Genomic DNA, 263,618 nt, shown 5'->3' on the forward strand with positions numbered 1-263,618 from the left:
GTATGTCTTGCTGGGATGCCTGAAAGCAGGAAGCAAAGTGGTAGACTGCTGCTGAACAGGGAAGTTCTGTTTGGCTTCTCAACAGCCGTTTCTGGCTCCAAGCCTGGGATGGGGCACCCTGTGCCCCCCCCCACTCCAGATGTGGTCAGGCTCAATTCTCAAGCAGCCCCCACACAGCCAGCTTTTAGGGATGCTGAGAGCTTGAGGCTGGTGGACCCTGAATCGCCACAGGTCACCCATGCTTGCTCCAGAGGGAGGGGTGGTGTGCCACTGCGTTTAGAAATTAGCCTACTGACATGTTGCTCTGCCCACTTCTGCCCCCAGCCCCTCCCACCAGGGCCACGCAGGGCCCTCCCCAGAAGGGAGCGTGGTCCTCAGGCTTAATCCCTGTACCCCACCACTGAAAGAATTACTTTAAGACACTTTCCAGAACAACATCTCTATTTGCCTGTTGTTGGGAGGGTGTGGAACTGGGATAAGTCTTTGAATGTACTGTTTATCACACTCAGTGGAGCTTACTTCTGAATAGGCTTGCAAGGGATTGGGAATATTTCAAACAAGGGGCATCCAAGGGTGGAAGAAGGGCAATCTCTATTCTAGGTGACTTCACCCAGAAGGTTTTTGCACCCAGTGGAGGCGTGCGGCCAAGAGATTCTCTCAGAGGGAATGCAGCCCTCGATGGGCTGCTCACACCTGGCCTACAGTGTTAGAAACTCATAAATAAGAGCTAGGCACCAAATGGCTCCTTCAACCAGGGTTACAGTCGCCAAAACAGAATGCTTAGTTGCCAATGTGGGACCTGACGGCTCAAAAGTCAATGTGACTGTTTGGTTCCTGACATTCTTGGGACACCCCACCCACCCCCAGCGCACAGCTGCCTTGGCGATCCACCGCGGAGTAGCCAGCAGCAAGCGAAGCGTTCTCACCTTCTGAGCCGTCGCCTCCTTCTGTATCTGACTCTGCCGCAGTTTCTTCAGCAGGACGAGTTTCGCCTCCTCTAACCGCAGCTCCTCCTTCAGCTGCTTGATCATCTGCTCCCGCTCCTCGGGGCTGCTCTTCTGCAAGAGGGAAAGGGGGCTTAATTCTCCAGTTAGGGGGGTTGCCAAAACGGTTGACGTTTTGGGGAGGGGTCTACAGGGAAGAGAGGTGACAGCCATGGGGAGGTAAGGGGTGCAGGACTGGCTCCAGCCAGCAGAGTGGATCCAGACCTCCCTCCTCCCCTCCTTGCTCTATGGGCCCCTTTGACAGGTGGGTGGGGCTGCTCACCTGTCAATCACCTGTCATTACGGATGCCCAGTGACAACGTCACCTTTTGTTTTGCTTGCCTGCAGGCGTGGTTTGGGGACAGCACCTGCAGACTGGAACTGTCACATGTGGCATGTGACTCTTCATCTCAGGGTCATGGGTTCAAGCCCCACGTTGGGCAAAAGACTCCTAGATCGCAGGGGGTTGGACTAGGTGACCCTTGGGATCCCTTCCTACTGTACAATTCTATGCGATGAAGCAGGCACCTTCACCAATCCCTTTTCAGCACTGGCTAAAAACATTTTTTGTTTAGACAAGCCTAGTCAGATATTTAGAAAGCTGGTGTGAGTTTTAATCTGCTTGCAGTCTACTGCATTTTAGCTTTTCAAATATCTTATTATTTTTCCTTAGTGATATTATTTTTCGATAATAAAACAGTGTACAGTGGAACTTCAGAAGCCAAACGCCTGTAAACTTGAACGTTTTGGTTCCTGAAAGATCAAAAACAGGAAATGATTTTTCCGGTTTTCTAATGATTTCTGGAAAACAAACGTCCGGAGCAGTTTCCCGCAGCCAATCAGAAACCACGCCTTGGAAGTCTAACGGACTTCCAGACGGATTCCGTTTGACATCCAAGGTAAAGGGTAAAGGGACCCCTGACCATTAGGTCCAGTCATGAAAGACTCTGGGGTTGCCGCGCTCATCTCGCTTTACTGGCCGAGGGAGCCGGCGTACAGCCTCTGGGTCATGTGGCCAGCATGACTAAGCCGCTTCTGGTGAACCAGAGCAGCGCACGGAAACGCCGTTTACCTTACCTATTTATCTACTTGCACTTTGACGTTCTTTTGAACTGCTAGGTGGGCAGGAGCAGGGACCGAGCAACAGGAGCTCACCCCGTTGCGGGGATTCAAACCGCCAACCTTCTGATCGGCAAGTCCTAGGCTCTGTGGTTTAACCCACAGCGCCACCCGCATCCTGACTTCCAAGGTACGTCTGTATAAATTTTGGCACCCAGCCTGAGTGGGCTCCAGCTGCCCCTGAGGGTAAAGCCCCAGAGGCTGCAGAAGTCAAGGCAAGCGGTGACTGGGTGAGTCAGAGTTTTAGCAAAATGTGCGTGGATGAGGGGCAGAAGAGATGTACAAAAAGGGATGGCTTGTTTCAGCTCCACACCCAAGGAAAAGTCCCAGCGGAAGACAGAACAGGAGGAAGCAATGAAAACAGAAAGCTCACAGCCGCCTGGCCTGAATGCACCGAGTGAGGAGAGGCAGCTACGTTAAGGCAAGGGCTAAGACTTACCATCAGCACCTCTGTGCTGGTCTCCTTTAACGGGATTTTCGTCAATCCATTCATTCTTGGGCTCGACGGCTCGTTGTCCGATAGTACTATTACATCGGGCGAAGGGACCCTCCTCTCTCGCTTGACGTCGCTGAGACAAAAAAGAAAAGCAGAGAGAGAGAGATGAGAGAGAGAAGAGAATAAATAACAGTAAATTAAGACAACACAGTGAAACAGTTCCAGCTGGCTGTTGTTCAATTAACACCCCACCTTCCCCAATGTATGTCCTTTAGAGAGGCTGCTGCGCTTCATCATCCCTGACCACTAGTCATGCTGGCTGCTGGGAGATGGAGTCCAGTAGCACCCAGAGCGCCAAAGGTTGTTCGGTCCTGCAGTAGGAAGAGGCATTCCTCCACCTCTTGTATAAAGCTGCTACCAAACCTTTTCAGGGCACTGTCCTCCCTGGTCCCATAAACTCACCCCCAGTGCCCCCTACCCTGCAGAAAGCATCGCTCAGAACAGCAGTTTGCAAAGCCCACTGAAGCAAACAACACAATCAAATTCAGCAACAACTGGGTGCACATTCATTCAACATCCAACTGAAACTATTTAGTTTCGACAAAATCGATGAACTTGATCCAGGGATGCTGGCTTTTCGACAGCCATTTATACCTGCTAGGCAGTGGCACTGCCCGCTTGGAGAACCACTGAAGTACAGAATGCTCCTTCTGAGAGGAGGGATGGGGTGCCTGTGACCCCCAGATGTTGTTGCACTATAACTATGTCCATCACCACTGGCTGTTGGCTGGGGCTCTAGGTTTCGGAAGGCTGGCCAAACATGCGGACTGGTCTTTGGAGGGGAGACACCAATATTTTTATTCATTTATTACCAAATGTACATCTCCTTCAAGGAGATTGAGATGGTGGGTATGGTTCTTGCCACACGTACAAGCACTCCTCATGGCATGCCTGTGAGTGTGACTAGCCCAAGTTGCAGGGCAGAGTGGGGATTCGAACCCAGGTCTCTCAAGGTTCTGATACTAGGAGCTTCAAGTTCAGCCCAAACACTTAGATCAAGTGTATAGCATCTAGATCAAGGGAAGTAATAGTGCCACTGTATTCTGCTCTGGTCAGACCTCACCTGGAGTACTGTGTCCAGTTCTGGGCACCACAATTCAAGAAGGACACTGACAAACTGGAACGTGTCCAGAGGAGGGCAACCAAAATGGTCAAAGGCCTGGAAACGATGCCTTATGAGGAACGGCTAAGGGAGCTGGGCATGTTTAGCCTGGAGAAGAGGAGGTTCAGGGGTGATATGATAGCCATGTTCAAATATAGAAAAGGATGTCACATAGAGGAGGGAGAAAGGTTGTTTTCTGCTGCTCCAGAGAAGCGGACACAGAGCAATGGATCCAAACTACAAGAAAGAAGATTCCACCTAAACATTAGGAAGAACTTCCTGACAGTAAGAGCTGTTTGACAGTGGAATTTGCTGCCAAGGAGTGTGGTGGAGTCTCCTCCTTTGGAGGTCTTTAAGCAGAGGCTTGACAACCATATGTCAGGAGTGCTCTGATGGTGTTTCCTGCTTGGCAGGGGGTTGGACTCGATGGCCCTTGGGGTCTCTTCCAACTCTAGGATTCTAAGCTCTGGGGGCCTTCTGGTGCTTCCCTCACTGTGAGACACAAAGCTACAGGGAACCCTGTGGAATGCCGTCCCATCAGATGTCAAGGAAATAAGCATTATGATGATGATGTTTAATCTTACTGTTTATTAGTAGATTCTAATGAATTATTGAATATTGCTTTATTTGATATGTTGTTCATTTGAGTTATTGTGACTTTTTATATTGATCAGATTGCTATTATTCATGTTTGATGTTTTATTATGTTTTTGCATATACTGGAAGCCGCCCAGAGTGCCTGGGGCAACCCAGTTTGATGGGCGGGGAACAAATAATAAAATTCTTGCTGTTGTAAATTAGCAGAACTTTCACCCCACTTGTAGCAAGTGGTCTCAAGGAGAGGTTTCTGCGGAGGCTGCAATACTTAGAAGAGTCTCTAGAGGGCAGCCTAATACAATTCAAAATGCATCATTCCTCCAAATGGGGACAAAAGGTGAAAGAGCGGTTATTCCCCTTCCCCATTTCTTAAGAACCACGCCAGATCTGTGGACCCGATAGGACCCCATGCAATTAAACCTTAGCTCAACGGAGACCCACTAAACTTGAGAGGCTCAAGCCAGATAAAGCACGGCTTGTGAAAGAGCACACTTCTTTCCCTGCAAACATTACCCAAAGGGTCCTATTCCTTCTTAGACTCATAGTGTTGGGGGGGGGTTCTAAGGGTCGTCTAGTCCAACCCCCTGCGACGCAGGAATATGTAGCTGCCCCTTATGGGGATCGAACCTGCAGCCTTGGCATTATCAGCACCAGGCTCTAACCAACGGTGGTCTCCAGGCTGACTTTCCCAAGTCGCAAGGTGGTTAGATTGGTCTCAACTAGGGCCAGGGCCTTTTCAGTACTGGCCCCGACTTGGTGGAACGCTCTGTCCCAAGAGACCAGGGCCCTGAGGGAGTGACATCTTTCCACAGGGCCTGCAGGACAGAGCTGGTCCGCCTGGCCTTTGGTTTGGACTCAGTCTGACCCTTATGCTTCCCTCCCTTTATGGTTTTGATCTATGGGCTACTTTTAAAATGTGGCTGCATATTAAATTGAATTTTAACCTGTATTTTAAATTGGTTTTTTCCCCCTATTATGTTTTTACTGTGATTTTATTGGTGTTAGCCGCCCTGAGCCTGGCTCTTGCCCGGGAGAGCGGGGTATAAATACTTTTTCAAAAAAATATTATTATTATTATTATTATTATTATTATTATTATTATTATTATTAAAAAGTAAAGGTAAAGGGATCCCTGACCATTAGGTCCAGTCGCGTACGACTCTGGGGTTGCGGCGCTCATCTCGCTTTATTGGCCGAGGGAGCCGGCGTACAACTTCTGGGTCATGTGGCCAGCATGACTAAGCCACTTCTGGCAAACCAGAGCAGCGCACGGAAACGCAGTTTACCTTCCCACTAGAGCGGTACCTCTTTATCTACTTGCACTTTGAGGTGCTTTTGAGCTGCTAGGTTGGCAGGAGCAAGGACCGAGCAACGGGAGCTCACCCCTTCACGGGGATTCGAACCGCCGACCTTCTGATTGGCAAGTCCTAGGCTCTGTGGTTTAACCCACAGCGCCACCCGCCCTCACTTCTTTCAGTAGACAATAAAACAAGCCCCTAGCTCAAGTACTCTCTCACAGGCCCCCTCTTTATTTTGATAAGCAGACCTGATTCCAGAGAAGAAGATAAATAAATAAATAAATGGATGGATCTAAACACAGGACTTTTGCTGCAGACTCAACTTAGTTTCCACTCGCTTGTTTTTTGATTTGCTTTTTTAAAACATCATTTAATGCATTTACCTCCCACCTTTTTATCCAAGGAGCTCAATTCTTTCCTCACCCCTTATTCTACCCACAGAACAACCACCCTGTGAGGTAGGTTAGCCTGAGAAGCAGTGACTGACAGACACCCAGTGAGATTCATGGCTGAGTGAAGGGATTTGAACACTGCTCTCCCAGCTCCTAGTCTGACACTCTAGCCCAGGGTTTTCCCAAACTTAGGCCTACAGCTGTTTTTGGACTACAACTCCCATCATCCCCAACCACTAGTCTTGCTAGCTAGGGATGATGGGAGTTGTAGTCCAAAAACAGCTGGAGACCCAAGTTGGGGAAACCCTGGGCTAGCCACTACACCACACTGCAGAAGAGCTCTTCTAACAACCCTCATGGCGGTCGTCATACTCTGAGCAGAGGAACCAAAATGCATGGACACAACTAACATTGTGCAATACAGAAAGGAGCCCTGCAGCTGAATCAGGCCAGATGGCAGCAGCGAGATGTAAATTCAGCCTGGGAAGTGGTCGGGTTTTGGGTTCAGAAGCTCCTGGTTTGATGCCCAGCATTTCCAGACGCGGCTGAGAAAGAGACCTTGTATCTGAAACATAGCTGGCAACTTTCAGATTTGAAAATAAGGGATCAGCAGCCTCAAAAATAAGGGATCAGCAGCCTCACCTGTCCCAGGGACAGTCTACGGGATATCTAACAATCCGGGATAGCAGCGGGAAACGGAGCTGGAATAAGGGAATTTCCCGCAAAAAAAGGGAAGGTTGACAGCTCTGAACTGAAACCTGGAGAGTCGCTGGGGATCCTGACTTGCACTCTTGCACAGAAAAAGAATCGGCCAAGTTTTAACCCCTTCTGCTACGTGCAAACTAAAAATCTCTGGCACACATCCACAACGCACACGGTCACCCTTGCATAATCAGTTATCACAGCATCATCATAAGACGGTGAACTCCCCCCCTCCATGCCGCCAAAAAGTCACATGATCCCATTGGTCATGTGGGTTAAAAAAACCCCCAAAAACAATTCCTTTCCACATCCTGGAAAAAGTCATGGCAACCAACCGGTCGGAACCGGTTTCGTGACACATTTGCTTTCATTTTGTGGAGTGGGAAGTTGTTGTTGGGGTGGAGGGAGGAAGGAAGGGAGGAGGAGGAGGAGGAAGAGGAGGAGACAGGTAGTGGAAAGAAAATGGAGGGGGTCGGAAGGAGGAAAAGTCTCTCTCATTCAGACACACACAGAAAAAAAGGGCAGGCAGGCAGGCAAAGGCGAAGAACCTTAAAAAACTTTCTGAAACCAGCTGAACTGTGAGATTCTGCAGAACCTGTTTTGTACACCTAACATTTTTTTTTATTTCTGCATTTAACATTGTCATTCCTCCTGCTTCGTTTTAAGGCACTAATTTCATTGGCTAAGTTGCATCATTTTGCATAATATCTTTATATATTTATTGCAGCGACTACTAAACAGAAACTTTCTATTCTTATGGCAATACATATTATGATAATTATTTAGATTTGTATACATTCCTTAAATTTATATATCACCCTTCATCCAAAGATCGCAGAGGGTAGTTTACAACATGAAACCACAAAATGCATAAGATAGTATACATATTTTTTAAAAAAGCAAACCAATACTATATCATGTTTGTAGGTGGGTTTCATCCAACTAAGAGTAGACCCATTAAGGAACTTAAGGCAGTTCATTCATTTCAATAGCTCTGCTCTCTTGCTAATGTTGGATATAACCCACAATCGTGTATGGATTTGTTTTCTGTATTGATTCACATTATTTTAGATTTTTCTTTTTTTTCTTTTTACTGCAGCATTTATTGTTCATGTGGGTATTTCTATTTTTAATATTATCATTATTTATTTCCAATTATTTATATGCTGCTTATTAACAACAGCCACCAAGCAGTGTACAATAAATTCAAAACAATGCAAATATCTATTATGATCGTCATCAACAATTTTATATACCAAAAGGTCCTACGATGCAAATGATTTATTTTCAACAGTTTATGTACCACTCAATTACAACAGCCCCTAAGCAGTGGATAATAAACGCAAAACAATGCAAATAACTAGTAGAATTACAGTGGTACCTCTAGTTGCGGACACGATCCATTCTGGGGTGCCGTTCGCACCCTGAAAAGTCCGCAACTAGAGCGGCGCTTCTGCGCAAGCGCGGAGCGCGATAGAGCGCTTCTGCACATGTGTGAAGCGTGCAGAACGCTTCTGCGCAAGGTTTACCATGTTCGCAACCTGAAAAGCTGCAATGTGTTGTGAAGCAAACACAACAAGAGGTATGACAGTATAAAGTTAGAAGAGACCCTGAGGATCACGCAGTCAACCCCCTGCAACGCAGGAATACACAGCTGTCCGGGGATCAAACCTGCAACCTTGGCATTATCAGCACTGCGCTCTAACCAACTGAGCTGTTATTATTTTCAACAATTTATATACCACTCAATTGCAGCAGCCTCTACGCAGCAGCGTATAATAAACTCAAAACAACGCAAACAACAGCAGCAGCTGAAAATGAAAATATCTGGGTATCCTTGTGAGCCTCTTTGGGTACAATGGTGGGAAATGTATGCAAATCTAGGAAGACACTGCAAGGAAAAACTGTGCACAAATTCACACACTTCTACTGCCCACAGCGCTTTTTAGGTAGGGCCTCATCCCTTGTTCAAACGTCAACATATCACATACGTTTACTTGGGAGCAAGCCTCCATCAGGTCCAGTGGAACTTATTCCCTCCAAAGATTAAAGTCCTTTTTCAGGGCGTTGGAGGAAGGATAATAGAATGGTTGCACTGGAAGGGACCCCTGTGGGTCATCTAGTCCAACCCCCTGCAACAGCTGTCCAGGCAGCTTTTCTTTCTTTTTACTGCAGCATTTATTGTTCATGTGGGTATTTCTATTTTTAATATTATCATCATTATTCATTTTCAACCATTTATGTACCACTTATTACAACAGCCCCTAAGCAGTGGATAATAAACTCAATACAACACAAAGAACTTCTATCTATCTGTCTGTCTGTCTGTCTGTCTGTCTGTCTGTCTATCTATCTATCTATCTATCTATCTATCTATCTATCCATCTATCCATCCATCCATCCATCCATCCATCCATCCATCCATCCAAGCTGCTTCTCCTTCATGCTGTTGGAAAGTTGCCTTGCACAGAGCCCTGGCTTCATTCAGCTCAGCCTTCCCTCCCCTGCATTGTTCACTTGGCAGCAACTGCCCAAAGTTTTAGGGGGGTGTGTGTCTTCCTCAGCCCCCACCTGGATCTAAATCAGGAATAGAACCTGGGAGGTTTTGGGTACAAAGCAGATGATCCAGCACAGTTCAGGCTCCTGCCTTTAAAAGACAAGAAGAAGATTCTAGCCCTCGTGGTTCTAGAACAGTGTTTCCCAAACTTGGGTCTCCAGTTGTTGTTGGACTACAATTCCCATCATCCTTGACCACTTGTCCTGCTAGCTAGGGATGATGGGACTCGTAGTCCAACAACAGCTGGAGACCCAAGTTTGGGAAACACTGATCTGGAATCTGAAATCATACAGGATGCAGAGTCAGACCACTAGCTCAGTATTAAAGAACAAAGAATGGCAAGTATTGTCTCCTACCAATTACTGGTGGAAGCTGCCCAGGTGAGAACCTCGCCTACCTGGAGGTGGCAGGGACTGGACATGGGACATTCTGAATGCAAAGCAGGTGCTCTGCCACGAGGCCTTCCTCTAAAAACGTAGCAAGGTTCCAGTCCCTATTGTTCTGGATACACAGCAGGTTTGAATGTCCCTCTCAGGTCTGGACACACAGGAAGAGTCATGTGAGTGTGTGCCTGCAGTAACTTATCTTGGGGATGAAAGAAGTCTCGTTGGAATCCAGGGAAGTTTCTCCCCAACAGGAAGTAAAAAGAGCAGAAATAAATGCCATCTCTCCCACCCTCCTCCTCAGATAAAATAAAATATCTCAGAAGAACATCTTTGCAGAGTTTGAAATTGTGTGGTGAATAGTGCCTGTAGGGTGGGGTGTGGAGAACAAACGAACACACATACAAACGACACACACACAGAGCTCATCAGCATAACCTGTCCTCCCGGAAGAGCTGGTAGGCCAAGGATCCTTGTTATCAATCCCAAATAAATCTTTTAAAATTCAGCACAGCCTTAAACGCTACCAGGCGTCAGGTAGTTTTCCAAGAAGGGTGAAGAGGCACCTGGGCAGGACGGGGTAGTCAATATTAAAATTAAAACGTGGACCTTCTCACATTTCCACCAATTGTGCCCACAAAATAAATTGCTCCAGGGTTAAGGGTTTAAAAGAGCAGGGAAAGCGGAGCCTGCAAATGGCCTCCCCAGAATGCTTCTTGCTCATCACCAGCCTTGGAAAACACTTTTTATAGATGGCTGCTGAGCGTGTCTCTTTTGGCCAAATGAAGGCATGCACTTACAAAGAGGACACCATGCCACTCGAGAAAAACTGCAAACTGCAGCCCAAAATAAATAACAACCGGCTTTTCACCTAAGACTGGGCCCAAGATTCTCCCACTGGTCTGCTTTAAGAACATAAGAGCAGACAGAGGCAAACTCGGCCTTCCAGATGTTTTGGGACTACAACTCCCATCATCCCTAGCTAACGGAACCAGTGGTCAGGGATGGTGGGAAGTGTAGTCTCAAAACATCTGGAGGGCTGAGTTTGCCTCTGCCTGAAGAAGAGCCTGCTAGATCAGGTCAATGGCCCATCTAGCCTGTTCTCGCAGGAGCCAACCAGGTGCCTTTGGAAAACCTCAGGTAGGACCAGAGTGCAAGAGCAGCTCTCCCCTCCAATGGCCAAGGATGATGGGGAGTTGAACATCTGGAGGGCCACAGAGGCTCCCCATCCCTGCTATGGAAGGAGGTCCCCTTGGTGTTTTCCTGAACTAAGATGTCACATTCCTTTTGCATGCAAGAGATGGAGGAGTGCGTTTGTCTAGACCAGGACCTTGGAAGACCTGCACCCCCCCAGGGGTTATACAGAGTCAGACCCTTGGACCCATGAGCTCAGAACTGCCCACTCTGACTGGCAGTGGATCTCAAGGGCTTCAGGCAGGAGTCCCTGGAGATGCCGGGGATGGGCGAGAGCTGGGAGAATGCCTCCCTTCAGAAGAGCAATTCACCCTGAGAAAGGAGAAACGCCTCTTCTTCGGTCAGGGACGGGGAAACCAGCGGCCCTGCAGATCTCATGGGAGGAATGCCTCTTTTCAGAAGAGGAATTCTTTTCTGAGAAAGGGGATTGGCTCTTCTTGGATTAGGGGTGGGGAAAACGTGCATCCTTCCAGGTGCTGTTGGGACACCCAAGGGCGGTGGTATAATAATAATAATAATAATAATAATAATAATAATAATAATACAGTGGATGCTTGGGTTGCAAACATGGAATACACGTTCACAACCCGCAGCAGTCACAGCCTGCAGCGGCACGTTTGCACACGCGCGGGTTGCAATTCAGTGCTTCTGTGCAAAAACCCGGAAGTAACCCGTTCCAGTACTTTCGGGTTTCAGCGGGTCCATAACCCGAAAAAACACAACACGAAGCGTCTGTAACCTGAGGTATGACGGTAGTAGTAGTAGTAGTAGTAGTAGTAGTAGTAGTAATATACACTATCCATCTGGCTGGGTTTCCCCAGCCACTCTGGGTCGCTTCCAGCACATATAAAAACACAATAAACTGTCAAATATTAAAACCGTCCTGATACAGGGCTGCCTTCAGATGTCTTCCCCAAGCTGTGTGGTTCTTTATCTCCTTGCCATCTACAGGCCACCTACCTTTTTGAGGTGCTCATGTCCACCGGCTCGTCTCCCGTCTGCACCTCCACTTTGATCGTGGCTTTCATCTCCCCTCCTTTTAACAGTCCCTGGACTCTCCCAGATGCGGGTTCACTCTTCACCTTGAGGTCTCCCCCTTCCGCGTTGGCCTCGGGGGCCCCCAGGAGCCCCTTGTCCATCTTCATCTTCTTGCAGTCCACGTCGTTCTGGGTGATCTCCCGCTCGAGGGCGCGCTTCTGACTTCGCGTCCGGCAAGCTTCTTCTGTCATTATGGTACTCTGATGGAGTGGGGAAGCAACACAAGGAAAGGAAAAGGGGAGGGAAGAGGAAGAAGGTAAATTCATCCAGGCAACACAGATCAGAGTATCACAATGTGTGTGTTTTTTAATAACAGCAATAAAGAAGCAGCAGTCTGAACTAGCTGCTTAGAGAGTGCAAAAGTGGGTGCTCAGCTCTGTTTCAAGCAGAACTCACAACGCAATTCATGGGGAAATGGAAAAATGCGAAGTCAAAATGGGTTTTTGGAAATCAGGGGCAAGTTCACTGCAAGAAGATATGGAGACTCCCCACCCACATTTTTTTTTGAAAAACCTGCTTAATTTTGCTTGCCTCCCCCTCCCCTTTAAAAACCTGCCCGTTATCCTGAACACCTGCTTCTCATGACTGAAAGTTTCCAAGTCCCTCCTGGCACATCCTGGGGTTTGGAAAAGGCCCTGCATTTTTTTTTAAGGTACAGAGAACATGCCTTTTACTGCTAAAGAGATTACAGGCTTTATTCCGCCACCGGCCCTAAAAGCCACCAGAGAGAATGTCTTAAAGGAGAAGGGCTGTGGGGGAGACATTCTCTGCACCCCTCCCTCCCCACCGGTTTTGCACAGGAAGTGCTCAAAACTCGTGGAAGTAGTTGGGAGAGATTTGGGGGGCTTTTTTAAAAAAGTTTTTTTTAAAGTGGTGGTGGGGTGGAGGGTTGCATTTTGCCCCCACCCTGGGGGGGGGGCGTGTGTTCCCTCTCCAACTGTACCTGCAAGAGAGGCAGACACACACACACACACACACACACACACCAAACCTCTTCTGATTTGGGGGTTGGCGTTGCGGGGGTGGGGAAGGGCAGGGAGCAAAGAGCTGAGTCAGTTTGTGATCCCATGACATCACTGGGTCCACACATGACCCTTTCCCAGGATTCAGTGGGAGAGACAAAGCACTTTCCAGAAAACCGGTCTGAACTGGTTCCAGACAACAAGGCTATGTGTTGTTAACCCCTCGCAGCAGAGAGAGCGCAAGAGCGGCTGCGGCCACCACCGTCCCTGCATCTGCCTGTGGGTGGGGTGGGGGGGCTGGGGGGCTGCAGATGGGCATTCCAGAACACAGAGTCCCAGGGAATAAATGGGAAGGGGGTGGGGGAGACCACCCCACGGCGTGCTCTTAAAGGGGCAGCGCAGGTGGTGGTCAGCCGGCCCGGCTTGAGAAAGCCATTTTGGAGAAGCGGGGTGGGATGGGGTGCCTGCAAAAGACAGATGTAGAAAAAAGGGGGGTGCGAAGTCAAGGACTAGGGGGGGTGCGATGAACACCATGAGCCCAGCCCCCAGGAGGATCACCCAGCGGGGAGTTGGCAAAGAAAAAGCAACTTTTCTCCAAACCAGGAAGGTGGGGGGGGGGGGAAGGTTTCCCAGGATGCATTGCACAGGAGGAAGAAACTTCCCCCTCCGTAAAAAAACAAGGTGGAGGCAGGAAAAGCAATGCTTTTGCCGCAGGTGGCCTGTCCCGGCAACGGAAAACCCTTCCAGACTTCACAGAGCCGAAGCAGCAGCGCATTTTGCAAACCACGAGGTCTAGGAAGCTGCTCTGTCAATTTGGGAGAGAGGCAGGATTCTCTGGCGCCCAGCCCGCTGCCACTGGCTGCCAGGGGTGCCAACCTGAATAAAATATTGAGGTGGGGGGCAGGTAAGCCCCACCCCACAGAATCGAGCACATGCTGCGGTGTACGCACACTGTTTGAATGGCAATGCCTATCAACTTTGGAGAGGGGCAGCCCCCAAATATGTTATGGGGGGCCCCAAGGGACCTTGGCCCCTAGGAACTGGCTCCCCCCTCCGCAGATGGTGTAGGGACTCCCCTCTCCCTGCAGGCAGCGTAGCCAATGGTTAGGAGTCAGAGCCCAAGATCCAGGGGGGTTGCAAGTGCTCCCCATTCCCAAAGCTCACAATTTGTCTGCAGAATTTTGCACCCGAAGAGAGCTGTTGTTTGTTTGTTAAATTGGTACAACGCCCTGTCAGGGCGGTGGACAGCACAAAGATGCAGAACAGAAGCACAAAATGCGGCATGAATAAAGTTGTGTTTGTGTGTGTGTGTAAACACCTTGCACAACCGGATCCCAGCAGGACTTAAGGAGGAAGGAGAACTGGACCTACAGCTACGCTTGAAGTGCTCCTTCCTGGGGTAGGGAAGCCACAAAACTCCTTTCAATGGCCAAGGAGCCTTCCAACTCTGCAATTCTATGATTTAGGGGTTAGTCCAGCCTGCAAACTAAAGGAAGAAGAAAACCTCACAACTTTGTCAGCCTAGTTACCTCTCTGCAATTCTCGACTCGCCACTTGCTTAACACCCGCCACCCCTTTTCCTGTCTGTCACAATAATGGGGGACAGGCCCTTCTATCACTCAGAAGACAGGAAGCTGGGGTTGGTTTGTTTGCAGCCCCAGAAACTTTTTTTTTTTAAAAAATACCCCTTTAAAGAAATGGAGACAAACCTGGTATAATACAGGCAGTGTCTTTTCCAGCATGGGGTGCCTTGTGACAGAATCCTATCACATATTGACATAAATTCACCTCCTGCTCGGAAGAGAGGCGAAGGGAAAAGGAGCTTGCGGGAGAGTAATACCGCTTTCTTTCGCCACTGCAGGGAAGATTATAAGGGAAAGGAAAGAAAAGAAAAAGCAAAGGGTAAATTTCAGTTTATGAAGGTGAGGAGAGCCCTGCAGCTGGCTAGACCAGAGGGGAGTCCCATTGAGCCCGGCATCGTGCCCTCACAGTGGCCAACCAGATGCCCCCAAACAGAAATCCGCAAGGAGCAGCAACTCTACCCAACGGCTCAGCCAGCAACTCAGACAAAAAGAAATCAGGTATACAGACATTTCCATGCATAGCTGCCACTAAAGCCGCCAGAGCAAGTTCTACCTGCTGCCCGACAAAAAGGAAATCTTTCTTGATCCTGTGAGTTTTGGGCAACCAGCTAACTCTGCGTGCAAACAAACGTACTAGGAAAGGGGCGGTTTGCAACACATTAAAACATCAAATCAAACAATCCAGAATAAAATAAATTCAAGCTTCAAGGAAAATAGTTCAGATCCTTCTAAGGGGCCCCAGTTGCCAACCTGGAACCCAGAGGTCTCCGTGTGGTCGCAATTGGGCCTGCGCCAGTTGCAAAACGTGCCTGCTAATTTCTAACTGCCTGGAGAGCCGCTGCTGCCAGCCAGTGTAGGAATGCAGAGCTAGTCCGGCTGCATAAGGCAGCTTCCAAAGTTCCTATTTCCACCTCTGATGCAGGGATACTGAGGGAAGAGCTTTGGGAAAGGGCATCACCATCACCATATGGACAGGTCTACACAGGAGGAGGCATGCTTATTATTGGAACACGTTACTTGTTTACCCAAGCAAGGTGGTGGCTGAAGAAGACTGTTGCAGGCAGCCCTAAGGCCACTGGAGAGAAGAATGCTGTAACAGCTCTGAGATGTTTTTAATTGCAATTGCTTTGAAAATGTTTCAGCTTTATTTTTGGATTGCCCATCTCTCTGCTGCCCTGGGCTCCTTTGAGAGGAAGTGGTGGGTTTAGGGTTATGACAGGCGCAACTGGCTAGGCCTCCCTTGCAGGGTCGTTGTCTAGAGCAGGGACAGGGATGTTGAAGCCTGTGTGGGCTGGGGGCAATGCACTCTTCCCCTTGAGTGCTTTTGTCTGGTTGGAGTCATAGTTGGAAGGGACCACAAGGGTCATCTAGTCCAACCCCTGCAATGCAGGAAGCTTTTGCCTAATGTGGGTCGCGAACCCATGACCCTGAGAGTAAGACTCTCTCAACCAACTGAGAATTACCCTCGCGCCTCTTGCTTGCCTGGATGCATGCAGAGGGGCATGGGAGAGTCCATGTATAGAAACTAGCTTGCTTTCTAAAAAAGATCAATGTCATCGGAACAGAAGCAGCAACAACAACCCTGCAAGGGAGGGCCGCATGCACAGACCTCTCTGAGCTGCTTCTGGAGGAAAGTAGGGGTGCAGGGAGGATAAACGGAACAAGCCAACGAAAAACAGAGAGCCACTCAAGTTAGCACGCAGAACGGCAGCCTCTCTGGACAAGAACCAGAGATGTTGCCTCCAGCACTAATGCAAATCAAAGCCTACATCTTAAGGAAATGGGTCTCCAGAGAGCGCAGAATGCTGGAGAGGCGAAGAACAATCCCCACTAGACAACCCAGGAAAAACATTGGTGTGTAAGGAAGGCGAAGAGAAGAGGACGATTCCACGGCTACCAGTCAGGGTGGCTGCTGTTCCGCCAGCACGGCCAGAGGTGGCAAATGCCTCTAGATCAGGGTTTCCCAAAGTTAATTCTCCAGCTGTTTCTGGACTACAACTCCCATCATCCTTAGCTAGCAGGACCCGTGGCCAGGGATGGCGGTAATTGTAGTAAAAACACACACAAAAACCCACCAATAAACAGCCTAAGTTTGGGAAACTCTGCGGTCTGGATTCCAGTTGTGCTTGTGGGCTTCTGATTCAACAGGGCAGGATGCTGGGCTAAATGGCCTGATCCTGCGGCCGCAGGGCTCTTTTTTTGTGGCGAGCGCTCCATGCGAGTGCAAATAGCTTGCGCCAACTTTCATTTACAAGCTTTTCAATGTCAAGTGAAAAAAAAGTTTCCTTTGCCTGGACCTTTTTTATTACACTCTGGTCCAGGAAACACTCTTCCTCCCTTGATCCTTATAAACCCACTCCCTACTTATTTATTCTGTGGAATCAGAACCGTAGAGTTGGAAGGGACCCTAAGGGTCATCTAGTCCAACCCCCTGCAAGGCAGGAATCTCAGCTAAAGCATGGAATTGTACCTGTGGACATACGAAAATATGTATTTTTTTAAAAAAAGGAAGGCCCCCTCCTCTCTCCAAGTAAACAGAGTAGTATTCTTGGTTGTAGTAATAATAATAATAATAATAATAATAATAATAATAATAATAATAATGTTATATATGTTTTAGCCTTAAAGAAAAGCAAAAAATAAAAGTTTCTCTCCTTTATGAAACAGGTCCCTTAAAAAACAAAAAACAAAAAACCCCAACACATTTCCCCTACATTCCTGAATTATTTGGAAAAAGAAAAATATCAGATATTACAGCTCATATTCCGGAATGTAGCTGTCTTCAGTTCTACTCAGAGTAGCTCCTTGAAAATAATGTTGGGCAGGACAGTGCAATCCAGTCAGGTCTACTCTGGAGTAAGTCCTATTAAATTTGCTGGGGCTTACTCCCAGGTAAATAAGGTTTAAGGATTGCAGCCAAACTGTAGGTCCATTGATATCAACCAACCTACTTACAGCAGGACTCAAGTTGAATAAAGACTGACACTTATTTTAAAAGGCAAGTTCTATTTCATTAACCTGATATGTATGCGCATATATATATATGCTATGTCTGAAGAGAGAGAAATCAAGTTGCATTTTGGGATTCTTTTAAAAAGGTGTGTGTGTTTGGAGTCAAAGCTTTAAAAACAAAATAAAGGGGGGGGACTGTACAGAGTCGAGCTTTGAGCTGCAGCACACGAAGGGTTAAGCCCTGCCATCTTCATGCCATTCACTGATATGTCCATTAAGGGTGTTACATAACAAAATGGCAGACCTTAACCCTTCCTGTGCCACACATCCCCATCGCTTGTCAGTCACAGGAGCCAGGCTGAGTTGAAAGCAGCGTGAGGACACAACCCAAATACAAAAAAAACCCCCAACCCCCCGCCTTTTTCGGGGGGGGGGAGTGTAGAGAAATGGGGGAAAGAAAGGACAGTGGGTGCTTTAAGGAACCCTACCATGCCTACAAAATAAATAAATAAAAGTTGGGGGGTGCACAAGTTTTGGGTTTTTTAAAAACATTTTGTTTGGTTATTCAGGATTAAAACTAATTAGAAGTTATTTAATTTAAAAGCCACAGGGCAGTGTGGAAAGATTCCGAAACATGTTGGTAGGCAGTATGTTTAATACTGGGGGGGGGATGTGGGTGTGTGTGTGAAAGGGACACAGTGCCTCCCAATGTCAGGGCCAGGGAAACGTCTGTGTCCCTCCAGCTGTTGCTGGCCCCTCAGATCTCAGTAGCCCCCCCCCCACATTGTTTGATAGAGTGTGTGTGCCCGTGTGCATGTACACGTGTGTGTGGCAATGGGAGTTGTAGTACAGCAGCGCCTGGAGGGCCAAGGAGCTCCTGCCCTCTGTGGATGGAACATGCATTACATGCGCACACGACTTCGGGGTCTCTGAAGGGGACGCAGCGCAAGGAGCGGAGGTCTTCCTGCAGGCACCCTTCTTCCGTACAACAACAGCGCACCAAATCCCTCTCCTTTACACAAAGGGAAGAAAATGGTGCTCTTGACCAGGAACTTCAACTACTAAAAAAAAGGGTCTGCGGCTGGGTCCTCATCTTGGTCACACTCATATATGACCACAATGCAGAAGCCAGGCAGTGGATACGGGGAGAAAGAGGCCGTGTTTGATGCTGCTTTTTCTTACAGGGAGTCCCATTGCAGGTGTCAAGTCCAACAAGTGTAGCGTTAGCCACCACTACTATGCCAAGGAAGTCAGGTTTCACCTCAAGTTTCCACCTGTTGACTTTTGGCAGCTGGTAGGAAAGGACAAGGACTTGCCTCCTTACATACCTATGGGGCATAGCTGTCAACTTTTTAAAAGGGAAATTCCCTTATTCCAAATAGGATTCCTTGCAAGAAAAGGGAAACGTTGACAGCTATGCTAGGGGTTAGGTCCTCCTTGCTCAAAGTCAGGTGGAGAAGAGAGCATCTGGGAGCAAGCAGAGGGGCTTCCCTACACACCACGGACCAGCCACCTGCATTTTACGGGTCCAGCCCTACCTGGGTCACTTAAGGATCATGGCAATTTCACTGCAACACCCAGACTCAAGTGGCCTTGTTTGCCAAAGGGAGAAAGAGAGGGAGGGAATGCATAGGAAACTAGGCTGCGCACACCTCAAACGATACAGGGTGGACTTCCTATTCCTGCCTCTTGCTCTCTCACACACAGATTTTGCAGCGCAAGAATATAGGTCTGTCGCATCAAGCAGCGTCCGGATTCCCTCAACGCCCAGCCAGAGATGCCACGGGGGAATCCTGCAAATAGGAGATGAGCACCACCAGCCCTCCCTGGCAACTGATCTTAAACTCCAAAACTCAGGGGCTGTTTGAATTCCTCTCTGCCACCAATTTGCCTGCTTCGCTGCTTCCCATGGCAGAGAATTGCAAGAACTGGTTGTGCTCCTAACTAAAGGCTGCCCCTTAAACAGTCTCCAAGGTTTTCCTGGCTGTATCAGATGAGTTACTGCCCGTTCCTAACTGTGCCACCACATACCCCAGATTGTTTGTAGGGGGGCAGGTAAGCCCCCCCATAATTGATCACAAGAGGCGGTGCACACATACCATTTGAATGGCAATGCCCATCAACTTTGGGGGGCCTTAGCCCCTCAAATATTTTATTGTGGGGACTCGAAGGGACCTCAGCCCCTAGGAGTGAGTTCATATGCTTGTGATGCACAGCTACTGCCTCTAGAGATTGGGGTGGGGGGGCTTGGGGGCAAATGCGACCCACTGTCCAGCCCTGAGGACTCTTCTCTTTTTCCACGCCACACCTTTTCTCTCCCAGGCAATGCCCCTCATCATGGTAGTCCTTTTGCCTGGTTGTAATAACAGAATCACAGAACTGTGGAATTGGAAGGCACCAAGGGTCATCTACTCCAACCCCTTGCAAGGCAAGGAGGGCGGGTTAGACAAATCTGCACAGGACAAGACTTATCAGCAGATACCAGCCACAGTCACTTATGTTCTCCCTCTACCGTTGCTGGGAGTTGCAAGTGGGGAGAGTTGCTGCTGTTCAGTGTTAGAAACTCAGATATATAAGCTAGGAGCCAAATGGCTCCGTAGACCAAGGTTAGGCAAACTAAGGCCCGGGGGCCAGATCCGGCCCAATCGCCTTCTCAATCTGGCCTGTGGACGGTCTGGGAATCAGTGTGTTTTTACATGAGTAGAATGTGTGCTTTTATTTAAAATGCATCTCTGGGTTATTTGCGGCGCATAGGAATTCGTTCATTCCCCTCCCCCCAAAAATATAGTCCGGCCCCCCACAAGGTTTGAGGGACAGTGGACCGGCCCCCTGCTGAAAGTTTGCTGACCCCCTGCCATAGACCAAGGTCACAGTCGCCAAAACGAAATGTCTAGTTGCCATTCTGGGGTAAGTCGGCTCTAAAGTCTTATTTTCCAAATGATGGACTGACTGTGATTGATTCTCAGTTAAACGTCTGGCTAGTTCAGACGACAACCTTGGGCTTGGTTAAGAGCTTTGAGAACTTAAAAGACGAAAAAGTCACTTTATCCAGTTCACATATATACTGGCCTGTTCCAACCTCTTTTTCTTAATGGTTACTCAGACCATTCATGACGTGGGAATATTCTTCCCAACTCTGAGCAGGGCATTGGGGGAAGCAAAGACAAACAATTCAGTAGAAGATGGTTCACTGCTCCTGCTCAGGCTGCACTGAAAAAGCATTTTGGTTCCTGAAATTTATTCCAATTGCACAGATAAAATATAATGGATAGAATTCTACAAGGTTGGGTATTAGTGTGTGAAAACAGTCCCGGTCGGTCCAAGGACCCCCAGGCATGCACCTCCAGATGGTGGAGATGTCAGGAAGCATCCTGGCAAATTCACTTGGGCGCAAGTGGACAAAAGCCAGCTGCAAAATGTGCCTGGTTAATTTCGAACCCTGCTGCTGTTGCACTGGGGTCCTGCTCTGGGTTTCCCATAGTGAACATCTGGCTGGCCACTGCAAGAACAGGAGGCTGGACTAGACAAGCCCTTGGCCTGATCCAGCAGGCTGATTCTTACATTTGGGGCCTAAGTCCTTTATCAGGGCAGCGTAATGTTTCTGGGGGGAAAAGAAGCTAGGGCTGGTCCCTGTGGATTCCCCTTCAGCAACTGTGGTACCTTGCCTTGGAAAAAACAGAATGGGAGAGTCCAGTTTTAGTCACCAGAACCAATTCTTATCATTTTCCTTTTTTTCCAGACACCAGGCCACAGTGACATCTTAAAATCATCATCCTCATCCTCAAGGGTTGTCACCGACTAAGTTCTCCTCAGAGAAGACCCATTGAAATTAATGGATCTTACACAGTCAAGTCCTTCACAAAGAAAATAAGAATAGCCTGCTGGATCAAGCCCATCTAGTCCATCATCCTCTTCTCACAGTTGCCAACCAGATGCCCATGGTGGGAAACCCCGTCGGATTTGAGCACACGGGCCCCTCTGGTCTCCTGAAAAGCATTTGCTGCCTCCGACCATGGTGAGCAGCCACTGATCGCCTCCTCCTTCTCCATGAATCTGTCCAACCTTGCTTTAAAGCCATCCAAGTTGGTGGCCATTCCTGGGAGGAGTGAGCGCCACGTTCCGGTTTCTGTGGATCCGCTCCGAGTTTGACTACTGTTGGGCTCAACCCTGCAAGTCACACAAGACAGGAAGCTCCTACCTGTCCCAGCCGTTCATGGGTTCCCAGGAAAGGTCTGCTCAGTCCTTCCGAAGGTTGTTTTGGGGAGGGAGATCCCGACTACAAGAAACCTAGGGAGAAGGCAAAAGAGAAAAAGGTGTACTGGGTTACTGGTGGGGCAGGCAGATATTTATACAAGAGGTTTGTAGACCTTAAAAACATAACCTGGTCCCTGCTGGATTTGGCCATCCAGACCAGAGCAACTCACTCTCCCTGCAACGGCATTCATAAGTATTTACTGACCATGACAGTGGAGGGAGAAGATGGCCATTGTGGCTGGTAGCCACTGGCTTTTTTAAAAAAGAAGGGGTGGAAGAACTGAACATGTTCCCTGTTTGTTTTGTATCCCGCCCTATACCCACCAGTCTCAGAGTGGTTGCAACATAAAATCACAATATAAAAACACAAAATACACAATCAAAATAAAAACAAAAGCAGCCCAATTAACACTCTGATGCAGAGATACGAGTACTCTGCTGAAATAAAAAGCGAGAGCTACAGAGCTCTTCTCATCTGAAGCTGCCTTCAACCCAGGTGGACAGGTGGGGTTGTTCAGAGCAGGATTTGGGAATGCCTGAGGCCTTGCGGGAATTGCTGGGACATTGACTCTTGTCAGCCCCCCTAGGCGGCATGACCAACGATCAGGGACGATGATGGAACTTGTGATCCCTGCACCATCTGGAGATTCCCCACCTTATTTTGCTCCAGGCTTCCCAGTCCAAAGGCCACATTCCCTTCTGAGGGTTTCCACCCCCTCTCTACCCTGTATTCCAGGGTTCCCCAAACTTGAGCATCCTGCTGTTTTTAGACTACAATTCCCATCATCCTTGACCACTGGTCCTGCTAGCTAGGGATGATGGGAGTTGTAGTCCAAAAACAGCTGGAGACCCAAGTTTGGGAAACCCTGCTCTATTCAAATGAAGACATTATTATTATTAATTGCCTTTACATCCCACCTTTTCCTGCAGGGAGCTCAAGCTGGGGTACATAGTTCCTCCCCTCTCAGCGTTTATAATTCAAACAACACCCTGTGAGGTAGGTTAGGCTGAGAGGTAGCGACTGGAGCAAGGTCACACAGCGAATTTCCTGGCCAAGCAGGGACTCGAACCCCAGTACTAGCCCAACACCCTAATCACTACACCATGCTGCTTCAGAGTTCAAGGGCATACCCCAGCCAGGCAAACAAAGCAGGGCTGGGGGCTGGAGGGAGGTGTATGGCCCTTGAACCTGAGGCCCCCACCCTTGTGGTCTACTCTGACTGATGGTGGGCTCTTGAGGCATTCAGGTCGAGAGGGGTCTTCCCCCAACACCAGAGGACCTGAGACCTTCTACATGCAAAGCAGGTGTTCTACTGCAGAGCTAGGGGGACTGCCTTCTTTCAGAAGCTGTTTCTAATATGGCTTCAGCATTAGAAATTCAGGTATATAAGCAAGGAGCCAAATGGCTCCTTAAACCAAGACTGCAGTCGCCAAAATGCAATGTCTAGTTGCCATTTTGGGGCAAGACAGCTCTCAAGTCTTATTTTTCAAAGGATGGACTGACTGAGCTTTGAGAATGCAAAAAAGCGAAGTCACTTTTATCCAGTGACAGCCCACAAATCTATTGGCCTATTCCGACCTCTTTTTCTTAATGGAGACGCAGACCATTCATAACATAGGAATATTCTTCCCAACTCTGAGCAGGGCAGTGGGGGAACTAAAGACAAGTGACAACAATTCACTTTAATGATGTTCACTGCTCCTGCTCTGGCGGCACTGAAAACACATTTGGGTTCCTGAAATTCATTCCAATTGTGCAGATAAAATATAACTGATAGAATTCTACAGGATGCAGTATTCATGTGTGAAAACAGTCCCAATCCACGGATCCCCAGATGGTGGAGCTGTCAGGCGGCATCCTGGCACCTTCCCTTGGTCATGAGTGACCGATAGCCAAGTGCAAAAAGCGCCTGGCTAATTTCGAATGGGGCTTGGGCCCAGGGGTGGGGAGAGAAAAGATTGTCTTGAAGTCCTAACTGAGAGTAGTTTTTTGGACACGGACTTGACATTATACTCAGCTTGAAAAGCAAAAATGAAAGGAAACAAGCAGAGAGAATGTGCCAGGGCAAGAGGCTCTGCTTTGAGCCAGGAAGTTGGTGGCTTAAGTAGATCTATAAAAAGGTGCAGCCCATCCACACCTAGTCACCCATGCTGCTTTTTCACACTGTAGTGGGGGGGGGGGTTCACAAAGTGGTTGCAAGGCTGTCCATGGTACTAACGGAAACGGGCCTCCCTGTCCCATCACTATGTGAGCCGTGCAGAACCACCCCCAAAATCTGAACCACGGCACCTCCACTGCCAGTATTTGTTTGGCCAGGATTCTTGGCTTGTATCTAAGCTTAGCAATACTCAAAGGAGACCCATAGCATCAGAGTAAATGACTTACTTAGGCCCATTAATTCCAATGCATCTGCCTTAGAGGCACCAGCCTCTCCGGGCGGCTTCCAACACATAAAAACAAATTAACATGTCAAACATTAAAACCTTCCCTACACAGGGCTGCCTTCAAAAAGTCAAATACAGTGGTACATTGGTTTAAGAACAGCTTAGTTTATGAACAACTTGGATTAAGAACGCTGCAAACCAGGAAGTAGGTGTTTTGGTTTGTGAACTTTGCCTTGGAAGCAGAACATGTTCCGCTTCCTCTTGTGTGTTCCATTTGTAAATTGAGTCCCCCGCTGCTATGGGAAAGCACGCCTTGGTTTAAAAACGTTTTGATTCAAGAACGGGCTTCCTGAACTGTAGTTTTATTTCCTTGACATCTGACGGGAGAGTGTTCCACAGGGTGGGCACCACCACCAAGAAGGCCCTCAGAGCTGGGCATCAGTGTCTGGGCTGAACAATGGGGGAGGAGATGCTCCTCCCGGTATACTGGGCCGAGGCAGTTTAGGGCTTTAAAGGTCAGCACCAACACTTTGAATTGTCCTTGGAAACGTACTGGGAGCCGATGTAGATCCTTTAGTTTTATATGGTCCAGATGGCTGTTTCCAGTCACCAGTATGGCAGCCGCATTCTGGATTAGTTGTAGTTTTTGAGTCACCTTTAAAGGTAGCCTCAGCTGGATGCAACCTCTTGTGGCAGTGCGTTCCACAAGCTAATCAGGATCTATTCTGCACAAATCATTGTTAGGAAGCTACAGCTCAGTGGTCAAGAATCTGCTTTGCCTGGTTCAATCCATGACTTCTCCAGGGAGGGTTGGGAGAGACCTTTGCCTGAAGGGATGGAGAGCAATTGATGTCACTCAGTGCTGGACGCTGTATAAGGCAGCTTCGTATGCTCCCAGCCTATGCAGCCAGCATGGGCACTGATGGGGGGGTGATAAGTAGGAGGTAGAGCCCCTCAACATCCAGAGCACCCCAGATGTTCCTCCATCCTTGCCTATATGGAGGGACACACCTCTGGGCTATAGATGGGCCCAGGGTCCTACTCTGCTGCACATATGGTAAGTATCATAGAATCACAGAATTGTAGATTTGGAAGGGACCAAAAGGGTCATCTAGTCTAACCCCCTGCAATGCAAGAATCTCTTTGCCCAATGTGGGGCTTGGACCCATGACCCTGGGATTAAGAGTCTCATGCTCTACTGACTGAGTTATTTCAGCATCCAAGGCACATAACCCAAATGCTCACTTAAATAATGCTCAAGCGCACATCTGCAAACCAGCAAGTTACAGGTCGGGGCAACGGACAGGTATATTACAGAAACCCAATACTGGAGGGGCTCTGAATTAAAATATCCACCCCACCCCACAAAAAAGCAAGGAAACACACAAATTCCTGGCCCCTAGGGATCCAAGGTTAGACTTGAAAAACCACTTGAATAAATTAACTCCCCCTCCCACCACAGAAACTTGGGATGGGGCAGAAGTCCCCTCCCCCAAGAGCTGTAGGAGAAGAGAGAAACTTGAGTAACTGGCCAACGGTTCCTTTCTACAGGGCCACAGATCATTTTATTATCGCAGGAAGCCTTGCTCTTCTAATTTAAAACAAACAAAAAACCAGAACAACAACATAAACGAGCCTCTCCTTGGGCAGAGTTTTGATCACAAACACAGCTGACACAAACCCCCAATTGCACAGGATTTTAAAACTAGAGTTGGAACACCTTTGCCCCCCCCCAAAAAAGTAGCAGGAGACTGAAAACACTGTTTTTCAACACACACACCCCCACTTAAAAACCCTTGTACCCCTTAGGATTCTGGAAGGATGGAAGTTGTGGATCTTGACAGGTTCTGTTGTTGTTGAAACAGGAAGCCCCTTTAGGTGTGCCAGGCGAGGCGTAGAGTGGTATCATAAAAATTAGGTGCAATGTTTCGGTCTCTGGTTCCCTTCCACTCTCATTCTGCTTTGCAAAGAAGAATTTACCAGCTGCCCGGCTTTCTGTTGGTTCCCTCCTCCTGTTTCCCGGCAAACTCCAAGTCAACTTCTCTCACGCAGCCCGCCCCCCACGAAACTGCCTTTTTTTGGGGGGGTGCTTTGCTAACAAGAGAAGGGAAGAGAAAAGGGGATCCAGCTTTGGGGTGCAGAAGGGAACGAACAGAAAGAAGCGAGCCCAGCACCCCGGACCACGGAGCGGGGTGTTACCTACGCGCGGAAAGTGCCTGGCATCCCGAGCAGCTGGCAGCTGTTTCTCCCGTGGGCGTTTCCGAAAAGAGGAGGAGAAGGGGAAAAAGAAAGAAAGAAAGTCAGGGATGAGACTCCCGGGAAGCAGCTCTCCTTCGCCTCTTAAGGGAGCCAATAAAAGGAGGCTGGCGGCGGTGCCCCTCTTGTAAGCTGGTTTTAAGCTTCCGGGGCAGTTGCAGGAATGACCTTAGGACTCTGAAGTGGGCAGGGAGGGAGAGAAGGGACCGTCTTCAAAGAGGCAGGATTGCAAAGCAAGATTAAGTCCCCCGCGCACCCGGTGCCATTATGCACAAAAGCAAAGTGCGCTTGTGGCACAGGAAGGGGCTTGGAAATGGATCCTGCGCGTGCCATTAGCGCGGCGGGGAGGGGGGATGCCGCCCCACCGCCAAACAAGGCAGCCAGTCACTTACTGGGGGGGGGGGGTATTGTGGCTGCTGTCTGTCCGCTTGTTTTGCAAAAGTCAACTCCGGAGGATGACGGCGGTTTGGGATTTATTGGGGGTTAAGGAGAGCAGAGCGCGCTCAGAGTCCCAGGAGAACCCGCTTCGCTTCCGCACGGAGGACCCCAAGTGGGAACTCGGGAAGCCGCTTTGTGTCGAGTCCATCTGGCTCCTGGGATTGCCTACACTGACTGGCAGCACAGGGGGGCCTTCCCAGTCCTCACCTAGGTTTGCACCCAGGACCGTCTGCCTTTAAAACCTCTGCTGCAAATAAAGGAGGATTCCATGTCCTCATCGTTCTGAGTAAAGTGCTGATTCTGCTGGGAGTGAAAGAAGATGCCCATGCTGACCAGTACTGTTTACACTGGCTGGCAGCAGCTCTCTTGGATTTCAGACAGGGAATGCAAAGCAGGTTCTCTACCAATGAGCTACGGCCCCTCCCTAAACAGGAAGCTGTCTTAAGCTGGGTCAATGCTCCATTGAGCGCAGTACTGTCCGCACTGACTGGCAGCAGCTCTCCAGGGTTTCAAATAGGAGATATTTCCAGCCCTAAGTGGAGTTGCTAGGGACTGAACCTGAGACCTTCTGCATGCAAAGCAGTTGCTCTACCATTGCCCTTCCTCCTTAGGACATCCACGGCAGGGAGTGCTATTTTGCTGCCTATATGCCCTGCCATGCCCTGGGGCTATTGTGAGTTGAGGTGGTCCCTTCAACATTCCTAAGAATGCTGAGTGGCTCTGGATATACTGCCTCTAACCATGGAGGTTCTGCTGGATCAGACCAGGTCCCCACGTCCTCCAACCAGCCCAACTCAGGGAAACCCAGAAACAGGCTGCAAAGGCAACAGCCTTCCCTGGCATTTTTGGTGTCCAGCTCCTGGAACTCAAGAGATAAGACTGCTCTTCAATATGGAGGCTCCACAACAGCCACCACAGAATACATCACAAAGAGATCTGCTAAGCAGACGGAAGGGTCCATCTAGCAGGGTGGCTTGTCACAAGCCGACAGAACCCCAGACAGGGGCTAACCAGATGGCCGTGGAAGGCCACAAGCAGGAAAAGGAAGGCCACGGTCCTCCTGGAAATGGAAGGACCGAACGCCATGCTGGTTCTGCCACACAAAACTGTCTCACACACACACACACACTCCGCACCCCTGAGACAGCCCTGCTTTAATATTTCACAGAAAGGTGAGGAGAGACTCCAACTTACGATGCCAAGAGGGAATTTCTCATAAGTTTCAAACAAAGCACTTTGAGACATGGGCTGGGGGTGGAAAAGAGAGATACAGGTAAATTGTGGTTTGCTTATGTTTTTGTTTGTTTTAAAGGGCTAGGTCCAAGATCACATGACCTGTTGCAACAGCTTTGCAAAACTTTGCAGGAGCAGCAAGTGGTGGAGAGGTGTTTATGGGGATATTTCACCTAGGGAAGCTTTTGGTTTCTTTAAAGGTGATGTTTGCATACAATCCCCCCCTGCTGCTGGATCAGACCCAAAGGAGACCCACCTAGTCCTGCATCTTGTCATCACAGCGGCCAGCCAGATGCCCCCATGGGATGCCCACAAGCAAGCGAAGACAACTCTCCCCTGCTGTGGTTTCCAGTTAAAGGCATTCAGAAGCACCTACTCTCTCCCAACTGTGAACACAGAGCATAGCCTCCTCGACTCTTAAATGGCTCCTTAAACCAAGGTCGCAATCGCCAAAACAGAATGTCTAGTTGCCATTTTGGGGCAGGACAACTCTCAAGTCTTATTTTTCAAAGGACGGACTGACTGCGATTGATTCTCAGTTAAACATCTGGCTAGTTCAAAGGGCAACCTTGAGCAGGCATAGGCAGACCTGGCCCTCCAAATGTTTTGGGACTACAACTCCCATCATCCCTGACCACTGGTCCTGTTAGCTAGGGATGGTGGGAGTTATAGTCCCAAAACATCTGGAGGGCCAAGTTTGCCTATGCCTGGTTAAGAGCTTTGAGAACTTAATGAGGAAAAGTCCCTTGACCCAGGGATGGTCCACATAACTATTGGCCTATCCCGACCTCTTTTTCTTTATGCTGACTGCTCCTGCTCAGGCTTCACAAAGAAAGCGTTTTGGTTCCTGAGATTCTTTCTGATAGCGCAGATAAAATATAATGGATATGATTATACAGAACAGGGTATTAGTGTGTGAAAACAGCCCAGATCCGAGGATCTCCAGGCAGGCACCGCCAGATGGTGGAGACATCAGGCGCCATCCTGACACCCAGGCCCCATCAATTGGTGGCCGATATCCAGGTGAAAATTATGCTTGGCGCCTGGCTAATTTCGAACACTGGTTCTCACAGTAGCCAACCAGGACCTGAGCACAAGACCACTGCCGTTCATGGTTTCAAGCGACTGGAATTTGGAAGCAATTACTGCCTCTGACCATAGCCATGGTGGCTGGAAACCACTGGTGGCTGGCTTCTTCCACCTCCAGTATGACAGTCTCATTCTCTGTTAAGGCAATCCAAGCTGGCGCCCATCGCTGTCTCCTGCAACAGTGAGTTCCACAGTTTAACTCTGCACTGTGAGAAGGAGGATGGTCCTGAAACTTCCAACGTTCAGCTTCCGTTGATACCCATGAAAGAGGAAAACTTCTCTCTATCCACTTCCCCTATGCCTTGCATAATTTCATAAACTTCCAACAGTCTTACCTCTTTCTCGCCTTTTCTCTACGCTAAAAAAACCCCAAAGCACTTGGGGGGAGTGCAGAGGGAAGCTGTGGAGGGGTGTGGCCTGGGGCAAGTTTCAAGGGGCAGACACAGAGGCTTTGGGGGGGGGTATTTGGCCCCTCAGGGGCTGAGGTTCACAATCCCAGATTTACAAAGTGGTGTTGAATTTCTCCCTTCCAAGGCCACAAATGACAAATCTAGTACTGTATGCGCAACCGGGGGGGGGGGGGGTGTTGTCGGTATTCTGTGTTATTACCCACAATGGCAGCCCCAGGCCTCTGGAATCAAGTTACCAGCTGAAATCAAGACAGGGTCTCAGTGTTTTCGGCAGCTACTGAAGCATTTTGCATTTAAGGCCCCCTTTCCTTGAAGCAAACATTAATTGTGCAATTGTAGAAACGGTACCTGCTGATTTTCAAGAGTTTGGGTTCTTTTTTCCACTTCATCTTATTGAATGCTGATTCAGTAGCTGCCAACTATTTATAAAATTGTAAGATAGGTTACTAAATAAACAGAATCTTCATGTGACAAGGAAATATACCCCAGAACATCAAAAGCTGGGAGAGACACTGGAGGTGAAGTCCAGGGCTCTCCAGCTCTCCTTAATGGGCTTTGTGGAAGCATTTGATGAAGTTCAGAGAGAAGTAGGATGCTGGATCTGTGCCTCCCAGCCACACGACTGAAACAGAAAGCCTGCTCTCAAAATCTAGGAGGGTCCCACCGTTTGTTGAAAAGTTGGGTGATGATCCATCAGAGTATACAGTAAGAACATCAGAAACTGCCTTTTATCAGGTCAGTCCCACTGGCTCCATCAGAATTTCTACACTGACTGGAACAGCTCACCAGCAGTGTCCGAAATCCCCCAGGTGCATTTTGTGACCGGCATCTCCACCTCGCTGTGTCCTCCAGCTTTCTTCAGCAGGTAACCAGCAGAGCTTATTTATTACCTTATTCTCCCACCTTTTTCTCCAAGGGGTGCATGATTCACCCTCCCTACGATGACCCTGTCACACAGTGAGCTTCATGACTGCGTGGGGATTTGAACCCGGATCTCCTAGTCCTAGTCTGACCCAAATCACTAGACCACGCTTGCTTCCTATAGTACTTTTGCTGTGGGGCAGCTATATAAATTAAGTAGGTAAATAAATAAATATGGGGAAAGCTAAATGTCACTTAGAGAAGGATCTGAAATATTTCCCTGGAAGTCTGAATTTGCTTTATTTTGGATTGTTTTATTTGATGTTTTAATGTGTTGTAAACCGCTTTGAGGTTTTTGCTTTAAAATAAAAAGCAGCATAGAAATGAACTGAACAACAACAACAATGGGGGGGGGGGATGGCGATTAGACATTCTGCTGTGGTGACCACAACCCAGGTTAAAGGTGCCATCTGGCAATTAGCTTATATATATATCTGAGTCTCTAACACTGCTACACTGCTCTCCAGGGTTCCAGGAAACAGCCTTTCCCAGCTCTTCCTGGAAATGCTGGAGATTGAACCAGGAGCCATCTGAATACAAAGCATTACTCTGCCACCGAGCTACAAAGTACTCAGTCCTCAATGTTCCGAATAGAGCTGATTTACACAGGAAGCCACCCTATACTCATGTTGCCCACACTGGTTGGCAGTGGCTCTTTATTTGTTGCCATGAGGACTGCAATCTTGCGCTTTATTTTTAGGGAAGGGGCACAGGTGTACACACAAGGCCCCAGGTTCAGTCCCAACAGGCACCTCTGGGTAGGGGTGGGAGAGATACCGTATTTTTCCATTTATAAGACACCCCCATGTAGAAGACGCCCCCTATTTTGGGAGACTCAGATTTAAGAAAATGGGGGAGATGTATCCATGTATAAGACGCCCCCTAATTTTTAACATTATTTTAAAGGGGAAAAACCTAGTCTTATACACGGAAAAATACAGTATCTGCTGCCTGAAACCCCGGAGAGCTGTGCTGCCAGTCAGTGTGGACAATACTGGTATTTGGCATAAAGAGTAGAGCTGGGTGATATATCAATATATCACCCCAAACCGGTTTGAATTCCCTATCATGATATTGGTTTCATAATTCTTGACCTGGCAATATATCGTGAATCCTGATGTCTGTGCGTGCGTGCGCGCATTATGCAAAAATCACAATGTGGGGGAAACTGTGAAGCCAGCCAATGCATCTACACAGCTCCATCCTTATTTCAGACATTGTGATATATCAGTAGATCGTGATGTTTGGCTGGTGATATATTGCGGTGTTGAAAAGCAGGTACCGCTCAGCTCTAACAGAGAGGCAACTTGCTCTCATCCCAGCAAGCCCCTCGTGATGGCAGCCAGAGCTTTCCCGCAGCATCCTTGGCTTTCAGAGGCAGCAGGAGTTTTCGCTCCCGGTTCCCCAGTGGATTGCACAAGGAGAAGGCCTCAAAATGGTCACCGTAACAGTATGCTGGCACCAGCCCAGGACTTAATATAGCAGAGCCACACCCACTTCTTCGGGCCTGGTGTGTGTACGTGGGCCTGTGCGTGTGAAAAAGAGAGAATGGAGCTGCAATCGCCTCCTCCAAAAGCAAAACAAAAAAGCCCCCCCCCCCCCGTGCCATCCTCACCCACCACCAGGTCAGACAGAGAGGGAAAAACCCCCCCCAAAGTTTGACATCCTTCCCTGCCTGCCTTCCCTTCACTAAAGACGTGTGTGTGTGTGTGTGTGTGTGTGTGTGTGTGTGTGTATATATATATATATATATATATATATATATATATATAGCGTGCACAGGAAGAAGTTGGTTCCCTTGCTGCAAGAGAGGAGGAAATAAATTTTAAAAATCCATCTGGAAATGAAAAATGGTTCGCCTTGATGAGAGATCATAATCATTTCTTTTAAGAGGAGGGGGTTGAAGACGCCTGGAAATAAGTCTTTGGGCGGGGGCTCAATATGGAGTGCCCTGCGGCTGGATCTGGCCCAAGGGGGCCCATCGAGTGCAATCCCCCCCCCCGTCCTCGCCAACCAGATGCCCCCCAATGAGAAGGCCACAAGGAGGCCTGGGCACAAGAGCCACCAGCCTCGGACAGTGGAGGGAGAACCTAGCCCTAGTGGCCAGTAGCCCCTGAGAGACTTCCCCTCTGTGTATTTGTCTTATTAATTCTATTTATGGAATTTGTTAAAAGATAAACAATAATCCAACAACATTTCAGGCTTTGCAATCAGTCGGTCAACCTAGGACTTCCCCTCCCTTCCCTCCATGGTTTCCCCAAAATTTAAATTTGTGCTGCATATTAGTTACTCCATGTCTTCGCTTCTGCAAAAAACAAAAAAGCCACAAAACACAAAACTCCACCATCCTTCCCATTGCTGTCCCCAGTCAAATCCTATTTGTGTCTTAATACGTTTACACTGAGTTTTTAAATAATCTACAAACATTTTCAAATCCTACTCAAAGTCAGTCTCTTTTTTATCTCTAATTTTACAAGTCAGACTAGCCAATTCTGCCAATTCCAACCGCCACTCCTCTTTCAAAGGCACCGCTATTCCCCGCCATTTTGTGCATATAATATTTGAGCTGCTGTAAAGAAATAGATTTACCTGGTTTTTGAAGGGGACATCTGTTCCCATTATGCCTAATAAAGAGGCTTCTGGACTTTCTGGGAGAATTACCTTAAATATATTTTTTATCTCATTATAGATCATTTCTCAAAAGTGCTTAGCCACTTTACGCGTCTATCACATGGGATGAAACGAGTCTTCTGCTTCTTCACATTTCCATCAGATGTTTGACGCAGATTTATGCATCTTCGCCAACTTAACTTGGTGTCAGGTACCACCTGTACATCATTTGCATTAAGTTTTCCCTCAAAGTATAACACTTTCTCCATGATATATAAGCCAGGCGCAGGCAGGAGACAGACCCAGGTGAAATGAGAGTCCTGCTCCATCAAGGCTCCTTTCCCACAACTGTCACCAGGCAGCAGCAATCCCATGAGGCTGCCTCCGAGGGGGAGAGAAGAAGTGGGATGCTTTCCATCAGAACTGCTGAAAGACCAGCCCCATTCAGCACCTCCTGCCACTGGACTGCTTCTATGCCAGCCGGCCTGTCTAAGAAACTACTGTGTGGGAATCAGTGCCCGGCTTTGCTTTTTTCCTCTGCCCTCCCTGTCCCTTTTGCCTTGTGTGTTGTGTTTTTGTTTTTATTTTAGATTGCAAGCCTTGGTTTTACGTAAGCCACTTGAGGAAGCCTTTTTTGGCTGAAGAGCAGGCCATATTATGTTATATTATGTTATATTATATTTTTATTTTATTTATATTAAATTTATTATTATTATTACCCGGAGGCCCGTTCACAACATGAGCAGAACGCAACCCACATCTGCATGTGTGCGGGTCGCAATTCACTGCTTCGGCGCATGACGTCAATGTGCGAGCGGTGAAACCCAGAAGTAACCCTTTCTGGTACTTCCGGGTCGCCGTGGGATGCAACCTGAAAACGCTCAACCTGAAGCAAGCATAACAAGAGGTATTATGTTATATTATTGTTGTTGTTTAGTCGTTTAGTCGTGTCCAACTCTTTGTGACCCCCTGGACCAGAGCACGCCAGGCACTCCTGTCTTCCACTGCCTCCTGCAGTTTGGTCAGACTCATGTTTGTAGCTTTGAGATATATTGTATTGTATTGTATTGTATTGTATTGTATTGTATTGTATTGTATTGTATTGTATTGTATTGTATTATAATTATAATTATAGTACCCTGCCCATCTGACTTGGCTTCCCCAGCCACTCTGGGCAACTTACAACAAATATAAAAGCATAATAAAACATTAAAACTCCCCTATACAGGGAATAGTTATCTTTCTTGTGATATGATGAAAGACAGGGAGGCAGTGTCTTTGTAAGCTTGCCCACTGAAGAAAAGCCATTGAGGAAATGCCCTAATCACTAGGGACAATCGTAATTCTGACAAATGCGCTTAAATAAATAAATAAAGATCAAACAACAAAAGCAACATTTCCTGCACTACAGAACGCAAACCAAGATCTGCTGTCTGATCGTTTCTCCAACAAATCCACTGTATGAAAGGAAAGCGCTGGTCCCCTCCATCCACACTGGACACTTCTGCAATTGCTTTAATGCAAAGGAGAATTAACAGAGCTAGCAGCAGGATGCATAGCCAGCTTCATGAGGCCTGGCCCTTCTGGAGGAATCGTGGCCCTTTTTTGACTTTCTAAATTTCTCAAGAGGGAGTCGCCGGAGAACTCCTGTGGTTGCTAAGCAACCACCTTGGGGACCTTAGCTTGGCGGACACCATTTCAAGAGGTACAATAGACACCCCCCCTGCTATAATTATTATTATGTTCATATATATACACACACATTGCAGACAGGCAGGCTTTGTTTGTTTGTTGCAAAGTTTTGCTGCGGCCCCTAGCTTGGTACATTTGCAGCTCTTGTATATTTTGGGGGGAAAGGGTCCTTAAAATGCGGGGAGAAAAAGAAAGAAAGAAAGAAAGAAAGAAAGAAAGAAAGAAAGAAAGAAGAGTTGGAGGGAGAGGCATTGAAAGGTGTCATTAACAGGAAAGTGAAGTTCTTAATTTAGCCACAAAGAGAGAGGAGGTTGGCGATTGCAGGTGGGGGAGGGGAGAGAGAGAGGAAAAAAAGCATAATTAGCCCAGAAAAAGGTTTCCTGCTGGCTGGCCAATTTGCCTCGATTTTTTGGCACAGAGGGGACCAAAGTCAGCTAGCAAATGAGATGCAAGCCCCCCCCCTACCCTCTCTCCCCACCCCCAGATTTTGTGATGCTCAGCTGCCCAAAGGTAGCTCAAGATTCCTGCCTTTTGCTGGGGAGGGGCAAGATCCGCAAAGCCAGCATGGCTCAACTCACTTGTGGATCCCCCTTTGGGGGCATCTGGCTGGCTGCTGCTGCGAAAACGGGATCATGGGCTGCATGCCCCCCCCCTTTAGCATGATCCACGGGGAAATCCAGATGTTCTTGCAGACAGCTTGAAAAAGAGGATTAGACGAATTCATGGGGGAGGAGACGGCTGTCAGTGGAAACTGAATACCAGTTGCTGGGAGCTGCAACAGTGGAGCTCTCAGGCTGCTTACGGGCTTCCCTTGGGGGGGATCTGGCTGGCCACTGTCAAGACACGATGCGGACTAGATGGGCCCCCTTTGGGCCTGATCCAGCCGCGGGCCTCTTCTGATAATCCGATTACGTCTATAGGATTGAGTTCTTGGCATGTTGAGGTGCATGAAAGCTCGCTGTTTGTTGGCTAACATTTTCAGCGTTGGCAAAGAAAAAAGGGGTGGGGGTAAGTCTGCCATCGCTCCTGTGATTATTTGTACACCACTTCCGAAAGGGTGGAGGACAGCACCCTCAAGGTAGTTTCAGCAGGTACCTGGATAAGAATCCCCGAGTTGTCCTCCCAATGGCATCACACAGTCCACTTGGCTGCGCAGAGCAGAGACATCACCATGACATTAGCACACGACTCCCTGGCAGAGTGGACCAAGACTGCAATCATAACCCCACGCACCAGGGAGTAAGCTGCATTAGAGTCAATGGGACCTACTTCTGAGTAGACATAGTTAAGAAATGCCCATCCTCCAAAAATTGCTGTTTGAGCACCAAAAAGATTGAAATAAAAAGCAGAGAACATTCGGAAATGCCTTATTTATCAGTTATAATTATTATTACAGGTAGCTAGACATGTTGCTCTGCCATAGTTGAAACAAAATTAAAAAAATCCTTCCAGTAGCACCTTAAAAAGGTAAAGGTACCCCTGCCCGTACGGGCGAGTCGTGACCGACTCTGGGGTTGCGTGCTCATCTCGCTTAAGAGGCCGGGAGCCAGCGCTGTCCGAAGACACTTCTGGGTCACGTGACCAGCGTGACGAAGCTGCTCTGGCGAACCGGCACCAGCGCAGCACACGGAACGCCGTTTACTTTCCCACCATAAAGCGGTACCTATTTATCTACTTGCACTTTAGGGGTGCTTTCGAACTGCTAGGTGGGCAGGAGCTGGGACCGAAAGACGGGAGCTCACCCCGCCGTGGGGATTCGAACCGCCAACCATGTGATCGGCAAGTCCTAGGCACTGAGGTTTTACCCACAGCGCCACCCGCGTCCCTTAGTAGCACCTTAGAGACCAACTAAGTTTGTTATTGGTATGAGTTTTTGTGTGTATCTGAACAATTATTATTACATCTATGTATTCCACCTTTTCTCCCAGGAGCTCAGCGTGGTATGCATGACCCGCCTCCCAATTCTATCCTCAGATGGGCAGGGTATAAATAATAAAATTATTGTTGTTGTTGTTATTATTATTATTATTATTATTATTATTATTATTATTATTCTGAGCTAGATAGACCAGCGGTCTGTCTCAGTCAAAAGCAGCTTTCTAGGTTCCTATTTAAAACTAGGTCTTTACTCAGGACCATGAGGACTAGCACCTATAGCTTAGTGGTAGGGCTCTTGCTTTGCAAGCAGGAGGTCCCCGGTTCAACCCCAGGCAGCTCCAGGTGGCGCTGGGAATGTCTGCTGCCTAAATCCCTGGACAGCTGCTGCCAACTGGTCTTGACAGCGCTGGATGGAGCAGTGGTCTGACTCGGCAGAAAGGCGGCTTCCGGGGTTCAAGGCTTCTTGAACCAACTCCCTGCTCCCTGAAGAACCTGTTGGGTTAGAAAGAGCGGCCTCAGGGGCTCTGCACTCCAACCACCTGAAGTCGAGTGGAAGAGGGTGAGCGGCAGCAGGGCCTTGTCAGTAATGGGACCATGCTCTTGGAAGTAATCTGCAAGAGAGGCATCATGGTTACTGTATTTTCAGCACCAGATGAGAAAACAGGGCGTGAAAGCTGTATTTTAGCTCTTAAGCTCTGTCAGTGCTTCATGCTGGATTTTAAAACTGCCTTCTGTTTAGAGCAGTTTCCAAACTTGGGTCTCCAGCTGGTTTTGGACTGCAACTCCCATCATCCCTAGCTAGCAGGACCCATGGTCAGGGATGATGGGAATTGTAGTCCAAAGACAGCCAGAGACCCAAGGTTTAAAGCCTTTGAGGAACTCTCCCCTCTGGAAGCCTGCCTGGTGCCATCACTGTCAGCTTTTAGGCTCAAACTAAGACCCCCCTTGGCCTTTTTGAGATCATGCTAGTGTTTAATCTTCACCCCTGGCTTTTGACACCTGAGATAGAATCATAGAGTTGGAAGGGACCCCAAGGGTCATCCAGTCCAACCCCCGACAATGCAGGAATATCAACTAAATCATCCATGACAGATAAACAATAATACTAATATTAATAACAATAATACTCTAAAATGGTGTGCATCTTATGGGTGGCTTTAAAAGGGAAATTGGACAAATTAATGGAGGTAAAGGCTATCCGTGGCTGCTAGACATGAGGGAGGCTATGCTCCATCTCTGTGCTTCTGCATGCTAGCTGCTAGAAAACAAAGGGATGTGGGGGGCGGCAAATACTCCTGTGTGTTTCCAACAGGCATCTAGGTGGTCACTGTAAGAAAAGGATGCTGAACTAGACAAATGGGCCATTGGGCTGACCCACCAGGTCTCTTCTTGAGTTCTTACTACGTTTGAGGTTTTCCTTACTTTGCTATATGGTCAGATAAGCATTTTCAGCCATTCTGGGGCAAGGGGTTTTTTTTTTGAATGTTTTTTATTAAGAGCATGCGTGCACGCGCACACAAAACACATATGAACTACAAAGAACTATTATGACTGTTTAGAGGCACTGTGGTCTGTCAATACTCAGTAGGTTCCAAAGATCAGCATATGGCAGAGGCAGCGTGATTTACGCGTTCTGTTAACATGCATCATAAACCCTAGCTGATCAGAGACAAATCTGCCCCTCTTGCCCTTTTTATTTTTACTCGGTAGCTTTTATTGCTAGTGTGATGCTCCAACTTCCTTTTACTCCAAGAGTGTAAGCCTGGATATACCTTATTATCCCAGAAGAGTGCTACTGTTAGTCTGGCCGCCACTAATGAGTGGCAAATCAACACCTTGCTTTTTAAATCCTTATTATCATCAATAAAGATATAGTATTTAGGAAATTTTTGCTTCTTATGTGTTGCTTTCTTCTATCTTTTCAAAAATTGGCTTCTCCTTTATTTTTACCCATTTTGTATTTTATCTTGTTGCAAAGCCCCTTTGGGGCAAAGCGACAGGCAAGTGTGAATAATAATAATAACAATAATAATAATAATAATAATAATAATAATAATAATAATAACGCAATGGTGAGAAAGAGGAACAGGTTTAGGAAGCCTTTGCCAATGGGGCTTTTCCTGGGGTGTGGGTGCATGGTTGATGCTGAACCATGCCAATGCTAACTGCCAGGCCTGCATGACGTAGCCAAAGGCTGTCCCACCGTCAAGGAACCCTAAATACTGAACCTGCCACTTGCTCCTATTCCACTGCGGCAGCGTTTGCCTGCCTGCCTTGTCCTCCCCATCTCCCTCCTCAAGGAGGAACTCAAGACTGCAAACAGGACAGGAGTTTGCCTTCTTTGCTTATTTCATTTTGTAAACTGCTATGCACACAAAGTTGCTACAGAGGTAAAGAAAAAGGAATATATGCAATTTTTAAAACTGCATATATTTACTCTGCATCATTTTTTTAAAAATGCATTTTGTAAGAAGGATAAAGAGATCCCATCTAGTCCGGCATTCTGTCCTCACAACGGCTAACCTGATGCCCCAAAGGGAAGCTGGCAAGAAAGAGCTGAAAGGAAAGCAGGTCTCCCCACTTGTTTCCAACAACTGGTTATGAGAGGCTTTCTTGCCCCAGATAGTGGAGGGAGAACACAGACATCGTGGTCAATGGCAGCCTTAATTCTCCATGGACTGGTCTAAACTAGTATTTCCCAAACTTGGGTCTCCAGCTGTTTTCTGGACTACAGTTCCCATCATCCTTGACCACTGGCCCTGCTAGCTAGGGATGATGGGAGTTGTAGTCCAAAAAAATTGCTGGGTACCCAAGTTTAGGAAACACTGGTCTGATCTAAGCAGCTCTGCGCAGCTCTGTACTTAATCTTGTTTTTAAGTTGTATTTTAATCGATTGTTTTTATACCTGGTGTTAGCCGCCCTGAGCACGGTCTTGGCTGGGGAGAGCGGGGTATAAATAAAACTTTATTATTATTATTATTATTATTATCCAGTCCAGCATCCTGTTCTCACGATGGCAAACCAGATACCCCTTTTACAAAGCATGCAAAGCATAGTCTGAGCCCAAAAGCAATTCTCCCCTTCTCCCCACTTCTGGTTTTCACAACTGTACAGATGGGCAGAGCACAGCTATCGTGCCCAGTAGCCCTTGAAAGCGCCCCTCCCTCCTCCACAGTGTTCAAAATTCCCCAGGCACCAGGCTCATTTTGCAACCAGCGCGGGTCCAATTGCAACCCTGCAGAGATCTCGGGGCGACTGAAATCTCCATTTAGCCGGCCCTTCCAGCTTTCTTAAGCAGGTCAGCAGAACAGCTCAATTACTGCCTTTATACCCCACCTTTTCCTCCAAGTGGTGCATGAGTCAAGTCAAGGATGCCTTGATTTCTCAATTCTCCCTAGTACGACGCTCTAGCCACTGCCCCACCCTGCCTACCTAGAGTCCATCTGCTATGGTAAAGGTAAAGGTACCCCTGCCCGTACGGGCCAGTCTTGACAGACTCTAGGGTTGTGCCCATCTCACTCAAGAGGCCAGGGGCCAGTGCTGTCCGCAGACACTTCTGGGTCACGTGGCCAGCGTGACATCGCTGCTCTGGCAAGCCAGAGCCGCACATGGAAACGCCATTTACCTTCCCGCTAGTAAGCGGTACCTATTTATTTACTTGCACCCGGGGGTGCTTTCAAACTGCTAGGTTGGCAGGCGCTGGAACCGAGCAACGGGAGCGCACCCTGCCGCAAGGATTCGAACCGCCAACCTTTCGATCGGCAAGCCCTAGGCGCTGAGGCTTTTACCCACAGCGCCACCCGCATCTCCCTTCTGCTATGAGGCAGCTCTATAAATCAGTGGTGTCCAAAAAATTTTCAAAGAGGGCCAGATTTGGTGAAGTGAAAGGCCGTGGAGGCCAGCCAAAGGGTCAACCAAAGTTGTTAACCTTTTTTTTAAGGATTGAGGTTGTTGAGGTTTTTTTTTAGGATTTTACCCCAGGGAATTAACTGCCACAGTGGCCAAATTAAACTGGTTGGCGGGCCGGATTGGGCTCCCAAAACGGACTTTGGACATGCCTGCTATAAATGAAGTCACTGAATAAATTTGAGGAAAGCAAAATGTCTCTTGGAGAAGGATCTGAAATATATTGCTGGAAGCTTGAACTTCTTTTATTATGGATTGTTTCATTTCATGCTTTAATGTGTTGTAAATCGCTTTGAGTTTTTTTCTTTAAAATATAAAGCGGTATAGAAATGAAATTAATAATAGTAATAAATTTTAGATGGGGGGGAGCATCAAGACCGTCAGTGGTGGCGACCACAACCAAAGCTTAAGGTGTCATTTGGCAATTAGCTTTTATACCAGAGTTTCTAACACAGTTCCTCCATGAATTTATCTCCGACACTTTAATTTGCAAGTTGCTCCAAGACATCAGTGGAACATTGTCCAAATATTACCAGGAATGAATGAACAAATGAGACTCGCTCCAGGATTCCATGGAGGCTGTGTGTCCCCGTGTGTTCACTACGTGCATCAGGGCATGGGAGCAAGAGGGCGCACAACACCAAATGCCCCCCCCCCCACGGGGCAGATGCGTCCTTCCCTGCAGCACCCACCCTTCTTACGCACCCCCCCCAACTCAAACTCCCGGGAGACGTCTTAAAGATCCAGAAGTTGAAAAACAGCCAAGGGTTGGGATGTTTGCCAAGTACACAGCGATGCTGATGCAATGATGTGACACGACTACGCAACATCCTCCCTCCCCTCCCCCCCTTGCCCATTCACGCAGCAGCCAGACGCCAAGATGCCTTCGCAGCAGGAATTTTTTAAAAAAGTAGTGTGGGATCTTCACCGTGCAGCCAGGTGGTTGTAATAAGGCGAAGTTTATGCTTTCACTGACCCAGGAAAAGGAGAGGCGGGAAACAGGCAGAATTCTGGGTGTCTGTTGGGAACCCGAGGGAGAACTCAAGGCATCCTGGGTCTCAGCCTACCAACCCTGACATCCTGGCTCCTAACCAGCTGCAAACTCTGGGGAAACCTGCAAGAGTTATGAATGCACAGGGGCAGCTCTCATTGGGTCCCTCTAGAGCAGCGTGGCCTTCCCGGACTGGCAGCTGCCCTCCAGGCTTTCAGAGACCCTACCTGGGGATAAAAGCTGGGACCTTTTGCTTGCAAAGCAGGTTCTCCACGCCTGAGCTACGTCTCTTTCCCCACAGTGGTATTTATTTATTGGTTTTTAATTGCACTTATACCCCACCTTTTTCTCCTATGAGCCCAAGGTGATTCTTCCCCTCCCTCAATTAACCCCCCAAACAACTCTGCAAAGTAGGTTTACCTGGAAGTAGGGAATGGCCCAGTGAGCTTCACAGCTGAGTGGGCATTCGAACCCTGTTCTCTCAGGTCCAAGTCTGACCCTCTAACCACCACACCACACCAGGGCTGGGTGATATATTGATACAGTGGTACCTCTGGTTAAGAACTTAATTCGTTCCGGAGGTCTGTTCTTAACCTGAGGTACCACTTTAGCTAGTGGGGCCTCCCGCTGCCGCCGTGCGATTTCTGTTCTCATCCTGAAGCAAAGTTCTTAACCCGAGGTACTATTTCTGGGTTAGCGGAATCTGTAACCTAAAGCGTCTGTAACCTGAAGCGTCTGTAACCCAAGGTACCACTGTATATCATCCAAAACCAGTTTGAAGTCCATATTGTGATATTGGTTTCATTATTGTTTAAGGTAAAGGTAAAGGTACCCCTGCCCATATGGGCCAGTCTTGACAGACTCTAGGGTTGTGCACTCATCTCACTCGAGGCCGGGAGCCGGCGCCGTCCGCAGACACTTCCGGGTCACGTGGCCAGTGTGACATCGCTGCTCTGGCGAGACTGCACCAGCGCAGCACACGGAACGCTGTTTACCTTCCCGCTATAAAGCGGTACCTATTTATCTACTTGCACTTAAGGGTGCTTTCGAACTGCTAGGTGGGCAGGAGCTGGGACCGAAGGACAGGAGCTCACCCCGCCGCGGGGATTCGAACTGCCGACCATACGATCGGCAAGTCCTAGGCACTGTGGTTTTACCCACAGCGCCACCCTTCATTATTGTTTACCTGGCAATATAACGCAAATCATGATGTGTCTGTGTGTGCGTGTGCTATGCAAAATTCACAACGTGGGGAAAACGGTGAAGCCAGCCAATGGCTCTAAACAGCTCCATCCTTATTTTAGACACCGTGATATAGCAGTATATCATGATGTCGCCTAGCCCTACACCACACTAACTCTCGCCCCCAGTGAACAGCTAGCCTTACAACAAATCCTGTGTGAGAGGCCAACTTTTACCACCCCTGTCTGTTTTAAAACCTGTTATTTCTGGAGACAACAAGGTTACCCCCCTGGAAATTATTACTTTGCAACTGCTGCAGACCTCTCCCTCTGTCTCTCCCCCTTGGGATCAAGCCACCTTCCTCTTCTACTGAATTATGGGAGAGCTACCCATTTTAGCACGGGTGGCGCTGTGGGTTAAACCACAGAGCCTAGGACTTGCCGATCAGAAGGTCGGCGGTTCGAATCCCCGCAACGGGGTGATCTCCCGTTGCTCAGTCCCAGCTCCTGCCAACCTAGCAGTTCAAAAGCACGTCAAAGTGCAAGTAGATAAATAGGTACCACTCCGGCGGGAAGGTAAATGGCGTTTCCGTGCACTGCTCTGGTTCGCCAGAAGCGGCTTAGTCCTGCTGGCCACATGACCCGGAAGCTGTACGCTGGTTCCCTCAGCCAGTAAAGCGAGATGAGCACCGCAACCCCAGTCAGCCACAACTGGACCTAATGGTCAGGGGTCCCCTTTACCTTTTTACCCATTTTAGCAATATTTGGGTCTTACCCTGCCTTGACCACCTGTTAAACCTCACTCCCCCATTCAGAGTTACACACACACACACACACACACACACACACACCCCTTCACAGGGTTTTTTTTAAGAGCAAGGGGAAGTACAGAGCTCAGAAGCGAAAGTAAAAACCATGAGCATTTGCGTGCATGATAGCTTTTAACCCCAGAATCTGTAAAGCCACAATCCCAGGCCCTGCAAGCTCTGAAAAGGGGCGGGGGTCTTTAGTTCAATCAGCATGAACAGGACTTATTTCCGAATAAGACTGCTCTTAAATAAATAAATAAATAAATAAGAGGATAAACTGAGGTACAGGGAAGAAGCCCTGCAGGATCAGGCCCAAAGCTTCCATCTACTGCCTCTGAGAGAGGACAGTCAGCAGAGAAATTCACTTAGCAATGTCAGGGAGCCCAAAACCCCACCCAGTGGCATCACCCCAGTGATCTAGTCTTCAAAGACATGCTGCTAGCTTGCATGCCATGAGACTTAAAAGGAAGATTATCCATGGGCAAGAAGAATTGCTGGATCAAACCAAAATTCCATGTAACCCAGTGTCCTGTTCCCAACAGCGGTCAGTCACACACTCCAAGCAAGACCACAAGGGCAGCATTCAACTAAGTTTCACAGCAAGTTCACCCGCTGAAATGTATGAATACGACCAAGACAGGTTTGTTAATTTCAGTGGGTCTACTCTGAGTAAAATGGAGCTGAATACCACTCCATGGCATCAGTCTCTGTCCTCCGCGTGTGATAATAACTCTGCAATGTAGCACAGAGGTAGCTGCCAGCATGACATTCTCAGGCAGCGTTCGAAATTAGCCAGGCACACTTTTGCACCTGATTATTGGTCACTTGCAACCAAGTGAAGATGCCTAGACGCCACAACGGCACCTGGTATCTCCACCACCTGGAGGTGCATGCCTGGGCATCAATGGATTTGGACTGTTTTCACTCGCTAATACCACATCCTGTAGAATTCTATCTATTTTATCTGTACAATCAGAATGTATTTCAGGAACCAAAGTGCTTTTTCTGTGCAGCTTGAGCAGGAAACAGCGGTTTAGTGAATTGTTGCTTGTTTTCTCTTACCCCACTGCCCTGCTCACAGTTGGGAAGAATATTCCTAGGTGATGAATGGTTCCTGTTACCATTAAGAAAAAGAAGTAGGAATAGGCCAATAGATAGGCAGACAATCCCTGGATTAAGTGACTTTTCTTCTTTAAGTTCTCAAAGTTCTCAACCTAGCTCAAGGTTGTCATCTGAACTAGCCAGATGTTTGACTGAGAATCAATCAGTCAGTCCCATCACTGCAAAAATAAGACACGAGAGCAATCTTGAACCACAACGCCAAGTAGACATAAGGTTTTGGCAAATGGTTTATATATAGCTTATATATCTGAGTTTCTAACACTGGAGCCCAACATCAGGAGGGTGACAGATTCCCCATTTCTGATTTAAGAGGCATCCCCCGCTCTCCTGGAGAAAATGCCTCTCTTAAATAGAGGCATTCTTCCATCTCTTGCATGCAGTAGGGAATGCTGATTCCCAGGAGCAGGGATGGGGAACATCTATAGGGCCCCTTCAGAAGTGTCTGGACTCCAGCTCCCATTACCCTGACCACTGGTCATGCCTTCCACCCAGATTAGCCATCCACTTTATGCTGTTTTATGGCAGCATAAATCCCATGTTTATCTTTATTTATTTCCAGTGCTTGAAAGTAGCTAGGCGCCAGGCACATTTTGCGACTGACACAGGTTCATTTGTGAACATGTGGAGATATCTGGATGACAGGTTGGCGAATGGCCCCTCCAGCTGTCTTAAGAAGGTCATTTATTGCATTTATCTCCCACCTTTTTCTCCAAGGAGTACATGGTTTACCCCCCTGCTCAGTTAATTCCTACAACGACCCTGTGAGGTTGGTGAAGAGGCCGTGACTGACTCCAAGGTCACCCGGCCACAGAGTGGGGATTTGAACCCTAATCTCTCAGTCTAACACTCTAACCACTACACCCTACTGGCTTCCTAGAGTCTTTCTACTATGGGGCAGCTCTATAAATTAAGCAGGGAACTAAATAAGGAGAAAGCAAAATGTCACTTAGAGAAGGATCTGAAATATTTTCCGTGAAGCTTGAATCTGTTGTATTCTAGATTGCTTTATTTAATGTTGTAAACGGCTTTGAGATTTTTTTATTTAAAATACAAACCAGTAAAGAAATGAAATTAAAAGGAATAAACTCCACTGGGGGGCAAAATGGCACCTACACATACTGCTGTGGTGCCTGTAACCCAGGTTTAATTTAATATATCAGCTAATATGGTGATTAACTTATATATCCAACACTATCTCATTCTCCAAATTTGGAAGCCCCTCTGTCATGCCAACATGATCCAAAGGTGGTTTTCAAGCAATACAGAAATACCCAAAAATGTTTTCCTGAAGGCCTTCTTGAACCTACTGCCAACCTGTCACATTAGGCAACCCCTCTTCTTTGGGAAGGACCGCAGTTCAGTGAGAGCGAACCTGCTTTTCGTGCAGAAGGTATCGGGTTCAGTCCCCAGTGATGGCTGGGAAAGAGTCCCTTCCTGAAACCCGAGAGCTGCTTCCAATCAGTGTGGACAACACTGAGCTAGATGGACCAACAGTCTGACTTAGTCAGCTTTCTATGCTCCTAGTGTTAAGGGAGATGAATATCCCTCTGTCTGCTCCAGAGATGGGAACAACACCTGTGGCCTCTGGACCAAAAGACCCAACACCAACATCTTCCCTGACCATTGCCCATAATTTCTGCCTTGCAGGGGGTTGGACTAGATGACCCTGGGGGCCCTTCCAACTCTACAATTCTGTGGTTGCTATGAGTTCAAAGACAGCTGGAGGGCAGCATGTTGGATATCACTGGAAAATGTTATGTTTGTGGGTGCAAGACACCCTAAATTCCTGTGTCCAGCAGGAGTTAGAATTTAATCAAGGTAAATGTTAAAATATATTTCCTGACTAGGAAATTGCCTGGGGTGATGGACAAAAGGAAGGTAATTAGCCATTAGGAAAGCAAAAGAGCCCCCCCCCCTCCCTCAACGCAGAATTAGTTTTGAAGAAAAAGCTGAGTTTTGAAGTAGAGTTTCAGAATTGGCTGTGATGTGGGAAAAGGTTGCACGATGGAAAAGGCAGAGCACAATGTCGAGCTTTCTGCTTGAATCCAAGGCCGCAGCTATGGGAGACAAGACGCTTTTGGGGTGTTAATGCTGTGAACCTCTCCACTATCGGCTCGGGCGGTATATCTGTGTAAATAAGCCATATATCCTAGAGACACCAGTGTCTCCGCTGTGCCTCATTCCCAAAGGCCAAGCGCAGACCCTGGCAAAGCCCTCGGAACCCCTGGAATTCTGCATGACTCACAGATTAGGGTGGGTTCGGCTAGAGAAGTGTTTCCCCAACTTGGGTATCCAGATGTTTTTGGACTACAATTCTCATCATCCCTGACCACTGGTCTTGCTAGCTAGGGATGATGGGAGTTATAGTCCAAAAGCAACCAGAGTCTTCCCTGATGGAAAGCGGCTCCCTGTTTATATACAGCAGCGGGGGCTCTGCAGACTGAAGAGGGGCAACATCTGTGGCCTTCTGGCATCGATAACACCTGGAGAGGAGCCACTGGTGTCCCCCCCCCATTCCCCTCCCGCCCTCTCTGTAGCTTAAAGAGGAATGATATTCTGAGAAGGATTTGAAGGTGATGAGGGAGATTGGAGGGGGTGCGGGAAAGAAGAGAAGAGTAAGTACTCCCCTATAAACAGAGAGTGAGAGCAGCCATCTGAAGCAAAAGAAGACCTGGCTAACCAGAAAGCCTGAAGCAACAGTGGCCAGTCCATGGAGTGGCGAAGGAAACCGTCACAGAGACAGAGCTCAGTGGGAAATCAAATAAATAAATAAATGCAAAACTCCAGGAAGAGGTGGGGCAAGATTTCTGGTGGGGGAGGGGGCAGGCAAGAGTGCGAAAGGGTCTCTGCCAGGCGAATCGGGCTACAGGGGGAAGCCTAGGTCCCACCCCTCCAGCACATCACCACCACCATCATCATCATCTTCATCCTAACAGGAGGACTGAGGAGGGACTTTTATTCTGGAACAGAATCCTGTCTGGCGACCTGCCAGGTTTAGGTGCTAAGAGAAGACGCAATTATGTCCTCAAGCTCCCCTCCCCTCCGATTTTTTTTTTACCTCTCCCTCTATGTCCCCCCCCCACGCCCAATAAAGCCAGTGGCCTGCTCATTCAAAGTCAGGAAGCCATTTCAGACACCCCAGAAGCCCCCCTGACCTGTCTCCTAAGCTCCCCCCCGAAGTACTCTCCCTCCCCACACTCCATAAAACTGTGTTTTTTTGGGGGGGGCGGGTGGCAGAGGGGAGTTATTTTCTAAACCATGCTTTGTATTTAAGTGCTCCGGCCGCCCTCTGCCTCCCCGCCCCCACTCCACTCCACTCTCTCTCTCTCTCCTTCCCAAACTGGGAGGGAAAGGAGGGAGTGCGGGATGGTGGCCGGAGGAGGAAGAGGAAGTGAAGAAGCAAGGCCGGGGAAAGAGGACAAAACAGGGCTCGAACTTTTCGAAACAAGCTTTTTTCCTCCTTCCCACCCAAAAGGCCGCGGTGGGTGTTTTGATCAGATAATGCTACAGAACCCGGCGAGTCTGGCTGTTAGAGAGCCGAGTAGTTTGGAAACTACTTCTCGTGGAAATAAAAGTGTATCTTGTCAAGAGGAAGCCTCCTCCAAAACCGAAGTTCCAGCTTCCTGTCTCTCTCTCTGTCCTCCCCCCCCCGCCCCTCCATCCTCGGTGAAGCACGCCAAAGAATGAAGAAAAACCCACTTTCTTGCGAGTTTTTATGAGCAGGAAACCTTTTTGAAAAAGAAAAAGTTCTTCGCCAGCTGCTTCACGTCCACCTCCTCCCGAAATCCCCCGTCGAAGGTGCGGAAGACGATTTGCCAGGAAGTCGAGTAAGCAAAATCTCACGCCTCCCCCCCCCCCGCCAGGCGGAGGGGCCGGGAGGGGCAGCGAACTCCCAATCCAGCCCGGCCGGGGAGATAAGGAGGCTTCCAGCCCCAGCCCCAACCCCTCCAGAGGCCGCAGGAATCCCACTGCCACCGCCTCGCTCCTCCTCCCCCACCCCAAAGGGGGAAACCCCCCAACTTTTAAAGAGACGCACTTACAAAGCCGCTTCAACGATCCCCCAAATCGAAAGGTCGGGGAGGTCCACTTCCTTTTAAAAAAGCCTCCCTTTTCTGTCCACCCCCTTCACCGGGGGTGGGGTGGGGGGGAGCGAGGAGGAAGAGCAGCCTCCTCTTTCGAACCGGCCGGCGAGATCCCTCCTCTCTCCAAATCCTGCTGCGCTCTCGCCCCCCTCCGTTGGCCAAATGCGCTCTTTACACATGGAGTCGCTGGGCACGAGCATGCGCGCACCGCCCGCCGCCGGCCCCCTTGGCTCTTGAATCCTCCTCCTCCTCCTCCGATCTTCCTCTTCCTCTCTTCCCTCCCCCGGCCAAGCTCTTAATTAGATGGCAGCAGGCAAACTCCGCCTCTGCCATCTCCTTCCTTCTTCTCCGCCCGCCCGACCGCCCAACTCCGCTCCAAAAACTTTGCGCAAAATGGAACGGCTGGAAGAGCGCGCGCGCGCAGCGAGGAGACTCGGGCAGGAGACAGGCGTAAAGAGAGCGCGCAGCGAAGGATCGGCTTGGAGATCGGGGCAGAGAAGGAAGGGGGGATGGCTGAGGATGCAACGGGGGTGGTCCCCCACTTTTGGGGTGTTCCCCTTTCTCTTTGGGGCCACGTGGAGAGGCTGGACGGCGGCAGACCAAGTCTGGGTATGTGCCGATATAGAGGCAGGGGGCTTCTTTCTGCGCGTCCCACTCCGGGGAGGGAAGAGGAGGCGGCTGCGTCTGCTACATCCGATGGGGCTTTGCATGCTGGGGGAGGAAGAGGAGAAGCCGCCCGGCCTCGCTAGGGCCTCGGTGACAGAGAGCGCTTGTTGTTGGACCTGGAGGGAGAGGAAGGAGAAGGACGGCCGCCCGGGACTCGCCGCTGCCTGGCGCTTTGCGAGGCCCAGGGGTGCTGACGACACGCCTTTGCTCGGGAATAAGGGCGGCCGCGGCCGGAAGGGTAATCCCTTTATCGGGGCCGGCCGACTAAACTGTCAGCAAGCTCCCAGGTGCTCCGGAGCTCTCCGCTGACGCTGCGGAGTTGAAAGCCAGCTCTCGCCTTTCTGGCATTTGGGTTGGGGCCTAATGCGAGGGACAGGGTAGCTCAGTCGGTAGAGTCTGACTCTGGGGGTCGTGGGTTCGAGCCCCACGTCGGGCCAAAGATTCTTGCATGGCGAGGAGATGGGCTAGACGACCCTCGAAGCCCCTCGCAACTAGGCAGTTCTATGGTTCTCCCACCCACTCCACCACAATTGCTCGGTACAGTTTCCGCGAAATTGGGGCATTCACAATCTGGGTTAAAATGAGAGCTATAAAGAAGCACCTCTGGCCAAATCCCTTGAGGCCTCCAATCACTGCTGGGCTCCAAACTTCAATCAGCCACAGCCATCCTAAGGCAGGTTTCTTCTGTGTTCCCCGTTAAAACCAGCACTTGATTCAGAGCTGGAGGACTGTAATTTTAATTTGTTTTGGGGAGAGCAGTTGGGCACCTGCCTTTGTATGCAGGAGGTCCCAGGTTCAAGCCACACCCCAGCCACCTCCGTCTACTGCTACTGGCAGTGCCTTCCAGGGGTCGCAGGCAGAAGCACCCCACCCCATCTTTTATTTAGAAGGAGAGACTCCAGGAATTGGCTGCATGGAAAGCATTGTTCTACTCAACAGTAGAGCCACTGAAATGAATGGGCCCAATCTAGTCATATCCTTTCATTTCAGTGGGCTGTATCTAATGCTAATTCTACCCAGGAATTAGAACTGTTGAAATTGATGGACATAACCAACACAGGTCCATTCATCTCAGCGGGTCTGCCCTGTGTAGAAGGTGCAACTCAGTGGGTCTACTTGTGAGTACAACTTTGGATGCAAAGACCATGCTCCAGTCTCTTGTGGGCTGCAGCTCTTAGGCTTCTTCCATCAGCAACTTTGAAGTCTCTTCAAGGTTACCATATTTATTCGAGTCTAATGTGCCCTCGGATCTAATGCACACCTAAATTTTCAGAACCTTGAAACCAAAAAAAGGGATTTGCTGGCGAATGCAAATGTGCCATCGAATCTAATGCGCACCTGAATTTTCGCAGCATAATTTGGCCAAATGAGATTAGATTTGAGTAAATACGGTATTAATAACTTCCATCCAATCTCTTGTGCCCACTACAGCTCCCCCACCCCATCTTTGAGGATGAGATTTCAAGCCTACACCAGAGGCAAATGCAGCGGCAACACGCCCAGCCCTTACACCAACTACCCTTCGGTGAACACAATAAAACCTGGAATGCAAAGCAGGTGAAAAGGTGTGGTCTGGCTGGTCATGAGGCTGAGGCTGGCCATGATGGCTGTCAGCATTCCAAGGTCTTTTAGGTGTCACGTTCTGGGGTGTGCCTTTAAGGTAACGCTGTGTTTGAAGAATGGCGGGCATCAGCTGTGCTGCATTAATTATACTCCCTGGTGAGTTTGTAGGAGCAGGGTGGGTCCGAAGGGAAAATGGCTATCTACTGTCTTTTTTTTCCTTCTTCACCTAAACAAATGGAATAGAGGAAGACCTTTTTCGTTTTCTTATATTTTGCCAGGGAAACATGGCCAGCTTTCTTAAACCTAAAATTCTCAACAGGGGGGCAGATCCTATAAGTTGAAACAGGAATCTGCTACAGAAGACGCTGCCCAGTCCTATGGCATTTTAAGAGGGAGTTTGGAGACAGTGCACCATAAACAGGTGACCACGTGCAAAGTTTAAGGTCAGAGTGGCCAAGAAATAAAGCCCAATACCAGTCCTGCTTAGAGTAGACCTGCTTGATGGGCATGACTCACTTTGGCCTTTTAATTGCAGCATGTCTGTTGTGAGTAGGGCTAGCACTCGCTACTACTCTTCCCCATAAGATGCTGGGGCAGGTTACAGCAATGTATAAAGACAATATTGAAATTGTTTAAAGAATTTACAATCAGGAAGGATAGCGTGGGTCCTAAAAGATAGCAACACAGGAAGAGCCCTCCTGCTCAGGGCAATAGGCCATCTAGCATATGATCCTCTTCTCAAAGTGACCAACCAGATGCCGCTTTTGAGGAAAAAACACAAGCAGCACACAAGTGCAACAGCATCTCTCCCCACTTGTGATTCCCAGGAACTGAAATTCAGAGGAACAAATTAGGGTGTCAAAGGTGAGAGTTAAAAAGGTATGTTTTCAGCATAAAGTACTTTCCTTCCTTAGATGTTTTTAAGCAGAGGTTGAATGGCCTTTAGCTGAGATTCTTGCATTGCAGGGGTTTGGATTAGATGAACCTCAGGGTCCCTTCCAACTCTACAGTTCGGATTCCATACAGTTTAAGGTGCCATGCTCACCTCTGTAGAGAGGGGGTTCCACGGCTTAGGGGCTGCCACAGAGTGACCTGTTTGGCAACTGCTTCCCTTGTTCTACACTGGCTCCCAGTATGTTTCCAAGCACAATTCAAAGTGTTGGTGCTGACCTTTAAAGCCCTAAACAGCCTCGGCCCTGTATATCTGAAGGAGCGTCTCCACCCCCAACATTCAGCCCGGACACTGAGGTCCAGCTCTGAGGGCCTTCTGGTGGTTCCCTCTTTGCGAAATGTGAAGCTACAGAGCACCAGGCAGAGGGCCTTTTCGGGAGTGGCACCTGCCCTGTGGAATGCCCTACCGCCCAATGTCAAGGAGATAAACAACTACACGGCTTTCCAGAGACATCTGAACTGTATGGGGGTTTTTAATATCTGATGTTTCGTTGTATTTTTACATTCTGTTGGAAGTTACTGAGAGTGGCTGGGGCAACCCGGTCAGATGGGTCGGGTGCAAATAAATTAGTATTAGTATTAGTACTAGTACTAGACTCTAGTTGTCATCATCCCTGACTATTGCTCACTATGGTGAGGTGCATGTGATCTCCCTGACCTTGTTGCTGTCTGAATAACAGGTTTGCAACTACTAGCATGCAGTGTTAAGAACAACATAACCTATGGATAATTTCAAATATGTAGTAAGATTCCAGTCCCCATGGTTTTGGTTTTTTTAAAAGATAGGTGTGTCTCAGAGTCCTACCTGGAAATACCTGGAATTAAACCTGGGACCTTTTGCATGCAAAACAGAACATACAGTACAACCTCTTGCAAATATGGGAACAAAGACAGTCCCTCTGGAAGCAGGCCTAATAAACTATGTTAATGCCATTTCACAACGGTGAGGCATGGAGACAACAACGCCAGGTCACAAATCACAGGCCTACACGTTCACATTTGTTTAACTATTAATGTTCTGATTCCAGGGCCTTGGAAGAGGAAGCAAGCATGTTGGGTCAGGTGAGGAGGGCCTAAGTTAAAAACTGCTAATATTTTAAAATGAACAAAACGTGGAGTGGTTTCCCTTTAGGTTCCTTCCAGCTAAGGATAGTGGCGACAGAAATAGCAAGGGTTACATCATCTGCTTTCCTAAATATTAATGTGTGTGCACTCACACACAAACACACACAGAGTGTGTTCTCTTGAGACAGGCCAGAGGTTGCACACCGTTTTGAGAGCGAGGGAAGAAAGGGGGGGACAGTTCAAGGTATACCTGTCTGCCTGGTAGGCTGTGTGAAGGCTAGTCACCTCCCCTAGGGTTAGCCAATGTAATGCCTTCCAGATGCTGTTGGAGTACACTTCTGCTATCATCATCTCTGACCATTGGGCCATGCTGATTGCCAAGAACGAGGAATGTAAGAAGAGCCCTGCTGGATTGAGCCAATGGCCTATCCAGTCATAGAATTGTTGAGTTGGGAGGGACCCCCAAGGGCCATCTAGTCCAACCCCCTGCAATGCAGGAATCTCTGCTTAAGCATCCAGGACAGGTGGCCACCCAATCTCTGCTAAAAAACCTCCAAGGAGTCCACCACCTCCCGAGGGAGTCTGTTCCACTGTCAGAAAGTTATTCCAGAAGTTGAGTCAGAATCTTCTTTCTTGTCACTTGAAGCCATGGGTTCAAGTCCTGCCTTCCAGCATCCTTTTTTCACAGTGGCCAACAAAATCTGCATGGTACCAAGCTGGTGTGTACCTCTGATCTACACAGACCAGAACTTTTTTTTTTAAAAAAATCATTATAATGAAGCACAGGAATATTTCAGCACATGGCAAACAATACAATGACAGAAGAGCAGGGGAATGAGAAGAGGTTTGTGCATAGGAACCATCCATACAGCGGAGGTGGTGATTTTAAAATAAGAAGAGGCCTGCTGGATTACACCAAAGGCCCATGTAGTCTGGCATTCAGTTAGGAACATAGGAAGAAACCTTAATAGTGAGTCAGATCATTGGTTCATTGAGCTTAGTGTTGTCCACACTGACTGGCAGCAGCTCCACGGGTCTCTTCCCTGTCATGCCTGCAGAATTTTCTACATGCAAAGCAGAAAATCTATCACAGAGCTATGAGATTGATCTCCAAGGACCTTCTGGCAGTCCCCACACTGTGAGAAGTGAAGTTGTAGGGAACCAGGCAGAGGGTCTTCTTGGTAGTGGCGCCCACCCTATGGAATGCCCTCCCATCAGAAGTGAAGAAGATAAGTAACTATACAACCTTTAGAAAACACCTGAAGGCAGCCCTATATTGGGAATTTGTTAATGTTTAGTTATGTTTTTATGTATGTCGGAAGCTGCCCAGAGTGGCTGGGGCAACCCAGTCAGATGGACGGGGTACAAATAATAAAATTATTATTATTATTCCTTGCCCACCACCCAGACTGAAAGCCCTGCCCACGGCAGAGAGGTGTATTATAAACCACCCTGTGAGTCTCAGATGTAGGGTTGTATACAATTTTTAACAACAACAACAACAGAAGGGCCAGTGCTTTTTGGGATCTCCCTGCTCCACAAAGGAGATGATGCTTTCAAAATGGCAGTTGTCTTTTTCAAGCTCTGGCATGGAAATCACTCGTGTACTGAATCCTATTAGCATCTAAGTTTTGCTTTTTCAAAAGGAAAACACATTTAAATGGTGGTTGGGGAGCCTTATGTCCATGGACAGAATTCAGCCCTCCAGCTTACCTGGCCCTCAAAACTCTCCCCATGCATCACCCCATAGGAGCCAACTGCTATGGTCTGAGAGGTCTCCCCCCACAATAAAATGTTTGAGGGTGCTGCCCCTCCCTCAAAGTTGATGAGCATTGCCATTCAAATGGTGTGTGTGCACCGCGTCATGTGATCGATTATGCAGGGTGGGGCTTACCTGGGCCCCCCAATATTTGATTCAAGTTGGCACCCCTGCATCATCCTGTCATAGCTCCTGCTTCAGACCGTCCTTGAGTGTTTTGGTTTGACCGCACTGTGCCTTTGTGATAAAGCCTCTTTGCTTGCCTTGATGGAGGATGGAGAGAAAGGTGTGGGTGAGCAGAAACCAGCCTACTGCCCAAAGGTTAAATTTGCATCCATTGCTCTGCCCAGTTTTGCCTGTGGCCCTGCTCACCACTTGCATGGAGTCCTCAAAAAACTTTACCAGAAGGGAATGCAGCCCTAGAACTGAAAAATGTGCCCCCCCACCCCAAATCCCTGACTTAAAAGGATTGCCTATCTATGTATTCATTGGAGAATTAGCACCCTTGGGTGTCAGACTTTAGCGGGGCTTGTTCAGCTGGGCTCTTCAGTGAAACCACTTAGCATAACTTGTTCAGGTGGATGTGGAAAGGTGCACTTGGAATGACAAGGAGAAGATGAGTCAACTTACATTAAATAAATAGGTTTGTGTACAGTATATGAAAGACGGAGGGAGGGGGAAAGGAATCTGTTGACCTCAAAGCAAGATTTGCACACCTGGGATTAAAATACAACTCATTGTTTTTCTGAACTGCTGATGGGGACAAGAACGGTAGTGTGCTGCAGAATTCTGGAGGTGGCGCAGCTGCCCTGCGCACTACACCCCACCCTAACAGTAGATGGCTTTGGTTCTGGGGGGATCAGTTCCCAGTTATCACTTCCATCTTTTAAGATGGGAATAAGCAGCCGTACAAATAAGTCACCAGCCCACATTTATCTTTTTGCTGCTGCTAACCATATTTTAAAATGGTTTTCCAAAAATGCACAACTTGTGTCAAAAAGGTTAGAAAGAAAGAAGAGACACAGAAACGGGCTCTCATAAAGCTTCCCAACCTGTTCTGCCAGAGATGATTCTTGCTCTTCCACAGGTAACCAAGGTGTGGGGCATTTGCAAGCCTGCTATTATCCTGCCTCACAGACTGGGTTGGGATATGTGTTCTTGAACTCTGAGAATGCCCCTGTGGAGCTAGAACGGACATGAAATCCCCTCAGCATGCAACTGAAATAATTGGGAGTCCTGGAAAAGTTGTGGACAGCAATTAGATTTCGCACCAAGCAAATAGTTGTTCCTTTTTTCCTGAGACTCTTTTAGCTTCCTGCTTTTCCTATGGCATCCTGTCATTTCACACTCTGTCCCTGGATAGGAAAAAAGACCTGGGCTAATCTTCCAGGGGCCACATTGCGGTGGTGGGCAGAGCCAGAAGGGAAAGTGGGCAGAGCAATAAATGCAAATTTTACCTTTTGTACGATAGGTACAACACATAGGTGTGTTCTACACCCACGCCCACACACCCCTCTGCCCTCCATCCAGGTAAGCAAGATGCACTATCAGAATTAAAGGACTCCTACCCAGGCAAAAACACCCAAGGAGATAAAGAGGCAAGGCTGGTGAGAGATGCTGGCCTGGGTAGAGTCCCGAGCAGTGAAAAAAACTTAGATATATAAGATTGGCACAAAATGGCTCCTTAAACCAGGATTACAGTCGCCAAAACAGAATGACTAGTTGCCATTTTGGGTCCAGGCAGCTTGAAAGTTGTATTTTTCAATATAGTGGTGCCCCACAAGACGAATGCCTCGCAAGACGGAAAACTCACTAGACGAAAGAGTTTTCCGTTTTGGAGGTGCTTCGCAAAACGAATCTCCTATGGGCTTGCTTCGCAAGACGACAATGTCTTGCGAGTTCCTGCGGGGGTTTTTTCCCTCCCCCCCTTTTTCTAAGCCGCTTATCAGCTGATCCGATAAGCCGCTAAAAGCTGCTAATAGCGCTAATCCGTCAATGGGCTTGCTTCGCAAGACGAAAAAACCGCTAGACGAAGAGAATCACAGAACGGATTCTTTTCGTCTTGCGAGGCACCACTGTAAGACTTTTTGGTTCCTGAAATTCATTGATTGTGCAGATAAAATATAATGGATAGAATTCTACAGAATGTGTTGCTAGTTTGTGAAAAAGTTCCAGGTCCAAGGATCCCTAGGCATGCACCTCCAGATGGTGGAGACGTCAGGTGCCATCCTTTTGCCCAGGCATCTTCACATGGTCGCAAGTGGCCGATAGCCAGGTGCAAAATGTGCCTGGTGAATTTCTAACGTTGGTCCGGAGGGCCAAATGGAGAGGCATGGAGCTGCTTTTGTGCAGTAGGCCTGAAGTTCCCACCCTTGCTTCCCCCACATGCACACTTTATAAACTACTTTGTACATTCCCCTAACAAAATAAAGTCTTAAGGGAATGTGGCCTCGGTGGTTCACATCCATTGTGCTATACTCATATTGCTCCATTTCTCTCTCACATTCCTTTGCCATCAACCTTTCTAATTGTTAAAGTCATTGGAACAGAGACTTCTCGTTTCTCTCCTGTTGCTCATGTACCCCTACAGAGCCATGTTTCTAGAACATGCACACTATAAACGATCATGCTTTCTGCAGGCTATGAAATGCGGCCCCCCCTCCCCATGCAACCTGCAAAAGTGAGTTAAGATTGTTTTTTGTACATTAAGTTATAGAAAACAATCTCTATAGCAAAGACCAGCATCAATCCAAAGCCATCAAAGAGAAGCATCAGGCAGTGTAGTCTGAGGGTCATAACCAGAGTTAAGATCGTCATTATAAAACTAGCAGTTCATAAAACACTCCGGGGGGGGGGGGAGTTGCATTGTTTTTAAGGTGGGTGAAATTCTTCAGAATAGTTTTATTTTTAAAGGCAGGTTGCATCCAACTAAACTAGAGTAGACCCACTGAAGTGAATGGATCTAAGTAAGTCGTGTCCTTTAATATTAGTGAGCCTACTCTGAGGATGACCAGCAATGGACACAAGCTAGCGCTACTCAGAGCAGACCCATTGAAAATAACAGACATGCTCGGTTCATGTCCATTAATTTCAATGGGTCTACTCTGAGTAGGTTTTCCCAGTAGTGATGTATGGAAGTGAGAGCTGGACCATAAAGAAGGCTGATCGCCGAAGAATTGATGCTTTTGAATTATGGTGCTGGAGGAGACTCTTGAGAGTCCCATGGACTGCAAGAAGATCAAACCTCTCCATTCTGAAGGAAATCAGCCCTGAGCGCTCACTGGAAGGACAGATCGTGAAGCTGAGGCTCCAATACTTTGGCCACCTCATGAGAAGAGAAGATTCCCTGGAAAAGACCCTGATGTTGGGAAAGATGGAGGGCACAAGGAGAAGGGGACGACAGAGAATGAGATGGTTGGATGGTGTTCTTGAAGCTACTAGCATGAGTTTGATCAAACTGCGGGAGGCAGTGGAGGACAGAAGTGCCTGGCGTGCTCTGGTCCATGGGGTCATGAAGAGTCGGAAACGACTAAACAACAACAACACTCTGAGTAGGACATTGTTAGAGACAACCAAGTGTTTACTAGGGTGAGAAAGAAGCTATCACCACTTTCAGTGGCAAGACACCCGCTCCCAACATAAACAGGAAAGGTGTGTTTCATAACCCCCCTTTTAAAATAATTTTGCAAGAAAACATTTCAGTGAGTCGGACTGCAGCTTCCAGTCTGACATGGGCTTTTATACATTTGGCAATTGTTCAATGAATGGAAGTGGGGACACACAGAAAAGGAAGCAAGCTTTCGAAGTAAATACAGTTCCATGCCCAAAAAGTTTCTAGATAACTCCCCCTGCTGCCGCCTTTATGCTGGAATCTCAGCCTGCACCAGGCAATTCTGACAGTTAAAAGTACGGTATGTTGAACTTTGAGGGAGTGGCAGGTGCTGGTTGGATATTTTAAACTGGACCTCACATTCGCATGACACTAATAACTTGATCCATAAATTAGTCTAACCGCCATCATCATGGGGCTTCCAGCAACTGGTATTCAGAAGCGCTGCTGTCTCCCAGCAAGGAGGCCCTGAACACAACCATCATGGCTAGCAGTGGGAATCATGGGTGGGGAGAGTTGGTGTTACACTCAGGTCCTGCCTGTGGGGACTTACTATTGGGGCATCCGGTTCACTACTATGAAAACAGGACTCTGGACTGCTTGGTCCTCCTTTGGCCTGATCCAGCTGCAGAGTTCTTCTTTGGGCTGCATTCAACTAAGTTCTACTCTAGAGCAGACCCACTGAAATGAATGGGCCTACATTAGTCATATCCATTCATTTCAAAATGCATACTTTCTAGCATTGGATACAACTCTATGTTCTTAAGTTCCAATTCTATCTCCATTCAGTTTTACCAGACCCTCCAAGTGTCCCTGTTTTCCAGGGACAGTCCCAGATTTACAGACGCTGTTCCGGTTTCTGATTTGATCCCAGAATGTCCCACTTTTCCTTAGGAGATCCCTATTATCATCAGAGAAATGTTGGAGGGTATGGTTGGCTGTCCCAATTTTCATGGGAGAAATGTTGGAGGGTAGGGTGTTATGCAACTTAGAAGACATCTGAAAGCCATCCCGTAGAGGGAAGTCATTTTTAATGTTTAATGTTTTATTATATTTTTATATATGTTGGAAGCAGCCCAAAGTGGGCAGGGTATAATTATTATTATTTCTACTACTATAACTGTTATGGAATAGGACATCCCTTTTTTCATCAGAGAAATGTTGGACGGTATGTTTTACTCGATGACTCCCAGTACTATGAAAAAATAAAGGAAAAAATAAACACCCCTTTATTTCTACACTTCCGTGTTAGTTGCTTTTCCCTGTCTCCTAAGGTTAATATCTCCAAATACATTTCTCACAGGGAACGTGCCACAGCTGTCTAGCACAGGTATGGGTGGGTGCACAGCATGGGCTAATAAACTCCCCCCCCCCGAAGATTTGCACAGCTGACAACCTTCCTAATTTTACAGCTGCTGTCTTGGAGATAATGGAAAGGTAGAACAAAGGCGCGCACACAAACACAACGCAACTCCATCTCTAAAATAACTTTTTAAATGGAGCACGAGAAAGCAAAGGTTTGATTCCTAACCTATAAGGAATTGTTCAACCCAAATCCCCAACCATGGCCTGTGTAAGCGGGAGGCGCACACACAATGGATCTCCAGAGCATGTAACATTTTCTTCCAAAAGCACATTTCTTGGGGAGAGAGGGAATGACATATGAAAATAAGAAATCCCTGCTTTTGGTGGCCCCACCCCCCAGCATAAACACACAAAGCACTGGCTTAATGATTTGAAAAGTAGGGCAGTTCTCTCATCACCTGAGGACTTAACATCCCTGTCATTGTATCCAAGAGGAAGGAAATGTCTCACTTCCCCAGCTATTTCAGGAACAGAAATCAAGGGGAGGGGAGAAGGGTGGTTAGCTGAGCATTCCATCATAGGCTATTGGAATTGCATTCCTGGGTCACCCTAGGCAGTGAAGTGAAGTGGTTAGAGCACTAGTCCACCCATCTGTCCCCCCAAAAAATCATGTCTCAAGCAACCTGCCCCATGGGCTTAGAATGAAACAGATTCTCCCATTGGACGGGTGGGGAACACCTGTGGCCCTCCAGATGTTGCTGAATCACAACTCCGGTCATCCCTAACCACTGGGTCATGTTGCCTGGGGCTGGATAGAAGCTGATAGTTCAGCAAGATCTGAAGGGCCACAGGTTCCTCGCCACTGTGCTAGGTACGTGGGCTACTGGCTAGCTCCAGGTAAAATATTTCAGGGGCGAGTTTACTTCTGTGGGCCTGCATAGCTCGACACCCCTCTTCTGACCCTCCACGGATTCATCCGAGGGGGGGGAGGGTAGGGGGAAAAGATGCAGCTCGGAGATAGAGAACATGCATTGCATGTAGTCAGTCCCAGGTTCAATCCCCAGGCTGGGAAGCTCCCCTGCCTGAAACCATGAAAAGCAGCTGCCAGTCAGTGTTGATCTGGCTCAGCATAAGGCAGCTTCCTACATACAGCTTAGATCTGGTTTTTATCTTAGTACAAGTTTCAACTGCCCTATCAATGCCAGGACGTGTGAACAGCAGCACTGCTTCCTGATGACATAACAATTACTTTACACTGATTTAAGCTGTAGCTTCTTGCCATATAATGCCCTTAACAATTTGGGATCTGGGCATCTCGCCATATTGTCCTGCTGGGGACCCAAGATCTGCAGGGGATGCCCTGCTGCAAGTTCCAGCCTTAAGTGTGTTCAGTACTGTGGGCCCAATTATGTGGAGCTTCCTCCTGGCTGGGAGGAGAGAGGTCTTCTTGCAATGGCCTTTTCATTTCAGCAATGCACTGCAGTGAAGTTTTCTGTTGCATAATAGGTTTTATCCACTACATGCTTTTCATTATTTTTTAGAGAGTTTAGAGATCTAGGTAATTAAATGGCATATGAATACTGCACTTTAACTAATATAACTAGTTAAATCTGAGGACCAGTCACCCATTAGAGGGCCTTCTCAGCAACAGAAGCTCCAGTTGTGGAAGGCACTTCCTCTGGGAGTTAGGCCGACCGCAGCATTCATGGTACTGCAGAGTTGGATAAGACCATGAGGAATCCTTTGCCCATTGTGGGGCTTGAACCCACAACCCTGAGATTAAGACTGAGCCAGGTTAGAGCAATGTACTCAGCTTTAGATGCTGGCTGAGGACCTGCCTTTCTGTGAAGAGTGTAATATCAGCCTGTGTAGTGAGAAACAAGCATACTTGACAACATTATGTGATATTTTATTATTGGGTTTTATTTATGTAGTTGCTGTAACCAACCCCGAGGTCTTCTGATGATGGGCAGGAATGAAGGTTTTTATATATATATAAATAAGTAAATGTGCTTGTCATGATCTATATTAATTCCCCCCAGCCCTCATAAAAACTTTAAAAGCGCACTGATGTTCAGTGGCTGATCTGGTTTGGCATCCTGCTCTCACAGTGGCCAACGATGTCCCAATGGGAAGCCTCCAGCAGGACCCGAGTGCAACCACAGCAACTCTCCCACTTCTGATCCCAAACAACTTGCATTATGCCTCCGATCCTGGAAGTAATGTACGGTTATCATAGGCTGTAGCAACTGATAGCCTTATTCTCCATGAATTTCTAATCCTTGTTGGGAGCCATTACTACTTCTTGTGAGAGAGGATTCCAGTTTCATCATGCACTGTCTGAAAAAGTATTTCCTTTGTCTGTTCTAAATCTTCCAAGATTCATCTTCATTAGATGGTCCTGAATTCTGGTGTTATGAGAGATGGAGAGAACAACTCTCTGTCCACTTTCGGCACTCCAAGCATACTTTTAGATACCACACTGCTTGCATATGGCAGGGTTTATACACCAGACAAGTGACTTTACGTATCTGAGGGCACTAGACTCCAGTCCATCACAGCTTCCACCATAATACATTTGTTATGTCTTTTTAAGGTTTAATTTCTTTTTCCTGCCAGAGACTTAACACAGCTAGCCAAAATGTTGCCCGGAGCGTTCTTTCCTTCCCTTTGCTGCTCTTTCGTTGCTCAGCCTTCTGCCACCAGCAAAACTTCCATCTCTAAGACAAAACAAGCCCCTGCATGCCTCTAGTTGTACCTCTTGATTTCCCACCTCCCTGATCTCAGTTCAGCTTGCCCTTCCTTCCTGGAACACCTGGACCCAGTGGATTCCCATACTACCCTGTGTATAATTACACCAACCTCACCCTCTTCCCGAGTTTCCCTAACCGGCTCTTCTCTCCTGGCATTCTCATTGAGCCCTCCATGTTCCCTCACACACATCTCTAGAAACTATATTTGGAGATGGGCTGTAGCCTAGTGGTAAACTGTTTTTCATGCAGAAGGCATGTTTAATAATAATAATAATAATAATAATAATAATAATAATAATAATAATTTATTTATACCCCGCCCATCTGGCTAGGTTTCCCCAGCCACTCTGGGCGGCTTCCAACAGAATATTAAAATACAATCCTCAGTATCTCCAGGTAAGGCTGGAAAGGACTCGTGGTCCAAAACCCTGAAGAGTCACTGCCAGCCAGTGTTGACAATGTTAGATACACCAATGAGTCTAGCTCTGTAGAAGCCATGTTCCTATTTAAACCAGCCCTCTGTTCATAAGCATGAGGATCAGAACTTTACATTATCTTTAGAAGGTCCACAGCTGAGTAGTATAGCACATGTTTTGCCTGTAAAAAGTCCAAAGTTCAATCGCAGGCCCCTCTAGGAGCTGGGAATACCACCTGACTGTGAAACCCTGTAGAACTATTGCCACTCAGTGCAGAAAATACTGAGACAAACAGACCAATGATCAGATTTTGTCTAAGTCAGCTCCATATGTACAAAGCAAATTCCTTCTTCACCCACCACTCTTGGTACCTCTTTTCTTCCTTGTTTATTTTTTGATATTTCTATGCCACCCCATAACAAAGTCCTTTGGATGGCTGGTGATAAATAAGGAGGGGAGGGGAGCTAATAAAGAATTTAAAAAAAAACATTTAAAAGGGGAGGGGGATGAATAATTACATAAAAACAACAAAAGAGAACTCCCATGCCACAAAATAAAAAACATCAAAGGCTCAGATTATTGAAGCCAGCCTTTGCCAACCTCGTGCTCTCCAGATGTTTTGGACTACAGTTCTCATCTGCTCTAGCCAGCCTGGTTCTATGATGTCAAGGCTGATGGGTTCCCGACTGTGCTGGCTGTGGCAGCTGGGAGTTGTAGTCCAAAACACCTGGAAGAAACAAAGGTGGGAAAGGTTAATATACATTCAGGAGACCCAAAGCCTAGAATCAGGTGTGGGAAATCTTTGCCCCTCCCCCAGATGTTGATGAACCACAGCTCCCATAATCCCTGGCCATTGGCCATGTATGCTGGGGGCAATGGGAGCTGCAGTTAGCAACATCAAAATAAAGGACTTCATCACCAGAGAGATGGGAAAGTTACTCCATAGGTGTGTGGGTGTGTAAACTACTGAGAAGGCCCATTTTGGACCAGGTTTCCAGATGATTTTGAACAGCAGCCCCGACATACAGTGTGTTGCAATAGTCTTAACATAAAGATAGCCTATTCTTCAGCAACTCCTTTCCCCCACTTAATGTGTGAGGGGAGATGTGCCAGACACTTACCACCTTAAGCTGCCACCTACATGCAGAACAAAAACTTTGGGGTCTGGATCCAGAAAGCTACATAGAATTGTAATGTACAAGAGGGATGGACACATATGCTGGGCTCCCTAGATGTTGGGAACCACAATTATTATTTTTTAACTCTTAATTTCAATTATCTGTAAATGCTTTTATTGATAATTTTAATATTGCTTGTAAACCCCTTAAAAGACTTGTGACAATCAAGTGGTATATTGTTAAATGCTGTCCTCAGTGCTCATTCTTTGAGCACCCCCAAAATCCCACAAACCATCTCCAAAGCCCTCCCATTAGATGTCAAGGAGATAAATAACTATATAACCTTTAAAAGACATCTGAAGGCAGCCCTGTATAAGGAAGTTTTGAAATGTTTGATATTTTATTATGTTATTTTATGTGTTGGAAGCTACCCAGAGTGGCTGGGGCAACCCAGTCAGATGCGTGGGGAACAAATGAATGAATGTTAGCCATTGATGGTAAAGATTATTATTATTATTATTATTGCTCCCCCTGAACCTAAACCACCCAACCAAACTCCTTTCCATCCCACACCCCTCCTGCTTCCTAGTATCAAATCCCTTGACACCTTAGCACAAACCCCCCTCTGCTCATCCCCCCCCAAAAACTCCTGCTTCTCGGCCCCTCAAACACCCCCAAACAAACTTCTACTGAGCCGCAAAACCTGAACGCCCCCTAAACTCCAAACGCTTCCCCAGATTTCTCTCCTCAACCCCTCCAAACCCAACCCCCCAAAAAACTCCCTCTGCTCAACCTCTCGAACCCCCCCCAACCCCCCCACCTGCTTTCTGCCCCTTAAGCAACAAGACCAGCTCGAAAACACACACAGCCGTTTACATGGCTCCCGGTTAGAGCGTGGTGCTGAGAAGGCCACGTAGGGACAGCTGCCTATTCCTGCCTTGAGGGGGTTGGGCTAGATGATCCTCAGGGTCCCTTCCAACTCTAAAAAATTCTATGAATACTCACACTGGCCTGTCAGACATACATACATACATACATACAGGTATAATATTATATATACGTAGTGCTTTTCTTTTTTGGGGGGGAAAAGGTGCCAGTACCGCACCCCCCCCCGAGTACCCCCGGAAAAAGCGCCCACGCCACACACCTCTCCCCTCCCCCACGCTGCGCCCTCGCGTGACAGAAAAGGCGGCAGGGAAATGGGGGGGGCTCTTTTGGGAGGAAGGGCGGGATATATGGAAATTTAAGAAATAATATTAAAATATTAGAAATCCGCCCCTTTCCGTTTGCTCTCCCTTCCCCCTCAGTGACACGCGGTGGGGGTTTGTGCTGTGGGGGTGGGGATCCCCCCCCAAAAAATATCCCCCCTCACGCAGGAACTTCTTTCTCCTCGCAGCCCCCGAGCGAAGGCCCCGCGGACTTTACCTCAGCTTTTCCTCCCGAGGGCCTCCTCCTCCTCGCTCGCTCGTCCTCCTCCCTCCTCAGCGAGGCAAGGCCCGGCTTGGCCCGGCTGAGGGGAGGGAAGCGCGGTGGGGGAGGGGAGGAGGCTCCCTCAGGTGGCCGCTGACAGGAGGCGGGAGGAAAGGCCCCGGGACGCCAGTGCGCGTGCGCGGGGAAGGGCAAAGGGGAAGAAAAGGCGGGCGAGCGGCTTCCAGCCTCGGGCCACGCCCCCTCTTGCCTCCCTCGCTTTCGACGACGCCGGCTGCTCTCCCCGCCCACTTGCCGACCGCAGCCTATCCGCCGGCTTCGCGGCGCCACGCCCCCTTCTGTTTTTCCTCTCCGCCGTCACAGCTTTCCCCTTCCAGGCCCCTCCTCTTTTCGCCTCGCACGTCTGCGTGCCTCTTAGCCGCGCCCACTTTCTGTAGAGGCCACGCCCCTTTGTGACTCCCCGCCTCTCCTCCTTTCGCCTATCTGCGTGCCGGTTCGAGGCACGCCCCCTCACGTGATATTCTAATCCGCCGATTTTGCTTGATAGGCAGCGGGATGCGGCCAATGGGAAGTTCTAAAGGGTGAGGTCAGTGGAGGGGGAAGGGGAGGAATAGGCCAATAAGAACAGAGGGCGGGTCTCAAAGGATCCTTCAACCTCATCGCACCCGGCTTAAGACACGCCTCCTTCGTCATTCCCCTTCTCCCCGCCCCTTTTCTTCTGTCATAGAGTTAGTTGAGAGACAATCGCGTCTTCGGGTAAGAAAGCGAAGCATCAGATGGTGGATATCTCCCCCCCCCATGGAATCAGAGTGGCAATCGGTCTCTATGGGAAAATCCTCTTCGTTTTTGCATTTATAGTTAATAATTGCAAGTTGGTGTATTAATATATTGCTTTGCCCAACAGGTATCTCTATGTTGCAGCCTCTGTGCAAGCAAATAAAAGTACTATTTATTGCACTGGCCCTCTCAGGTTCCCATTTGAAAGCAATGGAGTTTTTAAAAATAAAAGTTATAATTGTTTTTACCCGTTTTGTAAGGAGTTTTGTATTTCCTCCCTACATTTTCAGGGTCACAATTGTAACGGGATAGAACCTATGCACTGCCAATAAATAAATTCTCATTTTCCAGATTATGCAGTAAGATTCTACTCCTCAGGGCAGGTTCAATAGGAAGTTAGGAAAGGATAAAATGACCTCCCCTCTCACAGACACTTATTAGGGTGTCCGTATCTCTCTCTCTCTTTGCTTTTGCTGTGGTTGGTTTTTTGTGTGGTGACCTACTTCTTAGGGCCTAGGTTTTCAACCAGTGTGCTGTGGCACCCTGGGGTGACTTCTTCCTGCCAAAGCTGTCTCTGTTGAAAGACAGTGGAGCAACCTGGACCCATTGACCCCAGTGGATTCTACTCCTGAGTAGGCCTTTGCTGGGGAAACCAATCTTCATCATTATTGGGTTGTAGGCAATGTTGGGTCCTGCTCAAGAGGAAACCCATTAAAATAGGTGGGTAATGGATGGGCAATAAACTGCAATAGTAATAATACCCAAGAGACCTACTAAAACTGATTGGTGTGGTTGACTCAGGGGGTCACTGGCTTCCAATGGGTCTTCCCTGAGCCAGATTATATATTATATTATATTAATTATATTAATCGTATCATATCATATTATATATTCTATAGGGTTGTTGGCAGTGTTAATTTTACTCAGTGTAAGCCCATTGAAACTGATGGTTATGGCAGACAGTGTCATTGATTTCCAGTGAAGCCTATTGGGGTTAGAACATAGCAACCTTCAAATCCAAGTCCCAGTGTTACGTGGGGTTTCCCCTGTATCCCACAGGGGACCCACAGAAAAAATGTGGTTGGTAAAAGGAGCTGTGGACTCAAAAAGACTGAAAACCTCTGCCTTAGGGCATAGATGCAGAAAACACATTGATGGAGGTTAAATTAAAGAATGCATACCATGATGCTGTGCATGCACACTCAGAATGAAGCCCTATAGAATTCTATGGGACTTACTCCCAGGTAAGCGTTAGGCACATTTGTGGGCTAATTTAATCTCATTTCTAAATCCCTGAAATGGAGCAGGGCACTTGAATCAGAACTGGATGTGTTGGCTGATACCGCTGTGCTCCACAAATGTTCTCATCATCCTCTGTGAAGAATGGATTGTTGGCGCATCAATTAAGCAAGCCCAACCCCTAGTACCATAACATTCCATGTCCTTCAACTGATTCTTCAGCTCTCTTTGACTGACAAAGCCAGTTCACCAATAAGAAAGTTTTTAAAGGGATAGGTTGGGACTTAAAAGTGTCTCAACAGGCTCCATGCTTCTATTTAGGAGAAATGAATATGAGGGGCTCAATAGCTCTGCAAGGGAGACTTTAACTTGCTTTTCTTTCTTAAGAATAGTAGTCAAAATTTCCTCCTACTCATTCTCTTTTTTTGCAAGGCTTACCACCCTGCAAGGAAGATCAGTATTGATTAGGCTCCCTAGCAGAGGCAGGGAAAACTGATGTGGAGATTCAATGCAGAAGGGGCTTAACTTAAGACACCTGGTGAGGCAGGATTCAAACCAGGGAACTTGCTCAATTCCCAGCTCGGGTCTTAAGAGCGCACCCACTCCACCCTTTTACAAGTTTGCGTGTAGCCAGTCAGTTCTTTCTCAGAACATGAAACATGCAAACAAATGATTCAGCTCTCCGGGGGATCAGGGCTGATGAACAAGAATTGCTGCCTCTTCTACTCTAGTTTAAGCATAAGTATTTTTGTGGGAGATTGCAGTCAACTGTAACCATAACATGTGCCATGCTAGTTATTGCACCAAGAGGTTAAGACCATAAATCTGTATCCCTAGACTCAGCTAGGTTGTGGTCACACCCCTCACCTAGAAGGAAGGTAAGTTTTCTCCAGTTGTTCTTTCTATTATCCTGAACACTGTAAGTACTGAAGGTCTCGTCTGGGGCTTCAGGCTCAGACCTCGTAAATGGCTCGCTAGCCATTTTTGTGTTTCTTGACCTACAATTGAGAAACATTTTACCACATCATGTAACCAAGATGTTTGTACCTGCACTTTACCTACTGCTTAATGGATAAATGCACAAATCAAAGAACCGTAAAGTTGGATGGATACCCCAATGGTCATCTAGTACAACCCCCTTGCAATGTAGAATCTCAGCTAAAGCATCCATGACAGATGGTCATCCAACCTCTGCTGGAAAACCACTTGGTTCCCACAGGCACCACTGCTCCTACCTAGGAGTCAAACCTCGATTAGAAGCCAAGCTGAAAGGAAGCACCTGCATCCAGACACCTGCACACAGTTCTGCTCAAAATAGAGAGACACACCCAATGACAAAAGAGAACCCGAGGTTCTCCGAAAACCCACCCCATGGACTAAGGTGAAAAGCCACTTTTGCTCCTGAGAATGAAGACAAAATAAACCACTGTACATTTTTTTTAATGTCTGCACGTTATCGCTAGGAAAAGATTAAACACTTTTTTGGAAAAAGGCTAAAAGACAAAACTGTACAAATTTACTAAAGCGCACTTTCTTTTTTTAAGTACATAAAAAGAACTCTTTCACAGAGAGCCTGACATCAGCAGGAGAGAGGAGGACTGTTAAGAGTGACCAAGCAAATAATTTCTCACATCAAGTTGAGCGGGTGCCACACTTTTAACTGTGCAAAGTTACAAAGGTGCCCACCTAACTGGCCCAAATGAGGGTTTTCTGGGAAGGTGGGGCCCCTGGTCGTAAGACAGGGGTCTGCTGGGATGGGGTGGGCAGGTGGGAAACTTTTGGGGAGGGGGGCGCAGGTATTACAGCAGACATACTCAACACACGGCCTGATAGAGCCAACCCCTCCAAGCGATTTCAACACGGGGCTTCCCCAAAGGGGTGGGGAGTTTCTAACCCAAAGTGTGGAAGATTTCTCTCAGGATCAACTTAGTGCTTTTTTCCAAGTTGTAAGAACCACTTAATGCCTCTCAAGCACATTTGTCAAAACATGCTTAATTTGTCACTAATACCACTTTTTCCTCTCTCTTTTTTTAAAAAAATAAAAATACTAATGCCAATATTGAACAACCTGTCCTCTTGTTAACTCTAGAGATGGTGCCCGAAGGGTGTCTTGGAGGTGGGGGCAGAGGGAGGGTGAAGAGTTCAGCCTCTGCGGCAGTATACACTTCTGGTCCCTGATCTGGGAAAATCAACATAATCATCGCCTCCCCTTTGCCTGAAAATCCTGGGAATAGGCCATCCTTCTGTGCTGCCCTCAGACAAACAAGCAAATGAAAGTTCCATTCCATTCAAAAGGGTTTGCAGAAATGTCAGGTTTGCAGATCCAGCTTGACTTGGGTCTCAGCTGAAAAAGCAACTGAGGAAAGGAGGAGCTAAACACTCCCCCCCCCCCCCCGCAAAAGGCAACAGGTCTATTATCACTGGTCTCAACACCTTCCTGGAACATTTGGTAACTCTGGTGCTCTTTATCCCAAGTGTAGGACAAGTCTGTCAGAGAAAAAGCAGGTCCGAGGGTCACTGCAAGGATGAGAAAGACACAGCTCAAGGCTGAAGGGAAGCTTCAGTTCATGATCTCTTCTAGGGGTAAGAGAAGCAGAGACTCCGCTCTACTGAGCCAACACACTCAGCTTCTTTGAGGCATTACTTCCAAACCCTCTGCAGACACTGAAAGCAACTTCCCTGCTGGGACTTTTTTTTTGCACATCATCAACCATCTCCAGAAAACCTGGAGGGTCTGCAACAGGTTTCAGTAGCAGAATGAAGCAGCCTCACGAGAGAACATGATTAGATAGAGGACACAGGTCATTTTTTCAGTTTATGAATACAGTGGTACCTCCGGTTGTGGATGGGATCCGTTGTGGAGGTCTGGCCGGACCCCGAGGTTTTTGAAACTGGAGAGACTGCTTCTGCGCACATGCGCACAGCAGTAGAGCGCTTCTGAGCATGCACGCGGGGCAAAAACCCAGAAATATACTTCCGGGTTTGCCGCTTACGTATCCCGAAGTTTACGTAACCGGAGGGAAATGTAAGCAGAGGTACGACTGTATTCTTGATTTGAAAAATCCATGATTGAATGCTCAAGTTAATCTGGTTGAAAGGAAATATTTCCTTTTTAAAAACAAAAACCCACACACGCACACTAAAAGCATGACTGTGTCCCTGTGCTAAAAACAGAAGTTCTGCACCAAGAAAAGCAGGATTCTGCAACACGATTAAATTATGCAAATTGATCACAACGCATAACTAGTTTTAGTACTTTGCATAAAATATTCTTGTTTTTGTTAGCCAGAGCAGGGCAAGGCCACACTTTTATCCCAACACAGGAAAGCCTCTTGATTTCTACGATCTCGGAACATAATTGCCCGCAGAAAACTTTCAAGTCCACTGAGGGCTGGGAATCTGCCTTTTTGAGAAAGAGAGAGGAGATTCTACATGCACTGAACTCTGGCCCCAGTACCACACCCTGCGCTTCTCTGGTGCCCCTTGGTGTCCATCTATGCAGGCACATCCAAGCCAAGCCTTCACTCCTTCTTGCTCCCACTTTCTCCATTGAGGACAAGAGGGCTGAGAGAAACAGGGTCCTTTCTAAGCCACCTTGGTAAAAGGTGGGGGCGGGCAAGGGGCACTTGGCTCTGGTAAGCTGGAGGTATGGCAACTGGGGCAGCCTGCATCTATGAACCTCAGGAGCTACGGAAAGGGAAAGGACAAGGTTTGATGAGCTTGCCTTCTCAGTGGGAAATCACTGATCTGGGTGTTCTGTTTTGCTTTTAAGAAACAAAGATGAAAAAGCAATTAAAGGGAAAGAGATTTATCATGGGGGGGGGGGAGCCGACCCGGCAGATTCAGTAGTAGTTGCGATCTGCTCTCCCGCATGAACTGCCCAAGCCTCCCGTCCCCAGGAACATGGAACAAATGTTCCCTGAAGTGCCCCAAACTCAATTTTCACTTTGCTTCTATGCACAGTTCTTTCTACTATATGCCAAGCTAAAAGGAGTCAACTGTTAGGGAAAGCACAGTCCGTGTTGGCTGGTGGCTACCGGACCACCAAATTCATTTCCTTCAAAAAAACAAACGTAACAGCCTTGGGAGTGTGCCAGTTAAAATGCAAGGATGTGACATTATAACAGGCAGTTCAAATTAGCTGGGTGGTTTTCTCCCCTGCTTCCCCACACCCAGTTTTTTTCCTTCATTAGAAAATTGTCTGTAAAGTTTTGCCGAAAAGAATCAGCTTAATGGAAAGAACCCTTTTCCATGTGAATTGCGTAAAACCTAATTCTGGGTCAGGGAACGGATGTATCAAAACCCCTTCGCACAATTGTGTGCAGACACACACACACACACCTGCAATCCAGGCAAAACACAGAGACCGTAAGAAGGAGCTGAGAGTGGCCATGCTATCCTGCAAGTCTGTGAAGTATCCTTCCCTAACGCAACACTTGCAAGGCAAGGAATCTGCAGCCCACTGTCTGTTTAAAAAAAGCTCAGCGTAAGAAAAACCCCAACTCCGTCGCCTCCTCTTCTCCGAGTGAAGACTGCACATCGGCCTCCTTTCACAACAGGCTGGCCAGACTGGTGGTGGGTCCGTTCTGCGCCTGGAACTGTACAGGTGGGGGTCCGTCTGTCCACTGCAGGTGGAGAAACACACACACAAGCTCAGGGTCAGTAAGCAACCAAAGTGGGAAATGTTATATTACCCTCAAAACCAGTATCATTTAGCAGCCTGTATTATGGGGATGCTTGACTGTTTACATTTAAGTAGAGTTTACTAGCCACTTTGCTACTCAAAAAGCATCATATGCAGCATACACACTAATAAACAATACACTCCCCAACCAAAGCCCCTAAACAATACTCCAGCTCACAAATAAAAATATCCAATTAACCTATAACATTTAACAAGAAGTTAAACCCCCACCATCCCATCCTCCAAATAAAACAGCACCCACCCAAGTTAAACCCCCATCCCTGTTAAAACAATAATTTTAACACAGCAGGCCTCCTTCCACAATTGGAAACCCACAAGAAGAGCCTAAGCACAACAGCAACAACTCTCCCCACCTGTGATCCCCAGCAACTGGTATTCCAGGGCAGACGGCCTTCCCAAGAGTGGAGGGGGAGCACAGCCTTGTCCTCCTCCATGAACTGATCTAATATATTTTTAAAGCCATCCATAAGAACTGCCCTGCAGCCCATCTAGTCCAGCATCCTGTTCTCACAGTGGCCACCAGATGCCTCAAAGGGAATCCCACGAGCAGGGACTGAAGAGCAACGGTGGCGACTCTGCCCAGCGAACGACATTCAGAGGATTAATTATAATAATAATTGTCACCATTAAAATTTATATACCACCCTTGACCCGTAGATCTCAGGGTGGTCCACAACACAGAATTACAATATTAAAACCATGAAAGACACGGCAGAAATAAGACTAACAGCAAACCAATAACCCCCCCCCCACAACACATTTAAAGGGGCACCCGAAACCAGCTCAAATCCGGAAGTTCAGGATGCCAATATAAAGGCAAGCTGGGAAACAGATGCTGCTGGCCTCCTATCGCCCCCTGAACATGAGCTACAGTGGAGGCGGCTGGGGTCCAGAATCCATCAACGTCCGGAGGGTCTGACATACCGTGATGAGGTTGTGCTCTGGGAGACTGCAGGCCTCAATGTGGTCCTGCAGAAGCTGCTGAGAGAAGTTCTGGTGCATCTGCGCGGCTTCGTGGGCATCAATGGCGTTCCCACAGGCTTTGTTCAGGTCTTTTTTTCCGCAGAGGGAAGGGAGAAAAAAGGAAAGGAGAGTGAGATGGCAGACTCCCGGTGGGGTTACACACCTAGTCTCTGTCCATTTCAGAAGCACCAACCCACAAAGATGGTGCAATGTTAGGGAGGTAGGCAGGCATTTGGCCTGTCAGGCCTAATTTGCCTTTTTACTAGAACACCAACCAGAGCCAAGGGCAATAGGCCACACAGTCAGAACTTTTCCCAATATCTCCCCAAGAAGATCCAGGTGTAAAATATATACACAGATTTAGAAAGGGCTTTTTGGCAAATGATATAGAATAAAAAAGATGTTTAAAGTGATTATACAAAAAACAAAACAAAACCCTGGAAGCTTTTATCTTAGGGATTATAGAGACAGAATTCCCCCAAAAGATGATTAAGTTGTTCATATAAGATTCTTTATGCACAAAAATGGAAATAAGTTCCCATGAAAGAAGAATGAGTCTCTGCCTGCCATGTGGCAGAGCAAACATGGCAATAAAATAAGATGATATACACGTATATGGTAGCTGCATGGAGGGTCCTTGGGAAGCCCAGGAAATGGCCAACATTTCATTTTCTGTACCAGGAATGAAGCAAAGGTTCTGAATTTGAATGTGGCATCCCGACTGTTCCCAAACAAAAAAAAAAAACCCTGCATATTAACCCTTTGCCCTCTTTCTTTCTTTAAGAGGCCTTATTTTGCAGTGATTGAAAAGCGAAGACTTTCCCCCTCTCCAATCAAAGTTGATTATCAGGCACCTGGAGGAAGGGGGAAAGTCTCTCTCCCCCCTCCAATAACTAGGAAGAGAGTTCACCCTCAAGGACAGTTTGGCAGGAAGTTTAAAGGCAGCACACAAAAAACAAGTCAGGCTCTTGGTCTATCTAGCGCAGTATTGTATACTCTTGACTGGCAGGTGCTCTCCAGGGTCTCGCCATCTGCTAACTGCCCCTTTTGAAACAAAACATGCCATCAGCGATTGAGCTGGGGTCCTTCTGCATGCCAGGCAGCTGCTCTGCCACTCACCCGCCTTCTCTGACACTTACCTCGCAGGAGAGCCGATGACCACAGCTGCACGGACATGTCTGGGATCTTGCTTGCCAACTGCATGGCAGGAACCACCATGTTGTTACTCTCCTAGGGGTAGCAGAGCCTTGGATCAAAGGTTGTGAGCAAATCACATGTGGACAAATCCACCCCCACTTCCAAATTTCTGCATGAAATGCCCCACACCAAACCGCAGGAGTGGGCTGTGCCTGCCACCTCTTAAAAGACTCCCAAGAATGGAATTCCAGAATGCCTCAACCCCAGTGGCAGCACACAAACACCGTTTGGAATCACAGTACTGTAGAGCAGGAAGAGACCCAAGAGCTCATCTAGTCCAACCTCCTGCTATGCAGGAAAGCTGCAAGGCAGCTTGAGCAAACTGGACTTCCCCCACCCCCAAACAGTAGTATTTTCTAAACTTCTGATAGCTCAAGCACTCTTCCAAGTTTTGATTTTGATGTACGGATGGGTAAGAATGAGTGGTACCCACCACGTTCCTGTGCGAGTCACTATTCCACCTCCAGATCATAGGTTCCTACAGAGACACGGTGCGCAGCCTCCTCTGAGGAGCTCCACTGAGTGCGTTGCTGCGACTGGATGAGTATTCCAACCCACACCTCAGGTGGCAGAATTATCCAGCTCTAAACGGAAGCAACTCCAGAGCAGCCAATCTACACAGAGATGCAGGAGGCTCCCTCTTCCTCACCGAGGGCTTAAATAATCCCATCAATTCACTTCTTGCGGCAGCCTAGCAGAGTTCTCCAAAGGCAGCACTTTGGAAGCAACTGTTCTAAACACGTGGACAGTTATCTGTAGGACTTATTTATGTACAGTGGGGGAAATTACTGTCTGCACTCCAACAGTGTGGAGAGCGACCCAAATGATCAAGGTCCTGGAAACCAAGCCTTGTGAGGAACGGTTGAGGGAGTTGGGGGTGTTTAGAATGAGAAGATAAGATAACATGGAAGACAAGATGAGCTTGTTTTCTGCTGCTCCAGAGGGGATGACCCGAGATTTTGGCTAAACATTAGGAAGAACTTTCCAGATGGTAATAGCTGTTCAGTGGTGGAACGAACTACCTTAGGTGATGGACTATGCTTCACTGGCAGTTTTTAAATGAAGGTTGAATGCTTTAGCTGTGATTCCTGTATTACAGGGGGTTGGACTAGATGGCCTTTGGGTCCCTTCCAACTCTATCATATATTCTATGATTCATATATTCTATGACTCCACCAGTTTAAAAGGGATGTGAGGCAGGGGGGGGGATTTACAGTTCCAATCTCTTCAGCAAACCCTTGGACATCTATTATGTGCATCTCCCCCCCCCACAACACATACAAATAAGCAAACCACATTACAAAAGTTGGCAACTGATTGCGAGTGTCACAATGTGCCCAATATACTCTCGAGGCACCGCTGCTTTCTTGGCAATTTTGTAAGCAGAGGCCTGACGAGCTCAGGGGAATGGAGAGCATTGCTCGGCGGCATTCTTAAGCTGGATTGATTCCACGCTCCAGTCCCCTTTGGTGACAGAGGAGAAGTGAAACATTGACAAGAGCACGATTCTAGAGAGCCTGTGCTGCTCACCCTGTGATTCCCCAACACATAGAAGATGTGACCCAGGAGGACGAGGGAGCAGGCTGTTAACCGATTCAGGTCTTCCGCATTTGACATTTTCAACGTCTCCCGCAGAAAACGCCTGTCGGAAAGAAAAGGAGGAGCCTGAAGTGACAACTGGAATGCAATAAGCCCTGCTGGTTTTTGTCCAGTGACCAGAGGCACTTAAAAAGCTGGAATCCCCCACTAACACCCTCCCTGCAAGGTGGGTATTCCCCCCCCCCCCAAAAAAAATGTTCTGTGGATTTCTAGGGGACTGTTAAGGAGCAAAGCTGATGGTGTTGCCATTCTGCCAGTCTCTTGCCTGCAACTGAGGAGACTGGAGACCTTTGGAATTTGGCTGATAATGAGGAGGATGTATTACCTGCCTCTTATCCTAAGTCCCCAAAATAGCTCACAACAATTTAAAATCAGACACTGATACAGTCATACCTTGGAAGTTGGAATCTGTTCTGGAACTCTGTTCCATTCCCAAAACGTTTGGAAACCAAAGCGTGGCTTCTGATTGGCTGCATGAAGCACCTGCAGCCAATCGGAAGCTGCGGAAACCCTGTCGGACGTTCGGTTTCCAAAAGAATGTGTGAAAACCAGAACACTCGCTGGCTACCTCACTGGGAGAGAGGGGAAGCAGAAGGCTGACTCCATCATCTTTGCTGGGGGCCCAGCTCCATCAGGCACCTCCTGCCGATGACCTTTGCCAGCTGGTCAGTGTAGGGAACTACGCATTAGGAATTGCTGCCTGTTTTGATCTTCTTCTTCTCTCCCTCTCCCTTTTCCCTTGTGTGTCATGGGGCTTATGCAGATTGTATGGGCACCAGGGACTGCCTTGTTTTGATTCTATGCAAGCTGCCCTTGGCTGAACAGCAGGATACATAACACTTTACATAATGATAATAGTAATAGTAATAGTAGTAATCCAAGTTTGCTGGGAGGGGGAAGAGGACAGAGCGATCTCTCCAAAAAGAGGAACAGGCTAGGGGATGCCTACTTGTGCCTATCACCCCAGCTTTGTCAGAACAATGAGGGTTTCCCACCCCCACTGTCATTCCTTCCAATAACCCACCTCTGCACAGGATGCAGTGGAGAGGCAGGTTGCCACTTGACTTCACTAAGTGCCATCAAAAACCAGGCACACCCAACTAAGCAGCCCCATTCTCATTCTCTGCCCTCACTTGCTTTCTCCCTCCCTCTGCATAAGCTGGAGCAGCCAGCCAACCAACCCCACACGACTCACTTGGCTTCGTTGTACCTCCCTTGGAAAAAGGAAAAGAGACCTCGGATGTAGAAGGCTGCGGCTCTCAGGCAGTGGGAGCTGGAGGAGAGGCAGATGCAACAACAAAGAAATGGGCATTAATGGCAATTGATGGGCAGTGATGGCAATTCACTCTTGATGCAGAGACTGGGGAAGGCACAAGCAGAGGCTGTACTTGGGAGTTGCAGCATTTTAATCAACCACCGCCAAGAGGCAAAAATAATCCAGACTCTGCTTTGTAAACCTCTAAGCCCAATAGTTCCCAAACTTTCTCATCCACAGGACACTTCTGCCTTGCATTCAAAAGGTCCCATGTTCAATCCCTGGAGACCTTGGGTAACACAGGGCTGGGTGAGCCATTGCCCGTCCGTGCAGACAGTGTTGAACTAGAGGGACCAATGGTCTGGTTCAGTGTGTGTTTGCTATTCTTCTTCAGAATCTACCCATGCAAGTGGATTAAGGCATGGAAACTGTGTTTATATTATTATTACTAAAATTTGTATACTGCCCTATACCTGTAGGTCTCAGGGTGGTTCACAACATAAAGGCAAAAAATACATAATAAAAACAAAAACAAGAACCACCCAATAATCCCCCCTCCCCAACACATTTTAAAAGAGCATTGGATAAGATCTGGTTAAAGAGGGACATTTTTGCTTGGCACCTAAAGGTATATAATGATGGAGCCAGCCAAACCTGGGAACAGCATGAGAAAGAGATGCCCCCAGGGCTTCCAGATCAGCTGAGCAGTAAAAGCCTGCAATAGCAGGCAATGTGTGTTGGGCTTGTTTTTACGCTACAGCCAACGAAGCAGGTGGACTATGACAAAGCTGTCTACTGCGAGGTTCGATGTCAAAGCATTTTGCTGCTGCTATTGGTGGCTGCCTTGCTTCCGCTGGCCAATCAGGGGAAACTTAAAGCTGCTGCTGTGTGACTCAATGGAAACGCCAGCACTTCTAGGCTTATTGACATGCAGTTATTCTGGTGCGCAAAGAGAGCGCTCACCTCAGGGGTCTGCAAAGGTTTTAGAGCCAGCATCAGGTAGTAGAGTGTGGGAAGACCCAAGGGCTCCAATCCCCACTTGGCCATGAAGCTCACTGGGTTGCCTTGGGGGCCAGTCACTCATGCTCAGCGTTAACCTACCTCACAGGGTTGTTGTGGGGATTAAATGAGAAGGGGGAGAAATGTTTATACCACCGTGAGCTACTTGGAGGGAACGGTGGAGCATAAAGGAAATAAAAGGAATAGGAATGAAAATAAAAAGCACTTGCTTGTGTCAGGTGGTCACTACTAGTGTTAGAAACGTAAATATATAAGCTAGTCGCCAAATGGCTCTGTAAACCAAGGTTGCAGTCACCAAGATGGAATGCTGTATGCTGGCTGTTTGGCCATAATAAGAAGCATTCATTCAAAACAGAATGTCTATTTGCCATTTGGGGGAAAGATGGCTCTAAAGTCTTATTTTTCAAATAATGGACTGATTGTGATTGATTCTCAGTTAAACATTTGGCTAGTTAAGATGACAATCTTGAGCTAGGATAAGAGCTTTGAGAACATCAGGAAGAAAACCACCTGATGCAGGGGCAGTCCACATATCTATTGGCCTATTTGGACCTTTTTTCTTAATGGTAACTGCTTCTGCTGAGGCTGCACAATAAAAGCATCTTGGTTCCAGAAATTTGTTCTCTATTGTGCAGATAAAATATAATGGATAGAATTCTATGGAATAGGGTATTAGGGTGTGAAAACAGTCCAGATCCAATGATCCCCAGATGGTGGAGACATCAGGCACCATCCTTGCGCCCAGGCATCTTCACTTGGTTGCAAGTGGCCAATAGATAATTTCAAACACTGGTCACTACTAACCCATAAATCTATTTGCTTCCAAGCATAACTGGCGCACATACCTCACAGGGAAGTTGTGATCTGGATTTATTCTTTCCAATAAACTGTAAAGCTAGAGGAGAGGAGAAAAAGAGGAAGGAGGTTTAATGTTCAGCAATACACATTAAAAACAGCAAAGGGGTACACCTGTGGCTTTCTCAGGTGTTGCTGGACTACCAGCAACCATAATCAGCCCTGACCACTGGCCACACTGGTAGGATGAGGGTGTTGGGATTCCATAGATGTTCCCAACCAGTGCTCTGAAAGGCAAGTCCAGGACTGAAGCCAAGGGAATCGTCCTACCTCTTGATGCCGGTTCCCCTCCCTGATGTAGACGCTCGCCAGGTTAGTCACGATGAAAGCCCACAATTCCTGGTGGGTGGTGAGCTGTGGGTGTGGGGAAGAGGAAGAAAGGCAAAGTCAGAACATGACTAAAAACAACCACCACCCAACTCATAGAAGGCAGGATTTCCCACTTTTGTTAAGGAACTGTGTTTGAAGGAGCATGCCTGGATACAGGAAGCCAATTTCTGGCTCTGTGTTGAGACACTGAACCCAGCCTTACCCTGAGTGCTGTGGTGAACTGAGCTTCCGCGTTGTCCATGCAGTTTACGGAAATGCAGTACAGCCCCTGCGAGGGAAAGAGAGAAATTAACATTCCAAGGTTCAACAACTCTGGCCTCTAGAGAGAGGGGTGGGGTGGGAGAGAGCATAGAAGCAGCAGTGGGTATAAATCCCTTTTGGCATGAAACTTGATAGAAAATAGAAACGAACAATCCCCTCTCCTCACTGCAAAGGAATAGAGCAGGGACCCCCCCCAAGTTTACTTTCAGAGAACTGGAAGGGGCGAAGAAGCAGGAGTAGCTTTTTCTGAACTAATAATTTGTCTTTTCTATTCTCTTGCAGCTTTTAAAAATTCAATGCTTATCGCTGCAATAATCTTAGGCAAACTGCTTTCTACAGTCCGCCTGGAAAACAGTTTATAAATACTGCAAATAAATCAATGTAAGTTGCTTAAAACAATAAAATATAACAACAAAATTTTTTTAACTGGATAAGTTGAAGGAGGTTTACCCCCCACCCGCCCCTGCCCCAAATACATGGCTTAAGAAGAAGAAAGACAGAGTCTGTTGGGCTTAATTTTTTTTTTTAAAAAGAAATCTTCTATGCATTGTATAGCTGGAAGGGAATCACAGCAAAGAGCATATCCCCATCAAACTCAGGCTGCTATACTTACCAGCAGAGTGTGGAGCTGAGCTGCGTGGTTTGAAAAGAGCCGAGGAGACTGCTGGCAGAGCTGGCAAACCTGGGAGATCTTTTGGAAGACGAGGCAAATGGGAGGGAGAGGTGGCATTTAAGTCAGTGCTGTGGGTTTCTTTCCCACACTGGCGGATCTTTCCCCCACAAAGCCCCAGGAGGGTCACCTCCTGCCCTCTGCCTGCCATTCCTCCACCATCTTTCACCAGCCCCAGCTAAGTGATGTCTGCAGTACTGCTGCTGCTGCAGTAGAACACCCCTCTCTCCTCAAGGTGGGGGAGCCTTGGGCAGCGGCGTAGCGTGCGTTGTCAGCACCCGGGGCAAGGCAAGTAATTTGCGCCCCCTAACCCGGGGCAAGGCAAGTAATTTGCGCCCCCTAACCTGCCGCCGCTGCCAGCTTCTTCTTGCTGCTGCCTGGTCTGGTCTGGTGTGGTTCTCTCCCGCGCTCAGCGCTGCGCTGGGCGGCCGCTGCACTGTCCCTCCCCCAGATAGTCCCTCGCTCTCTCTCCGCACCGCACGCCTGGCACCCACCCCCTCTACAGTGGGCGGCGACCCAGCGGCTCGGATCAGATTCGCACAGCCAGCACTGCAGTGAGAGAGAGTGAGTGAGCCAGGTAGGGGCAGAGAGCTGCGAGTGCGAGCGCGCCCCCCCCAAATGTTGCGCCCGGCCCCCCCCTGCACCCCCCACGCTACGCCACTGGCCTTGGGGCTTCCCCCCAGACCAGCCACCCCCTTTCTGGCCTCCAGCCCCTTGAGGGTTCTTGCCTTGCTGGGATTGTTTCCTTGCACTCCAATGATGCCTCTTGATTGACCGGACCAAGGACAGAGAAGTGTGTCCTGCTCTACAAAGCTAAAATGTTTACCTGTTGTCCCACCCACTTTTGCCTCTGGCCCCACCCACCATGTGGCCCCTGGAAGGTTATCCAGCAGAGAGTGTGGCCCTTGGGCTGCCCACCCCTGTGCTAAGACAGCCTTTGCCAAACCACAGCCCCCCTCCTGATCACAGAATTGTAGAGCTGGAAGGGATCCGATGGTCATCTAGTCCAACCCCCTGCAATGCAAGAATCTAATGAGCTGTAACTGCTATCAGCTGTTCTGGACTGCAGCTCCTACCAACTCCAGGCTGCACTAAGAGCTTCTCAGTGCTGCTGCGCCTTCAGCAAGCACAGCGGGGCTTTGCCTGCTCCTCTACCCTCAAAGGATGTGAAAAAGGAATCCCTGGAATTTATTTTTATAAATACCATATTAGATTAAGGTCTGGTTAACTACAATAATACCGTAATTTCACAATATCTTTTTTCTTCTCTTTTTTTGTTTTCTATTTCTACTATTTCTTGTTTCTTATTTTTTGTGTCTTACCTTACTCTGCACACTAGGCTTATAACTTTTTTACAACCTGATGTTCCTGTAGCTTATTTAGATAAACTTTTGCCTAAAAACAAAGGAATGAACTGTCATTTCCAAATCTTTTGAAAAAAGGTCACCCCAATATCAATAAATCAATTTTTGTATATGTAACTGTATAATGCATTATGTAATACGACTAGCATGTATATAGGAAAATTTGAGTTTGCAAATTTTCTAATATTTGTACAATGTTTTGTACACTGTGAATCACTTATTATTGCTTAGAATAAATCGTGGTTGTACTTTGTCTTTGCTTCTACCACAAGCACCATAACATTCCCACATCACTTGGATTGCACGTTCTGCACATGGATTACTTTTTGGTATCTGGAGTATGGATGTCTCCTGCTTCCAGTGCTTTTCTGATGCTTTTCAAAGTTCTTTTACAGATGTAAAAATTCTAAATAGCTCCATAAAGTTTTTAAGAGTGCTGATACTTATGAGTAGTAACGTTACATATACGGTGATTTCAACTCTTCATTTTGGGGTGACCTTTTGTCGCAACTGAGAAGAATTAGTCCCTTTTTCAGTGTTTCTAAGAAAAAGTTCATCCCTTTATGATATAGGAAATCGTTTTTATAACCCTACTGCACACTTGTTAATTTTGTACTTTTTATTTTCCAATAAAGAATATAAAGCAGAAACCCCTGGAATACAGAAACTGGGCTCTACCTCCTGCAGGGCTGTGGCTTTGTGACCCGTCACGAGGCGGCACATGATGATGTGTTCCAACAAAATCACTTGGAAGGAAGACAAGATAGGGCTGCAGTCCAGCACTGGAAGTGAAAAAGAAATGGTGGCACCTTTAGTGTGGGTGGAGAGGAGGGCAAAAGCAGCTGTGACAGCCTCTCCAAGGGCAAGTGGAAAGAGCTGCTCAGCAATCTTGATATTCTATGGGCACTTCTTTGGGCTGGCAAAGCCACCTTCTGGCCCCAGCCTCCTTTCCAATGGGGAGGGGGGGGCGGAACTGAGCACACCAAAAAGGGATATGCCAGAAGCAGTGAGGCGAGGGGTCCTTGCATTTCTGAAGTCCCAGAGGGGAATAAAGAAAACTCGCTCATTCACATATGCTTACAAATAGAACTTGGTTGACGTTGTAGTAACAAAAGGATACCATATTTTTCTGTGTACAAGACGATCTTTTTGCTTAAAAAATAGGCAAAAAATTGGGTGTCGTCTTACACACAGATAGTGAATGCAGAGGGGGGACGTGCGATTAATGGCAGCAGCAAGCAGGAGATTGGCAGTGGTGATTGGGCAGGTGATTGGTGGCTGCTGGCAATTGGCTGTGGCCGCAGCAATTGGCGGCTATGGCAAGTGGGCGGGTGGGCTGCTGGTGGCGGCAAGTGGGCAGACAACTGGTGGCTGCAGCGAAGTGTGCAATCGGCAGTGGCGGGCAAGTGGGTGAGCGATTGGTGGAAGTCACCTCCCCCCCCCCAAAAAATGCTAAACAACTTAATTTTGGGTTAAAAAAATAGGGGTCGTCTTATACACAGAAAAATACGGTAAATGGTATTTGCTGGTAGTGGGTTGGAGATGGGGGTATGACTGGCCTTAGAAAAGGGGACTGACAACCCTCCACAAAAAAGGTGGCAGTGATAAAGGGGAGGTGCGTTTTGGGGGTGGGGGAGAAGGACACCCTCTGGTAGAGATTTAACATGCACATGGTGAGCATTCCAAGCACGGAATCTCAAAAGAACAAAGACATGGGCAGGGAAGAAAATCATTCCTGCTGCTCACTTTTGAGTTTCTCCAGCTGCATAAGCGCCTTGTCCGTGTACTTCTGTGCCTTCTCCAAGTATCCGGCCTGCATTGAGTGCATCACTGTCACCTGTGGAAACAAACAAACAGAAGCCTTTTGCCATCATTCTGCAAGAAAACAAAAGAGCCAGTGGTGTAATGGTTACAAGTGCTGGACTGGGACCTGGCAGACCAGAGTTCAAATCCTGGTCTGGGATGACATTCACTGCAGTCACTGCAGGATTGCTGTGAGGGTTAAATGAGAATTGGGGGGGGGGGGGGAGAGAGAACGATGAACGATGTACTCCACTGTGAGTTGTCACACTCATCCCTCACAGCAAAGATAACTTGACCCACTTTCCCACCAAGGGCTATAAAAGAGAATTTTTCATGAGCTGCCCAAAAACTGAAAGAAACCTGCTCTTGTATTTCCCGCAGGGGAGAGCTGAGCTGGCAGTTAATAGGAGCTGCAGGAATCGAGCAAAACGTTGGCTGGCTTCACGGTTTTCCCCACATTGTGATTTTTGCATGGTACATACATATATATATATCATGATTTGTGATACATTGCCAGGTCAAAAATTATGAAACTGTTATCATGATATGGACTTCAAAACAGTTTTGGAGGATATACTGATGTATCACCCAGCCTTAGTGTGTATCTGGTATGAGTCACATGCATTGCATTTTAAGTTCTACACAGTTAGACCCATTGAAATTAAATGGACATAAATTTCCAGTAGATCTACTCTGAGTAGGACTAACACTGGATATAAACCAAGCCTTTGGCCTCCCCTACCATGGGCCAGGCGGCCCCTGTGACCTGGACAGAACAGTAGTGCAACACTGGTATAACTTCCTAGGATGTGGCCCCAATCTTGGGGTCACAAGTGCATTGAGCGGCTCACCAGGTAGACCAGCACACACATGTGCTCCTTGGGTAGCCAGTGGAAGAGGTCAGCAGGGTTGCTGGGCAGGATCTCGTCGTCATGGAGGGTGGAGATGGTCTGGATGCACTGCTGGAGCTGCTTCAGGCAAGGCTTGACACTCTTCACCTGGGGAAAGGAAGGGGTTGCCTCAGCAAAGAGAAAAGCTGCCACCTGCTGATTTTAATGTTGTGAAGCGCCCTGAGATCTACGGATGAGGGGCAGTATACAATGATTATTAATCCCATTGAATGAGGGGGTGGGGTGGGGAGAGGACTTCCCCTCTGTTCCTCTCCCAGCTGCCTTCCTTCTCTCCTGCTACCCCTCTTGGCTACAAAGCTGTCATGGCACTGCTGGTGAGGGTCCAGGCTGCAACCTGGATGCAGTTCAATTGTAAAGCAGATTTCTAAGTTGTTAGGAGAGTGCCCTGGGAATCCCAAGAAACTCGAAGTTTTCTTTTCGGAATTACAGATAATGATGTAACAAAAGAGTTGGTTAACTTATTTAAGTATATAACGACAGCAGCACAAATACTGTACGACCGAAGATGAAAAGGAGGAGAGGTTCCAACAAAGGAAGAATGGCTTTTGAAAATGATAGGAGTATGCAGAACTGGCAAGATTAACAGCAAAAATTAGAGACCAAAATTACAAAAAAATCCTTGAGGACTGGAAACTACTAAAGGGAGATGAAATATGAGCAACAGCATCAATTATTAAAATAAATAGGTTAAACTGTATGTATTGAATAGTGTATATGAAACAGGCAGCATTCAAAGGTAAATATGGAAACCATGTAAGGGGAAAAAGTAATTTATGGTCTATGTTAAAATCTGTAAGGCTTTTTTGTGGGTGAAAAATCAGTCAAGAGGGTTTTGTTTTGTTTTTAAAAAAGGAGAGTACTCTGGGAAGAGGGAATGATTATTAAAGCACTCTGGGAGTCATAGCTCTCAAAGAGGAATGGGGGCCTCCAAACAACTCCCAGCACCCTCAGCAAACTACAGCTCCCATAATTCTTGGGGGGGGGGCATGACTGCTAAGGTGCTGTCAGAGGGCTTCAAATGTATAGCGTGAAAGTGGCACAAGGGTGCCTTAGTTGGATACAAGCCACTGAAATGATTGGAGATGACTTAACCGAGGCCTATTCATTTCAATGGGTCCAGTGTTTCCCAAACTTGGGTCTCAAGAAGAAGAGGAGTTTGGATTTGATATCCCGCTTTATCACTACCCTAAGGAGTCTCAAAGTGGCTAACATTCTCCTTTCCCTTCCTCCCCCACAACAAACACTCTGTGAGGTGAGTGGGGCTGAGAGACTTCACAGAAGTGTGACTGGCCCAAGGTCACCCAGCAGCTGCATGTGGAGGAGCGGAGACGCGAACCCGGTTCACCAGATCACGAGTCTACCGCTCTTAACCACTACACCACACTCCCTCTCAAGCTGTTTTCAGACTACAATTCCCATCATCCCTAACCACTGGGCTTGCTAGCTAGGGATGATGGGAGTTATAGTCAAAAAACAGCTTGCGACCCAAGTTTGGGAAACACTGGACTAGCCCCAATAATATTTGCTTGAATACAACCCAAAGGCTCCAATCCTAACCTCACTTATCTGGGAGCAAGCCGAAGTGAATTCAAAAAGACTTAGTTCCAAGAAGACATAGCTAAGCTTGCCACTACAAGTTTTTTGCTTCTAACCACTGCAGGATGCAAGGATGGGGGAGGGGGAAACTACCAGGCATCTGTAGTGCCTTCCACTCACCTGACCAGCATCCAGGTAATGTGTCACTTGCAGCACCAAGAAGAAGACTCGCAGAGACTCCTTCTGGATGGGGTTCCCCTGCCAGTTCTCCACTATCTGCCCGCACAACGTAAGCAGTGGATGCACCTCTTGTAACTTCCTCTCCATAAGGAGCAGCTGACGAGTATGAAAAAAAGGAGGGAAGAGGCAAAAAAGGAAATAAAATGGCTGCAATCAGAAGATCAAAGTAAACCTTGCCTGTCATGTGACTACTTTAGAATTCTAAATCTGGTCCGGAGGGCTCCAGAGAAACATTTGAGAAGGCTGCAGGCCAAACAAGAAGGATAAATTCATTCATGTCACCCAAGTTTTTTGGTTTTGTTTTTTTTAATGTTTCTATTGTTTTGTTCCAGGTAATTAAAAGGAAAAGCTCTAAGCCCCCCCCCCCCGAATGGTGGTCATCCCCACCAAAAAACAATATATTGGTTTTACTGGCATAAAATGTGCATATGGTTTGTTCAAGTCATCTGGCGTTTGTGAGTTAGCTTTTCCATTAGTGCCAGGTGACATACTGCAGCAGTCAGGTTAACACTTAAAGTCCTCCAGTGTTTAGCAATTGTCATCACAAGAGGTTGTATGAGTTCTTATCCCATAAGGTGCAAATTCCTCCCTTTCCTTTCTCATAACAGCTAATACTCTTAATAAAGTCTTAAAATTAACTTAAGATGTTGCGCTTTGTCAAAACTTGCATTTCCAAACATTGTTATTTTTCATGGGAACATTTACTAGAACTCATGACCTCTTGATTTAAAAAATACAGTGATATCAAACATCAGCCCTACTCAGAATAGACCCACTGAAAATTAATGGACCCAAATTAGTCACGTTCATTGATTTCAATTTCACTGTGTGAATGAGAAAGTGTGGGGGAGAGGACTGTTATTATGATGACTATTTCATTATTAGGCTGTCCATCAGTTGACTTTTTATATTTTTATCACTGATATTCTGTAATGTGTTTTTAATGTTGTACACCACCCTAGGGGCTTCTGATGAAGGGCAGTATATAAACTGAATGAATGAATAAAATAATAGTACAGTAGTACCTCGGGTTAAGTACTTAATTCGTTCCGGAGGTCCGTTCTTAACCTGAAACTGTTCTTAACCTGAAGCACCACTTAAGCTAATGGGGCCTCCTGCTGCTGCCGCACCACCGGAGCACAATTTCTGTTCTCATCCGGAAGCAAAGTTATTAACCTGAGGTACTATTTCTGGGCTAGCGGAGTCTGTAACCTGAAGCGTATGTAACCCGAGGCACCACTGTACTACTCTGTAGAGCAGATGCTGGATATAACCAACATTATTTGTTTTAAAACATCCCCACAACATGCCATTTGGGTTTCAAGGCTGTGTGGTAAGAATATAAGCAGAGCCTTGCTGGGCTGCACCCCATTTATTTCTGTATTTTTATCTTAATTCAAGGATTCAAGCAAGCAGCAAGAACTAGATCAGAGATGGAGGAACATCTGTGGCTCTACATATCCTGCTGAACTAGCAGCATGGGACCACCAGCCATGCAAGTGGATGCTGGAGTCCAAGATCCAGAGGGCCAGAGATGTCCCTGTCCTTGATCCAAGGATAAGCATTCCCTACTCTCAGTAGAGAATACGACTTCTAAGGTTGGGGATAGGGAACCTGCCACCCTCCAGATGCTGCTGAATTACAACTCCCATCATCGCCCCTGACCATTGGCCGCAATAGTTATTGGAAACATCTGTGGGGGGGGGCACCACAGGCTGCCAACTTCTGCATTAAGGATATGTTTAGGGTGATGTGTGGCTTAATGCAGCCTTCTATTTGTAGGCCACAGCTGAACTGCCCATCTGCAGGTTTGCAATCTAGCAAATCCAGAACTATTTAAACCCATTTCTCCAAACACACATGGAACTTACCATGCCTTTGCTTAGCAGAAACAGGGCTCTGAAAGGAGGAAAAAATAACAAACTGAAGATTCTAAAATACAGGCAAGACAACCAGAAGTGCAAGGAAGCTAAGAACTTTCAATTAAAGTTTTTATACCATGCCTTTCCACTGCAATGAGCTTAATTTATTTAAAACATCTAAACACAATTACAAGCAAACATCTAAACACAATTAAAAGCAAGCATCTTAAAACAATTCTATTCTCTGACAGCTAATAACTTCAAGGCTGCCAGGAACAGTATCTTTTGGCCATCTTATGCTTGGGTGAACAGGAATACTTTTCAATTCCTCCTGAAAGCTGATAATGAGAGAGAGAGAGAGAGAGGACATTCCACAAGCAGGGAACCACCACTGAGAAGGCCCCCATCATGAGCCTGTGACAACTAAGCAGCCCCAAGGAAGCTTTGTAACTCTCTCTTGGAAGGTTGAATGAGTCCCCTAATAATCCCGGCCCCCGCGCCCAAACTCCATCAACTTTGGTGGCAAAAGACCAGTTGCCTCATAAGAAAGGACTCACCTTGTATATTCCGACCCTACCACACGGGCGTATTCTGCTCCAACCCCCAGGAGGTCACAAGCAGACACCAAATCTTTTTCAAGTGTGTGAAGTTGCTAAATGGGGAAAGAAATACACACAGAGTTACATTTCGAAAGTAGGCTTCTTCCTTTCAAATCTGATCCTACAGCTAACTGCAGAAGCTGACAGTGTCAGTATTGAGTTTTCTATTACTGTTGGGGGAGGGGCTGGTGGTTTTTCATTTGTTTCCTCAACATGTTGTATGAAATATAAATGTGTTATATCGTATATATTCTACAATGCAATTATGCATATACAGTGGTGCCCCGCAAAACGAATGCCTCGCAAGACGGAAAACCCGCTAGACGAAAGGGTTTTCCGTTTTTGAGCTGCTTCGCAAAAAGATTTTCCCTATGGGCTTGCTTTGCAAGACGAAAACGTCTTGCGAGTGTTCCGATTTTTCCCCGCTCCCCCCCCCTTTTCTAAGCCGCTAATAGCCTTTTAGCCGCTAATCCGCTAAGCCTTTAATAGCCGCTAAACCGCTAATAGCGCTAATCTGCTAATAGGGTTGCTTCGCAAGACGAAAAAACCGCTAGACGAAGAGACTCGCGGAACGGATTAATTTCGTCTTGCGAGGCACCACTGTACATACACACACATATATATACATACACCTACACACACACTCAATGTAAGCCACTGGGAAACCCTTTGAGTGACAAGTAAGTAGAGAGTTTAATCAATGAAAACAAATCATTCAGCAGAGCATGAGATTCTTAATCTCAGGGTAGTGGGTTCAAGCCCCATCTTGTGCAAAAGATTCCTGCATTGCAGGGGGTTGGGCTAGATGTCCCTCGTGATCCCTTCCAACTCTACAATTCTTTGAGTAAGTAAACTGATCTGCCCACTTTTGCCTCTGGCCCCACCCACCACTAACACACAGCCCCACTTAAGGTCACACAGAAGGAAACACAGTCCTCTGGCTGAAAATGGCTCACCACCCTTGGCTTAAAATAAGCATACCGCCAGCTGGAAGAGGAGGCGGCAGTGCCAGTATGGAGTCTGCTGTGAAATCTGGATGGCTTTACGAAGCAGGGGTTTTGCAGTGTCAACAGAGTTCTGAAACAAAACATCAAATTAAAAAAAAATATGGATATAAAGGATATAAATATAAACCCAAAGTTCTAACCCAAAATAGGAGAATCAACAAGAAGATGTCAGACTGAGCTAAGAACTTCAGCCAGTACAGATGTACCTTGGAAGTTGAATGGAATCCATTCCAGAAGTCTGTTCGACTTCCGAAGTTCAGAAACCAAGGCGTTTGGGAACCTAGGTATTACTGATTAGAAATTCAGATATAGAAGACAGGAGCCAAATGGCTCCTTAAACCAAGGTTGAAGCCGCCAAACCAGAATGTCTAGTTGCCATTTTGGGGGCAAGACAGCTCTAAAGTCTTATTTTTCAAATGATGGACTGACTGTGATTGACTCTGAGTTAAACATTTGGCTAGTGCAGATAACAACCTTGAGCTAGGTGAAGAACTTTGAGAACTTAAAGAAGAAAAGTTACTTGATCCAGTCCATATATCTATTGGCCAATCCCTACCTCTTTTTCTTAATGGTCACATGGACTATTTGTAACGTAGGGCTATTCTTCACAACTGTGAGAATGGCAGTGGGGTAAGTGAACACAAGCAACAACAATTAACTGTAACGTTTTTCAGCACTCCTGCTGAGACTGCACATAAAAAGTATTTTGGTTCTTGAAATTCATTTAGCTTGCACAGATAATACATAACTAATAGAATTATACAGGATTAGGTATTAGTGTGTGAAAACAGTCAAGAGCCAATGATCCCCAGGAATGTTGAGAAAGAGCTCTGTCCCATTCTGAGTAACCCAATCTGAGCATGGAAGGAGTGTCTGTCCTCTTGCACTCTGCTAGGCACTCAGGATCAACCGAGCGCTCTGTCTCTTGCCTGCCACCACAGACCACTCCGACATGCAATCCCATCTATCAGCAAGCAATAAAACTGCAAGAGCCTGGCTGCCACATCAGGCCAAAGGCCCATCTAGTTCAGCACTCTGATCTCAGTGTCCAACGAGATGACCTCATGGGAAGCCCACAAGCAGCACCTTTCTAAGTCTTCTCTGGCTGCTGACCCCACTGAACTTTGGGATTTGAAGTACCGAGTGGGAAATATTCTTTCTCTGCTTACCTCTTGACAATACAGCTCCGACAGCAGGCTGGCAGCTTCAAATTTGACATCCTCAAACTGCGGAATCTGACAGCATCCAAGTTAAGCTAATATAGTAAAAAAAAATGGTGGAGCAATTGTTTTAAGGGGTATCCAAAAAACAGGGAGCACAGTTGCTTCTCGAAATTTATATTAACAAAACCAAAGCATGGAATCAATGGGGCTTGTTAAACTCTCTGTTGACACGTAGTTGTGTTTTCCCCTCCAAGAAGCAAAACCCCAGTTTTCATGAGACCAGAAAAAAGGATACTTGCTGTGATATCAGCCACTGTAAGAGAAACAGAGAGAAATGAGGTATTCTGGAATCAACAAAAATGAAGCTCTCGACATAAATGGAAGGGGAAGACTTTGAGACAGCTTTGAGTTGTCACTACTGAGCTGTCTTGTCCCTCACACCATATTTTAATCCTTTCCACAACAGGGACATAGGAAGCTGCCTTCTACTGAGCTAGACGTAGCAATGTTTCTCTCCAGAGATTCAGAACAGAGTCTCTCCCTGTCCTGCTTGGAGATGCCAGGAATTGAACAGGGGACCGCCTGAACGCAAAGCAGGTGCTCTAACCACTGAGCGATGGGGCTTCCTACTGGAAATATAAGATGAACAGAACACCCTTTTTGGGTGTCCACCTTTCACTTCTCTTTCTTTCTTTTGAAAAAGTCCACAGTCCACTTTCATTCTCCCCCCACACTTGCTGATGGTCTCAGTTCATTCATGGGATGCCCCCACACCTACTTTATCCAGTGTAGGTGTGGTGGTTAAGAGCGGTAGACTTGTAATCTGGTGAACCGGGTTCGTGTCTCTGCTCCTCCACCTGCAGCTTCTGGGTGACCTTGGGCTAGTCACACTTCTTTGAAGTCTCTCAGCCCCACTCACCTCACAGAGTGTTTCTTGTGGGGCTGAGAGACTGCTTTGAGACTCCTTAGTAGTGATAAAGCGGGATAGCAAATCCAAACTCTTCTTCTCCTCCTCCCCCTAAAGGGCTCCAGCTCAGACATACAGCCCCTGCTTTGCATGCAGAAGGTCCCAGGTTCAATCCCCAACGACATCTCCAGGCAAGGCTGAGAAAAGACTTTTTGCCTGAAACCCCCAAGCAGCTGCCAATCAGTGTAGACAGTACTGAGCTAGGTTGACCAATGTTGACTGACTCAGTGCAGCTTTCTACACTCCTACTGAGTTGCTTCCTCCTGCTCTGTTGTTCCTTTTCAAGGGTGTTCTCTTTGCTCTCCCTTCTATTAACTGAGGCAGCTCACACCACCAAACACAACAGGCAATAGGGGCCCTTTCAACCTTCTGCTTATTCTCTAACACACCGCGACCTCAAGGTCTCTCCTTCTCACTGTTCCACATAGGCACTGCTATATGTATGCACAGCAGGGGAAATTACGTAGCTCAAACCCCTTCCTGTATGTCTGCATGTAACATTTTAACAAAATGGGAGAATTTTGGGCAGCTGTCAAGAAATTCCTACACCATTGTAATAATACAAGGAGTTCAAGCTTTCTTCCTGCCCTTCCTGTTTAACACTGAACTGGGGATGAGGACGCCAATGGACCATAGCCAAAAACGGCCAACAACAGAGAGATGGGGGTGGGTATCAACATGCTCTGCGAAACCATGAAGTTTGCAAAAGGACAAATATGTTTTTTGAAACAAAACAAAAAATTATGAGGGCAAAAAATACAGCCCAATGAGGGCAGGGGATTGTTATCCTATCAGAGACAGTAGCTGAAGAACTTTTTGAATTTTTTGTTGTTGTTCTCCACCTTGGGAAACAGAAAAATAACTGCAACATATGCTGACGGCACACTCCCCCCACCCCGATATATCTACACCTAGCAAACTGTATAACAGGCACCCCCAACCTGCGGCCCTACAGATATTTTGGCCTACAACTCCCATGATCCCTAGCTAACAGGACCAGTGGTCAGGGATGATGAGAATTGTAGTCCAAAACATCTGGAGGGCCGAAGGTTGGGGATGCCTGCTTCATAACATCCACTATCACATCCACACACATAACATGCACCTAATATAAATACTTGACATCCATCCCGAAACACACACACACAAGATATATACATCCACACTGATGTAAAAATACTCCGCGTCCCCTTCCTGGACATGCAACACACGACAAACACACACATGACATTAAAATGTAACACCCCTCCACATCACACATGCATGCATACACACAAACACTTGTGCACGCACATAACATTCTCTCTGTAATATATAAACACATATATGCACTGTCTCTCTCACGCACAAGCAAAATAAATCGTATCAGTGTGTATGTGTATATATACACCATCCCCCACAAAATGCAATACACGCACATGGGCAAATCACTCTCTCTCTCTCTCTCTCTCCAGGCTTGATTATTGTAACTCGCTCTACACAGGGCTGCCCTTGAAGCTGACCCAGAAACTCCAGCGGGTGCAGAATGCTGCGGCGAGGCTCCTTACAGGGTCCTTGCCACGGGATCACATTCATCCAGTGCTTTACCAACTGCACTGGCTCCCGGTGGAGTACAGGGTCAGGTTTAAGGTGCTGGTTTTGACCTTGAAGCCCTATGCGGCCTAGGACCCACATACTTATGGGACAGCCTCTCCTGGTATGCCCCATGGAGGACCTTAAGGTCCATAAATGACAACACTCTGGAGGTCCCAAGATGCAAGGTGGTTAGATTGGCCTCAACTAGGGCCCTGCGGGACTTGACATCAAGACAGAGCTGTTCCGCCTGGCCTTTGGTTTGGACTCAGTCTGACCCTTATGTTTCCCTCCCCTTACGGTTTTGATCTATGGGCTACTTTTAAAATGAGGCTGTAAATTGCATTTTCACCTGTATTTTAAATTGTCCCCCCCCCCCATTATCAAAAAATCAAAATCATTATGTTGATTTTTATTTATTATGTTTTTATTGGAATTTTACTGGTGTTAGCCGCCCTGAGCCTGGCTCTGGCCAGAGGGCGGGATATAAATAACATTATTATTATTATTATGACATATACACGTGCACAGACAAAACTTATCTCTCTCTCTCTGTGTGACAGCCTTCTCATTCACTGCTCCCTTCCTAGAGAAGCCAAACTGGCTCCCTCCTTTGCTGTCCTTCAGCCCTTCTTGTTGCTGAAGACCTTCCTGTTCCAACAGGCTTTTGGGAAACGACTGCTGGCCCTGTGCTGCTTTTATTCTCATCTGTGTCTTTTCAATGGAATTATAGCTAAAGTCTCTCTCTCTATATATATATATGTGTGTGTGTGTGTGTGTGTGTGTGTGTATGCACACACCATATATTCTCTCTCTCCATACATATAGCACCACCTGTAAATCCACGTGCAACATAAATACAGTGTATCTGTAATCTGGACATACAGTGCATGCACACATATATGCATATATGTATGTGTACGCATCTTCACACAATGCATGGCATCCCACACGGGCACACAAACACGAATGTGCACGCACAGCCTCTCTCTCTCTCTATACACACACACACGCGTACGGGAAATACAAGCTCGTGCTCTCTCTGCAACTGTGTATCTCACACGCCTGCACACATACGCCCCCCGCCCGCCCCCCACATATGCCCGTGTGTCCCCGGCCTTCCCTCACCGCCTTCTCGAGGTGGCTGCGCGCCTGCTCGCCGTTCCGCGTGTGGTGGTAAAGGACGGAGCCGAGCTGCAGGTGGGTCCGGGCCTCGACGCGCGCCGGCGGCTTCCTGGGCAGCACGGCCTGCAGGCAGTGGACGCAGAGGCGCACCTTGGGCGGGCTGGAGGTGCGGAAGTGCTCGGCCAGGCCCAGCAGCGCCACGTACCACGACTCCGAGGAGCCGCCCGACGACGAAGAGGCCGCCGCGGCCGCGGGAGACGACGACGACGGAGGGCCTCCGGCCGCGGAAGAGGAGGCCGAGGACGACGACGAGCCGCCGCCATTGCCGTCTCCGCCGCCTCCTCCTCCCGCCGCCGCCTCAGCCCCGCCGGGCGGCCCGCCCGACGGAGGCTGAGGCGCCGCCGCGGACGACGACGACGGAGCCGTGGTCGCGGACACCGAGGAGGAAGAGGCGGGCGGGGGCGGAGGCGCCGTCGTCGTCGCCGTTGCGGAGGAAGAGGCCGCGGCGGCGGCGCCGGAGCCACCGGCTGCCCCGGCCGCAGCGCCCACGGCCGCCATCTTAGATTTACCTCAGAAATGATAAGACATGGATTGTCAGGGCCGAGGGGAAAGGGGGCGGGGCGGCGGCGCGCGCGGGCCTGGCGCAAAGCGTGACGGGAAAACGAGTGCCGGCGTTGTATGAAGGAAAGAGTGGGGTGGGGCTCTTGGACTACAATTCCCGTCAGGCAGCGGGGTGGGGAGGAGGGACGGGAGTTGGAGTCCGACAAGCGTCTCCGGAGGGGAGAACGCGAAATGCGCCGCGAAGGCGCCGGGCTCCCGTTTCAGCCGGCGCGAGAGGTGAAGGAGATGCGCTCCTCTCGCGAGATGTTTTCTTCCGCACACCGGCTGACGCTTTGTGTACAGTATTTCTGTCTTTTTATTATTTCTGTTTCATTTTTTATTTGTGTGCCGCCTCCCCACAAAACTGTGGCACATCTGGTGGTTTTGGAGTCAGCCAGGTTAGGTTTTTTTTTTAAAAAAAATACGTTTTTAATGTTTTTATTCTAACTTTTTGGTGCGTGTGGTCCGGGATTTAACAACAAAAAATTAATACTAAAAATTTCATTGCCCTCCTATAACAATTTACATTGTAAACTTGAATTGTTTTCAGCCTTCATTTAATTTTCACTATTGTTTTTAACTTTAAACAATGGTGCTGTGTTAGTTCGGTGTTCACTTCCCAAGATAGAAATTTTAACTATTATTCATAATGCAGTACATAAGGATTTAAATTATAATCCTTTCGAGGATAAAAATTTAGCAACATTCAAGGATTATAATATAGTGCATATAGTATTTCTATATTTCATTGATTTCATAATCTCAAAGCGGTTTACAAAACAAAACGGTATAATCAAGAAAACAACCCTATTTAAAACATACAAAAATTAAAATATTAAAACGATGAAAATATATAAAAATATATAAAATATCAAAACGATAGAAATCTCACATTTTTCTATTATAATAATACTGTAGTTATAGCAGATAATAGTACATAATTACCATAATATTATAGTACGCTATTATACGAAATACAGTACAGTAATATTAAAAAACCTGCTAGCTACAGTTGTACATAGTTCCTCGTATATAATTGTTTATAAACAGTAGGGAACGCCCTCCTTGACGTCCAAATGTCCTCAGTCAAAATAAATGCAATTATTTTAATAATATTGCTAAAAAATAGTATGACTCAATATTAATATCATCAGACATTATTATGGAGGAGTATTTTCTCCCACCCCTTCGCCTCATGGGAATTGTAGTCCCTTAGCAAACTACACTGAGGAATGGGGAGGGGAAGCTTAATTTCCACAAAGCTCGCGAGAGCGCCTTCCTCTCCTTTCATTGCGTCTCCAAGTCTCGCGAGAGCAGCTTTCTTCCTCCCCAGTATAGCTCAACCCCCCGCGCAGCGCTTGCCGGGAATCGTAGTCCGCCCCGTCTCCCGCTCCCTGGCTGCTTTATTCTCCCTGCAGCAGCAGCAGCCGAAGCCGATGTTAAGAATCCTCAGAGATGCTGCTGGCCTGAAAAGACCGCCTTCTTCACCTCCCTGCTTTCCCCGCATTCCCCCACCCCCTCAACCAGGTGTGGACTACAATTCCCGGCATCCGTCCAGGCGCGACCATCTTGCCTCTCCTCTCCGCCCCCCCGCATGCAACGCGCCTGCGTCAACGACGCTGGCGGCGGGCTTTCCGCGCGGTGCATTGTGGGAGAAGGGTGGGGACATCCTGAGAGCGATGGACGGCAGCAAAGATGCGCCAGGTGAGTCTGCCTCCCCCGCCCCGCCCCTTTCCAGCCAGGTAAGCCCCCCCCGCCCCACTCCCTTCTCCCTCCCTCCCCACTGGGCCCCCACGAATTAAAAAAACAACCCCTTTCTCTTCCTTCGCTGGGCCTTCCAAGCTCTTCCTCTGCTGCTGCTGCGGCTGCTTTGGGGGTCGCCAAGCTATTACTGCAGGTCTCGTCGCTATTATTGTTACTGTTACTACTACTACTATTAATAATAATTAAATTCGTTAGCCGCTTCATTTCACCCGAGGCAATCCAAAGCGTCTTAACCGTACTAAACATCTTAAGTACAGTGGTACCTCGGGTTAAGAACTTAATTCGTTCTGGAGGTCTGTTCCTAACCTGAAACCGTTCTTAACCTGAAGCGTCTGTAACCCGAGGTACCACTGTATTCATTTTGCACCTGCCTTTTGACCACTTGCAACCAAGTGAAGATGCCCAAGTGCCAGGATGGGGCCTGACGTCTCCCCCCCATCTGGGGAATCACTGGATCTGGCCTGTTTTCACTCACTAATACAGCATCCTGCAGAATTCTATCCGTTATATTTTATCTGCACAATAGAGAACGAATTTCTGGAACCAAGATGCTTTTTCTGTGCAGCCTGAGCAGGAGCAGTGAAGAACATCATAGTTACAGTGGTACCTCGGGTTACAAACGCTTCACGTTACAGACTCTGCTAACCTGGAAGTAGTACCTTGGGTTAAGAACTTTACCTCAGGATGAGAACAGAAATTGTGCGGTGGCAGTGGGAGGCCCCATTAGCTAAAGTGGTACCTCAGGTTAAGAACGGTTTCAGGTTAAGAACGGACCTCCAGAATGGATTAAGTTTGTAACCAGAGGTACCACTGTAATTGTTGTCGCTTGTCTTTGCTTACCCCACTGCCCTGCTCAGAGTAGTGAAGGATATTCTTACATTATGAATCGTCCTTGTCACCTTTAAGAAAAAGAGGTTGGAGCTGTCCATGGATCAAGTGACTTTCTTGTTTAAGTTCTCAGAGTTCTTAACCTAGCTCAAGGTTGTCCTCTGAACTAGCCAGATGTTTCACTGAGAATCAATCACATTCAGTCCATCCTTTGAAAAATAAGACTTTAGAGCCGTCATGCCCAAAAATGGCAACTAGACATTCTGGTTTGGCGGCTGTAACCTTTGTTTAAGGAGCCATTTGGCTCCTAGCTTATATATCTGAATTTCTTAACACTGGGCTCAATCCCTGACATCTTCAGGCTGTCTGAAATCCTGGCAAGAGCCACTGCCAGTAAGTGTAGGCAGTGCTGAGCTATTTGGACCATTGGCTTGACTCATATCTACATGCCAGATCCTGCTTTCAGCTGAGAGTTGTAACAGATGTCCTTTGAACCCCTTTCCCTTCGGAATGATTATATGAAGGGTTAATATAATTTCTTTTGTTTTTTTTGTGGTGCCCCTTCTTCTCGGCCAGGGAAAACCAGCCGGTGGTTTGGCATCACGATGCCCAAATCGGAGAAGACCAATGTGAACATCCTCCACCAGGAGAAGCTGATCGCCCAAAAGAAGCGTGAGATTGAGGCCAAGCTGGAGCGTCAAGCCAAGCGCAGCCACTTGGCTAGTAAGCAGGCCTCGCAGGCCAGCGAGTACGTAGGATTGCCTTGTTCATACCTTTCTGATAGGCTGGGAGCAATGGGTAGGCAATTGCTTGTGTGATAGGGCCAGAAGATGCAGGGAAGCACAGAAATCTAATAAATATACAAAGTAAGTGTCTCTGAGGGAGTCCCTGCTCTTCTCATGTCCCATTCCAGCTGACCTCTGAGGAGAGGCTGACTGCATTTGCCTCAGGTGTGCATTGAGCATTAAATTATTCCTGATGCTCGAGATTTAGCAATCAGATTATGAGGCTGGCTGCTGTTTTGATGCAATCTCCTGCTGAGCATCTGCCAGGGGCCAGATATTCCTGGCATGAGCAGTCGCTCTGAGCTTCCTTCCAGTCTTGTGACATCAGGACATGGATCACGTGGAAGTCAAGGGGATGGGATGGCAACCGAGGACACACAGTCCTCCTTTTGTGTGTCTTTTGAAAACAGTGATAGAACTCCGTAAGAATGAGCAAAGGCTTAATTTGCAAAGGGAGGGAGTCTTAGTTATTGGATTATTATTTTTTGCTGGTGGGGGAAGCTGTGCTCCACAGCAGCACTGTGGCCTCTAACCTCCTCCCCCTTTGACCCCACAGTGACGACAGTGGAGATGGGGAAAGCTCCGTTTCCAACAAATTTGCCAACGATGGGAGTTTCCTCCAGCAGTTCCTCAAGCTGCAGAAGGAGAAGTTGGGCAGCGGTAAGCACTTGTTCCTGAGTCCACTCTGCCAATTCTGTGGGCCTGTTGTAAGTCCCAAGGGCAGGGAATTTCTTTCAGCACAAAGAGCCATGTTCTCTTTTGAACAGATCTTTTGGGGGCCACATGTCAATAGCGGGCAGGGCTCATGGGAAAAGCAGACAGGGCAATGAATGTCAATTTTTTCCTTCTATGCAGTACAGTGAGTTTCTGCACACATTTGTGCACCAGCCCTCTCAAAGAAACCCGTTTTCTTTCAATTTTTATTGAAGTCAAACAAATCAGTGCCAAAAAAATACAAATACAAAAAAAAGAAAAAGTATAGTACAGTGGTGCCCCGCAAGACGAATGCCTCGCAAGACGGAAAACTCGCTAGACGAAAGAGTTTTCCGTTTTGGAGGTGCTTCGCAAAACGAATTTCCTATGGGCTTGCTTCGCAAGATGACAATGTCTCGCGAGTTCCTGGTTTTTTCCCCCTTCCCCCCCTTTTTCTAAGCCGCTAAGCCGCTTATCAGCTGATCCGATAAGCTGATAAGCCGCTAAAAGTTGCTAATAGCGCTAATCTGCTAATCGGCCAATGGGCTTGCTTCGCAAGACTAAAAAAAACTGCTAGACGAAGAGAATCACAGAACGGATTCTTTTCGTCTTGCGAGGCACCACTGTATATCAGGAAGAAACTTAAATCAAGTGAGCAGACCATTAGGTAAGCTAAATTTTGCATTGTACCATGGAGAGGGAGTCCAGGTATTGGCTATATACATGATTAAGTTGCCCCCAGACAGCATGGAATTTTTCAGGGTCCTCTGAGCTTTTTGCCACATGTAATTTATGCACCTTCTCTCTGGGCGCTTCCTATTTGTAGGGTGTTCTCCCAAGAGAGGCTCACATGGCACCTTTGTTACGTATCTTTAGGCACCAGGTGAAAGCATTCCTCTACAAACAGACCTTTGGCTTTTAAACAATGTCCTTGTAAAGCAGGGTGGGTTGTTGAGTGTTGTTGTTTTTACTACTATTGTATTTATCTTGTGTTCTATGTTGTTTCCTGAACCCCTGGCGTCCCTGGCAGCAGGCCAGTATGCCAAGTCCAAGGGTCAATCCACACAGGTCCAAAGGTCAGGAATGAAGCTCAGGGTAAGAGCCAAGTCTGAAGTCCAGCAGTCAGGATACAGTCCAGAGCCAAAACCAAAGCCCAGTCCCATAGAGGTCCAGGAGCACTGAAGCCAAGGTCCGCCAACATGGGTAGCTGAGCATACCCAGCACCTCAGCTCTGCTTCAGTTTTGTACTTTCCATGCTGAATGCAACATCTGGGCTTCATGAGGCATGTGACCCTCACCTGCTCCAAGCCTACTTCCAGCTGAGGAAATCACATCCCTCCTTCCAGAGCTAGCAAGTCCCACCTGGCCAGCTGGGGATCCTTGCTTCCTCAGCCTTCTGGAGTGGCCCTCCTGCTGCTCCCTACGCCTCAGAGCCTGCTATGTTTCTGGGGACACGGGCCCCTCTGGCTCTTGCAGTGGGTCCTGCTGCTTTGGTTCCTGTGCACTGACCCCCATCCCCTCGCCATCCTCCATCCCCAGTGTGTCCCAGTCCCAACTACACCCCTTGCCGGGGTCCTCTTCCTCCTCCCTGTCATCCTGCCGGTTCGTGACTTGTTGTAAACTGCCCTGTGGTCTGTTGAGGAAGAGCAGTATATAAATTTAGTTAATAATAATAACAATACAGTGGTACCTCTAGATACGAATGGGATCCGTTCCGGAGCCCGTTCGCATCTAGAGCTAAACGTAACTAGTGATGGCGCGTCTGCGCACATGCGCGTCGCTTTTTGCCACTTCTGCGCATGCGCGTGACGTCATTTTGAGTGTCTGTGCGTGTGCAAGTGGCAAAACCTGGAAGTAACGCGCTCTGTTACTTCCGGGTTGCCGAGGAGCGCAACTCAAACGCGCTCAACTCAAAGCATATTTAACTCAAGGTATGACTGTAATGTCAACCTCCGTCTCCCCACCCTTCCAGATGCTTCCTCCAGCTCTGCCAAGGCCTCTGCGGCAAACCCCCCGGCTGCCAGCACCGCAAAGAAGCCCTCGCTGAGCGGGAAGCGCCCCAACCTGAGTGTCACCAGCATGCTGAACCAGGTCAAGAACTACACCCATTCCAAGCAGACCCCCGTGACCAACCGCCTCAGTGTTTTCCAGTCGCCAGATGATGAGGATGAGGAGGAAGACTACGAGCAGTGGCTGGAGATAAAAAGTAAGTGGCGTTTCTTTACAAAGCGAGGGAACAGGGCCCTCTGCCCTGCACAGCTTCCCATCGTTTTTCCGAAGGGGGATTCTGGCCAGCTGAAAAGATACTTACTTTGTGCTTAAAATTCCACTGAGTGTTGTAAAAGCCATTAAAAATGTGCCTTGAGAGGGAGGGAGGCACATGTCCAGGTCAGGACCAACACCCCCTCCCCACGCCCCAGCCTTCTTTATTGATTAATCCCTCACTTGAGCCAAAAAAGGGCTTTTAGGATGGACCTAACACATCACTGAGTCTTTGCCCTTAGGCCTACTGTCTTAAAGGGACGCAACACAAAAGGAAAGTGAGCTGGGAGGGTGTAGTTTAGACCACAGTTGAGGAAACCTTGGCTTGATATACTGTAGTTGAGAAAACCATGGTTTGATAGCCCACAGTTGAGTAAACTGTGGTTTGATATACAGTGGTGCCCCGCAAGACGAACGCCTCGCAAGACAAAAAACTCGCTAGACGAAAGGTTTTTTCATTCGCGATTTGCCTCGCAAGACGAATTCCCCTATGGGCTTGCTTCGCAAGACGAAAACGTCTTGCGACTTTGTTAAACCGTTTAAACTGTGCTTCGCAAGAAGAAAAATTCGCTAGACAGCAAAAATTGCGGAACGAATTAATTTCGTCTTGCGGGGCACCACTGTACCATAGTTGAGTAAACTGTGTAAACCAGGCGATTGTACAAACAATTAACAAGGAGGTTTGCAAAATAAAGCCCAAAACAATACAGCGTAGACACAGCTGCCCCAGTGTTCAGTAGGTGTTGGTAGGTCAGTCCTGCGTGCCTGCGCCTTCCTCCCCACCCCCACCCCCGTATTGAAAGCATCAGGCTTATGTTGCTGCCTGCCGTGGCTCCATCGTTTCATCCTCTTTCTCCTCGTTCCACCCACCCCGCTCCCTCCTTCTCCCCCGCCGTCTCGTGGGCCTACTGCTGTGGTTCTTAAAGAGGTAATGTGCCTGTTGGGTGTGTGAATTGAGCCCCAGTACTGACAGCCTGCTTAAAGTTTGTCCCCCAGAGGACACCCGGACTCGCCGAGTGGTGGAGAAGCTGGCCAGGGTCGTGGCGGAAGGGGGCCCCGATCTGGAGAAGGTGGCGCTCGAGGACTGCAAGGACAACCCGACTTTTGCGTACGTTGGCTGCTGTTCTTGTGCATCCACCCTCCCTCTTCTCCCTCCCTTGTGTGGTCAGTCATGGTGCAGGAAGCCAAGGACAGCCCTTGACCCCCCTCCAGGCTTGTTGCTGTCCACCTCTCCTGCTGTGCACCTTTTACACTAGGACCCTTCCAAGACCCGATCCCCCTTAATGCCCTTTTTTCTCTTGCACCCCTCAGATTCCTGCACGATAAGAACAGTCCGGAGTTTCTGTATTACAGGAAAAAACTGGCGGAAATGTGGAAGAAGGGTCAAGATCCAGAAGAGGCCTCTTTCCAGAAAGGTAAGGCGAGGGTCATTGCTCCCCTCCTGCAATTCTTGCGTAAGCTATCTTTTTATAGGCAGAACTCTCCAAACTATTCATGTTGGTGACACACTTTTAAGACAGGCATCGTTTTGTGACACAGTAATTCAGTTCTGCTAGCAAACCGGAGGTTAAACTAACCCCTTCCCAGCCCTGGGAGGAGCACATCTACACACTGCAGTTGACACACTAGTGTGTCATGACTCACAGTTTGGAAAGTTCTGGGCTACGGGCTGGGTGTGTATAGAGATCAGCCTGGTTAGCGTGGCACCCTCCAGATGTTTTGCACTATGACTCCCATCAGCCACAGACAGCAGAGACATTTTGGACTACAACTCCCACAATACACCATTGTGCCTGCCAAAACATCTGGAGGATGAAGTTTGGTGTTGATGATATTAGAGCTGAGAGCTTTCTTTTTTAAAAAAACAAAAAACCAGTAGATTGATCTACTGATTAATCAAGCAGCAGATTTTTAGTTTTAGTTCTTTTAAAAAAGATAATTTGGCTGCTACCCTAACCCCTCGTAACCTGAGAGGAAGCCCCATTGAATTCAGAACAACTTAATTCTAAGTAGACGTGGCTTGGGTTGCTGTTAGCTGCTTTTGGCGCAGATCCGTTGAAATCGATGGCGACTCACTTGAGGCCTAGTGTCTCCAGGGGACCTGCTCTGAGCATGCCTAACTCTTGATCCAGCCTTAATTATTTCTTGAAGAACTAATATCCCGCCTTCAGGGTGCAAGGCACCAATCAAGAATAGTTTACAACGTTTTGTATTGTTGTTGTTAATATTTTCAGAGGCAGTAAATGCTTCTCCATACCAGTTGCTGGAAACGGCAGGAGGGGAGAGTTGCTCTTGCACTCAGGTCATAGAATCATAGAACTGTAAATAATAGTAACAGTTCAGTTCCCTGCAAAGCAGTAGCCATTAATTTGCTTGCTATGCGTGTCTTTTGGCCATTCGCAGACGTACCATAAAGACAGCTAAAAATAGTTTTTAAAAGCAGTCTAGGAAACCTGCTGTGAAGGTAGGTTTAAGCGATTTGAATGAAAACTCCTAAGGCAGACCTCAAGCTGGAAAAGCTTGTCAAAATGAGAACTGTTTGTGAAGAATATGGATTTTGGGTGTTTCAGAACAAGAGAAGGGCGCGCTGGATCAGGTCAAAAGATCTAGTTCACCATCCTGCCCTACTTGGCCAGCAAGGTGCCTCAATGGGGAAACCCACCAGCAGGATCTGGGTGCAAGAGCCCTCTGCCCTCCTGTAGGTTCCGGCAACTGGCATTCGGAAGCATCGCTGCCTCTGAGCAGCAGCCAGGCTTAGGCGTTTACCAGGTGCGACATTTAGTCAGTAGACTGGCCTCCTGAAAACCCATACAATGAATTGGGCACAGATTCCTACAGACAGGGTGACAACCTTAGTCTAGCATGCCTGTCTGCCTTCTGGTTTGCAGGTGTGAGTGCCGCTGCTTGTGTAACAGACCAGGGTGGGGTGGGGGGGAAATGCTCAGGGTGGGGAGAACCAGGAGGGGGTATATTTGCACCAGGAGTGAGCGACCTCTTGCCCTCTGGGTGTTTCTGAGCCATCAGAGGTTTTTTCCAGGCCCTTTTATGTGCACAATGAGGCAGTTGTGTGCCTTAATGCCAGTGGTTATGCTCTGAGACCATACATTTAAAGTGCCCTGAGAGCACTGCAAACAGTCTTGGCTTCTTCTGGGAGCTGTAGTTCATTAAGGGGGCTGAAAGTACATTATTCACTTCAAAGAGTGACAATTCACAGAGTGAAGTGGGGTTGAAGGTTAAACCTCTCTGGGTATTGATCCAGGGAAACCAGCTTTTCAAAGGCTGAGAGTCATTTAGACCTCTGCCACCCCCTTCCTTCTTAGCTCCCCCCCTGTTAGCCCCCACTGCCTCCAGGGACCAGTTGACAGTATTGGGACTTAGCTGTGGATCTGTTCTGAGTGCAGCCGGCATTATTTCCTCCTTTTCTGTTTGTGATCAAAGTGGGGAGGCAAAAAGGCAAGAAACAGACTGAGAAAGAGAAATTTTAAACCCTCCTCTTCCCGCTTATTCCGTCCCCTCCCCTCCCGGGGTTCCTTAAAGCCAGATTAAGAGCTTGTGGCTGTTGGGTATGTGAGTTGGGGGCACCGTACTGACAGCCTGCTTAAAGTTTCGCCTCCAGACGACGAAGAGACCAAGGACTGCGCTGAGAAGCTCGCCAGGTTCGTTGCCGACGGGGGCCCCGTGGTGGAAATGGTCGCCCTGAAGAACCACCGGGAGAACCAGTCCTTCAGGTGAGGAGGGTCAGCTGGGATCTGGGGGAGTGGGAGAGTCTGTGTGCCAACACGCGCGCACACACCATAGCCTAGGTTTACGGTGTCGTTGGCAATTAGATTATATATTTGAGTAGATATGTAGCCATGTAGATATGTTGTCAAAACAACTAGTGTTTTAATAGGATCTTGGCAGCTCAAACAGTGATGGGGAAACAGCCCACAAATCTTACACACTTGATGTTTTGTACCACGCACTCTGGAATAATGGAGAAAGTTAACATGTAATTTGAGATTTTGATGAGGACTAGAACCTCTAGGCGCCTTTTATATGATTTGGCATTCCTTCTTTACATATACTGTACTGTATCGTCACATGTCATAGAGTAATAGAATCCTAGAATCCTAGAGTTGGAAGAGACCACAAGGGCCATCGAGTCCAACCCCCTGCCAAGCAGGAAACACCATCAGAGCACTCCTGACATATGGTTGTCAAGCCTCTGCTTAAAGACCTCCAAAGTAGGAGACTCCACCACACTCCTTGGCAGCAAATTCCACTGTCCAACAGCTCTTACTGTCAGGAAGTTCTTCCTAATGTTTAGGTGGAATCTTCTTTCTTGTAGTTTGGATCCATTGCTCCGTGTCTGCTTCTCTGGAGCAGCAGAAAACAACCTTTCTCCCTCCTCTATGTGACATCCTTTTATATATTTGAACATGGCTATCATATCACCCCTTAACCTCCTCTTCTCCAGGCTAAACATGCCCAGCTCCCTTAGCCGTTCCTCATAAGGCATTGTTTCCAGGCCTTTGACCATTTTGGTTGCCCTCCTCTGGACACGTTCCAGTTTGTCAGTGTCCTTCTTGAACTGTGGTGCCCAGAACTGGACACAGTACTCCAGGTGAGGTCTGACCAGAGCAGAATACAGTGGCGCTATTACTTCCCTTGATCTAGATGCTATACTCCTATTGATGAGGCCCAGAGTTGCATTGGCTTTTTTAGCTGCCGCGTCACACTGTTGGCTCATGTCAAGTTTGTGGTCAACCAAGACTCCTAGATCCTTTTCACATATACTGCTCTCAAGCCAGGTGTCACCCATCTTGTATTTGTGCCTCTCATTTTTTTTGCCCAAGTGCAATACTTTACATTTCTCCCTGTTAAAATTCATCTTGTTTGTTTTTGCCCAGTTCTCTAATCTGTCAAGGTCGTTTTGAAGTGTGATCCTGTCCTCTGGGGTGTTAGCCACCCCTCCCAGTTTGGTGTCATCTGCAAATTTGATCAGGATGCCCTTGAGTCCATCATCCAAGTCGTTGATAAAGATGTTGAATAAGACCGGGCCCAAGACAGAACCCTGTGGCACCCCACTAGTCACTCTTCTCCAGGATGTCTGGCAGAGCTGGGACGGCACTTGATAGACTAATGCTGATATTCTTGGGGGGCCTTGTTATTTTAACCCATGTGCCACAGTACTGACCCTGCATGCCTGTTTTATAGTTTTGCTCTCCATCTTTTAATTTCCATCTAGCGGTTCTCTAGGTTTTATATGCATTATAGAATGAAATTAAAACAAACTTTACACAAAAAAGGATTTGAGACTTGGACTGGGGGAGACCAAGGTTCACATCCACGCTCTAAGCCATGCAGCTCACTTGGGTCCCCTCATGGCCAGGCGTCTCTTGGCCTGGTCTACCGCCCAGGGTTGTGGTGAATATCAAATGGGGAGAACCATTGTAACAAAGAACTAATGAGGAAAGTGTATGGTTGGCATAAATCTCCTAAATCTCCTACCCACCTTTCTTTGGCGAACTAGGCTCACCTGTGAGGAAAAAGGAATTTTTTCATTTTAATAAATCCATTTGTCATAACAGCCCTTATATCACTAGGTGGCGCCACAGCTGTTTGAATATTTTGAATAATGTTTACTTAATTTCATTACTTCATCTCAGTGCATCATTTTTTAAAGTTTTGCACAGTATTTCAGTTTTGCTTCATTATTTTTTTTTAGCATGCTTCAGGATTTGGTATATATTATGTGTAGCTCGCTGCATTCTTTGACTATTTTTTTATATTCCATTGAGTTTAACACCAAATCGGTTATTTCGTACATTACCATTGTGGGAGAATTCCAACTTCCATGTTTTCTACAGCTCTTGTTGGAAAAATGTGACATTAATTGTTCTCATTCTTAAAAATCCAACAAAAAATATTAATGAATTCAATTTAACAATAATAATAATAAATTGATTTAAAATGGATTTTCTTCCCTTTAATTGGCCTATGTACACTCCTTCTGCGGGATGCAGGTGGTGCTGTGGGTTAAACCACAGAGCCTAGGGTTTGCCGATCAGAAGGTTGGCGGTTCGAATCCCCACAACGGGGTGAGCTCCTGTTGCTCGGTCCCTGCTCCTGCCAACCTAGCAGTTCGAAAGCACGTCAAAGTGCAAGTAGATAAATAGGTACCACTCTGGCAGGAAGGTAAACGGCGTTTTCGTGCGCAGCTCTGGTTCACCAGAAGCGGCTTAGTCATGCTGGCCACATGACCCGGAATCTGTACGACAGCTCCCTCGGCCAGTAAAGCGAGATGAGTGCCACAACCCCAGAGTCGTCCACGACTCTTTACCTTTACGCTCCTTCTGCAGATTTTTGTATGAGCCTGGCAGCTCCGGCTACAAGTATTACCGGCAGAAGCTGGAGGAATACCGGAAGGCCAACGACGACGCTGAGGGGGTCCCTCCCATCCCGGCAGCCAACCTGAAACGCAAAGTCCCTCCCAAGGGGGCTCCCTCTCCTTCCTCTTCCTCTTCTTCCTCCTCCTCCTCCTCCTCCACCTCAGTGGCACTGCTGCCTACACCAGCCGCCCCTCCTGCAAAGCCACCGCAGCCACAGCCACTGCCACCTGCGCCTGCCACCAAAAAAAAGAGGAAAAGCCGGTGGGGCCCAGAAGAGGAGAAGGTGGACTTGCCTCCCCCAGAGCTCGCTCAGCAGACCAAGGACCCCTCGCCCACCCCGTTGTCAGGTGAGTGGCGGTTGCGGGTTGGGCAGCGCTTTGTTCATCCCTAGAGACCAGGGCACTCCTGGACTGGTTTAAAGGGGTGGCCCTCCTGTTCCCACACTGGCCAGCCAGCTGCCCCACAAGCAGGAGCAGAGAGCTGTAGCCTTCTCACCATTCTGTGGTAGACTGGCTCTCTCCATGGAGGCTCCTCTTAGGGGTCATTAGAAACTAGGAAGAGCCTGGCCGCTGAATCAGGCCAAGGAGACCCATCTAAGTCCAGTGGCCAACCAGGTGGGAAACTAGCAGGCAGGATCTGAGCACAGAGCCCTCTCCCCTCCTGCGGTTTCCAGCAGCTGGAATTCAGAAGCATCACTGCCTCTGACCATGGAGGCAGAGCACAGCCATAATGGCTAGTAGCCATCAATAGCCCTCTCTTCCATACGTTTGTATAATCCAACTCAGCTGGAAGCAGCCTACTGTTGATGGGGTTGGCAGAACAGAGTGGCTCCAAGTGTGTCACAGACTGGTGGGAGGCAGCAGCCAGGGAACCCCCAGAGGAGGAAGGCTCAGAGCCTGGGACACCGAGGTCAGAGGGAGAAGATTGGGAAGCTGTGCCAGATGCTGACGGAGCAACAGGGTTTAGTGAGCGGGAAGAGGCTGTGACAGGGAGCAGTTCAGACTCTGAGGCTGAAGCGAGTGGGGGGGGGGTCCAAGAGGCGGCAGAAGAATCCAGGGAGTCTCTCTTTCTGGCTGTGACAAGCTCCCTCCACCCTAGTCTCCGAGAATGCGCAGAATAATGAGGAGGGCAAAACAGAAGCCAGAGGTGCGCAGGCACAGTTTGAGACTGTTTGGGAAACATCTGGGAGAGGAGGAGCCTTAGAGAGGGTGGAAGGCAGGGGCCTTCAGTCCTGGCAATGGCTCCATAGGGGCAAGACGTGCTGGGAAGGGTTGCTAAGTTGTATGCCGTTTCCTTGAATAAAGGAACTGACGAAAGCCTAGCGTCTTTCGTGCTGACCTGTGTCAGCCCTGACACTAAGCTTGTGAGCAATTGCAATATATGTGAAAAAAGAAATCTGATCTCTGACTCCTCCTCCTTCCCCCTCCTCACTCCTCCTGGCCACCCGCTTCCTGTGTTGGCTACAGATAGAAGTATGGGGGGGTACTGTCCCCCACAGTGTGCAGTCAGGGCTAACCCTTCCGATGCTCCTCCTTGTCTTCAGTCCAGGACCTCAAAGGCCTCGGCTATGAGAAGGGGAAGCCCGTCGGGCTGGTGGGGGTGACGGAGCTTTCGGACGCCCAGAGGAAGCAGCTGAAGGAGCAGCAAGAGGTAACGGGTTCACATCTCCGCTCTCTCAGCGCTTGCTACCTGCCGTCACGAGTTCGAGTCTTCCTCAAGCGGGGGCCCAGTTTGGTGGCCCCGTCCGACTTCTGCAGGGGTGGGGGCAAGCATCATTCTGTCACCCGTCAGTCACGGCTTCTTCTTTCTCCCCCCGCTCCCAGATGCAGCAGATGTACGACATGATCATGAAGCACAAGCAAGCCATGCAGGAGATGCAGATCATGTGGGAGAAGACGGTCAAGGAGCACCAGTCCGGCTATGACAGCGACGAGGAGGTGGACAGCGAGCTGGGCACCTGGGAGCATCAGCTGAGGCGCATGGAGATGGACAAGACGAGAGGTGTGTATGCCTGGCGGAGGGGGCCTGGTGGTAGGCAAGATGGGAGGGCAGGTGCTAGGCCAGTGTTTCTCAACCTTGGGTCCCCAGATGTTGTTGGATTACAACTCCCATCATCCCTGAGCTCTGGCCTTGCTAGCTAGGGGTGATGGGAGTTGTAGTTCAACAACATCTGGGGACCCAAGGCTGAGAAAGGCTGCACTAGGCGCTTCTGCATATGCCCATTTCTGGAAGCCACGCAAGAGGAGTCGTGAGCCAGAAGCAGGGGACTCAGCTGATCAAGGCAACTTGAGCTGGTAGTATATCGCCGGCTGCTGCCAGCACAGCACAAGCAGGTGGGAGTGAGTGAGGTGCGCTGTGCTGGCAGTGGCCGAGGAGCCGTAATGTGTCACTGGCTCATACCGGTTTCAGACTATTAATCGTAATGCCTCCCAGGTCTTCCAGGAGTTTGTTTCTTGCAGCCTCGAGGCGAGGCATGCCTTCTGGTTAAGCCACAGAAGAGTTTCCACACTGGCAAGGCGAAAAGACCCTTCGCTTTTTCAGGAGCTGGCGCATTTGTTCCTTAAAAAACAATGAAAGAAGAACTTCAGATTTGAAGAGTTGAGGTTGTGTTGTCTCTCCACACGGCACAGTGTACACCTATGGAGCTTGCTTCCGCAGGAGGCAGCAGTGCATCTTTAGGTGGCTGTAAAAGAGGACTGGGCAAATTCACGGCGGAGGGCAATCGACGGCTGCAGCCACAGTATCAGACTCCACAGTCAGAGGCAGCAATGCTTCTCTGTGCCAGTTTCTGGAAATCACAGGAGTGGAGAGTTCCTCTTATGCTCAGGCCCTGCTTATGTGTTTCCCATTTGGGCACCTGGTTGGCTGCTGTTTTTAATCCCCCCCCCCCATGTCCTTTCATCCTCCTCTCTCAGAGTGGGCGGAGCAGCTGACTCAAATGGGCCGTGGGAAGCATTTCATTGGGGATTTCCTGCCACCTGACGAGCTGGAGAAGTTCATGGAGACCTTCAAGGCCCTGAAGGTAACATGCTTTTGCACCCCCTGCTCTTCAAGCCCCCCTCCCCATCTCTCACACACGCCAGAAACAAGCTTGCAGGGAACGCCGTCTCCCTTGTGGGATCCCAGAAACTGGGCTGGACAGATCCTTCTGCTGGATTCTGCCAATCTCTTCTCAGTGCAACAGCAGAGTTTGATTTCCGTCGTGTTCTCATCAAGCCTTTGACCTGGTTTGGAACTGCCCCTGAGCATGAGCAGAGGGCAGTTCCCTTGCCACTGAACAAGTACAGTGCCCTGAGCCCTGCCCGTAGTGGAGAGGGAAATGGTTCTGTTTGTGGCTGGCTGGCTGCTGCTTTCCAGAGAAGCTTTCACCTTCCCCCTCCTCTCGAGGACATAAAATGCCAAGTGAGGCTACCCTCCAGGGGTGGCGTTAGGAGGTGATCCAAGGCACCTGTGCCCCAGAGCTTTTTTAAGCAGTCAGTGCACGCACCCCAACTTTGCTCTCCCTCACAATGCAAAGCCCCCTGGTTTTCTTTAATTCCACAGGAAGGTCGCGAGCCAGACTACTCTGAATACAAGGAGTTCAAGCTGACGGTGGAGAACATTGGTTTCCAAATGTTGATGAAGATGGGCTGGAAGGAGGGCGAAGGCCTGGGCTCTGAGAAGCAGGGCATCAAGGCCCCCGTCAACAAGTATGCACCTTCTCTCCATCTCTCTCCTCCACCTCCTCTTGTTTGTGTTTTTTTACTAGGGTCCGCTACTCCTACTCACCAACCCCTTTCCCTCCTACACCTGACCAACCCTCCCTTTGCACGTCACCTGTCCCCTCTGTTCGCCCCAAGCTCCTTTGTGCCCCCAACAGTGTTCTCCCTCTCCTGCCGGCCATCGTGCAGGAGTTGGCGTGGCCACCGACTGGCAGCTGCATGAACTGCACCACGACAACAACCTCACGTTCTTATGTATATAGGAAGATACGGCCTTCCCCCGTACGGTGCCTTCCTGGACGTGTCCCAGGGAGGCCACTTCGGTGCTGTTCACACAACAGCTTGGCTTCACCCCCAGAGGCACACTCCATTGTCTCTTGAGACAGATGGAGGACAACACCATTCTGGAAGCTCCGTTGGTGGAGCGTGTGCCTTGCCCGCCGGGTGGTAAGAATCTGTCCCTGGTACAAGTCAGCTTCTGACTCCTTTCCTAATAAGGACCCATGGAAGGTAAACTTAGCCTCTTTTTCTCCCTCGAAACAGGGGCGTGACAGCAGTAGACGGGGCGGGGTTTGGGATCGACCGCCCCGCCGACCTGACCAAGGAGGACGATGAATACGAGGCGTTCCGCAAGAGGATGATGCTGGCCTACAGATTCCGGCCCAACCCGCTGGTGAGATCGCCTGGACCTCATTCTGTGTTCTTCTTAACCCTATGCCACCAACTTCCAACCCCTGCCCCACTGACATGCAGCCCAGGGGGCAGCCCCACCTACCAACTTCCTTCGCCCCTCTAATCTCAGTGCTGCCCTTCACTTAAGTCAGCAGGGAGGAGGATGGGAGCAGAACTAGAATGAGTTGCTTCTCTGCCTCTCAGGGTTGGGCGATAATCTGGTTTTCAGCTTAGTGATATATATCAGTGTCTGAAATAAGGATGGAGCTATGCAGAGGCGTTGGTTGGCTTCACGGTTTTCCCCACATTGTGATTTTTGCATAGTGTGCACACATACCACAATTCACGATACATTGCCAGGTCAGCGGTTATGAAACCAGTATCATGATGTGGTCTTCAAACCCATTTTGGACAATATATCGCCCAGTCGTAACACACACCATGATTTGCGATATATTGCCAGGTCTAATAGTATGAAACCGATATCACAATATGGACTTCAAACTGGTTTTGGGTGATAATATCACACAGCCCTACTGCAGGCCCCACCCTCGAGGTTTGTGAGAGAGCTGGAACTACACAGAGGGGTCCCTCTTCTCTTGGCACCCGTAGGGAAGGATTGTCAGGTTTTATGCATGGGCTGCCAGTCCGCACCCACAGCCCACCCAGACCACTTGTCATCTTTTCTCTGCGGAGGTGGATGTTGGGGGGAGGGGACTGAGGCTCTCCTGTGCTCCCCTTAGTCCTCCTAACTCGTCCTCTGACCATGTTTTCTTCCTCTTCCCCCACTACAGAACAATCCCAGACGTCCGTACTACTGAGACCCAGCAACCTGCTTTTCCTCCCCTCTTTTCAAATCGTCGGTTGGTTGGTTGGTTTACTGTGTTGCGTTTATGGAATCGACATCTCTGCCCCCCACACCACCCCGCTTTTCCTTTGAAAGCAGTCTTGTTTTTAAAAAACTCAAGACCGGTCTCGTTCACCCAGCCCATAGCGATCATGGGGAGGGGGCTGCGCTGTTATTGTTGTCTACCCCCCAAGTAAAGAAGCAACTTTGGGGATTTCTGTAGCTGGATTTGGGTGAGAGGGTTTGGAAGTCAACCCCCACCCTGAGTTATCGCTCCCCAGGGGGCTGTCAGGAGTGAGGTGGGTGGGGTTCTGTGTCTGGGAATGTCTTCAGATATATTGGCTGAGTAACACACGAACACACACAGACACTTGATTTGGGGCAGTCCTTTCGCTCAGATTGCCCAGAGGGGTTCCTCCTGTGCTGGGGCAGGGTAGAGCAAGCGAGGGCATTTTGACCCACATAGAAGTAGGGGGCAGGGGGTGCCAGGGTGCCACCTCTGGAGAGAGGCAGTGGGGGGATTTGGACTCTTCCCCCCCCAATATTCTCTTTTCAATAAAATAAATAAAATCAGGCCACGATATTAGTGTAGGGGAAGCAGCCAGAGCGAGGGGATGTACACACTTGCCTGTGAGGGGGGGTGGGGGTCATGGGGTGATACCAGTGGCTTTCACAATCCCATTCAGGGCTGTTCCTGCCAAGGGCGTCACTTTTCACCCAGCGGTGGAGCAGAGAGGTGAGGCAGAACCTTTTGGGCGATGGTAGATCCTGTTTTGGAGGGCAGACGATCCCTCTTCTCTCCACCCCCCACTTTGCTAGGAATGGAAATTTGTTTACTTGCTAAACCGAGTGAAACAAGGGATCCCCCTTCTGCCTGGATTCTCACTGAAGTGGAAGCTGAAAAGCCTCCAAGTTCTCCCCCGAAGGAGAAAGTTTGGGGCAGGGGTGTGGAGAGATGGAACGGAGACGGGTGTTCCCTCCCCAAAACGTCTAGGGAAGCCCCCTTGCCCCCAATATACATCTCATTCTCTGCTGTTTTAGTCGAGATTCTCTCCTTCCTTTCTCTCTCTCTCAACTCCCACACCCCCATAGCAGACTTGTACCACTTCTATTATTATTATTATTATTATTTTGGGATGTCGTGACCTTTTTGGTTTCTATTTTTATTATTATTATTATCATCATCATCATTTCAACAATGAAACTGTAGCGTTTGGCTTTCAACAAGTTAATAAAGCTGTCTGTAAATCTAAAGGGCAGGTTTGTCTTTAGTTTCGAAAACCCACATAACGTTTTGGGATTTCCCCTGAGAGAAGGGATGAGGCCGCCTGATGCACAGGAGGCAGTGAGTGCAGGTCTTGCAGGAAGCGTTGCTGGAAGATGGAGAGTGGCGCTGGGGAAAGGGGGAGTGCTCACCCCAAACGCTGTAGTAATCTCCTGACTGCAAGACTTGCAACCCGATCTTGAACCTTAGACCCTCTTCACAAATGGCAGGCAAAGAGGGCGGTGCAGTTTTCGAAACCGGTGTGCCAGCCTGTGCCACGTGGCCGACCCTTGCTCCTCCAGGATTGGTGCAGCCCCTTGAGGAAGCTCTGGCTGGCACAGGGCGAGGTCAAGAGGCAACTTCCTCCACCCCTGAGAAATCTCTGGGGGAAAGGGCCTCAGGTCAGTGACAGAGCACCGGCCGTGCATGCAGAAGGTTGAAGGTCCAGCTGCCAAGGGCATCTCTGGGTTGCGCTGAGAAAATCCCCTGAGTCTTGTCTGGGGAGCCCAGGACCTCCAGACACACTGACCAGGATTTCCCTCCAGGGAGGTCACTTTGATGCTGCAAATCCTTTTGACTTCAGCCACGCAGGCACACTCCATTGTCTCGAGACAAGCGGATGCCAATAATTCGAAACCCTGGGGACAGTTAGAAACTTGGATATATCAGCAAGGGGCTAAATAACTCCTTAAACCAAGGTTGCAGTCGCCAAAACAGAATATCTAGTTGCCATTATGTGCTTTGCCACCTGGGGCTCCCAGCGATCAGCTTGCCCAATGGTCAGGGCTGGTCATAATGCGAGCCCCAAGAAAGGACATGTGGACAGGACCACCTTAGGAGAAGCAAATGTTTTAAAAAGCTGTGTCGCCCTTTTAAAAGGTGGGTCCCTGGGTCTTGTGCAAGGCAGTCTCTCTCCTTTGACCTTTGGACTGCCAAATAGTTCCCTTTTGCCTATGGGGTGGGCTGTGTGGGAAAGCGGCTGGCGAGGCATCGCTGGAGCTGCGAGAGGAACGCCTGCGTGTCAGGCTGGCCAGCCGGCCGCTTAACCCTCCAACTTGCTTCCCAGTGCATTCCCACGACTTTGCACTCCCAGCCGGCTGAGCCGCGCGGCCCATTTTTCTTACCATGAAACCGCATCCACTCTTTTTGACCATCGCCTTGTTCCTCTTTGCCTTCCCCTTCTACCTGATGGACGGCCTGGCTGCCCTGGATAAGTGAGTATCATGTGAAGGCGTTGTTGGGGGGCGGGGGAGAAATAAGAATAACCCTGACCATTTCTGAATCTCCTGCTCTCTCTGGTGATCACCCTCACCTGACCATCTGACCCAGGCCGCTTGGGAGCAGCCAAAGCAAGCATGCAGGTAAAACATACATTCTGGGTCCTAACAACATACCCGCCAACATTTCTCCAATGAAAATAGAGGCGTCCCCTCCAATCTCCCTCCGATGAAAATGGAGACGTCAGCTTATTGGAAATTTCCCCCATTGGAGCATGGCCGTTCAAAGGGACTGTGGGGTGACTCTGCTGATTTTATTTCTTTATTGCTTTAAGAAAGGAATTCTTAGTTACGTATTAAGGCCAAGGAGGTGGTTTGGGGTTTTTGCAGGCCGATCTTGCAACTTGTCAAGAAGGCAATTTTAGTGCCATTTTGGTGCATTGTTTTACTGGACTGTCTATGCCGCTGTTTTGCTTTATTAGTTGTTAAGGACCTAAGAAAAGCCTCCTGGATGAAACCAATGACCCATCGAGTCCAGCATCCTGTTCCCACAGATGCCACAATGGGAAACCTAAATGCGCAGAGCTAGGATTTATGTTGTGGGGGTGGGCAGGGCACCCACCTGTCCGCATCTTCTGCCCGGCTCTGTCTAGCAGATTCGGAATGAAATGTTTCAGCAACTGTTGTTCCAAATTACTTTCTTTTGCTCAGAAAAATCTGTCAAAATCTTCATTCATTTGAAAACTAGGAAGTCAAATGGAGAATTAACATCAGGGAGTACCTTTCATGCAACTGGCGAGTATATTTTGCAAAATTACAAAGAACACGCCTTTTTTTTCATAATTGTTTTTTAAAGCTTTCTTGGATTTGCTGAAAACCTTTTCAGCACTTCCTTCTCAAATTCCTCCTTTTTCCCAATGCAGTTTTTCTAGTAAGCACAGCCCAGGGAGACGCTCTCCTGCCCTTGTCAACCTTAGCCAGGTCTTTGCTCTCCGCAAGGTACAGAATGACGTCTGCATGGCATAAGTGGTGCCTGGCTGAGCAAGAGAGATGCTGTAGTATCCTGAATTCTGATGTTCTGCAGAGAATAGCTTGCACATTGCAATGAAGGATGACATGATATGCTGCCTGCAAAAAGCAGGCACTGACTTTTTCTAGGGAAACGCTCGCTAGGGAGGGAGATGGTGGCATCTCAGCAAGCATTTCAATTTCAAATATTCAGATTATTTCTACTTTTAGTTAAGCTTTTTTAAAAAAATAAATAAATTCTTGCAAGCAGGATTTGAGCCCAAGAGCCCTCTCCTGTCCTGCAGCAGCTGGAATCCAGAAGCATTGCTGCCTCTGACTTTGTTTAATCCTGTGGCAGGGAGTTCCACAGTTTAACCATGGGACGCTTCTTCAATATTGCCGTCTGGAGGAATGGGCATGCTCTATAGGGCAACAACATCCCCTATTAATGCAGAGTGATTCCTTCAGCACAGGGGGTTGGGGGTCCGCTTCAACTCAACAATCCTATGATTCTACCTGAAGATTGGCAAACATAAGAGTTGGGGCGCAGATCCCCAACATTTTCAGGTGTTGCTGGAAATGTCTCCAGTTTGAAATCCCAGACCCTCCAAGTGTCCCTATTTTCCAGGGATTTACAGAAGCTGTCCCGGTTTCTGATTTGATCCTGGAATGTCCCGCTTTTCCTTAGGACGTCCCTATTTTCATCTGAGAAATGTTGGAGGGTCCGGAGTTATGCGACCCCCAAGCCAAGGAGATAAGTAACGAGACAACCTTTAGAAGGCATCTGAAGGCAACCCTGGATAGAGAATATTTTTTGATGTTTAATGTTTTAATATTTATTGGAAGCTGCCCAGAATGGCTGGGGCAACCCAGTCAGATGAGTGGGGTATAAATAATAAAATTATTGCTGTTATTAGTAGTAAATAGGACATCCCTATTTTCATTGGAGAAATGTTGGAGGGTATGTAATCCTGGAGTAGCTGCTACAGGTCAGAGCAGGCAATGCACCTATTTAAAACTGCCCTTTTCAGAAATGTGTGGATGGGGAAGAGGCGTTTAGGGAAGAAGCTGCAGCTCAGTGGTTACAGCATCTGCCTTGCACAAAGAAAACTAGGCTCAGTCCAGCTTCAGGTAGGGCTGGAAAAGACTCCTTGCTTGAAACCCTGGAGAGCTTCTGCCAGTCAGTGCAGACACTACTGAGACAGATGAACCAACAGCCATAAAGACAGCTTTCTTTGTTCCTGTTCAGTTTTGCCGGTTTATGAACAAATTCTGCATTACTTCCAATGAAACTTTCCCGCTATTGTTGCATTGACCTTGTAATAAACAAAAATATGCCCTTATTCCCTTATGGGGGACACCAGAGCCCTTACAGAGTCCTTTGTGGGTTCTCCATCAGTCAGAGAAAATAACAGAGGCCAACCAGAGAATATTGAGAAGCAAAGCAGCTAGTAAGCCTGATCTTTATTGAATTGTTGTGACTGGGTGCCCCCTTCACACGCAGGAAAGGAGGACGAACCCCGAACAAAGGTGTGTCCGCCCTTATATAGACATTTTTAATTGCCTGCCCTGGAACTCAAGACCACCCCTCCATACATCATACATACATCACAGAAGGGGTGTAACCCAAGAACACCCCCCCCCCGATACATCATACCTACATCACAGAAAAGGCAGTCTACAGCAGAAATCTGAGCGCGTTGTTTACCTCCTGTCTGGAAGGTTACCTGTTAATGCTCACTTGATTGGATACCTTGGAGAGCCTGGCCAGTCTTTTGTAATGACAAATACTTAGTTCCTGAGCCAGGTCAGGCTCACACCCTATTCATACACAGACAGGATTTGTGAAGGAAAAGACAATGGGGAGGCTTTTCCATTTTCCTTCGGCAGAGAAATAGATGAGGTCAATTTGGGAGGGACAAAATGGTTTCAGGACTTTCTGTGGGGTTTCAGACATGTGGTTTATATATGCAGTTTGATATATATATGACCTTAAATTTTTTATTTCAACCACTATGACTCCAATAGTCAGCAAATGGCATAACAACTTTTGGATGAGACTCCCCCCCCCCCCCCACTATTTCTCACATCTATTTTTCTTTTTAATGCATGCATTAATATTCCATGCCAGATTTCTCACTCCTGTTTACTAAGCGGACAATTGCCCACTTACCCCTGTTTGGCTATCAGCTTCCTAGCTGCACAGAATCATAGAATTGTAGAGTTGGAAGGGACCTCCGAGGGTCATCTAGTCCAACCCCCTGCAATGCAGGAATCTCAGCCAAAGCATCCATGGCAGATGGCCATCCAATCTCTGCCTAAAAACCTCCCAGGAAGGAGAGGCCACAAGCAGAGGAGTGGCAGGTGAAGTTTATGGAATATGTTGAATTAGCAAGTTTAGCTAGCAAAATTAGATATGAGTCAGTCTTTAAGGAGGATCGGAAAATGTTTGTAGGCAATATTTTTTTAAAAAAACATTGTAAATATGCTAAAATGCTAACAGGTTTGGAGTAAGGACAGCAGTAATCGAGATACTGAGAAAAAAGTTGGAGGAAAGAAGGCATGGTATAATTACAATACGCAGCAGTAATAGAGAAATTGAGGAAACCGGGGGGGGGGGGTGTGAGGGAAGTTGATTTTTGGAAAATCAATTACAGTGGTACCTCGGGTTAAGAACTTAATTCGTTCTGGAGGTCCGTTCTTAACCTGAAACTGTTCTTAAGCCGAGGTACCACTTTAGCTAATGGGGCCTCCCGCTGCACGATTTCTGTTCTCACCCTGAAGCAAAGTTCTTAACCCGAGGTCCTATTTCTGGGTTAGCAGAGTCTGTAACCTGAAGCGTCTGTAACCTGAAGCATCTTTAACCCGAGGTACCACTGTAATTAAACAAACAAACAACTGTCAAACTGCTGCAGAGAACATATTTACTGCAGTTTTCCCCTACTATTTTAGTAAGGGGAATTTGCAAACACCCCCCCCCCGCCCCGCTTGGCCTGGCCTGGCAGCTGCCGAGCTCGTGTCCTAAAGGCTCTGCTGGCTGGCGCCTGATGCACTCTGGACAGGCGGCCGAACTTTGATCTTTTCCCTGCGCTATCTGGGAAACAGGGACTTGCTATCTGGCCCAGCAGCCTGGTGAATCACAGCTAGGCTTACCCTTGAGCGGGGATGGGCAGGTTGGTGACATGCAAGCAGCCTTCCTATTAGCCACATCAGCTAATAAATAGCTTACAAGGTTGTTGTTTTTAAAGGAATACAGTAAATTGAAACCCCAAGTTCAGGTGCAATCTATCTCTAAATATCCATTAGATAGATAGATAGATAGATAGATAGATAGATAGATAGATAGATAGATATTCAAGTAGTATAAATAATAGTAAAGGTGAAGGACTGCTGGATGGTTCACAGACAGCTTTCTGGTCATGTGGCCAGCATGACTAAACTGCTTCTGGCGCACCGTGATGAGTGCCAGAGCGCATGGAAACGCTGTTTACCTTCCTGCCAGAGTGGTACCTATTTATCTACTTGTGTAGCACCCTGCTTGTGGTTAACGCTTAGCTGGAATGAAATATTCAACGCAGCAATAGAGAAATTAAAATAATTATTTATTTGTCAGACAAATAAATGAGAGGCACAGTGGTATATGGTTACCAAGCTCTGGCCTGGCTCCTGCCATTATGGCCAGCCCTTATATTCCCTTAATCCAGCCCCCTTTGCTCCTCCTGTGGCTGCCTCTGTCCAATCAGCCTAGTTGGATTTCCTATTGGCTGATTGCTATATCCAATCCTAAAAGATACACCCATATCCTCCTGTCCTTATATGGAGGACAAACAGCTATATATTGTTACATCTATAAATGACAAATAAGTAGTAATATATCTTACATGTGTCTCAACAAGGAATCTTAATTACCAGCTCACCTCTTGCCCTCCTTGCCCTATTGCCTTCTAAAACAAATGGTTAATCTTAAATTTTTATCTTAAACATATGTCAAGGATCTTGAGTTTCACATCAACATTGAAAGATCTACTTCATTTAAAGGTTTCTAAACAAATGTCTGACAGCTAATATATCAGGACTGCTCGGATGGCGTCTTCTTGTCTGGCAGGGGGCTGGGCTCAATGGCCCCTGTGGTCTATTCCAACTCTAGGACTCTATGATTCTATGAAATAAGAATCTAACATCTAAATTTGTTACTTTCTAAATCCTTTGCATAGTTACATTTAAACCAATATATTTAAGCTAATATATTTCATACATTATCATAGGTAACCTTTTAAAAGAATAAAGCTTCTCAAAGTAGAAAGGAAGGAACTCAGTAAAAAACAGTTTTTAAAGAAACCTCTTTAGTTTACACCCCCCCCTTTCACCCTCCTTTCCAGCCTCAAAATAAAATAGGAAGAAGCTTCTTCTTCCCCAGCCAAACCAGTTTCCTAAAAATGCTCTCTTTTTCTGTCAGCTAGATGTTTTTTCTCCCATTTGCCTCTGGCCTTAGAAAATACAGCTCAAGGTTTAAGAGAGGCCCATGGTATCATTTTACTATTTGCCCATTCCTAATTATGTTTATCTCTGCCTTTGTTATCTTCTGTAACATGTAGGGTCAATGTCCTTACTCAGTCTGTAATTTCAGCTTTTACGACTTTGAGAATTGTTTTCTGCTATAAATCAAGGGGGGGGGGCCTTGTCTTAGGAGAATGGCCAAGGTTTTCTCTGCCTGGCATGAAACATTTGAAAATCTAAGCCCATTTAATTTAGGAACCTGATCAAGATATAAGCCAATATAAGTCTTGATTAAATATGCAGTCTATATTCAGATGCCACATTCCCCCCTTTCAAGCTCAAGGACCTTCATCCCAAGTGTCCTTGATAGCTTGACCTTCATCATATTCCTGAGGTAAAGCTCTGTATAGGGCCATGATATGAGGTAGAGTTTCATTTGAAACCATCTTGCTAATTGTACTTCTAAAACATGAGATGATACATGGCATCATACATAAAACCATTACCACTACTGTCAAGAAAAACAAGCAAGACAATAGTATCCCTTTGAGTCCTGTGACATTAGGTAACCAATTGGTGAGCCATCCCATATCCCATCCTTCCCATGTTTGTACTGGGACATGTGCTATATTCTCCATCTTTGTGGCCAACACACGGATTGCCTCACCATTATCAGAAATGTTAAAGCAACAGGCATTCCCTGTCAAGTTCAAGACTCCACATAGGCCTCCCTGCTTGGCAAGTACATAATCCATTCCCATTTTCAGCTGCAAAATGGCGGCTCTACTTTCATCCAACTGTTGTGCAATAAGTCTCAAACTCCGGGCCGTTGCATTGGTTACAAGTTCCACTACTGCTTGCAATCGAATTATTCTGTTTAGATTATAAATAGGATCCCGTGCCCCTTGTATGAGCTCACCAGGATTCCAGGAGGCAGGATCATAATAGGCTATAATGCGCTCTGGTGGCCAATCATCAGTACCGCTCCAACTTTGGGTACTTCCTCCTGCTATATGAGAAATATCAGCGTTTCTTCGTGTTCGCTTGGCCAAATTAGTGGGCATAATCCACATTGGTGGCAATACCCATCCCAGGAAACAAGTCCCACTCCATTTGGAGGGGAGTTTCTTGTATGCCCATTCTCCACATATCCACCACAACCATCGTGTCTGAGGTCTTTGGTACGTGGAGTACAGAAGGCGAAATAGCAAAAGAGGTAGAGAGTTCACAGTGCAGTATGTTAGATTGCCTTTTTCTGTCACAGTTATGTTCCATACCACTTTCCATGCATGAATAAAAGGAGGTGCACAGGGCAAGGCATCCCGAGTTCGATAGGTAGTATCGTGTGCCCAGGTATTCTTAATATTATCCCAAGTATAGTGACAATGAGAAGAGCCTATCATGGTAGAATCAGCTGCATCTGATGATTTATGTACACAGAATTCCCCTTGTACAGGTATAACTCGTAATGGTTTAGTTGAGTTCCATCCGGGGAAATTCTGTACTTCTGTTTGGTGTGGTATTTCGCTTACCATACCAATGGCATCTAATGGTATCGGTAATAAGGGCATACCTCCCTCTGAATCATCTGGCCCAAGAGAGCAAACAAGGCAATTGGTCCTATTTGCAACATTGGCTACCATTTCAGCTAAACCTACCCACATATTGTGGTCATGGCTGAATCCATATTTAGTCAATTTGGCCAGATTCAAGGACCCTTCCCCTTCCCAAGGGATCAGGATTAATAATAGAATCATGTTGATGTCTAGCATATGCATTCCTTCCACAAAAGATTACCTTATAGTGATAGCAAATAAATATTAGTCCCAATATAATTCCCCCAGTGACAGAAATGGGGAACCACCAAGACCAAAACATATATCCCGAGGATCAACAATGAGTAATACCTCTGATAATTGTTCCACAAGGGGGTGGGCAGTCAATTAATTGTATAAGAGAATCTGTCCTTTCCACAATCGCTGGTTCAGATGCTCCTCAAGCTTCAGGCGTGCGCAGGTCAGCCAGCTTCCAGGTTGTGGCTGCAGCAGGCCGGTCGTCTAATGTTGCCCGTGACCTAGCCCGTTCCCGGTAGGGCTAGATGCAGGGGTTTTTGGAGAGAGTCAGTTTTAAAGGATTAGAGGGGTCACCTTTGCACGTCCAACTGCCTTCGGACTTCTTCAAACGAGAGTGATGAATCCAGGGGGTCACCTCAGCTACCTTCACCGCTGTTGGAGTAGAGAGCAAGACGGTGTAAGGTCCACGCCACTTAGGTGCAAGTGGATCACGTTTCCACTCTTTCACCCATATGCCATGCCAGCCTGGAGCTGATGAATCGGCTTGGCAATGCTGCACGGCGTGCGCTCGAGGACCCACCTGTTAAGATAAAAAAACAAACAAACACGGGAGAGAGACAAAAACACGGGAGAGAGATTGCACTTGTCCCTGTGTCACATGGTCTCCTATTTGTTTGAGGTCAGTTGGAATATCCTGAACAAAGGAGGGCGGTCTCCCATACAGGAGCTCAAAAGGTGACAACTTAAGTCTTTTTGTGGGTGCACACCGAACACAACAGTGTTATGGGTAACACATCACTGCTGTGGCTAGCATCACCATCTTTTCCTTCTGCCACTTCTTCTTCTCTTGTTTCTCAGCCTCATCCCTATTCCGATAAACTCGGCGTGCAATGGCCATAATTTGGCTCATCAGCATCCCTTCCCATCCTTCTGATTTCTGAATTTTCTTACGAATGTCAGAAGCGCACTGGGCCACAAATGTAGCAGTAATCATTCTGCTGTTTTCAGGGGCTTCAGGGTCAAAAGGAGTCCATATACGATAGGCTTCTTGCAGCCTCTCTAAAAAGTCTCCTGGACTCTCATTTGGTTTCTGTTCTACTTCTGAGACTTTAGACATATTAGTGGGCTTCTGGCATGCCCTGCGGATACCTTGCACAAGCGTCTGGCGGTAGGTGGTAAGTCTGGCCAGGTGAATTACATTGTTTGGATCCCAATTAGGATCTTCCAAGGGAAAGTTGTCTTGGAGATGACGGTCAATATTAAAAATATTTCCCACTCTGGCCTGCTCACGCAAATATATCTGTGCCTTTTCAATTATGTCTCTCCTTTCCTCAGTGGTGAACAGAGTATTCAGAAGCTGGCGACAATCTGTCCAAGTAGGACTATGAGTATTTACTATTGAAGTCACCAAGTCCATCATAGCCTGAGGTTTTTCTGCAAAAGATGGGGTGTGTGTTTTCCAATTCATCAGATCTGTAGTCGTGAATGGAATATATTGCAGGGTCGAAGTTCGAGGTGGCCTTGGTCCAGGTAGCCCGTTAACCAGCACAGGCTCCTCAAGTGCATCAAATACTCTTCTAAGAGGGGCTACTACATGATCTTTCTCTTCGCTTTGCTCTAGGGGCCTCAAATCATAGGGGATGGTATTTGTCCCAAGGCGTTCTTTTAGCAGCTTTATACGCCTGGCTGTATTGCTTGCTGACCGATTAAGGTCTCCCTGTAACTTCTGTAATAATTCTCTAGGACTTGGATGTACAGGAGTTTGGGGTAGGCAATCAGTTGTTTCACTAAAAGAGACTGTAGATGGAGTTCTACTGGGACTCACAGATGGAATAACCACTTCTGCTTGGGCTTTATTATAGGCCTCCAATGCCTCCTGAAGATATTTATCATAATCTATCAAGGAATCAAGTTCTGTGACTCCAGCCCCATTATTCATTCCACTTTCTTGCCTTGGGGTTACAACTGGTGGAGGGTTTGGATTAGGCTCCCTTCGATGTGGAGCATAAGGTGGAGGTGGAAGCAGCTCTTCCTCTGGTCCCTCAAAAATGGGTTTGAGTTTATTTGGCAAGATTCCTTTTCTAGCTTCGGCTTTTACAGCCAATAATTTGCATCGTTGGACTTTGCATTCCCTTATCCATGGAGGATTTTTATTTAATGTGCTCAGCCAGGAATCTATATATGAAAATTGTTCTGGGCACCCTCCAATTTCTTTGGCGATGTTGGACCAAAGTTTGCTTACTAAATTTATATCAAAGGTTCCTTGAGATGGCCATTCAGTATTTTGCTTCGGCCACTCTAATTCACATAACGTTCTCAGGCGCTCTGGCGTCATTTTGACTCCATATGCCCCTGAGAAGGCTTTCTTAAAATTATTTAACATACATTCAAGAGGTGTATTTCCCCCCTTTGAACCCCCAACTCCCATTGTATGGCCCTGTGAAGTATCCACTCAGTCACTCACACACACGCTTCGTGGATTTCCTTGCCCAGATGGAGTCGCCTCACTGGGAACCGAAGTACTACCCACTCCACACTCAGGTCAGCTACAGATTGCTCTGTACTTTCTCACACATACAATGCGCTGGATACTTCACCACACACTACCTCCCAACTTCCCTTTTCCCCCACCAGATCACCATCTGATATATCCAACCACCTAGCGTACTCAGTTCCCACTTACTGAGACGCAGAAGTTTGATCAAGACTTCTCTTCCTCCCAATTAATTGGAGGGCCAAAAATCCCTTTGTGCACTTACCCCTGGTTGGTTCCGTTTCCCCCCGGTCCGTCGCCGCCAGTGAGCAGGGTATCAGACAGACGAGACTTCTGCGTTCCCCCTGGAAAAATTTACCAGTGCGCGCTGGGTAAGCAGTTTAGAGATCCTCTCTCTTGTACCCTGCTCAGTAGAGCGAAGGGGCTGCGTTCCAGCAGACCACTTATCCGAGTCACGGCACCATAAAATGTAGCACCCTGCTTGTGGTTAACGCTTAGCTGGAATGAAATATTCAACGCAGCAATAGAGAAATTAAAATAATTATTTATTTGTCAGACAAATAAATGAGAGGCACAGTGGTATATGGTTACCAAGCTCTGGCCTGGCTCCTGCCATTATGGCCAGCCCTTATATTCCCTTAATCCAGCCCCCTTTGCTCCTCCTGTGGCTGCCTCTGTCCAATCAGCCTAGTTGGATTTCCTATTGGCTGATTGCTATATCCAATCCTAAAAGATACACCCATATCCTCCTGTCCTTATATGGAGGACAAACAGCTATATATTGTTACATCTATAAATGACAAATAAGTAGTAATATATCTTACATGTGTCTCAACAAGGAATCTTAATTACCAGCTCACCTCTTGCCCTCCTTGCCCTATTGCCTTCTAAAACAAATGGTTAATCTTAAATTTTTATCTTAAACATATGTCAAGGATCTTGAGTTTCACATCAACATTGAAAGATCTACTTCATTTAAAGGTTTCTAAACAAATGTCTGACAGCTAATATATCAGGACTGCTCGGATGGCGTCTTCTTGTCTGGCAGGGGGCTGGGCTCAATGGCCCCTGTGGTCTATTCCAACTCTAGGACTCTATGATTCTATGAAATAAGAATCTAACATCTAAATTTGTTACTTTCTAAATCCTTTGCATAGTTACATTTAAACCAATATATTTAAGCTAATATATTTCATACATTATCATAGGTAACCTTTTAAAAGAATAAAGCTTCTCAAAGTAGAAAGGAAGGAACTCAGTAAAAAACAGTTTTTAAAGAAACCTCTTTAGTTTACACCCCCCCTTTCACCCTCCTTTCCAGCCTCAAAATAAAATAGGAAGAAGCTTCTTCTTCCCCAGCCAAACCAGTTTCCTAAAAATGCTCTCTTTTTCTGTCAGCTAGATGTTTTTTCTCCCATTTGCCTCTGGCCTTAGAAAATACAGCTCAAGGTTTAAGAGAGGCCCATGGTATCATTTTACTATTTGCCCATTCCTAATTATGTTTATCTCTGCCTTTGTTATCTTCTGTAACATGTAGGGTCAATGTCCTTACTCAGTCTGTAATTTCAGCTTTTACGACTTTGAGAATTGTTTTCTGCTATAAATCAAGGGGGGGGCCCTTGTCTTAGGAGAATGGCCAAGGTTTTCTCTGCCTGGCATGAAACATTTGAAAATCTAAGCCCATTTAATTTAGGAACCTGATCAAGATATAAGCCAATATAAGTCTTGATTAAATATGCAGTCTATATTCAGATGCCACACTTGCACTGGCATGCTTTCGAACTGCTAGAGTGGCATAAGCTGGGACCGAGCAATGGGAGCTCACCCTGTCGTGGGGATTCAAACCTCCGACCTTCTGATCAGCAAGCCCAAGAGGCTCAGTGGTTTAGACCACAGCGCCACCATGTCCTATAAGTAATGGAGGATAGCTCAGTCAGTTGAGCACTTTTAATCTCAGGGTTGTGGGTTAGAGCACCACATTGGGCAAAATATTCCCGCGTTGCCGGGGGTTGGACTAGATGACCCTCGGGGTCCCTTCCAACTCTGCAGTTCTACGATTCTATATACCACTCAATCACACACAAACATATTTCACAGAATCATATAACTGTGGAGTTTCCTAAGGAAAAGTGGGACATTCTGGGATCAAATCAGAAACTGGGATGCCTTCTGTAAAGCCAGGACTGTCCTTGGAAAACAGGGGCACTTGAAGGGTCTGAGCGTCCTGGGCTCCATGTAATTCAGCCCTTTGTTCATGAAGACCAGAATCCTGCTATCCTCTTCCAGGGAAGGGACCCTAATCCAAGCGTGGAGTTTTATCGCTTCTGCATCTGCTGAAAGAGCCCTTTTAAAAAATCTGAACCGGGATAGATCTTCTTCCTCCGTGATCCACTTGTCCTCTGCTAGCTTCCACTGCAGGCAGCGATTGATCTGGAAAGACCCCCTGTGCAGCTCTGCGGATGCTGAGTGGCACTTTTTCTAGAGCCATATATATATATATATATATATATATATATATATATATATATATATATATATATATATATATAAAATCTGCTGCAAGGAGGTTTCTGAGTTTGGTCTGGATCTGCATTGCAGCTGTGTGGCTGATGCACAGTGGCTGCTTCTGAGCTACCTCTCTCTCTCACACACACAGAGAGAAAACCACCTTTCAATTTGCAGCTCAGGGGCTCCTCCCTACCCCTTCCCAGCTGACATCTGCAGGTGCTGGAGCTGCAGGTTTGCAGAGGAAAAGGGGTTTTTGTGTGACCTGAATGTCAATTCGGGTTTTGGACCAGGGTTGCAGCAGAACAGCTCCTGTGCATGCAGAAGGCTGCAGCCTTGATCTCCAGCCTTGATCTGCACACAGACTTTCTGCCTGGAAGCCTGGAAAACTATGGCCCTTCCTCAAACCCAAAGTGAGGTTCTAGTCCTCAGGGTTTGGAACAAAGAGCCGAAATGACACCCTCTAACATTCCTCAGATGAAAGCGGGGGTGCTTCCCCCTCCCCGTGCAACTGACCCTCCTCGCCCCGCAAGGTTTTGTTGTTCCCCACCCCACAGAGCACTCCCTACCAGAAGGAAGGTGCTCTATTAGGACACACAACACACAACCTCCACCCTCCTGAGAAAAGCTCTTAATCCCAGTTTTATCTTATTTTATTTTTCAGTAGCTTGCCAAAAAGAAAAGCACAAACCAATGAATAAATTTGATAAGAGGGCAAGATTAGGTGTGGACTCACAAAACATTTTCATGGCCTCCAACATTTCTCTGATGAAAATAGGGAAATACTATATACTACTACTACTAATTAATAATAATAGTCATAATAATAATAATAATAGTTTATTACCTTTAGAAGACATCAGAATGCAGCCCCCATATAGGGAAGCTGTTTCAATGTTTAATGTTTTATTTTTGTTTTTATATATGCTGCAAGCTGCCCAGAGCGGTTGGAGCAAGCCAGGCAGATTGGGGGGGGGGTATTAAAATTGTTGTTGTTAAAGAGGCCATCTCCATCCCTAGAGAAATGTTGGAGGGTATGCTGTCGATGTCTCCTAGCCAGGACGGCTGTGCTCTGCCTCCCCCCAGTTGTTGGCAGCATGCTTCCGAATCGAGGCCAGGATGCTAGACTAGGTGGGCCCTGTGGGCTTGATCCAGCAGGATGACTCTTACGTTAAAGTAGCAGGATGTCTGGGCATATGAAGAAATGGTCAAGCCACGCACAACCAAACGTGTTGCTTCTTTTTCATTGTTTTTAACTTTGGATCCATCCTTGTTTTCTCCTCCCCCTTTCACCTTCTCCTCGCTTGCAGCCCCTCGGCCATCGCAGTGACTGCCTTCGGGATCCTCTTATTCCTGTTTGCTCTGGTTTACTCCGCAAGTGACTCTGAGGATGCCCTCTTCTATGGTAAGTCTCTCCTCTCTTTGGGCATCTTCATGCCTGCCCCCCCTCCTTTCCCTGCTTCTCTTTCTCTCTGTGTGTGTTTAGTGTATGTGTGGAAACAGCTGACCACCTGGGCACCTTTAAAAAAAATGTCGCTATCCCTCATGAAACTCAAAAGTGCATTCAGTGGAAAACACAAATATTTATTTCCCCATATCCCTGCAGTGTTCGTTGTACTTTCCTTCGTGTCAGGAATCAGCGCCGTCATTGTTCTGGAAGAAGATGGCTACATAAGCAACTTCCTGGAAGGCTACACGAGACAGGCAAGTCCTCGCAGGCAGGAGTGCAACCGGGAGGGCGTGGAGGGTGTGCGACCCATATCAGATGCTTCAAACCTTGGTCTGAGTGGTGGGTGGTTTTATCACATAAAACCTTTCAGCCAGGTTTCCTTTCAGCCAGGCCCCCGAAGACACAAGACCTTTTGAGAGAAGGGGGTACATCCGTACCTTTCTACAGCTTGGCCATAGGTAGTGACACCATTAACAGCCAGTGCTCAAAATTAGCTAGGCACTCTTTGCACCTATTGGCCACCTGTGACCAAGTGAGGACACCTGGGTGCCAGGATGGCACCTGATGTCTTCACCATGTGGAGGTGCAGGCCTGGGAATCATTGGATCCGGACTGGTTGTGCAAATAATAATATTAACAACAACAACAACAACAACAACAACAACAACAACAACAACAACAACAACAACAACATATTTATACCCCACCACTCTGGGCGGCTTCCAACAAAATATTAAAATACAGTGGTCTGTCAAACATTAAAAGCTTCCCTGAAGAGGGCTGCCTGCAGATGTCTTCTAAAAGTCTGGGAGTTGTTGTTCTCTTTGACATCTGATGGGAGGGCGTTCCACAGGGCGGGCGCCACCACCGAAAAGGCCCTCTGCCTTGTTCCCTGTAACCTCACTTCTCGCAGGGAGGGAACCGCCAGAAGGCCCTCAGACCTGGACCTCAGAATAATGGGGGTGGAGATGCTCCTTCAGGTATCCTGGACCGAGGCCATTTAGGGCTTTAAAGGTCAGCACCAACACTTTGAATTTTGCTCAGAAACATTCTGGGAGCCAATGTAGGTCTTTCATGTAGCAAGACATTCTGTAGAATTCTCTCCATTATATTTTATTTGCACAGTCAGAATGAATTTCTGGAAACAAAATGCTTTTTCTGAGCAGGGAACAGTGTTCTAGTTAATTGTTGTCTCTTGTCTTCGCTTACCCCACCCCGCCAGGAACTACAAAGTTTACTCACAACATAAGTCTTGCCAGGATTCAGGAAATACAGTGACGAAAATCAGGCAGGCAATAAAGATTACAAATATCCATAGCCCAGTTCAAAATGGAGGAGAGCAAACATATATCATCCGCCATCGCAGGTAGGAAAAAAAGAGTTTACAGCGACAGGAAGGAAGAGATAGGGATCAACAAATTGTCTTTTTCTTGCCACCAAGTTTGGGGGTATGACATCACAGAGCTCCCTCCACGCAGGTTCTGAAACTCCATTTGTGACTGTCTATGCATTTGTGATTTTGTCTGCACATCCTCCGGCACAAACGTCCGTTCCCATAGCAGGGGTGAGGTGCCTCCAATGTCGCTAGACTCCAACTCCCATCACCCACAACCCGGCATGGCCAGGGATGACGAGAGCAGGAGTCCAGCCATACCCAGAGGGCCCTTGGCTTGCCCCTTCTCTGCCCTATGGCAACAAATCGCAGGTACTTGGCCCAGCTATTTTCTATAGCAAAGCTGAGCATGGCACATTGGACACTGAAAAAACATCTCTTCTATTCTCTGGACCCCAAGCCCACAGCCATAGAGTCGCTGCTTCGGAAATGTGCCATGAGGCCATTCGGTCCACCCCCAACCCTTTAGCAATCCCTTAGTTCAGGGAGGACTCATATCTCAGCGGCAGAGCACTGCTTTGCATGTAGAAGGTCACAGGCATCTCTAGGTAGGGCAGTAAGATTCTAGTCCTCAGCATTTTGAATAAAGAACCAATTCAAATAGGCCGCTGCCTTGAGCCAAGTCAGACCATTGATCCATCCAACTCAGTGCTGCCTACACTGGCTGGCAGCATCTCTTCAAGTTTTCAGATGGGGATTTAGGTACCATTTCCTCAGCCACAGCTGGAAATGCCAGGAACTAACCTGTTCTTGTGTGTGTGTGTGTGTGTGTGTGTGTGTGTGTGTGTGTCACGCAAAAGCTGCTTTTTGGCCGCAGAGTCACAGCTTTTAATTTCTGGGGGACATGCAGACGTTGAAATGGATGGTTGAAGGACGGGACGGGTCTCGGGCTGTGACTGACGTCTTGGTTTCTGCTTCCTATAGGGTGAGCCATACCTAAGCACAGCTCACGGTATGATGAACTGCTATTGGGCCGCCACCACCCACTTTGCCCTCCAGCTGGCCATGATTGCAGCCATCACTCAAAGGTGAGACAGGTCTGTTGTCATAAACTTGTAGAGCTGGAAGGAATATCAAGGGTCATCTGTTTAAAAACCTCCAACAAAAAAGAGTCCAGAGGTTGTCCGTTCTGCTGGGGATTTTGCAGAACCTTTGTAAAGGTGTCAGGCAGAAATCCAACTGGTAGTGCTTTGTGGACTCCCTGGGTTTTTACAGGTCCTGGAGCTGTTTGGAGGCATAAAAACTCCCTCTGGGACAGAGGGGGGAGGATTTTTCAGGCCTGGGGTGAGGAGTGGGGGAATAGACCCATTATATTTGGTGGGGCTGAGTAGGCAAGCTGTGTTGACTCTCTGTTTGCTCTCCAGAAAGAGTTTCCGGAACCTGGGGCTCTACTGGGTCGGATCCCTCACCATGAACTTTGCCGTCTACCTGCTGGGGAATGTGGTTGGTGAGTTGCTCCCTGGCAAACGCTTGCCTTTCGAATGAAATCTTCCCTTTCGAATGAAAAATGGGAAGAGCAGGAGTTTTGTTCTCCTTATCTCAGCTTTGGCTGAGATTTTGGCACTGCAGGGGGTTGTAGTAGATGACCCTTGGGTCCCTTCCAACCATACGATCCTATGCTTCTCTTAGGGATTTGTCCAGACTGCTGGGTGGGATTTCTGACACACTGCAACAAGCTGCCTTTCTTCTGAGCCAGACCACGTGGTCCACCCAAACCAGTATCGTCCACACTGGCTGGCAGCATCAGCTCGCCAGGGGTTCAGGCAGAGAATACCTTTCTTTCCCAGTCCTTCTTTGTGCAAAGCAGGTCCTTTACCTCTGAGCAATTGCCCTTTCGCATAGCTGTCAACTTACAGATTTGAAAATAAGGGACCAGCAGCCTTGAAAATAAGGGACCAGCAACCAAAATAAGGGGCCTACAGCCTCACCTCTTCCAGGCACTCCAGTCTTCCTGCCCTCCTGCAGTCTGGTCAAACTCATGCTGGTAGCTTCGAGAACACTGTCCAACCAACTTTGTAACCAGAGGTTCAACTGAATAGAATCTGAATCACATGCACCACAAGGCCTATGCAGCCTCAACTTAAGATGGCTCCCCGGCCTGGCTTTGCACTGCAAAGTTTGCAGCAGCACGTGCAACAAAATGGCGTCCAGCATTCAAAACCCCCCTCCGCTTGCATTAACTAGCCACACACAAGGCATGCAAGCTCCACCCCCCAGTCGTTCTTAGACTCCTTATTGGGTGAGCAACGCAGCCAAGCAACACAGTTGGAGCCTCCCTCCTCCCTGGCCGGCAGGGAGGAAGGGAGAGGAGCTGCTTCCTTTGAAATTTAAGGGACATCATTTAAGGGACATTTAAAGGACATCCATCAATAAGGGACAGCAGCGGGACATGGCGCTGGAATAAGGGGCTGTCCCTTCAAATAAGGGACACTTGACAGCTATGCCCTTTCGTTTTATGGAAAAATAAACCAAGGGTCTAGTCCTCATGGTCTTGAATGAAGGTCTAGTTTCAACAGAAAGCTGCCTTATAATGAGACAGACCGCTGGCCCATCTAGCAAAGTATTGCCAACACGGGCTGGCAGCAACAGCTCTCTGAGGCTCAAGAGAGGGAGTAGTGACACAGCCCGCACTGGAAAGGCCAGGGATGGGACCTGGGACCTGTTGCATTCCTGCATTGCGGAGGGTTGGACTAGATGACCCTGGGGTCCCTTCCAGCTCTGTGATTCTATGCATGCGAAGCAGGTGCTCTGATCATTGAGCTAAAGCCTGAGATTGGTGGCGCAGGGCCTGGAGGTGTCCTAAGGTGGCCACCTCTCTCTCTCTCTCTCTTTTAAAGATACATGCATGTTCTTTTCTTTTCTTAATAGTAATTTTGTATTAGTTTTTTTACAAAATGGTCAAGAAGGCAGTTTCTGCAGAAGGAAGTGAGGGGCAGGTGGGGCTTGTCCACCTGGGAAGGGAGCCCATTTAGAAGAAGGGAAACTTCTGCTGCCTTGTGGGACATCTTTGGAAGAAGAGAAGACTAAGGAGTGAAGCCTACAAAAAATCCAGTGTGGAGACCCTAAGGTGGCAAACTCATCCATTCCCTCCACCTCAGCCAAGGGCTGCAGGGTTTGGAGTCCTGCAATCGCTGGAGTGTGGGGGGCAGATGATTCCACCATCCACGTTCTAATAAAGTCCCTCAGGAGAACTGGGCTGACTGGCGTCCCCAAGATTTGACTTTGTGGCTTAGGGCCCTTGTATTTACGGGACCGCCTCTCCTGGTCTGCCTCGCAGAGGACCTTAAGGTTGATGAATAACCATAGTTTAGAGGTCCCAGGCCCTAAGGCAGTCAGATTATCCTCCACCAAGGCCAGTGCCTTCTCAGTGATGGCTCCGACCTGGTGGAATGCTCTGTCCCAGGAGACCAGAGCCCTGCAGGATTTAACCTCCTTCTGTCGGGCCTGTAAGACAGAGCTATTCTGCCTGGCATTTCATTTGAATTCAGCCTGATCTTTTATTCCCCTTCTCTTCCTTCCATCTCCCCTTTTTATGAAGATTCCCCACTCTGAGACCCCACAGCTAATTCTCCCCTGGTCTCCTCGCTGGCCCAAATAGGACCAATTCAGCCAGCTAGCCCTGGTGACTATCTAATGCTTATTAGATGGATTTCCCCTAAATTGATATCTGAACTTTGACTTTTATTGTTATTCATGTTTTTATACTGTATTTTATGCTGCTTTTACAATTAAGCGTTTTAAATTTGTTGTTAGCTGCCCTGAGCCCGGTTTTTGAACCGGGAAGGGCGGGGTATAAATAAATTATTATTATTATTATTATTATTATTATTATTATTATTATTATTATTATTAACTTGTGGGTGGACTGAGACCAATCCTTGCTTTCCCAGGGAAATACGGTTCTGAGATCCGTCCGGACTTCTTCCTCAACATCCATTTGCTCCTCGCCCTCATCTGGGCTGCCTCCAGGATCTTTGCCCAGCCCAAGACGTTGTCCCTCGAGACGGCCGATAAGGTAACGGAAGAAAGCGCCTTCTAAGCCAAAGCATCCTGTCTCTGACAGCTAGAAACCCCCCAGCCCAGGAAGGCCCCAGAGGCACCAACGTTCTTGTCCCTCCAGCATTTGGTAGGAGGTAGACTGCCCTTTTGAGTGGAGGTTCTTCTTAGCTGCCCTAAACCACTGTCAGAAGAGCCTCCTTGGATCAGAGCAAAGGTCTGCTCCGTCCAGAATCTCCTTCCCAGTTGATCTCCCCAGTGGTTCCTCTCTAGCCACCGGCTTTCTTTCTTTTTAAATCACACATCAGGAGATTTAAGTACCGCTTTCAGCAGGACAGCTCAGTCGGTTAGAGCCTGGGGTGCCGATAACACAAAAGTTGCAAGTTCAGTCCCCGTATGATTCCATGATTTTATGGTGGTCAAAGCAATCTACGGTCAGAATAAAACAATAATGTTATCAGAAACACACACACCCTGCAAAAAAACCCCCACAACAACAGCGATGGAAAGGATTTGAAAATAAGAATAACTAAAGCCGACTATCAGTTTAAAAGGAAAGACGTTGAGACATCTGGATAGGCTAGCCTAAATGAAAAACAGGAAAAAAGCTTCTAGCAGGAGCCAATCAGCCAGGAGTTCCAAAGTTCGGTGCAGTCACACCCAAATGATCACGGTCACCCTGTGATGGTGGCAGTTCTGCAGATTGAAGTGGTTGAAGGAGCCAGCATGACGTGAGGTGATGTCATTTCTCATTTCCTCATTTTCCATCAGCAAAACAACCCCTTTCCGCAAGTGGTTGAGGGTTTTTATTTGCTTATTTGAACTTGGCCCGGTAGCAAATTGTCAACCAGTGAAGATCTCTGAGCACAGAAGTGACATTCAGATGGCGTCTCACTCCTGTCAGCAATCTTGATGCAGCATTCTGCACCAACTGTGGGTTCCAGCTCAAGCGCTAGGAAATTTATTATTATTATTATTTATTATTATTCTCCACCCATCTGGCCGGGTTTCCACTCTGGGCAGCTTCCAGCACATATAAAAACATAATAAGACATCAAACATAAAAAACTTCCTGAAACAGAGAAGCCCCACATGTGGGGCAAGATAGACCGCGAATGTCCGCAGAAGATACACTCAGTTACTACGGCAAATGTGTGCCCCGTAGGCTTATCTAAGGGCCTATAAGGAACTGCCTTGGTGGCTCAGACTGCCCAGCGCAGTGCCCTGTTTCCGACAGAGGACAGCAAAATCCCCAGAGCCGCTCAGACCGCCACGTCTGAGTTTCATAATTAATAATAATAATAATAATTTTATTATTTATACCCCGCTCATCTGGCTGGGTTTCCCCAGCTACTCCTGGTTTATAGGCTCATGCCACATGAATCAAACGCACCATCGACTCAAGACCCACAGGGGGTTGGACTAGATGGCCTCTGGGGTCCCTTCCAGCTCAACAGTTGTATAATTCTGTCAGCTTACTTTCCTTTTTTCTCCTTTGGGGAAGGTTTCGGAAGAGCAGCGCAAAAGCCTCCTGCAGCGCCCCCTGGACTTGGTGCTGGTGGGCTTCTTCCTTTTCGACATCAGCTTCACTCTGTTCCGGGGACTGGTGAGCATATGGTTATCTTCTGGAGGCAGCATTGCTCAGGGGTTAGAGTATCTGCTCTGCAGGCAGAATGTCCCAGTTTGGTCCCCTCCAGGTTGGTGGTGGGGGTGGAGGGTGCAATTCCCTGCTTGAAAACCTGGAGACCCGCTGCCAAGTCAGTGAGACAGATGCCCAAACAGAATTCATGAGGACTAGAACCATCTTTTTTAAAAAATATCATTTTTTTGGCCAAATCTATTTCATTAAATTTCCAGAAATTCCACATGTGCATTCCAATACAGAACAGGTTCTTCTTTTGCTTGGTCAACGTCCCCTTCCATTTTCCAGGGCGTTTTTATTTCTCCCCCTTGCTGGACCCTGTCTTCTCTCCATTGCATTATGACAATAATTCAATAATCTCTCATTCATTCTGTTACTCATAGTTCAAATCCTGCTTGTGAATTCATCATACAGTCATATTTCTTTAAATAGTCCGAAAAAGGCTTCCATTCTTACATAAAGCAATCATCCTTAAGTTCTCTCCTTTTAGCTATTAGCTTTGCCGATTCAGCCTAGTCCACCACTTCACTAATCCTTCTTCTTTTTTCCATTTTTATGCATAGGGAAAATATGCTGCTGTTGACATACATAAGCAGCATAATCTTCTTTCCCTATAATCCCTAGGAGAAGAGCTTGATTTTTGAAAATATATAATCACTTTAAACATCTTTTTTATCTCATCACATATCATTTCCTCAAATTTCCTTGCTTTATAAAACAAAACCCAAATCCTTATCAGTTCTGCTGTTTCATTGTCGTGCCCCCCACCATGGCACAACTTTGACAGGGTTGTGGGGTGGGTGGGCAACCCACCTGACAATTGCCCATCATTGTAGCCATAGGCTCGCCTGTGGCAGCCAGCCAGGAGTTAGGTGCTTGGGAGTCATAGCGCACAGGGCTTCGCTGGCTGGCCGCTGGCTGAGTGACCAAGCTCCCCACGAGAAGCTGGCTCTCTCTACCTTGCGCCAACTTCGTCCCCCCAATAAAATATTTGAGGGGGCTGGGACCCTCCATAGTTAATGCACACTGCCATTCAAATGGTGTCCATGCACCAGAACATGTGATCGATTATGTGGGGGTGGGCCCCCCAATATTTTATCCAAGCTGGAACCCCTGCCCTAATGTCCCATAAGTAAGACAGGTGGTGTGGCTTTAGAGGGGGAGAAATGTCCTTGTGGTCCAAACTGGGACCCATGCTAGGCCAGATTTGGCCTGAGGGCCGGAGGCTGCCCACCCCTCCTCTCATTAAGTAAAGGTAAAGGGACCCCTGACTGTTAGGTCCAGTCGCGGACGACTCTGGGGTTGCGGCGCTCATCTCACTTTATTGGCCGAGGGAGCCGGTGTTCAGCTTCCGGGTCATGTGGCCAGCATGACTAAGCCGCTTCTGGCGAACCAGAGCAGCGCACGGAAACGCTGTTTACCTTCCCGCTGGAGCGGTACCTATTTATCTACTTGCACTTTGACGTGCTTTCGAACTGCTAGGTTGGCAGGAGCAGGGACCGAGCAACGGGAGCTCACCCCGTTGCGGGGATTCGAACCGCTGACCTTCTGATCTGCAATCCCTAGGCTCTGTGGCTTAGACCACAGCGCCACCCGCGTTCCTCCTCCTCCCATTAGTGCTCCTAATTTCTCCTGATAAAAAACCCCAACGAAATCCGCCCTCCATCCTCTTTGACCTGATCTTGCCTCCAGGTTGTTCTGGACTGCAAGGCGGACGTCTGCTTTGACTACATCAACCAGCAGGAGCCGTACCTGCGCGACCCGGTGGCTTATCCCAAAATCCAGGTGAGCAGAGCCTCTTGTTCTTCTGCAGGGGGAAAGGGAGCGTCGGTGGAGAGAGAAACGTTTTCCTCCCTCTCTCGTAGCACCAGAACTCACAGAAGCCCATACCCTCCGACATTTCTCTGATGAAAATAGGGACGTCCTAAGGGAAATCAGGACATTCTGGGATCAAATCACAAATTTCTTGTGGAAGAAATTGGGACCCGTGCTTGGCCAACTGTTAGTCCTGAGCACTGCTTTGATCCACTGCACACCTCAATCTGCGTCACTGAGTGAAAGGAAGAGGTGGTTGCTCCCAGGCAACTTTGGAACTCCCGGCCTGGGGCAGCCGGACTGGCTCTCTCCTTGCTGTCCTTCCATCGGCAGGCAAAGCTTTTCTATTCCCGCAGGTCTGCGTTTTAAAGAAAGGGCTTTTTGATAGTGCTGTTTTTATTATGTGCATTTTATGATTTAAAAAAAAAAAATCTGTCAGAGTTTAATTACATTTGACTCTTTTACATGTTTTAAGCTTTCTGTATTTTTATCTGTGGCTGTTTTGATTTGTGCCAGCCGTCCTGGCTGCAGGAAAGGCCGAATAGGAATAAGTATAAATATAACAACAACAACAACAACAGCAGCGCCAAGCTCTGATAACGCCAAGGTTGCAGGTTCGATCCCCGTCTGGGACAGCTGCCTGTTCCTGCATTGCAGGGGGTTGGACTGGATGACCCTCAGGGTCCCTTCCAACTCTGACTCTGTGATTCTAACAACAAGCCTTTGTAAGCACACTGTTTGTCATTTAAAAAACCAAAAAACTTGGCCTGCTTTTTGTCCTTGTGTCTCAAAGGCAGTCAAGAGTTTCTGCGGTCGCCTTGAGATTCGACCGAACTCTGACTGCCGCTCTGCTCTGCCTCCTGACTCTCCTGCCTGCCCTTCTTCCCAGATGCTCGTCTTCCTGTTCTACGGCCTGCCATATTTCTGCCTCTGCCTTTACGGCTTGCTCACCCCGGGAAGCTCATGGATGCCCGACTGGGCCCTGATCTCCGCTGGCGCCATTGCCCAGGTAACGTGGACATGTATGGACTGCAGCAGGGGCTAAGGAGCTTTCTTCTGCTTTGTCACAGGACACCAGTTCCAGTTTTTGGATTTCCACAGGGTATTCCAAGCTGAGGGATGCGAGGGCCGCACTCCGTTCTGGGCAGCTTTGCGGGGGGCCACATCCCAATGGTGGGCGGGGCCATGACCAAATGTGGGCGGAGCAACACAGGCCAGGTTTCTCTGTGCAGAACAAGCTGGTTCCCAGACCGCCTTGCACACAGCCCTCTCTGCCCTCCTTCCCGGCATGCTCAGATTTCATGGGTGAAAATGTTCAAGGAGGGTGGGAAACAGGGCTGGTAGGTGTGGCTTGAGAGAGTGGGTGTGGCTTAATAGAGTCTGGTGGAATCTACACACACATAAAAACCCCCTGTGAAAATGCTTTTTAAAAAAATGATTTGAGAAATATGCTAAATTTGCTGTAGCTCACCATCGCCATCTAGTGTCACACTTGAATACTGCACTTTAAAAAATGTAAAGGACCCCTGATAGTTAAGTCCAGTCATGACTAAGACTCTGGGGTTGCGGCGCTCATCTCGTTTTACTGGCCGAGGGAGCCGACATTTTGTTTGCAGACAGTTTTTCTGGGTCATGTGGCCAGCATGACTAAGCCGCTTCTGGCGAAACCAGAGCAGTGCACGGAAACGCCATTTACCTTCCCGCCGGAGCGCTACCTATTTATCTACTTGCACTTTGACGTGCTTTCGAACTGCTAGGTTGGCAGGAGCAAGGACCGAGGAACGGGAGCTCACCCCGTCGCGGGGATTCGAACCGCCGACCTTCTGATCGACAAGCCCTAGGCTCTGTGGTTTAGCCACCCACTTTACATCACACTTAAAACATTTTATTTGCAGCTGTATAGCTGAGTCCTGTGTGCGGTTTGTGGAGAGGGGTGTGGCTTAAGAGAGAGGGTGTGGCTTGGGGAGGGGTGGGACCTGCCTTCAGATGTCTTCTAAAGATTGCCTAGTGACTTATCCCTACCCTCCAACATTTCTCTGGTGAAGATAAGGACGTCCTAACAGCCCTCCTCTCTCTGTCTGTTCCTCCTTCCAGGCCCAGTTCTCTCATATTGGCTCTTCGCTCCACCAGCACACCCCGTTTCCTTACCGCACCCCCGAAAGTGCCTGGTGGCTGGTCACCCTTTTCAACCTTGCCTACGCCGTGGGGCCTCACCTTTTGGTGTACCGCTGTCTTCGCAATCCGGCCTTCTTCTCCCCGGTGGTCTCGCAAGACGACATCAAGAAGAAGCAATGAGGCAGGGGAGCCGGGGGTCGCCACCCTCCACTGTCCAGCCACAAGCCAGATCGCATTGTGCAAAGCCAAAAAACCACAAACCCTGCTCACCAGTTTGCCTGTGGGTTTTTTGTTTTTTAATATCTCTGTGGCTTCAGGTCCACTCAGGGGTTCTCCTGAAGCTCCCAGCAGCAGCTGCCTTGTCTACTCAGTGCTAGCACACTTCACAGAATTGTCAAGGTGGAAGGGACCTCTCAGGGCCATCTAGTCCAACCCCCTGCAACGCAGGAATCTCAGCTGAAGGATCCCTGGCAGGCAGCCACCCAACCAACCTCTGCTTAAAAACCTCCAAGGAAAGAGACTCCATCACCCCATCACCTCCCATTCCACGGTTGAACAGCTCTTGCCATCAGAAAGTTGGAGTCCCCTTTCTTAGTGTTTGAATCCGCTGGTTCGGGTCCTGCCCAGACTAGCCAGCCAGGGCATCATCGCCAGGTGCAAACATCGCCAGGTATCTGGACAGAAAGGAGATGAGCCACTCTCTCAAATTTCAGCTGTAGACTGCCTCTTTCTGTGGCACTTGTGTGATGCTCTTCGGTGGTCTTTGGCTAAGGGGTTGGGCAGTTTCTAAAACCTTTAAAAGCTCTTATGCGCCCTTGTTCTGCGCCCTCACCTCCTTGCAAGGTGGGAGACGGGGGAAAATAAAGATCTTCCTTGCTTTCCTTTTCCAGTTCCTGCCTCCACTCACTTTCCTCTGACTGATAACAGATTTAGGAAGACACTGGATCCCTTGATGGAGAGATGGGCTGCAAAAACTAACCCTGACTTTTTCATAGAACAATGCTGACTTGTAAACGAAAGGTGTTGTTGCACAAGATAGAAGTGGAAACCTAGAATTGGAACGGACATGGGGACACTCACATATGTCATTGTTTACAAAATAAAAACATTTATAGAAGGTTTTTGAACTGCTTGCTTCTTGTTCGGTGTGTGTTTGTGTCTCCTCACCCCAACAACAACAACAACAAAAATTCTTGAGGTTTCCAGTGTCCCCAAACCACTGTGGTATTCTTTTAACTTGATGCCTTTGAAATCTGGTGTTATAACCAGTGCTTTTTCGGGGGGAGGGGGGGGACTCATCATGATATTTGTTTGTTTGTTTGTTTATCGTGGGCCCAGTCGCAGTGCCGCTGCCAACCAAGCAGTGGCTAAATGTAAGATGTGATTAATAAACTCAGGCAAACTGATGTGGATTAGAAACCACCACAACTTTATTGATTACAGATATAGGTGGGTTTTGGTCTCAGGCATTGGGTGTTCCAGCCCCCCAGACCAAAAAAAGAAATTACATAATTTTTAAAAAGGTAAGGGAACTCAGTTTCCTCGAGTTCCTACTTAACCCCCCCCCCCAGTTATGACTATTTCCTCTGTTTTACATTGTAATTTTTTTAAAAAAATTACCAGAAAAAGAGGAAGCAGCAGAAAAAGAACACACTGGGAAAATCCCCAAAATTGGCACTGGTGTGCTGTGCTGTGGCGTCTACGCTTGTGTACTTGGCTGGAGTCCCCCAGCTTTGAGGCTGCTTTGGAGAAAAGCACCCAATAGGTTTGCAGGTTCCCCTTTAAAACATCTCTCTCTCTCTCTCTCTCTCTCTCTCTCTCTCTCTCTCTCTCTCTCTCTCTCTCTCTCCCCCCCCACCCCATTTTTATCCCAAACCCTCCTTTCTTCTGCCCTCATTGCAGGCTGTCCCCTAATGCAGTTGTCCTTCTGCAAAACTTCTCTCCCTCCTTCTTTCCCTCTCTCCTCCTCTCTCTCCTTTTCTCCCCCATAGAAGTCTGCTGACTAAGATTTGACAAAACCGAGGAGCCTGCAATACCGTCAGCATTATGCTGATGAACTGGGGTTGGGAAATAGAGGACAAGGAAGGAGGTTGAAAGGTGGGGGGAAACTCAAGGCACTCGGGGTGGGTGGGGCGGGAATCCTCTTTCTCTCTCAGCGCCCCCCCCCTTCTCCTGCATCATCTCCATCTCAACTTCGGCTGAGCTTCTGAGATTTCTCTTTTTGCCCTGGGACGTCCCTCTTCTCAAGGAGAAACAGTGAGTCCTCTTTTTTTTCCTGCAGGGTTGTCCTTTTTATTTTTAAAATCAGGTTCCATCCCCGGGTCCGTCCCCCCCCCCTACCTGCCCCACATTTCACCTTGATGAAATGCATTGCTGGCTCATTTGGGGTTTTGCTGCAGGATCCAGAGAGAGAGAGAGAGAGAATCATTTTACTGGCTGACTTGGGTACCACTTTTTTTGCAGGAATGCAGAGCTCTGTAGGAGGAAGATGAGCCACATCTTTGCAAAAAAGGGGTTTGTGTCGGATAGATGCAGGGGAGGAGAGAGATCAACCCCCCCATGCAGAAAGTGACCACTTATATCCTAGAAGTGGGGGGCACTTAATTTGGAAAACTGCTTGTTTGTTTGTTTGTTTGTTTGTTTGTTTGTTTAAAAGAAGACTCTTCTCTCGCCAAATTTTAAGCATTTTAGGAGGGCTCTGTGGGATGCTCAGAGATGTTCATAGATAGGGCATCCTTTCTCCTGGCTGAGTTGGGTACCACTTTTTAAATGAATTTTGTTTGCTTTATTTCTGCAAGGCGTTCTATCGGATGTAGTGGAAAGGAAACTGTATCCCTGGCTGAATGGGGGCGGGGGGGGGGTTAGTTCTGAAAATGGCCTTTTTAAAAGACTGCTTTTGCCACATCTTGAAGGGAGCATAGAAACTGATAATTTATCCTTTTCTCAGAGATCAGGGTTTGGAATCTTCCTTCCTGACCCTGCTTCTTAAAGGGATGGAATAATAATAATAATAATAATAATAATAATAATAATAATAATTAGTTGGTCACAACAGGAGGTCAGGAGAATTTTGTAAATCCCTTCTGCTTTGTGTCCTTGTGAGGAAAGGATGTTTCTTTATATGGGTTAGGCAGGACAGAATTATTTCTCGTCTCTTGAGCAAAGTCTTGCCTGGCTGCCAGAGACTTCAGTATCATCTGCAACCTGGGTCTTTAACAAGCAAACTCCACCCCCCTGAGGCCCCCTGCTGCTTACCTGCAATCTAACGCCAAAGGATGTAGGAAGTTGTTTTATAGGCTTAGATATATATAGATATATATTTAGATATATATATCTGTCTCACCTGGATATGCTGGGGACAGTACCTTTGCTCCACCTTTTAAAAATGAAGTCAAGGTCTCAGTCCTCATTGTTCTGGATTTAAACAGTGACTCTGGAAGGTGGCTTATACTTAATCAGGCCAGTCTTGCTTAGTATTGTATTATTATTATTATTATTATTATTATTATTATTATTATTATGCCCATGATGGATAGCTCAGTCCAATCCAATCCAAATAACTTTATTGTCCTAGCCATTGGCCAGACAAATCTCAATCAAAAATAAATGCAAGCAAAAGGGGTGTCGCACCACAAAGAATGACCTCTATTTAGATCTGTGCGTCTCCCTTACAGTTCACGGCTATATTGTCTTCTTTCTGATCTTTTTGGCTGCCAAAGCAAAAGGCAACATTAAGAGTCACCGAAGTGTTTACATTGCCAAGAAACCATAGGACCTTTTCTGCCGAGCAGAGTTTGTAGAGCAAGAGACTCTTAATCTCAGGTTTGCGGGTTCGAGCCCCATGTTGGGCAAAGGAGTCCTGCATTGCAGGGGGTCAGACTGGATGACCCTCGTGGTCCCTTCCACTTCTATAATTCTATTAAATTTATTCCCACCCACCTGGGGGGATAGCTTAGTTGGCTAGAGCGTGGTGCTCTAGCAAACCGGAGGATATTAGCAGACAGGATTATAACTTGTTTTTATATGCAGCAACAGCAGCAAGAATGTCGAAATGACTGGCAGAATCCGGGACCAGGGAGAAGAGTCGGTGGAAGAAGATTGGAAGAAATTTAAAGACTATTTATAGAAATATTGTAAAATTAATGAATGTTAGAATGATGTTGGATTGAAGTTAAGGGGTTTCTAGCTGTAATGGTATAAAAGAATATGAAAAAATTGGATTCTTAACAGGTAAATTTAGGTTACAATATATCAAGATTAAAGATCAGGATAAAATAAGGAGGGAAAGGAATTGCTGAACTAATAAATTGAACTGGAATACAAAAAGGGGAGGTATGAGGAGGTCCGGGAAACAAGTAAATGAAAGATAAGTGATGAAAAATTTGAATTGTTTTTAACTATTTTTATTTTGTATTTTTTCTTTTCTCTTTTTCATTTTGTAACATTGTAAAAACCTTAATAAATATTTATTTAAAAAAAAACAGCAGCAAGAATGTTATTGGCACAAAAATGGAAACAAGAAGAATTGCCGATGAAAGAAGAATGGCAAATGAAATTAATGGACTATGCAGAATTAGATAAATTAACAGGAAGGATTCGAAACCTGCAGGACCAGAGATTCTTAGAGGACTGGAGTAAATATTTGAACTATTTGAAAAGCAATTGTGACAAACAGATCGCACTAGTAGGACTGCAAGAAGTTCTGTAAGGAGGACTTTGTGAAATATTGCGAGGAAGACTTTGAAAAGAATTATTAGTTAAGGACAAGTAAAAGTAATAGAGAAATTAAGAAATGCAGAACAAGTGATAAAGAATGGAAAATCTTCAGAGGTGGTTGACAGAAGTCTAAAATACTGTATAAGATAAGAAGTTATATTAAATGATTGTTGGAACTGATATGATATATATATATATATATATGCTTTCGTAGATTTTCACGGGTACAGGAATGCAGGTTTTGGTGTCTTCGGGTGTCTTCCCGTGTAAGAGTTGGGGTGTCTAGGCGACGTTTCGACGAGGTCTCACTCGTCATCTTCAGGCTGGTGCTTTCGGCTTCTTGTTACTGGAACAGAGCAGGATCTCAGTGTTTGAGTTCCTATAAATACTGTTGAGGGGGTGTGGTGTATAGCCTCCAACGTTCTGGGCAGAGAGGAAGTTCCCAGGTTAGTGTGCCTTTTCTTCTTTTGTTCCTTAATTACTTGAGGGATATCTTGAGTGATTTCTTGAGTGATATTCTGAGTACCACTTAGGTGGGTCATTAAGTGTGGATTAGTTGCTAAAGCTTTCGTGTCTTGACCTCTTGAGCTTGTGAAGAGTTTTTCTGAGAAGATGGCTGTACTGCACTTAGTTGTGCTCTGGCTTGGCTTCGTGTATAGGGGCGAGCTGTGGTTTTGTGCCCTGTGCCAGCCAGATCTGTGTAGGGATTGCAGGGGGGTGCAGCATCCGGAGGTGCCACTATGGTTTGGCTACTGGATGGTGTCTGTAATTTATCTGTGGAGAGGGTCTGGGTTTGGGTCTGGTGTGGTTGATTGGTGATGGCGTTCTGTGTGCCTCTGGTTCTGGTGTCGGTTTTTGTGGGGAGGGCTAATTTCCAGATGTCTGGCAGGCGGGAAGAAAAAACTTCCTCTCTTTTCCAACACATGAAAGAAACAGGACACGAAATTAATTTTGCAGATTCCAAATTGCTCTTTAACATGGAACATCACCACAAGAGAATAATCATGGAAGCCATCGAGATAGAGAAACACCCTCACAACATGAACAAGCGTGACGACACGTCCCGCCTGCCAGACATCTGGAAATTAGCCCTCCCCACAAAAACCGACACCAGAACCAGAGGCACACAGAACGCCATCACCAATCAACCACACCAGACCCAAACCCAGACCCTCTCCACAGATAAATTACAGACACCATCCAGTAGCCAAACCATAGTGGCACCTCCGGATGCTGCACCCCCCTGCAATCCCTACACAGATCTGGCTGGCACAGGGCACAAAACCACAGCTCGCCCCTATACACGAAGCCAAGCCAGAGCACAACTAAGTGCAGTACAGCCATCTTCTCAGAAAAACTCTTCACAAGCTCAAGAGGTCAAGACACGAAAGCTTTAGCAACTAATCCACACTTAATGACCCACCTAAGTGGTACTCAGAATATCACTCAAGAAATCACTCAAGATATCCCTCAAGTAATTAAGGAACAAAAGAAGAAAAGGCACACTAACCTGGGAACTTCCTCTCTGCCCAGAACGTTGGAGGCTATACACCACACCCCCTCAACAGTATTTATAGGAACTCAAACACTGAGATCCTGCTCTGTTCCAGTAACAAGAAGCCGAAAGCACCAGCCTGAAGATGACGAGTGAGACCTCGTCGAAACGTCGCCTAGACACCCCAACTCTTACACGGGAAGACACCCGAAGACACCAAAACCTGCATATATATATATATATATATATATATATATATATATATATATGAGAAAATGTCTAGCAAACCACTTTGGTAGTAGTGGGCATTCAGCAAGCCCACATGACAGAGTGACGTGGGGTTGAGGATTGGAGTGATCATTTTGTGATATTATAACTGTGGACAAAGCTGTATTGTCACTTTTGAATAAATGTTACTTTATTAAAATGATAATAATTTTAAGAAAACCTCCTCCCTAGGGTCCCAGGGTGGGTTGCAGCAACGTTAAAAGCAATTTTAAAAACTTACAGCCACGAAAGGGGACATCTAATAAAAATAACAAGAGCATCTAGTGAAAAGGAACAAATGTCTGTAAAACTGCTTATATTATATTTAGATTTCCAATCTTTCAGTGTTATAAATCTATGCTAACGGGCAACGGCTCCCTGGGAGATGCTGCAGACTGGAGCTTGGACGTCCTGCAGCCAAGGAGGGACTCTGCAAAAGAGTAAAGGTTGCAGGCCGTGTGCCTCTGAAGAAAGGGCTGCCAGAGTTGGAAGGAACCTCAAGGGTCATCTAGTCCAACCCCCAGACTAGATAGGCCCCTGGCAGACTGTTTTATTCTCTTGAGGTGCCTCTGAAAACTCTGGCAGTCTCCTGCCAGCCCAGGGATGGATCTGCTACGAAACTAATGAAGTTTCAGCTTCAGGGCTCCTAATCCCAGAGGGGGTCCCCAAAAGCAACTTTAGTCCACATTGCTTAAGATTTTTGGGACTTTGATGCATGTATGTAACGTTTCCCTAATTTTCATCCCAAACTTGAAAACTATAAAGCATAGGAACTTTGTTTGCACACCGGTGACCTTGAGATCATCCAGTCCAGCAATTTTAATCAAAATCTGAGATGTAGTACTTAATGTTTTTCACAAAATTGTGCTGATCTGTCTTGGAGCAACCCCACTGAAGAAGACCTCATTGCCAAGGGGCCCCCATGACAGTTCAGGCTTCAATGTAGGGACCAGTGTTCCAGCCCAGAGCTCAGCCGCCTTGTTTGCGGACTCCAGAGTTGGTTCTACAAGCCCAGGCTCCTTGCCCATCATCCGCCTCTTCCTTCCTCTCCAGATGCTCCCTTCGAGGGCTGTGACCGGCACCTGCCTCCACCTTGCCGTCTTGATCCTCTGCTTCCGGCTCGCGGCTCCTCAGAAAGGACGGAAGAAAGTCGTGCATGTCTCAGGTGCGTGGCACATACGTGATTCAGAAGCTCAGCCCCCTCTCCCCTGGCATTGCATTCGCTGAGCTGCCCAGCAGATTCATGCAATAGGCGCCAAAGCACTTTGGCCTTGTACAGTTAACCCCGGTTCAGCAGTTGCCAAGGTGGTGCCTGGGGGCACAGGGGTGCCCTCGAGGTCTTCCTCTGGTGCCCACAAAGGCTCCGCACACACTTCCTTGTTTGTAAAGCAGTGAAGGCGGTTACGCTACTCTCCCTCGAAAAGGAAATAGAGTTGAAGGGGACAGTGATCTCTCTGGGCTTTTCAGGGCGTGGCCTGGGGAGAGGGGTGTGGTCTGTGAGAGGGGGCGTGGCCTGGGGAGAGTGGGCGTGGCTCCATAAATTGACATATTTGCCCATCCCTAACCTGGATCAGCTAACCTTGGATAGCTCAGTTGGGTAGATTGTGGTGCTGATAATGCCAAGGTTGCAGGTTCGATCCCCTTTTGGGACAGCTGCATAGTCCTGCAATGCTGGGGGTTGGACTAGATGACCCTCAGGGTCCCTTCCAACTTGACGATCCTATGATTCTAACCCAGACTTTTTGTTTCGCCTGCCAATCATGGGGCTTGTGGAGTAGTCGTACCTTGCTTCTCAAACGCCTTGGTACTCGTATGTTTTGGCTCCCGAATGCCGAAAACCTGGAAGCAAGTGTTCCGCTTTTCGATGCTGAATGTCCAACGCGGCTTCCACTTGAGGGCAGGAAGCTCCTGCAGCCAATCGGAAGCCGTGCCTTGGTTTTCGAACGTTTTCGGAAGTTGAACGAACTTCCAAAATAGATTAGGTTTGAGAAACAAGGTACGACTGTATTCCTATTCCGTTCAGCTGCAATTCCCCTTGGGGGTTCCTTCCATCTCTACAATTCTATGATTCTATGACTTGCTGTTTTTAAAACATCTATTGTCACTCCCATGTATTATTTCATTGCAAGATGTGTTTGACTAACCTGCAGAAAACTGGGGCAGAAATTCTGTAAACAAGCAGATGATTTGTAAATGATTAAGTGCATTATCATTTTTATTTATTCATTACTGCTTTTTCTTAAGGGGAGGGGGAGATCCCAAATCTGTTGAAAATCCCCACATATTAACCCAGTTTCAGTATGACGCAGCTCACAGCCCCATCTTGCATCCACCTGTCCTGGGTTCGAAACCCGGGATGCTTAAAAAAACACCCAACAAAACCCTTCTCTTTTCTGCTTGCAGAGGATGACAGTGGTGCCGTCGTGGTGCAGACGGCGCCGGGGAAAGTGGTCACCCACCGGGGTGGCACCATCATCCTGCCCTGCCGTTTCCACTACGATGTCTCGGCCCACGACCCAGACGAGATCCGCCTGAAGTGGACCAAGCTGGTGGAGCCCATGTCCTTTGAGGACGTCTTTGTGGCGATGGGCGTGGAGCGCAGGGCTTTCGGGAGCTACAGGGGCCGCACGGCGCTGCAGGAGGACGGCTCTGGGGACGCCTCCCTCATCATCCGGAACGTGACTCTCCAGGACTACGGGCGCTACGAATGCGAGGTGACCAATGAGCTGGAGGACGATGCTGGGATGGTGAACCTGGACTTGGAAGGTGAGGGGAGACGGGCGGGTTGGGTGGTGTGGGGCCCACCGGCTGTAGGAGGAAACTAATGGGAGATAATAGAATCCTAGATTGTAGAGCTGGAAGGGACCATGAGGGTCATCTAGTCCAACCCCCTGCAATTCAGGAATTTCAGCTAAAATATCCCTGACAGATGACAGTCCAACCTCTGCTTAAAAACCTCCAAGGAAGGAGAGCCCACAACCTCCCAAGGGAAACCGTTCCACTGCCAAACAGCTCTTGACACCAGAAAGTTCCTCCTGGTGTTGAATCGGAATCTCCTTTCTTGTAACTTGAAGTCATGGGTTCGAGTCCAGAGCAGGAGAAAACAAGCTCGTTCCCTCTTTCATGTGACAATCCTTCAGATATTGGAAGGTGGCTCTCATATCTCCTCTTAGTCTCCTCTTCTCCAGCTCCTTCAACCGTTCCTCATCAGGCTTGGTTTCCACACCCTTGATCGTCTTGGTCTCCCTCCTCTGCACACCTTCCAGCTTGTCAACATCTTTCTTACTTAAATTGTGGTGCCCAGAATTGGACACAGGACTCCAGGTGTGGTCTGACCAGGGCAGAATAGAGTGGTACTTTTACTTCCCTTGATCTGGACACTAGACTTCTGTCAAACAGCATTAGCTGTTTTTGCTGCTGCATCACCCTTTTGGCTCATGTTCAGCTCATGGTCTGCCAAGACCCCCCAGATCCATTCCACAGGTACCACTAGGAAGCCACGTGTCCCCCATCTTATATTTGTGTGAAAGTGGTGTGGGAATGCCTCTCCTAAGTTGTTATCATTCTGTCCTCTATCAGCATGGCCAGGGAATGCCTCTTCTATGACGTAGCAGCCTGATCCAGCAAGACTCAGAACCACAGAATTGTAGATTCGGAGGAGACCATGAGGATCATCTAGTCCAACCCCCTGCAATGCCTTGGCATTATCAACACCACCCTCTAACCAAATGAGCTATCTAGGCTGACTCTTCTTGCACTCTCACAGGAGATAAGAATGGATCCTCCTTGTCCGCAGGCAGCCCACCTCCTTGGAGGGTCTGGCGGGGTGAGGGGAGCAGCTGTTGCCTTTACCCCTCCTCCTTATCCATTTCCTAGAGGCCCCCGGCTGACCACTGTCAGAGGCAGGATACTGGGGAGGCTGGAACATCTCTGAAATTCTCATCTATCCACCTTTGCCTCCTTCAAGCCAGAAAGAGTGGAGGGAGCCCCTCCAAAAGGAGAATCTCTTTCCTGTTCAGGATCTTCATAGCCAAATAAGTTGGGGGAGAGAGAGAGAGAGAGAGAGAGAGAGAGAGAGAGAGAGAGAAGGAAAGCTGGAATACTACAATACCCTCAATGCTATAATTCACCCCACCTCGCGGCAGGAAAGCAACCCAATTCTCTCTCTTGTTGGGATGTTTTACGAATCCACCAGCTGCTATCATTCTTCCTGGTTTTTATTAGCTTCTGACACCGAAACCTGCAGCGACAATGAAAGTCAATAAAAGCAGCAATAAAGCACCCCAGAGACTCTCAAGCAAGGGAGGCGGAGGGAAGAGGAGAAGGAAATTGAGGGGGGGGGGGAGACAGGACCCTGCATGCTCTCCGTGAGGGTGGGAGCTGCAAACGGAGGCTACTAGCTGTCTTTCATCATGCATTCCTGTGGGGTTGGGGTGCCTTTTTAACCCAAGGGCCGCATTTTCTCAATGAGGATCTTCTGGGGACCAAATCTCATAGCAGCGGGCAGAGCCAGAGGCGAAAGTGGTTGGAGCAACTGGTCTCAATTAGTTAATCACTGAATATCTTGCAAAAATGTGGTTTCCACAGACTTGGTAGAGTGTCAGGCATAATGAGCAGAGCAGCTCATTCCCTTTCGTCTTCCTCCATGGAAATCTGTTGCTGACAATCCCCACCTCCCCACAGACATCTATGGCCCTTCCTCATCAATGGTTCCTCTTCATCCTGGAGAAGAGTGACTAGTGGGGTGCCACAGGGTTCTGTCTTGGGCCCGGTCTTATTCAACATCTTTATCAACGACTTGGATGATGGACTCAAGGGCATCCTGATCAAATTTGCAGATGACACCAAACTGGGAGGAACTGGGAGGGGTGGCTAACACCCCAGAGGATAGGATCACACTTCAAAACGACCTTGACAGATTAGAGAACTGGGCCCAAACAAACAAGATGAACTTTAACAGGGAGAAATGTAAAGTATTGCACTTGGGCAAAAAAAATGAGAGGCACAAATACAAGATGGGGGACACCTGGCTTGAGAGCAGTACATATGAAAAGGATCTAGGAGTCTTGGTTGACCACAAACTTGACATGAGCCAACAGTGTGACGCGGCAGCTAAAAAAGCCAATGCAATTCTGGGCTGCATCAATAGGAGTATAGCATCTAGATCAAGGGAAGTAATAGTGCCACTGTATTCTGCTCTGGTCAGACCACACCTGGAGTACTGTGTCCAGTTCTGGGCACCACAATTCAAGAAGGACACTGACAAACTGGAACGTGTCCAGAGGAGGGCAACCAAAATGGTCAAAGGCCTGGAAACGATGCCTTATGAGGAACGGCTAAGGGAGCTGGGCATGTTTAGCCTGGAGAAGAGGAGGTTAAGGGGTGATATGATAGCCATGTTCAAATATATAAAAGGATGTCACATAGAGGAGGGAGAAAGGTTGTTTTCTGCTGCTCCAGAGAAGCGGACACGGAGCAATGGATCCAAACTACAAGAAAGAAGATTCCACCTAAACATTAGGAAGAACTTCCTGACAGTAAGAGCTGTTGGACAGTGGAATTTGCTGCCAAGGAGTGTGGTGGAGTCTCCTGCTTTGGAGGTCTTTAAGCAGAGGCTTGACAACCATATGTCAGGAGTGCTCTGATGGTGTTTCCTGCTTGGCAGGGGGTTGGACTCCATGGCCCTTGGGGTCTATTCCAACTCTAGGATTCTATGACTCTCCTGGTCCCCAGCCCCCAAGTAATTGGCGCTTGTGCCTGAATGCAGCCAACCTCTCCTCTGCACTTTTCATACCTCTCCAGGCCCTGGGAGACAAGCAGGGAGGGGGAGACACCTGTGACTCTTCGCCATCTCTGCCTCTTGGCCTCCCTCCTCTCCTGCTTCAGCTTCTGCCTCTGAGTCTAGACTGCTCTCTGCCACAGACTCTCCCAGCCCGCTAAGCCCTTTGCCCCTTCAGCTTCCGACATCTCCCCCTCCCAGTCTTCTCCCTCTGACCACTCATCGTTGTCCCACCACCACCCCCCAGGCGGATCCTTCTGCTCTCAGTAGCTCCCTAGCTGGTTCCTCCCACCATCCCTCTACATCCAAGCGGTCCCTGACACTCTTAACAAGGCAATCATTCTCAGTAAACAAGAAAAATAGAAGGTTTACTCGCATCAAAAAGCCTGACAGGGTTCAACAGATGCAGAGATGAAAATCAGGAAAGGATCCTAAAAATTTGCAGAAGTCCATAAAAAGGTAAAGGGACCCCTGACCATTAGGTCCAGTCGTGGCCGACTCTGGGGTTGCGGCACTCATCTCGCTTTATTGGCTGAAGGGAGCCAGCGTACAGCTTCCGGGTCATGTGGCCAGCAGGACTAAGCCGCTTCTGGCGAACCAGAGAAGCGCACGGAAACGCCGTTTACCTTCCCGCCGGAGTGGTACTTATTTATCTACTTTCACTTTGATGTGCTTTCGAACTGCTTGGTTGGCAGGAGCAGGGACCGAGCAACGGGAGCTCACCCCGTCGTGGGGATTCGAACTGCCGACCTTCTGATCGGCAAGTCCTAGGCTCAGTGGTTTATCCCACAGCGCCACAGAAGTCCATAGTCCTGCTCAAAATGGAAAAGCGTCTGTTTGCGACTCTCTAGCAATCGTGTGTTTGTGATTTGGCTGCAGATTCTCCCGTACAGAAGAGGCATTCCAGCTGGTCAACATCCTTTTTCAATTGTGGTGTCCAGAACTGGACACAGGACTCCGGGTGTGGTCTGGCCAAGGCAGAATGGAGTACTGCTATTTACTTCCCTTGACCTGGACGCTAGACTTCTGTTGATGCAGCCTCGAATAGCATTAGCCTTTTTTGCTGCTGCATCACACTGTTGAGTCATGTTCATCTTGTGGTCCACCAAGACCCCTCGGTCCTTTTCACATGCGCTGCTAGCAAGCCAATACTATTCCCTCCTGAGAATCCTTTGATCAGGGAGGGGGAACCAGCATGCTTCAGCAGCGTTAACAGAGAAATCTGAGGGCTCCTTTGGACAAAAAACAAGGACACCAGCTAAGAATACCAGAGCAAAACAGCAGCCAGTAGGCTTGGTCTTGATTGAAGACTGTCGCGACAGGACTCCCACCTGCCACAAGGTGGAACAAGATGGAAGCCCTGAACAAAAGAGCCCCCATACTTTTATTAGCTGCTAATCCCCATGTTACACCCCCCCAAAACTACATCACGGTTACATCATGAAAGGGGAGGTCTGGAGGCAGTAATCTGAGCACCCTGGACCCTGCCCCATGGTTCCCCTTGCCCTCCACCAAACACCCATCAAGCGAAACAAAAAAGAAATTTACATTTCCCTGTTTCCCAGCCAAGTTAATTCCACCCTTTTGTCTTCATCTGGGTTTGTTATTTCTGGACTGGCTACCTGTCTGGCACTCAGGTATCAGGATGCCAGGGATTATCACTCAGGCAGAGGGGCTGCTGAGGAGCTGAGCTCACATGTCTATATGAATTTCTGAAGTTTTCCCAGTGAGCCAGGACATAGATACATTTGTCAGTGAATTCTTACATTTGGTATTGTGCAGCTGAGGCCCTTTGAATAGATAGGAAGAAACTGTGATGTAGTGTTTTGTGGGGACAAATCACAAAAGTCACAAAAGTGATGGTGCTGGTTTTGGTAGTGGGCTGCATGTGCGTGATATCTGCTGGAGGGGCAACCCCCCCCCCCAACCTATATTGTAAATTCCCGCAACAAGCAGTCAGGGTGACGATGGGGGCCGCAGTCCAAGAATGCCCGGAAGGCCCTGATCTGCTCTCGAGGTCTGTTTTCCCTCCTCCTCTGCTTCTCTTTAGGGGTGATCTTCCCTTACCACCCCCGCCTGGGGCGCTACAGCCTGAACTTCCACGACGCCCAGCAGGCGTGCCTGGAGCAGGACGGGATCCTGGCTTCCTACGACCAGCTCCACGAAGCCTGGCTGGAGGGCATGGACTGGTGCAACGCCGGCTGGCTGCAGGACGGCTCGGTGCAGTACCCCATCTCCAAGCCGCGGGACGAGTGCGGGAGGAAGGAGACCCCCGTCGGGGTGCGCAACTACGGCTACCGCCACAAGGACGACGAGCGCTACGACGCCTTCTGCTTCACTTCCAATCTGAACGGTGAGGGGGCGCCTGGCTGCCCAAAGTTCTAGAATCAGAAAACGGTAGAGTCGGAGGGCCCCCCAAAGGTCATCTAGCCCAACCCCCTGCAATGCGGGACTTGAAGCTAAAGGATCCCTGCTTAGGTGCCCAAGCAACCTCTGCTTAAAACTCCCCCCATGATCATTCGTCCCCCTGTCAAAGGACTCTTCCTGCCCAGTGTCAGGAGAGAGGGGGGGGACACATTTCCCCAGTCTGCTTTCTTCGAGCCATGCATCATTTTATAAACTTCCAGGCTTCCTCGCTCCTCCTCGCACCCTCCGAAAAAATCTCAGAGCAACATTTAACCGATTGCTGGCCTTTTCCGCGTCCCCCAGGACCAGGCAAGGAGGCAGTAATTCAGCTCAGCATGATGGATGAGCCTGCAGGGATTTGTCCAAAGGCGTAAATTACTCTTTGCTGGGAGGGTCTGCGGGGGGGGGGGAGTTGGCAGGAGGGGGGCTTCATTTGTGTAATCAGGGCCAGGATAAATAGCCCTGGATCAACTCGGAAATGGAGTGCCTTTTGCTGCCTCATCCATCTTCCTGAAGGCAGGTGTTTAATTCTCCTCTCATTGGGCTTGGCAGCGTAAAAACGGAGGGGTTTTTTTTGTGGGGATGATGGGAAGAGTCAAGATCAGGGGTCAGCAAACTTTTTCAGGTCCCTCAGACCTTGTGGGGGGCTGAACTATATATTTTTTTTGGGGGGGGATGAACGAATTCCTATGCCCCACAAATAACCCAGAGGTGCATTTTAAATAAAAGCACACATTCTACTCATGTAAAAACAGGCTGATTCCTGGACCATCCGTGGGCGGATTTAGAAGGCGATTGGGCCAGATCCGGCCTCCAGGCCTTAGTTTGCCTACCCATGGTCAAGATATATCCCACACATGTGTGTGGCTTTTGTTTTTTTAAGGGGGAAAGGGGATCTAGGAAGCGAACCCCGATAGCTCAGCTGGTAGAGCATGAGACTCTTAATCTCAGGTCGTGGGTTTGAGCCCCACAGGGGGGGAAAGTTTCCCGCCTTGCAGGGGGTTGGGCCAGATGACCCTCAGGGTCCCTTCCAACTCTATGACTGGTGGGCACTAAGGTTTTTCTCCTGCTTGTTGTTGGCATCCATCCGTCTGGAGACACAATGGAGTGCACCTCCGGGGGTGAAGTCAAACCCCTGCTTTGCAGCACTGAAACGAGCCCTTTCTGCTCTGCCAGGAAAGTGAGAACACCTGCTAAATCTGAGCTCCAGACTACATTTTAAGGACGCGGGTGGCACTGTGGGTTAAACCACAGAGCCTAGGACTTGCCGATCAGAAGGTCGGCGGTTCGAATCCCCGCGATGGGGTGAGCTCCCGTTGCTCGGTCCCTGCTCCTGCCAACCTAGCAGTTCGAAAGAACGTCAAAGTGCAAGTAGATAAATAGGTACCACTCTGGCAGGAAGGTAAATGGCGTTTCCGTGTGCTGCTCTGGTTCGCCAGAAGCGACTTGGTCATGCTGGCCACATGACCCGGAAAAACTGTGGACAAACGCCGGCTCCCTTGGCCAGTAAAGCGAGATGAGCGCCGCAACCCCAGAGTCAGCCATGACTGGACCTAATGGTCAGGGGTCCCTTTACCTTTACCTTTAAGTATGTCTTTGTCACTGAATTACCATTTTAAGCCTGCCGGAAGCAAGTTGCTGTATCAGTTTCTCTCTGACAAGTATTCCAAGTGAGTAAATGCTCTCTTTTTTTTTTTTACCTTTTGAAAGACAGTTTGTGTGATTATTGTTTTAAGGGGGACAAAAAGGGGAAATATCAGGAGAACCCAGTCTGCTTTAAAGTTAAAAGAAAGGAGATTCTGACTAAATATATGGAAAAAAAACTTTCTGATCGTAAGAGCTGTTTGACCGTGAAATGTGTTAACGGAGAAATCTGAGGGCTCCCATGGACAAAAAACAAGGAGACCAGCCAGGAATACCAGAGCAAAACAGCAGCCAGTAGGCTTGGTCTTGATTGAAGACTGTCACGACAGGACTCCCACCTGCCACCAGGTGGAACAAGATGGAAGCTCTGAACAAAAGAGCTTTTATTAACTTTTATTAGCTGCTAATCCCCATGTTACACCCCTTTAACAAGGGGCCTCTCCTTTCCTTGGAGGTTTTTAAGCAGAGGTTGGATGGCCATCTGTCAGGGATGCTTTAGCTGAGATTCCTGCATTGGACTAGAGGACTAGTAGTAGTAGTAGTAGTAGTAGTAGTAACAACAACAACAACAACAACAACAACAACAACAACAACAACAACAACAACAACATTTTATTTATACCCCGCCCTCCCTGGCCAGAGCCGGGCTCAGGGCAGCTAACACCAGTAAAAACAAAACAAAAAACCCAATTTGAAATACAGGTTAAAATATAATTTAAAATGCAGCCTCATTTTAATAGTAGCCCATAGATCAAGACCATAAGGGGAGGGAAACATAAGGGTCAGACTGAGTCCAAACCAAAGGCCAGGCGGAACAGCTGCGTCTTGCAGGCCCTGCGGAAAGATGTCACGTCCCGCAAGGCCCTAGTCTCTTGGGACAGAGTGTTCCACCAAGTCGGGGCCAGTACTGAAAAGGCACTGGCCCTAGTTGAGACCAATCTAACCACCTTGCGACTTCCGAAATGTTGTCATTTGTGGACCTTAAGGTCCTCCGCGGGGCAGACCAGGAGAGGCGGTCCCATAGGTCAGTGTTTCCCAACCTTTTTTGGGCAAAGGCACACTTGTTTCATGAAAAAAATCTCGAGGCACACCACCATTACAGCCCTGTGACGTCAGCGCGCAGCGTCACGCCGGGAGGGACATGAATTGCTAGCAAATTACATAATCACCTCCTTGAGGGCTGGCTCATCTTCTCCGAAGGCAGAACCCCATTAATTAACAGCACAGACTCACACCATAGCCAAGACGAGGGGGGAAAACCTCAGTCATGCACAGTCATGCACATGTGGGGGCTAAATGAGGACGAAGACCAGGCAGAGAGCAGGGTTCAAATCACCCCACCTAGCCAGGACAATCCCTGGGTGCTCCCTTGGGCCACTCGCCTGACCCACTCGCAGGGCTGTTGTTGCGAGGATAACACGGGGAGAACCACGCGCGCCCCCGGGAGCTCCTTGGAGGAGAAAGCGGGCGATGAATGCAATGCACGAAATATATGAGAGGCGACCAGGTTTTGCAGGTGAGGGGCCCCCGCCAGCCTCCGCTTCCAACACCCGGCGCAACGACGCCGAAGTTTCCCCCCGGGCTCGGCTTGGGGAGCAGCGCTGCTCCCCCCCCGGCTCCCCTTCGCCCTCCCGGCTCTCTCTGCCGCCCACTAGGGACCCCCCTCACCTGCCAAGTCCGGAGCGCCGGTGGAAGTTGCATGCATGCATGCAGGGCGCCGCGTTGTCATTGCATTGCACTGCACTCCATGCAACGCCTGCACGCATGCATTGCCTTGCACGCCCGCCAAGGGGTCTCCCCGCGGTCTGATGCGTCCCCTCCGGCGCGGATGCAGCATTGCAAAAATAACCCACCCCCCCCGACGCAGCCCTACCTGGGGGGCAGCCTCCGCCTCCGCCGCTCCGCCTCCGCGGGGATCCCCGGGCTCCATCCTGCCGCCCAATCTCCGCGGGGGCGCAGGCAGGCTGCGCGGGGTCTGCGCGGAAGAGCCCCTGCCCGCCCGGCCGCCACCGCTGCGCTCATTCCATGGCCGGGAGAAGAGCGCTTCAAACAAAACGCCCAGCCCGCCAGGCCACGCTGGGAAACGTAGTTTGCGCACCCCGCGCGGGCGCGGAGCCCAAGGGCGAGGGGACTACGGATCCCGGCAGCCCCCGCGCCGGGGACGGAGGGGGAGAGGCCGGGTGCAGGGATGGAGGGACGGGTGGGCGAGCGAGTGAGTGGCAGCCGCCAAGCCTTGGCCGAGAGCCAGGAAGGGCCTCCCCGGAGGAGGAGGAGGAGGGAGGCGCAGAGCAGGAGGGAGGGAGGGAACCCCAGGGGTCATCTAGTGACGGCGCCCCAATCGAAAATTTGACTTAAAAAAAAAAAATCTTTCAAATTTTTTCATTTTTCCCACGGCACACCAGGCAACATCTCGCGGCACACTAGTGTGCCGCGGAACAGTGGTTGGGAAACACTGCCATAGGTACATGGGTCCTAGGCCCCATAGGGCTTTAAAGGGCTTGGAGGTCCCTTGCAACTCTATGATTCTATGATCCTGAATTGCTCATCTAAAAGGTTAATTTTAAGTAATCTAAGTAGATTTAGATTACTAGATTACAAAACTAGATCTAAATAGATTTGGATTAAGTAATCTTAAATACAGTGGTACCTTGGGTTACAGACGCTTCAGGTTATATACGCTTCAGGTTACAGACTCCGCTAACCCAGAAATAGTACCTCGGGTTAAGAACTTTGCTTCAGGATGAGAACAGAAATTGTGCTCCGGCAGTGTAGCGACAGTGGGAGGCCCCATTAGCTAAAGTGGTGCTTCAGGTTAAGAACAGTTTCAGGTTAAAAACGGACCTCCGGAATGAATTAAGTTCTTAACCCGAGGTACCACTGTAATTCTAAGATGCAAAGGAATGGCACTCTGTGAACTCAGAGATGCAAGAAAGGATAATATCCAATCAATATATCCTCTGCTGGCATCTATTTGCATCCCAACACCACTCAACTTGGGAATCTCTGCTTTAACCACTGCGCCACATTGCCTCTTCCCCTCTTCTCCCTCCCAGGCAAAGTCTACTTCCTCAAGACCTACCGCAAGCTGAGCTTCCCGGAAGCCGTCCAGGCGTGCAAGAAGAACGGAGGCGCCGTGGCCAAAGTCGGCCAGCTCTACGCTGCCTGGAAGATCCAGCTCTTGGACAAGTGTGAGGCTGGCTGGGTGGGCGACGGCAGCATCCGCTACCCCATCGTCAACCCCAGAACCCGCTGCGGGGGCCGCGAGCCTGGCGTCCGCAACCTGGGCTTCCCCAACAAGAAATACAAGCTCTTTGGTGTCTATTGCTACAGAAGTGCCACCAGTGGAGGGTCCAAGGCGGCCGCCAAGGAGGGAGCAGGCAAGTGGAAACCTTTGCAGGTGTAAACAAGGTCGGCTTTGAACGGATACGAATCCTTGCATCTCCAGCCTTGAGGGACTGGGAGGGTTTTTCCTTGACCTTCCTCTGGAGAAGGAAACAAGTCCGCTGTGAAACGTGCATTTGCTGGTCGAAGAGTCCCGAAAAACCAGAAGAGAAGGACCGTTCCAGATTCAGTTGATTCTTTGCGGACTTCCAGAAACCCTGGGAGTCCAAGTTGCACCCAGCTTCTCACAAACCATGACTTACGATGCCCGCCCCCCGCTCTGCTTGAGTCTTCTTTTCCAAGAAGCCCTGGCTGTTTGCAATTTGCTATTATATTAACGCTTCAGTTATAGCTTTTACAAGGTGTGTGTGTGGGGGGGGGTCTCCCCTGCCTTTTGCAAAGGGAGGAGGCACACAGGGATTTGTCGCCACAGAGGATTCAGCAGCCGCCTGTCGCGAGGGATCTGCTCCCCACCCCCTTATAAACTGCAAAATGAAGACAAATATTTCTTCTTTTATGCATGGTATTTGGGAGCGCCACAGTTAATTGGACAGCATTGCGTTGCACTGAAGGGCATTGCAGTCGCGCTGAGCTTCTTTTCTCTCTTCATCCTGCAACCTGAAAGGGGGGGAGGCACACCCCCATTACCATTTCCGCTCTCCGTGCTCCTCCAGAGATCATTTTGCCCAAACAACCAAATCCTACAAGTTTCTGTTGTCATCTAGAAAACTGGAAGCGCATGTTCATCAATGTGTGGCTTGTTGGGAGAGACTGTAGGCTCCTTGGAGCACAGCTCCTGTCATTTTGTTTTTTTATCTATTTATCTGTTATAGGGGGTTGGAATAGATGACTATTCCATCCATAATAGATGGTCCTTTCTAACTCTACAGTTCTACAATTTATTGTCCTTTTTGCTTACGTTTACTCTGCGTAAGGCATTGTATACATGGACGACACTGCATACCTGTTAATAAAATTGTGCAGGGTGGTGTCAGTTCTGTGTTCTCGGCTCTCACTTGCGACTCCTAGAAGCTGCCAGTGTGTGACAGCGGCCACAATCCCAGGAAACAACCTTGACTGGCCAGCTGAACCAGGTGAGGGGAGCTGATGGGTCTCAAACCCCCAGTGATTCAGGGGCATGCAAAGATTGGCTCTGCCAGATGGAGCAGACAAGACCAAGAGGGGGTCCAGCGGTCAAGAAGGTGGTTTCTCCGCGTGCTATGGAGGGAAGTGAGGGGCAGTTGAGGAACCTTGTCTCCCATCTGGGAGAAGAAATACTCTGGCCCTAAACTTCTGCTGGCCAGAACCAGAGGTGGAAGCTGAAGCAGGGAAGGAATCATTGTGGCTAGAAGCCATTGATAAGCTTTACTCTCCATGAATTTGCCCAGCCCTCTTCTAATGGCCTCCTGCAGAAGTGAGTTCCACCATTCAACTCTGCACTGCAGGTTAAATATTAGTTCTCTTTAGCCTCCCAGTTTCATTGGATGAGTCCCAGAGGCACAGATTGGCTGGATGCAGAGTAATGGCAAGAAAAAAGTAGAAGACCCAGTTCCACAGAATCCTTTTACAGAGTGTAAGACAAGCCTTGTTTCGCAGTCTTTGGCTTCATCAGTAGTTGTTGTTTAGTCGTTTAGTCATGTCCGATTCTTCGTGACCCCCTGGAGAAGAGCACGCCAGGCCCTCCTGTCTTCCACTGCCTCCCACAGTTTGGTCAAACTCATGCTGGTAGCTTCGAGAACACTGTCCCACCATCTCGTCCTCTGCCATCCCCTTCTCCTTGTGCCCTCCATCTTTCCCAGCATCAGGGTCTTTTCCAGGGAGTCTTCTCTTCTCATGAGGTGGCCAAAGTATTGGAGCCTCAGCTTCACGATCTGTCCTTCCAGTGAGCACTCAGGGCTGATTTCCTTCAGAATGGATAGGTTGGATCTTCTTGTAGTCATCATCATATATATCACAGGACAGTGGATCTTATAGCATAGTAGTAGCTGCTGTAGCTATAAGATCCACTGTCCTGTGATACCACATATGAGTTTGTACTGCTGATGAAGCCCAAGACAGCGAAACAAGGCTAATATTCTGGAAATCCTTGTCTTAGACTCTGTAAAACGATTCTGTGGAACTGCAACAACCTTTCAAGTGGATTGTTGGACTCTATGAACAGACAGGTGGAAGAGACACTTTCACATATACGGCCCTTATGCATAAACTGATTAGAGAATGAACTGATCCACTGGGTCTTCTACTTTTTCCGTTGAACTTTATGAGCTACTTCTGTTGAAATCTACGATTCAATACAATGAATAGTATATATTATTTTTTCAAACGTACAGCCGGTTACGTCTTGTGTGTTTATTGAATATGTTTCACGTAACCAGAGGTTTGTTGTTGTTTTGAGTAATGGTGGGAGGCAGCAGCTGGGGAGCCACCAAGGGAAGACGGCTCAGAGCTTGGGGACTGATGGTGAGATGACAAGGGAGGAGAGGGAGACCACCAGGAAAAGGAGGTGGCAGAAGCTGAAGGGGTAACAGGGCTTAGTGAGCGGGGAGAGTCTGTGCCAGACTCAGAAACGGAAGCAGAAGAAACTGAAGAAGCCAGGGAGTCGTCCCCCCCTGCTGCAACCAGCTCCCTTCCCTGCTTGTCTCCCAGAACTAGGAGAGGCAGGAAAAGGGTGGAGGAGAGGTTGGCATATATCATGGGGAAGAACTACAGCTCTGCCTGCCAGGCTTTGGGGAAAGGGACAGCAGATCACTGAGCGAGCACCCAGTTTGCACCCAGAGTCCCCTGTGGCGTCTACAGGTAAGCCAGGTAAACTCACACCTGAAACCCCAGTCAGTGTGGAGGACACCCCTAAGCCAAATGCACCATCCGTCTGACTTGAAGCGTTTCCTCTGCATCCTGCTATCTTAAAATTTCAGGATTTCTGTGCACCAGTCAAAGGGGCCACCTGTTGAGGAAGGATGCACCAAGCATACACAAACACCTGCATTGTCAACCCCACTAACTCAGACCTGATTACAACAACTTCATTTAAAGGGGAGCAAGAGACTGGCTTGAATTGCATGCTGCAAATGTGCCATGGTGGCGCATAACCCAGAGTAGTGCACCACCCGTAAGCAAGGTTTCTGCAAGCTTCAACCCCGGAGCGAAAGGAAGAAAGACAGACAGTGGTCTTAGGAACTGTTAAAAAAATTTATTAAAATGTCCAGCAGTACAGAGACCGCCAAAGGATTCCACCCCACACCTCCCCCCCTTTTTTTGCACACAGGGGGCGGGGGAGAGAATGCCACAGGCGGAGGGGGCATAGAAGGGGAAACACACAGAGGAATACCAGACACTGCAGTTAACAAGGAAACAGCAGAGATCAGGGATGCATCCGCCACACGCCCAACACTCTCTTGTGCGTGTGCACACTCACACAAACACATTTCACCACCCACTCCCTTTCTAAATTTTTGCATGGAAGGCTGTTTTCTGTTGCAGACATGGGCACTCACTTCACATGTGGCGGAAGAGAGCTGCTTGGGTCGCCTCCTGCCATCCCTGGGAATCGGTCTCGCTGGTCATTCGCAGACCCTCCAAGTGCTCCTATTTTCCAGGGACATTCCTGGATTTACAGAAGCCGTCCTGGTTTCTGATTTGATCCCAGAATGTCCTGCTTTTCCTTAGGACGTCCCTATTTACACTGGAGAAATGTTGGAGGGTCTGGAGTTATGCGACTCCCAAGCCAATAAAATAAGTAACTATGCAACCTTTAGAAGACATCTGAAGAAAACCCTGGATAGGGAAGTTTGTTCATGTTTCATTTTTATTATGTTTCTATATCTGTTGGAAGTCACCCAGAGTGGCTGGAGCAAGCCAGTCCGATGGGCAGGGTAGAAAAAATAAAATTATTATATAGAATAGGACGTCTCTCGTTACATTGGAGAAATGTTGGAGGGTATGGAGGTGGAGCACAGCAGCACCTTGGAGTGTGTGGGTCAGTTTCAGGCCCCCAAGTGGGTGGGCTGGGTGGCACAGCACAGTTGCATCATGCTCTCACCTGCCCACCCTCCATGCCATCTCTGCAGGCTGCACTGAGCGAGGGCCGCATGGAATGAGACAGAGGGCCGTGAGCTACGATGTCAAAGAGCAGAGAAGCCCCCAGGGTGTTCAGTGCAAATGGAGCCCCGGCAGGGTTAATAGTTGCACAAAGCACTTTCCATGTAGTTACCCGCCTGCCCACCCCCCGGAAACACACCCACACCCACACCTCACAATTGTGACATTTGTGGAAATCATTTTACGATGGGGAAAAGAGGGTCACACCCAAAGGTCAAAACAGGAAAGAGTCTGTAAACAAACAAACAAACAAACAAACAACAAAACCTGGGGGGACTGGGTAAATGTCGGCTCCATCCTGACCAGCCCCTCTTCCTGTGCAGGCTATCAAAATGAACTTTGATAGAGCACTTTGGTAGGCATGTTTGCAGCACCTCCTCTGCAACCCTGACGATGGCCCTGTAAGGCAGGCTGATGGTTCTGACCCCCCTGCTGCTGCGGAGGGGCAAGTAGTGAAGGAGGGAAGGGATAGTTCCCTGCAGGTGATTAGCTGGGGTAATAAAGGGCCTCTCCTCCTCCTCCTCCTCCTCAGTAGCCACCTGGAGAGGGAGGAGAGGCTTTCAGAAAGAGAAAGTGAGCTTGAGAGAAGCAGATGTCAGGAAAAGAGAGAGAAGTGGATGTAAAAAAGACCTGTGGATGAGAGAGGAAGAGGGAGAAAGAGGGAAAGATGCTGACAGACTGCCTTCAACAGAATAAAGGTTTGCACAGCGGAGCTGCCTCAGGTAGCCTGAACTCAAGAAAACCTGTTTTCTGCAACCCCTGCAGATCCTTAGAAAAGGTGCAAATCATCATCTGGCATTGTAAACTTGCACCCGACAGACAGCCAGCCAGCCACCCCTGTGACGAGAAGGCTGACAGAAGAGATTTATCCACAGGGGAAGGAAGACGTGGGGGGCATCAACGATTCCCATCTTTTCCTCGCTCTCACACACACGCAAACCCATTGCATCCGTGGGGGGGGGGGGAGGAAGGTCAAGGTGGGGGGAATGGGGCGGGGAAGCGGAATTGGGAACTTGTGCTTTCTTTCCCAGGCCCGTCATTAAAAGTAGTTCCCGTCTTCCTCCGTCCAGTCCAGCTTTGGGTGCTGCTTGGAGTGTTTCCTGCGGTCCTTGCGGGATTTGTGCTGGTGGTGCTTGTGGTGGCGGCGATGGTGGCGGCGGATTCGGTGGGACCGTCTGGCTGGAAGGCGAAGGGGGTGGGAAAAGAGATTTAGTTGCAAAGCTTTGCTAGGTTGCACTCCTAATGCAAAACCTTCCTTCCTTCCCTCCGCCCCCGGCCGAGCCTGATCCATCTAAGTTTCTCTCCTTCCTGCAAAGTAAAGGAAGATGCCAACATGTTTTCTCTCCTGCTGCTGACTGAAACAGAGGCCAGACAGCTGCCTCTCACCCTTCAGTCTTGCTGGGGCTTTATGGAGGATGAGAAGTAATGAATAGAGTCTCTTCTGAGCAGGTCAAGTCAAGCTTGGGCAAAGCCCAAGAGTTTTATTAACTACAAACCCTGAAATTTGGGATCCCCTCCAAACCGGTGCCAAAGTTTTGAGCTTGTTTTGCACCATTTTGTGCCACAAACCCTGAGGTTCACACCAACCCTGGTTCCTGCCTTGCAGGGGGTTAGACTGGATGACCCTCAGGGTCCCTTCCAACTCTACAATTCTATGAGTCCCAGAAGCCTATGGCGATGGGGACCCTCAAACAAACAAAGGCGGTAGAAAGCCATGCTGAACACACAGCCTGAGGTCGGATGCGCGATGCCCCCCCGGAGCCGCCTCCCTGGGGACTCACGTTTTGTGCAAACGATTCTGGGCCTGTCCCACGTCCCGTTGACGTGGCATTTGATGGTGGGCACATGCCTCTGCAGGAAGCCTTCCTGGCACTGGTAGCGGACCGTGGCGTGGACGATGTACTTTTCTCGCTTCTTGCCGATGGGGAAGGCGTTCTCCACCGTGGGGGGAGGACCACACAGCACTGGAGGGGAGAGTGCAAAAGGGCGGAGGAGGAGGCCGTGAGAAATGCCCAATGTCTGTCCAATCACAGGCCTCCAGGAACCCATAAGCAGGCATAAAAGACACCAGACCTCTTTTGAGAGGAAGTGTGGTGTAGTGGTTAAAGTGTTGAGCCAAGAACAGGGAGGAATGAGGGTTGTAATCCCTGCTCAGTCTTGAGGCTCACACTAGGTGACCCTAGTTGCTGCCTCTCAGCCTAACCTAACTAAATAATAATAAATAAATAAATAAATAAATAAATAAATAAATAATAATAATAATAATAATAATAATAATAATAATAATAATATGCTGCCCATCTAACTGAGCTGCCTCAGCCACTCTGGGCAGTTTCCAGCAAAATATAAAAACAAAGTAAACATTAAAACTTTCATATGTCTTCTAAAAGTCAGGTGTCAAGGAGATATTGTCAAGGAGATGTCAAGATGCCAAGTCAAGTCATATGTCAAGGAGATGGGAGGACATTCCACAGGGAGGGAGCCACCACTGAGAAGGCCAGGATGAATGGTGGGGGTGGAGATGCTCCTTTGGGGACACAGTGTGTTGGGGGGGCAGCCCTCTGGCCTGTGGATTAGACCTTGGCGCTGGATATTTTGCCAGGAACAGATGCACTAATAATGATTTACTGCAACTGTTGAGAGTGAATTTCTGTCCAATTATTATTTGCTGATATTTTGACAGTTAATTTTATTGTGCTACTATATTCTAACAGATTATTGCATACGTATTGCTTTATTGGATATATTACTGATATATATTTATTGTGGGTATATATGACTTATTTTAAAGTCATAGATAAGTAGATAGCAAATTTATCCTACCAATACAACAAACATATCTGTGGAGAGCCTATAGTGACTATTAACGCACTAAGATACATACAAATGAAATGAAATTGCCAGCTCTCAGCCACCAACACCCCACAGAATCGGAAGCCTGTGATTTCTTGGGTGAACAGCTTGTGGTTAATGCAATTTCTCAGATAAGGAATGGGTTGGGCCTGGGCTTCAACCATCCTAACGGCTTCATTTCCGAACACATTAAAAAAGAGGAAATTGAGGTTGTCTGGGGAGAGGGCTTGAGGAGGGAAATGTTTCACCGCTGATGGCTTCCGTGGGTCGGGAAGCAGGCAAATTAAGATCCCAGAGGGCTTGATTATGTGAAACTCGGCTTTAATTCACTCTCTGCATTTCAAAAAAATCAACAGCAGCAAAGATAGAAAAGGTGATGGGTTGTACAGCCGGGATTGCTCAGCTGGTTAGAGCACTGTGCTGATAATGTGAAGGTTGCAGGTTCGATCCCCAGGCAGGACAGCTGCATATTCCTGCATTGCAGGGGGTTGGACTAGATGACCCTCAGGGTCCCTTCCAACTCCACAATTCAATGATTCCATGCTCATTCATGTCCTCATTCCTGACCATTGAGCAGCGCTGCCTGCTGGGGTGGAGGTTGGAGTGGGATGGAGCCAGAGACATGACAGGCAGGACAAAGAGTCAATACAGACAGGGGCCAGGCAGAAGCAATCCTAGAGAGGCAGTGTTGCATAGTGGTTAGAGTGCCGGACTAGGAGTTGGAAGAGACCAGAGTTCGAATCCCGACCCTCTTTCGGCCACGAAGCTCATATGTGCCATTCCCTGCCTCTCAGCCTAACCAGTGTTTCCTAAACTTGGGTCTCAGGCTGTTTTTGGACTACAACACCCATCATCCTAGTGGGTCAGGGATGAAGGGAATTGTAGTCCGAAAACAGCCGGAGACCCAAGTTTGGGAAACACTGGCCTAACCTACCTCGCAGGGTTGCTGTGGGCGTTAAAGGAGTAGGGGGAGAACGTGATGCATTAGACCTGAGCTGCTTGGAGAAAAAACTGGAAACTCTGCCTTCCTCCTCTTGCCTAATAAGAGACTGGGGGCGGGGCCTATCCACACGCCAATGGCCAATCAGGGAAAGGGGAGCGAGTTTACCTGTATCCTTTTTGCAGACGTAGGGCAGGTTGTAATTGCAAGGGACGTCATTCCACTTCCCGGTCTCGTGGGACACCAGCACTACGCAATCCTCACCGCCAGCGAAAAAGTTGTCCGGCTGGTTCTGGCGCCAGTTCTCGTATTGCTAGCCAACAGCAGAGGGCGACAAGGAGTCAGAAGCAGACAGAACAGGGGGCTGGACTAGAGGACCCTTTAGGTCCCTTCCAACTCTGCGATTCTCTAATTATAGAACACAAAGAGGCACTCAGGGTGGGGGTCACCGTCACCACCAGGTAGGAGCAAATCTCTCCATTTCATTTTTGCTCAGCTTCTCTCTCTTTTTGTAAAATCTGAAGTGCCATTTGCAAATTTAACAAGGAAAGGGCGAAAGAGAAAGAGATAAAAACAAAATGAAAGAGAATCTTTTGTTTTGTTTTTAAATAATAATAATAATAATAATAATAATGTAATGTAACTTTGGAACTCCCTGCCAATTGACACCAGGCAGCCGACTTTGCTGTACCCTTTTCAGCAGCTGCTAAAAACATGCTTGCTTAGCAAAACTGAAATGTTGACATGTGTTTTAATCCCTTTTTTAAAAAAAGCTTATGGTTGGTTCTATTTTTTTTCAAAGGTTCTAAATAGTTGTCTTTAACCAGCCCGTCCAGCTCAGCATTGCTCAGGGACAGCCGGTCTGGCTCCCCTGCCCTTTCCACCCACTCGCTGGGCTCACCAGTCCGGTGTTGTCCGTCCACTGGAAATCCTGCTCCACAATGCGGTCGTTCAAGCCAATCCATGTGTTCTCCTGTCCAAAGCCTGCGTGGAAAACAAGGAGTGAGTGGACACGGGGCGCAGAGGAGAAGGAGATCACGGCTGCTACCTGTGATGGCTGCTTTCCACACCTGCTCTTGTAGGGAGTCAGTCTCCAAAGTGCCACTCACTGGGAATTGCAAGAGGGGTGCAATTGCTGCTGTCGTGCTCAGGATCTATTCAAGGGGGGGGGTCCCCATTGGGGTGAATCTGGCTGACGACCAGCGGCAGGCCTACATTCTGGGGGTCCTGGAGCTTGAACTGCCATGGTTCACCTTTGCAACGAGGTCTAGGCAACTGCCAGGGCTGGGTGATATATCAGCCCAAACAGGTTTGAAGTCCATTTCGTGATACCGGTTCCGTAATTTTTGACCTGGCAATATATCACGAATCATGATGTGTGTGCAATGCAAAAAGCTACCTGTTGCTTACTGTTGTAACCATTGTTTTCTCAAACTTATCTTCTGCACCATGAAAATAATAAAAAACAGTACTGAAAATAAAAAATCACGATGCGGGGAAAACCGTGAAGCCAGCCTACGCCGCCTCTCAATAGTTCCATGGCAGAGGCCTTGGGATCCAACTCTACGATTTTGTCATGATGTTTGCTAGAGAGCAACGCAGCAGAGAAGGTCTGTTTCCTCACATGCCCTGCCTGTGAGATTCCCATTGGTACACTGCTTGGAGATTGATTGATTGATTGATTGTTGAGTGATCCATTTTTTTAAAAAAAAGTAAATTGATTAAGCGTCTTTAGAAATTTAGATTCTATGTGCTCTTAGGACATCAATTTAGGAAAGAGACCTAGCTGGGCACCATATAAGAGGGGCTGTAGACTTTGCTTCAAATAATTTCAATGGTAGAACAGTCTCTTTTCAATCTAAAGAATTTTTGTATAGCCAATGAGTTCCTCTGAGCATTGCTAGAAACATGGTCCCCATGCGCTTTTATGCAGTTGATGTCCTTTGCTTTGATACTGGCTATTGAACGTAATAAAATGACTAGTACAGTGGTACCTCTGGTTGCGAATGGGATCCGTTCTGGAGCCCGTTCGCAACATGAGCAGAACGCAACCCGTGTCTGCGCGTGTGTGGGTCACGATTCGCCACTTCTGCACATGTGTGTAATGTCATTTTGAGCATCTGCGCATGCGCGAGCGGCAAAACCCGGAAGTAACCGTTTCTGGTACTTCCGGGTCGCCGCGGGATGCAACCTGAAAAGATTTAACCTGAAGCAAACGTAACAAGAGGTATGACTGTACTTGATTAAGCGATTTATACATTCCTTTGAAAATAATTAAAGCAGGCTCTTACATGGGATTCTTGCCCCTGCCCGCCAGCCGTGGGGCACCTCCTTCTCTCCCACCCCCACCCCCTGGACTGCCAACCTACTATTGATGAAGTTGTGCTCCTCCCATGAATGGATACTGGTCAGGTGACCCGACCGGTGGCGGCAATCCCTCTCTGCGTCCTCCCAGGAGCGTCGGTGGGCAAAGTAGCGGTAGCAGTGGCCCTGGAACTTGTTCCAGTTGTGGTCGCAGCCCTCCGTGTCTGAGCGGGAGAGAAAGGAGAGTGAGAATCGGCAGAGGAGCCCTGAGAGTTGACACTCGTCTAAGGCGAAGCATGGGCACCCTGTGGGAGATCAGCAACTGTATGGCAATTGGCAACGCTACACCCTGTGGAGGAGGGAGCGTGGGAAGGGGGAAAACTTCTTCTTCTTCTTCTTCATTAAAATATGTATTATTATTCATTAAATTTAGCCGCGTTGATAAAAAGACAGTTGGAAAAATATGTATTAACAAAGCTGTATTCGACGGATGAAAGTATAAGATGTTTCACATAATTGAGAATTGTGGACTCAGGGACAAAGAATTATGAAGCATTAAAACTGAGATGTGGAAAATATGGAAACAACGAGGAGAAGCACGACTAAGATGTGGAGATTCGCTTCAGAGATCCAGACTGTGGGGAGCTCCGAAAAATTAATAAATATATTTTGGACTATAATTTGGTCTTCTTTATTTTAGTTTTTTATTTTAATTGGAGTGTTATGATTGGATATATTAACTGGATTTTTTTATTGGAAAATCAATAAAAATGATTTTTTAAAAAAATATTAATTAAATCTGACATTTGCAACAAATGTCAATTTCACCTCTTTATACTGTAGGCTGGCTTCTGATGCTCAAGGAAGGTAAGAAGCAGGGCAGGTGAGGGGCGTGGCTTAGGGAGAAGGGGTGTGGCCGGTGGCCAGGAGTATGGCCTCGAGGGAGGGGCTGGGGGCCATGTGCTTATCCTGAAAACAAAATTTCTGCACCAAATGAAGTGGACAGTGAAGCTGGCATGCGAATCCCTTCCTATACTTTTGAAGGAAAATGTCACCAATCCACTTTAACTGCAATGCTTCCGCAGCCAGCCATTTCTTAGGAAATGCACTGTCTTTATTGCACTGTCTACTCAGAAGTAAGTCCCACTGTATTCAATAGAGCTTGCTCCCAGGTAACTGCGTCAAGATTGGGCAGCCTTACACTGCGACCCTAAGCATTTTTACTCATAACCAAGTACCATTAAGTTCAATAGGATTTACTGTCTGATCATTTTCACAGTTTCCAGTATTATTATTATTATTATTATTATTATTATTATTATTATTATTACTACTACTACTACTACTATTCTGCCTTTTTCCCTGACGGGGCCCCAAGGTGGCTTACTGCCAAAATCTTATTTCATTCCATTTATTTGTGGAAGGTGTTGATCCCTTCCCTCGCACATTTTTCCTGTACAACACAAGGTGACCAATGTCGATGTGCATATGACGTCTATGTGTGCAACAAGATCAGACCATAGCTGTCAACTTTTTCCTTTTTTTAAGGGAAATTCCCTTATTCCGAATAGGATTCCTCTCAAGAAAAGGGAAAATTTGACCGCTATGGATCAAACACGGGAGAAGCTTCCTGTTGTAGAATGGGATGCCCCTATTTTCATGGAAGACGCGCTGGGGCAGAGGAAAGGGGCTCCCCGCTCTCACCTCGGTCGCAGAGGCTGCCTCCGTAGCTGGGCAGGCAAAGGCAGACGAAGGAATTGATCTCATCAATGCAGGTCCCTCCGTTCTGGCAGGGGCTGGACAAGCAGTCGTCAATATCTGTATGGGGAGGAGGAAAGAGGAGACCAATATTGGAGGGGGGCTGGCCTTGAGAGAAGGGGCAGAGCCCCAGTGGCCATGCGTTTGTGGGTCCCCCCTCTGGTCTAACTGCAACTTTAAAAACAAAGCTAAGGTCCTAGTCCTCATTATTGTGATTTTGAACAGCAACGCAGGGAGCTGCCTTCTACTGAGCGAGAGGGAGTGCAGCCTGATGGGAATCCTGTGAGGGCCACTCGGCGAAGCTCTGAGGGCCGCAATTGGGATCCTGGCCCTGAGGCACTCCACCCCTGGTGTAAACCTCTGCCACCCGGAAGCTGCCTTTTGACTCCAGCCAGCCTGCGGCCATACAGATGGCCATCTGTCATGGATGCTTCAGTTTGGATTCCTGCATTGCAGGGGGTGGCCTAGATGACCTTTGGAGTCCCTTCCAACTCTACAATTCTATGATTCTAAGACTCTAACAGATCCCACTGGTCTTGGGGAAAGAGAGGTCACTTCCTATCTTCTTAGCACAGAATCATAGAATTGTAGAGGGACCACGAGGGTCATCGTGTCCAACAGAAATCTTCTGACCAACTGGGGCTCGAACCCACCACCTTGAGATTCAGAGTCTCATGCTCTGCTGACTGCTACCCCAGAGATCCTGTGAGCCACAGCAGCCTGGCAAGAGGGGTGTGTGTGTGGCCCTCCACACCTTTCCATCTGGCCCTTGAGGCCTCTCCCAGGCCACCCCCCTGCGGTTGCCACCTCCATGGACCGGGTTCCCTGTAGCCCTGGAAAGAGTCAGACCTCCTGCCCCTGTCTCGTGCGAAGTGTGCGAGCTTTCGCACGTCCGTCCGGTGTGCGTGGGTGGCCCTGGATGTGCCGGTGCATCCGAAAAGCGGCATTGTGGCAGCCTTAATTCTCCTCTTTGGATGCAGCTGGCTGCCTCCTGTCAAGGCCCAGATGGGCTCTGAGCTCAAAGCTGCCCTTCAGACGCACAGCTGCCTCCTCCTTTCTTGTGTTCACAGCCTCACACAGCATTTGATGAGACCATCAGGAGAGCCTGCAGGATCAGGCCAATGGCCCGTCTGGTCCAGCAGCCTCTTCTTGCAGTGGTCAGCCAAAGGCCTTTTCTTTTATCTGTCCTGAATTTCCCAGCACTCGGCTTCAAAATCATGGAATTATAGAATTGTTGGAAGGGCCCACGAGGGTGACCTGGCCCACCCCCCTGCTATGCAGGAATCTTTCGCCCTGGCGCCTTTTCCCTCTGAAGGGACACCCTTCCTCAGAGTGGACCCACCGAAATTTAGCAGCATCAGCTGGGTGTCGCCTGGAAGATGGTGCTTCTCTCCTGCTCCACAGGGTAGGACTCGAACCCAGGACTTCAAGTTACAAGAAAGGAGATTCTAGCTAAGCATCAGGAAAAACTTTCTGACAGTAAGAGCCATTCGAGGAAGGGTATTCCTCAGGCGTACCTTTAAGCAGAGGTTGGGGGGGGGGCGTCTGTCAGGGATGCTTGAGCTGAGATTCCTGCATTGCAGGGGGCTGGACTGGATGACCCTTGGGGTCCCTTCCAGCCAGTACCAGATTTACATATAAGCTAAACAAGCTATAGCTTAGCTCCCCACTCTCTTTGCCCCCCAAAAAAAACTAAATGGAAAAAAACCTGGATGTGCATTTCCAAAATATAAAATAAAAAACAAATAAAATAAAACCTACATACAGCAAGAGTGTTTTGTGTTGCGTAGGCTCCTATTTGTTATGTGCAAATGGCTTTAGATACCTATTAGGACCATAAATTACCACATAGCATATATTCAACACCAAAAACAGCGACAATTTGTTGTAGACAAAGGACAGCTGGTCATAGAAAGGGCCCCATTACCTTCAGGAGCTGAGGGCCTCATCAAACCTCAATCCGGCCCTGATTCCAACTCTCCAATTCTATGATTTCGCTTGTACCCACTATCCCTACTGAAAAGCCCTCTTTTATCCATCTTTTGAGAGAGATGGGTCTTTCCTCCAGTGGTTAGAAGAAAGCTGTCAGCCTGCAGCACCCGAGTTTGCTATTAGAGGAAGGTGACAATCACACACACACAAACACACACGGTGGCTAAATGTGAGCAGATTTTGGGTTTGAGTCTCACATTGGGCAAAAGATTTCTGGGATGTGAAACACAAGAGCAGTCAAGTACAACCTTCCTAGAGTGAACATGTTTACACCTGGGGAGGAATGTTTCTCCAGCCAGCAGGTAAACCTCCTGTTTCCTTCTGGGCTGGGACAGACTTCCTCTGCATGTGACTAGAGGTGGGCGTGGCCTCACCTGTGCAGGCCTCACCTGTGCACAAAAGCACAGGGCAGGGCAGCCATCTCTCTCTCTCTGTGACTACATGCATTGAAGAAGCAACATCTGCTTAGCCAAAGATGCTCTCTTGGCCTCCAGTCAAGAGAGGACAAAGGGATAGTTTCCAGGTGTATGTTACTTTTCTAAGCTAAGTCTGCCTTCTGGGATCTGATTCTGAACAGAATGTGAGTAAACTCTTTTTATACTTTTAAAGAAGACTGTGTTGTGTCTTATCTTTTATGGGGGAATAAGGGGAAAATACCAGAACAGCATCCGCTGTGAGCTTAAAAGGGGGAATGTTACTCTGCTAAAATTGTGAACTTGTTAACACAAGTTGGAAAGGCTATAATCAAACAATATATCCTCTCCGGCATCCCTGAATATTCCCACAAGATTCCTGCATTTCAGGGGGCTGGACCAGATGACCCTCCTGCTCCCCTTCCAACTCTTCTACGATTCTCGATCCTCCCTCCCCCAGCGCCCCTTCACCTATTTCGCAGTTCTCTCCCGTGAACCCCCGGGGGCAGCTGCAGGTGGAGAGGTTTCCGCTGGACTGGCAGGTGCCCCCATGCAAACAGGGGTCGTTGTCGCAGGGGTCAGTTTCCGCTGCAAGGAGAGTGGGGGGGGGGCGGGGAGAGGAAGAGGAGACAGGGAGGAAAGCAGTAAGATCAGACAATCCCAAATTCTGCGCCTCTGTAAAATCAGGATGCAAAAGGAGAAACATCTCTGCATAATCTCGCTTTGCATAATCCACTCTGCTTCTGCTAATCGCCAAATAGGGGGGAAAGCTGCATATTATTACTCTGAACACTGAGTTTCCGCATACAGAGCCCAGTATTCACCAGGCATTGTCTTTTCAAGCAAAGTTTAAGGAGACTGGAATTTCCCAGTAGGATCATACCAGAGGCAGACCCTCCCAGTGCCCCTATTTTCCAGGGACGTCCCTATTTCCATCTGAGAAGGGTTGGAAGCTATGGAGATATGTGACCTCCGAACAAAGGAGATGAGTTAACTAAGCAACCTTTTGAAGACACCTGAAAGCAGCCCTGGATAGGGAAGTTTTAATTTTTGCTTTTTAATGTTTTTATATATACTGGAAGCTCCACAGAGGCAGGGTTTTATTATTATTATTATTATTATTATTATTATTATTATTATTATTATTAACATCCTTTTTTTTCATTGGAGGCATGATGGAGGGTATGCCATTGGCCTGATCTAGCAGACTCTTCTTAGGTCTGTAAATCAGCCGGTCATAATGACCCGTTCTAACGAGGCAGCTTGCACCATTTAATCCCCATTTAACGATTTCCACACTCCTCGCTTGGCTCGGAAATCGTGGGTCTCAGCCAATAAATCAGGGGTCCTGGAAGCCGACTGATAGTCCCCCTGCATCTCCCCTTGTGCTGGAAACATGTTCGGGGGGCCAAAGAGGGGTATCCCCTCCCTCCTACAATTGGCGAAGCCCATCTTTCAAACGGTCTCCGGGGAAACAGGTCAGCAATCCTCTTTTTCAACAAAGCAAGAGAGAAGGCCCCGTGTGGGTGTTTGTGCGGTTGGCAGGAATCGCAGGCGTCGTGATCACCTCTCTGAAGCGAAGGCTGCGTGTTGAAAGCACCTTTCATCTTCCGAGTGGCACTTAAACAGCTGGAGAGGACCAGGCTGCCTCTCTGCACATTCCACCACAAGAAATAACCATTAAAAAGCCATTGGCGCAGGAGCCGCTCTCTTATCTGAAGAAGATGCCTTCAGTGGAGTCAGCCTATCGATTCTCAGGCAGCCCACAGTGGGGGCGAGGGGGGACCTTTTCATGCCTGAGCAGAACATTCTCTCCAGGCTCCCAGGATGTTTCCCAGCACAATCCAAAGTGTTGGTGCTGACATTTAAAGCCTTCAACAGCCTCGGCCCTGTAGGCCTGAAGGAACGTCTCCACCCCCATCGTTCAGCCCGGACATCTCCGAGGGCCTTCTGGCCGTTCCCTCATTGCAAGAAGTGAAGCTACCGGGAACCAGGCAGAGGGCCTTCTTGGTGGTGGCGCCCTCCCTATGGAATGCCCTCCCATCAGATGTCAAGGAAATAAGCAACTTTCTGACTTTTAGAAGACATCAGAAGGCAGCCCTGTATTGGGAAGGGTTTGAGGTTTTATTATGCTTTTGCATATGCTGGAAGCCAACCAGTCAGCAATGCTTCTTTACCCCTGTTTCTGGAAACTGTAGGAGGAGAGAGGACTCCTGTGCTCAGATCCTGAATGCGAGTTTCCCTCGGCCAGTAAAGCGAGATGAGCGCCACAACCCCAGAGTCGGTCACGACTGGACCTAATGGTCTGGGGTCTCTGTACCTTTAAGGAAAAAGAGGCCACTCCAGAATCAGAAAGCAGGACACCTTCTGTAAATCTGGGACTGTCCCTGGGAGAGAGGGGCACTTGGAGGGTATTAATGTTCTCACATTAATAATTCTCCTTTGCTGTTACTGAACTTTGTCTGTGTGTCTGGGTGCGCCAGTGTGCTGAGGATATTATTTTCGCTGGAGATATTATTTTTCCACGTCCATTTGTAGCCCCGGGAGCACTGTTTAATATTAACTCGGTTGGTTTTTAAATTCCTGCCTCTGTGTTCTTCCCCCACCCCTCCAAAAGTCTATTTGCTTTCCCCATTCCTTCGCGAAAGACTTCAAAGGCTGTGCAGCAAAGCCTTTGCCGCCAGGACTCTTCCACGCCGACTATTCTGATGAGCGAAGGCGGGTGATGAATATTGGATTGGAAGCTTCCCTAAGGGGTGTGTGGAGCGCTTGGGGTGGCAGGAAGGGAGGAAATAAAGAAATCAAAGGTGGTTCCTGACAGCCCGTACAGACCCTCCAAGTGCCCCTACTTTCCAGGGACAGTCCTGGACTTACAGAAGCCACCCTGTTTCGGATTTGAAAAGGTCCCGCTTTTCCTTAGGACGTCCCTAGTTTCATCCAAGAAATGTTGGAGGGTCTGGAGTTATGTGACCCCTGAGCCAAGGAGGTAAGTAACTAGACAACCTTTAGGAGACACCTGAAGACAGCCCTGCATAGGGAAGTTTTTAAATGTTTATTGTTTTATTATGTTTTTATATACGCTGGAAGCTGCCCAGAGAGGCTGGGGCAACCCAGTCAGATGGACAGGGTATAAATAATAAAATTATTGTGATTATTATTATAGAATAGAATGTCCGTATTTTCATTGGAGAAATGCTAGAGAAATGTTCTCTCCCCCCCCCACTCCATCTCGTCCTCACAACAGCCCTGTGAGGTAGGTTTGGCAGAGCAGCAGCAATTGGCTCCCAGGGTCACTCAGAGGGCTTCTTGGCTGGGCAGGGACTTGAACCCGGGTCTCTCCCAGGTCTAACCACTACTGCACATTTCTGTCTTTTATGTGAACTGCTTGGGGGTTTTGCAGGGGGTTGGACTAGATGACCCTCGTGGCTCCTCCCATCATTATGATTCTATGATATTTGCCAGGCTTAAAAAGGTAAAGGGACCCCTGACCATTAGGTCCAGTTGGGGATGACTCTGGGGTTGCAACGCTCATCTCGCTTTACTGGCCGAGGGAGCCGGCAGACAGCTTCCGGGTCATGTGGCCAGCATGACTAAGTCGCTTTTGGAGAGCCAGAGCAGTGCACGGAAACGCCGTTTACCTTCCCACCGGAGTGGTACCTATTTATCTACTTGCACTTTGACGTGCTTCTGAACTGCTAGGTTGGCGGGAGCAGGGACTGAGCAACAGGAGCTCACTTCATCGTGGGGATTCAAACAACTGACCTTCTGATCGGCAAGTCCTAGGCTCTGTGGTTTAGACCACAGTGCCACCCGTGTGCCAGGCTTAAAGGTAAAGGTAAAGGTACCCCTGCCCATACGGGCCAGTCGTGTCCGACTCTAGGGTTGTGCGCCCATCTCACTTAAGAGGCCGGGGGCCAGCGCTGTCCGGAGACACTTCCGGGTCACGTGGCCAGCGTGACAAAGCTGCATCTGGCGAGCCAGCGCAGCACACGGAAATGCCATTTACCTTCCCGCCAGTAAGCAGTCCCTATTTATCTACTTGCACCCAAGGGTGCTTTCGAACTGCTAGGTTGGCAGGTGCTGGGACTGAGCAATGGGAGCGCACCCCGCCGCGGGGATTCAAACCGCCAACCTTTTGATCGGCAAGTCCTAGGCACTGAGGCTTTAACCCACAGCGCCACCCGTGTGCCAGGCTTACCAGTGTTCAAAAGCCCCAGCACCTCCCTCACCTGCCCAAATGTTTTCTGGGTAGCAAGAAACTCACCAAGCATGGTGGCATTGACCTCTCCGATCCATGCCAGGCCCTCCACCTCCTTGGCTGCAGACACGTCGCCTCCTTTCTCCTCTCCACTCCCCCCGTCAGACTCCATTGGAAGGATCTGCCCCGGGGCAGTGGGGAGGTAGCTCTCGCTCTCTTTCCCAGTTATCACGCCATCGCTGGGATAAACAGGCAGCTCAGAGATGTCGAAATTGTGGCGCACAGGTTCTGATGTGCTCCAGGGAGGCGAGGGAGACTCAGGCGTCCCCCGAGATGTCAAGTCCTTGCCATCTTCTGATCCTTTCGGAAGGAACCCAGGAAGGATCAAATCACGGGTTGTACTGTGGCTGGGAGTTCCAGTGGTGCCTTTGCCTTGCTGGGGGCCAGAGCTACTCCCGACCAAGCTGACGGCTTCTGGGACTGGGGATCGGCCTGCCACGCCGTCATCAAAGTGACCACTCATGCTTGGAGTTATGACCTCCCAGCGGTCTTCTGCTTTGGACAGATTCAGGACCTCTGTGACGGCAGGTCCGTCCACCAGCCCTGAGCTCGCCCTCCCTTTGATTTCCATTGTGGTGGCTTCCTCGCCACCCACCGCCACCCAAGCATCGGCCTCCCCGGAAATCAGCCGCGCCACTAGCGGGTAGTCATTGACGGCCATTGAGGAAGGGATGTCCTCTGCCGAGAGGGTGACGGCTTCTTCTCCTCTCAGCTCAGCCAGTGCCACCTCCGAACGCTGGGTGGTTTCTTGCAAGATGGGGTCTTCTCCTGCTGTGTCTTCCTGTTTCTCTGATCGATCTGGAACTACCCTGGGCAAGTGTGGCTGAGCTTCCTCCAAGCCAGGGAGCTCCTCTTCAAAACTCACGGCCTTGGCATGGCTTTCTCTGAAGTCGTAATCAGACTCTCCACTCGCCTCATCGGCCCGGGACTCATTCTTCAGAGGAGTCGTTGGCGTGACATCGCCGTTTCCAGAGAAGATCTCCTCGTTCTCCCCAGGCTGAGTGATCCCTTGAGGGTAGTCTCCCCGGATGCTGGTACCCATGAGAGAGCCTTCCAGAGCATCGTCTGTTGTCATGGCAACTGCCTCCAGACGGTGCAGTGGCCCATTGGGTGTGGCTGGCGAGGATGCATCAGGGTGCTCATCATGAGTTGGCCGTTCCTGGCTCTCTGGCACAGAGGCCTCCTCGTGTCCCTGGGTGGTCTTTTCAGCACTGGGGTCCTCCAGGAAGTCCGAGGCAGGGGAGAAGGTCATTTCTGGGTGGCCTCGATGCTCAGGTGGCGCTAACCCTGCGAGCAAAGACAGGGGATAGAAGTTTATAAAATTATGCCTTGATAGAAGAAAGCTAAGTGTTTCTGGGAAATGATGTACAATGAATTGAAAAAGATATTTAAATTGACCATTCCTGAAAAACCCAAAGCCTTTTTATTGGGGATAATAGAACAGAGGTTCCCAAAAAGCTGACCAACCTTTTTATGTATGCGACAAATGCAGCTAGAACTTTATATGCACAGAAATGGAAAGGCAAAGAGATTCCAACTAAGGAAGAATGATTTATAAAACTGGTGGACTCCGCAGAGATGGTGAAACTGACTGCTAAAATAAGAGGACAAAAGGATGATGTTTTCATAGAAGAATGAAGGCCATTGGTGGACTACCTATCAAATTATCTTCCTTATATGAAATCATATGCAGGATTTGTGATATGAGCAATGGAAAAATAGAGAATGGATTTTGGGGGCTTAGAAAATAAATGCAGGTGTGTTCTAATGCAGCTGTTAAGGGGGAATAAAAAAACTAGGGAAGGAGGGGTGGCAAGTCAAGAAGAAAATGAGCAGCAAAAAACCACGATATATGTGATTGCAGTTATGTAATAATTTGGAAGATTTAATTAAAAAATTATAAAAAAGAGGAAAGTTTTCCTCCATTTCTCATAAGACTAGAAACCGCGGACATTGAATGAGGCTGAATGTTTGGACCCCATCAGTGCCCCTGGAGGCACACTCCATTGTCTCTCAAGAAATGGATGTCAGCAAAAGCAGTTGTTGTTGTTGTTGTTGTTGTTGTTGTTGTTGCTGCTGTTGCTGTTGTATTATGTCCTTAATGTCACACACCACCATGGGATCTTTGGATAAATTTTGGTATATAAATTGAATAAATAAACAAATTCTTAGGACATATGCATAATTAAAAAAAGGAGAATAAATAGAACACACCAAATTTCCCCCACTGAACATGGCCTCTTCCTTTTTGACCTTCTCTGCTTCCCCCTGCCACACGCCAGCCACCCGTTTGTCCGTGGTACAGTCACAAAAGGCTCCCGCCACGATTGATGCAAGGGAGCGTTCTGGAGTGGTTGCCGTGGCAACTGCCTCCTCATTAGCAGGCTGCTCCTGGCTGCTGAGGTCCTCTTCTGCTCCAGGGGGCGGGGATTAAGAGATAGCATCCTTAGAGGGGGTTTTTTTGGTTGTTGTTCCTATGCACCACAGGTGCAGGTGATGGAGCCCTCAGACCCAGGGGTACAACGTGGCCCCCCAATTCTCTCTTCTGGGCTCACACACCCTGCCGGCCTTGCTTTGCAGCCTCAGACCGCCCCCCAAGTGCCCCTATTTTCTTGGTTGCCCAGAGTAGCTGGGGCAGCCCAGTCAGTGGGTGGGGTATTAATAAATAAATAAATAATAATAATTCTTATTCTTATTCTTATTGAATAGAACAGGGATCAGCAACCTTTTTCAGCAGGGGCCGGTCCACTGTCCCTCAGACCTTGTGGAGGGCCGGACTATATTTTGAAAAAAATATATGAACAAATTCCTATGCATGTCCCTCTTTTCATCAGAGAAATTGGGGGGGGGGTGCAGCTGCCCTGACAGCTTCTGCCTGACTGGGTAAGTGTCCTCAAACTCTGATGATGCCTTTTGCTCGTGAACCGAGAATTGGGTGTGTGTGTCTGAAATAGCTACCAAAAAAAAAAAGTCTGATTGTTGCATGGCTGGTATCAAATAATCCTAGAGTTGGCAAGTCCCCTGAGGTTCATCTAGTCCCTCAGCAAAAGCGGCCGACTTCACAAAGGTAAAAACGAGCCCCCGGTTGCCAAGCCTGGTTCTTTTGCCCCTGGCTCCTCCATCAACCACCTGGCCCTCAGGAGGTTTCGGAGAAAGAGAGAGCAGCAGCCTCTGGAGTGGAAACGCTTCTGCTGAATGGTGGGAGATAAGTCCTATGGAACTCCCTTCCACAAGATGGCCGCAGCCCCGGACAGCTATAAAAGAGGGTTAAAAGAATTCCTGGAGGAGAGGGCCTGGTGGCTAGACTCCACCTCCACAGCTGCAGGCAGAGATGCTTCCGAAGTCCCAGTTGCTGAAACTGAAGGAGTGGGAGAGACTCTTGGGCTTGGGTCCTGCTTGGGGGGGGGCTTCCCATTTGGGATATCTGGCTGGATAGGATGCTGCACTAGATAAGTCTCCTTTGCAGATGTGTCTCACCCCTTTTACAAGCCACCAATAACAATAATCAGTTCTGAAACAATCGCACAGGTAGCTGGAGCAATATTCCCTCCTGCGTGCGGCTTGCCCAACAAAGGACAGGAATCGAGGGAATCTTTCATACCCCTGATTTGGAAGGGCTCTAAAACCTCCTGGCTCAGGGTTGGAGCTGTGTTTGGAGACAGACAACCTCACTGGTCTCTAAGGTGCTACAGAACAATTTTTTACATTTATTTCGACTGCGTCAGACCAACACGGCTATCTACATACATGACTCTAGAATCATTGCAAGGTGTGAGACTTTCCTGAATGCTCCCCGCTTGATTTCTCTCTTTCCCTTTCTGATCCTAGAGAATTTTGCCCTTCTCACCTAGACCATTTCCCACACATCTTGACTTCCCACCCTGACTTCTCGCTGCCGGGCTACTTTCTCTTAATTTGAGTACCATCGCCTGGGACAATCTGGCAAATTCTCCACATAACCCTGAGTGTCAAAATTATGCATATTTGCAAAATAACTCCGCCTGCAGAGACCACACACACATATATACGCTTCCTCCTTAATTGGCTTTAAGACTTTTTTTCTGAGCGGAAATTATGCATAAGTGCATCCCATCCAGAGGCAAACATGCTCTAATTGGCATAGAATGCCCACTTTGCGCCTGCGGATTGCGGGCGTTTTGAAGGTGATGGCAGGTCTTTTGGGGGAGGGGGAGAGGGAGGGAGAAGGAAATGACAGGCTCAGCAATGGGAGCTTCAGGGGTGATAAAGGGTAGGCAGAGGGCAAGGCGGATGAAGGGGAGTCTTGACTATTATGGGATGCCTCCACAGAAGCTAATAACATTTCAGCCCTGCGAAATTGAACATGGGGGATTCATCAGGTGGATATATTATGAGCAGTCTTCCTGAATTACTATGAATTAGCGCAGTGCCACAGATGTTTTGTTTAAGGATGTCAGAAGAGCCACACAGTGGCTGGATAAGGCCAGTAGCCCACCCAGCCATAGAATCATAGAATTGTTGAGTTGGAAGGGACCCTGAGGGTCACCCCAGAAATGATCTCTTTCAGCTTCTGCCTTCTGGAAGAAGGTACATACAGGGTTATAAAGACTAGGACTAGCCGCCTGAGAAACAGTTTCTATCCAAATGCAATTTGGGTTTTAAACACAGTGTAAGGTAGTCTCTATGGGAATATATTGTATTTAATTATGGGATATCAGCGCTGTGGGTTAAACCACAGAGTCTAGGACTTGCCGATCAGAAGGTCAGCAGTTCAAATCCCCACGACGGGGTGAGCTCCTGTTGCTCTGTCCCAGCTCCTGCCAACCTAGCAGTTTGAAAGCACATCAAAGTGCAAGTAGATAAATAGGTACCACTCCGGCGGGAAGGTAAACGGCGTTTCCGTGTGCTGCTCTGGTTCGCCAGAAGCGGCTTAGTCATGCTGGCCACATGACCCGGAAGCTGTACGCCGGCTCCTTCGGCCAATAAAGCGAGATGAGCGTCGCAAATCCAGAGTCGGCCACGGCTGGACCTAATGGTCAGGGGTCCCTTTACCTTTACCAGAGTTTTTAGGGGGCTAACCAGGCTGGGATAGCAGGCTTGTTGGTTTTTGAATGTCTGATGTAGATTCTTTCAATTTCGTTGTTCTGGATGGGACAATGGCAATAAGGATTATCGTATCGTTTCCATGTAGGAATCTCAGCTTTAGCGTCCATGACAGGCGGCCTTCCAACTTCTAACATCCTGTCCTCATGGTGGCCACCCAGTTGCCCCAAAGGGAAGCCCACAGATAGGATGTGAGAGCAAATAGTCTTCACCCATTCAAGAAACCAAGAAGAGCCCTGCAGCCGTCGGGTCAGGCCAAAGGGGGCTCATTTAGTCCAGCCTCCTGTTATCATAGCAGCCCACCAAATGTCCAGTGGGAAATCCCCCAGGACCCAGCACAAGAGCCCTTTGCCCTCCTGCAGGATCTGCTTTTGCAGGAGAAAGGGCTGTGGTGAAAGGGGATGACAGATTTTAAGCATCCATTGGCATTATCACAGGTCCTTCCTGCCTGGGGGTCAAGGCGGCATAGGTGTACCCCTGGGGTAGATCAGGCCAAGAGAGCAACAGAGAGAGGATAACCTGGTGAGAGACAGAGTGGGGTAGCAGCTATGGGGTCAGGCTAGGACCCTCTCAGCCATGGAAACTCTCTGGGCAATCTTGAGGGATAATAATAATAATAATAATAATAATAATAATAATAATAATAATTTTTATTTATACCCTGCCCTCCCCGGACAGAGCCGGGCTCAGGGCAGCTAACACCAGTAAAATTACAGTAAAAACATAATGGGGGGGGGAATTTAAAATACAGGTTAAAACGCAATTTAAAATGCAGCCTCATTTTAAAAGTAGCCCATAGATCAAAACCGTAAGGGGAGGGAAACATAAGGGTCAGACTGAGTCCAAACCAAAGGCCGGCCGGAACAGCTCTGTCTTGCAGGCCCTGCGGAAAGATGTCAAGTCCCGCAGGGCCCTGGTCTCTTGGGACAGAGCGTTCCACCAAGTGGGGGCCAGTAATGAAAAGGCCCTGGCCCTAGTTGAGACCACCTTGCGACTTGGGACCTCCAGAGTGTTGTCAGTTATGGTCCTTAAGGTCCTCCGCGGGGCATACCAGGAGAGGCAGTCCCATAGGTACGTGGGTACGTGATGATGATTTGTACCCCACCTATCTGGGTTGCCCCAGCCACCCTGGGCAGCTTCCTCACAGGGATGCTGTGAGGTGGCAAGGATGAACCATGCACACATCACCTCAAATGTGACTCATTGCACCTTCAGAGCACAAGCTCTGGGTTTGACTGAAATGAAAACAGATCTGGAGATTCACTTACCATTCCCTTCCACTTCGTTGGAGAAGGCGTAGATTACCCCGCCCCGTAGAGCAGAGGCAGGGCTCGGTGCCTCCCTCGCGGTGGCCTCGATGGAGTTGTCTGCCATCGTGCGCACTGCCAGCGCCAGGACAGAGAGTGTCGTGGGCACCGCGGTGCCGTCTCCCCCGTCAATGCTCGGCTGGCTGCCGCCACTGTCTCCTTCTTCCTCTCGCCGTCTCTGGAAGTAGCGCCCGTTCAGCCCGGAGTAAATGCTCTTTCGGGTAGATTCGGGGAGGCCAGCAGGAGCCGGAGGAGTCTCGGTGCCAAAGGGGTGGCCTCCGTGAGGCACTGGGGGGAGGGCTGAGGTCGGATGCCCCTTGGGGATGTGGGTCCGGAACGGGGGCTGGGGGCTGAGTGAGCTGCTCCCTTCTGCGGTTCCATGCAGCCAAGTTGGAGAGGTTGGACGGGCAACGTCCTCAGGTGGTGAGCCATCGTCAGAGTCTTCCAGAGGAGGGGACTTGGTGATGGTTTGACCGGCTTTGTCCGACTCTTTGCCAACGGTCATCTCGCCATGCTCCTTCATCTCACCAACCGGAGCTTGGTCAGCTGTATCCAACGGATGTCCACCGTCTGCCCCACCAGGGATGGAAACGGTGAATGGTCTTGTAGATGCAGGACCTTCCAAATCCAAGGGGGTTGCCTTCGGGGCTGGTGCCGCCCTCTCCTCCCACGGATCCACAGACCCAGCCGGGAAAGCCGTCACCAGCTGAAGTTGCTCATCTTCCTCCAGGAACGGGACGGCAGCCTTCTGCGAGGGAGCGTAGGGGTCCTTCGAGAGCTCTTTCGAGTCTCCCGACATGACGGCATCGTCGTTCTCCTTGGGGAAAAGCTCATTCAGCAGCAGCAAGTGAGAGTCGTGCTCCACCAAGACGTTCTCGATGCCCGGATCCTGGCTCCCCTCAGAGTCCTGACCCATGGGCTCCCGATCCACCTGGCCGTGGTCGACCCCCAATGTGGCTGGGCCTGGTTTTGTGGGCGGCTGCCAAGCTGGAAGGAGAAGAAGAAGAGAGGTATTAGACCGCTTGAGTTTGAGGCTGACCTTTACGCCGTGCCTTTTTTTTCTGGAAAAAAGGTGGGGGAACTCATCACAAAGTTTGTTTTTTTGTTGTGGGCCCAGGTGCAGTGCCACCCCCACCCCCCAGGCAGCGGCTAAATGTAAGATGCGATTAATGAACTCAGCAGACAAATACAGTGGTACCTCGGTTGAAGAACATTCAGTTTACGAACTATTCGGTTTACGAACTCTGCAAAACCGGAAGTGGTGTCCCGGTTTGCAAACTTTATCTTGGTCTAAGAACTTTCCCAGAGCCTTAAAATGTTTCATCTTCCTAGCCATAATCTCCTGCCCTCTGAGGCATTTAGTACATAAGAATTGCCGTCCTGGGTCAGGCCCCAAGACCAGTGGCCCATCTCATGCTCCAATGGGAAGCCCACAAGTGGGGATGGAGGCAACAGCCACCTCAGAACCCTCCGGTAACAGGTAGATTGTTCCTGAACGTGGAGGTTTTGTGTGAGAACAGAAGAATGTAAGGAGAGCCTGTTGGACCAGGCCATTGGCCCATCTAGTCCAGCGGCCAACCAGATGCCTGTGGGGAACCAGCAAGCAGGATCCGACCACAAGAGCAGGACTCTCCCTTCCTGCAGTTCCAGAAACTGATATTCCGAAGCATTCCGGCCTCCAGTTGTGGAGGCAGAGCTGGGCCGCTGTGGCTGGTAGCCATCGATAGCCCTCTGCTTCTCCAGTCCTCTATTAAAGGCATCCAAATTGGTGGCCATTGCTGCCTCCAGTGGGAAGGAGTTCCACAGGCTAACTCTGTGCTGTGTGAATAAACCTTTCCTTTTATCTGCCCTGAAACTTTCAACATTCAGCTTCACTGAATGCCCATGAGTTCGAGTGGTAGGAGAGAGGGAGAAAAGTTCTCCACTTTCTCCATGCCATGCAGAATTCTCCCTCTCCAAATTGATTCTTGCGTTGCAGAGGGTTGGACTAGATGGCCCTTGGGGGTCCCTTTCAACTCTACGATTCTGATTCTATGCCTCCTGTTAATTAGCTGCGAGAACAGGCAAGGAGAGAGGTGGAGAATAGGAAAGACCTGGATTTACGATGCTCACACACTCCTGCCCCCCCCCCAGCCCCGGCTGGCTCTCCCCCCCCCCCCATGATACTGCTGCTATACAAGTACAGGCACTTTGTTTTATTAAAAGGAAGGGAGTTTGGAAATGCCATTTTATGCTCTGCCTCATGCCAAGGGTGCGCTCATAAATCAGCCGGCATCGCCAAAGGCAACTTCTGCAGTCGCTTGGGCCGACGAGAAGAAAATTGCATCCCACCGTCCCCGGACCACTTCCCAGCTCCAAGTGCGTCTGGAATGATTGCACCTTAAATTGTGTCACCTCAGAGAGGAGGGGCTGCAGGGAGCGGGGAGACGGTGGGCTGCGGGTGGGGCCCGGCAACTCCATTGCAGCACACAGGATTTGAGCGTGGGAATAAATAAAAATAAATAAATAATTTTTTATTTATACCCTGCCCTTCCCGGTTCAGGAAACCCAGTTCAGGGCGGCTAAAAACAAATTTAAAACTCTTAATTGATGCTGCAAAAAACAGCATAAAATACGGTATAAAACATAAATAACAATAAAATCAGAATTCAAAAATCTATTTAGGGGGGAAATCCATCCAATAAACATTAGATGATCACTAGGGCTAGCTGGCTAAATTAGTCCTACTTGGGCCAGCAAGGAGACCAGGGGAGAACCAGCTGTGGGGTCCCAGAGCGGGGAATCTTCACAAAAAGGGGAGGGGGAGGGAAGGAAGGGGAACAAAAAGTCAGGCCAGGTTCAAATTGAAAGCCAGGCAGAATAGTTCTGTTTTACAGGCCCTGCAGAAGGAGGTTAAATCCTGCAGGGCTCTGGTCTCATGGGACAGAGCATTCCACCAGGTCGGAGCCATCACTGAGAAGGCCCTGGCCCTGGGGGAGGATAGTCTGACTTCCTTAGGGCCCGGGACCTCTAAACTATGGTTATTCATGGAGCTTAAGGTCCTCTGTGGGCAGACCAGGAGAGGTGGTCCTGTAAGTATGGGAAGTCTCTGCCTTCTCCCATCTAGCAAAAGGGTTTTCATAAAATTACTCCACTGGGAGTAGTTTCGGCTGGGGGTTCACTGATATGCGGATGATACCCAGTTCTACCTCTCCCTTTAAATCAGAACCAGTGAAGGCAGTGAAGTGTCTGGGGGCAGTTGAAGGATGGATGGCAGTCAACAGATTGAGGTTGAATCCCAGCAAGACAGAAGTTTAGTTTCTGGGGGACAGGAGGCGGGCAGGTGGGGACGACGACTCCCTGGTCTTGAATGGGGTAACTGTGCCCCTGAAGGACCAGGTGCGCAGCCTGGGAGTCATTTCGGACTCACAGCTGTCCATAGAGGCACATGTCAATTCTGTGTCCAAGGCAGCTGTCTACCAGCGCCATCTGAGACCCTCCCTGCCTGCTCCCAGTCTTGCCAGAGTGGTGAGTGCCCTGGTTACCTCCTGCTTGGACTACTGCAATGCGCTCTACCTGGGGCTACCTTGGAAGATAACTTGGAAACGGCAGCTAATCCAGAAGACAGCAGCCAGACTGGTGACTAAGAGTGGCTTCTGGGACCATAGAACACCGGTCCTGAAAGACCTATATTGGCTTCCAGTATGTTTCCGGGCACAATTCAGAGTGTTGGTGCCAACCTTGAAAGCCATAATGGCCTCAGCCCTGTATACTTGAAGGAACATCTCCACCCCCATCGTCCAGCCCAGACACTGCTGCATCTTGTGGGAGGGAGAAGTGTGTGGGCAAGGGCCAGCTTCCGTCTGCCCTGAATATCCTTCAAGAACCATCATTTCATTGGAAGGAGGGAAATGAAACAATGCCAAAATGACGACAGAGTTGTTCAACAAAGAGCAAATCCTCTGTGCTGCATTTTACATATAGTATTTGCATTTCCACTGCTCTGTGTTTTGATTTTTCTCAGCTTTGGTCACAGCTTGCTGCGGGAAAAGCGCCATAAAACTTAAACTCAACCAATCGACCCAACCTTTGTAGCAGTAGGCATCAAACTTGGAAGCTGGATCCGGGAAGCCCGTCCGGTTTGAGAACTGGTAGACTGTCCGGACGCCAGGCTCGTCCCCTCCGCACTTCTTCCGCGGGATCCGGATAGGGTAGCGGACGCTTCCGTCAGCCAGCCATCCTGGGTCGCACTGGTCCAGCCCTTCCCTCCAAGCGAGGTACAGCTGGCCTGCAGTCGCCAGCCGAGCACCTCGGCTCAGGCAGTGCTTTTGAGCCGTCTGAAACGTCAGCCGTCCGGGGCTGGAGGCATAGAACACCTTTCCTGAAAGCCAGAAATGAAAAAAAGTCCAAATTGCATTGCTATTTCGTATGCACACCACTTGACTGCCCCCCCCCCCAAATCCCCTCAAACAAACCACTCAAAGCGGTTTGCAGAAACTTAAAGCAATAAAGTTATCAGGAAAGCAGTTTGAAACATACTATTATTATACAATGCAGAGGAAATATGATGGGAATTAGTGAAGGTAAAGCTAATTATTATTAACAACAACAATTTGAGGTTCCCTCTTGGACTTTTTGTTGGAAGAAGAAGTGAGTGATGCAGCGACACTTTGACTAAAAAGATATGTGGTTTAAGAGAAATTGGAGAAGTTGAACTGAGTCCTTTTTCTAATGTAAAGTAGCAGGAGGAGAACAGAAGCAGCCCCTTTTTGTCTTTGGTGTTTCTTATCTCTCTCTCTTCTCCCCTCCTCTTTTTTCCTTTCCTTTCTTGTTCTCTTTCTCTTTTCCCGCTCTTTCTTGTCTTTTCGATTCTATTTGTCCGAGGTATTACTTGAGTGTGTTGTGAAAACTTCAGTAAAAATCAGTTTGAAATATGGTGATGATGATGAAGAAGAAGAAGAAGAAGAAACATACAAAACGTTGAAATTCCCAGACAGGTTAAAGTCCACATCAATTTTCTGAAGCATCTGGGCAGACTTGTCCAAAGAAGAATGCTTTTAGCAGGCGCCCAAAAGAATACAGGGAAGGCACCTGTATCAATGGGCAACGAGTGCGGGTGCTGCCACACTAAACGATCTGAGTTGATGCACTTATATCATAGAATCATAGAGTTGGAAGAGACCCTGAGCATCATCGAGTTCGGCTCCCAGCAATGTCGGAACATGAAGCTGTCCAATGTGGGGATCAAACCCACCACCCTGGTGTTACCAGCACCACGCTCTAACCGAGTGGTTACTGGCAGGTTTGCTGCTCTGGTCTCCTTTGGGAATCAAAGAATCACAGAATTGTAGAGATGGAAGGGACCACAAGGGTCATCTAGCCCATCCCTCTGAAATGCAGGAATGAATGAATTTTATTATTACGGTCACAGACCAGTTCCGGCTCACTTACAATATCAGGAAAATCATAAAACACAACAGGAATACATTGAATGGCAATTGGGTATAACAGAGACAATACAGCAGCAGTTAAAAATATATATTAAATCTTGATCACTAAAATGCAACCTAAAATTGCCATTTAAAACCTTAATCATTTTGGTAGTACAGCTTGTTCCCTAAGTTTTATGTCGCACAGAATTTGGCCACCCTTAGCGTGATCTTCAGATCCTTGTCCTCTACCAGGAGTTTTAGACATTGAAGTTCAGACCCATTTGGAGATTTTTGTATAACAGGAGTGATAAATACCGAGCGTATATCCCCGTAGAAGCGGCAGCGTAACAAGACATGAGAGACAGTTTCTACCTCCATCAAGTTGCAGGGGCAGACTCGTTCTGCGTATGGTTTACCCTCGAATCTGCCCTGCAATAAGGCAGATGGCAGCACGTTGAATCTAGCGAGGGTAAATGACCGTCTGTATTTAGGTATTTGTAATTTTGATAAATAATTTGCTGGGGTAAATCCTCTCCCATTATCTTTTATTGCTGGGTGTTTATTCATCTTGCTCATGTGGCATTGCAGTTCCATATCCCAAATTTGTTGGTGGATTATTGCTCTAGCTTTCTCATAACCTACAGCCATCAGGGACTGTGGGGAAGCAGTGCAGGAATCACAGCTAATGGAGACAGCTTTCTCCTCCCTGAATAGGTCCAATCCTCTGTTAAAGCCATCCAGGTTGGTGGCCATGACTGCTTCCTGTGGCAGGGTGTTCCAGAGTTTAACTCTGTATTGCGTGAAGAAGTCCTTTCTTTTCATCTGTCTGGAATCTCACAATATTCAGCTTCATTGGGTTCCCACGAGTTCTTCAGGCCACGAGGGAGGGAACAGAAGCTCCTCTCCATCTACTCTCTCTCTCTCTCATCATTTTACAAACTTCTCTCCTGTCTCTCTCGTTCACTTTTTCTTGGAACTTAAAAGCCCCAAACACTGCAGCCTTTCCGGAGTCGCTCCATCCCCTTGATCATTTTGGCTGGCAGCAAAGTTGCCCAGGGTGGGGGTCCAGGGTGACCCCCGCCTTCACCCTCGGCCTTGACTGAGCTTCAGAGAGGCTTCTGCCAGACTCTGAGGTTCCTATGTTTCTTAAACAACCATCATTACTTAAGGAACAAAGCCAAGGCAGGATAAGTTACCCTTTTGTTCGCTTGTTCCCTTTCTCCGGCGGAGACAAAGAGGAACTCGAGCGTGGCCGATTGATCAAAGCGATGCCTGCTTGCGACTCCCCCTCCGGGATCTCGGGAGAAGCCTGCGATGGTTTTTTGATGGTGCCTTTCATTTCATTAGCAAAGCTGTCTGGGGCTGTTGAAATGGGCCGTTTCTGCTCATCGTGACTGAGGATCAACCCCAGGCAACGATCCATCAGCGCTCCCTCGGGTTTGCGTGTGTGTTTTATTTCTAAACAGGCTGAGGATTAAAATCTTCTCGGGCTGTTTTCAGAAACACGGCTTGGCTGTCTGGGAACCTTTCTTCCTGACATCCAAAAGGCAGAAAATGCCCCAAAACAGAACAAAACTGGGCTTCGGTGTTTGATAAAGGGGCCTGCAGGTTACGGCCTCTTGGCAAATGCTGGATTAAGGGGTAGTGGTGAATCCAGACCTTCCAACATTTCTCCAATGAAAATAGGGACGCCCTAAGGAGGAGCATGACATCCCAGGATAAAATAAGAAATGGGGACGGCTTCTGTAAATCCGGGGCTGTCCCTGGAAAACAGGGACACTGGGAGCATCTGTGAATCAGAAGGTGGAACCTGCAGATAAGTTTGGTGTGTGCCTGGCAATCCCTGGGGCGGTGGACTGGAGTTGTGGGGTGCTACTTCCCATTGCCATACTTGCTTGTGATGAGGATGTAAGAGAAACCTGCTGGATCAGGCCCAAAGGGGGCCCATCAGGTCCAGCACCCTCTTCTCACAGGTGCCCCACTGCAGGATCCAAGCACCAGAGCCCTGCCCTCTCCTGCACTTTGCTGCCTACAATCGTGGGGAGCAGCCATCCATAGCCCTGTTCTTCATGAATGGGTCCAGTCCTATTTTAAAGCCATCCAAGTTGGTTGGCATCGCTACCTCCCTGTGGAAGGGAGTTCCACAGTTTAACGCTGTGAAGTCCTTTCTTCTGTCTGTCCTGAACCTTCCAACATTCAGCTTCGTTGGGTTTCCATGAGTTCTGGCATTACGAGAAATGGTTAAAAGCTAATATCTATCCACTCCATGCATGCTTGTTTTTGAATTATTATTGTTATGCAAGAATCTTTTGCCCAATGTGGGGCTTGAACCCACGACCCTGATTTTAAGAGTCACATGATCTATCAACTGAGCTATCCCAGGAATAGCCTGTTTCCCTTTAGGAAGGTTATTTGGCATAATCATAGAATCATAGAGTTGGAAGGGACCCTGAGGGTCATCCAGTCCAGCCCCCTGCAATGCAGGAATTTGCAGCTGTCCCATACGGGGATTGAACCTGCAACCTTGGCATTATTAGCACCATGGTCTAAGCAGATGAGCTATCCAGGCTAATGCTTTGGCTCACTCTTTCTCTCTCACACACACATTTCTTCTTGAAGGAGAAATCTGGACCCATAAATTTATTTCTCTTGCATGATGCCAGAAGTTAGCACTGAAGAGGCAGCGGTGGTCTAGTGGTTAGAGTGTCAGACTAGTAATGGAGAAGCCAAGGTTCAAATCTCCACTCAGCACCTGAAGCTCACGGGGTGACCTTGGGCCGGCCACTGCCTCTCAGCCTGGCCGACCTGACTGGACTGTTGTTGTGGCGAGAGATCTACACATGCCACTTTGAGCTGCTAGGAGAAAAGGTATGTTATAAATGCACAAAAGAAATAATGGTAAATGAATAAGATGTCAACCCACTGAAAACAATGAGCACGACTGCTCTGAGCAGGATTAGCTGGGAGCAACCCCAAGTAAGATTCTAGGCCTCATGGTTTTCAGGCATAATGGGCATGGTTATCTTAGAGGTCCATTAACTTCAGTGGGGCTTGCTCCGGGGAGAACTCTCTTGGCAACAATGCTCTGCACCCATTGCTTGACCAAGAAACTGCATTGCAAAATTCAGAGAGGTCCGGATCTCAAAGGACGGCTGTGGCTCTGTTTCCAAAAGTGCTGGCTGCGTCTATTTCGCCCTCTGCCCCGTTTGCACGGGCCGTACTCACCCCGAAGCTCCTTCGAGTAGCAGTAGACATCGTAGGCCTCTCCGGCGTCCCGCTCCCCATAGCTCCGGACGCCCGGGAGGGTGTTGCGATCGCCGTAGCAGCCAGGCCTCGAGAAGGTGATGGGGTACCTGTGCCAGGAAGGAGCAGGGGGAGCGTTGGACGGGAGGGAAGACGGAGGGGGAGCACTGCAAGCCAGGATTCTCCCAGAATCCTTTGCCAAAGGAAAAGAGCTGGTTGGATGGAGGTCCAGCAGCTGGAATGCCTTTGAAGGGAGGGTGGAAGAACAGAGCAGGGGGGCAACCCAGGGAGAGGAGGGGGAGAGGGAATGGGTGTGGGGGGCAGGACAGGGAGCCCACCTTGGTATCAGCACGTATCACAATTACTCAGCAAAGGGTCCCTATTTGTTTACCCCAGCCTCCCACTTGGAAGCTACAAAGAAAGGCAGACTCTCCAAGGTTTCTCCGGTGAAAATAGGGGCATCCTATTTTCCTGTTCAGGGAAGTTTTTAATGTGTGGTGTTGTATTGTGGTTTTACGTCTTCTTTTTTTGTGGGGAGCTGCTCAGAGTGGCTGGGGCAACCCTGTCAGATGGGTGGCATAACATGTTGGAGGCTTCCAACATATATAAAAAGATAATAAAACATTAAATGTTAAACAAATTCCCTATAGAGTGGACGCTCGGGTTGCGTGATCCGTGCGGGATGCACGTTCGCAACCCGCAGAGTTGGCAACCCGTGTCTGCACACATGCGGGTTGCAATTTGGCACTTCTGTGCAATCGCCGAAACCCAGAAGTAACCCGTTCCGGTACTTCCAGGTTTGGGCGGTCTGCAGCCCCAAAAAATGCAACCTGAAGCGTCTGTAACCCGAGGTATGACTGTAAAAGGTCTGCCTTCAGATGTCTTCTAAAGGTTGTCTAGTTTCTTATCTCCTTGGCTCGGGGGTTGCATAACTCCAGACCCTCCCACATTTCTCGGATGAAAATAGGGACGTCCTAAGGAAAAGCGGGACATTCTGGGCTCAAACCAGAAACTGGAGCAGCTTCTTTAAATCCAGGACTGTCCATGGAATTTAGGGACCCTTGGAAGGTCTGGAAAGGTTGCGTCTTAGAACCAGAGCTTTATTAGACTGTTTCTCACTTTATTAGATTGCTGTAAGAAAATGAGAAGATCAGTGGCCCACCTTGCCCACCTTGCTGCTCTCCCAGGGGCCAACCAGGGGTTCCACTGGGAACGCCATCAGCAGGATCTGAGAAGAGCAGAAAAACTCCCCTCTTGCCGTTTCCAGGAACAGGGATTCAAAGATAGACTGCCTCTGATGCTGGAAGTGATGTAACTGCCTTGTTTATTTTTGTTTATTTTTAATTTATTAATCCATTTATTTAATGGACCTATTTATTAAATGGATCTACCGCTTGGGGTTTTTTCTGTTAAAGAATAACCACCTCAAAGCAGTTTACAAAAAGAATGACGCAATCAGAAAAAAACAAAACCCTCAAAAAACGAAATCACATCAACGGTTGAGATATCTGTGCAGACTTGCCTAACCAAAAATGTTTTAAGCAAAAAGTCACCTGCCTGATATCAAGAGTTCCAAAGTGTAGAAGCCACCTACGGGTAGCTACTGACAACCTAGGATTTTTTATATTCCTTCCCCCCTTTAAAGCTGTCCCAAATTGGGGGACAAACTGACATATTAACCGGGGGCAGTATTGAGACAGAAAATCAGGGTTGCTCCTTATAAATCAGAGAACAGTGGCAGATGCCTTCTCCATGTACCTGACGGTGCGGTCAGAGAGCCACCCTGCGTCGCAGTTGTCATAGCCATCCTCGAAGGCCACTTGGAGGTGGTCAGGGGAAGCAATGACAGCCGAGTTCTCCTCGCATGCCTTCTGGGCCTCTGGGAAGGTCAGCGCGTAGCGGTTGCTGGCAGCTCGGTAGTGGAAAACCACACCTGGGCGGGCAAGGAAATGGGCACAAGAGGGTGTCAAATTCCTAGGCACCTATCCTGAGGACCTTCGTGGCATTGCTCGCTTTATATTTTTCACTTCCTTCTAAGAGCTGGTTTCAATACCCTTTAGCAGGCAGGCGGAGCAAGAGCCAGCAGTAAATCTCACTGTTCAAGTTGGAGTTAACTCTTTGTTAGCAAAAACACGATCTGCACAGACTTGGCTGAGCATCAGGCCTAACCAGCACAGCTGCTCATCCCCAATAGGTCTTCTCCCATGAAGCAGTTGCCGAGACTGAAGGTCCCTGCCCCCCACAGCCCTCTAAGTCCTCTCCTTCCCCAAGCAATCAGAGACTATGCCTGCATGCAGCCAACCTCTCCTCCTCTCTTTTCATGCCTCTCCTCATTCACCAGCCTGACCCATCTCTGTCTCTTGGCCTCCCTCCTCTTCTCCTGCTTCAGCTTCTGCCTCTGATTCTGGACTTCCCTCTGCCACAGACTCTCCCCAGTCACTAAGTCCTGTTACCTCTTCAGTTCCTGACACCTCCTTCTCCCAGGCTTCTCCTTCTTCTCCCTCTGACCACTCATTGCTGTCCCACCACCCCTCCCTGGGCTCTGAGCCTTCTTCCCTTGGGGGTTCCCCAGCTGGTTCCTCCCACCATGATTCTGCATCCAACCAGTCCATGACATCAGACCCCTTGAGGAACTGTGGAGGCGCCACTACTGAAAAGGCCCTGTTCGCTGAAGAGACCAGCCTCGTTTCAAACAAGCAAGACCAGGACCAAAACTCCCTCTTAAGAATCTGCTGCTACTGGAAAAAGTTACCGTATTTTTCGCTCTATAAGATGCACCCGACCATAAGACGCACCTAGCTTCCCACCTAGAGAGGGAAAGCTGTGCAGCGCCTCTCCAGCGAAGCAAAGCCAGGAGAGCAAGAGGGATTGATCCCTCTTGCTCTCCTGGCTTCAGCGAAAGCAACGCGAAGCCTCCGGAGCACAATGGGAGTGCTCCCGCTGCGCTCCGGAGGCTTCAGGCGGCTATCCCTGAAGCCAGGAGAGCAAGAGGGATCGATTTGCACCAGCGAAACCTTTCAGCGAAAGCTGCGCAGCCTGCATTCGCTCCATAAGACGCACTCACATTTCCCCTTACATTTTAGGAGGGGGAAAGTGCATCTTATAGAGCGAAAAATATGGTAAATCTTTCAGCAGAGAACATTCATTTGAACAATATACCTGTTGTATAGAAATTAACAATGGGACAATGGAAATGGATTCTATGCGCCCTCATGGTGGCCAAGAGACTGAAACTGATGAATTGGAAAAATAAAGATAGGATACTGCTTAATCAATGGATTGACAATATGACAACACTTGCAACTTATGAATGGACTGCTTACAGACGTAGACTTTGTTCGGACAAATATGACAACATTTGGATTAGGTTTTTACAGAATGTAGTAGGGTATTAACATCTAGCATAGGTATTAGGATACTAACAGCATATCAATTTATATAAAAATCTGTGGGAGTATATTACTTTGCATTCTTGTTTCTCTCTTTTTCTTATGTTTGTTCTCCCCCCCTCACTTCCCCCCCTTTGCATCACTATTTCCTTATAATTGAAATTCTTTCAATACAAGTATTATTATTATTTTTGAGAATGCACTACTATTGCAGATGCTTCTCACCTGTGACTTCCAGGGGCACCAGGTCCTGCTCGTCGTGGATCCCGGCCACCACCTCACAGCGGTAGAGCCCGGCGTCACTGGCTCGGGCGGCTGAGAGCAGCAGGGTGGCATTGTGGCGCCAGGCGGGGTACCCAGGCAGAGAGACCCTCCCCTCGTAGCCTTTGGAAACCTTCACCACGTTGTCCTTCGCCACCAGGATGGGGACATCCTCCGGCTGCCCCGAGGCCGACTGGACCTTGCTCCACTTGATCCGAGGGGGGTCAGGAGGCGCGTTGGGCCCCAGGGAGGCGGGCAGCTGCAGGAGGAAGAGGCAGGGCAGGGCGACGGGCTCCGCCAGGCCAACCCGGAGAGGCTGGTGGTGGACTTTGTTGATGTGGATCACCTTTGCATTGTCTTGGGAGCCTGCAAGGAAAAGATGGGTTTGTTTTGTGGCATTCTTGTGCTGCCTTGCGTCGTTCTCTCTCCCGCTCCCAATAATAAACCTGCAAGGAAGGTGAGGCTGCGAGAGGCAGTGACTGGTCCCCAAGGTCACCCTGCAGGGTTTGTGGCTGAGTGGGGATTCAAACCCTGCTCTCTCCCAGCTCTTGGTCCTCATCTAGTCCCTACAGCAGCCCTGAGAGGCAGGTTGGGCTGGGAGAGGCAGGTCACCCTAACCCCAAGCTTCATGGGACAGTGGGGATTCAAACCCTGGTCTCCCAGTTCCTAGTCCAATGCCCTAACAATTATACCCTGTTGGCTCCAGCTAAGTCATACTTGGAACAGGTCAGCTAAAATCAATAGGTCTTTGGACTCCCTCTTGAAATCCAATTTGGAAATTACAAAAGAACTCAAAATTTAAATAAATATATAAATGTAGAAAATTTCTCATTACAACCCTGCTAGTGATGTTAATTGCTTACAATTTTGTAATGAGTGTAATTGGAATTGGAAAATGTACAAATGCAATGATATAAAGGTTAATTTTGAAAGCCATGAGGAGGGAGGGAAGGAAGTCGATAGGCTCTAAAGAGCCAGGGACGTAAAGCGGGTTGTAATGATGTGAACGTATATTATTAAATGGAAATAAATAAAAATTGTATATAAAAAAGAAAAGAAAAGAAAAAGGAAACCAATTTGGCATATTTTCAACTGCATGGTACTTTGATGTATTTGCTGCCTGCATTGAAATGTAAGTAAAGCTTCTTTGCGTTTCGTTACTAAAACGTGTGGTGTATTCTTAGCAACCGGGACAGAGAAGGGAAGGTGAGTAGACCACAGATAGAGGGGTAAAAAGGCACAATTGCCTAATTCCTTGCTTCCAGCAAGCTGCAAAAGCACACAAGTGTTTTTACTGTGCTAAAAGGGCTTCAAAGCCTGTCTGGCTCATTTGGTTAGAGCATGATGCCGATAATGCCAAGGTTGCAGGTTCAATCCCTGTATGGGGCAGCTGCATATTTCTGCATTGCAGAGGGTTGGACTAGATGATCCTCAGGGTCCCTTTCCAGCTCAACAGTTCTATTATTCTCTTCTCATATTTCTCCCACCCACAGGAGGTTTAAATTTTAATTTGCAGATTTAATCCTCAATCCACCCCCATCAATCTGGAGGGACGCTGGCTTTCACACTCCCAAGGAAAGGCATTCCCCACACCGCCTGGAGGACAGAGGGCCAGAGAAGGCTGCCTTAACTGGTCACAGAAGGGAATTTTTTGCAGCAGTGAAAAGCACCGCTCTGTGGACTTTGCAACCGGTGAAATTAATCATCTCCGTGGCTGCGACGGACACCCTTGCTCCTTCTGAGCATTGATTTTCTGCTGCAGCCAGCTGGACCCAATTATAGGATGAGGGGGAGGGTAGCCAGGAAGGGTGGAGGGAGTTAAAAAAGAGGGAGGAGAAGAAACGAAAGGAAATTGAATGGATAGTCCTGAAGCCAAGATGAACCAGAGAGCTTGGCTCTCTGGAACCATCCAGCTCCCCCCTGCCCTTTCCACAAGCAAGAAGGGCAGCTCAGTGCCCTGTTTCCAAAGCCCAGGCTAGGAAGCTGAGTTAACTGCACTCCAGGGATTCTCACATGCATCCTGACACTCGGCTGCTAGGTGCCCCATCCAGGAAAGGGAGGGCTGTGCTGTGCAATGGTTAGCACGGCTCCAGATCTCCCGCAGATTTCCTCCGTGGCAATTAAGGATGTGTCATTCTGCAATGTGGTTAATTGATCTTAACTTTTTGATGGTTTTATTGTGTGGGGCTTTTAGTGCTGTAAATAGTGTGTGTGTGTGTGTGTGTGTGTGAGAGAGAGAGAGAGAGAGAGAGAGCAGTATACAAACACTTCTATAAACAAAAACATAGTAAGTGGTTTGGCCTTCTATGAGAATGCAAGAAGAGCTCTGCTGCTCATCTAATCCACCATCCTATCATAGAAACATAGAATTGTGCAGTTGGCAGGGACCCCCGAGGGTCATCTAGTCCAACCCTCTGCATTGCAGGAATCACAACAGCAAGGCAGGTTAGGCTGAAAGAGACCCATGTGGTTTTTGGCAAGCCAGACCATTCCTTACCCTCCAAGTGCCCCAATTTTCCAGGGACAGTCCCGGAATTACAGAAGCCATCCCGGTTTCTGGTTTGATCCTGGAATGTCCCGGTTTCCCTTTTCCTCCATGTCTCGGAGAACAATTAAAAGTGGTTTGTGTGTAGGTGCAGAAAGAGAGTCCTGTTTATACAGAAAATGAAATCACTGAGCTAAATGAAGGAAACGGTGAAGCTGGCATACGAAGCCCTTTCTATATTTTAGGAAGAAAATGTCACCAATCCACTTTAAATTCTTTAATTGCAATGCTTCCGCAGCCAGCCATTTCCTAGGAAATGTGGGGAGTGTTGATTCCTTTATTGCAAATGGAGCCTTGCCCTGTCTACTCAGAAGTAAGCCCCATTGTATTCAGTAGAGCTTACTCCCAGGTAACTTGGTCAAGACTGGGCTGCTTTACACTGCAATCCTAAGCATTTTCACTCAGAACTAAGTCCCACTGAGTTTAATAGGATTTTCTGTCTAGCGTGTTCCCGATCATTCTCAGTTTCTTCTCCTATTATTATTATTATTATTATTATTATTATATCCTGTTTTTCCCCCCTGACAGGGACTCAAGGCAGCTCAAATCCTATATCCTATTTCCTTCCATTTATCTGTGGAAGGTGTTGCACACAATCCCTTCCTTCGCACATTTTCCCTTCACAACAACCCTGTGAGGCAAGTTCCGCGGAGAGGTTGGAGTTGGCTCAAGGTGACCAATGTTGATGTGCCCACGAGGTCTGCGTGTGCAGGAGAAGCTTCCTGATGTAGAATGTTGTTGTTGTTTAGTCGTTTAGTCGTGTCCGACTCTTCGTGACCCCCTGGACCAGAGCATGCCAGGCACTCCTGTCTTCCACTGCCTCCCGCAGTTTGGTCAAACTCATGCTGGTAGCTTCGAGAACACTGTCCCACCATCTCGTCCTCTGTCGTCCCCTTCTCCTTGCGCCCTCCATCTTTCCCAACATCAGGGTCTTTTCCAGGGAGTCTTCTCTTCTCATGAGGTGGCCAAAGTATTGGAGCCTCAGCTTCGGGATCTGTCCTTCCAGTGAGCACTCAGGGCTGATTTCCTTCAGAATGGAGAGGTTTGATCTTCTTGCAGTCCATGGGACTCTCAAGAGTCTCCTCCAGCACCAGAATTCAAAAGCATCCATTCTTCGGCAATCAGCCTTCTTTATGGTCCAGCTCTCACTTCCATACATCACTACTGGGAAAACCATGGCTTGAACTATACGGACCTTTGTTGGCAAGGTGATGTCTCTGCTTTTTAAGATGCTGTCTAAGTTTGTCATTGCTTTTCTCCCAAGAAGCAGGCGTCTTTTAATTTTGTGACTGCTGTCCCTATTTTCATCAGAGAAATGTTGGAGGGCATTGCCCTTCGTTCATCTGCCTCACTGTCGTCTGCGCTGCCCTGAGATGCTGTGAGCTACTTCCCTTCCCCAAGTCCTCACTGCTCAGAGAGGCATCACAACATAACCCTGTTGTCTTTAGGGTGGGGAGGATAAATGTCAGACCAGGAAGTCAGAATTTTGGCCCAGATATTGGATATCTGTGCAGCCACAGAATGGCAGAAATGGGGGTGGGGGGAGGTGAAACACCCTGCCTGACAAGACTTGGCAGAGGAATTGAAATTCTTTTCCCCCTATTCTCCTGTGCATCATTCCTTATTCATGCCTGTCTTCCAGTTACCATTAATACTTAATTACCCGTACATTATTTGATGCTTATGGCTGGCAGGTCGTTTGCAGCTTGTTTGTTTACAGTGGGTTGCGGGGGGGGGGGGTTAAGAGGGGATAGAAAACAGATCCCAGATTCTAGCCCAAACCCAGGCTTCTGCTCCCAAGCAGGATCTTGTCCCTAAGATCTCTCCTAGGAGGAAAAGCTGCAGCAGCATTTGGGACTCCTTGGCTTAGGCTTGTAAGAGACAACTTGATAGAAATTTACAAAATTGTGCAAGGCGTAGAGGAAGTGGACAGAGGAAACTGGAACTCATAACACTAGAACCAGACTCTGCCAGTGTCCCTATTTTTAATGGAGAAATGTTGGAGGGTCTGGAGTTATGCAACCCAGAAGACAAGGAGATAAGGAACTAGACAACCTGAAGGCAGCCCTGAAGAGGGAAGTTTCTTAACGGTTAATGTTTCATTGTGTTTTTATATATGTTGGGAGCCACCCAGAGTCTCTGGGGCAACCCAGTCAGATGAGCAGGGTATAATAAAATTATTGTTATATCGAATTATTATTATTATTATTATTATTATTATTATTAAATACAACATTCCTATCATGGATGTTTTAGCCAAGATTCCTGCATTGCAGAGGGTTGGACTAGATGACCCTCAGAGGTCCCTTCCAACTGTATGATTCTACTATTGTACGATTCTGTTTTCATCAGAGAAATGTTGGAGGGTATATAAGATCTCTCCTAGGAGGAAAGGCTTCTGCAGCGTTTGGGGCTTTTTAGCTTAAAGTAAAGGTGAGTAAGGGGCAATAGGATAGAAATTTATAAAATTCTGCACAGCAGCCGTAGAGGAAACTAAAACTCGTAACCTTAGAACTGATGGACATCCAATGAAGGCGAACGTTGGAAGATTCAGGGCAGAGGAAAGAAAGCAGCTGAGAGTTGCATTGTGCATGGCAGGGAGAGAGCGGGTGGAGAAAAGCCTTTCTCCCTCTCTCTAAGAGTGGAACTCGAAAGCTGAACGTTGGGACAGTCAGGACGGATAAAGAAAGAACTTATTCATACGCCACAACTATGGAACTCCCTGCCACAGGAGGCGGCGAGGGCCACCACCAACTGGGATGGCTTTAAAAGAGGAGGGGATAAACTCAGGTAGCAGAGGGCTATTGGCAGCTATGCTCTGCCCTCCACTGTTGGGGCGGCCGTGCTTCTGAATCCCAGTTGCTGCAAACCATGGGATAGGGAGGAGTGGGCTCCTGTGCCTGGATCCTGTTTGTGGGCTTCCCTTTGGGGCCCCTGCTTGGCCACTGCGAGAGCCGGAGGCTGGGCGAGATGGACCATTGCGATGGATCATGCTCTCGTGGAGCCTCCAAGCCCAGAGGCAGTCTATCTCTATCCCCAGGTTCTTAAGGGTATTTGGCCTGACCTGGCTGCCACTCCTTATTTTCTTGTTTTACAGACTAGAAGGAGCAAGATGCACGTATTGCAGTCCACCAACAGTGTTCTGTCTAGGTCAGGGGTCAGAAACCTTTTCCAGCAGGGGGCCGGTCCACTGTCCCTTAGACCTTGTGGAGGGCCGGACTATATTTTTTTTGGGGGGGGGGGATGAACGAATTCCTACGCCCCACAAATAACCCAGAGATGCATTGTAAATAAAAGCACACATTCTACTCATGTAAAAACACCAGGCAGGCCCCACAAATAACCCAGAGATGCATTTTAAATAAAAGTAGACATTCTACTCATGTGAAAACACGCTGATTCCTGGACCGTCCTTGGGCTGGATTGAGAAGGTGATTGGGCCGGATCTGGCCCCCGGGCCTTAGTTTGCCTACCCCTGGTCTAGGTGCTCACAGGAAGCTGGCAAGCAATGCCTGAAGGAGGCAGCTCCCCTTTCTTCTTCTTTTTGGCCACAGATCCCAGATTTGGAGGGAGGGGGAAGCCTTTCTACTTGTTGCTAGAAGTCCAGAGCTTCTCCCAGAAGCCCCACCCCCCACCCCACCGCAGGTGACATTCGGAAATAGGCTGCTCTTAGAAAGGGAAGTTCCATTTAGCTGCCCCAATTAAGTTAACAGGTGACAAACAGAGTCAGACTCTTGGAAGAGCAGCTCTTGAGTGTGCAAATGAATGCCACATCTAATAAATGCATTTTTCGGGCAGTGGGAAGAGGAAGAGAAATGAAATTGTCCAATTTTATAAAAAATACTGCTTAATGTCCTGTTCCTCACCACATCTAAGCAGAACTTACCCACAACAGAGAAAGACAGGAGCAGATATCCCAGCAGGACGCAGCAGACAGCATCATCCATTAAATGGACCATCCTTAATCTGGAATAACAACAACAACAAATCTTATTGATCCCCATCATTTTATTATTATTACATTTACACCCCACCTTCCCTCCCAGGAGCTCAAGGGGCTGTACAGATGGGCAGGGTATAAATGAGAAAATTATTGTTATTATTATTACATTGTTCTCCTGCTCCCTGTTTTATTCTCGCAACGACCCCGTGAGCCAGGCCAGGCTGGGAGACTGTGGCTGGGCGCGCATTGACTGGGGAGCTCTCCGATAAAAGTGAATGTGGTCGCTCCCCCCAACTCCTTTGATTTCACCCTCATGCCAACCCCACGAGGTAGGCCAGACGGAGAGACAGCGATACCCCTCCCCAAGTTCCACATGGTGAGTTGGGGTTTTAAAAACTGGTCTCCCAGGTCCTGATCTAACTACTACACCACACTCCCCCCAAGGCATGTCACTATGCCTGTTAACGCACAGGGAAGTAGAGTCAACGGAGGCCTAAGCTCAGCCTCTGCCTGCCTGCCTGCCTGCCATCCTACCAAAAACCACTCTATGGGGTGACCCTCGCTGCCATCTTCCCCCTCTTCCGCCTCTGTTTACCCTAAGCAGAACTCAGGAGGTACCTATCTCAGATCCACCTACCTCTGTGTTGCTTTTTGAGGTCCCTCCCTCTCTCTAGATATATCTCACATCCATTTCTCTATATAGCTGCCCAAGATCTATCTAACTAGAGCGGTATATAATTAAATAAATCATCATCATCATCATGCATTGCAGAGGGTTGGACTAGATGACCCTCAGGGTCTCCTCCAACTCTACAATTCTATTCTGCCTGTCTATTTCCCTCCCTATCTCTCCATCAATCTACTTATTTATCTAATCGCTCTCTTTCTCAATGTCTCTCTCTCTACCTAATCTACCAGCTAGCTAGCTAGTATCAGAGCTGATCACAGGAGCCAACTCAAGAGCAGCCATAGGCAAACTCAGCCCTCCAGATGTTTTGGGACTACAACTCCCATCATCCCTAGCTAACAGGACCAGTGGTCAGGGATGATGGGAGTTGTAGTCCCGTAACATCTGGAGGGCCGAGTTGGCCTATGCCGGTCCTAGAGGCTGAGATCCCTTCTCACACACACACACACACAATGAAATATTTTAGGGGGGCTGGCCATTCACATGGTGTGTGTGGACCACGTCATGTGATGGATTGTGTGGAGCAGGGCTTACCTGACCCTCGGCCCCCAATATTTTATTTAAGTTGGCACCCCTGGGGCTGACTCAGGGCCTTACAATCCTGAGCTATGGTTCTGAACGAAGGCAAACAACCTTTTCTCACCCAAAAGGTTTTGATCCACCTTCCTTCCTTTTTTTTTTAAAAAAAAGGCTTGGATCATTCTGGTTCCAGCAGCATCTGACAGCCTTTTTTTCCTTTCTGGAGAGGAATTGCGAAGAGGGAGAGAGAGCAAGATGCGCGGTCTGGTGGGGAGGGAGGGGGCCCTTTCATGTCAAGACAAGTTTTCCTCTCCAGCTGCAAATCCCCCCCCCCATCACAGCGCCCTCCGCCGCGACGACTCCTCGCATCAGCCGCCTCACCTCCGGCGAGTTCAAAGCGCAACGAGGCGGCGGCGGCGCTTGGCAAACGGGGCGCGTCTCCGAGCCCCCCCCCCCGAGAATTTGCTTTGAGGGCTTCTCCAAAGGAGACAGCTCCCTCCCTGGGGGAATGCGAGGGGCTTGTTGTGGGTTACAGGAGGCCACGGATTGCGTGTGCGTGTGAACGCTTCTCCCTTGAGCTCGGAGGCCCAAGGACCCCTGAACGCCACTTGCTGGGAATCGAATACATATTTTAAGACATTTTCTTTTATATTGTCGACTCCCCCTCCCATTTTCCCTGATGTTTTTATTACCACCACCACCCTTTTGCTACTCCCTGCATTCCCTCCTTTTTAACATAGTCATAAGACAAAAACCTTTAATTCTTTCTGTTGCTCATGGTTCGGAAGATGGGAATTGAAAGGTTGTTGCAGTGCCTGGGTACTGCTGGGGGGGGGCTTGTGGCTGGCCACTGTGGTGACAGGAGGCTGGGATATGGCACCCCCTTGGGCCTGGCCCAGCTGAAGGGATCTCCCTAGTTTCTTGCCATTCCTAAGTGGAACCAGGAGCCTGGGAGGAAGGTCAAGGAAGTGAGTGTCCTTCAGAGCGTCTCCACCCCCATCACCTTCTCACTATATAGAAGGATCTGGCAACTTCTGTTTCAGTGTATCTGAAGAAGTGTGCATGCACACGAAAGCTCATACCAAGAACTAACTTAGTTGGTCTTTAAGGTGCTACTGGAAGGAATTTTTTTATTTCCACCCCCATCGTCCAGCTCTGAGGGCCTTCTAGTGGTTCCCTCCCTGCCAGAAGTGAGGCTACAGGGGACCAGACAGAGGGCCTTCTCGGTGGCGGCGCCCACCCTGTGGAACACCCTCCGGTCAGATGTCAAAGAAATAAAGAACTTATCTGACTTTTAGAAGACATCTGAAGGCAGCCCCATGCAGGGAAATTTTTAATGTTTGGTGTTTTATTGTGTTTTTATATATACTGGAAGCCACCCAGAATGGTTGGGGCCACCCAGTCAGATGGGTGGGGTTGTTGTTTAGTTGTTTCTGACTCTTCGTGGCCCCCTGGACCAGAGCACGCCAGGCACTCCTGTCTTCCACTGCCTCCCACAGTTTGGTCAAACTCATGTTGGTAGCTTTGAGAACACCACCCAACCATCCCGTCCTCTGTCGTCCCCTTCTCCTTGTGCCCTCCATCTTTCCCAGCATCAGGGTCTTTTCCAGGGAGTCTTCTCTTCTCCTGAGGTGGCCAAAGTATTGGAGCCTCAGCTTCAGGATCTGTCCTTCCAGTGAGCACTCAGGGCTGATTTCCTTCAGAATGGATCGGTTTGATCTTCTTGCAGTCCATGGGACTCTCAAGAATCTCCTCCAGCACCCAAATAATAAAATTATTATTAATTATTATTATTATTATTAAGGAAGGAGCGAGTCAGTGTGGTTAGTGTGTCAGACAATGATCTGTGAGAGACTGGGGTTCGAATCCTGCACTCAGTTTTGAAACTCACTGGGTGACCCCAGAGGACCTGTCACAATCTCTCCACCTGACCCACCTTGCAAGGCTGTTGTGGGGCTTCAGCGAGGAGGTGGAGAAAGAAGCATCTCTAGGAGGGTAAGGTGGGAGATAAAGGAAGGCCATAAAAGAGGGGGGAGACATTAAGCAGCGCCTTCCTCTTCGGGGCCCATCAACGCTAATTATTTGTGATGGAAAAGCGGAGCCTGTCTCCCTTGTCTTCAAGAAAGTCAGAATTTGCATTTCAATGGGGATTGGGAGGGGGCACCCGGGCACTTTGAGTGAGTGATAACGCAGCCCTTCCGCGTGTGGTTTTCCCCTGGGGAGGGAAGGGGGGGGATGGTTCATGGTGAAATTCATTTCTTCCCTGCAAGCGGCTTCCGAATCTCGGAGCCTGGAGATTCAACAAGGAATCAATAATAGCAATCAACAGCAATTAAAAAAACAAAGGCTGGGCTATAGATCAGTGGCAGGACCAGAAATAGCCCCCCCCCCCCATTTTCTATGTGTGCCACTTGAAGATACGGCGGTTGAGGCTGCAGACAACCCAAAAGGTTGAAGGAACATTTAAAAGATGCAAGGCTGGCTCGGAGCACAGTTCCCTCCCCTCCAAACAGTCCCGGGAACTGTAGTCTATCCTCTCGCCAAGCTACAATTCCCAGCACCCTTAACAAACAACAGTTCACAGGATTCTTATTTTGGGGGGGTGGGAGAGCGGGACTCACCTATTTATTTTATGAAATGTATAAACAAACAAACCTCAAAGCAGTTTACAACTTGAAAAATCATCAAGAAGAGAAATCAACAACAAAAATGATTTAATGAGGCTGGGGTATTGTTTAGTGAGGGGTTGCTGTTATTGATACTATCTTTATTTTAGTTCTCGCTACGATTTGTGTTCAAATTGCTCAATTTGGCTGTGTATTTTTTAATGATTTATTTATTGTTTATGTGCTTTTTCATGTAGTAAGCCACGTTGAGCATGGCTTGAACTATGGGAAGGCATCATACTACTAATACTAATTAATGCTAATACTACTAATAATTTTATGATTTATTCCCTGCCCATCTGACTGAGCTAATAAACCATCAAACAATAAAAACCTCCCTATACAGGGCTGCCTTTTAGACAAGTTCTGAAAGTCAGGCAGTTGTTTTTCTCCTTGGCATCTGACCTCAGGGCATTCCACAGGGAGGGCGCTACTACCGAGAAGGCCCTCTTGCCTGGTTCCCTCGGAGCTGGACCTCCGTGTCCAGGATGAGTGATGGGGGTGGAGACGCTCCTTCAGGTCTACGGGGCTGAGGCCGTTTGGGGCTTTCAAGGCCAGCACCAACACTCTGCTGGTTTCCCATTGGGGCATATGCTTGGCCACTGTGTGAGAAAAAGATACTGGACTAGATGCTGGGTCACTGGCCTGATCCAGCTGCCATGTTCTTCTGCTGTTCTTTCCCTCCTTTTGCACAAGGCAGAAATTGAGATGGTTCCCTTTAAGCTTTACTGCTGTGAAAATATTTCCAATCGCCTGTCCCAATAGAGGGCTTGCCGGTGCACTGACTTCCTCCCAGATTGCTTAGGGGGAAGCGGGAGGTTTTTATTCCAAGCCAGCCACAAAATAAGATGAGTCATTGAAAGGGGAAGGTGGGAGACATACAGACAGAATTATTTCCCGCTTCGTCCCCTGAAGACGAGTTCAGGAAGGGGGGGTGGCAGCGGTGGTGCTTTCAGGCTTTGCTCCCTTCGGAAAAGAGAGGCTAGGAAGCGGCAAGGCTAGAGAGGAGGACTGGCAAGCCTGCAGCCTTCTGGATGTTGGTTGGACTCGAACCCACAGCAGCCCGGGCGGCCAATGGTCAGGGGTGGCAAAATTTGGAGGCTTGTCCCTGATCTAAGAGGTAGCACCTCCCTCCTCCATGGGCTAATGTTCTGACTTGGCATGAGGCGGTTTCCTATGTTCCTGCTTACAGCAGCCGTTTATTCAAATCCATGAGGACTAGCACCTTATTTTGTCTTTAGGGGAGCAGCTGCAGCCGAGTGGTGGAGAAAGCTGCTTTCGGTCCAGGCCCCAACACCCCCAAAGGTCAGTCTGGGAGGGACTCCTGTCCGAAACCTTGGAGAGCTGCTGCCAGCCTGTATAGACAGTACTGAGCCAGATGGGCTTAGTGGACTGACTCTGCATCAGCACAAGAGTTCCTGGCAATGAGAAGGCAGCAGAGAGAGGAAACAAGAATTAGCCATGAATCCTGCATTGCAGGGGGTTGGACTAGATGACCCTGGGCTGCCTTCCAACTTGACAGTTCCGTGATTCCTCCGTTCAGATCCCTCAAATGGCTTGTTCCTCTCCTCCTCCTCCTCTTTTCCTCCTATGCTTGAGCTGGCCATTCCAGGAGCATCTGCCCAGCTTGGCTCACAGCAAATTAAGCCACCCAGCCCTCCCTCCGCTGCCCATCCCTGGAAGACTCTCAGCCTGGCAAAGAGCAGCTAAGTCCTTCCCCGAGCATTTTCTGCTGTGCGTCCCTGAACACAAAGGGAAGGGGAGGATGCCCAGCGCCTTATTAATCACGAAGACAGCCAGGGAGTCTTTTAAAACAGACACGTTGGAGGGGTCTCTTGTCTTGATAAATGCAGCGAGGCGTCCGCTGCTCTCCAGAGAGGTGGCAATATCAGGGATTTGCAGCTGGCTGCAGGAGAGGGGGGCAACACACACAGACAGTGTTGTGTTTTCAAAGGAAGCCCCCTGCCCTGCCCCCCTCTTGGCCAACCCCAGTGGCTCTCTTTGGGAGATGAGCCCACTTTCAAAGAATCATAGAATTTTGGTGTTGGAAAGGGAGTCAAGAGTCATCTAGCCCAACCTATCCAGCTTGTCATCAACCTTCTTAAATTGTGGTGCCCAGAACTGGACACAGGATTCCAGGTGTGGTCTGACCAGGGCAGAATAGAGTGGCACTGTGACTTCCCTTGATCTGGACACTAGACTTCTGCGCATGCAGCCTAGAAGTGCATTAGCTCTTTTTGTTGCTGCATCCTTTCAAGGTGTCGACTTGGGAAATCTTTTCTTAGGCCTCAGTATTTTCCTCCAGCAAAATATTTTCCCTCTCTATTTCTTCCTGGGTTGTTGCTGTTTTACAGCTCCAAACACCACAGAGAAGCTGACACCTGAGGGATAACTCAGCAGAGCATGAGACTCTTAATCTCAAAGTCACGAGTTTGAGCCTAGCATTGGGCAAAAGATTCCTGCATTGCAGGGAGTTGGACTAGATGACCCTCGAGGTCCCTTTCAACTTCCAATTCTTTGGTTCTGTGGATCCTTCATGATTTAGGTGGGTGCACTGCACAGGTTTTGCCACAGATTTTTGATCTCGTGGGTGCCTTGATTCCGCCCCCTTCATTCACAGTTTGCCTATTAAAAATACTGAGAAAAACCGTGGGAGGGAAGGAATTATATTGACAAAATTGTAAACATGTACAGTGGTACCTCGGGTTACATACGCTTCAGGTTACAGACTCCGCTAACCCAGAAATAGTACCTCGGGTTAAGAACTTTGCTTCAGGATGAGAACAGAAATTGTGCTCTGGCTGTGTGGCAGCAGTGGGAGGCCCCATTAGCTAAAGTGGTGCTTCAGGTTAAGAACAGTTTCAGGTTAAGAACAGACCTCCGGAAAGAATTAAGTACTTAACCTGAGGTACCACTGTATCCTGTTTTGCTGGGGCCAGTAGGGAAAGGATTAGAAAGCACCTGATCAGGACCTGGGAGAGCTCCCGGGTCTGCGGCTGATCAGGACCCCGGAGAGCTCCCTGTGGGCTTTGCTCTCTGAGCTTGAGGAGATGTTGTCTCAGCAAAGGCTTAGTCATCTGAGGTCTTTAAAGCGCTGGCAGGGCATGACCTTCCAGTGACTCTGCCCTCTTGGGAGAGCTGCTTGCAATATTTATCTTCTCTTGTAGTTGCATGTGCTAGCACACAGAGCTGATATGCAGCGGCAGAAGTTAACTTGATAAGCTGGAATGTAAGAAGGGGTTTAAGAAGGATGTTGACAACCTGGAAAGTGCGCAGAGGCAGGCAACCAAGATGGTGAAAGGATCTGGAAGTAGAGTCTTATGAGGGATAGCTGAAGGAGCTGGGGATGTTTCGCTTGGAGAAGAGGAGACTGAGAGGCGATACAAGAGCCGTCTTCAAATACGTGAGGGGCTGTCACATGGAGGATGGAGCGATATTCTTTTCTGCTGCTTCTAGGAGGGGGGAATCCAAACTAATGGATTCAAATGGCAAGAAAGGGGATTCCGACTAATCATTAGGGCACTGTTTCCCAGAGTGGGCAATACCCCCCCCCCGGGGGGCACTGGAATGATCTAGGGGGCAGTAGTAGCCTCAGGTGCAATTGAGGGATGTTGAATAAAATAAGGGGATGGTGGAAGCGTAAAGAAAGAAGAAAATTTTGAAAAACATGTTTCATCCGTTGTACAATGAATAAGGTGTCTTATTTACAACAACGTATTTCTTTACGATGTTGTAGGTAGAAATATACACAAAAGAACACATATTTGTCCCTGCATCTTTCTGTTTGTTTGAATATTATTATTTTTTCTGAAAAGGGGTGATAGGTCAAATAATTTTGAGAACCTCTGCATTAGAAAGAACTTTCGGATGGAAAGAGATATTTGACAGTGGAGCAGACCGATGCCCTCAGAAGATGGTGGACTGTCCTTCTTTGGAGGTTTTCAAGCAGAGGTTGGATGGCCATCTGTCATGGATTCCTCAGCTGTGATTTCTGCATTGCAGGGGTTCGATTCCTGAGGTCAATAGACCTCTCCTGCATGAATTTGTCTAATCCCAGTTGGTGGCCCTCAAACCCCCTTGTGGGGGTGAGTTCCATGGTTTAACTATGGAACTATGTTTCTTGAGACCCTCTGGTTGGTTTGGATGTAGTTCTTTGGCACCAATAAATCTGATTTTACCAGGGACCAACCAGCAGGTTACATAAGAGTGAGGAAGTTTTTGGATTCTCAAGGACTTGTCACCGGGCTGGATGGGGCAGGGCAAAAGTGGCTTGATGCTGAAGCTGTGGAAAGGGGGGTTATTGGGCTGTTCTTGTTTTTATTCTGGTTATGTATTTTGTGTTTTTATATAGTGATTTTATGTTGTGAACCACCCTGAGACCTGTGCATATAGGGTGGAATAATAATAATAATTTAGACTGAAGATGGAGGAGTCCAGTGCAATCTGCAACTCTCCATCCCATCCTCAGTCTATGCACACAGGCACTCAGCACACAATGGATACTAAACATCCTCAGACTGTTTTGGGGTCCTCCCCTCTGCTTCTTCTCTAGAGCTTTATCCTAAATATTTTTGTGCTTCCACAAATATTGAGGCTCCCTCAAGCCTCCTGCACTTCACGGGGTTGGTCTTGATGACCCTTGGGGTCCCTTCCAGCCCTGCAGTTCTATGTTTCCATGATAAGCCTCCACATCCTTTCCTCTTAGGGAATTGATCTCCGCTGGGAGTTTTTCAGGTAACACCTAGGACTTCTGCAGAATCAAGAGAGACTCCTAATGTTGGGTAATTCTGAACTCCAGGGAGAAATTGGGGAAGAATTTCAGGAGTGTGTGTTTTCTTTGCACAGAAAGCCAAGCTAAGACAGACAGGGTGTGCCACAGGGAGATCTTGTCAAATGTCTCTCTGAGACAGGAAAGTGGGGGTGGGGGTGGGAGAGGTCCCCTAAACACGCACACCCCCAGACCCACCACTGAGAGTGACGTGTCCCTTTGTGCGACATCCATTAGCTCTCCATTTAGGGAGGAAAAACTGAAAGCACGATTAAAATAAAACCTCCTCTCTTGTTTTCCCTCGACACACACGATCTCAGCAGCTTGTCAAAAATTGTCACTTTTGCAGGGGGGGGGGGTGGAGGGGAGGAAGGAAAAGAGACCAGAATGCGCGATGCTCTGCCCGCCTTGCAGAGCGGGCCAGATCCCGACTCGCCGCGTGGATTTTCCGCAATTAGAGAGGTGTTCGTGGGTTGCTGTTTGGCACCAGGCGCATAAAGGCTTTCCCTCTACAGTATTTGTGCTCTTGCTCCAGCACACACACCCTTTGCCCCCCCCCCCCATCCCGAGGAAAGGATTTGCCATTTTGGCATGTTTTTGGCACAAAATCGCATTGAAAAGCCAGATTAGCCTTTGGGCTAGGCCAGAGAGAGCATATCCATTAGATAAAAAATGATAATAGCGCATGCCCATGCTTTAGCAAAATTGACAAGAGGGGAGATCATACACACACACACCACCCTCACATCTGCTACAACTTGAATAATTCATAGCACTCATGAATATGCCAATCTGGTGATTGGTGATTAGGTTCACATAAAATGCAATTTAAATCTTGGCAGGATACCGGATATATCCCCCGCCCCTTCTCTCCAGACCCTACGCAAAGCTTTGCTGCAACTTCCCTTCTCTTTGTGGAGCAGTTGCAGAGCCCTTTCGACTGAGATTCGCACCAGGGTCCAGAGAATGCTGTGGGGAAAATGACACAGCCATAAGAAGCACCTGCAGGATGGGGCCAGTGCCCCACCTAGTCCAGCATCCTATTCGTGTGGCGTCCCAGACGCCCCAATTGAGAAACCCACGAGCAGGAGCTGAGCACGAGAGGACTCCCTCCCAGGGTTAGAAATTCAGATGTATAAGCCAGGCGCCAACTGGCTCATTAAACCGAGGTTGCAGTCACCAAAACAGAATGTCTAGTTGCCATTTTGAGACAAGAAGCCTCTAAAAGTCTTATTTTTCAAAGGATGGACTGACTGTGATTGACTCTCAGTTAAACATCTGGCTAGTGCAGATGACAACCTTGAGGTAGGATAAGAGCTTTGGGAACTTAAAGGCCCAAGATTAGAACCTGTTTGGCCTAGTGGTTAGCGGCAGGGGTCGGCAAACTTTTTCAGCAGGGGGCCGGTCCACTGTCCCTCAGACCTTGTCGGGGGCCGGACTATATTTTGGAAAGGAAAAAAAAAGAACGAATTCCTATGCTCCACAAATAACCCAGAAATGCATTTTAAATAAAAGGACACATTCCACTCATGTAAAAACACGCTGATTCCAGGACCGTCCGCGGGCCAGATTTAGAAGGTGATTGGGCCGCATCTGACCCCCGGACCTTAGTTTGCCTATCCATGCTCTAACCACTGACCTGCTGGCCTCACCACACCCACACCCCACCCCGCAAATATGCAGCCAGCCACAATTTTGCATCCGAACCTAGATTCATTTTTGGATCCCCTGTTTCTTTTGATGATATTTACATTTTTGGCTCGGACGGTTGCCATGTGCTACCTTTCCTCGCCTCGATTCCAAAATGCCAAACTTGTCCCCTCCCCCCAAAAGGCAGATGGTCCAAATTCACACCATATTGAAGGGAAATCGAGAAGGAGAAAAGTTACACCCACTCTGCAGAGAAGGAGAGAGAGAGGGGGCGGGGGGAGAGATTCTGTCTCAGTTGGGAATTTCAGGCCGGCCCAATGAGACAATTCTTATTATCGCAGGGCCAATGGACCATTTTGTTTATTTGTTGATATTTACTGCACTGATATATATTGCTAGTTGACCAAGGGGTCATCTAGCCCAACCCGCTGCAAATCAGGAATCGCAGCTGAAGAAATCACAGCTATTCTCCAAGGCTCACGCGACTCTCCATTTAACAGTGAGATAGGTTAGACCAGCCTTTCTCAACCTGTGGGTCCCCAGATGTTGTTGAACTACAACTCCCATCACCCCTAGCTAGCAAGGCCAGAGCTCAGGGATGATGGGAGTTGTAGTCCAACAACATCTGGGGACCCACAGGTTGAGAACCGCTGGTTAGCCTGAGAGAGGCAGTGCCTGCCCCCCCCCCAGTCACCCAGAGAGTGTCCTGGCCCAGTGGGGATTCAGACACTAGTTTCTCCCAGGTCCTGATCTGACACTCTAACCCAGGCCTCCTCAACCTCAGCCCTCCAGATGTTTTTGGCCTACAGCTCCCATGATCCCTAGCTAGCAGGACCAGTGGTCAGGGGTGATGGGAATTGTAGTCTCAAAACATCTGGAGGGCCGAGGTTGAGGAAGTCTGCTCTAACCCATGGGTACCCTGGGTTAGAGCATTGTCTCTGCATGCAAAAGGGCCCAGTTTCATTCTCCACCAGATCTGTCTTAGGGCCAGAGACAGATCCCTTGCCTGAAAACCTCAGAGAGCTGCTGCCAGTCAGTGTCTAAGCTAATTGGACCAGTGATGTGACCAATAAGGCTCCTTCCTCCAACGAGCTTAAGGTGGTGTACCTGCAGTCCCCACAACAACCCTGTGAGGTAGGTTAGGCTGAGAGTCACAGATGCTTTAGTTGAGATTCCTGCATTGAAGGGGGTTGGACTAGATGAACCTTGGGGGTCCCAACTCTATGATTCTTTGATTCTATGGGAGGCAGGGACTGGCCCAAAGCCACCACCCAGTGAGCTTCATGGCAGAGTGGGGAGATTTGAACCCTGGTCTCTCCCAAGTCCTAGTCGAATGCTCTAACCCAGGCATCCCCAACCTTTAGCCCTCCAAATGTTTTGGACTACAATTCACATCATCCCTGACCACTGGTCCTGTTAGCTAGGGATCATGGGAGTTGTAGGCCAAAACATCTAGAGGGCCACAGGTTGGGGGTGCCTGCTCTAACCACTATGCTACCCTGGTAGGTGCCTTCACTGTTTTGTTTTCAGTGCCTGATAGAAACTTTTTTTCCTTTAGCAAGGATACTCAGGCAAGTACACCTGACACGCCTTTTAAAAGATAGCTTTACAGTGGTGCCCCGCAAGACGAATGCCTCGCAAGACGAAAAACTTGCTAGACGAAAGGGTTTTTCGGTTTTGCGTGGCTTCGCTAGACGAATTTCCCTATGGGCTTGGTTTGCAAGACGAAAACATCTTGCGCTTTTTTCTTAAAGCTGCTTGAAGAGGCGCAGTTGCAACGGACCGTGCTTCGCAAGACGAAAAACATCGCAAGACGAAAAGACTCACGGAACGAATTATTTTCGTCTTGTGAGGCACCACTGTATTCTGTTCTGTATATATATATATATAAATTCTGGCTACTTTTTTGGGTGAAGCTAACTTGTTTTTAATATCTCGTTTTTATTGGTCATTTCAATGTATATTTTATGTAAATCACCTGGAGGTTTTGACAAGCGATTCTCTCTCTCTCTCTCTCTCTGTATTTAATGTGCTTATATCCTGCCTTTCTCCGCAGTTGGGATTCAAGGCAGCTTCCAACACTTAGAAACATCATTACAAACTTCAAAGTAATAAAAGGAAACTACTTTCCTTCCCTGGAGGATTTTAAGCAGAGGTTGGGTGGCCATCTGCCCTGGATGCTTCAGTTGAGGATCCTGCCTTGCAGGGGGTTGGACTAGATGACCCCAGGGGTCCCTTCCAACTCTACCATTCTATGATTTGTTGATTCTATGAAAGCAATAGTTAAAAGACATCAGGACCAACAATTAAAATCCAGTTTGTCCTCACAGCAGCTGAATGGTCAGCATTGCCTGGACCTTAATGTTCCTAAAATCCTAGGATCATAAAGCTGGAAGGGACCCCCAAAGGTCATCCAGCCCAACCCCCTGCAATGCAGGAATCACAGCTAAACGTTTCCGAAGGCTTGTCTGAACAGGGCGGTCTTAGCCTTGTGGCAGAGTCTCTTGGGAGTGAATCCCACAATATATGAGCAGTCACAGGAGAGGGAGAGAGAGAGAGAGAGAGAGAGAGAGAGAGAGAGAGAGAGAGAGAGATTGTTGGCACCTGCCTGTCTCAAGAGACAGGAGTTAAGTCAAAGCACTGTGTTAGCAGCACTGAAATGGCCTCCCCACAGCGCACACCTGGGCAATGTGGAGGTCCTGGGCTGCTCAGAGGACAAGATCCCCCTTCCGGCCTCACTGAGGGGGTCGGAAGGAAAGCAGAGCAAGACGATTAGCACCAGTTTGGCTGCAGGAGTTGCCAGAAGGAGGCGGACAAGGCGCCATCCAACCGTCTTAGGGACTCCCCTCAAGATTTGTGAAGGGTTCACTCCTGAGCCTCCTCTTTTCCTGTATATATCCCACAAGGGAAGATGAAATTGGGGGCGGGGAAGTTGCATTTTGCCAAAAAGAAAAGAAGAGTGTTTTAAGGGGCTTACTCCCAGGTAAATGGGGATATGATTGCTGTCTTGCAGAATCCATTGAGGGAGAGCTTGTTTCATAAAGCTCTGAATATCGGTCACTGGAGTGGATTGGCATAAGGCAGGGAGGGAGGGAACCACTAGAAAACGTTCCATTGATGAATTGTCACAATTAGCCAATGAACACTTTGATTGCAAATTAAAGAGAGTTCCAAAGTTAATTGCCGCTGGCCATCTGGACGTTTTCCCCCTGGCACATCCGACCGGCTGAATTAGTGCAAAGATTTCACCCCATCGCCGGTTATCAAGCCTCGGGTTCCAATTATACGTCGACTCCAGAGATCTCAAAGACTCCCTGCAACCTGCCCAGGGACCCACCACGACTCATAGGCAGAACTCTTTGGAAAACCCTCCGAACGGAAAGCCACCGCCTTATGTGCAAATCGGCCTACTAGAGAGGCAGCGTGGTGTAGTGGCTAGAGGGTTGGATTAGGACCTGGGAGAGACCCGGGTTTGAATCCCCGACTTGGCCATGAAGCTGGCTGGGTGGGACGTTGGGTGGGGGCAGTTGCTGCCTATCTTAACCTAAGGTTGTTGTGGGAACTAAGAGCAGTGGTGAGCTATCTATGCCACCTTGAGCCCTTTGTGGGACAAAAGTGGGATTTGACCTCAAGAAATACCGTATTTTTTGCACCATAACACTCACTTTTTTCCTCCTAGAAAGTAAGGGGAAATGTCTGTGCGTGTTATGGAGTGAATGCCTGCGGGTGGCAGGGGGATCTGCTGCAGTCGTGAGCAGAGGATCCATGGTTCCCCTTCCTTCCCTCCTCCATGGTTACAAAGCATGGATCCACATGGATCCTCAGGACTTTTGCATTGGGCTACTCCAAACTCACTGTCAGATCACATGTCTGTGGCCACAGCATGAACCACAAAAATCATATATCCACTATTTCATTTAGAATATTTTTTTCCTTGTTTTCCTCCTCTAAAAACTATGTGCGTGTTATGGTCTGGTGCGTGTTATAGAGCGAAAAATATGGTAAATAGATGTCTCTGTCAGCAGAGCATGGAACTCTTAATCTCAAGGTCGTGGGTTTAAGCCCCACATTGGACAAAAAACTTCCTCATTGCAGGGGGTTGGGCTGGATGACCCTCGTGGACCTTCCAACTCTATCATTCTATGAAATAAAATGTTCTCTGAAGGGTATAAAGGCTCGGCTCAGCAAAGGCCTCTCTGTTGGTCCTGAAAGCATCCATGAGGAGCTGTCCCAGGTGCTGAACAGTTAGGAGCCTGTAGACCACATTTATATCCCACAATTTTCTCTGTGGATCACAGAATCATAGAATGGTAGAGCTGGAAGGGACCCCAAGGGTCATCTAGTCCAACCCCCCACAATTTAAGAAGGGTATTGACAAACAGGAAGAGGAGATCATCCAAAATGATCAAGGCTGCTGATAGATGTAATGTCTTCCATTAATCTGTCCAGCTTTTTATTACACTTTTAAAAAATAATAATATCAGCCTTCATCTAAGCTGTGAAGGTCCCTCCCCTGTTTTTATCCGTATAACTGTGAAGTAGTTTTGGCTGCGCAAGGCTGTGTGAGCTTCAGGGCTGCTTGGAGGTTTGAACAGGAGACCTGGTCCAGCAATCTAACCACAACACACCAGATCTCATATCCTGCAGCAGGCAGTTCCACAGACTAACAGAGTGAAAGGGGGGGGGGGAGCACTGTGCTTTCGCAAATACGAAACCTGACGGCCACAACAAGTAAGACGAAAAGCATATTAAAAAATTTCAAACAGCAGAAAGGCAGCCCTGATTGCTACAAAACCCCCATTTTGCAACAGTGATTCACATCGAACCAAAGACCGAGGCTTCAGTCTCCTGTGCAGGCTTACTAGGGAGCACATCCCACAGAGCTCAGTCAAAGTTACTTCTGCGTAGGCAGCTGAAATAAAACTGCAACATAAACCCAGCTGATCTCAATGAGCTGGGATCAGAACGGCAATTTCTTGTGAGCAACATAGATATTACATAACACTTTACCCTGAAGCCTTAATTAGAAAGCTCAGCTCTGCAGCCATTTCCCAACTCAGGTCTTGCAGCACAACCACCGGAGACATGTTCCTCTGGGCATGTGCAGAGGACAGTTCCCTCTGCACTGGCTTCGCCCCACATCTTTCTTGTACACTGTGGAATAAGGGCGTTCAGGGGACCCTTTTCCACCAGCACTGGAATCCTTCGTCCCTGAGGTTTTTAGAGAGCCTGGTTTCAACAAAGGCAATCTGCAGGAGGGGCAAGTCAGCTCCCTGGAAACCCCTGCAGCCTGAAACCTCTGGCTGGGACTGGGGAGGAGAGTGAGATTTAAGAAATAAGAAAGCAAATGAACAAAAGATAAGAAGAGCCTTCTGGATCAGGACAAAAGTGGCCAAGCTTTGCAGCATCCTGTTGTCACCCATAAGAACCTGGGAATATAGACAGGCTGCCTCTGGACTGGGAAGTTCCATAAGATGATCATCATCATCATCCAAGAGTCTTAATCTCAGGGTCTTGAATTCAAGCCCCATATTGGGCAAAAGATCCCTGCATTGCAGGGGGCTGGACTAAATGACTCTTGGTGTCCCTTCCAACTCTACGATTCCATGGTTCCAAGGCTTTCAGAGCCTGCCTGCTGCATAAGGCCACTGGCCCACCTAGTCCAGCCTTCTCCTTATAGGAAACCCTCAAGCAGGTCTGAGCACAAGAGCGGCTTTCCCCTCCTGCAGCATCCAGCAACTGGTGTTCAGAAGCAGAGCCATTGTGTCTGGCAGCCAGCCTTAGCCTTCTCATCCATGAATGCACCTAATCCTCTTTAAAGTCATCCTAGTTGGCAGCTGTCTCTACCTCCTGTGGCAGGGAGTTCCATAGATGAACTCTGCACTTGCACGAAGAAGTCCTTTCTTCCACCTATCCTGAATCTTCCAACATTGAGCTTCGTTGGACACCCACAAGTTCACAGTGTCCTTTTCAATGGGTCTACTCTCCATGAGACAAAGAGTAGGTTTCAACATCTTTATCCTCCTGGTTCTATTTCTTCCTCAGTACTCATATACCACTTGTAATGCAATGAAATAATATGCAAGGGCTGCCCCATGGAAGAGGGTGCGAGCTTGGTTTCTCCTGCTCCTGAGGGTAGGACTTGAACCCGTGGCTTCAAGTTACAAGAAAGGAGATTCCAACTAAACATCAGGAAGAACTTTCTAGAACTGTTTGACAGTGGAAGGGACTCCTTCAGAAGGTGGTGGACTCTCCTTCCTGGGAGGTTTTTAAGCAGAGGTTGGGTGGCCCTCTGCCATGGATACTTCAGCTGAGATTCCTGCATTGCAGGGGGTTGGACTAGATGACCCTTGGGTCCCTTCCAGCTCCGCAATTCTATGGGTCTAGGAAATACTCCACTTTCCCCTCTCTCATTATCAGGGAACGGTTGGCATTTGCAGGGAAGATAATGGACGATAAGGATAGCCCACCCACCGGGTGCTTTTTCCTGACTGCTCCCCCCACAGTGACCTCTCACCTCTTGGGATCTGTGAAACATACAAGGACTCCAACACCAAGTTCGTGTCATTGGATCCATGCTTACAGTATCACTTACACTGACCAGCAGCAGCTCTCCAGAATTTCGGGTGGGGGTCTCCCACACTCCTCCTTGGGGATTGAATCTGGGACCTCGGCATACATTGATGATGGTCTGCATGCTTGTGAACAAAGGGCTGATTTAATGGGAACTTATGAACTTGCTTTATTCCGAGTCCATCTAGCCCAATATCGTCTGCACTGACTGGCAGCAGCTCTTTGGGGCTTCCGGCAAGGAACTACTTCTCCCGCTCCACCCATGAGCTGTGGTCCTTTCCTTCTCTTCAAAGTAAGACCCCAGTCCTCCTGGTTCGGAACGAACAGGAAGCTGCCTTATTCTGAGCCAGACCGTTGGGTCCGTCTAGCTAAATATTGTCAGCACAGACTGGCAGCATCTCTCTAGCGTTTCAGGCAGTGGGTCTTGTGGTCTTACCTAGATGCTGTCCTTTCCTTTTAAAAAACAAAGCAAATTTCCAGTCCTCGTAGAACCATAAAATTGTAGAGTTGGGATCTTTTGCCCAAGGTGGGGCGAACCCAGGACCCTGAGATTTTGAATCTCATGCTCTGCCAACTCTTTGTGGGTCTGCATACAGGGGCTAAAGGAAGCTGGGGTTGGGGGGAGAGAGACTCTCCCAGGTGCCAGACCCTTCCCAGCCCTCTCTAGAAGTACGGGTGCATCTGACCCTTCTGCCCCCCTCCCACTGAGCAACAAAGCCTTCTATCTCCACACATAGCTCACGCGTCATGCTGCATTTTGGATCACTAGCTCATGAGTCGCAAGCACGATCTCCTGTTATCGCTGCTGCTGCTGATATTATTATTATTGCTATTACTACTACTACCGTGGTCATCTTCAAATGACACCCATCCCTTCCACGCCAGCCTCTCCTCGCCCCTTTCCCAGACCTGCTGGTCCCCTTCTGCACAGCCCCCTGGAAACAAGGCACCCCCCCCCTCTTTCTCCCTGTTCACACAACACCCAGATGTCAGCAGGTTTTCACCCCTGTGCAATTCCTCTCCTCCCTTTCTCACAAGCGTAAAGCTGTATTATTCAAGAGCTTACCCATCTCATTATCACACAACTCTCTGCCTTCACACTTTATCTTTCCCTGGGTTCGGATTCCCAAAGGATGTTGGGGTGTGTGTGTGTGTGTGTGTGTGTGTGTGTGTGTGTGTGTTTTAAAAAACAGACCTGCTCTCTGGCAACCCAAAGGATTTTCTTCTGCTTCTTTTGCCCACTGTTCTCTTTTTCTTTCATTTAGCTTGTTCTTACACTTACACACCAACACACTTTAAACTGGAAGGGCTCCACCTTCCTCCCTTTTCCTTCCCATTCACCAGAGCTAACACCATGCCAAGCCCTGAACTCCCAAAATTCTCTCTAATTCTTTCCCTGCCTTTCTTTGGATTAGCTTATTCCCCCCCCTACACCCCTCAAAATAAGTCCCTTTTCACTCCGTGCTGGAGACAACACACAGAGGGAAAAGGCAGCCTACATTTCCAAACACTTCTATTCTCTTAGCAGATTGCAACAAAAAGAGAGAGAGAGAGAGAGGACTCGTTTGCTTTGGGGACTGCAAATTTTTGCAGCTGGTCAGTTTCCAGGTGCTTGAAGTGGACAAGCAGGAATCTCCCTCCCCTCCCTTCCCCCAAATGAAACAGGGAGGACTCCTTCGCCCAAGGCTCTCCCATATTCTCTCTCAGATCGCAAAAAAGAAAAGAAAAAAGGGTTCATTTCCTTTGGGGACTGGCAGATTTTGGATATTTGCAGCTGGTCGGTCCCCCCCCCCCAAATAAATGGAAACCAACGCTTCTCCCCAGAAGCTCCCCAAAGGGGCGAGTTATTACACACAGAGAGAGACTCCCCCATATACACACTTTCTCGGCCATCAGTGCCCCCTCCCCATCCTGCAACCCCCGAGCGATCCTGCCCCCAAGTGAAATGAAATGACATCCCTGCAGGAAAAGAGACAGAGGTCTCCAGGACAGAATCAGAGAATAACGTATTTTAAATTCAGCTGATCCTAATATTTGCAAAACAAGATTTTCAATGAAGTTAGGGCTGGTTTTTGGGGAGGGGTTGGGTGCTATTTTTTAAAAATGCAAACAAACAAACAAACAAACACGCCCCTACCTGACTCTCTCACTCCTGTGCCTCCTCTTTTTTTTCAGAGTCTGCAGGAATGCATCGCTTCTCCCAGCAGGGAAGAGAAGACTTCTCCCTCGCCCTCTCTCGCTTCTCCAAGCAGCGGCGGAGGAGGCGACGGTGCCACCGGCTTCCGAGGCGGAGGGCGATTTTTCAAAGGTGGGGTGTGCGGGGTGGGAGATGGACCCACTCAGAGGGGGCTGAGCCCCACCAGCAGCATCCCCTGCAAAGGAGGGGATGGAGGGGGGAGGAGGAAGAGGGGCAGGGTGGGTGGGTGAGTGGGCTTGTAGAAGGGGGGTTCCCTACAGCCAATCCTCGCTCGCAGCTCTGGAAACAAAGGGGGCAGGCAGCCCAGATCAGCCTGGGGGGAAACTGCAGAGAGGCTGGTGTCGAAGGGACCCTTTCGTGGCGCCCCGCTGGTTCTCCATGGGGGGGGGGTGATGGTTGTGGGGTGGGGGTCTCGCCTCTCCCCTCTCGCCTTCTCGACCACGCCTGGGCTCCTGCTCTCTCTCTCTCTCTCTTCCACCTGCACACCCAGTTAGAGAGGAATAGCAGCTGCTGGTGGGACTGATGGTAACGCAAGGCAGAACTGGGAAAGCGAAGAAAGAGAGTATCAGATGCGCATGCGCTTGGGTTCCTATAAAGACACACACACACACACACACACACACACACACACACACACACACACACACACTCACACTCTGTATCACTCTTACACTTACACTTTTTCCAGCTATCAAAGCACCGACGGGTAGCACTCAGACATGCAACTTTTGCAAAACAAACATGAAATAAGTTCGTGGGTGTTTGGAGAGAGGTTTGCGGGAGCTCCTTGCCTGCCCAGATCTGGGTGTATTGATTTTGCATTAGGGTTAGGCTTGCCATAAACAGTCTCGAAACGATTCTACAGCGGGGAGTTTTTAAAACAACAACAACAACATAAGAAACGATGAAAGGCAATTCAGGATTTGAAAAAAAAAATGAAAACACTTCCACTCCTATCTTTCTATATAGCCTATAGGTAACGATTGCATAGGTGACAAGGGTATTTCAAATAGAGATCTTGACTTGCATGTCCTGCTGAAAAGGGGAGAGAGGAAGGAATAGGCACCAGAAAGGACAATGGGGTTACAGCCAGTGCAGGGGTGACAACTTCAATAAAATGTTGGGGGGGGCAGGTAAGCCCTGCCCTGCATAATCGATCACATGACTCAGTGCGCACACACCATTTGAATGGCAATGCCCATTCACTTTGCGGAACCCCTCAACTATTTTATTTAGGGGCAAAGGGACCTCAGCCCCAAGGAGTTGGCTCTGATGAGCCAGTGTTAGCCCAGCTCAGGGTGGACCCACTGAGATCCCTGCACTGCAGGGGGTTGGGCTAGATGACCACTGGGGTCCCTTCCAACTCTACAATTCCATGGTTCTTTGAAAACAAGGAAAATTGACTCACTTGGGGCCATTAATTTCAATGGGCCAGCTCTGCTTTTGTTGGTTACAACTTACAGTTTTAACTAGGAGGGAGGGCAGCAGTTAATTTCTGTGGGGAGTTCTCATTAAGGAGGTGCAAGGTCTAGGTCAGGGGTCAGCAACCTTTTTCAGCAGGGGGCCGGTCCACCGTCCCTCAGACCTTGTGGGGGGCCGGACTATATGGGGGGTGGGTGAACGAATTCCTATGCACCACAAATAAGCCAGAGATGCATTTTAAATAAAAGGACACATTCTACTCATGTAAAAACACACTGATTCCAGTACCATCCGTGGGCCGGATTGAGAAGGCAGGCCTTAGGTTTCCTACCCCTGGTCTAGGTGAACGTTCCCAATGGATCAAGCTCTCTCAGTGAAGAGAGGTTTGGGGGCAAAAAGACCAGAAGAGCACCTCTGCCTTCTGAGGAACTGATGGGGTGGAATGAGGGGGCAACACTCTGTCATGGATGCTTTCGCTGAGATTCCTGCTTCGCAGAGGCTGCACTAGATGGCCCTCTGTTTAGTATACTATAGGATACTTTAATTCTACTTCTACTCAGAGTAGGCCCATTGGAATTAATGAAGCCAATGAAGTTAAAAGTCTGTGGATATCAGTGGGCCTGTTCTAAGGGGTAATGGGATGGCTGCAACACTTAAGGGTTGGCTAAGACACAAGGCAATTCCAAGCTGTTACGAAAACCCTTAGCTTGAGATCAGTCCAGTTGCCTGCATTGCAGGGGGTTGGGCTAGATGACCCTCAGGTTCCCTTCCAACTCTAGAACTCTGTGATTCTATTACTTGCCTCATATGTGCCTGTTTGGCTATGTGCCTCTGCATGCCTTGCACTTTTACAAAATGGCACATAATATTTGTTCTGCTTTGGTGAGGAGCAGACATTTCAGCATGGTGTGCCCATCCTTTGGACCTCCCTGCTTCTTGATATCCAGAAGGCGTCTTTGCTTCTTTATAGCTTTAGGCCCCTGCTGAAATCTTTTCTGGGTCTATAAATTAGCTAGCTACCTACATTTGTTTCAATGTTCCTCTGTAATGACAATTAAAATCAAAAGGGGTGATTTCAGTGATTTTGACAGTTCAGAATAAAAATCTGAGAGGACATCTTGAGGAATCAGTTCACCAAGGGCGAGCAGGTGGGCGGGAAGGCAAACACCCTGAGAAGCTGCAAGAGGAGGGGGTTGTTGGGTGACAGGATATAGGTTATCCTGAGGAGGGCACCCTCTTCCTTCCCCTGCCAACCAACCTCAGCCACCAGCTTGCACAGAAAGAGCACTTTTTCTCTCACCCACAAAGCTGGGTGTGGAATAATGGAGAAAGGGGAGCCTTTTCCTCGCCTTTGGCAGCGTCCTCGTGAAAGAAGAAGTCCCCTATTCATTTCCATAGGATGTGTGGGGCGCCCTCTCTCAAATCCTATAGAGTGGAGGTCTCTCATTTCCTATCTGATTGTATAGGCCTCCTTTGCATAGCGAAAGCCACTGACTCTATTTCCTGCCATTTATGAATTGACAGACGGGGTAGGGGATCATTGTTCTGTTGTGACATATATATACAGGGGTCTCTGTCTCTAGCTAAGCCGGTGCAGCTGTGTGGTGTATATCTGTGTGTTAAGCTGGCGGGGGGAGCCTGCTGAGAGACCCCCCTACCCTCTACTGAATAGAGAAAAGGACAAAAAAAAATGATGGCAAGTTTCAGAGGCTTCTTCCCTTGCAAGGAAGAAGCTTTTGCAGCATTTAGCTCTCAGCCCTACCTGGGGATTGGACATAGAACCCTAGAATTATAGAGTTGGAAGGGACCCCTGAGGATCATCCAGCCCAACCCCCTGCAATGCAGAAATCTCAAGTAAATCATCCATGACAGAGGGCCACCCAACCTCTGCTTAAAAACCTCCAAGGAAGGAGAGGAAGACTGTTCCCCTGTTGAACAGTTCTTACTGTCAGAAAGTTCTTCCTGATGTTGAGTCAGAATCTCCTTTCCTGTAACTTGAATCCATTGTTTTGGGTCCTGCCCTCCGAAGCAGCAGAAAACAAGCTTGCTCCATCCTTCATGTGACAGACCTTAAAATAGTGATGTATGGAAGTGAGAGCTGGACCATCAAGAAGGCTGATTGCCAAAGAATGGATGCTTTTGAATTCTGGTGCTGGAGGAGACTCTTGAGAGTCCCATGGACTGCAAGAAGATCCAACCTCTGCATTCTGAAGGAAATCAGCCCTGAGTGCTCAGTGGAAGGACTGATCCTGAAGCTGACGCTCCAATACTTTGGCCACCGCATGAGAAGAGAAGACTCCCTGGAAAAGACCCTGATGCTGGGAAAGATGGAGGGCACAAGGAGAAGGGGACGACAGAGGACGAGATGGTGGGACAGTGTTCTCGAAGCTACCAGCATGAGTTTGACTGAACTGTGGGAGGCAGTGGAAGACAGGAGTGCCTGGCGTGCTCTGGTCCAGGGGGTCACGAAGAGTCGGACACAACTAAACAACTAAACAACAACAAAACTGAGTTGATCAAGTCTAGTTCCAGATTTGCTTGTAACCAGAGTTGTCTTGAAAATGATGGTTTTGCTGTACAGTGGTACCTTGGGTTACATACACTTCAGGTTACAGACTCCGCTAACCCAGAAATAGTACCTCGGGTTAAGAACTTTGCTTCAGGATGAGAACAGAAATCGTGCTCCAGTGGCGCAGCAGCAGCAGCGGGAGGCCCCATTAGCTAAAGTGGTGCTTCAGGTTAAGAACAGTTTCAGGTTAAGACCGGACCTCCGGAACAAATTAAGTACTTAACCCGAGGTACCACTGTACAGTATATGTTATAAAGACAGGCCAAATCTTATTAGAATTGTTTGGATGTTCTAATACTTGTCAAAATATCAAATTATGCATCATTTTCTCTATTATAGCACCCAGTATGAGATTTTGGGTTGTTTTCCGTTGGGTTGCAATTACTATGTTAGGTGCCAAAATCATGTATAAGACCAATTCTTCCTATCTACATTGGTATCATCAGAAACATTCAGTTAACATTAATTTTGGACAACAAACTTGCCCTAAATGTACCAAGCTTATCACAAGCCCTCCAACAATTAGGTGATATGGAGGAAAACATTTTTGACATTTTGCAAAGGACCAAACCCTTCTTCCTCTGATCAAGTGGTGGGAGCATCTTTGGAAAATAGTTCTCTTTCCTGTTACCAGGGATCAAATATTAGTCGTATCCATGCTGGGTTAGTGATGGCAATTTTTTATTTTAGGCTGCAAGAAAGAGCAAAATTGCCATCAAACTAGGTCACGTTTCTTTTTGTGAAAAAGAAAGATGTATGATTCAGTCTATAAAGACGATGGAAGACAGAAAACCTGCAGGAATCGGGGGGAAGGGGGGCAGAAGGAGCAAAGAACCAGGTCGCGTGTGTCTTTTCAATCCCTTCTGGTGGAAAGTTTCCAAAAGAGTTATTTCGGAAGGTACAATTTCACATCTGAAGGGAATCCCTGCAGCGCTCTGTCCTGCACAGCTGGGCCGGGAGTGAAACTGCAGTGGATGGTCTGCAGCGCAGCGCTGCCGTAAAGGCTTTGGAGGGCAAAATTCATAGAATCGTAGAGTTGGAAGGGATCCTGAGGATCATCTAGTCCATCCCTCTGGAATGCAGGAATATGCAGCTGTCCCTTATGGGGATTGAACCTGCAACCTTGGCGTTATCAGCACCAGGCTCTAACCGACTGAGCTATCCAGTTTCATCCATTAGAAGCAGTGATGACTTCTCCATTAGAGTGAATGGGGTGGGTGCTGGGTGCCCCATGATAGGCAGAGCTAATCAATGCCTCCTTTGCCCCCGTCTTCCTCTTCCCTGCAAGAGTCGTATTTTGTATTCTCATTTTCTATTTTTTCTGTTGTGAATCGCCCTTGGATCTTCGGATGAAGGGCTACAGACAAATTTAATTGATTATTATTATTATTATTATTATTAACAACAACAACAACATCCATGCCACACATTTAAAGCACATTTCATAGAATCACAGCATTGTAGGGCTGGAAGGGACCATGAGGGTCATCTAATCCAACCCCCTACAATGCAGGAATCTTTTGCCTGACATGGGGTTCGAACCTACAACCCGGTGGGTTCTTTTGCCCAGGAATCTTTTGCCTGCCCTGTGGGCTCGAACCCACAAACCTGAGATCAAGAGTCTCATGCTCTACCGATTGAGATATCCCACCAAGCTGAGTTTTCTCCTCAAGGAATCCTGGGAACTGTATTGCCAATGGTGGCATAGCAGGTGAAGAGTCGGACTAGGACTTGGGAGGCCTCTGGGTTCAAATTCCACACTTCTCTGTGAAGCTCACTGGTCGACCTTACAGGGCTGTTGTGTGGATTAAACAAACAGGAAGAAAGAACCAGGTACACCACATTGAGCTCCTTGGGGGGGGGGAGGTGGCTCATAAATGCAATAAACAGAATAACAGCTGACCCAGCAAGGTGCTACAATTCCCAGCACCCTTGGCAAACTACAGTTCCCGGGCTTTAAATGTGTGTTGTGCATGTGACCAGGGCACCGCTGAGATGGAAGAGGAGGAAGCTGGCAGTAAGAGCCATTCAATAGTGGAATGGACCCCCTTCCTTGGAGGTTTTGTAGCAGAGCTTAGACAGCCATCTGTCCTGGATGCTTGAGCTGAGATTCCTGCACTGGACAGGATGACCCTTGGGGTCCCTTCCAGCTCTCCTCATCTGCCCTGCAGAGGACCTTCAGGTCCATGAATAATCATAGTTTAGAGGTCCCGGGCCCTAAGGAAGTCAGACTATCCTCCACCAGAGCCAGGGCCTTCTCAGTGATGGCTACAACCTGGTGGAAGAGCTATTCCACCTGGCTTTCAATTTGAACTTAGCCTGATCTTTTATTCTCCTTCCTTCCTTCCTTCCTTCCTTCCCTCCCCTTCCCCTTTTTATGAAGATTCCCCGCTCTGGGATCCCACAGCTAATTCTCCCCTGGTCGTCTCACTGGCCCAAATAGGACTAATTTAGCCAGCTAGCCCTGGTGATCATCTAATGTTTATTGGATGGATTTTCCCCCTAAACTGATTTTTGAATTCTGAATGTATTGTTATTCACATTTTATGCTCTATTTTATGCCGTTTTAAATTATGTGTTTTAAATTTGTTGTTAGCCGCCCTGAGCCCGGTTTTCTGAACTGGGAAGGGCGGGGTATAAATAAATGATGATGATGATGAAGATGATGATTACCAGCCTCCACTGCTCAGAGAACGATCTCTGACCAGCAAGAGACTCCAGGGGTTCTGAGCATTTGCCCAGAGTGTGATTCCTTGGAATGAAGGTCAGCAGAGGCTGTGCTGTCTTAGGATATAGAATCATAGAATTGTAGAGTTGGAAGGGATCCTAAGGATCATTTAGTCCAACCCCCTGCGAGGCAGGAATATGCAGTATGGGGATTGAACCTGCAACCTTGGTATTATCAGCACCATGCTCTGAGCAGCTGAGCACATATACACAACCTGAGCATAAGTCTTGCCACATTAGCACCCTGACAGATCTTGCTTCTCCATTAGTCACAGCTTTGGGTCCAGCACAGAGCAAGCATGTCCTCTGTGTCTCCGGCTTCCAGCACAGCATTCTCACCCACCACAACTCTGGCTCTTGTTTTTCTACCTAGCATCTAGGTGAGGGGGCTAGAGGAAATGCCCACCCATTAGTCCAGGGGGCACCCTCACAACTCGTGCGACCATAGCTCATTATTGGGGGGGGGGCGTTCTGGTGAGAACTCTCAAGTGGCCAGCCAAGATCATTGTCTTACAAAGAAACCCGTCCGGCCTTTTTCAGAGTATTTAAAGAAATATTATGATGGAATGAATTTGAAAGCAGGATTTGAACTATGAGCAACAAAAAGAATTAGAGAGTATCATATTACGGTTAGGATATAAAAAACTGTAGATATGGCTCAGCGAAGGGATAGAATTAAATAAACACTGCGGAAAATGGGGTGGGAAGCTGAGAAAACAAAAAAAACCCACACCAAATTATTATGTATTGGAATTTTATGGAAATTTTATGAAATCTATATTTAAAAAAACAAATAAACCTGTCTGGCTATTTCAGCAGCAGAATCTTCTATTGGATTCTAAACCCCACTAGGTATAGGACTCTGAGAATTGGAAGGGACTCGGGGCATCATCCAGACTGACCCCCTCCCCCAACACACAGCACCATTCTTCTATGGGAGCTCGATGCATTTATCAGTCTCTCTGCCTATCACACCCAATTCCCATGCGGATATGTGCAGCACAATTGCATCTTGCAAGGGGTGTGTGTTCTAGGGATGGCCCTACATGCAAAACCCTGTGTACTCCAACTGCTTTCTCGCAAGTAGCCCTACCTTCAGGAGCCGAGGCAGGAAAAGCTTGCGCAAAAAAATGAGCTTTTAAGCTCTCCACTTTGCATGCAATTAATTTGCACGGTTTTAAGCAGCTGGCTTTTGACCTTGAAACCGTGCAAATTAATTTGGTGCAAGATGCAATTGTACTGCACATGCACACACCCTGTTGGCAACGGTGTCCCCTTCCCACAAAAAAATCTGCTGGTGCCTGCTCCCTGAGTCAGGAAGGAGCAGCAGCCTGCAATCTGTGTGCATTACTCCTCTTTGTTCTTTCCCTTTCCATTTCTCATCTCCCCCTCCTTTCTCTCTCTCTCTCTCTCTCTTGATTTTTCTAAGCTGTGGAAGAGAAGCCAGAGGCTATGATATAGCAGATCTGATCTCCCAGATGTGCGAGGCAGTAAAATGCATTTGGTTGGGGGGCCGGGGGAGGAGGGAGAATAGTTAATATACCAAAACAAAACACAACCCTTCCTAACGCACACAAGAAAATAACAATAGATCACGCTCCTGTCACATTTATCTGGAAGCAGAAGGCGTTCCAGCAAATTGGCAGCTCTGTGGGATGTGTAGGAAGACAAGAAGATGCCTTATGCTGAGTCTGACCCCACAGGGGGCCTCAGTATCGCCTACACAGGCTGGCAGCAGCTCCCCAGGGTTCCTCCTACCTGGAGATGCCAGCAGGGATTGAACCTGGGACCAAAACACCTCTGCTGAGCTACTGCGCTTCCCCCAAAGAAATGATAAGATACTAGTCCTCACTGTTCTAATTTAGATTGGGATATAGGAAGCCAATTTATACCAAGTCACACTGTCAGGCCTTCATGCTACAGAAACTCAGATACAGTGGTACCCTGGGTTAAGAACTTAATTCGTTCCGGAGGTGTGTTCTTAACCTGAAACTGTTCTTAACCTGAAGCACACTTTAGCTAATGGGGCCTGCTGCTGCCGCCGTGCTGCCGGAGTATGATTTCTGTTCTCATCCTGAAGCAAAGTTCTTAACCTGAAGCACTATTTCTGGGTTAGCGGAGTATGTAACCTGAAGCGTCCTAAACTTTGGTTGTGGTTGCCACAATGGAATGTCTCCAAGCCCTTTTGCTTTTCTTTTGCAGTGGGGTTTACAGTGCATTAAAACACCAAATAAAACAATCCAGAATAAAACAAATTCAAGCTTCCAGGAAAATACATCAGGTCCTTCTCTAAGTGACATTTTGCTTTCCTCATATTTATTTGCCTACTCAGTTTATAGAGCTGCCCCATAGCAGAAGGACTCTAGGGAGCCAGTGGGGTGCAGTGGTGAGAGGGCCGGACTAAGACCTGGGAGATCAGGGTTCGAATCCCCACTCAACCATGAAGGACACGGGGGGAGGGCTTGGGGGCTGGTTGCCATCTCTGAACCTAGTCTCAGGGTTGTGGTGAGAGTGAAATAGGGAGAAGGAGAACCATGGACACCACTGGGAGCTCATTGGAAGGTAAAGGTGGTATATAAATGTTAAAAAAAGGAAAAAGAAAGAACCACCATGATGCCACATGAAACAGACGTGGCCTTCCTCCAAAGAATTCTGGGAGCTGTAGTTTATGAAGGGAGCTGAGAGGGATCAGGAGGCACCCCCCCCCCCATTCTCCATTCCACAATATATTGTTTCCAAGTCACCTTCCAAGGTAGCCCCATGTGGAGCATATGGCAGTAGTCCACGTGGGAGATAACCAGAGCATGGACCACTCTGGCAAGACAGCCTGCGGGCAGGTAGGGTCTCCGATAGAGCTGGTAGACAGCTGCCCTGGACACGGATTTAACCTGTGCCTCCATGGACAGTGGTGAGTCCAAAATGACTCCCAGGCTGCGCACCTGGTCCTTCAGGGGCACAGTTACCCCATTCAGGACCAGGAAGTCCCCCACACCTGCCTGCCCCCTGTTCCCTAGAAACAGAACTTCTGTCTTGTCAGGATTCAACCTCAATCCGTTAGCCACCCTCCACCCTCCAAACACCTCTGGAGACTCACACAGGACATTCATAGACCTTCCAAAGTGTCCCTGTTTTCCAGGGAAAGTCCCAGGTTTACAGAAGCCATTCCGGTTTCTGATTTGATCCCAGAATGTCCTGCTTTTCCTTAGGACGTCCCTATTTTCATCGGAGAAATGTTGAATGGTATGCATTCACTGCCTTCGCTGGTTCCAATTTAAAGGAGAGGTAGAAGCCATGGATGTCATCAGTCTGTGTGAAGAGGGAGGGTGTGTGTGTGTGTGTGTGTGTGTGTGTGTGTGTGTGTGTACACTCTTCCTCCTCCTGAAAGGAGATTTGCCCTTTGGAGCACCTCCTCTCCAACATGTTGGGGAGAGCAAGACGAAGAGAGGAATGACTTTACATGCCAGGGGTGTTCCTGACACACGTGCAGCCTCCCCGGTTCCGATCCTCTGTCCAGGTGGTTCCCCACTAGAAGCAGCAGAGAGAAAATGGGGGGTGGGGGGAGCAGGAAAGAGTCGCCTGCATTGTAAGCCCCTCTGCCCAAGACCCCAGCTGCAAAGGAGATCATTAAGGGATGAATGTGATCCCTTCTTCAGCAACCGGGTTCATTAGCAACCGGGACCTGAGAGGAATAGTAATTAATTGTGGGGGGTGGGCACTGGGTGTGTGTAAGGAGGCCAGGGGGAAGTCTGCCATCACACAATTGGCTGCCTGTTTTGCACTGGGGAGAAGGGTCGTATCCTGTCATCTGCACAGTCCCTGGCTCGGAAGGCGGCTCGACCATAACCACTAGGCAATGGTGCCTTTATGGAGGCGATGGGCTGTTGGGTGGTCAATCCACCGCTCACATTGATTCGCTTGCCTGTTTCCCCCCACCCTCAAAAGATGAATGACAGAAATTTGGAGAGGTTGCTGGATCCACCTAAGAGATTCCTGAAATATTCAGCCCCGTAGAGCTGCTTTCCACTACACAAAGCCAGGTCCCATAAAACGAGCTGCCCTAGTGAGAAGGTTGATGGTAGTAGCATATCACGCATTCGGCTTGGTGTGGACCTTATCAAAAATGCATATGCAGCGTATAACATGTGATATTACATGTGATAATAGGTTAGGACTAGGTGTCAAATTGAATAAAATATGGGAGGGAGGCAAGTAAGCCTCACACCACATAATCGATCCCATGACATGGCACACACACAACATTTGAGGGGGTCTGGCCTCAAGTGGCAGCGAGTTCCGCAGTTTAACTCTGCATTGCGCGAAAAAAAGTCATTTTATCTGCCCTGAATCTTCCCGGGATGTCAACGGATTCTGGTGTTGTGAGAGAGGGAGGGAGACTTTTCTTCTTCGCCCACCTTCCCCATGCCATGTGTACTTTTGCAAACTTCTATCCTTTGGCTTGCCCTTTCCGAACTCTTTCCAACTCCACCAGCGGCATAGAGGGGGTTGCCGGCTCCCTGGTGGACTGGCCAGCGTCTGATCAAGGCCGGCTCTCCTTGCAAAATGACCCCAACCTGGGAGCAGAAATCAGGCAGAGAATCTCCAAGCCGGCGGGCTGCCGTTTCGCCTCGCCCTCCTGTCCTTGCAGCGAGGCACTCTGGGCGACGCATGTGGGTCCAGCAGCGCTTTCCTGCCCCCTCGCCCCCCCTCCTCAGTGAGGGGTGGGGGCACTCTCCTTCCCTCTCAGCTGGCCCAGGAGAGGGGCACATGCGGGCGGCATCATCCCAGCCCCACAGCCCAGGCACGGCTCCAGCTTCAACGAGGGAGCCTGTCGTGGGGGCGCCTGGGTGCCCCCCTCGGAAATCCGGCCCCCAAACCGTGTCAGTGAACTCTACAATAGGTGTGGAGACCAGTTCAGTAGCCTTCTCTTCTTGTTTCGAACCCTCTCTGGGTGCAGGAGCACAGGTCTGGGAGGGACACCAGGAAATCATCCAGACTGACCCCCACAAATGGAGAGGGATAGTCATTTCCCACACAGCACACTAAGAAGCCCATTCCTCAGCACACAAATGCAGAGATGAGTTTTGCCAGGGTGCCGGTCTTAAGGAACCCCGGGCGCTCTTATTTCTCGGCCCCAAAAAGGCCACTCCATCGGTACGGCGCCGTCTCTTCTAGACAGAGCTGCCGGGAAATCCAATCCCGTGAATTAAATTGACATTTTCAGATAATTCCCCACCGCCGGATTATTCCAACCAAATGTCAACTGAATCATAAACGCCTCAGATCCCTGGTGTGGAAAGTTCACTCCCCAAATGTTGCTCTGATCCCGCAACACTTTTGCCCTCAGACCTGGGGGAGGGGGGCACTGGTGGGACATCAAAGACTCATGGAGCTAGAAGGGACCCCGAGGGTCATCTAGTCCCGCCCTCTGCAGTGCAGGCATCTCCGCTGAAGCATCCAGGGCTTTCATTGAGACTGTGTGTCACCAGGGTTAACTTGCGTAGTGCAAAAAGCCTGATCTCCAAGGTGGGCGTCTGAGAGCTGACATTCTGCCGGAGGCAAAGCATTGGGGGAACTCCGAGGGACCCCGCCCCCTCCCCATAAAACTCCAGCAGAGGGGGAAAGGGACAGCTCTCTCCTGGAGGGCGGGGGCAGATTGGGAGGTCACCGTCCAATAACATTGTCCTGGAAAAAGTGAATTTCTTTTATTCGAAATTTAGGGCATTTTGCCTCATTCTTTAAAAAAGCAATTTTATTAAAGGTTTTCAACATATTATACAATAAAAACCAAACAGAGCTAAGACCTAAAGAAAGCGGGGGGTTGAGAAAACACACACACTCCCCCATTTTATATTCTATCAAGCTTCTATCTTAATCTTCAGAGATCCACGTCTTCCCAGTTCCCACCTGGATCCCTGCCTGGCAGGGGGTTAGTCTAGACGACCCTCGGGGTCCCTTCCAACTTTATGATCCTATGAAATATGCACCCTGGGGCCGCAGCAGCCCCCACCACGGGCGTAGCCGGGTTTTTGTCGGGGGTGTGATAGGCTTTATGTCGTGGGGGCCAGACCCGCAGTTAGGTGTTATTATTTTGTGATTTACGCCCATGCCGCCCACCCTGTTCTTTCCGCGCATCCCCTCTCCCTCTCTGGACCTGCTTGGACTTGCAGACCCCCCCCCAACACCCCCCCGCAGCTCTCCCGAACTCATCTCCTGGGGTCCATTCGTCTTCATGAGCGAAAGGGCCGGACGTGAGTTATTGTCTTTTCCCTCTCTCGAGGAATGTCATGGCACCCCCCAGCCCTTGCGCAGTTTATAGATGGGGATATAATGGGTGCCCCTTGGCCCCCCTCCACACGCCCCCCTCTCCTGGCTGGACGCGAGGAAGGAGGGAAATGGGCAAGGAGGGGGGTCCGACGCCTTGCCAGGCGGAGACCAGAATGCGGAGTCGCGTCTCTCGCCTCGCCTTTCTCTGGCTTGGGCGCGACGCAGCCGGAGCCCGGTTTGGGGGAACTGGGGGCTCACCCGCCCCCTCTCAAAACCCCCCTCGTGGAGAACGGAGGCCTTTTGTGGACTCTTTCAACAAAGATTACAGCCGAGTGAAATCGAGACAAGAGCGGCGGAAGAAAAAGGATAAAATAATTGTCTTGGGGGGGAATTGGCGATACAATGCAGTAGAAAAGGTTTGAGTAAAAACGCTGCGGAGGTGAGAACTTATGGAGCAAAGTGTTTGATCTGAAGGGTATGGTGATATGTCTGTTCCATCTGTTTTTTATTTTATGAACCACAGGATGTTTCTACTGATCGGGTGATGTGCCGATTTCTGGTTCCTCTCCTCAAAAAGGCGCATTGCCCAGCTGGAAATGGTTCAGACTAGGGACATGGCACGGAGAAAGTGGACACAGAAGACATTTCCGCTCTCTCTCAAAGAAGGGTCGGGAGGGACCCTGAGGATCATCTAGTCCAACCCCGCCCCCCCCCGCCCCCCAATGCAGGAATAGGCAGCTTGACCACACGGGAATCAAACCTGCAGCCTTGGAGTTATCAGCGCCAGGCTCTTGCCAGACTATCATAACACTGGGGTGTGTGGAGAGGGCTGGATTAAGACCTTCAGAGGCCCAGAGCACTTAAAAGATGTTTATATTTAAATCAAAATATAAGCAGTAATAAACCGTAAAATATAATTTTATTTTTCTAAATGAAGCTAAACCTACAGTAAGATGAAAAATAATGTTTATTTTTGTATGCTTCTATTTTATTTATATTTGACTTTTTTCCCATCCTACTTTTCCTGCTGGCAAAGTCTTTGGTCAGCTCCTACAACTAATCCAGAACGTGGCAGCCAGACTGGTGACTGGGAGCGGCCGCTGGGACCATATAACTTTGGTCCTAAAGGATCTTCACTGGCTCCCAGTACGTCTCTGACAATAATTCAAAGTGTTGGTGCTGACCTTCAAAGCCCTAAACTGCCTTGGCCCTGTATACCTGAAGGAGCATGTCCAGCCCTATTGTCCAGCCCAGACATGGAGGTCCAGATCCAAGGGTCTTCTGGGGGTTGCCTCCCTGCACAGGGCTAAAACCAGGCTTTCTGTCACCCGGGTCAAAGATTCAGTTTGGCACCCCACCCCCTGGATGTGTGTTTGCATACATACAAACACACACACACAGAGACACTTATTCATAAAGGGCATAAAAAGTAGGCAGTATATCCTTTGAAGACAAATAAATCCTTAGAAGTATTATGACTATATGACCAAAGGGAAAATGAGCATCCCTTGCAATAAAAGCAAATTGTTTGTCAAAAGTAGAACTTCCACATGCAGTAATTGTCTACCTGAGGTCAGGTTTTGAATTGGATTTATTTGGTCACAGGATCATTCAAAGACTGCATTTCCATAAGATCAGCCAAGACCCTCTGGTTTCCTTTTAAAATGCCCCCCCCCCTTGTGTCTTTTTGCCACACACCCCTCTTCTTGGTTCTGTGCAAACCCTTTCAAAGAGTTTTGATGTGTAAATTTACTCCTGAGTAAGCTTCAACAAGTTTCCTTCCAATTTTATTTTTGTTTAATTACTCGTTTTAGGACATGATAATTTTGTAGTCATTTACGGTTCTATGAAAGGGGAAGAAATGCTTTTCTGTGAGTCTAAAGCAGAAAGTTCCCTTCCATTACCATTCTGCAGCTGGGCTGACCAGCGATTGTCAGGGTCCAGGGCTCCGCCTCTGGCAGGAAAAGTGCTCACACACCCCTTACTTTCCTGTGTGTAGATCGTGTTTAGTCTGTAAAATGAACCGACCATAGCTATTTAAACACATTCAAAGTTCTGAAGGGATCTAGAATTGTAGAGTTGGAAGTGACCCCCAGGATCATCTCGTCCAACTGATTCTCTCCCTCAGCTTCCCTCCAGAATTTCTCTCTCAAACAGTAGCAAACCCACAGGGGATCCGACCTTCTGCCTCACTGGGGAGCCACGCAGCCTCTCCAGACTTCCCAATTCTCATTCTCCCAGCATTGCGTTGTAAATGGGCCTTCCTCAGCTTCATGGGGAAAAGGGAAGGATGGAGCTCCCGGCTGCCACTCACTTTTTCATCTTTCTCTCCATCTAAAGCCCAGCCATGCTGGGAGCCTCAATGGCGCCTCCCTGGAGGCTTCACCCGGGGAGGAAACCCTGGCTAGGTCCCCCCCCCCTTGCTATGGCTCGGCCCTGCAAGAAGCGAAGTTACAGGGAACCAGGCAGAGGGCCTTCTCCGTAGTGGCACCTGCCCTGTGGACAGCCCTCCCTTCAGATGTCAAGGAGATGAAGAACTACCGGTATCTGACTTTTAGAAGACATCTGAAGGCAGCCCTATATGGGGGAGTGTTTAATGTTTGGTATTATATGATGTTTTTAGATGATGATGATGATGGTTATGATCTACCCTCCAGTTCTTGAAAGCCACAGGAGGGGAGACGTACTTTGAGAATAAAATGTTGGCATAGATGGGCCCCATTTGGGGCTCTGCCCCCCCCCGTCTTCTTTGATTCCCAAATGCTGCCTGGCTGGTTTGCAGTCTTGGAGTGCACTCGTGGGATTTGTCCAGGGATGTTCAACGGTGGCCTGCGTTCCCAGCACACTGCTAAGTCATCCCTGTAAATCTTTACAAGACGGGATCCTTGTTTCTGCGTTATTGTCCATATCAAGCGATCTCCGCACCAGAGGCAGAGATGACAGATTTATATCCCAAGAGAGGGGAGGGAGGGGCGCAGAGCTCGGAAGATTTTTTCCCCATCATAAAATATGAGAGGGAGCCACTGGAGTCTATTGAGGAGTTGGAGGGGGACGGCGGCAGCTTGGACTCGGGAAATGGATAACGGCCCAGTGATGGGATTTTATATCCCAAATTGCACTGTAACTCAAAATACTGGTAAATGCTCCTTACAGAGAAGCATGAATGCTTTGATGGACAATCTGTGGGGGAGCTTTCTCCCTCCCATGCTGTGGGCAGTAAATGCCTCTGCAGACCAGCTGCAGGGAACCACAAAGTAGAATCATAGAACTTTTGAGTTGGGAGGGACAACCGAGGGTCATCTAGTCCAACCCCCTGCAATGCAGGGATCCCAGTGAAAGAATCCCAGGCAGACAGTTATCCAATCTTCCTGTTGGGGGGGGGGGGACGACAAAGGGCTTGTTAAAACCTCTTTTCCCAGGAGCAAAAAGAGTTTTAACTCACATCTTGCACAAATGACTCTTTAACCCCTTATCTCCCAGCGTCAACAGGGCGCAAAGGAGCCCAAGTTGGCCTGAACCCGAGTTGCTAGCTCCCACGCCCCCAAGAGGAAGCTGAGATGGGTGGGGAAGGTTTTCACCTCAAAGGCCGCACAGAGTCTTCTGGGGGCCGCATGCCTGAGGCAAAATTGGATGGAGCAACAAATATAAAATTTACTTTTCTATAATAGGTTAGTCTCCACACAGACACCCCTCTCTATCCTCCATCTAAGCATCTTCAGAGTTCAAGAAGCTAGGCAGGACCAGTGATGGGAGAATTGAAAGGGCCACTTCATGAGGCTTAGAGGGCCGCATCGGCCTCCAGGCCTAATGCTCCACATTCCTGACTTAGGGATACAGCCGTCCACAGTTGAGGCGGCCAGACTGAAAGCTTGGATGATGCCTTCCTAGAGCTGAATGCCAAACATTCAAAAAGGAGAGATATAATAGTTATGGGAGACTTCAATTTCCCCGATAACTGTTGGGACTCAAACTCTGCCAAGTATGTAATGTCCAACAGATTCCTCCATTGCCTCACTGACAATTTCATTTCCCAGAAGATAGAAGAACCAACAAGGGGGTGCTCTGTCTTGGATCTGGTCCTCACCAATAGAGAGGAACTGATTGAAGAAATGGAAGTGCTCAGAAACGTGGGAGGAAGTGAAGATGTTCTCCTGGGTTTCAGGATACACAGGTAAAGGAAACTGAGTGCAGTTGGACTATAAGGGCAATTTCAAAAAGCTGAAGGAGCTACTGGGTGTGATCCCAGGGTCAGAAATACTCAGAGAAGGATGGGAGTTTCTAAAAGGAGAAATTTTGAAGGCCTGAATGCAGACAACACCAACAAGGAAGAAAAGTGGGAGCATCTAAGGAAACCGGTGTGGCTGCATAAGGAGCTTTACAGATGAGCCGAGAGTTAAGAAGGGCATGTATAAGAAATGGAAGAAATGGGAAATCACAAAGGAGGAGTATAGATGAGTAGTGAAGGTCAGGCTGACCAAAGCTCAGAATTAGCTCAGGCTTGCAAGAAAGGTATAATAATAATAATAATAATAATAATAATAATAATAATAATAATAATAATAATAATAATAATATTTCTTGGACTATGTCCGAAACAAGAGGAAGAACAAGCAAGTGATAGATCCTCTGTGTGGAGAAGACAGAGAAATTATACTGGGTGAGTGGGAGAAGGCAGAACTGCTCAACACCTCCTTTGCCTCTGTCTTCACCCAAAAGGGAAGCGATGCTCAACCTGCAGATAAGAGGAGTTGACTGAATCATAGAATCCTAGAATCCTAGAGTTGGAAGAGACCACAAGGGCCATCGAGTCCAACCCCCTGCCAAGCAGGAAACACCATCAGAGCACTCCTGACATATGGTTGTCCAGCCTCTGCTTAAAGACCTCCAGAGAAGGAGACTCCACCACACTCCTTGGCAGCAAATTCCACTGTCAAACAGCTCTGACTGTCAGGAAGACTGGGATGTGGACAGACAGTGCAGAGCTCTCTCAGCCTGTTTCGAGCACCGCCACCTGACCGTTGACCAGGATATCCATGGAACTGTTTGATCCCTGTTAAAAAATTTAGCTCCTTCCTCCTCAGAAAGCTTCCAGGTTTCACCTCGACATCCGCTGCGGCGACACTTGCCCTCCCAGGTGCCCTGAGCGAAGGACGTGCAGACTCCTAATTGGGCCTCCGTCTCCCTGAGCCCCTCGCCTTTCCTCTCCAGGAGTTAATTCCTGAGTCTGGAACTGTCACCACGGCAAGGCAGAGACATGTCCTGGCTGAAGGCGCAGCTACAGAATTTGTCAGGCGAGCGGCCGGTCGCTTGGGGGGAAGAACTTTGCTCTTCTCAAACTCTCCGCTGCTTCCCGGGAGTTTCTCTGGATTGCTCCCTTTTGGGGGGCTGAGGACCTTTGGGGTATCCATGGGAAGTCTTTGGATCAGACTGCAGGGCAGGGCTTTTTGTCAGCCAGAACTCAGTTCCAGAACCTCCAGGGGTCAGCAAACATTTTCAGCCGTGGGCCGGTCCTCTGTCCCTCAGGCCTGGTGAGGGGCTGGACTATATTTTGGAGAGAAAAAAGAACGAATAAATAAAAGCACACATTCTACTCATGTAAAAACACACTGATTCCCGGACTGTCCGCAGGCCGGATTTAGAAGGTGATTGGGCCAGATCTGGCCCTCGGGCCTTAGTTTGCCTACCTCTAGGAGCATGTCCTCCAACACAGGGATGCCCAATTTAATAATAATAATAATAATAATAATAATAATAATAATAATAATAATAATAATAATTTATACTCTGCCCATCTGATTGGGTTTCCCCAGGCACTCTGGGCAGTTTCCAACATACTGTATATAAAAACATTAAACATTAAAAAAAAACTTCCCTATCCAGGGCTGCCTTCAGTTGTTTTCTAAAGCTTGTCTAGTTACTTATCTTCTTGGCTTGGGGGTCACATAACTCCACACGTTCCAACATTTCTCCAGTGAAAAAAGGGACATCCTAAGGAAAAACGTGACATTCCAGGATGAAATCAAAAACCAGGATGGTTTCTGTAACTCTGGCACTGTCCCTAGAAAAAAGGGATGCTTGGAGGATCTAGCTTTTGATCCTCATGCTAAGGAAAAGCGGGACATTCCAGGTTCAAATCTTTCTGTAAATCCAGAACTGTCCCAGGAAAATAGGGACACTGGAGCTTAAATACTCCTGGTTGCAGATGGGGCCCCAAAGTGTTTGGGACTGCGGAGGTGCTTGCAGAGATGGCAGGTCCTTTTGGGAGGAAGGCGGAGAAGAGAGGCAGAATAAACAAGCAGGAATTATAATTATCCTATTAGGATGGTGCAGCGAAAAGTCTCCAGGCAGCCGACTGCCTTTAATGGGTGCAAACCGTGACCTCCTCCTCTGCTGAGCTGCATCGCTGCTTTTTGAAGATGCTGCGCAGGGCAATAGCTGCTTCCCTCCGACCCCAGGTTTATTTATCCGTACCTTTATTAAACCCACCTTTGCTCCAGGGAGCTCACGGCCAGTGTGTTGGATGGTTCAGGACAGACAGAGCCGGATTAAGGCCCTAAGCACTTAAAAGATTTTGGTGCACCCATATATATCCAATTTAAAATATATACAATAATAAACTGTAAGATAGCAATTCATTTTTCAAAATGAAACACAAACCTACAGCAGATGAACGCAGAAGCTGTTGAAAATAATGAAGGATTAACATCAGAATGTATTAAGGGAATTAATGCAATATTTTGAAATGCAGTAGAACTGTGAGATGATTAGGATTCCCTCTGTTCTTGAAGCATGGAAAGCCAGCTAAATAATAACAATAATTTATAATTAAGCATAACATTGGGATTTGTTTGATTATTGGATAATTTGTATAATTTGGAATATATAATTTGGTTTGACTGGAAATTTTTACTAAATATTATTTAAAAAAAGGAGAAGAAAGAAACATAAACCTACAGCAGACCCTCCAAGTGCCCCCATTTCCCAGAGACAGTCCCAGATTCACAGAAGCCATCCCAGTTTCTAATTTGATCCCGGAGTGTCCCGCTTTTCCTTAGGGCATCCCTATTTTCATCAGAGAAATTTTGGAGGTTATGGAGTTATGTGACCCTCGAGCCAAGAAAATAAGTAACTAGACAACCTTTTGGAGACATCGGAAGGCAGCCCTGGACAGGGAAGTTTTTTAATGTTTCATGTTTTATTATGTTTTTATAGGTGCTGGAAACTGCCCAGAGTGGCTGGGGAAACCCAGTCAGATGGGTGGAGTATCATCATCATCATCATCATCATCATCATTTACTAGGATGTCCCTATTTTCATCGGAGAAATGTCGGAGGGTATCCTCTTATTCTGTTCTTTGGGATGTGAAGTTCCCTGGTTGCCAAGCCTCCTCTCTAAAACCAACCAAAAACCAAGGCTGTTTGGCTGGCAAACTTATTTACCACCCAGATGCTGATTAATTAAATTATCCTTCTCTGAAGAGTGCAAAAAGCCCCACCTGGAATTAAGCCTCACACCCTCTGCCTCTCGAGAAGACCTGGTGAGGCCTCTGCCAAAAGAAGGCATGAGTTGCTATGGTGATGTTGCGGGGGGGGGCAGGGGGGAGAGAAAATCGATTCATTTTTCTTCTCTCTCTCTCTTTCTCTCTCTCCAGTCCACCCACAAACCCCCAACCTGCCCTCTCAGGGCAGGAGTCGGATCAATTGCTCTCCGAGTTGCTTCTGCCTGCCCCAGAAACATGGACAGCCCTTTGCCCCCCCCCCCACACCCCAAGATGGCAGAACAAAAGCACTGGGTTCCTGGCTGCAGCCCCCACCCACCCAGCAGCCGTCTCCTTTCCACGCAGCCTGGAACATACTGATTCCTGCAAATATATATAAAATGGCCTTTCTCCCCCCCCTTTTTTTTTCCTTAGGGGGCAGCATGCATCATTTCACTTACTTCAAAAATGTATTTTGTCTTTTTTAATCAAGGTTATATACCGCTGTGTCATACATCCTGCTGGTTTGCAACAATATAAAAATGTAAAACTGTAACGTAAAGATTAAAAGCAACGTGTTCTTAGCTTCCTGCATGGACAGAATAGAAAAGTTTTGAGCAGGTGGTGGCACAGAAGGTGACTGCTGAGCCTCCAGTGGCGGGGTGTTCCACAGCACTGGGGTGATGACAACAAAGAAGCAATTTCTCCTAACTAGACAGCCCTGCTGGCTTCTTCTCCCCCAGGGAAGGGGGTAACTGGTGGAGGGTCCCAAAATCAGACACTATAAGTGAAATTGTAGCACCCTGCTTGTGGTTAACGCTTAGCTGGAATGAAATATTCAACGCAGCAATAGAGAATTTAAAATAATTATTTATTTGTCAGACAAATAAATGAGAGGCACAGTGGTATATGGTTACCAAGCTCTGGCCTGGCCTCCTGCCATTATGGTCAGCACTTATATTCCCTTAATCCAGCCCCCTTTGCTCCTCCTTGGGCTGCCTCTGTCCAATCAGCCTGGTTGGATTTCCTATTGGCTGATTGCTATAACCAATCACAAAAAGATACACCCATATCCTTCTGTCCTTATAAGGAACACAAACAGCTATATATTGTTACATCTATAAATGACAAATAAGTAGTAATATATCTTACATGTGTCTCAACAAGGAATCTTAATTACCAGCTCACCTCTTGCCCTCCCTGCCCTATTGCCTTCTAAAACAAATGGTTAATCTTAAATTTTTATCTTAAACATATGTCAAGGATCTTGAGTTTCACATCAACATTGAAAGATATCCTTCATTTGAAGGTTTCTAAACAAATGTCTGACAGCTAATATATCAGGACAGCATTTGATGGCGTCTTCTTGTCTGGCAGGGGGCTGGACTGGTGGCTGACTTAATTCCAGGATAAATACAACTCTTCTAGCATTTGTTAAATCCTTTGCATAATTACATTTAAGCCAATATATTTAAGCTAATATATTTCATACATTATCATAGGTAACCTTTTAAAAGGAATAAGGCCTTTTTAAAGTAGAGAGAGAAAGAAAAAAAAGAACTCAGTTTAAAACAGTTTCAGAAGAAGGCTCTTCAGTTTACATCCCCCCCCTTCAGCAAGCTGCTTTTCCCATTATCTGTTTAAGGAAGAAACAGCTTTAAAAAGACTTCCCAGCTAGATGCTTTAAAAAGACTTCCCAGCTAGATGCTTTTTTCTCCCATTTGCCTCTGGCCTTAGAAAATACAGCTCAAGGTTTAAAAGAGGCCCATGGTATCATTTTACTATTTGCCCATTCCTAATTATGTTTATCTCTGCTTTTTTATCTTCTGTAACATGTAGGGTCAATGTCCTGCTTTTAGTCTGTAATTTCAGCTTTTACGACTTTGAGAATTGCTTTCTGCTATCAATCAAAAAGGGGCCCCTTGTCTTAGGAGAATGGCCAAGGTTTTCTCTGCCTGGCATTGAAACATTTGAAAATCTACTTTTGAAAATCTAAGCCCTCTTTAATATACAAGTCCTGATCAAACATTAATAAAATGCAGGCTTATGCCTGATGCCTCATTCCCCCCTTTCAAGCTCAAGGACCTTCGTCCCAAGTGTCCTTGATAGCTTGACCTTCATCATATTCCTGAGGTAAAGCTCTGTATAGGGCCATGATATGAGGTAGAGTTTCATTTGAAACCATCTTGCTAATTGTACTTCTAAAACATGAAATGATACATGGCATCATACATAAAACCATTACCACTACTGTCAAGAAAAACAAGCAAGACAATAGTATCCCTTTGAGTCCTGTGACATTAGGTAACCAATTGGTGAGCCATCCCATATCCCATCCTTCCCATGTTTGTACTGGGACATGTGCTATATTCTCCATCTTTGTGGCCAACACACGGATTGCCTCACCATTATCTGAAATGTTAAAGCAACAGGCATTCCCTGTCAAGTTCAAGACTCCACATAGGCCTCCCTGCTTGGCAAGTACATAATCCATTCCCATTTTCAGCTGCAAAATGGCGGCTCTACTTTCATCCAATTGTTGTGCAATAAGTCTCAAACTCCGGGCCGTTGCATTGGTTACAAGCTCCACTACTGCTTGCAATCGAATTATTCTGTTTAGATTATAAATAGGATCCCGTGCCCCTTGTATGAGCTCACCAGGATTCCAGGAGGCAGGATCATAATAGGCTATAATGCGTTCTGGTGGCCAATCATCAGTACCGCTCCAACTTTGGGTACTTCCTCCTGCTATATGAGAAATATCAGCGTTTCTTCGTGTACGCTTGGGCAAATTAGTAGGCATAATCCACATTGGTGGTAATACCCATCCCAGGAAACAAGTCCCACTCCATTTGGAGGGGAGTTTCTTGTATGCCCATTCTCCACATATCCACCACAACCATCGTGTCTGAGGTCTTTGGTACGTGGAGTACAGAAGGCGAAATAGCAAAAGAGGTAGAGAGTTCACAGTGCAGTATGTTAGATTGCCTTTTTCTGTCACAGTTATGTTCCATACCACTTTCCATGCATGAATAAAAGGAGGTGCACAGGGCAAGGCATCCCGAGTTCGATAGGTAGTATCGTGTGCCCAGGTATTCTTAATATTATCCCAAGTATAGTGACAATGAGAAGAGCCTATCATGGTAGAATCAGCTGCATCTGATGATTTATGTACACAGAATTCCCCTTGTACAGGTATAACTCGTAATGGTTTAGTTGAGTTCCATCCGGGGAAATTCTGTACTTCTGTCTGGTGTGGTATTTCGCTTACCATACCAATGGCATCTAATGGTATCGGTAATAAGGGCATACCTCCCTCTGAATCATCTGGCCCGAGAGAGCAAACAAGGCAATTGGTCCTATTTGCAACATTGGCTACCATTTCAGCTAAACCTACCCACATATTGTGGTCATGGTGGAATCCATATTTAGTCAATTTGGCCAGATTCAAGGACCCTTCCCCTTCCCAAGGGATCAGGATTAATAATAGAATCATGTTGATGTCTAGCATATGCATTCCTTCCACAAAAGATTACCTTATAGTGATAGCAAATAAATATTAGTCCCAATATAATTCCCCCAGTGACAGAAATGGGGAACCACCAAGACCAAAACATATATCCCGAGGATCCCCAATGAGTAATATCTCTGATAATTGTTCCACAAGGGGGTGGGCAGTCAATTAATTGTATAAGAGAATCTTTCCTTTCACAATCGCTGGTTCAGATGCTCCTCAAGCTTCAGGCGTGCGCAGGTCAGCCAGCTTCCAGGTTGTGGCTGCAGCAGGCCGGTCGTCTAATGTTGCCCGTGACCTAGCCCGTTCCCGGTAGGGCTAGATACAGGGGTTTTTGGAGAGAGTCAGTTTAAGAGGATTAGAGGGGTCACCTTTGCACGTCCAACTGCCTTCGGACTTCTTCAAACGAGAGTGATGAATCCAGGGGGTCACCTCAGCTACCTTCACCGCTGTTGGAGTAGAGAGCAAGACGGTGTAAGGTCCACGCCACTTAGGTGCAAGTGGATCACGTTTCCACTCTTTCACCCATACGCTATCGCCAGCCTGGAACTGATGAATCGGCTCGGCAATGCTGCACGGCGTGCGCTCGAGGACCCACCTGTTAAGAGAAACAAAAACACGGGAGAGAGATTGCACTTGTCCCTGCGTCACATGGTCTCCTATTTGTTTAAGATCAGCTGGAATATCCTGAACAAAGGAGGGCGGTCTCCCATACAGGAGCTCAAAAGGTGACAACTTAAGTCTTTTTGTGGGTGCACACCGAACACGAAACAGTGTTATGGGTAACACATCTACCCATCCCAATCCCGTTTCCTGGGTTAATTTTGCCAATTGGGTTTTCAGAGTCCGATTCATTCTTTCAGTTTTCCCTGAACTCTGAGGCCTATAGGCTGCATGCAGTCTCCATTTCACTTGTAGGACTCGACATACTTCTTGTACTACTTGATCAATGAACGCTGGCCCATTGTCACTTCCAATGCATCTAGGTAATCCAAACCTCGGGATCAATTCAGTGAGGAGTCTCTTAGTTACCTCTCGTGCCTTTTCAGTTCGGGTGGGAAAAGCTTCAACCCATCCGGTAAGAGTATCTACAAACACAAGGAGATACTTGAATCCCTTAGAAGGGACCAGCTCTGTGAAGTCCACAATTAGGCTTTCCATGGGGACATATCCCACATGTTGGATTCCAGGAGGTTGTACCGGTCCCTGCCTGGGATTGTTTTTAGCACAAAGAACACATTTCTGTGAAATGCAAGTTGCTAATTGTGATAGGTTAATAATATACAACTTCCGACTGAGACTTTCTCTGGTTGCAGTACCGCCAAGGTGAGTAGATTCATGATAATTTCTTACAATTGTGCCTGCTAGATGATGAGGTACATAAATCCTATTGTCTGGCAGGATCATCCAACCGTCCTTCACAACTGCTCCTTCCTGTTCAGCCCACTTCCTCTCTTCTGGGGTATAGTGAGGTTTAACTTCTTCTGGAACTACCTCTGGTATGAGGGCTGCTATAAATCCTCCCACAGGCTTTTGGGCTGCCTCTCGGGCTGCTTTGTCAGCAGCATGATTTCCTCTGGTTATTGGATCCCTTCCTCGTCCATGACCTTTGCAGTGCATTACAGCAATCTGTTCTGGAGCCCATACTGCTTCTAACAGGATTTCTACTTCAGGTCCATATTTCAAGGCCTTCCCGTGGGCTCCTATTAGACCTCTTTCTTTCCATAGAGCACCATGTGCATGCAGGGTTAAGAAGGCATATTTAGAATCAGTATAGATGTTTGCCTTACATCCGGCTGCCAATTGCAGAGCTCTAGTTAAACCTATAAGTTCAGCTTTTTGTGCCGAGGTGCCAGCAGGCAAAGCTTCAGCTTCCACAACTTCCTCATTGGTGACCACAGCATATCCTGCTCGTCTGGCACCTTCATGCAGGTAACTGCTACCATCAGTATAATATACAACATCTGGATTTTTCAATGATTCATCTTTCAGATCGGGTCTACTGGAATAAACTTCATCCATTATTTGGAGACAATCATGTGATTCTTCATCATCTACCTCTGGTAGGGGCAGCAAAGTCGCTGGATTGAGCATATTCACTACTCGTAGATGAATCCTGGGATTTTCACACAATAGGCCTTGGTACCTAGCCATCCTTGGGTTCGTTAGCCAATAACTACCCTTATATTCCATGAGTGTCAGAACAGCATGAGGTACATTCACATACATCGTCTGGCCGAAGGTAAATTTATCAGCTTCTTTGACAAGGCTTGCAGTGGCCGCTACTGCCCTTAGGCATGGAGGCCATCCTTTTGCTACTGAGTCCAATTGTTTTGACAAATAAGCTACTGGACGGTTCCAACTTCCTAATCTCTGGGTCAGGACTGCCGCTGCAATCCCATTCTGTTCATGTACATACAGCTGAAAGGGTTTTTCCCGAATTAGGCAGTCCAAGGGCTGGGGCCTCCATAAGTCGTTGTTTGATAACTAAAAAGGCTTGTTGCTGCTCAGGTCCCCATACGAATGGGTCCTTTTCTGCACCTCGAGTGCTTTCATGTAAGGGCTTGGCCAGACTGCTGAAATCAGGTATCCATAGTCTACAAAACCCTGCTGTTCCCAGGAATCCTCTGAGTTGTTTCCTTGTGGTAGGTTCCTTGATAAGGCAAATAGCTTCTTTCCTCTCTGGCCTCAATGCTCGTTGTTGGTGTGAGATGTCAAAGCCCAAATATTTGACCTTTTCTAAACATAACTGTGCCTTTTTCTGGGAAACTCGGTAGCCAGCTTGCCAGAGCAAGTGGAGCAGTTCCTCTGTACCTTCTTTACAGGTATCAAAATCCTTTGCTGCTAGTATAAGGTCATCTACATATTGCAGAACCACCTTTTCTCCAGGTATTGAGGGGTAACTTGTTAGATCCTTCGCCAAGGCAGTGCCAAATAAAGTTGGGGAATTTTTGAATCCCTGGGGCAATCTTGTCCAAGTTAGCTGGCCTTTTGTTCCTGTTAAAGGGTCTTCCCACTGGAAGGCAAATATAGGTTGGCTCTGTGGTGCCAGCCGGCAACAGAAGAATGCATCTTTCAAGTCCAATACAGTAAAAAATGTTGCTTCTGGTGGGATCAAACTCAGCAGGGTGTATGGGTTTGGTACATTTGGGTGCAAGGTCTCGATAGCCTGGTTTACGAGCCTCAAGTCCTGCACTGGCCTGTATTCATCTGTCCCAGGTTTTCGAACAGGCAAAAGGGGTGTGTTCCATTCTGATTGGCAGGGCTTAAGCAGACCATATTTTAATAGGCGGTCCAAATGTTTCTGGATGCCCTCTGCTGCTCGCCGGGGTAAAGGATATTGCTTTACAGATACAGGGGTAGCCATAGGTTTTAAGGTTACTACAATTGGAGCTATATTCTTGGCCATTCCTGGTGGGCTATTTTCGGCCCATACTCCTGGTGGCACCTGTAGAGTTCGGAGGAGCTTGTTTAACTCTGTATCCAATGTAGGTTGGACTTGCAGGGCTGACATTAGGCGCCATGATTGTTCCTTAGGTACTGAGAGGGAAATTATTCCTGCTGCCTTTGATGGCAATTTCATTTCTGGACCTCGAGGAGTGAAGGTGATTTGGGCCTGCAATTTGGACAGCATATCTCTACCTAAGAGAGGTATTGGACACTCAGGTATATACAAAAACTGATGGGTTAAACGATGTCCCCCAATCTGGCATTCCAAAGGTTGGAGGAAAGACCTCTTAGCTGACTGACCAGTGGCACTTTTAATGACTACACTTTTGGATGCCTTTTTCTGCAATAGTTCTGGGAGTACTGAGTATTCAGCCCCAGTATCAATCATAAAGTCTATTAAATGGCTTCCTAATTGGATCGTGACCGTGGGCTCCTGGAAGCCTAACTTTATGGAGTCCGGTCTTTCCTAGTCTTGGGTAAAATCCTCCTCTGCCAGTCCAATGACATTGTCCCTACTCCGTCCTTGTCCAGGTCTCTGATATCTTCCATCTCGAATCATTCCCCGTCCCCGTCCCTGATTTCTTGGGCCGGAGCCTGGGCCTGGGCCTGGGCCTGGGCGTACTTCTTCCAACCTCAGGGGTTCAGGACACTCCCGCTTCCAATGACCCTCCTTCTTGCAATTTGCACATTGATTCCTTCCCAGTGGTGGATTCCTTCCCCGCCCTCTTCCTCCATTTAAGGGGCGGTAGTCTTGCTTCACTGCTGTGGCTAGCATTACCATCTTTTCCTTCTGCCACTTCTTCTTCTCTTGTTTCTCAGCCTCATCCCTATTCCGATAAACTCGGCGTGCAATGGCCATAATTTGGCTCATCAGCATCCCTTCCCATCCTTCTGATTTCTGAATTTTCTTACGAATGTCAGAAGCGCACTGGGCCACAAATGTAGCAGTAATCATTCTGCTGTTTTCAGGGGCTTCAGGGTCAAAAGGAGTCCATATACGATAGGCTTCTTGCAGCCTCTCTAAAAAGTCTCCTGGACTCTCATTTGGTTTCTGTTCTACTTCTGAGACTTTAGACATATTAGTGGGCTTCTGGCATGCCCTGCGGATACCTTGCACAAGCGTCTGGCGGTAGGTGGTAAGCCTGGCCAGGTGAATTACATTGTTTGGATCCCAATTAGGATCTTCCAAGGGAAAGTTGTCTTGGAGATGACGGTCAATATTAAAAATATTTCCCACTCTGGCCTGCTCACGCAAATATATCTGTGCCTTTTCAATTATGTCTCTCCTTTCCTCAGTGGTGAACAGAGTATTCAGGAGCTGGCGGCAATCTGTCCAAGTAGGACTATGAGTATTTATTATTGAAGTCACCAAGTCCATCATAGCCTGAGGTTTTTCTGCAAAAGATGGGGTGTGTGTTTTCCAATTCATCAGATCCGTAGTTGTGAATGGAATATATTGCAGGGTCGACGTTCGAGGTGGCCTTGGTCCAGGTAGCCCGTTAACCAGCACAGGCTCCTCAAGTGCATCAAATACTCTTCTGAGAGGGGCTACTACGTGATCTTTCTCTTCGCTTTGCTCTAGGGGCCTCAAATCATAGGGGATGGTATTTGTCCCAAGGCGTTCTTTTAGCAGCTTTATACGCCTGGCTGTATTGCTTGCTGACCGATTAAGGTCTCCCTGTAACTTCTGTAATAATTCTCTAGGACTTGGATGTACAGGGGTTTGGGGTAGGCAATCAGTTGTTTCACTAAAAGAGACTGTAGATGGAGTTCTACTGGGACTCACAGATGGAATAACCACTTCTGCTTGGGCTTTATTATAGGCCTCCAATGCCTCCTGAAGATATTTATCATAATCTATCAAGGAATCAAGTTCTGTGACTCCAGCCCCATTATTCATTCCACTTTCTTGCCTTGGGGTTACAACTGGTGGAGGGTTTGGATTAGGCTCCCTTCGATGTGGAGCATAAGGTGGAGGTGGAAGCAGCTCTTCCTCTGGTCCCTCAAAAATGGGTTTGAGTTTATTTGGCAAGATTCCTTTCCTAGCTTCGGCTTTTACAGCCAATAATTTGCATCGTTGGACTTTGCATTCCCTTATCCATGGAGGATTTTTATTTAATGTGCTCAGCCAGGAATCTATATATGAAAATTGTTCTGGGCACCCTCCAATTTCTTTGGCGATGTTAGACCAAAGTTTGCTTACTAAATTTTATATCAAAAGTTCCCTGAGATGGCCATCCAGTATTTTGCTTCGGCCACTCTAATTCACATAACGTTCTCAGGCGCTCTGGCGTCATTTTGACTCCATATGCCCCTGAGAAGGCTTTCTTAAAATTATTTAACATACATTCAAGAGGTGTATTTTCCCCTTTTGAACCCCCAACTCCCATTGTATGGCCCTGTGAAGTATCCACTCAGTCACTCACACACACGCTTCGTGGGTTTCCTTGCCCAGATGGAGTCGCCTCACTGGGAACCGAAGTACTACCCACTCCACACTCAGGTCAGCTACAGATTGCTCTGTACTTTCTCACACATACAATGCGCTAGATACTTCACCACACACTCTACCTCCCAACTTTCCCTTTTCCCCCACCAGACCACCATCTGATATACCCAACCACCTAGCGTACTCAGTTCCCACTTACTGAGACGCAGAAGTTTGATCAAGACTTCTCTTCCTCCCAATTAATTGGAGGGCCAAAAATCCCTTTGTGCACTTACCCCTGGTTGGTTCCGTTTCCCCCCGGTCCGTCGCCGCCAGTGAGCAGGGTATCAGACAGACGAGACTTCTGCGTTCCCCCTGGAAAAATTTACCAGTGCGCGCTTGGGTAAGCAGTTTAGAGATCCTCTCTCTTGTACCCTGCTCAGTAGAGCGAAGGGGCTGCGTTCCAGCAGACCACTTATCCGAGTCACGGCACCATAAAATGTAGCACCCTGCTTGTGGTTAACGCTTAGCTGGAATGAAATATTCAACGCAGCAATAGAGAATTTAAAATAATTATTTATTTGTCAGACAAATAAATGAGAGGCACAGTGGTATATGGTTACCAAGCTCTGGCCTGGCCTCCTGCCATTATGGCCAGCACTTATATTCCCTTAATCCAGCCCCCTTTGCTCCTCCTTGGGCTGCCTCTGTCCAATCAGCCTGGTTGGATTTCCTATTGGCTGATTGCTATAACCAATCACAAAAAGATACACCCATATCCTTCTGTCCTTATAAGGAACACAAACAGCTATATATTGTTACATCTATAAATGACAAATAAGTAGTAATATATCTTACATGTGTCTCAACAAGGAATCTTAATTACCAGCTCACCTCTTGCCCTCCCTGCCCTATTGCCTTCTAAAACAAATGGTTAATCTTAAATTTTTATCTTAAACATATGTCAAGGATCTTGAGTTTCACATCAACATTGAAAGATATCCTTCATTTGAAGGTTTCTAAACAAATGTCTGACAGCTAATATATCAGGACAGCATTTGATGGCGTCTTCTTGTCTGGCAGGGGGCTGGACTGGTGGCTGACTTAATTCCAGGATAAATACAACTCTTCTAGCATTTGTTAAATCCTTTGCATAATTACATTTAAGCCAATATATTTAAGCTAATATATTTCATACATTATCATAGGTAACCTTTTAAAAGGAATAAGGCCTTTTTAAAGTAGAGAGAGAAAGAAAAAAAAGAACTCAGTTTAAAACAGTTTCAGAAGAAGGCTCTTCAGTTTACATCCCCCCCCTTCAGCAAGCTGCTTTTCCCATTATCTGTTTAAGGAAGAAACAGCTTTAAAAAGACTTCCCAGCTAGATGCTTTAAAAAGACTTCCCAGCTAGATGCTTTTTTCTCCCATTTGCCTCTGGCCTTAGAAAATACAGCTCAAGGTTTAAAAGAGGCCCATGGTATCATTTTACTATTTGCCCATTCCTAATTATGTTTATCTCTGCTTTTTTATCTTCTGTAACATGTAGGGTCAATGTCCTGCTTTTAGTCTGTAATTTCAGCTTTTACGACTTTGAGAATTGCTTTCTGCTATCAATCAAAAAGGGGCCCCTTGTCTTAGGAGAATGGCCAAGGTTTTCTCTGCCTGGCATTGAAACATTTGAAAATCTACTTTTGAAAATCTAAGCCCTCTTTAATATACAAGTCCTGATCAAACATTAATAAAATGCAGGCTTATGCCTGATGCCTCAAAATTTTCAGGGGAAAGCCTCATAGACTCCGACTCCGGGCACATATCCCCACTTGCTGGTTGTTCCCATGTACCCCCCCCAACTGTCCAAAGCAAGGGTTCCCAAAGCGGGGGGTGCTGCCCCCTGGGGTGATGGGATTACATCGGGGGTCTAAGAGGCAAGGGGGCAGCAGGGGGGTGTTTGAGGTCGGCCCCTCCTAGTGCACTTAGAATAACCTATTTACAATTGGCGAGGCAAAAGCGAAACACCTTCCTCGCTTCATATAGTTCAGTTGGTTAGAGCGTTGTGCTGAGCATGCCAAGGTTGCAGGTTCAGTCCCTGCTTGTGGCAGCTGCCTATTCCTGCTTTGCCGGGGGTAGGACTAGATGACTCTCCGGATCCCTTCCAACGCTACAGTTCTATGATTCTATGATGCCATATTTAAGCGATATGGACTCCACACTGGTTTTGGACAATATATCAGTATAATGCCTGGCCCTACAAGTGACGAGAAAGTTCAGATAATGACAGTGATTGCCACAATTACATACGCCCCAACGTTTCTCCGATGGAAATAGGGACATCCTTAGGAAAAGTGGGACGTTCTGGGATGAAATCAGAAACTGGGACGGTTTCTCTAAATCAGGGATGTCCCTGGAAAACAGGGACCCTTGGAGGGTCTGTAATTGGATAATGCAAGAGAAACGCTTTGAGCATTTGAATTATTATTCTCATGGAAAGGGGGCCTTGGGTGCGCTGCAATGGACTAGTGGGAAGGTTTATAGCAGGGGTCAGCAAACTTTTTCAGCAGGGGGCCGGTCCAGTGTCCCTCAGACCTTGTGGGGGGCTGGACTATATTTGGGGGGGGAATGAACAAATTCCTATGCCCCGCAAATAACCCACAGATGCGTTTTAAATAAAAGCACACATTCTACTCCTGTAAAAACACCAGGCAGGCCCCACAAATAAACCAGAGATGCATTTTAAATAAAATAGGGACGCTTGGAGGGTCTGGCCATGGAGGCTTTAGTTGAAATTCCAGCACGGTACAGGGTTGGACCAGATGACTGGATCGCCGCACATGCGCGCATATTCTCTTGGCGCAGGGCGCTCAGCACAGGACAGGCCTGTCTCTGTTCAGCCCTGCTCTGCCTTGGCCCGGAAACGAGCCATCCATCAATTGCCAAAGCTAATTAGCTCCAGGGAGGCACAAAATGCTCACTTCTTGCTGAGCAGCGTTCCCTGGAATGGGTGCATTCAGAATGCATAAAGCAAGCTGATGTTGTCGCTGCCAGAGGAATAAATCGGCTCATCAGCTCAGTGGTGGCTGGGGTGCGTGTGAGTGCCTATTTGGAGAGAGCCCCCCCCCCCCATGAGGAAATCAGGAAAACAACTGAGATTAGTGGACGGATAACACTGAGGAAATGGTTCCTGGCTTCATAAAAAAAGCTTGTGAAGTGTGTGTCCCATACCCTCCAACATTTCTTCAATGAATATAAGGTAAAGGGACCCCTGACCATTAGGTCCAGTCACAGACAACTCTGGGGTTGCGGCGTTCATCTCGCTTTACTGGCCGAGGGAGCCGGCGTACAGCTTCCGGGTCATGTGGCCAGCAGGACTAAGCCGCTTCTGGCAAACCAGAGCAGCGCATGGAAATGCCGCTTACCTTCCTGCCAGAGCAGTACCTATTGATCTACTTGCACTCTGACGTGCTTTCGAGCTGCTAGATTGGCAGGAGCAGGGACCAAGCAACGGGAGCTCACCCCATCGTGGGGATTCGAACCGCCGACCTTCTGATTGGCAAGCCCTAGGCTCTGTGGTTTAGCCCACAGTGCTACCCGCATCAATGAATATAGGTAAAGGTAAAAGTAAAGGTACCCCTGCCAGTACGGGCCAGTCTTGACAGACTCTAGGGTTGTGCGCTCATCTCACTCTAGAGGCCGGGAGCCAGCGCTGTCTGCAGACACTGTCCGGGTCACGTGGCCAGCGTGACGAAGCTGCTCTGGTGAGCCAGCACCAGCGCAGCACACGGAAACACCGTTTACCTTCCCGCTATAAAGCGGTCCCTATTTATCTACTTGCACTTAAGGGTGCTTTTGAACTGCTAGGTGGGCAGGAGCTGGGACCGAACGACGGGAGCTCACCCTGCTGCGGGGATTTGAACCGCCAACCATGCGATCGGCAAGTCCTAGCCACTGAGGTTTTACCCACAGCGCCACCCGCGTCAATGAATATAGGGACATCCTATTCCATCATCATCATCATCACCATACCCTGACCATCTGACTGGGTTGCCCCAGCCACTCTGGGCAGCTTTCAAGATATATAAAAACAGAACAAAACATTAAGCATTAAAAAAGTCCCTCTACAGGGTTGCCTTAAAATGGTTTGGGGGTCACATGTCTCCATGCACTCCAATATTTCTCTGATGAAAATAGGGACGTCCTAAGGAGAAGCGGGACATTCCGGGATCAAATCAGAAACCATGACAGCTCCTGTAAATCCAGGACTGTCCCTGGAAAATGGGGACCCTTGGAGGGCCCGGTGTCCCCCCTGCCCAGCACCCCAGAAAGCTGCTGCCATCCAGGGCTAACAATACTGCACGAGGCTCTTATTAATTCTTATTCTTATTCAGGCATCCATTTGGAGAGACAATAGAGTGCGCTTCAGGGGGGAAGCCAAACTGATTTCAATGGGTCTTCTCTCTAAGCTCTGCTGAGTCTGGATCCAGCTGAGCTCTCCTGGCCGGTTCAAAACTGCCAGCCCCACTCCCCAAAGAAAGAGGGAATCTTAACGAAAACAATAAGGATCCGTGCATTATTTTGGAAAATCTTATTTGAACGCATTACCCAATCAAGGGAATTATGTAAATTGTTTACAACAGTTGTCTCTTTTTTCAGCAAACGTGCTTTCACGGGGGAAGGCTCTGATTAAAATCCAATTAGAAGTCCCCGTTTTAAACCTGCAATTTAATTCATTAAGCGGCTAATAAGGGCTGCTTATAATTCTCTCGGTCTTGCTCCTTGCCAAAGCCCCCACTCTGGCTTCGCACTGACACCTCAGCCTTCCCCAACTGGCCACTCTCAAGATATTTCAGTCTACAGTCCCATCAGACTCAGGTTCGAATCCCCCCCACCTGGCCGTGAAACTCCTTGGAAGAACCTGGGGGTCAGTCGCTGCCTCTCAGCCCCATCCTGACTCAAAGGGCTGTTGTGAGGATTAATTGAGAAGAAGAATGATTGGTGCCCCCATGAACTCCTTGGACAAAAAGCTGGGGTGGAAATGCAATCATAAACATATCTACTATATATTTAGAAAATGACTTGTCAGCTAGGGATGGGAAATATATATTGTCCAAAGCCAGTTTGACGTCCATATCATGATATTGGTTTCATAATTTTTGACCTGGCAATATATCATGAATCATGATGTGTCTGTGAAGTTTGTGCTATGCAAAATTCACAATGTGGGAAAACTGTGAAGACAGCCAGCTCCATCCTTATTTCAGACATCGTGATATATTGGTATATCCCATATGTCCTTTCCCCCCCATATGTCCTCTTTTTCATGGGAAGAGTCATCATAGCGATCCACAGTTAAAAGTAAAGGTAAAGGTACCCCTGACCACTAGGTCCAGTCGCGGGCGACTCTGGGGTAGTGGCGCTCATCTCGCTTTATTGGCCGAGGGAGCCGGCGTACAGCTTCCGGGTCATGTGGCCAGCAGGACTAAGCCGCTTCTGGCGAACCAGAGCAGCGCACGGAAACGCTGTTTACCTTCCCGCCAGAGTGGTCCCTATTGATCTACTTGCACTTTGACGTGCTTTCGAACTGCTAGGTTGGCAGGAGCAGGGACCGAGCAATGGCAGCTCACCCCGTCGCGGGGATTCGAACCGCCAACCTTCTGATCAGCAAGTCCTAGGCTCTGTAGTTTAACCCACAGCGCCACCCACATCCCTACAGTTAAAAGTAGAGGTCAGCAATTGTGTCCCTGTTTTTGCTCTTCAAAACATGGCGACTCTACTCAGGGTGTATACCTGGTGATATAGCGCAACATTGAAAACCCACCCTGGTCAGTTGTCACACACAAAGGTCTCCAAGAGACTCACGACATGGTTTAGGAGCGTAAGCATGAATGTAAAAATGCTTTGTTTATTGCTTTTCCACCCCTCATTGTCCGCAAAGGAGCTCAAGCTCTCCCCACCTCCTTGCTGAACCCCACAACAACCCTGTGAGTGGAGATTTGAACCCTGGTCTCTCCCAGGCCCTGCTCTAACCACTAGACCACGCTGGCTCTAAAAATGCTCAGAGGCACCTGATCTGGAGGCTGGCGGAGGCCTCCCTGCAAGGAAGAAAGAGGAAGCAGGAGACATCCCAGACCAGCCATGGAGGTCAGGGGGCTCCTCAGCAACTGCCCTGCTTGCAGAAGGCTGAAGCAGCATCAGTGCTGAGGTGCGCAATGGCGGTGGTGGCAGCATAGCCCCTCCCCCAGTGTTGCCCCCCCCCAATGCTGCAGTGAAGGCCAAGCAGCTCTCAGACAGCTGTCGCCACACTGTAGTCCACAGCGCCACCTGCCTTTGGGCCAAATGAACTGCAGCAAGACAACACTCTTACATTCTTATTATATAGTACAATCTTGGGTTGTGTCCTGGACCCCTGGCCTACCTGGCAGCAATTCAGTATGCCTAGTGCAAAGTTCAAAGTCCAAGGGTCAATCCACACCACCAAGTGCCACACCACCACCAGTCCAAAGGTCAAGAAACACAGTCCAGGGTCAATCTAAGTAGCCAAGTTTGAAGTCCAGCAGTCAGGATACTATCTAGAGTCAAACCCAACGCACAGTTCCGTAGATGTCCAGGAGCATCCAAGCCAAGGTCCACCAACATGGGCAGTTGACCAGACCCAGCACCTCCGCTCTGCTGCCCTTTTGCACTTTGCATGCCAGTTGGAGCATCTGAGCTTGATGAGGCCTTCCTGCATTGCAGGGGGTTGGACTAGATGACCCTTGGGGTCCCTTCCAACTCTACAAGTCTTTGATCCTATGACCGCCCTCTGCTCCAAGCCTACTCCAGCTGAGGACCCACACCCCTCCTGCCAGAGCAAGCGAGCCCCACCTGGCCAGGTAGGGAGCTGGGCTGTGGGCCTTGCCTGCCTCTGCCTCCTACAGCAGCGGTTCTCAATCTGTGGGTCCCCGGATGTTGTTGGACTACAACTCCCATCATCCCTGAGCTCTTGCTAGCTAGGGATGATGGGAGTTGTGGTTCAACAACATCTGGGGACCCACAGGTTGAGAAAGGCTGTCCTAGAGCATCCCTCCTGCTGCTCCCTATGCCTCAGAGCCCGCCATGTTCGTGGGATAGGGGCCCCTCTGACTGGTGATGGGTCCCACTGCTCTGGTACCTGTGCCCCGACCCCCATCCCCTCACCATCCTCCATCGCCCTGGGAGTACCTCCTTCTCCATCCCCTGCTGCCCCAGTGCGTCCCAGTCCCCTCACTGGGATCCTCTTCGTCCTCTCCCTCCTTCCTCTCATCCTGCCAGTACATGACAGGTTGCATCCCATGTGAGTCCGGCAGACTTTAGACCCACTGGCATTTACGAAAGTCCTTCTTCACGCAAGATGTAGTTAACCTGTGGAACTCTCTCCCACAGGAAGCAGTTATGGTCAACAACCTAGGCAAACTTGTGGAGGAAAAAGATTATCAGTGGTCACTAGCCACCATGGCTACACCATGACTCCAACTTCAGAGGCAGTTCTTCAGAGGTTCCTATAGGTCCAGAAATTTTTCGGAATCCCCAGTTGAAATCCCTCTTTCCCTCCCTCCCTCCGACGGTTCTGCAAAACAAGATGGTTATTATTATTATTTTTCAGAGTTCTGCCACCCCCAACCACTCCACCCACCGCGTTTAAACAGCATGAGATTTAAATGTTTGCGGTTTTTTTTGTTCCGTCATTTTCCTCCCTTTCATTAATGTTTTGCCTGACCCTGGCAGAAACAGAACAGCGGCAGGCTCTGGAGATAAATGACAGCCTGACAAAACAATGGGAGAAAAAGGATGCAATGTTTTGTTTTCAAAGAAAAATGAAATTAAATAAACCAAGTGGATGGAATCCCCCCTCCCTTTTGTTTGGATTCAGTTGTATTCCATGGAGGCAGCTCGAGAGACAGGAAGTCTCCAGGTTCTTTTCCCAAACAGCCACAAACACACACCAAAGGTGGGATTTGCACAGAGAGCAGAGCCCCTCCAACATTTCTCCAAGGAAAATAGGGATGTCCTATTTCATTAAAGAAGGGACACAGGTGGTGCTGTGGGTTAAACCACAGAGCCTAGGGCTTGCTGATCAGAAGGTTGGCGGTTCGAATCCCCGCAATGGGGTGAGCTCCCGTTGCTCGGTCCCTGCTCCTGCCCACCTAGCAGTTCGAAAGCACGTCAAAGTGCAAGTAGATAAATAGGTACCACTCCAGCGGGAAGGTAAACGGCATTTCCGTGCGCTGCTCTGGTTCGCCAGAAGCGGCTTAGTCATGCTGGCCGCATGACCCGGAAGCTGTACATCGGCTCCCTCGGCCAGTAAAGCGAGATGAGCGCCGCAACCCCAGAGTCGGCCACGACTGGACCTAATGGTCAGGGGTCCCTTTACTTTTACCTTTATTTCATAAAAATAATAATGATAATAATTTTATTATTTATACTATTTGTACCCCACCCTTCTGACTAGGTTGCCCCAGCCACTCTGGGCAGCTTCCAACATATATAAAAACAGAATAAAACATTAAGCTTTAAAAAACTTCCCCATATCTCCATACCCTCCACCATTTCTCTGATGAAAATAGGAACGTCCTAAGGAAAAGCAGGGTCAGATCAAAACTGGGGCAGCTTCTGTAAATCTGGGACTGTCCCTGGAAAATAGGGAGACTTGGAGGGTCTGAGAGAGGCTCCCGGGTTCAGTTCACAGTGTGTGGTACGAAGTGCCCAGCATCAGATTTTGGGCTGCTTTCAGCTGAATCGCAATCGCTATTTGAGCCGCTGAGATCCTAAGACCCTAAAAACCTAAGAAGGGCCTTTTGGATCAGCCCAGTGGTCCCTTTAGTCCAACCTCCTGTTCTCACAGTGGTCAAACAGATGCCTCAATGTGAAACCCTCACGCAGGATCCGAGCCCAAGAGCCCCCCCCCCCCAGGAGACAGCAGTGGCCACTGACCTGGATGGCTTTAAAAGAGGACTGAGCAACTTCACGGAGCAGGAGAGAGTGATTGATGGCTACTAGGCAGGATGACCACACTCTGCTTCCACCGTCAGGCAGAGCTGCTTCTGAATGCCAGTTTCTGGAAACCCCAGGAGGGGAGAGTTGCTCTTGTGTTCAAATCCCGCTTGTTTTTGGCCACCTTGAGAACAGGATGCTGTACAAGGGGGTCACTGGTCTCATCTGGCAGGCTCCTCTGGTGTAATAATAATAATAATAATAATAATAATAATAATAATAATAATAATTTATTTATACCCTGCCCATCTGGCTGGGTTTCCCCAGCCACTCTGGGCAGCTTCAAACAAAGATTAACACACATCAAAAGTTTCCCTAAAGAAGGCTGCCTTCAGATGTCTTCTAAATGTCAGGTAGTTGTTCTTCTCTTTGACATCTGGTGGGAGGGCGTTCCACAGGGCGGGTGCCACCACCGAGAAGGCCCTCTGCCTGGTTCCCTGTAGCTTGGCTTCTCGCAGTGAGGGAACCGCCAGAAGGCCCTCGGAGCTGGCCCTCAGTGTCCGGGCAGAACGATGGCGATGGAGGCGCTCCTTCAGGTCTACTGGGCCGAGGCTGTTCTTATGATTCAAGGAACATTTCAGAAGCCTTTGGACATCACCAGATGAAGTCCTTCATTTCTCCTGTCCCTAAATTAATCTAGTCTAGGGACAGGAGTAATCCCTGTTCTAGAGTAATAAGGTCATCAACAGAATGACCTATGCATCAACTGAAATCTAGTGTCCAGATCAAGGGAAGTCATAGTCCCACTCTATTCTACCTTGGTCAGGCCACACCTGGAATACTCTGTCCAGTTCTGAGCACCACAATTGAAGAAGGATGTTGACAAGCTGGAAGGTGGGCAGAGGAGGGAGACCAAGATGATCCAGGGTCTGGAAACCAAGCCTGATGAGGAATGGTTGAAGGAGTGGGGTGTTTAGCCTAGAAAAGAGGAGATATGAGAGCCATTTTCCAATATCTCAAGAGCTGTCATATGGAAGATGGACCAATCTTGGTTTCTCCTGCTCTGGAGGGTAGGACTCGAACCCACGGCTTCAAATTACAAGAAAGGAGATTCTGAATCAACATCAGGAAAAACTTCCTGACAGGAAGAGCTGTTCGACAGTGAAATGGGCTCCCTCAGAAGGTGGTGGGCTCTCCTTCCTTGGAGGTTTTTAAGCAGAAGTTGGGTGTCTGTCTGTCATGGCTGCTTTAGCATTTCAGGGGGTTAGACTAGATGACTCTTGGGGTACCTTGCAACCCTACAGTTCTATGGTTCTAAGGTACAGAGGAACACAAACCCATTTGTGCTACATGGAACTTTGTGATATTAATTTATGGCATTCAATTCTGGTACAGAAACTTGTTCCTACGAGCTTTTTTTGTTTTGTTTTGTTTTGTTTTGTTTTGTTTTGTTTTTGTTGTTGTTTGTTCCTACGAGCTGTTGCTGTATTTTCGTTCAGATCTTATAGTTGGCTACATTTTCCTATAAGTAAATCTGTGAGAAACGTAAAGGTAGAGTGTGAAGTAAATTATTCCCTCTTCTGCCTCCCTCACGGACCGCTCAGCTAGAGACCGAGGTGGCCGGCGCCAGACAGAGAGAAGCGGTAACCTGAGCAGCGAGGCGGCGGGAGGGCGGCAGGTATCGCTTACTCACACGGTGTGAGGCTTGAAGTGGGACAAAGGGGTGATATGGGCCACTGACAGGTGAGCTGGGCCTGGCAGGGATGATGGGCGTGGAGAGCTCAGGGCAGGCAGAAGGGAATCACCACAAACTTTTATTGCACCAGCCGAAGGCCACGGCATTATCCAAAAACAAGGCAGGCAAAAGGTGAAGTGGGGGAAATCCTACATCCAGCCACTGGATCCTATTTTATTTTATTTTATTGTTTTATTTTTATACCACCGTTCATTCTAATAACTATTACCATTGTTATTATTCAAACTGATGAAAGCCTTAGCTGAGATTCCTGCATTGAAGGGGGCTGGAGAAACCCAGCCAGATGAGTAAAAATATTATTATTATTATTATTATTATTATTATTATTATTATTATTATTATTATTACTACTATTGATCATGATGGCAGCGAACTGGAGTCAAGAACAAAGAAAGTGGATTCTAAAGCGGTATACCAACTTTTTGGCCACCCTGTATAAGTTGGTGGCCGTCCTTGCCTCCTGTGGCGGAGAGTTCCGCAGTATAACGATGCGATGCCGCATGCAGACTGCATCTAAAGAAGTGCATCTCATTGACCCG

At 48.1% G+C, this 263,618-nt stretch overlaps 5 protein-coding genes and 4 long non-coding RNA genes across 12 annotated transcripts; 5 read left to right on the forward strand and 4 right to left on the reverse strand.

Moving 5' to 3' along the window:
* The first annotated feature begins 48,573 nt into the window (after window positions 1-48,573).
* Window positions 48,574-62,154, forward strand: LOC310697592. Of its 2 annotated transcripts, XR_014521068.1 has the most exons (5): window positions 48,574-49,224; window positions 50,713-51,723; window positions 51,770-56,388; window positions 56,702-57,731; window positions 58,175-62,154. It is a non-coding gene; the product is annotated as an uncharacterized lncRNA (long non-coding RNA). The 2 variants fall into 2 exon arrangements; XR_014521067.1 differs by having other exon boundaries at window positions 50,713-56,388.
* LOC310697621 lies at window positions 49,503-50,823 on the reverse strand. The gene is made up of 3 exons (XR_014521106.1): window positions 50,708-50,823; window positions 49,774-49,949; window positions 49,503-49,622 (listed from the first exon to the last, which is right to left on the reverse strand). It is a non-coding gene; the product is annotated as an uncharacterized lncRNA (long non-coding RNA).
* A 6,535-nt stretch (window positions 62,155-68,689) lies between the features above and the next one.
* MAU2 (MAU2 sister chromatid cohesion factor) lies at window positions 68,690-94,934 on the reverse strand. The gene is made up of 19 exons (XM_083483804.1): window positions 94,273-94,934; window positions 90,901-90,918; window positions 90,612-90,677; window positions 89,417-89,512; window positions 88,394-88,488; window positions 87,846-87,873; window positions 85,915-86,070; window positions 84,139-84,285; window positions 83,231-83,321; window positions 82,163-82,266; window positions 80,064-80,141; window positions 79,392-79,457; window positions 79,130-79,213; window positions 78,850-78,899; window positions 76,925-77,002; window positions 75,661-75,772; window positions 74,073-74,163; window positions 72,895-73,022; window positions 68,690-71,890 (listed from the first exon to the last, which is right to left on the reverse strand). The coding sequence occupies exons 1-19, from the start codon at window positions 94,825-94,827 to the stop codon at window positions 71,816-71,818; spliced, it is 2,118 nt and encodes a 705-aa protein (XP_083339930.1). The 5' UTR covers window positions 94,828-94,934; the 3' UTR covers window positions 68,690-71,815.
* Window positions 92,431-93,506, reverse strand: LOC310697651. Its single transcript, XR_014521138.1, has 2 exons — window positions 93,241-93,506; window positions 92,431-92,766 (listed from the first exon to the last, which is right to left on the reverse strand). It is a non-coding gene; the product is annotated as an uncharacterized lncRNA (long non-coding RNA).
* A 213-nt stretch (window positions 94,935-95,147) lies between the features above and the next one.
* Window positions 95,148-114,049, forward strand: SUGP1 (SURP and G-patch domain containing 1). 2 transcript variants are annotated; one of them, XM_083483742.1, is made up of 14 exons: window positions 95,148-95,267; window positions 98,038-98,209; window positions 98,803-98,906; window positions 100,912-101,145; window positions 102,186-102,309; window positions 102,513-102,616; window positions 104,806-104,929; window positions 107,546-107,922; window positions 109,119-109,225; window positions 109,399-109,576; window positions 110,491-110,597; window positions 111,119-111,264; window positions 111,820-111,949; window positions 112,743-114,049. In XM_083483742.1, exons 2-14 carry the CDS (start codon window positions 98,067-98,069, stop codon window positions 112,767-112,769), a joined length of 1,905 nt encoding a protein of 634 aa, XP_083339868.1. In that variant the 5' UTR covers window positions 95,148-95,267; window positions 98,038-98,066; the 3' UTR covers window positions 112,770-114,049. The 2 variants fall into 2 exon arrangements, with proteins under 2 accessions (XP_083339868.1, XP_083339867.1); XM_083483741.1 differs by lacking the exon at window positions 95,148-95,267 and adding an exon at window positions 96,434-96,573.
* Window positions 114,050-114,998: 949 nt separating this feature from the next.
* TM6SF2 (transmembrane 6 superfamily member 2) lies at window positions 114,999-141,116 on the forward strand. Its single transcript, XM_083484066.1, has 10 exons — window positions 114,999-115,273; window positions 128,884-128,978; window positions 129,180-129,277; window positions 131,341-131,444; window positions 131,781-131,863; window positions 134,307-134,431; window positions 135,917-136,018; window positions 137,747-137,839; window positions 138,759-138,878; window positions 139,964-141,116. The coding sequence occupies exons 1-10, from the start codon at window positions 115,185-115,187 to the stop codon at window positions 140,162-140,164; spliced, it is 1,110 nt and encodes a 369-aa protein (XP_083340192.1). The 5' UTR covers window positions 114,999-115,184; the 3' UTR covers window positions 140,165-141,116.
* A 720-nt stretch (window positions 141,117-141,836) lies between these two features.
* HAPLN4 (hyaluronan and proteoglycan link protein 4) lies at window positions 141,837-160,666 on the forward strand. 2 transcript variants are annotated; one of them, XM_083484063.1, is made up of 5 exons: window positions 141,837-142,240; window positions 147,516-147,627; window positions 148,866-149,228; window positions 154,292-154,594; window positions 159,345-160,666. In XM_083484063.1, exons 2-5 carry the CDS (start codon window positions 147,516-147,518, stop codon window positions 159,692-159,694), a joined length of 1,128 nt encoding a protein of 375 aa, XP_083340189.1. In that variant the 5' UTR covers window positions 141,837-142,240; the 3' UTR covers window positions 159,695-160,666. The 2 variants fall into 2 exon arrangements, with proteins under 2 accessions (XP_083340189.1, XP_083340190.1); XM_083484064.1 differs by lacking the exon at window positions 141,837-142,240 and adding an exon at window positions 144,467-144,839.
* Window positions 160,667-162,847: 2,181 nt separating this feature from the next.
* On the reverse strand, window positions 162,848-223,072 carry NCAN (neurocan). The gene is made up of 15 exons (XM_083483614.1): window positions 222,471-223,072; window positions 203,413-203,492; window positions 196,946-197,347; window positions 195,090-195,264; window positions 193,314-193,441; window positions 188,744-189,037; window positions 184,639-185,664; window positions 178,295-179,575; window positions 174,502-174,618; window positions 171,572-171,685; window positions 169,933-170,091; window positions 168,465-168,547; window positions 167,732-167,876; window positions 165,552-165,734; window positions 162,848-164,949 (listed from the first exon to the last, which is right to left on the reverse strand). Exons 2-15 carry the CDS (start codon window positions 203,483-203,485, stop codon window positions 164,810-164,812), a joined length of 4,320 nt encoding a protein of 1,439 aa, XP_083339740.1. The 5' UTR covers window positions 203,486-203,492; window positions 222,471-223,072; the 3' UTR covers window positions 162,848-164,809.
* LOC310697640 lies at window positions 192,518-197,047 on the forward strand. The gene is made up of 3 exons (XR_014521127.1): window positions 192,518-192,956; window positions 194,459-194,637; window positions 196,935-197,047. It is a non-coding gene; the product is annotated as an uncharacterized lncRNA (long non-coding RNA).
* Window positions 223,073-263,618: the final 40,546 nt, after the last annotated feature.

This window comes from Podarcis liolepis (genome assembly GCF_965112155.1).
Source record: "Podarcis liolepis genome assembly, chromosome: 18".
NCBI classification, from domain to species: Eukaryota; Metazoa; Chordata; class Lepidosauria; order Squamata; family Lacertidae; genus Podarcis; species Podarcis liolepis.

Excerpts from the sequence above, each read along its gene's own strand:
- MAU2 (XM_083483804.1), bottom strand. The coding sequence starts at position 94,827 with ATGGCGGCCGTGGGCGCTGCGGCCGGGGCAGCCGGTGGCTCCGGCGCC. Across the intron at positions 88,489-89,416 it reads GCCTCCTCTTCCAGCTGGCG|CAACTTCACACACTTGAAAA; the intron begins GTATGCTTATTT and ends TTCCCCATTTAG. Across the intron at positions 79,214-79,391 it reads AGTTCACCACAGCACTCAGG|CTCACCACCCACCAGGAATT; the intron begins GTAAGGCTGGGT and ends CCACACCCACAG.
- SUGP1 (XM_083483741.1), top strand. The coding sequence starts at position 96,549 with ATGGACGGCAGCAAAGATGCGCCAG. Across the intron at positions 102,310-102,512 it reads AAGGACAACCCGACTTTTGC|ATTCCTGCACGATAAGAACA; the intron begins GTACGTTGGCTG and ends TGCACCCCTCAG. Across the intron at positions 111,265-111,819 it reads ATCAAGGCCCCCGTCAACAA|GGGCGTGACAGCAGTAGACG; the intron begins GTATGCACCTTC and ends CCCTCGAAACAG.
- TM6SF2 (XM_083484066.1), top strand. The coding sequence starts at position 115,185 with ATGAAACCGCATCCACTCTTTTTGACCATCGCCTTGTTCCTCTTTGCC. Across the intron at positions 128,979-129,179 it reads TGAGGATGCCCTCTTCTATG|TGTTCGTTGTACTTTCCTTC; the intron begins GTAAGTCTCTCC and ends ATATCCCTGCAG. Across the intron at positions 129,278-131,340 it reads TGGAAGGCTACACGAGACAG|GGTGAGCCATACCTAAGCAC; the intron begins GCAAGTCCTCGC and ends TGCTTCCTATAG.
- HAPLN4 (XM_083484063.1), top strand. The coding sequence starts at position 147,516 with ATGCTCCCTTCGAGGGCTGTGACCGGCACCTGCCTCCACCTTGCCGTC. Across the intron at positions 149,229-154,291 it reads GGTGAACCTGGACTTGGAAG|GGGTGATCTTCCCTTACCAC; the intron begins GTGAGGGGAGAC and ends GCTTCTCTTTAG. Across the intron at positions 154,595-159,344 it reads CTTCACTTCCAATCTGAACG|GCAAAGTCTACTTCCTCAAG; the intron begins GTGAGGGGGCGC and ends TCTCCCTCCCAG.
- NCAN (XM_083483614.1), bottom strand. The coding sequence starts at position 203,485 with ATGGTCCATTTAATGGATGATGCTGTCTGCTGCGTCCTGCTGGGATAT. Across the intron at positions 179,576-184,638 it reads CAACGAAGTGGAAGGGAATG|GGTTAGCGCCACCTGAGCAT; the intron begins GTAAGTGAATCT and ends CTTTGCTCGCAG. Across the intron at positions 170,092-171,571 it reads AGGCAGCCTCTGCGACCGAG|ACACGGAGGGCTGCGACCAC; the intron begins GTGAGAGCGGGG and ends TCTCCCGCTCAG.